We start from the raw sequence: 288,358 nt of genomic DNA on the forward strand, positions 1-288,358 counted from the left end.
TTCTTCTTGTTGGAAGATTGCTTGCGTTCAGCTTATTCCCAAAGAGGGCATCCTGACATCAAAAGTCAGGAAGTACATTTGATTCCATCGAGAGCAGTACATATCAGAAATACGCGACGGACTGTGGCTGCTCATCATTTTGAGGTTCGACTCAGTACACCTCAATATTCACTGTTCAAACACTCTTTCATTTGGAAAACTGCGTTTATGTGGAATAAACTTCCTGGAAAAGTTTTTCCAAATGAATCTAATCTCCAGCGATTCAAATCCAACTTGAATCGCTACTTTCGCACAGGAACCGCTCTCAGTACTTGTGTTTGTTCTTGCTCATGTTGATTCACCTGTTGGTTTGGCCGATGTGAGTCTCGTCACAGTCATGACATGGTACTTCGTAAACTCATTAGAACTCCAGTGGTATCTGATCCTTTGGATTACGGAGCATGGACCTTAATGTATGGCTTATGAAAGCGGCTTCGAAAATCACACAGAAACTGCAGAAAATTCAAGACACAGCGGTCATAACAACCATACTACCTACCATGTATTGAAAGAACACATACAAAATCTGCATAGTTCTCCAGAACGTACAATAAAGTCCATGTTTGTCCGAGTCGCACCAGCTTTTTATTCTTTCCATGTCTTCAGTGGCATCTTGGGCAAGTTCTATAGGATCTTTTTCCTGCCACAGCGAAGCGGAGTCATCTACAAGTAATGTGATGTGAGCAGTTATGTCCAGCAGTGTGATATCATTAATATACAATGATAACAAGATGGGCCCAGAGTGGAACCGTGAGGAACACCTGCTTGTATTTCTTCTAGACTGGAGTCTGTTGAAAGTCTACAAACTGCGTTCAATTGCTGGAATTGAAAATCGATACCTTCCAAACGAGTGAACGGATTTTCTAAAAGAATAGAGAATTCAATGAGAAGAAATTGGGGGATGAAAATCCCGTTGGAAGGATGGAAAGTTTGCAAGAGTTTTTGAAACCATGAGATGCATATGAAACAAAACATTTTGAGTTTCATAGATATTTATACCATAGATATTCTGTGCCAGTACTGGAAAACATTTTTCATTTCTACAATATTTTTTTGTAGATTTACCGTGCAGAGTTTTAAAAAATTGTTTCTGAGCTTTTTTGTCGATAACAATTTGTTTCGTTTAAATTTGATATCTCCTATTTTGTAAGGCTTGAAAGCAATAAAAACAGAAATTTTCTCAGGTGAACTTTGGCAATTCATTTTGAAAGACCAAGCCGACCTATATCGTAAAATTAACGGCTTGATCATCGCCATCATTTCTAAACGTTTACACCTCCGTAATTGATAGTATCGGCATTTACGATCATTATCTATATTCATTATATAGTCTGAGATGCCGCTTTTAATATCGCGTACTAATTGAACTTATACAATGATGAATTATCTCCAGAAATATATATGACAAATTTTCGTTAGCAAATTATTTCGCTCATAAATAACAAAGAGTATGCAATCATTGGGTCTAGCTTAGATAATAACTGTAATAACTAGAACAATTAGTGTTGTTTTGTGAAAACACCAAGGAAATTGTTGACATGTGGAATTAGGTTCGTGTGGCGATTGAGGTATCTCTCAGTAAAACGCATCAGAAAAGTCCAATTTTCCATAACTCTGGCGCATAAATCAGGCTGAATTTGAACGATGGCTTGGGTTATGTTGCATTTGAGGACCGCTGTTGTTTGTGGCTTATTCACATACATTTGCGACTAAGGAAACCCTCACAAAAAAAGTCTAGCGGGGTCAAAAAGCTTCCTCAAGCAACTGAAAGAGTTGTATTGCCAATTACATATGCAGGAAATTTTCTGTGAACATTCCTGCACTGACGCCTGTCGGATATAATCCAACGCCCTTCGTGGTATTAGCCAGGGGAGTAGTTGTTTTCTGATAGGAGTCAGTCCATTAAACCTACTGTGTAAGTAGATAGAGACTGACTTGAACGTTTGAAATTCCATTTGCTTTAGATTTCCACTACAAATATTTCAGATTTTCTGCACAGCATGAAGGTGTAGATACTGCTTTCAAAACCAACAACAACTTAGGCATGCACATTGAGAATAACAAAGATAAAAGTTCAGTTTCAGAAAAATCAGGAGTGTATAAATTATCGCGTGGGTCATGTCCGATGTTTTATATAGGTCAAACTGGAAGAGCGTTCAAAGCCCGCATAAAGGAACACAAATATAGTCTCGAGAGTGGATAAATAAATTCCACATATGCCACTCATTTAATCTCAGAGGGACACGAGTTCAAACATGAATACAAGCCCCTCCATTTCCAGAAGAAAGGTTTGAAACTTAACCTGTTGGAGAGTATGGAAATAAACAAATTCAAAAACTCTCAACATCTCATGAACGATCAAACTGAATTAAATAATTCGCCATTATTGAATATGTTCATTTGCGGGTAAAAATAGTTAGGTATATTTTCTGGTATACTTTCGGAAAATTTAGTGATATAGTTAATGAATTTATTGTTGAATATGCTCATTTGCGGGTAAAAATAGTTAGGTATATTTACATTTAACTAGATTAATTATTTAGGCACACGAGTAAGTAATAGGAGGTTAGAGTAATTTAGAAGTAACTCTCAGTTTATGCTTGAGGAAGCTATTCTATAGCGAAACACGTGTCGCGGTTTTGTAAAACCCTTTCTAGTGAAAATCATACGACAACTAATTTGACAGATGGCCGTTATCAATTGTCAAAGTTTGGAAATTCCTGTCGGAAGACCCTATATAAAAGCTATTTATAGGTTATTTATACAAAGCGGGACCGTGGAAATCATGTAGACAACTTCACAATCATTTGATAGTTTTTGAGTTTATCGCGACAGGCAGACATAACATGTGACGTTATTAGTACATAGCAATAAACAAACTAGGAGTCAAACAGAAGGGTTTCACTATTCAAAATACCCACTACATCAAAATATCGAACTGGAACATCTGGCGTAGGTGAAGAAAATTGTTTTCTTCATCTCCTGTAGACGCAAACCTGGTTGGTGAGGAGTATTTCAGTTCTGGTGTTTGGGAAAAGTACTCGAGATCGAATTTCTGTTAATGTTTCAATATTCTTGCTATGACTGCATTTCTAATTCTGAAAACTGACAGAATATTTGACATCACTGCGGAATAGTTATTCGACTTCAAACAATAACAAACCGTAAAATATTCATGCGAAATGAGGCGAAGCGAAGAAATATCAATGGTTGGTAACGGTCATTACGTGTACCGGTCGGTGTACATACTTTGTAATCAAAGAGAACCGCACTCTTCAGTTTGTTGTTTACTGCCTTCTAATGATGATACATATACAGACTATCGATGGATATGAGTGAAAGTATTTCGTTTGCAATGAAAATTGAAGACTTTGCAAATTTGAAAACATAAAACATATTCTGATAATATGAACCAAGAGATATGCAAGAAGAATTGAGGTTATTTTGAAGAAATTATTATAACTACCATCTGATGAACGATGTGATCACAACTCTGTCACCAAGTTAGAACTCATATAAAAGCCGCAGAGATAACCTCACTTCTGCGGAAACACAAGGATAAGCCAATGCATGGGGTCTTCTTCAATAACATTGACGACCTTGGCTTATCAAAGCGCCTGACTTTTGCTTTCCCCAGGTCGAGTGGGCTGAAGTTGGAAACTGAGGGGTTCATCATGACTTGCTAGGATAGGTGTCTTCAACACCTTAATCTACCGCAGTCGCGTGATGGGTATCGAGGTTCCTGACACAAGGTGCAGAGCCTAATGCACTTGCTATCAGCATGTCCAGCATATGCAGTCTCGGCTTATATCCATCGACATAACGCGGCCCTTAGATATTGACGAGACACCAGTGTTGCCCTACGCTCCGGGGGATATTGAATCCGTTGTGGGGAACGAGAAGTTCCCCACAACACATGGAGTTTTTTCTCAACACCAAACCGTTATTTTAACACCTCGACACGTGTTTCGATCACCAAGTGGTCGTCTTCAAGAGGAAGATTAATCTTCCTCTTCATCTTCAAGAGAAAAATTAATCTTTCTCTTGAAGATCGTGTTGGTGTTGAGAAAAAACTCCAGTATTATTCGTATTTTTGAATGTCTAATAGAAATACGTGGGATAATAAGTTCTAGAAACCCCGCTATACGACAACAGGAGACGTTCAGAACAGTGGTTGGATACCAACGAGCCACCCAAGCACTTCCCAAAGGTGAAAACCCACCAAAAAAAGACCATGGTTACTGTATGGTGGTCAGCGCCTGGTGTGATTCACTATAACTTTCTGCAACGGGACCAAACTATCACAGCAGAGTGCTACTGTGAGAAAATCGAATTTAATGGTATTTAACAGCTCCTGAGCGATGTTCTTGCGATGTTTTTTGGGTCAAAATTCAGCAATTTTGGAACGAACTTCGCTGACACACGCTTCATGTGCAAAATTTCCAAAAAGATTGCATGGCATGATCCAACCAATATTCCGACATCCTCAGCAACTTCTCCAATAGTGATTCAACGATTTTCTATAACAATTTTCCCCACTTTCTCAGCATTTTCGTCGGTTGTTGATGTTCTGTGGCGTCCAGTGCGAGCGTCCTCATTTACATCTTTTCGACCTTCTGTGAGAGACTTGTACCACTTGTAAACATTTTTTTGACCCAGTGTACAATCACAGTATAACACTGTCAACATTCAATATGTTTTTGAGCACTCAATTCCATGTTGTCACAAAATTTTATGAAAATTTTTCATCCATTTTTCTCGATAGCAGAAAATCGCTGAACACGTAGAACACTAGTATGCCTCACCAACAAATAAACATGCTTGCCAGCTGAAAACAGTGTTGCCAACTAGTAGAGCTATAAAGTCGCTACACATGAATCAAAATTCCGCCACACTGCTTCATATTCCGCTACGCTTGTATATCTGACGCAATCAGTTGGCTCATCCGCCCTATTCAAAATTGAATACCACAGAACTTACAGTTTGTAGTTTGTATACCGTTCAGATACCACCAAACTGAACTGTCACTAATGTAAGCAATCAGGATCATTTTCAACCGCGCAACTCAGTAGATTTTTGAAAGCTGTCGTCTCGACCAAATATTTCTTAGCTTGAAAAAATGATTTTGAAAAGTAAAAATAAAAATCAACTTGTTCACGTACGTATAGTCACACTGAGCTCTTGGACGATCATTCGCGACAGGACTAATCCATCCCTTCAAGTTGGAATCAGACAAAAAATGTTGACAAAAAATTTGTTTCCAAGACTTTTTGTATTTTTTGAACATATCCCATTCCCGTCAATTCCGACTGCGATAGCTCTTTCGTTCAAGTCATAATCAGATGAACTATCTTCTATTTCTACTGTAATTTGTTTCATATGAGTTATAATACTCAAGACAGTCGAGACTTTTAGTTTCAAGGAATTGGAGGTTATAAGGTTCATGATATAAATGAAAATATTCGAAAATGTTCTTCTCATTCATCATGTAATGACCTCACTACTAAGACTATAACGTATTATCTGTCAGCTTCGAGTGCTGTCTGCGAATAGCCTTAGTTACTGAGGCCATTGAATGGAAAAGAAGAAGGAGAGTGCTGTCCACTGCCTCTTCTTCTTCCATATTTTTTACAATATTGATTATAAAAAATTCCGCTACTTTATGTTCAAATCGTCTACGCCCCTACCGTCGAGCAAATTTCGTTACAGTAGCGGAATTCCGCTACTCTGATTGAAACTGTTAACAAATGTTCGAGACAAGTGTACCAACATTAAGAAATGAAAAATTCCTAATGGAATGTACGAAGACCGCGAAATTTGAAAATCCACCTAATTTTTTAAGCATTCCACGTATATTTGCGACGTTTCTTGGATATTGTGGGGTATTCATCTTGAAATGCATGTTAAATAGCATGTTGATGAAGTAACCTTATTTTTACAGACGAACTTATTCAATTTCTTCACACCTCCATCAAAGTTACCCGTTCATTAAGGCCCGTGTAATTATTCTGCGATTAGATGTTCTTGCACATCAACTATTGAAATCCGTTTAGGCGAAAACGTTTCGAATAATTGAAAGTACATACCATAACTGAAATGTACTTATCATCTATCATTAATTAGTCAAGTATTGTGTTGAATGGTGTTGAACGTCATCGATGAATGTTAAATTTTTCTGAGAAGCCATGTGAACAAAGAAAATTGTCTCCATTGGAGTGGCAAAAACCCTGATATTTCTTAAGAAGGACGGCTGTTAATTTAACTTTTTTCCCGACTTGATAACTCGTCCAGTTTTTCCAAGTTCCCGAAAAATTATGCAGCTTCATGGGCTCATTGATGTTAATCTTGTTCCTAAAAACTAGTTTGTACAAGTTTCCGTAGGAAGCAAACCATCTTATACAGACATTGTCATACTTATGATGCACTATTTTGAACCTTTGGCCTTTGGAGTTCTGTATCTGTATCTGTAGAGCAGGGAGGGTGAGTGTAGGCCCATAGCACTTAGGCCACATGTTACCCATTGTACATCCTCCCGAGGAGTTGTCCTCCTGAGTCATCGTCCATCCTGTCCTTTCCAGGAAGGTGGACAGGTCGCTGGGAGACATCTTCTTTATATCGGCAGATGTAGGCCAAGACTCGCCGAACACACACTCTCTTATTGACGATAACTCCGGGCACTCACACAGGACATGCCTGACACTCTCATCATCCTGTTCACACATCCTGCATAGAGGTGTGTCCACTAGCCCCATATTATGGGGGTGTTTCCCTAGTTGACAGTGGCCAGTCAGAAATCCTAGTGTTTTTCCTGGTCATTGCCAAATATTTCTTCGGCGCTAGCTTCCCAGGGTCGCCCAAGGTGATCCTGGCATGATAACATCCTTTGATTCCATCCCATCTCTTTAAGGATTAAGCATGGGTGTAACATTTGACTAGTTCCGCAATTGTCGAAGTCATTGGGTGCCACTGGGTCCTAAAATTCTTAGTCCAACCGCTTCCTTGGCTGAAGAGTCGGCAATGCGATTACCTTTACTCCTGTCGTGCCCTTCAACCCACCTCAGGATAATGTCATTATCTACCGAGGCTTTGGCTAAATCTTGGTGGCACTCTAGTACTAGCCCTGAGGTAACACGCTGTCTGTTCAAGGCTAATAGTGCTTGTCTGCAGTTTGTCTGCAGTCTGCAACTGGAGTTTTTTCCCAACACCAAATCGTTATTTTTAACACCCGTATTTCGATCACCAAGTGATCATCTTCAGAAGACGAAGAATAATCTTTCTCTTGAAGATGTACCTAATAGACAGTAATAGACATTGTCATACATAGTTCCTCTACACACCCTTACCAGCTTAAAGTACCTGCATTCAATAGTATGCTTCACAGATACATAGACATTCAAAATGACCAACAAACTTATTCTGATAGAAATCTAATTACTCAAGGAGTTCCACAGGGGTCTATCTTAGGACCAATATTGTTCTTGATATACGTGAATGACCTTCCACAATCACTTGGTATAGGTCTAGTATGTCAATTCGCAGATGATACGTCGGTAACAGTGTCTGGGTCTGATTCCAAGAGCTCTCTCCAGAGGGTTATCTGAGGTAGCGTAAAAAAGGTTCAGGTGGTGTTCGGAGAACGGATTCAAATTGGATACAAACAAAACAGGACTAATCCACTTCAGAACTTTCCAAAATAGACAGGAGTCGATCTATGTCAAATTGGAGCATAAATCTATTCCAGAAATGAACGATTTCAAGTTTTTGGGGGTCACAGTTGATAGCAGTATCAGATGGGATACACACGTTAAAAAACTGAACTCAAGGCTCTGTTCTGTAGTAGGAGTAATTCGAGCAACAAGGGACCAAGTCTCGTTGAACAGCATGAAGGTATATTACTATGCACATGTTCAATCTATTTTTCAATATGGCATTATATTTTGGGGCACATCTACTATGGCAAACAAAATATTCAGAACTCAAAAGTATATAATTCGCTCTATGTTAAAGTTACCTTATGGGTCAACATGTAGACCGTACCCCAAAGAACTTGCTATATTAAACATTCCTTCCTTGTACTTTCTTCAATTAGTAACTTTTGCAAAAAAAACAATACCACATCTGCACAAAGAACTGTGATCATTATTCCGATCAAATGGCAATAAATACTAGAGAAAGAACCGACCTCAGTATACCAAAACACACCTCATTTTATGAGAAGGGACCCAACTATAAAGCCATTAAGGCATATCTGTCACTTCCAACTGAAATAAAAAATACTCAGTACCTGAGAAAATTCAGACTGCTAACGATAGAGAATCTGAAAGAAAAAAATTATCACAGTTTCAACTGCTGGTGATGGATCTTGATGTAGTGGTCTCATAAACTTTCAAACTACAATAATTTTTAGTAGATGTATGTATGCGTACTTGTATTTACTTTATTTTGTATGCAATGAATTGTATTGCAATCTTTGTCACTGTACATACATTTTAATGCATTGTTTTATAACCCCTGTCGTGCTATGTTTTTATAACCCCTGTCGTGGTATGTCCTCAGTTGATTTTATGGCAATAAAGAATATTATTATTATTACCATTAGGCGAGTTAGCTGTCCTTGTTCATTTTTCACTGCCTGAACCACTGTGAATGCTGTTTTTGGCGAGTGCATTGGCTTGGGATGTGGGGGTTGAGCAAGTGGTTCTGTTATTACCTAACTAAATGGCATCCCAACGATGGCCTAGTCCTAAGGTGTATGTATCCGTGCCGAGAGGATGAATGACACTGAGTCTATCAGCTGTCTCTACAGAACCTTCGAGATGCCGAGCGCCCTCTCAACGTAGCATCGCCTTGTCACGGTAATGCAGGGCTCTGCCGTGATTGACCTTCTTTCCTTAGCTACTCGTGGGACTTTTGTGGACAGAGTAAGCTTGAAAGTTATTTCTGAAACTGAGTCTACAGAGCTTACGACTCCAACTGACCTCCCTGTGAATTTAGATCAGGAGCGAGAGCTCCTCAACTCTCCAAATCCTGATCCAATAACTGAACATAAAAAAAAGGTTTGGTGGTGCTGCCAGGAAACGACTGAGACGTTTCCTCAAGAGCGGGGTACCTTATGAAACCGCCTTGCACCAAATTCTTGAGCGGTGTACGCAGAATCTGTCCCAGGTGGAGGAACAAACCCTCCCTGAGCAGGTTAACAAACGTTTGCGCTCAAGTGATGAGTTATCAAAACCAGAGGCGAAAAAGACCTGCACGGTTGAATCTAAGGCATCGTCAGGTGTAGTTGACGTGCAAAAACCTTCGTATGGGAAGGTTGTCGCGGGTATCAAGGTGGGAATCTTGCACCTTGACTATCCGACTACCGAATCAGGTTTTTAGAGTTCGGCAAAGCTGTACTCTTACCATCTGACCTGAAAGACCACTCACCATACAAACTAATCGGCTTCGTAAGGAAGCTGGGTTTATTAGGTCAAGTGTGAGTAAACCCTTGCGAGTTGCGGTAGAGGGTCGAATAGAAACCCACTCACTTTTGACCTAAGCTAACCTAACCTAAGAAAAAACACGCCTGAAGAAACCATTATACCGGGTGTCAACGAATCTATTAGACAAGTCATAATTTCTAGACTATTAGGAGAATTGAAATGAGATGTGGTATAGTTGAATGGTATGTGGAGAGGAATGTTTTCACATATTTTTCACTTTCCGGTCACTTCCGGTTTCAGCGGAAATGGCTCCGGTTCTGAATTTTTAAATGGAACACCCTGTATATTGTAACATTTTTGGATTTCTGAGACAATTCTGGATCAGAAACTGACATTTCCGGAAGTTTTTCAGCCTACTTGATTTTTTCAGAGTCACTTTTAAAATTGCATCTAGGTGGCCATGATCGGACGTAAACTAATCTATGGACCTCAGGTGATATCAGAAAATTGCAATAGCGGAGTTTTAGTGACTAGTGTGTTGAATATGAATGAGACAAGTTTACAAAATAACATTTTCGTGTCTAACTATTATTTTTCAAATGGCGACCATTTTTTGACAAGCAATTTCCGAAAAAAGGATTTTTTGACGAATCTAACGTTACTAATTTATTTGCGATTGGATCAACAAATTCAACAAATTTAACTAATAATTTCAGCGATGCACTTGGATTTTTTGCAATATCCTAAGTTCTTGAGTATTCCACTATAGTAAATTTTCAAAGTGCATCTCTCCTTGTTCAAGACACATTTCAGCTCGTTCAATTGTTTCTATCAACACGTTTTGTAACATTTGAGGCGATATACTTCTAAATGCCTGTTGAATCCTTTCTTCTAAGATTTCGAGAGTGGCTGGGGCTGTTGCATAGTAGACCCTTTCTTTTACATATCCCCAAATGAAGAAATCTAACACAGTCAGATCCGGTGAGCGGGCAGGCCACCGTACTGGACCGTTGGTTGCAATAACTCTATTATTAAAATGCTCTATTAAAAAATCAAGTACGTCTCTGCTATTATGGGGTGGTGCTCCATCTTGCTGGAAGTAAATTTGCCGTAAAACTTCTAAAGGCATATCATTAAGATGATCCTCGATTTCATTTTGAAGAAAACCCAAGTATCTAACCCCTGTTAACTGACCTTGAAACAATATTGGATCAATTATTCTGTTTCCAACGATACCAGCCCAGACATTGACGCCAAACCTTTCTTGAAAATTGCCCTCTCTCATTGCATGTTGATTTTGTTGGGCCCAGTACCGACAATTCTGCTTATTAAACATGCCATTATTTGTAAACCGTGATTCGTCGGAAAATAGAATGAAGTTGATAAAATTTGGGTTAACTCTATGATTTTGAAGCAACCAATCACAAAATACTACTCTTCTATTGCCGTCGTCAGCATACAAATGTTGATGTAACTGATATTTAAATGCTCGATATCCGTGCTTTTTCAGTATTTTTCTTGCTGATTCGTGACTTATCTGCATTTCTCTACTAATTTCTCTTAAAGAAACCGTTTTGTCAACTTCTACCATAGCAAGAACGTTAATCTCAGTCTCCTCATTTATGACAAACCTCTGTTATGCGTCTCGATTTCCCTCTTGCCTAAAACGACTCTCAACATAGGGAAAATACTGATGAGATGGGTGTTGCCGATTGGGATATCTCTGAGCATACAACTCAGCAGCTTTCCTTGAATTTCTGTGGCATTCTCCAAACAATAACAACATATCCACTTTTTCACTTTGAGTATACATTATTTCGACGAAAAATTAAACTAAAATTAACGAAAATCAAGAGAAACTTCTACTTTCTGCTCATAAAGCTTATGTCACTGTCATAACCTAGGTGAGCGTTTTGTTCTCCAAAGTGGACTTGATGGAAATAACCGCAAAATATTATGCATCATTCCTATCCATGGCACCCTTGACAAAAGTAAATGAATTTGTATCGAGTATTTTCCCCAGTAATATTTAATTTATGTTCTTATTTGTAATCCAATCGCAAATAAATTAGTATCGTTAGATTTGTCAAAAAATCCTTTTTTCGGAAAGTGCTTGTCAAAAAATGGTCGCCATTTGAAAAATAATAGTTAGACACGAAAATGTTATTTTGTAAACTTGTCTCATTCATATTCAACACACTAGTCACTAAAACTCCGCTATTGCAATTTTCTGATATCACCTGAGGTCCATAGATTAGTTTACGTCCGATCATGGCCACCTAGATGCAATTTTGAAAGTGACTCTGAAAAAATCAAGTAGGCTGAAAAACTCACGGAAATGTCAGTTTCTGATCCAGAATTGTCTCAGGAATCCAAAAATGTTACAATATACAGGGTGTTCCATTTAAAAATTCAGAACCGGAGCCATTTCCGCTGAAACCGGAAGTGACCGGAAAGTGAAAAATATGTGAAAACTCTCCTCTCCACATACCATTTATCTGTACCAAATCTCGTTTTGATACACCTAATAGTCTAGAAGTTATGACTTGTCTAATAGATTCGTTGACACCCGGTATAGCGAAATACGTGTTGTGTTTTTGTTAAAACTGTTAAAATTGTTTAGTGAAAATGTTACAATAACGTGTTTCTTGAATAAGATCGGCCGATTCCATCGAATAAATATTAAAGAGAACACGTCGAATGATTCACTCATACATCTCGGCAGAGATGCTGGAAGATTGAATAGAACGTTTTCTGTGTGATCCGCCCGCACGAAGACGACGTAATCGAGTCGCATCTTCAGTGAAAGCAATTGCGAGATCTTGTACAACGTGCGCCATTTTCCAATTTTTTTCAGCGGGGAACATCTAGACGTATTTCGCACGAATCAGTGGCTACATACCTATTATCTTGGCCACTCTGAAGATGTAATGAGACGATTTCGTATTAACGAATTCTGAATACTGTAGCGACGTTAATCCAGGCAAAATGGGTATTTCATTGTCTTACCCACTTTCATAAGGTTCGTTCCAACCAGCGTCAGAAACAGTTTCTGACAGTCAGGATTCTGCGCAGTAATGTGATTGCGTTCCAACGTGAGTTTCCAACCATTAGTAAACTATCAGTTTTCTGTTCCATCCAAGATTCAAACCTGTTCGAAATCTATCAGAATGGTTTGAGGATTTTCTTCTAACCATTAATCTGACGCATGCGTATTCCGTATTACTGTTTCTGTTCATGCAACTTGTAAACAACATAACCTGCAAACATTGTTATAAAATAAATTATGTATTTGCTGGCGCAGGAAAAATTAGTAATTCTTTAAGTGAACCTGAAATATGAACATCTTCAATTACACAAATTAATTATTGCGGTGACCTTCCAGTTCCATGTTGATTAGTAAATAGAATAGAGATATAAAATACTGCAACCTTCTTTTACTCTCCAGAAATACACTTGTTTAGATTTATTTTGAAAGGTTATGTTGAAATTCCATGCTAACCTTCAGTTGAACTATCAGCTGTTCTAATCAGAAATTTCAAATCAATCAGAAACCAATATTTACCAGACATGCGCGTTGACAACGATTTACAAACAGTTGGAAATCTGTTTGTGACTCAAGGTTGGAACGAACCTATATAATTGACAACAGACTGAACTTCCAAGATGTCTTCCAATACATAAACAGTAAAATAGCGAAGAAACTATTTTTCTTTGCCCGTGTCAGTAGCCACCTTAGCCTCCAAAGATGTGTAACGGTCTATGATACGATAATAACACCTCACTTGTATACTGTGCCAGCTTATTATCATTATTCGATAGTAATAGTATACAGCGTGACTCACGGTCGATGGTTGGTTAGACGTTTCTGGAAAACGCAAAGCATGATTTTTCTGAAAATTTCACCTCTCACATTTCCTTACCTGTTCTATCGATTCAAAATATTTTCAGCATTGCGGCATTGTCACTTCTATAAAAAAGTCCTAGCAATTATATTTTTTTAAATGGAAGACCCCATATATTAATACATTTTTGGAATCGTTCTAGTATTTTAATACTTTTTTGTTAATAATGTCCTATACCTATCTTTATCTGTTTTCGAGATAAAAAATAAATTGTGCTAAATATGGTCCAAAACATAGCCTTAATTGAAATTAAGTACTCTCAATTCATGAAAAGTTGATATTTTGATGATAGTTTGGACAAACTCGAAATATTGAAATAACATCAAGAAATCGACTCCATATCATACAGGGCGTGCTAAAATTACTATTATTTCCATTGTGCATAAAAGTAGTCAAAAGTTCATTTTTTCAAATGAAACCCCCTGTATATTACTCGGTAAATTGAAAGATGGTGAAAAATGCTTCAAGATGATAAATCATGTCCCTATACCTAAATCGTCAAGTTTTCTCAATAAAGTCTCTTCTTCTAGAAACATTTTTTTTTAGAATTTGGATTTAGGTAGCAGTGGAATTATCGAGCTTATAGCAGTTCGGTTACTTTTATAAGTAATTTACAAAGAGTTATCGACGGTGTTTCGAATCATCTTCCAAAATGAATGCAAATATCGAAGTTCTTATGAAATTATTTATTATACACATGAGCAAAGTGATCAAATCATTGTCAGAACGTGTAAAAAATTCAACCAAATGTATCCTGAATTAACACCAATGAACGAGAGGAAGTATGTAAGGTTACAAAATAATTTCCTTAACTATGAACGTGTGATTCATAACACGGGTTGGCCGATAGCAAGTGAAAATCGATCGTTCAGCCTGGGGCTTGAACCAGCGACTCACACATCGGCCGATTGACTGAGTGATCAAAACACCCACGTCGGTAGCCGGGTGGTAGCTGAGCGAAAAAACAGTTCAATATTTCTCTTGAAGATGATCACTTGGAGATCGAAACACGTGTCGAGGGGTTAAAAATAACGGTTTGGTGTTGGGTTCAAACTCCAGTAATAGTCATTACTACACCAAAGGTCCCAAAGAGTGCATCACAAATAGGTATAGTAAATTTACTTATGGTTCTTATCCAATATCTTATATTGGTCAAACGGAAAGAACTTTTTCCAGAGGATTCAAAGAACATAGAAGTGTTTTCATTTGAGACCAGTTCAATGCGAACCATATTTCAGGGAGTAAAGTCATTACATTTGAAGCATAATACAGGAAGAAAGGAAAAATAGATAAATGAGTCACAACTATGTTATAATGTTAAAGTAAACCTCGATCGATTTTTTCCAAGTGTATTCCATATGAATTGTTCAGTCTCAAAAGAATTATGGAGCGGTTTCGATCAATTTATAACATCTATCAATGCATAGACCTATCTGGCTTTATGATGACTTAAATATAAATGTCTAAAGTGAATACTACGTAAATGAATGATGAATACATAAATGGAGCACAAGGAGACATTACGCAAAGCGCCTAATTTACTTGGAGTGCTAGGACATCTGGAAGAGATGTAGCGAGACGATTCAACATTAACAAATTCTGAATTCCGTAACGTTGAGATAATGTCTACGTAACTGTCGTTTATATCTATAGGTAATGCGCAAATTGGTATTGTGCTTGTTGCTCATTGAATGATATGACTTCCTTTGGCCTACTTCGACGGGCCATTGTTACGCTGCGGTGAGGTCATCCCATACGAAATTGATCTACTAATTTTCCGCATGTTCATGTAGAGCCAAAAAAGCTAGAAGCAACAGATCTAGGTGAATAGAAATGAATTTATCAGATGAATAAACTAATAGCGCAATGGTGATAAAGAAAGTGGATGTGAAAACGTTTACTCATTGGGAAAATTTGGAAAATTAGAACAACCGCATATATATGAAGACTTCATGTATAATGAATAGTACCTCGTTTTACATTTTTACATTTTTCTGTTGGTAGCTTTTTCAATATCGAATAAAAACGATGGCCGTCACGTCATTAACATCTGATATGAACTTATACATATTTCTTCTTCCTTCATTTTTGTTGTTCTAACCTAACTTTGCGTGTGACATTAGCAACTTGCTTTTGAGATCGATTCGTTGGTTATTTCCGAAATTAGGAACGGAAAAACAGATTTTAAACAGACAAATATAAACATATTCCATATTACAAAACAAAGACTTTATATTTGTGATGTCTTAGATTGGGTAAATGCACCGTAGGGAAACAGCAGCCAAGAAAACCTAGAGAGAGAGAGAGAGATTTCTTGGGGGAGAAGAGTTCTGTATCTGTATCTGTAGAGTAGGGAGGGTGAGTGTAAGCCCACGCACTTAGGCCACATGTGACCCATTGTACATCTTCCCGAGGAGTTGTCCTCCTAGGTCATCGTCTTGGTGGCACTCTAGGGCTAGTACCCCTGAGGTAACACGCTGTCTGTTCAAGGCTAATAGTGGTTGTCTGCTATCAGTGCAGATTGTTATGTTTTTGCCAGAAATTCCTTTCTTGGTTATTTCTTTTGTGGCGATTGAGATCTCAGCCACTTCTGTTTGGACCACGGTAGTATTTCTTCCTATTCCCCACTTAATCCTTAGGGTTAGTGACCTGGAGTACACTCCACATCCTGAGCCTTCTTTGGTTTTTGAGCCGTCTGTATAAATCCGTATTGCATTTGTAGCATCTGACTCTGTATTCTGCTTGATTTGTATTTTGTAGGGTTTATTAAATGCAAACCTGGGTTCAATTGCATCACTTGTTGCCTGCAGCAGAGGTTGCGCAGTTAGCGCTTCTCGCCATAAGCCCAACCTCATTTAACTCATTCCTACTTCGAGGTTTACACCAGCCGTGCGCAATCGTACCATGGACATCAACGCAACCTCCTTAACGTACAGATCCAGAGGGGTCAGACCCGTGATCAATTCCATTGCCGCGGTTGGTGTTGTTCTCATGGCTCCTGTGATATTTAAACGAACCAGTCGCTGTATTTGATATAATTTTTGGATGGCCGTTGCTTGTAGAACTTTCGGTTCCCATGCAATGGCTCCATACGTTAACATAGGTCTTATTATTGGAGTGTAGATTCAGGTGACCACACGGGGTGAAAGACCCCATGCGCGTCCCACTGTCCTCCAACATTGCTCATAAGCCACGTATGTTCTTTTTGCTCTACTCTGTAGATGAGAGTTCCATGTTAGCTTCTTGTCGAGGATAGTACCAAGGTATTTCACCTCTTCAGAGAAGTTTAGTTTGCTTTTGAAGATTTCGGGAGATTTTAAGCCCGATGAACTTCTTTTCTTGGTGAAAAGAACCATCTCAGTCTTCTTGGGATTGATCGACAGTGAGTGTTCCTTACACCATGTTTCTATTAATTTGAGCCCATCCTGCGCTCTATCGCACAGTGTGTTTACAAATTTGCCGGTCTGCAAGATAACTATATTATCTGCGTATGCAATTGTGTAGAATCCATTTTTGTTAAGGTGATTAATTAGGGTATCCAGAACTATGTTCCAGAGAAGGCGTGATAAGACCCCTCCCTGTGGACATCCCCTCATGACCAGTCCTTTCACTGTGATGTCTTCTACATTAATACTGCTAGAGATCATCTGGAGTATCAATTCTCCTACTACCAGGGGTACATTCCTGGAGTGTAGTTGCTGGGTAATTGTTGGAAAGGTTGTTTTATCAAACGCTCCCTCGATATCTATGAATATACCCAGGGTGAATTCTTTGTTGTCCAATGATCTTTCTATTCTGCCAACCACATGGTGAAGGGCCGAATCAGTAGACCTTCCCAGGGTACATGCGTGCTGATTTGGATGAAGTGGGTTGTTAACAAGTACTCCATCTCTTATATACCGCTCACATAGTCGGAATGCTTTTGGTAGGGTATAGTCCATCCTACTTGGTTTGGGTATAAATACTCTCCATTTACTGGGAATATACCTCAGAGCTAGAGAGGCTCTGAATATTCCAAACAGGTGCAGCATAAGAGTGTCCAGTCCCCACTGAAATAGGACTGATCTTATAAGGTCAGGTCCTGATGACTTAAAGGGGAAAAAGCCCGATATAGCCCATCTTATTTTGTCCTCATCAATTACTGCACTAGCATATTGCCAGTCGTATTGTGAGGGTGTTCTTGGTACATTCATCCAGTTTGTCGGAAAGACAGAACCTGGGAAGTGAGTTTCCATAAGAATCTCAGCACTCTCCTGGAGGTTGGCGGCTTTGCCGCCATTTTCCCTCGTCAGGATGCCGATACTCTTATGGTGGTCATTTGAGAGTCTTCTGTAGCCTAGAAGCTAGTGGGAAGTCTTCGACTACCTCACAATAGGCTCTCCAGGCTTCACTTTGCTTTCGTCTGCAGACTTTTGCGAACTCTCTGAGGTTGGCTTGATATATACCCCAGTCCTCTTCGAGTCTTGTACGTTTTGCCTTGTTAAAGGTGGTTCTCGCTGTCTTTCTGAGGTGTTCCAATTCAGGGCATCACCAGGTGTTGGTTGTGCCATCCTCATCGGACAGGATTCCCTATAGGCAATGTCTATTTTGTTGTGGATAGATACCGTATACCTTTCCAGTTCTTCATTGTTGCCAGGAGTCAGGACTCCTGTTTCCCGCAGAGCTCCTCTTAAGAGTCGATTGTAGGGAGCTACATCCGTCCTCTTCGGGTCACAGGATTTTACAGTGGTCCTGAGATCCTGGTTTACCGTATAAGTCAGCCAGCGGTGGTCTGACATAAAAATATGGTCCGAGACTTGCCAGTGTTGGATTTTGTTTGATATTTTGGCTGTCGTAAGCGTGATATCTATTAATGTTTGGCTACGGGCGTTAATAAATGTTGGCTCCGTGCCTCTGTTCAAGATTGTTAGATCTTTCTGTGTTATATATTCATATAGTGACTAACCTAGGGCGTTGATATCCTTGCTGCCCCAGAGAAGAGTTATCTCCACCTATATGGAGAGGAATAACAATAGACGTTTTGAGAAAATTTGGAAAAACTCCTTCATTATATGGGATATTTATTATGTCAACTAGTTCTGATAAAGCAATGTCTGGTAGATTTTCGAAAATATTCAAGGAGATGTCGTCAATTCCTGAAGTGTGTTTATTTTTCATCTCCCTAAAGACTCCTTTCAATTCTGGGAGGTTTGTGTCATATAGAATAAAATTATCTGCTATATCAATATCAATTAAATTTTCAAGTGGATCATACACCAGAAGTATCAATTTTATTCTTTTATAACGATCAAAGACTACATAATCGTTTGAGTTGTGATACATCAACACTTTGAACTGTAACTACTACTCGACTAACAGTTGTTCAGGAAACTCAGTTGATGAAAGGTATCCGTCTCCTGGAAACCAACAGTTCAATCACGAACACCAAAACCGAAAAACAGTGAGCTGCTATCAGACATTTGAACACTGGTGCCAAGTGTTTTAAAGTCAACATCCTACCTTCATTGCTTCCCAACTTCACATTATAAACCTCTATTCGTTTTCTGAAATGTCTGATATCGGCCTCCCACTTGGAGATTAGGCCCGCTTCCTTGATCTTTCCAACGAGTTTGTTAATATCTGTAAACAAACGAAACCCTCTCTCCACCAACAAAGTTTTCCATAGAGAGACCACTTTTCCGAAGCAGTGCAGAAGAGGTTCGTTGGTCGGTGACACAAAATTTTTGGAAATGACATTGGCTGTTTCTAAAGGAACGCAGTAGGCGGAGTCTTTTCTTGTAGCTACGTATCGTAAACACTCTTTTCGGTCGTGACATTCTATCCACGTCTCACGGATTTCCTTGAGCTCTGTATCCTGGAAATACCTCTCAATATTCGGTATGTAATATTTGGTCAGGTTATGTTCCTGGATATCCTGGTAACTCCCGAATTTTTCTCTGTAGGACGTGTTACTCAAAGCACTTATCAAGTGGGACTGCAGGATAACGTCTATGTAGAACCCTAAGAAGACTGCGGATATGAAAATCAGGCGAATTGATGAAGTCTTGGTTTTATGTTTCACTGCTGTGGCTGCAAGAACAGCTACTGTGCAAAGAAACACCTCCCCAGGAGACATCGCATTTCTCGTCTTAGTTTTCAACCACTTACCGAAGTGCCAAAGCGATACGCTAAGAAGAACCAACATCACACCAGTTACTATAACTACTTTGTAGTTCAAAAAATACCTAGCTATATCAGCCACCATATAATGCGGAACGCACCAAACCAAGATGTCCAATTTATGAGGGGTTATTGTACGAAAGAAGTATGATCTTTCCAAAGTTACTGCGTAGGAGCCCATGGCGATGTCTACTTTAGATTCTCTAAGCAAACGCAAACCTTTGGTTGGTACCCCATCCGAGTTTATAACGCCTAGTGCTTCAGACTCGATATATGTTACATTCAGGTTCAAGCGTTTGGCCACCAAGTTTACCAGATTTACCTCAATCCCATGTTTGGTGTCAATGTAGTCTCCGCTTCCAATAGTGTTGTTCTTCAAATCAATGACGTAAGGAGGTATATTAACATAACCAGCAACTAGGTGGCATCTGCTAGGACCTTTGAGCGGATACTCTTTGAGAGGAAGTTTGGCTTTTTTATCAAATTTCCCATAGAAACAGCGATCAACCAGTTTGACAACGCCTGCTGCTTTTCCACAGTTTTTCCTTTGACGGGGATACCACTTGTAGACGTGGAATTCTTCACTATTTTTCTCGCTCAGAACCAGAAGAATTGCACTATGTACTTTGCCTCTCCAAAGCGTTTGGATGATACCATCAACTAGTGACGAATTGTCGCATACAACTATGATTTTGGCAATTGGTGGGTGAAGCCAGAAGAAGGTTCTCAGGACCTCGCTTCCGAAGTCGATTTGCCAAATCATTATGACGTTTCCAAGATGTACTTGTAATTTCGGATCGTACCGCGTTATTCTGCTTTCCTTTTCCGTTATCACTGCCAAAGGCCATTTCATCAGTTCACTCAATCATTGGAGTAAATTCTCAAAGTAATGAGAATTGCGCAGAAAAATGGCGATGATATTATGACTTGTGAAATAATTTTCACCAGTAGCGAAAATGCAATCGTGGAGGGATAAGATCATTGGTGGATTTCCATTGACGGGAGATATACTGCCATTTGCTACTGAGACAAAAAACAACATTATCAATACTTTCATCATTTTCTGTTCCGTTTTGATAATTTTCTACTTCGGAAGAGGGTGACAAGGAGATTTTTATATGCTTTGGCGACAATCAGAATCGCTTAATTGATGATTTTCAAATAAAGTTTTCCATTGAGAAACACAAAAGTTTCTTATCTTCTTCGGAGAAGCTTGACTTAATTGATCTTGATAACGAGATTTTCCCTAATTGAAAATCAACATCATTCATAACGATCAAAGGAGAATAATTGAGGGGAAATACTAAAAATTCATTGATGGTTCGATGATAAGATGATACAGTAGAACCTTTTTTATTTTTGTTCAATTATTCAACGTTGTTGAATCATTTTCTAAAATATTTATGGACTTTTATTAGTTCGGACTTAAATTGTCTAAAATCATATTAAATGATTTGAAGTCCCTGAAAAAAACAATAAAAAAGAAAAATTAGAAAAGAGTAGCTGAAAATAACAATTATATTAAGCAAAAAGTGAAAATTCAAAAAAGAAAGTGTGATCAATCTTTTATAAATTCTATTTATGTCGTCAATTACTAAATATCACTAAACTCAAGATCATAATATACACACATCGGAAAAGTCTAGGGATATTTTTATAACATACTAAATATCATAAAAATAAATGCATGAGGTCGTTTAATTTCGATTAAATTGGTACACTCGACCACCCTGTAGATTTCTATGGGTTGAACAAAGCCTGCAAAAATGGTAACTAATCTTTTATCAAGTTTTTTACAAACTGTAGGTTTTCGGCTAAAATGAATAATCTGAAAGTGTCGAGTTTGTACATTCTATGCAGTTCCTGCTCAGCATTTGAACTGGAAATATTGTGCTTTAACATGGAACGCCATCACTTACCATTGGCTGAGATGAATAGAGCTGTAGGGCTTCTTCAAGGTGGCATGCGACAAAAAGATGTAGCTCTTCGTTTGGGGGTCTCCCAAAGTGTTATCAGTCAATTGTGGCGGCGTTTCCGTGAAACTGGCAGTCCAGCCGAACAACATCCAGGGCGAGGACGCGCTACAACTGCAGTTCAAGACCGATTTTTGGTCTTAACCGCAGGAAGACAACCGACAATCACAGCACCTGAGTTGGATAACGTGTTGCAGTAGACGCACCAGGTAACCATTGGTCGTGATACTGTCAGAAATCGACTGCCACTTAGATGTCCACCTTTGTCGAGAGGCAATCGCGGTAGAAGATTAGAGTGGTGTCAAGAACATCAAAACTGGGAGTACCTCGACACCATTCTTCTACCTATCGTCCGTCCGTTTGCTGATGCTGTTGATGAAAACTTCCACCTAATGCACGATAATGCTCGTCCACATGTCGCGCGTCTAGTGACTGACTGGCTCACCAACGAAGGAGTTGATGTATTGACATGGCCAGCACAATCACCGGACCTGAATCCCATCGAGCATGTGTGGGACATGCTTCAACGAAGAATTACTCCGCATATGGGGAACATTCACACAACGTTTCAATTGAGACAGCTTTTAATTGCTGAATGGGCAAATGTACCTCAACAAGACATTGACAATCTCATTTTGTCGATGCACGATAGATGTAGGGCCGTAATAAACCAGCGTGGAGGCCATACTTTGCACTGATTCCAATTTTTTTTGTATTATGATTTTTTTCGGGGTGCCAAAGAAGAGCCATATTTTTTTTAGTTTTGCTTATATGCGCACTCAGTATTTTTGACTATTTAATAAATTTTGTTGTGAGTTACATTCGTTTAATAATCACCCGACAACTTTTTTTCCCTAAAGCGACCTAAAAAATATTATTGCCATTTTTAAAAATATCCCTAGACTTTTCCGATGTGTGTATTTTGCTTTGGTCGAATCTCTGCTAGGTTATGGAATTATTGGGTGGCGTTAAAAGGATTCACCTCGAACAGTTGGAAGTAGTCCAAAAAACAGTTCTTAAAATAATGTCATCCAAAAAAAGAACTTTTTCAAGCGATCAGTTATTCAAAGATCTGGCTATTATGGATATCCGACAATTATATGTCAAACATTGTGTGAATTTCGTTTTGAATAACCCAATATACACACATCGGAAAAGTCTAGGGATATTTTTATAACATACTAAATATCATAAAAATAAATGCATGGGGTCATTTAATTTCGATTAAATTGGTACACTCGACCACCCTGTAGATTTCTATGGGTTGAACAAAGCCTGCAAAAACGGTAACTAATTTTTTATCAAGTTTTTTACAAACTGTAGGTTTTCGGCTAAAATGAATAATCTGAAAGTGTCGAGTTTGTACATTCTATGCAGTTCTTGCTCAGCAATTAAACTGGAAATATTGTGCTTTAACATGGAACGCCATCACTTACCAGGGCTTCTTCAAGGTGGCATGCGACAAAATGATGTAGCTCTTCGTTTGGGGGTCTCCCAAAGTGTTATCAGTCGATTGTGGCGGCGTTTCCGTGAAACTGGCAGTCCAGCAGAACAACATCCAGGGCGAGGACGCACTACAACTGCAGTTCAAGACCGATTTTTGGTCTTAACCGCAAGAAGACAACCGACAATCACAGCACCTGAGTTGGTTAACGTGTTGCAGCAGACGCACCAGGTAACCATTGGTCGTGATACTGTCAGAAATCGACTGCATGAAGCAGATCTCCACAACAGAAGGCCACTTAGGTGTCCACCTTTGTCGAGAGGCAATCGCGGTAGAAGATTAGGGTGGTGTCAAGAACATCAAAACTGGGATGCAAATGATTGGGCCACAGTTTTGTTTACAGACGAATCCAGATTTGGATTTCATCCAGATTCTCGTCGAGTAAGACTGTGGAGATGACCTGGAAATAATGAACGTTTGAGTCACGTCCAGGAAGTCCACACATACCGAGGTGGTACAGTAATGCTATGGGGCGGAATCATGATCGGCGGCAGAACCGATCTCGTTTTTCCAAATCGCTCCCTCACAGCTCGACAGTACCTCGACACCATTCTTCTACCTATCGTCCGTCCGTTTGCTGGTGCTGTTGGTGAAAACTTCCACCTAATGCACGATAATGCTCGTCCACATATTGCACGTCTAGTGGCTGACTGGCTCACCAACGAAGGAGTTGATGTATTGCCATGGCCAGCACAATCACCGGACCTGAATCCCATCAAGCATGTGTGGGACATGCTTCAACGAAGAATTACTCCGCATATGGGGAACATTCACACAACGTTTCAATTGAGAGAGCAGCTTTTAATCGCTGAATGGGTAAATGTACCTCAACAAGACATTGACAATCTCATTTTGTCGATGCACGATAGATGTAGGGCCGTAATAAACCAGCGTGGAGGCCATACTTTGTACTGGTTCCAATTTTTTTGTATTATGATTTTTTTGGGGATGCCAAAGAAGAGCCATATTTTTTTTAGTTTTGCTTATATGCGCACTCAGTATTTTTGACCATTTAATAAATTTTGTTGTAAGTTACATTCGTTTAATAATCACCCGTCAACTTTTTTTTCCCAAAAATATCCCTAGACTTTTCCGATGTGTATATTTTGAAAGGATATGTCATACTTATAGAACGAGGGCAATAGTTGCTGATAATTTTAATATTCCAAAAGCCCACAAATCGGTAGGGTAGAGAACCTTTTCGTATATAGCACCCAGGATATACAATGCATTGCCAGAAAACATTTGAATTGATAATGATAAAATCAGAATCAGAAGTGGATACGGATAGAAACTTTTTTCATATGATGATAGATTAAAATTAGAGAAAATGAAAAAACTTGAAAAATTGAATATAAAAATCATATACCTTGCACATCGTTTGCCTTACATGAGCTGAACAAAATGTCAGGTTACTGTTTCTTTTTTTTTGGTAAGATCCATAACTTCTGTAATTTTCAATTTGTTTTCATTCGTTTTATCTTTTATATATATTTTTTTTGATTAGTTGGATACCTCAGTGACATTCGTACATTTATTGTTTCCTGCTCGTAATTAGCTGTCATGGACAGGTTCACTAGAACCTAAATGACTGCTCTGTTTTGTTTGCAATACTATAAATTATGAAAAGTTGGTTGTATTTTGGAACTGCAAAAAAATCCCTGAACAGAAATTACAGTAAAATCAAATACAGGTAACAATAGAACAATTAAACGAAAAATAAAAAAAAAGAAAAATAAAGAGATTCTAAGCCAGGTTACTTCACAACGTATCGATTGTTAGTATCCACAATTGTCTTCGGGTGATGACTGTCAGTCATCAGATTGTGGAAACTAAAAATGGAAACGTCGTGAAGTAACTTGGCTTAGAATCCCTTAATTTTTTTTAATTGTTCTATTTTTACTTGTAATTTCATTTTAGGGTTATTTTTTGCTTAATATAATTGTTATTTTCAGCAAATCGTTTTTAATTTTTCTTTTTTATTAGTTTTTGTCCGTTTTATAGTCATATCTCAATGAATATTCATTTTATTGTATCGTTTTGTACACCTTTTCAATCTGGATCATACGTATTCTACCAGAGGAAAAAACAGATTTGTCCAACCACTAATGAGCAAGTCAGTAGGCCAGAACAGAAAATTCATCAATTTTTGGGTCCAAGGGCTTTCAACACTCAATAAAAATTCAACAACCGATATCAAAATCCAGAAGAGAAGTGGAAACATATGTATTCACCAAATAATTGAAAAATAACATCTTACAACAAATGAAATACACAAATATACATGATATCTTCTATCTAGGTACCTACTTTTCATTTGTTTTGCTCGACTGTTTATTCATTTGTGAAAATTTTAGTTTGGATCTAATCACATCTTCTTTATCAAATTTAATTATTAAAAACCGATTGATCGAAATTTCAATACTATTTAATTATGATTGGGATATTTCAACATGTCATTGTAAAAATGTGATATTTCATTAATTATTATTTATATGTTTATTGTTATTATCTGTCATATTTATGTTGTTACGCAGAAGTCACTTCTGTAACTTCAGTGATATTATCTGTTTGTGCAACTCTATTCTGTATTAAATATTAACTACCTAAGTATATACTAATCAAGAGAGTATCTGTATCTGTAGACTAGGGAGTGTAGGCCCACAGCACTTATGCCACATGTGACCCAATTAAATGATATAGATATAGAAATAAAATACTTCGTCTAATTTCCACTTACTTAATGTATTGATTTTAATACGACCAAGGTTTCGGTTTTTGCACCATTCTCAAGTATTCTAACACTACTGACCTAAGAGAAATATCGGGGTGTATATATCCGAGAGTGTTCTCTTAGATCAGTAGTGTTGGAATACTTGAGAATGGTGTCAAAACCGAAACCTTGGTCGTATTAATATCAATACATTAAGTGAGGTGTCAGACCGTAGGTGTCACTGGATCCTAAAATTTTTAATCCAGCCGCTTCCTTGGCTAAAGAGTCGGCAACGCAATTACCTTTACTCCTGTCGTGCCCTTTAACCCACCTCAGGATAATGTTATTATCTACCGAGGCTTTGGCTAAATCTTGGTGGCACTCTAGTACTAGCCCTGAGGTAACAGGTTGTCTGTTCAAGGGTTTGTCTACTATCGGTGCAGATTGTTATGTTTTCTGGTTATTTCTTCTGTGACGATTGAGATACTAACCACTAGCCAGTTTTGTTTGAACCACTCTGGTATTTTTTCCATTCCCTACTTAATCCTTAGGCTTAGTGATGTGGAGTTATCTCTCACGCAGTAATCGCCTCTCGCGCTTACTACGCGAGGTGTATTTTGTAGTCTATACATTTATGTTGTTTATTTTCTTTCGAATTTCAATGTTTTGACTCTTCAGCTTATGACTATATAATGAAGTTAGGCGATTTTCGGCCAATTCTTCTCTAAGAACTCAAATTTAACCAAAGCGTTGCCGAAACAACCCGAAAAATCAACCAAGCATTTGGCAGCCTGAAAAATTAGCCAGGCATTTGGCATGAATAGTGGTAATGAACGCGCTGTTCGTCGTTGGTTTGCGGAATTTTGTTCCTCGAAGATGAGCCCCGAAGTGATCGACCTACAGTAGTTCAGGACGAGGGTTTGTGGACCCTGGTTGAGACTGACCCATCAAAAACAATGTGTGGGATGGCGGAAAAACTGGGCTTTAGCTCCCATGCGGTTTTGATGGTTTGGAACGTATTGGAAAGGTCATGAAGCTCGAGAAGTAGGTGCTCCACGATTTGGACGATCCTTTTTTGGATCGACTTGTCACGTGTAATGAAACGACAACAGGAGACGTTCAAGACAGTGGTTGGTACCGAGGAGCCACCCAGGCACTTCCCAAAGGCTTAAACCCACCAAAAAAGTGCCATGGTTACTCTATGGTGCTCAGCGGCTGGTGTTAGTCGCTATAACTTTCTACAACTGTTCCAAACCAACACAGAACAGTCACTGGTCAACAGAAGAGGTTCGAACCTGCTTCACGACGATCAAGTTTGATGTTCCCCTTGAAGATGATCACTTGGTGATCGAAACACGTGTCGAGGTGTTGAAAGTAACGGTTTGGTGTTCGGTTCAGACTCCAGTAGTATTCAAAGTTGATAATTCTTGGAAAGTTTCAATTGAAGAAAGGTGAATAATTTCTAGGTAGCATTATCTCCAACAATAGCACCAAGAAAGAAATGCAGTGGAGTAAAATCAGAAGTAGGAACACTGGAATTAACTGTTTGGAACTCAGCATATTACTGTTCTCAAGACCCAGATCGATATCGTAACTTTCAATTCGTTTCCTCAAGTTTTTTACATCCCTTTCCCACTTAGCAATCAATCCAGCTGACAGAGTTCTCTCTATACGGCTATTAACATATTGAAGCCAATAAGAACCTTTCTCCATCAGCATACTCTTCGACATGGTTATTATGTTCCCGAAACAGTGTACCAAAGGTTCGTTTTGCAAAGAAACGAGGTTTTTGCTTATACTTTCCGCTATGATTTTCGGAACACAAAACGCTGAATCTCTACGTAATGCAACATGCCGCATGCATGTCGTCAAATCTTGGCATTTCAGCCACTTGCTTCGCAGTTTTTCAAACCGCGGACCTTCAAAATACCTTTCTATATTTGGTACGAAATAAGTGGTCAAGTTGTGGGTCTCGATGTCTGCTAAACTGTCAAATTTCAAGCTGTAGGACTTACTGCTCAACATGCTTGTCAAGTGCGTTTGGAAGACAGTGTCCAAATAGAAGCCAAGAACTACTGTGGTTATGAAAACCAGGCGAACTGTTGAAGATTTTGGCTGACGATGGATCGGCATAGCTGTGATGATTGATGTGGTCCAGAAAAAGATTTTCCCTGGATTTTGACCACCATCATTCGCCAGTTTACTGAAGAAGAACATCAACACACCCAAAGTTACTAGCAATACACCGATCACCGAAAGTGAAATTTCTCCAACGTGCATGTCAGCAATGCTATTTTGATTTATTGCGAAGCGGGGAACACACCAAACCAAATCGTCCATCTCGTAGGGAAACGTAGCATCGAAGAAGTAAGATCTACTCCTGGTATTCGAATATGTACCAAGGGCAATGTGCACCTTTGACTCAGCGAGCAGTTGAAGATTTTCCGTTGCAGTACCGTTCGAATAGATGTCTCCCTGCCCTGTGGTCTCCACGTAAAGAACGTGAAGGTTCAAGCTCTTGGCCACTAGATTGAGGAGGTTCACTTCTATGCCATGCTTTGTGTCAATGTAGTCCCCTTCATGTATACTGTTGTTCTTCACGTTGATGATGTAAGGTGGGACGTTGAAATATCCAGCAACTAGAGTACAGCCTGCGAAATATTTGGGTACTACACCGCTCTTGAATAAATGGGTGTTTTTGGCGAACTTTCCATAGGAGCACTGGTCGATGATCTTGACCTTTCCTTCGTTCTCACCACAATTAGTATCACTGTAAGGATACCACTTGAAGATATCGAAAACCTTTGTGTCGTTGAGTCTTGGAGCTAAAACGATCCCATTCAGTATGGTCTTCTTCCACAGTGGTTCAATTACTTTTTCCACTATTTGTGAAGCGTTGTTGAAGATCGTTAACGTCGTCACCAAGAATTTTGCCTTCAACGGACTCCAAGAATGCACGTTCAAGGTCATGTCTTTTTCAACGTTGCTTCTCAAAAATATAATGAAATTGTTGGAAGTGCTACGCAATGTTGAGTAAGAAGCTACCGTATGGTACTGTTTTTTCATAGTTCTCACCACTGACGATCACTTCATTTGGTTTGACAGATCTGAAAGGAGTTGTCTTGTGGAATCTGAAACGGATGGAGAGTCGTATTTTGCACTAGGAAGAGACACAGTAATTCCATTGTCCTCATCGAAATATTTCGAGCTGATCTTGAGGATACAACTGTTCAAGGACGCTTTAGAAGCATCATTCTGTATGGGTTTGAGATATGAAACGGTTTTTGTTGGTGAAATAATGAGGAGAATAACGAGGAGAGTCGACGTCATTTTAGGTAGTGTATCGATGACTGTTGTAGCCACGCTTTTATGAGATTTTTTATTGTCAATTATAGGTGCATATTTGATGAGTTCTGACTGAAAAGACAGTTTAGGATATTTTTATTGTCGAAATTATTTTTGGTCTATATGTTTGTAGGAAGACTTCGAAATAATGTGAGAAAAGTTAATGAAAGCAGTCGATATTTTTTCCGTACGGTGTTTTTATTCAAAATAGTATTGAATGAATGATAAAACAATATCTATAGAGGAAACTACTTGTCTAGAAATGAAAAAGATTCGTGAATTTCATTTAATTATTATCATGGATCTTATAGATATGTTGTATAAAAGGACGTGATTCAGTTTGAATTGTAGGCAATTGAAAATCCTGCACCCTAAATGAAAATCACTATATTGGTATAAACTGTGTGCATTTTGCAATAACAAGAAAACGCAAATCTTCTTCTTTCTCTGCAGCTTTCACTGCAAGAGAGCAAATAGATGAAATTAGAGTCCAAAAAAAAAGAAATGAACTTTGAAAAAGTGAGAATGAACAAGGTTGTTTAAAAGTTTTCTTCGTTTTTATGACTCTGCTTTCAACTGTAATATCTCAGTATATACTCATTAAATTCAATCCAAATAAGCCCTATTTGGATCATGGCACTTTTGTCAGTTTAACACAAGTCGATTAATTTCGTCAGCATGAAAATTTGGTGCTCGGGATTTGACGATGTCGACGAAGGACGTTCTTGCCCAACCAGCAATTTTATATTTTATAATGGTGGTAGAAACGTTTCGGAGAGACAAAGTATGAAACTGTATTTCTCCCAGAAATGTTTTCAATGTGTCTATAAAACAGCTATAGATAGAAAATTGGCATCGTTTTGTAAAACATTATAGTCTCTATTAATATTTTGTAAGGCCTTTTACAAACACTACAAAAGTTTTATAAACAATGCCGCAGTTACTATAACATTTTTCTAACATTATTCGTAAAGAACCTCATAGAATAATTGAAATACAATTTTATAACAGTTTTTTAATAATTCCAAGTAAGCTTTATAAAATATAATGCAGCCTAAAACGATAAAATAGAAAAGTGTTCAAAAGTTTTCTTGAAGGCGCAAGAAGTTATTTTGTATTGGAGACTAGGAAAATATAAGAGATATGTCACCAACTAAAAACTCACAAATAAGAAGGTAGGAGCTATTTTAATAATTCCACTTTTGTACTTATAAAACTGTTACAGACTTACCAGATCAAACAACATAGTCTCAGAATGAATCAAACGGACATTTAATGGGTTGACTCAACGAAAAATCTCTGATTGATTATCGATCAAAACTTGAACTTCAATGACCATGTCCAAAATATATTTAAAATAGCGTTCTTCAAACTGAAATCACTTCAAAAATTTAAATATCAACTATCAACCGAAATGAAACTTAAACTAGTCAAATCCCTCATCTATCCACATATAGAATACTGCGCTCCAGTGCATTATAATTTTCTACCGGAATATAATCTACAAAAGTTGCAACGCATTCAAAATTCTTGTATGCGTTTTGTTTGCTGTGTACCTTATAGAGAGCACATTACTTCTTTTCTGATAGGATTGAGATGATTAAACATAAAGTGTAGAATGGAATATCTGATCACAATATTTCGTTTTAAACTCATCAAAAACAAAATACCCCTGTATTTATTAGAGCTTATAGTACGTCGTTCTAATATCCGTAGCATCAATACCAGGTTCAATAATTTCAACATTCCAAACCATGTTACATCTAAATACGAAGGATGCATTTCCTATCTGGCACCGTTATTTTTGAACAGGATAATTCCTCTCCTGAATTCATCTTTATATGAAGTGAAACTTTCATTTGAAATCAACTCTGTTGACCAGCATGGAGTAATGTATTGTAGTGTCGTGTTTTCCTTTACTTTTCTGCAAACTGAGATGTATTTATCATATTCTTTCTATTAATTTTGCCGCTGAAGAAAATTGAATTATATTAGGTAATTAATGCACAATAAAGCTATTATTCTCATTATAAAGACATTGTTTATGCTTTAAAGATTGATATTTTAACCAAATAAACCCAGCTTCTTAACGAAGCCGATTAGTTTGTATGATGAGTGGTCTTTCAAGTCAGATGGTAAGATTACGGCTCTGCCAAACTGTATAAACCTGATTCGGTCCCCAAGGTTCCTCGCAAGGTTCCTCGCATAGGTTCCTAGGCAGGTTGATATCTCTGTCCTGGGTCTGCGACCGAAAACACCTGCACCAGAACCGGAAGGTGTTTTTGATCCATCTGTGGACCAACAAATATCTGCTCTATTTCCTTCTCCAGGAGGATCCAGTCCTCTCTACTCAGGAACGGTACTTTATAAGGCAGTCCGTAGTAGTTGGAGGCATAAAGTCAGAGGTCATTTCCAAACAGTCTGTTGCACTCTGCATTAAATTGATTTGTGCAATTGGCTATGTCCACAAGTCTATATGCAGTCCATCTAGCCTCTCTCTCCAGAAAAATGTGGAGAAGAGGTAGATCTAGAAGGATCTCTATGGCCGCTGACGGTGTGGTACTAATGGCACCGCTGATAGCTAGACAAGCCTGTCCCTGTAAACCAGAGTGCTTCGCCTAGGCCGTTTTCTGTGAAGCCTTCATCCACCAAGCAACTGCACCATAAGTGATCATTGGTCTGACAATCATCACATAAATCCAATGGATTAGTTTGGGACCTAAACCCCAATACCACTGAAATATACCAAATGGTTTCGAAAATATTAAGTAATTTCCATTTTGAAACTTCGTATTCCATAACGAAACATTTTTGAACCTTAGTTTATATTGCGTTTCAATTTTTTCATTTTTCCATATAGATTTACATCACTAATTAATACAGTTTATAGTGAAAATCATACAATAAATTGTATTAATTAGTTTTTTAACCTTCGTCTTCTCACGTCGGTGAAATTACGTCCCATGTGGGGTCCATTTGTACCCCAGAGAAACGAATTGGTGTTTTTACTATAAGAAAATTAATCAACATCTTTAATTTACACAATTTCATTACATTAAAAAGTATATCGAACATAAATATAATGTTTGTCATTAAATTAAACAAAATAAAAATGAAAAATACATTCTTGGGCCGAAAACTAGTCTGAAATTTTTTGACATTGGATGCAAATTACTTTCTTGACATAATGTTCAGCACATACAAAACTTTTGCATTGCTTGCAAAATTGCCTTGATTTACGATCTTTATTTCGACTACATAAATAGCAACGTCCACTTGAAGGTCTTTCATAGGCTGCTTCTATTTGCATCTTCACCGGCGCCAACTCTGGCACGACATCTTGCATGTACTGCTTCAATCTCTTACTTAATCGTACTCTCTCATTATATCACCTGATAATATTTTCTTTTACTAAAGCTTCTCCTAGATCTAGAAAAAAGTAACGTCTATCGTCTTTTCCTCTAGTTGTTTCCACGAACTTGATACCTCATAAGATGTAAGTGTTGAGGCCAGAAATATCCAATATTTGGCTAAACACTGCCATTGGCCAACGGTTGCATATTTTTCGAGCAGAGTATCGTTTTACCATCTTATCTGTAGTATCTACTGCACCTTTTGTATTATCATAATGCAGTATAATATCTGGCTTGTTTTTCAATGTTTTGTCAGCAACAGCATCATCATGATGTTCAGTTGATAGTAGAATAACCGATTTTCCTTTATTGGGAACATAAGAAACCATAGTATGGTCTTTTGTACAACAGCAAACATGCTGGAATATCCTGACTTGAATGATTTCGGTAGCAACTCGTTAGGAATACCACAAAGGCTTAGTCCTTTTTGTGGTAGTTTTTCGGCCAGTGGTAAGCTTGTAAAAAAAGTATCTGTAGTTATGCCATACCCAGAGTCAAGTGGTTCTATAAAGTCGAGGACAACAATAAAACAGATGGCACCCACGCGGGGTACGAATGTACCCCAATCTGAATATAATTTATTTATTGTTAATTTGACAAATCGTTGCCGATTTCATGAACCGTATACTATTTGCAATACCCCAAACGACACAAAATAAAATAAGCCAAACAGGACGGGCGCTAATTTTGAAATTATAACAAAAATATGTATCTGGGGTACAGCTATACCCCACCCGGGGAAACAAAGGTTAATATGGATTTTTATCAAGTATCGGCCAGTTCTATTCAATTAGATTTAGATCCTTGAATATTCGCATCTCATTAAGGAACACCCTTTATATTAACATGCTGATAAAAAGAAACAAACTTTGTGAATAATAGTGTTGTTATTTTCAATGTAAACCGCTGTCTATATTTTTTAGTTCAAAGCGTGACTTGTTTTCACTGCATGTAATGAAGTGTTAGCGTGAAATCCATACATCGTGTCAAAAAACTTGATGGAAAAATAATTGGTTTTCATAATTGATAAAACTCTCCATCTAATTACATAATTTTTCACAAAATCATTTACAGTTGATACTGTCTAATTTGTCAATATTCTAGTCTGACATCATTACGCTGTAGTAGAAACTCGCTTAAGAAAATGAAGATGAACATGGAAATGAGCGAAAACTTCACAGAAAAAGACTCCGGAAGGTTTTCACAGTTCCGGAGATTCTATACCGCCTCTAGCTTAAGAAACGATCACGTATTAGCCATAATCTTCATGTAAATCACGGATCTGAATCGAGAACTAGCCGATTTGTCTCGATGTGCCCCTCTCTAGATGAATTATCTAACATGCCAATTTTCGGAGGTAGGTGAGTTCTTCGAAGATGCCAGCTCTCGGGGATGATTTCTATAAAAGCGTAGCAAGATCAACTTAGATTCAGTCTAATTGTTATAGTTTAGTGGAATAGAATAGAAGAAGGTGGGTTTTTGATCGATAAGTGCGGGGTTTTTGGTAAATGTGATTCAGCTCTGGAGATTATGGGTGATTTTTGTGTAGAAAAACATGGTGCGAGACTGAAAATCAGTTCTGTATTTAATAATCATCAGTTTGATTTTTCCTTCAGCATGAATTTGTCAATCAAATCAGGTCAAATATTTTGCGAACAGTTCAAGTAATGTCATGAAGGAATTTTACAAAGAAAAAAACTGTTATATTCGAGAGAATTCCCTCAAAAATGAAATTTTTAAAATTATGAGACTGCGCGTATTCTGATCCATTGAGCTTGGGGTACAAAGAATATATGTTGAGATGTTACTTCCTGAAAAAGGAAATAATACAAACTCAAAAAACCCAATTTTCAGAATCCAAAGTCTAGGATTTATGTTAAATATCTCAAAATTATCAATTCCTAAAATTATTATTTCTGTAAATTTCTGTATATCTTCTCGAATTATTGTTGGCATTGATTTTAGTTGATAGATAATTGTTCAGCTTAGGTCAAAAGTAAAATCCACAACTTTACGAGAGGTTATGCCAAAAGAAGTTGCTTCTATTAGAGAACATTTAATTCGTTCATGTTGAGAAATTGGTTTTCCTGAGAATAATTGATTCTGTTACCTAACAAAGCTCAGTGAAAAAAAATTCAACCCTAAATCCCTAACGTCAAAGGTAAAGAATATGTTTTGTAGACTAAACTCCAGCAACTACTATTGTAGAGATGTATTCAAGAAAATTCTCATTTCAACTTTACCTTTACTTTCAACTGGTAGTTTTCTTTCCAATATTTCGTTTCTTCAATGCATGATTTCATCACATTTATCGTTAGTGAAGTTTGCCATATTGCTGAAAGAAAATTTTAGGAGAGAAAAGTGTTTGAGAATTATGAGTTTCGTACTTTCTATTTCCCCATAAACATATGCAAATCGAGAACCTTTCCAAGAAAATAATTTCTGTAGATAATGAAGAGAATACAAATATTTTTTTTATTCAGTTAGTACCCCAAATGTATGAAAACGTTTCACAAGATAATATATATAAAAGCGTAATGATATAAAATTTCACATACAGGAAAAGCTCTCATTCTCTAGGTTGGACCTTTAAAAGTTTTGAATTTGGTGTACACATTGAATGAGAAAACTAATTTTCATGTAATTCAATGTTCAAAACCGAGAGTAGTTGTTTCCGATAGTAGTTGTTTCCGATAGTTTTTTACAGTATGTGCCCGAGAGATACTTCTATTCATGATCTACATGTCTCTGGGACAAGTTTTCACTAATGCATTTGATTTCTGATTCTTTTCTATGAAAAAAGTCTTCTTCCTATATGTTTATTGAGAAGTATGAATTCAAAAAGATATTTGTCCCAAAAATGATTACCATATTTTCCACGTCGTCAGTCAGAAAGAACATGAACTGGAAAAATACCTCTCACTTCACTACTATCAGGATTTTTTTTTTCATTTATTTCTTGTTATAATGATATGATTCTGGGCTGACGCATGATTATTATGGCAAATGGGATAAAATATTATTATAATTTAGTTTTGTTTTCATTATCAACGACATTGACTACATTGTCTTATAGTGGCATGTGTAGGTTATGCTAATAATTCCCCAAGCCACCTAGAAAATATAACGGCTACTCGCAGTCCCATTAGAAAAGTTTCACAAGAAAAAAAAACAGGTCGAAGGTGAATTTGAAATCAGTGCTCAAGGTCAAGAAGCCAGTCACTTAACCACTGCACCAATATTATTATTACTATTAATAATTTTAAATATAGTTTCAGGGCCCCAAAATGAACAGAATAGGAAAAGCTATAGGTAAGAAATATTTTATTATTTTTAAAGAAACGTTTGATTATTTCTGCGTATTTATTTAGATTTTAGAGCTGTAAAAAAATAATGATTTAAAACTGTCTCAACATAGAGAGAGAATATATACGAGGTATGTTGAAAAATAAGGTGAATGTTCAAATTTCGCGAGCAACGTAAATTCGATAAGCGTTTATTATTTTTTCATGTTGGTACATGGAAATATCATTCTCATGAATCTACCAATATTGCCGTATTGGTTGAAGAACATAGGTTAATGAAAATTATTCTCTAATTAATTATCTCAGGATCCCTAACTTTGTGAAAAAGTTAGGGGAATTGAAAAAATTACATAAAAGTTGTTAAACTTTTTGTTCCTTACAAAATTTTCAAGCCAACGAAGAAGTACCAGAACATATTTATTAAAAAAGGATTCCCTAATATACAAACGTATCTACATGTACGTGGACTGTTGAAAAAATAAGGCTCTGTACATTCAAATAGCGTTTTTTTAATTTTTTTATGTTGCTACACCGGTCTCGAACTAATATTCACAGTTGCTCCCTTAAGGAGCCCCTAGACGGTCAACCATTTTGATTAAAAGTTTGAGTCAATCGATTGACTCAAGCGTGATTGACCGTGTAGTAACCTGTTTGAGGCTTGAAGCGAGGCTTGATGGTGATTGATAGAAAGTTTGAATGACTCAAGCGGTTGAAGGAGGGGGGTTGCCGTCTAGGGCAATTTTTGTCAAACATTGCGTCAGTCACTAGGTGGAAACCATGGGGTCCGCTACGGAAAGTGAGCTTTCCGAAAACTCTGGGCGGGAATTCATTCACCTGTTGATTAAATTATATCGCGATTGTTCGGAATTATGGAAAGTGAAAAGCAAGGACTATTACAACAGAAACAAGAATGAACCACCAGCGAACGAACAACAATTGTGCACTGGTCCCATTTCTGGTGAGAAGAAGATTTTGATCGAAAGATTGAAGGGCTGATTGCAATTGATTGAAGCACGTATCAATCGATTGACTCAATCGTTTGATCAAGCAGATTGATCGTTTAGGGCCACCTTTACAACCTTACGGTTGTGGTTACATCACGATAATGCACCTGCTCACTCGTCAACACCGTAATCATTTCTCAGCCACCGTATTCACCAGACTTGGCACTCTGCGACTTTTTCCTGTTCCGAAGATCAAAGAGACCCATGAAAGGACGGCGTTTTGCGACAATTGAAGAGATAAAAAGCGAATCGCTGAGACATCTCAAGAACATAATATATCTGAGGGGCACTATTTTGGAAGGGACAAATTAGAAATTAATAAATAAATAAATAGTTTTTGATAAAAATGAAAATTCGCTTCATTTTTCAATAGACCTCGTACATTCATTGTCATACGAGGTACATCTTGAAAGGTAGAACTGAAATCTCTGACATAGAATGAATCAAAAACGAGCACTGATCCCAAAGATCTGAACTGCAACACTTCTCGGCACGTTTCACCTACCAAGTTGGCCTCTTCAGAAGATAAGTGGAATAGTAAATCTATTTCATCTCCTGAAGACGTAAACTTGGTTGTAGAAACGCGCGTCGAGAAGAGTGTTGCAGTTCTGATGCTTAAGAAAAGTGAATCTTGTCGTATGTCTGTCGTATATCTGTTGAACAATAAAAAGCTTCCACATTCTTTCCTCATTTCGTCACTTATTATAATAATGTTTATTTTCCCCAATAATTGCACAAATTATGTGGCACTTTAACAATCCGTTGATATGTGCCAGTTCCCACGAAGAGATGTCAGTCAATGTAATAAAATATTAGAGACTGCTGCAGAGTTGGACTCATTTTTGTTACGATTTACTTTGGCATTACATCATGAATTATCAGTAAACCAATCTCGCGATATTATAATGTATATTACTGGATTAAGTAGAGTGAAAATGAAGCTCTTTATTCATAACAAATGTATGTAAGTGGAAGAAGTTAGGAGATATAGCCATTTTTCTGTTCAAATTAATTACTAATTCATTAATAAAAATTTATTCCTTCTACATAAGTCATGAAACTGTCATGAAAATGCGTTAAATTTCTTCATATTTTAATAGTCCTCCCAAACAGGCAAAAGTGTATTTATCAGATAAATGAAGTGTGATGTTTGCAAAATTTGGAAAATTCAACGCATTTTTAATCCTTCTGATCCACCTACGAAGAGTAATATTTAATGTTTTATTTCAGTTTTTCTCTCCGTACTGGGAAATTTATCGGTGAGTAGTTACTTCTTCAGAAATCGACTATTATAAGATAAAGCAACATCAACAGCAATTAACTAGTGGTCGATTCTTGATGCAAATTACAGCTGGCAAGAAAAATCTTGCTGATGCTCCACAATATTCTCCGTTTTAATGTATTACCATCCTTCACCCCCAAAAACAAACAAAAAAATAATTCATTGTCTTGAATGAAGCTATAAACAGTAATATTCAAAAAATCTCAAGATACATCTACTTTATTCCACGAGAATATTTCATTTTTATATTATAAAACCTTGGTTTTATAATATAAGGTAGAGTTATCCGATAGAGTTATCCGACTTGAAACCTTTTTTTAACTAATAATTGACAAACAATAACAAAAATGAACAAAATGGTCAATACATTTTTAAAAAAAACTTTTTGCGAAAGAAAATATTTCTTTAAAATATCTGTAAATGAGCAAGATACGTTACTTGAAATGTATTCAGAAGTCTGACAGAAGTCAGACTTCTGAAAACAGAAGAAGATTGTGAATTCAGTACATGTGTGAATAAAAAACACGTCCCTCTCAGGCACAGAATGGTTACAACTACCCATATCCTGGAAGACCATTTTCTGAAGTTCCTGGAACCCCTGGAACCCCTTCCACAACTGGGGGATACCCCTCAGGTACACCTGGAGCCCAAGAAAACCCCAGCACACAAGGACCCAACAGATATCCAAGCTCCGGAAGACCCACAGGAACTCAATTTCCTCAAGGAGCACAAGGTAAAAAATCCACTTGAACTATTCCTAGGGAGACTTCATTTAATCGGGATTGAATTTTTCATTATAGGAACCACGAATGGATACTCCAGGCCAGGAACCCAAGGTATCACTTCTTCTTCTGTAACTCCTCCAGGCTCCCAACAGGGAGGATATCCAGGTGCACCTTCAGGACCTCTTCCAGGTAAGTCACTGCTTGATTTGGCCCATAATTCCGTATAATTCTGAAAACATCTATTTTGTTCAGGTACTCAGCAACAAAATGGATATCCCGCCTCTGGAAAACCATTCCAGCCCTCTGGACAGTATCCTTCATCTAATGGTCAAGGCGGTTATCCAGGAGGAGCTCAAAATGGCTATCCAAAACCATCAGGGACGTTCGCAGGACCCAGTGTCCAACCGGGGTCTTTCCCAGGAGCTCAACAAGCAGGTGGTTTTCCTAGTCAAGGTTCTCAACCAGGGCAAGGAGGTTTTTCAGGGCAAGGAGGACAACCAAGTAGTTTTCCAGAGGGAGGGGCTTTTCCAGGTCAAGGCCCATCCGATGGTCAATATGAGGGTGGTGATTACTCTGCCATTCCCGGAGAACCAGATAAAGATTACCCCATCCTGTCTTACATTCCCGAGACATCTTTCAAGTGCGACCAACAGCAATACCCAGGTTACTATGCCGATGTAGAAACAAGATGTCAAGTATTCCACGTATGCTCCAATAACAGAACTTACGATTTCCTCTGCCCTAATGGAACGATCTTCCATCAAGAGTATCTGGTATGCGTCTGGTGGAACCAATTCGACTGCAACCTAGCACCGTCTTTATTTGGAATAAACGCTAACATATACGACTATTCCATTATCGGAGCTCAACAGGCACAAGGTGGCTATCAACCAGGACAGGGTTTCGGAGGGTATCCCCAAGGAGGGTTCCCTACAGGACCCATTGCAGGACCTGGGACGGAACAAGGACCTGGAGCACCTGGTGGAGGCTATCCCGGGGAAAGACCACAAAGGCCTGGAGTTTCTAGTGGAGTACCACAAGCTTCAGGTGGATACCCCAGCAGTAATACACCAAATGGCCCAGGGGGAGATACAGGATATCCAGGGGGCAGACCACAGGGTCCACAAATCCCAAATCAAGGTTACGAGCCTGGATACCCAGGAGGGAGGCCGCAAAGTCCCGGAACTAATGGAGCACAACAATCTACTGCTGGTGGCTATCCCTCTGGTGGAGCACAGGGTGGCTATCCCAGTGGAAGACCAACCCAAGGACCAGGAGGATACCCAGGTCAGACAGGATTTCCAACTCAGCAACAGAGACCTGGAACGGAGGGACAACAAGCTGGTTACCCTGGCGGACGTCCAGAGGGTCCTAGTTTTCCCCCTTCGGGTCAGGGTAGTGAACCGCAGAGACCCACAGGTTCTCAGGGGCAAGGAGGTTATCCAAGTGGAGCAAACGGTGCTCAGAGACCTGGATATCCCAGTCAGAGTACAACGAATGGATATCCTAGCGGAAGACCCCAGGGACCTGCTTTTCCAACGGCACCTCAGAATGGAGGGTATCAGAGACCTGGTGGTCAGGAGACGCAACAAGGGGGCTATCCCCAAGGGGCTGGATTTCCATCGACGGTTGAACCTGGTGCAGGCGGAGATACCACCCAAGGGCCCGCTGGAGGCAGTTATCCAGGTGGGAGACCTGGTACTCCATTTCCTGGAACACAGCAGCCAAACAGAGAGTACTTACCGCCGTTTTAGATTTCTTTCAATGATACCTCGTATCGATCCTTAACGGTTTTTGTCAAGGATTTCATACAGGATGGTTCAATAATACTAAAGAGGAGTATCGAATTTTGAAGAAGTTTTAAAAAGAAAGTAACCATTATAATAAATTGACATGGAGGTCATGCTTCCTTGATTTAATGAATTATCCTGTATGGTGGCATATATTTATAAGAAACAAGTGTACATAATTTAGATATGAAGAGTATTTTATTTTTGTACTATTTTTATTATAAAACTAACTCCGGACAAAATAAAACATTTCTCAAATGATTGACAAGTCGTTTAATTTCAAAAGAACTTCTTGTGATTGTACAGTGATCTGAAAATATTCTGTATGGCTACCAAATACGCAGCTGTCCTGATGTCAGTTCCCAAACCGTGTATGTCAACTAGTTCCAGAATTTCCTGTGGAAGAAGAAAACATTTGACAATATGTTTATGAGGGTTTCTTGTAATATACTTTTCCAATATCATCTAGAACTCGTTTGATAGTTTTCGGAACAACTTCCAGTGCTGTTTCAGATACTGGACCTGCAGAAATAGGTGAATTTTGTTCGGAACATGTTATTTGTTTTAAAGCATGTCGGTAGACATCGCTGGAAGCACTGAAAATAGATAATGGATTATATGAATTTGAAAATGTATCGAATAAAATATCTGTAGCTAGATATAATATACTTATGGTGCACTGTTTGGAACCTTTGGTGTAGTAATGAATATTGCTGGAGTTCTTTCCCAACACCAAATCGTTATTTTTAACACCTCGACACGTGTTTGTTTCGATCACCAAGTGACCATCTTCAAGAGGAAGTTTAAACTGGAAACTTTCCTAAGCTAACGCTATTTATGCTATACAGGTATACTATAAAGGTATACAACCATATAGGTATACCACCCATACAGGTATACCTCCCTAAAAAATTAATTTTACAATTTGCCTTATCTATTATTTTACAATTTGTCCTTATGTAGTGTTCAACTGTTATAGTTATATATAAGACAATGTTCAGCTATATAAAAATCAATTTCACAATATTCCTATCTTAATTTATTTCTACACTGTGTCCTTATGTAGTAATCAGTAAATCCAATAATATTATTTTAACAAGCTATATAGTATGCTATTTGGTATTGTTCCGTCATCGTTATTCATGATATTATTAAGTTTACTTATTTCTACACTCCCATAGGCATCTAGTTGCCTATTGTTGTTAAGTTGTCTAACTAATCTTAATGAACTGAAGTCTATGGAATGGTTTCGTTGCAAAATATGATGGGCGACTGCTGAAAAATCAGCAGTCAACAGTTTGTCAACAATAGATTAAAAAGCGGACAAATTAATTTGCAGGTAGTGGTTCCACTAGTTAATTACCGAAAAATCAATTAGGATAATCATCATTTAACAAACAAAGTCCATTTCGGACCAACAAACTTTAGGTATATAAACAGCTAACCCTTGTCTTTAGATTCAGTATCAATTTGCTTCTCCTGAAGATTCTAACCTTGTTAGCGAAACGCGCGTCGAGTGCAAAAATATCAGTTTGGTGTTAGGGTAATTGATCTCTAGAAAAAGTTTTCAACTTTCACACCAAAGGTTCCAATCTCATCGTTTGAACCGATTTTTGTGAAAATCTTAGTGTTTTTGGGTACTTTCATCAGTATGACTTTCTGGAGACCTTTTGAAACAAATGATAAAATTACATGTGAGGAATCTGTCAATCGACAGGGATTCGGATTCGTTCGACAGTTCTTCGAGTCATTAAAATAGGGGATGTCATTGACCATGCAATGAAACGAAAACAAAGGACTAAAAAATTCGCAAACGTTGATGGTGCTACAAAAGATGTGATTCGGCGAACAATTTATGGTATATACCAAAAAAATGAAGTACCAACCTTGGAAATGATTTGGTATAAATTACTCGATTATCCCGATTACAATTACAAATCTTAAGAAACCCTACGAGGTGTCTTATTGTCTTGTGGTTTCAAATATAAAAAAATGAACAATCGGATGGTCATAATGGAATCGACACGCATTGTTCGACTCCGACAAAAATATTTGAGGTGAATGAAAAGCTATCGAGAATCCAGCAGACATATAATTTACCTCGACGAAACTTGATTTGACACCCATGATGTTGTCAAATATGCTGGGTAGACGAAACCAAGTATTGTGCTTTGAACACACCTTCTTCAAAGAGAAAACGTGTTATAATTTTGCATGACGGGAATGAAAGTGGTTTCGTACCTAACACTTTGCTCCTGTCGGCCAAAAATATAAAAGATTCGTCTGCTGATTACCACGAAGATATGACTGCGGCTTTATTCGAAACCTGGTTCAGTGAGCAGCTTCACCCAAATATTCCTCCAAACTCGGTTATTGTTATGGATAACGCTTCGTATCATTCTCGGTTATTGACTACAATACCAACCAATAACACAAAAAAAGCAGATATTGTTGACACAAGGATACGGAGACACAAGGATAAGCCACTGCATGGGGTCTTCTTCAATAACATTGGAGACCTTGGCTTATCAAAGCGCCTGATGTTTGCTTTTCTCAGGTCGAGTGGGCTGAAGTCGGAAACTGAGGGGTTCATCATGGCTTGCCAGGATGGTGTCTTCAACACCTCTACCGAAGTCGCCTGATGGGTATAGAGGTTCCTGACACAAGGTGCAGGGCCTGCCGCGAGGCGCCCGAGACCCTAATGCATCTGCTATCAGCATGTCCAGCATATGCGGCCTCGGCCGCGGCCCTAAGAGTGCTATATTACCATATACGGCACTCTTACGGTATTGACGAGACACCGGTGTTGCCCTACGCTCCGGGGGATATTGAATTCGTAGTGGGGAACGAGAAGTGCCGAATTTATTGGAACTCTCAGGCTCATACAAGCTAATAAGCCTGATGTAGTCCTTCTCGACCACCAGACCAAAACGATATTTGTCGTGGAGTTTTCAGCTCCTGGCGAGACGAATATCGTCAGAAAAGAGGAGGAAAAACGGATAAAATATCGAGATTTTCTCTTCGAACTCCGCAGACTCTATCCAGATCACTCTGTCAAGATGGTCGTTCTGATTATTGGAGTCTTTGGTGGAATGATGTCCTCTCTACTCTCGAATCTGAAAATCATACCGGCTTGCCGCACTAAGGCAGAAATCTTAGCCGCACAGATGCAGAAGGCTGTCATTCTTGGCTCACTGCGTTTACTCAGGGCACATGATTCTCGGACCCAATGATCACTTACCCCACGGTGTGAGGAGTGGTCATTGGTTGATAATGCTGGCGCGCCCTCCCGAATGTATCGTGGCTTCGGGGGACAGGGCCTGACCAGCGCACACTACGGTGAAAAAAAAAATAATAATAATAATGGATTTTATTGATGGTTCCATACAATTACAACCAATCAAATGGCAGAATTCAATATCTGCGCATGATAAATCATCGCAGAGATTGCTCTTCCAGTTGAGTGGAAGATGTTCGTACCTCAAAATTTCCTCGCCGAAACCACCAGCGCGCTGCAAATTCCACAAGTACTCCAAATAGGAAGCGACGGTACCTCCAGAGCAAGAGTAAATATCCGGAACGACAATTTTCGATCGCCCCGTCAGAATCCTGTGAGCCGTCGGCGTTACAGGACCGTCTGCTGCTTCGAGGATCAACTTGGCTTTGACGCCGTCGGCGACGTAACAGTTCAGGCTCTTCTGATAGGCGGAGAAAACCAGGATGTCGCACTGCTCCGTGAAGATGGTGTCGACAGTGCCTTCTTTACACAGGCCGAAGTTTTTTATTGACCCGGTTTGCTTCTTGTGTTCGAATAATTTCTAAAAATAATTGGGAAATATTAAATTTTTCATATTTACGTTATGACAGGGTGTTAGAAGGATTTGTTGGCTCGTTCAGAGTGAACACGGGATCTAAAGTCTGGAATTGCCAGTTTATTTGGAATACTATAATTAGGATTGAAACATATTTCCATTTTTGACCTTATTTTGGAACACCCTAGAATGAGAAAGTCAAAAAACAAGAAAACGTTAATGTGTTTTTACATTATTGGCTTCGAATTGGTGCAAAAATTCTAATCTGACAAAGAAAAAACAAAAATTATTTAAATTTAGTTGGTATATTGAAACCACATTTTTTTTCTTAGAAATTACTACTTAAAACTCGAAATTTCGACTTTGATCGCGAAATTTTCACTTTAAACTCAAAATTTTAACTTCAAACTCAAAATTTTGACTTCAAACTCGAAATTCCAAAATCAAGAAGGAAATTTGAATTGGAATTTCAAAAACACGAAATGAATCCTAAAATTTCGACTTTTATCTCAAAATTTCAACTTTAAACTTAAAATTCCAAAATAAAAGGGAAATTTGCAATTGAATCAAAATATTATGAATTTGATTACGAAATTTCGACTTCACTTTCAAAATGTTTACGTTGAACTCGATGTTTCGAAATTGAAAAGGAAATTTCGTCTTTAGGAATTCAATCCCGAAATTTCAACTTCAACCTCGAAATGCTTACTTTCAACTCGAAATTGAAAAGAAAATATCAACTGAAATCCTCTCAAAATTACGAAATCATTTCCGAATTTTCGACTCAAATCTCAAAATTTTGACTTTAAACTTAAAATTCCAAAATAAAAGGGAAATTTCCAATTAAATCTAAAAATTACGAATTTGATCCCGAAATTTCGACTTCAATCTCAAAATTATAACGTTGAACTCGAAGTTTCGAAATTGAAAAGGAAATTTCGACTTGGATCTCAACATTAAGAATTCAATCCCGAAATTTCAACTTCAACCTCGAAATTTTTACTTTCAACTCGAAATTAAAAAGATAATTTCAACTTCAAGTTCCAAATTGGAAGGGAATATTCCAATTGAATCAAAAAATTATGATCTTGATCGTAAAATTACGACTTTGAGCTCAAAATTCAGAAATTAAAAATGAAATTTCGACTTAAATCCCAAAATTAGGAATTTAATTCCGAAATTTCGACTTCAATCTCGAAATTTTGACTTGAAACTCCGAATTTCGACTTCAGTCTCAAAATTTTAACTTCAAACTCGAAATTTCGTAACTAAAAAAGGAATTTTGGCTTAAATCTTAAACTTTCGACTTCAACCTCGAAATTTTGACTTTGTACTCAAAATTTTTACATTCTTGAAAAGGAAATTTCGACTCAAATCTCAAATTTACAAAATTATTGAAATTTCAAAAATAAAAGAAGAATTTCCAGTTGAAGCTCAAAATCAGGAAATTTTTAAATCAAGAAGGAAATTTCGGCTTATATATTAAAATAAGGAATTTAATCTCGAAATTTCAACTTCAGTCTCAAAATTTCGACTTCAAATCCGAAATGTCGAAATCGAAAAGAAAATTTCAACGAACATCTCAAAATTAAAAATTTAATATCGAAATTTTGACTTTGAACTGCAAATTCTAAAATTAAAAGAAAATTTCGAATTCAATCTCAAAATGACGACCTTAGTCTCGAAATTTCGACTTCATACTCGACATTCGAAAACAACACATCTGAAATTACCTTGACATTTATTTTATATAATTAGTATCTACCATTCAAGAAAGAGGAAAATAGTAATAACTATAACAAAGATTGTTATGGAATGAAGAAAGCAGAATAAAAAACAAATGTACGGAAGTTTGTGGAAAGAACTGATGAATGTGAAAGGAAAACAAAGAATGTGCTTATCAAAACAATCAAAAGCAATAAGGAAATTAACGAAAAAATTACCATAAATATTGCCCTTTTCGCCAATGAAGTTTTTGATAAAGTAATTAGAAAATCCAAAACAAAAAACAAAGTATTACAGTTATCCAACAACTAAAACTGATGAAAAGCAAAGAGTAGTAACTGAACTTTTGAATTGATGATTGCTGCTTAGTTTTAAATAACACCCCATTTGTTAGCAATTTTCGGTTACTGTCATCTCGTCTTTCTGTTACCCTACAGCTTGTAACGTTCCAAAAATTGTATAAACTGTCTTCACTTGAGTATGGAAAAATCTGGTTACATTCTATTTGTACCTCCAGGTCTAATCCTTTAGCGTCGTAAATATAAGCATCATGATCCTTGACTCCAACACATATCGCTCCGTTTTTCACCAGCAATCTAGCCAAAGGTGTACCCAGTTTTCCAAGACCCTAAAATAGAAAGATATTCAAACATATTTTTCACAATTGGAATTTTTATGTGTTGTGTTCTCAAACACAACACTACTACTACACTATTTCTACTACTATGCAAAGTTTACATGAAAAAATATATCAAATATCTTATTTAAAACCCCACGATATTTAAAACATTTGTAAGGTGATTTTAAACCAATATAACAATTAATGGTTCTATCAATGGTAGAATATCAACAGTTGTATTACATTCTCCAGAAAAACTCTAGCTGGTAAGAAGAAAATGTATTCTTGTTAGTACATTTCTTGTGGCGGATAGCTTATTGCTGCAGGAAAAATCTTCGATGTCTATCACTTAGGGAAAATTTTTAAAGAAAGTTTTTGGCTTTCTACTTCTCCATCTTGATACAAAAAAAGGATGAGGGAATCTTCCAAAGAAAGAATTTTTTTCTTTCGTGTAATTCAATGTTTATATGAAAGTAGCTGTTTCAGGAGGACTTTCTTTCAGTGTGTGTCTGTAAGTTACTTCTTTGCATGATCTACACATCCATGTATAAAGTTACTTATTTTGAAATTGATTACTTCCTTCCTTTCCTTGGAAGATTCCCTCATCCTTTTTTCGTATCAAGATGGAGTAGTAGAAAGCCAAAAACTTTCTTTCCCAAAAATTAATCACTCCTAAAAATATAACCCCTTCAATTCAAATAAGATTCCTCTTGGCTGGGATTAAATCAAATAGGCGAATGAATGTCATTACGATGTCATCGATGACATAGCAGATCAAGCTTATTCCGTGACATTCAAAATCGTAATTCATGAATGAATTGTGTGCATTTTCTATAATGTTATCCAATTTGGTACTGAAGAGCCTTAGGGCAAGTATCTCAAGGCGAAACATCGGTGTATACCAGTGAGGATGGCAGTGTTCCATGTAAGTGCAATTTGTTACCATTCATTTAAAGTAGAACTCATGGTAATGATATCAGATTTTTATTCTACAACGAATGTTTGAAATACAACTCGAGTAGAGAAAAGTATCTTCTGTATAATTCAGTATTCATATAGAAGTATTTGTTTCGAAAGAATTTTTTTCTTTCGTGTAATTCAATGTTTATATGAAAGTAGCTGTTTCAGGAGGACTTTCTTTCAGTTTCTGTCTGTAAGTTACTTCTTTGCATGATCTACACATCCATGAATAAAGTTACCTATTTTCAAATCGATTACTTCCTTCCTTTCTTTAGAAGATTCCCTCATCCTTTTTTTGTATCAAGATGGAGTAGTAGAAAGCCAAAAACTTTCTTTCCCAAAAATTAATCACTACTAAAAATATAACCCCTTCAATTCAACCCATTTTTTATCCTTTCATTTTTACGAAGCGATTTTAGGCAATACAGCATTAATCCTTATCTAATTAAGTATCTTAAATACACTGTGCATTCAATATAGATCCATTTGGCCCTCTATAGCCTGTAATGTGAATGAATATTTTTTTTAAATATCACAAATTCAAAATGCAGGACTTAGTAGTTGCGGTGGTACCGGCCGGGGGGCCAGCTGGTCGTGCCTATAAATAGCGCATCGAAGGCCCCGCTTCGCCCTATAGCACTTTATGATTAGCAGAGATCGCACGCGTTTATATGTCCATATTTAGTATCAGCATTGGTGTCGAGTCGGGGTGGTTCGCTAGTTATGAAAAAACTTATCTTATCTTACCTGTATGATGAATGTTTTCTCTTTCAGTCCTAGAGTGAGACCGCATTTCTTCATGAGCTGCTCATTTGTCAAAATGAAGTCCAAGGCAACCGATGCACCCAGAGATGGCATTTCGTTGTAGTTTCCTAAACCCCCGCATTCGGGGGATTTCCCCACCGCAGCTACGTACACTGAACCTAAATGTTTGGTGATCAGCAAGAGAAAGGCACTTTCTTTACTCACCTGTGTGTTTGGCGAACGATCTTGATATCCAGGACATTTCTCTTGCAGAACTATTGACATCCGGTTGAATCACGTCTCTCTCACTACCTAAACAATATTCACAGCATACTTGATGTTTCAAAGCACGAGAAATGAAAGGTATGCATTTTAACTTATTCATAATTGTTTCTTCCATGAAAATTGAGCCTCAACTACGCATTCGTGATCCAGCAGAGTACTATTTACGAGATCTATATCAAAGCGAAATAGTGTTTCGTATTGGATGACGAATTTGATGCTATAAATGGTAGTACAAAAGACGTATTTTTTTATTTTACAAAATATATTAGGTAATGTTAGGTAGTTTAATGTGTTACATGTACCACATGGGCTGAAAAGTATCGGGCCTAACACATAGATAGTCTTAATGAATCTACCGCTTCTTCAGTCAGTACTGACCTCCAAAAGAAAGCTGTTGAAATTTTATGATATTCTACTCATGAGTTTGTGAGTTATTGTGCTGAAAGTGACATTACTTTTTTTTAACAATGGATCAAAAACAACTAGGTGTTTTAATTTTACAGTGCTTCTCGATGGGAAAAAATACCGTTCAAGGAAAGCAATGGCTTGAAACGTGTTACGCTAGTTGCGCACACACCGATTTTGGACGGCCAGTATAAAATCGGCCGATATTTTATTGGTAGCGGGTGCTTGCACACTCACCGGATTTTTATCGGTCAAACAATCAGTTGCTTTGTTGTCGTAATTAGCACGCACTACCAGAACGAAGTTAATGCGTAGTAACTACAATTTCACCGAGCATTCAACACTGGAATGGTCGGTAAAAAACCGGTGAGTATGCAAGAGTGTATTTAGTCATGTACGCCACTACTTTCCGGTACTCCGGCGATACAATGGCAATGGACAGCTGCTCATCGGTATTTTACCGGCGACGATCACCGGCAGGCATGTGTGCAAGGTCCCGTTCCCACATGTGGTTCACTATTGGAATTTGGACGACCGGTACAAAGTCGGCCGTCCAAAATCGGTGTGTGTGTGCAACTAGCGTTAAGTTTGTCGCCCACTTGTCAGGCACAGCACAGCACGGCCCGTCCTGTCAAAATACGGATAGGATTGGAACAATGAAAATGACTGGTCAACCGCCCACTAGCCCGGCACGGCACAGCCAAGATCGTCCGCCGCCGGAAAGGATTCCATCTCTCCGATCCTGTCCGGCAAATAACGGTACATGCTGTGACGGACTGGCCAAGTGAGCGCGTCGCCGGCTAGCGCTTGCCAGCATCAACCTATCCAAACGTGCCAAAGTTCTGTCCGGAACTTCTGAAAATTTGCCTGGAGTCATTCAGAAATACTGGAAAAATTTCTTCTTTCAGGTCATCGAAAAGGTAATGAAAGTCTCTCAGATTTGCCCTCTTTCGATTGACCCACAACAAGATTTTTTGTGACTGTTTTCTTCTATATTCAATAATGCGGCCACTATAATGACGACTTCTTCGTCAGAACTGCTATACTATAACAATTTTCAATTGAAGGTGATTCATTAGCAACGTTGTATTGGAAGTGACCAACGTATAACCCTCTTACCAACTTTGCAGAGGCGTACCAAAATAATATTTTTATTTATTCAAACACAAAGGTAATTACGTAAAAATTGTTATAGTAGGTGGAGCTACCTGGTGTCAATGGTAAAACACTCTCGCTACCTATATGGACGACAATTAGTCGTTGTCCTTTATCCGTTGGTCCGCGTAACCCTGTTGATAAACCGTCCACAAATGCTTGACGATAACTAGTTACAATAGTGTCTTGCCAGATCTTAGATACTGTGTAACCACTTACTTATTATTGGAGCGTTTGAAGGCCGAAATTGCAGAGGAACGATCGCATCTGGCAAAGAAAAAAATGTTCTTTCATCAAGACAACGAACCGTGTCACAAGTCAATCAAAACAATGGCAAAACTACATGAATTGAGCTTCCAATTGCTCCCAGGTCCACCGTATTCGCCAGGTTTGGCTCCCAGCGACTACAGGCTGTTCGCAAATCTCAAAAAAAATTTTCACCGGTGAGAAATTTGGCTCGAACGGAGAGGTTATTGCTGAAAGTGAGGCCTATTTTGAGGCAAAAGATAAACCGTTCTACAAAAAGGGTATTGAAAAGTTAGAGCGACGCTGGAATGATTGTGTAGCTCTTGATGGAGCTTACGTTGATGAATGATGCCAATTTTGAACAAAAAAAACACATTTTCTTTCTTAGGCCTGGGACTTTTTAGCCCATGTGTTATCTTTATCATCCTGTACGAATAGTAAGCTATGGCGGTTGCCATAACGAAGTTAACAAGAAAGAAGGTGCAACTTGAAAGTACAAAACTGATATCAAACTAATAGATAATGAAGTTTGTTCCCGTTTATTACTGTTTTCAAAGGCTTGTAACAGTAGAATAACATAGAATAGATGATACAGTAACAAAATGTGCCCTTGAATACAAAATTGAGTAGTTTTTAGTGTCTCTTCAAAAAATGAACAGCCCGATTGTTCCTTTCCTTTGTAATGTCCTGTTAATAATCACATTTTTTTCAAAGGATGGCAAATGAATACAGAAAAGAATTATGTGTGATTGTTCTTTCTCCCTACTTCTATGTTTCTAATCATACTCAACAAAAACAAAGTAAAACTGATTTTTTGATCCACATGAATGATGAAGACTGGTGTACAATTTTACTAAAAACTAAGAACGCCCTCCTAAATGGATGAAAATTGTACAGTGGCGCTTCAAAAAATTATAAAAAAGCTTCACGAACTTCTGATAAAACCCCAAACTTTTTCATTAATATTATTTCAAACAAAAAAATAATGTCATGCACGGTCACTTAGATATTTGATTTGTTAACGAAATCAGTAATGGTAAAAATCATACATACGTACAATATCCTTTTTCAATAAGCGCAGAGGCGTACTGTTCCACTATATTCTGGAGTTCACCTTCGGAATAATCTGTAGGGCATATTTTCAAGCCGCCATGAGCACCAGCCATGTTTATTCCCATGCAGGCATTTCGATATGTCGTTAGTACGGACAAAGCTTTCATGTGGTCTCGCGTGATATTTTCGTTTATCCTAAAACCTGCAAAAAACTCTCATTGAAAGCATATTGCAGTTGATCTGTTGATGTGGACTCAACCTGAAGCTTCGAAACTTACTTGAAACACCAATATTCAAAAATGGAAGAGTTGATGGAGACTTTTTTCAAAGACGCCATCTATGACGACAGAAAACTTGTATCGCAAGAGCTAAAATGGAACATTTACTGCTCTCGATGAACCAAATTCACTTCCAGGGACAAATTTAACGACCCATTTTGTGACAAATAAAGGTGAAAACATCTCCCATTATGAATACGTCATCTATGGGATCGATAGAAGCCTCAATTCACGTCAAAGTATAAACGACGCTCCCAAAGGCTGTCAATTGCATAATCAAACCTCGACCTTGACCGCCGATCAAGATTCGTCATCTGTCATTCACTGCAGCTCTCACTGCAAGGCATCCAGTTGGAACTATAGCCCAAAACCAGAGGTATCGTAATCGAACACTAGACAGCGCTGTTTCAGTTACGTCAGATAACTGACTACGCAAGATTTTACAAATATGTTTCTTCGTCAGAAATTAAAAAGTTCAGTGTCACTATTTTTCGAGTTTGAAGGGCGTCGATTCTTGGAATTTCTTCCTGACGTTTCGGTGGTGCGAGTGGCTAGCGTCTTCAGAGACTTATAAATACTGAGTTATCCGGATTACTACATATTACATCTGCGTAAAGCGTATTTATGTTGCCACCGGTAGTTTGGTGTGCTAATACCTGTACCTAAAGCAAATTCAAATCCAAGATAGAGTGGATGTAAACATTGACATGCCCTACGCACGTGATATTGAAAATCCCAAGCATTGGCAAGGGTCGTATTCAGAACCAACATCTTGTTGATCGCAAATGCTATATCATACTTAGGAAAACTTTTTTATAATAACGAGTGAAATGCACAAGATTTGCAGTTTAACGGGAAAAATGCAGATAATATGTGTAATATAAAAAGATTTTCATTGGATTTTTCACAGCGCACTCAAGCATTATATGAAAAGAGACGTAATTATTTTTTTATTGATAATTTTTATTTTATGTAAAATCAAAAGGAACATTAATCAAAATTATTCAACTGGATGAATTTGTCTCTTCATCAGTAGTGTCATCCTCACCAATCTGAATTATCAGTGGCTCGATTTGTGCCTCTATTATTTTATCAAGCTTCCACATCTTTGTCTCGACTTCCGATATCACATGCCGAACACACTTCTCCCATTTCTCCGCTGTGACTCTTTTCAAAGCCTCATCAAAAAGTACTTTTAGATCTGAAAATTTGAACGTGGTGTCATGCTGAGCTACAAAATTTTTCACATCCGCCCATATTAACTCGATGGGATTGAGCTCGCAGTGGTATGGAGGCAGGCGAAGGACAATTTTGTTTTGGCCTGCTGCCATCTCATCGACTATATATTTTTGGTATTCAAGCTTGCGCTCCTTGACAATTTTTAGTAGCTGTACTCTTAGCATTGAGTCTTCAAAGCTAATATTCTTTGATCGCAGCCAATTTTGGATTTCAACCTTCTTTGAAGACGTCGGAATCTTCTCTAACCGTCGCGAATGATAAGGTGCATTGTCCATTACAATCACAGCATTATCCTCCAGATGGGGTAGAACTTTGGAAAACTACTGTTCGAAAGATTCACCGTTCATTTCTCCGTGATAATCTCCAGTTTTCTTCGACTCGATTATGAAGAGGTATGTAAGTAAATAAAACAAATACGAGGGTTACTTTTTATATATTGAGATTGAGGCAGGTCTTGATATAAATATAAGTTTACCTGATGGATTTGTTAATCCGGTGGATAGTCCATCTAGAAAGGCCCTCCTAGATGAGGTCACAGTTTCATCGACCCATACTTTAGGGGTAGTATGACCAGCATTAACCCAGGTTTCATCCATATAATAAATTGTTCTCTGTTATTCCCTATAATATTTAATTTTGGTCAAATACTCTCTCCTCCATAACACAATTTCCTCTCTATCCAATAATAAACTATTGCGCCCTCGTTTTTTCCATTCAAAATTCAAATGTTTCAATACTGTATGGAATGTTGACCGCTTAAAACTTGGCAATAAAACATCTTCATTTATTTCTGTGAGTACTTTGTCTATCGTGGGTATTTCATTTTTCTGAAAAAGTACTCATGCACTTTCCTCCTGATTGCATGTTTATCAGCATCATTTATTGATTTTATGATGGTTTGACGATTCTGATTTGTATTCGATTTGGAAAATATATGATTTTGTTTATATTCCTGTAAAACATTGAAAATCGTGGCGCAACACACTCCAGTTTTATCGAAAACTTTCGATACGACTTCGTCGACAGTCGACGTCTCAATTTCTTCCATCTCTTTCTTGAACACATTTAAAATCACTTCTTTCATCTCAACACTCAAATGTCTTTTTTTGGATCGTTTCCTGGCTGGACTCAGAGGATAGCTCACAGTGTCATCAGCAGTGTCTGTACTGGACATCTTGGAAAACAATTTTGAACAATATATACTACAACGCACACCACACAAACGACTGATTACAACCCTGTGCTGGCACCGAACTCGTACCAAGAAGGCGAATTCACCAATGAACGCTGCCCTTTCCATCCGAAACTGGGCGATCACGTGAACATCACGCTTGGGTTTTGTTTTGTTTTACTCTATCTTGGATTTGGATAGACTTTAGATTAGGTAAATTGCATGAAGCGTGTTTATGTTGACTCAGGTAGTTTGATATGCAAATACCTGTACCTGGATTAGGGAAATTGTTACCTAATCGACGTACAGGTATCAGCACACCAAACTACTTGAGTCAAAATAAATACGCTTTACGCAGCAGTTAATAACTCAGGATGTATGAACCTCTGAAGAAGCTAGCAACTTTTGCCAGCGAAAGGTCAGAAAGAAATTCCAAAAACCGACGGCCTTCAAACCCGAAAAATAGTGAAAGCTTCAACCATTTTATTAAAAAACTCACCACCCATAGAAGCACCGTATCCGCTAGCAAAACCATGCTGGGCCCTGAAACCTCTCACCACCTCATACTTGCCGCTTTCCCTTCTGACGGGAAACCTCACATCGACCACGGAGTTGCACTGATCGAGAACCCCCACCATCCCTTCGACTTTCTCAGCTACTTCATCATTACTCAGTTCTGGTTGGATCTTCTTCAAATCGGCTTTGAGTGTGGGAAAGGCTACTTCGAAGGCTCTATGAAGAAACCAGTTGGTGCTGTCGAAGAACGCCGCGTTCGCCAAGTAGAAGGAGTTGCGGTATCTCTCAGGGATCTCGTACGGGGCCTTTTTCGACGGCGGGGTCAAGACCGTTTTCAGCTTTGGGGCTACTACTTCGGAATTTGTGATATAAGCCATTTCGAGAGGTATCGATCACTGACAGGTGACAGAAGTGATTATGTTGTCTTTGATGTCATGTCGAAAAACTGGTCATATTGTTTTCTGCGATGTTGCCGTGTGTATTCGTGTACCGTGTGTTCCAAATTTATATTAGCAGATATATTTTGTTTACTAAAATATACTCTCGTACATTAGGTTATTCCAGAAGTTTTGTTTCAATGTCATGTGTTTGTGTAGCTCCGTATCTCAATAAATATTCATTCTACTACTTCGTGATATATACTGAGCGATACAGAATTTTGTACTCCATACAGTGTGACCCATTTAAAATGGAACCACCCCTGTAGAATGTGCATTTTTCAATCAATCTCAATTTTTTTTTATTGAAATATTAAGCATGAAAAATTGTATCTTGACACTAACTTTCACAATTTTAGTTTCATTTCCAAGGCACTCTATGGTTTTTTTTGTTTGTCAAAAACGGCAAAAGTTTATTAGGCAATTTTTGTTTTCAAATTTGACTACACCACTGGATTCGTAGTCGTTATAAATCAAAACTGTCAAATTTTCATTAAAAAATATTTGTTAATAACGAAGTTACAACAACTTCAATTTTGGAAACAAAGTATTTGTTTGTAATTTTTATTCAGATTATAGACATATTTGAGATCTGACAACACTGTCATCACCAAGTAGAACACCAGTGAATTTGTACAGTGAAAATCCGAAGTCAACAGCTCAATGCGTTCTACAATTATAACTCCTGAAAATATGGTAATGTGAGAGATTAGTGGTGCAAGCGTTTTGTAATAAAAATCTGACTACGCCACTGGATTTGTGGATAATATTCCCTTAAAATCATTCATTTGAGTGTAGGTTACGAGAAGTGAAAATAAAAATAAAAATTGAATAATTGAATAACAGAAAATTAAAAGTTCATTTTCAAGTTACGCAGTAGTAGACCAAGTTCAGAAACTCATGTCATGGGATCTCCCAATTGCGCTTTTACCAAATCTTGATAGAATCTTGAAGTATTAATGGTCATACTTGTAAGCTTTTTGGAAGTTTCCCAATAATAAATAATAGTACTTTTGTAACAGCGCACCTGGAAAATCACATTTTATGAGATTCTGAACTTACTCTACCTTCTTCTATAGCTGATGAAAACAAAATGTATACAAACAAGTTTCAAAGTATTTATTCAACAATTAATTGCCATTAAGAAAAAACTGATACTAAAATAAACATTGATTTAAAACTAAACATTCAAATTTTTGTGGCTTCTACCAAACCTCCATTAAGTTCAATACATTTATCGTATCTCTTCCGAATATTGTTTACACTATTTCTTATTTGTTGAACTGTAATTTCGGCACAAGCTTGTCGTATCCTTTGCATGAGTTCAGCTCGATTCGTTGGTCTTGTTCTGTATACTTTTTGTGTCAGAATACCCCACAGAAAAAAGTCTAATATTGTTAGATCAGGCGATCTAGGTGGCCATTCAATTAAGTCACTACATCGTCCTATCCAATGATTTGGAAACTGGTTATTTAGCCACTCTTTAACAATCCTCGAATTGTGCACGGAACAGCCGTCGAGCTGAAAATATAAATTTACTTGTTCCGCAAGAGGCATTTCAACTATTTCGTCCGATAATTGGTTATTTAGAAATTCCAAAAAATTTTGCCCGTTTATGTTTCCATCAAAAAATATGGACCTATTATTCTATTTTGTACTATACCACACCAAACGTTAACTTTTTCGGAATATTGACTTTTACAATTTATGATCCAGTGCGGATTTTCCGTAGCCCAATACCGAGCATTTTGCGATGAAACTACCCCATTGGTGCTGAAAGAAGCTTCATCACTAAACATTATGCAGTTTAAAAAATTTCTTGTATTCAGGTACTCGCCTTGTGCCCACAAACAAAATTCCATACGTTTCACTTCATCACCTGCCTTTAAAGAGTGAAGAAATTTAGGTTTAAATGCTCTCATTTTGTTTTGTTTAAGACATCGTCGAATAGTCTCTCTCGGTAAGTTTAAATCCAAACTGGCGACTCGTAAACTTCTGTTTGGGTGGTTTCTAAAATAATCTAAAACAGCACCTTCGTTTAAATTTCTTCTTCGGTGATTATTTTTTAAAATATGTTTGCTGACTGCACCGGTTTCTTTAAATGTTTTGTTAATTTTACTGACGGTGCTTCTGTCAATGGGAAGTCGATTTGGATGTCTGTGATTAAATATCCTAGCTGCTTCTCTTTCACTATGATAATTGTCCCCTGAAATTGTCACAATTTCAATTCTTTCTTCTAATGATAATTGCAAAGCCATTATTAAATGCACGTAACTAACAACTATTATTTTATTTATGATTAACTGTCAAAATCACAGCCTACTGTTGATTTATTATAAAACCTTTGCATAATGAGTTCAGCTTCCTCAAATTATTGATATCTCCTGTAAAAGATTGTTTTAGCTGAGTTATGAAGAATTTACAGGGAACAATTTTTGTCCTGCTCTCTGTTTTATTATTGAATAAATGATTTCCATGCTTTAAATCAATTTTATTTTAGCGGCTATGCGGAAGAATGTACTAAGTACTGCATAACTTGAAAATGAATTTTTAATTTTCTGTTATTCTAGAATACACTTCTCGTAACCTACACTCAAATGAATGATTTTAAGGGAATATTATCCACAAATCCAGTGGCGTAGTCAGATTTTTATTACAAAACGCTTGCACCACAAATCTCTCACATTACCATATTTTCAGGAGTTATAACTGTAGAACGCATTGAGCTGTTGACTTCGGATTTTCACTGTACAAATTCACTGGTGTTCTACTTGGTGATGACAGTGTTGTCAGATCTCAAATATGTCTATAATCTGAATAAAAATTACAAACAAATACTTTTCTTCCAAAATTGAAGTTGTTGTAACTTCGTTGTTAACAAATATTTTTCAATGAAAATTTGACAGTTTTGATTTATAACGACTACGAATCCAGTGGTGTAGTCAAATTTGAAAACAAAAATTGCCTAATAAACTTTTGCCGTTTTTGACAAACAAAAAAAACCATAGAGTGCCTTGGAAATGAATGCTTAATATTTCAATAAAAAAAATTGAGATTGATTGAAAAATGCACATTCTACAGGGGTGGTTCCATTTTAAATGGGTCACACTGTATATGGATGCTGCTAATTTTTTTCCAAATTTAATTTTTTTGCCTCCTTTCAGCCTTTTTGCCTCCTTACGATGTCGTTAAGCGATTTTCCGCTATTTTTTCTCTATGAACTCATATTGAACTAAAGGGCTGCCGAAAAAGACCGAAAAATTAGGCATGCATTTGGCAATGATAGTGTTTTTGGTTTTCAAAGTTCTAAAAATACCACAGATGCCATATTATCCTTTCTAGACAATGCCTACTTTAGCATAAATGATAGCAAGGCTGTTGCAGCAGTGTTTTGTGATTTCTCGAAAGCTTTCGATTGCGTTGATCATAAGACACTACTGCGGAAGCTCAGCTATTATGGGATAAGAGGAACAAATTTGAACTGGTTTGGTTCATATTTGACAGGGCGTCGACAGGTGGTGAAAACATCAAGTGGACGGTCTGATCTCAGTGACTTAAAACATGGAGTACTTCAGGGGTTTGTTTTAGGACCAATGTTGTTTTTAATATACTTAAATGACCTAATAACCATTAAAATCACAGGACAATTTACTGTATTTGCCGACGATACCACTATTATATGGAGTAATAACGAAACTAATCAGCTATCAAATATGATAAAAATAGATATTCAACAAATTCAAGCCTGGTGTAACGCGAACTTCTTGTGCTTCACCCTAAACAAAACAAAACTAGTTACTTTCAAATGTATACTAGACGATTTAGATTTGGATAACCACTGCATAGAAAACAAACAGCACACTAAATTCCTAGGCATTCACATAGATGGACAATAAATTAGATTTTAAAGAATATGTATTCCACCTGAGTAAAAAAGTATCTAGTGGATGTTATGTTATTAGAGTGATATCAAATGAACTAGGGTTCACTAAAGCTAGAATGGCTTACTTTGCACTGATTTATGAAAGTATCAAAGTATATAATCACCTTCCTACAATTCTTAAAAAGAGCACAGATATCAAAGAGTTCCGAAGTACAGTTAAAGATCTTTTAATCAAAAAAGCTTGTTATTCGATCCATGAATTCTACCATGATAACCTGTAAATTCTACTTGATTTTTCAATGTTCACCTTAACTCATTACAAGACTTTATCAATAAGTTACTAATCTTCCGACAATAAAGCATATATTGATTGATTGATTGTTAATGAACGCTCTGTTCGATATTGGTTTGCAAAATTTCGTTCCGGAGATTTTAGCCTCGAAGTGGTCGACTTACAATAATTCACGACGAGGGTTTGAGGATCCTGGTGGAGACAGACCCATCACAAACGATGCCTGGGATGGCGAAAGAACTGGGCGTTAGCTCCCATGAGATTTTTGATGGTTTGATGATCCAAAAGCTTGGAAAGAGGGTGTCCTCAATTTGATCAATCGTTCCGTTCTTCTTTGCTTTTGCGCAACCAAACCATCCATTTTTGGATCGGATCATCACGTGTGATGTAAAAAAGTTCTACTTTTTTAGAGAATCTACTAAGTACATTCTAATTTATTTTTACCGCATATAATGAACTGCAATCACTACAAAACTGCTTGACAGTAAGATAAGAGACGTATCTTGTTCGGTGCTCGATGCCAAAGCTCAACCTCGCAAAGAACTGCCTTTGTAAACCTCATTTATCATTGATACTCGTGGTTTGTCAATCCTATAGCATAGAGTTCAATGGCATCTGGCATCCACAACCATGAAGAAAGTAAAGAATATTACTGGAGTTTTATTCAAACACCAAACTGTTATTTTCAACACCTCGACACATGTGTCAATCACCAGGAAGATTAAAGTGCTTTTAAAGGTTCCAAACAGTGCATCACAAGAACATGAAGTAAGTGTTCATTACTGTCTTAGAGCGTACACCTTGTATGACCTTGAGGTTCAGGGGTTGAGACGCCATGGACTCCAATAATCAGAATAACTATTTTAGGATTATTTTTTTCAAGTGGTTGGTCGTCAGGCCTGTTGTGTTTATGGATTTTATGCCATAATCAGGTTATTTTTGAATAAAAATGCAATATATTGAAAATAATGTAATGAAACATATTACATGTTTCCATCGAGACAACTCAAGTAATAGTGACTTAAAATAACAAAAATAATCATCTGTCTTCAGGTACTGAACACTCTTTTTCTTCCTACAACTTGATTATTTGGCAAGGGCGGTGACGATAGGGTTCTTAGAATTTATTAGTCGGTTGCGACTAGACAACATGATAGTCACATGAATATAGGCAACAAGGCCCTTTATCCAAAGCTGCGACATTCAAAGGGCGTATTAGCACTCCCCGTAAGTGATCATTGGGTCGTAGAATAATGTGCTTTAAGAAGATGTAGTGAATTGCCTTCTACATTTGTTTGGCTAGCTAAGATTTCTACCGTTTTAGATAAGCCAATATGATCGTATTTTATTCGCTGGACTACCAGAAAAATGTTCCAAAAGAACAGAAAAGCAAATTGTCTCTACCAGCAATTGTGATGCACTGTTTGGAATCTTTGGTGTAGTAATGAATATTACTGGAGTTTAATCTCAACACCAAACCGTTATTTTAGAGAGTGTACATTGGCTGTTTTCACTAAGTTGGATCATTTGATTTTCTGTGCTTAAATGCCCAACTGCTCTGTATGTTTTGGTATCAAAATCTGGAATGTTGAATAATTTATTGAAAAATTGACCTTGGAAACTCCTAACATTCGGGCTGATTTTTAATTTCATTGAGGAGTGAACCGATTGATCCGCTGAATCAATTTATTGGTCCATTTGAAACGTTGAAGAAAACCATCAAACATTTTTCGATACATACAAAAAGTTTCTCTGCCACATATTCTATTCGCGATGAGATGAATTAATGCAGGAATTTTTGTTGAAATGAAAAACACAAGCAAATTAATAATTTTATTCGAAGTGTTCACATATTAGTTTCAATCTTACACGAAGCATTTTCAACTAATCAAAATCATAACCCATCATAAAATAAAGCAAATATTTATAATGATAAATATTTATACAGAAGAAACCTGCCACATAATCGACTTGAAGAATGACGTAACTAACGCAGTCTAACGAAGACTGATGTTCTAACGCATTATAACTTTGGCTCCCTCTGTATAAATGGAATTACAATAATATGTCCTAATGATTAGTATTAGGAGCAAAATACATTCAGAAAAAATCATCAACTTCATACTTGAAAATTTAGAAAGTGAGACCAGCTTCAGAGTAAGTGTTGAAAATTTTTGTGACCGAATTTATGTAGGCTGCACTTCTTAAATCTAGGCCCAGGTTATACTTTTCTGATGTCGCCATGATTGCCTGTAAAATAATCATTTGTCTTCAACATTAGAAAGTACATATTGTAGAGAAATTGATTGAATTTCAGTGATCCAAATACGAGTAGGTAGTTGCTTTCGATTCCAAAAACTTACCCTAACATTTGCCTTCTTTTATTGTACCAATGGAAACATGAAATAAAAACAGTTTGAAGGGGGGTTTTGTAAGTTATATATCATCTTTTTGATATATTTGAACCTTTGATCAGAATTTTTTTTGGTGAAGAAAAGTCAATTTTATATTAATCAGATTGACAGCAACAAACATAACTCTCGTTTATTGTGGAAAACTCTAAAAAAAATAATCAATCCAAAACAGTTCACTGATTATTTTCCTATATTTGTTTATATGTATATTATTGTTAACATTATTATCATTGTCGTATATTAGGATGTATCCTATTTGAATAAAGCATTTCATTTCAACAGCTTATTCTACGTTCCACATCATTTATCAAAATTAATAGATCTTCGTTCCAGAAAACTTCAACAAGAATATTTTCAGCCTATTACTGAAAAATGTAAAAGTGAAATTATGTACAATAATTAAAGTAATGAATTCTACTGGACTTTTATCACAACACCAAACTGTTATTTTTGACACCTTGACACGCATCATCAGCACTGAGACAGTGAAAATACATCTTTATTTAAAGGATCATATTGGAAAATCTTGATTTTTCCATCTCCTTGTTTTTGATCTAGGATTATTTCAAAATTTCATCCTAAAATATCCAAATTCAACTGCTTATCGAAATATAAATGATGAAAATGTACATAATTGGTGTCTGCTTTTTATTTATGGAAGAACAAATGTATGACAATTTCCATTGGGTATTACTGGTTTATCCACCATACATCCCAGACTTAGCACCATCAGAATTTCATCTTTATCAAAACTTATTGTGAAAGTGTAATGAAAGATGGGAATGTTCGTAAATGATGCATGCTTCTCAATTGACAAATGTTCGTGACTACTGTACAAGTTTTGTTGGTTATTACTGGATCATCCACCATATAGTCCAGATTTAGTGTCATCCGACTTTATTATTTGACAAAACTTGAGGAATTCATGGTGGAGGTGTAATGAAAGATATAAATGTGTATACATGATGTAGGCTTTTTAATTGAGGAAAGTACAAATTTTCATGACAACTGTATAACTTTCGTAGAGTATTACTTAGCACCATTAAACTTTAATATTTTACCAAACCTTGAAGAATTCATTTATGGTGGAGGTGCAATGACAACTCATCAATTTAAATTTACAGAGTTGATTTTGATGAAAATAACAAATGAAAATGCAAAATATCTCACACAATTTATTAAATGCTTTCATAAAACAAGGAATCGATAAATAAATAACAGAGTTGATAATGGAATGCTAAAAACTTAAACAGGTCACTGAGTTGAAGAGGAATGTGAGATTAATTGAAGCTGGATTAAAAAAATTAAAGAACAAAATTAATCGAACCTGAGTCAGACACAAGTGAAGTTTTTTTTTTGATGAATTTATGTATAAGGATAAATACACAAATTGCCTCTTAAGTTAATCTTCGGGTGATTTTAATGAAATCTTACAAGCTCTTTTCAAGCTTTGAGTGTTTGATTATGTAAGATCAAGGATACATTTCCAATCTTTGATTTGACAAATATATCCCATCAATATTGGAAGTGATTTACCGGAAATCGTACTAGTACATTAATCAAATAAATATTAGGTGCATTTTTTTAATCAAAGAAAACCAAAACAATCCGTTCTTGAAGATTACTCCGGATCCAAAAGTCCAAGTGAACTCAAGTCAATCCTCTACTCGCTAGCCTAAAAATTATATAAATCGTGCAATCCTAAACAAATCATTGTGGTTCCCATTATTATTATCGTTCTTCACTCATGTCTGACAACCGTTGGTAAGATAAAAAAGTCCCTTATCCAATAATACATCTCAATAGGCAAACCCGGCATCGCTGATGGTAAGGAATATCTTTTGAACAGAGTTGACATAGGCAGCTGACCTCAGATCCAGACCCAAATTATATTTTTCAGCCGTTTCCTTGATCGCCTGAAAAGAAAACACTTTCTTTCCTATTTCTCTTTCACTTGATTGCTACAGATCATTTTCGAGAAGAAAATGAGGAATTTACTGAGAAATTAGACTTGTAGCAAATTACTACTTTAGTATCTTAGGTTTCCGTGCTCGGAATCGCACGTTAAAATGTAAGACCTCGGTTATACTTAGCTTGCACACGTGAAAAAGAAAGTGGTGGATCAGAAAACATCAAAGTCAATGTCTTGTGAAGCAGAAATATCAGATTTATTGATATAAGAAAGCAATGTCAAAATTTTGTTTATATTTTTGTTACAGTTTCGCCTCTATTGTTTCAATTGTCGGAACAAACTAGAAAATAGAAAACTGTTACTCTACAACATGATTCGAGATTAACGATAGCTAAGTGGAACAAGATAAAAATCAGAGCGCGAACTTTCATGACAGAAGATAACTCTGTTGAATCCATTTTATGGTCGACTGTGGTGACATTATCAGAGGCGATGAAAAAAAGGACGAGATGATCTGGTAGTCCAATAACATAAAAACAATTCCAGCTGAAAGGAATAGAGAATTGACATAAATAAAATTTGGCTACCTGCACTTAATTGCTCTTATTTCAGAGGTAATTTATTTCACCCAATAGCCATAAAGCCCCTACGACCATCTGTGAAATAGTTGAGTAGACCCAAATCAATTCTGTAGCATCTGTTGCAATTCATCCATTGAATTGTCAACTTTAATAATGTCTACCCCAGTCGTAAATGAAACGTCAGGCATAAAGTCCATGGACAACAAACTCGGCAGACAGATTGACTATTCATATCCCTTTTTTGAAATCATCAAGAATTACTGATATGACTGAGTTTTTTCAATAAGAAAAACAACTGGGGAAGTGCGGAAACAATGTAGAAAAAACGAGTTCACAATTATCGACAAAAACTGGAATAAAAGAATTCATGAAGTAATCCAGAATCTGAAAAAAAAAGCTTTTCGATTTTCTGATTCTCTATCTTTATATAAAATAGAAGAACTTACAAAGGAAAAAAATCCCGCATTTATTTTATGAAGAGTAGGGAGCCAAAAAATACCCCTTTTCCAATTGACTACATAGTTTCTGAAGGAAAAATTTATTCTGAGAATGAAACAAAGTATAAAGATTTTCTGAGATTTCCAAATTGGCTGAGCCAACAAACATACAAGACGGATCATCTTGTAGGTAATCCAATATGAGGGCTTTTTTGCCAGAATATCAATGAAAAGATGTACAGTAATCCAGTAAAACAAAATGTAACTTCATTAATACTACTGATATTGTGAGTTTTATTGATCTATGCTGGAATTCCATAATATTAGGCATTAAATTCTCAGAAATGACTGTGACATTTATGCCATAATCTGTCTCTTGCAGTGGCATACGGATGAGGAAAAATGATGATGAAATATATAGAATCACAAATGCAACAATATTTCTGAGAATTTAGTGCCCACTATTATGAAATTCGAGGCTCCTGCTTCGCATCTTAAGGTGACACATACAACAGAAAACACTAAGAAAAACTGTGTTCACATAGTGTTGTAGACAAAATTTCAAATATTTTACAACAAAAAATGCCTATATACGTAGACAGTTCAAAAAAATAAGGTGACTGTTTAAATTTCGCGGCAACGTACGTTCTATTGGCGATTTTTTCATTTTTTATGTTGGTACCCTCTCTCGAAATGAAGAAGAGACTTGAGAATCCTATCTCTTTTTCTCAAACACAGTGTCCTAAGCCGAGACTTTGAGGTCGCTTCCTAGATTCGACAAGCTGGTTTAGCATGTTCAGCTTGTTGGTGAGAGGCATGAAAGTTAGAAATGTTTTGCATCTTTGGAAAAGCCAAGTCCAAAAAAGAACGCCAAGTTCGATCAAAAGTCAAGGTTTTGTTGACTGTTTTCTCTGATTACTGTGGCATAGTCCAATAAGGAGTACGGTCAATAGTGCTCATTCGTTATTGTTTGTCCATAATTTTTTAGCCAAAAACAACACTGTAATCATTCCTCAGCCACCGTATTCACCAGATTTGCCCCCCTGCGACTTTTTCCTGTTCCCAAATTTGAGGAGACCCATAAAAGGATGGCGTTTTGCGACGATTGAAGGACATACTAAATAGTGCATAACAGAACTGCTTCGAGGGTTGGAAAAAACGCTTGCACAAATGTATCATATCTGAGGAATCTACTTTGAACAGGACAAAAAAGAAATTGATGAATAGATAAATATTTTTTGAGAAAAATGGGAATCACCTTATTTTCTGAACAGACAGCGTACATTTTATGTTATTCTTATAATTAAAAATGACATATAATTCAGATTGGATCATGTTCCTCTTCAACTACTGATGTTTGATAAGAGATTTCATTTTTATCTTCTTTCAAAGACTCATCTGTATTTGACTGTAACTATTTTTCCTATCCTTTTCTTCAAGTTACAGGGTGTAACTAAATAAGTGTAAAACATTTAAGGAGGTGATTCCTCATCGAAAAAAAGATAGGATCTTTCATATAAATAAATTTTATTGGAGCATCCCTTGTTAAGATACAGCCTCTTAAAAGGGATACATAAAATTGGTATAACAATTTTTTTCACAAGCACTAAAAAAGTTACAATATTGAAATTAACCTGACGTTTTGTACTACCAAAAAGACACTTAGCCAGAAATTTATTTGGTTTACCCCATGGTTGTAAGGGATGGAAAACGCAACCCCTAAAATTTATTTCCAATGTATCTTTTTGTCTTATCATTTGTTTACCTTTTAAAAATTTATTTCTGATAGCCTGTTTCATTCTAAAAAAAAATGTCTCTTGGGTTTTTTGCCCAAAATAAACCAGTTTGCAGCAAATACGATTTCAATACTTCAATACTTTTTCAGTGCTTGTTAAAAAAGTTGTTATACAAATTTTATGTATCCCCTTTAAGGGGCTGTATGCTCCAATGAGGTTTCTTTATAAGAAAGATCCTATCTTTTTTTTCTATGAGGAATCACCTCTTTAAATGTTTTACACTTATTTAGTTACACCCTGTATAATTCTTTATTCTGTTAAATGAGTAAATATGAGTCCAGTTCATATTTGACGATGCAAAATGGAAAGTGCATCTAACAAAATTAGAGTAAAAATAATTAATCTCTCCATGAAACCAACTTGATTGGTGAAAGATGTGTCGGGAATTATACATTCCAAATGTGGTGTGTAGAAAAATTGATAAATATTTGGTTCGAGCCAATAAATTGTTAGTTGAAAGCAGAATCTAAAAACAAAACTTCCGTTGTCCAACACCAGACATCTTTGTATCGACCTCATCCAGTGGTTCCCGGCTGTACCACCAAAAAATTGTTGTAGTCAACCGTTTTTAAAGGACAAGCCTGAGAAAGTAGACGTGAAGACACCTTCCCTTAGAAAGACGCCATCTTTGAAACAGACAGAAGATTCAAACCGAGAATATCAATGATAAACGATGTTCTCAGAGCCAGTCCACTGCACCTCTGATGATTTTCAGGAAGGTCGAAACAGCGCTGTCTGGTGTCGGATTAGGAATACTTAATTTTTGGGCTCTGTCTTGCAGTAAAAGCTGCAGAGAAATACAGAAGACAAATCTCTTCCGTTCTATTACCCAGATGTATACAGTTTTTTTTTATTAGTTGATATTACTGACTTTCCTATAATCAAGATATGCATTATCTTTATTTCATGTTACCTTAACATCAATATCTTTTCTTTCTTAAGAGCTACAGACATGCCAGAAGGCATTCGTAAGCCAAACCGCGTCTTTGGATCACCAAAATATCATCAAAAGCATATTCAATAGTCATATAACTCAAATGTTGAGGAATTAGTTCAAAACTAACAAACGAAAAGCTATCGTTAACATGCAAAACATGTACAAGTATCAACTCACAATATTAGTAAAGTTACAATTCATTTTAGTTAACAAAAACAAATCTATGACGAAAGAGATGGTAGCCAAAGTTTGAATTTGCCAGACAGTCCAGAAATATTTTGATTTTTGGCAACAAAAGCCAATCACTGACGAAAGAAAAAAGATATATTTTCAGATGGTAGCCAAAGTTTAAATACTGAATACTTCCAGAAACAGTTTAATTTTCGGCAACAGAAGCAAATTACTGACGAAAAACAAAAGATATATTTTCAAATGGCAGCCAAATTTTAAATTTGCCAGACAATACTGAATACGTCCAAAAATATTATGATTTTCGGCAACAAAAGCCAATTACTGGCGAAAAAAATAATATATTTTCAGATGGTAGTCAAAGTTTAAAATTGTCAGACAATACTTAATACGCCCAGAAATATTTTGATTTTCGACAACAAAAGCACATTAGTGACGAAAGAAAAAATAATATATTATCCGATGGTAGCCAAAGTTTAAATTTGCCAGACAATACTGAATACGTCCAGAAATAGTTTAATTTTCGGCAACAGAAGCAAATTACTGACGAAAGAAAAAAATATATTTTCAGATGGTAGCCAAAGTTAAAATTTGCCAAACAATACTGAATACGTTCAGAAATATTTGGAATTTCGGCAACAAAAGCAAATTAGTGACGAAAAAAAAATAATATATTATCAGATGGTAGCCAAAGTTTAAATTTGCCAGACAATACTGAATACGCCCAGAAATTGGTAGCCAAAGTTTAAATACTGAATACTTCCAGAAACAGTTTAATTTTCGGCAACAGAAGCAAATTACTGACGAAAAACAAAAGATATATTTTCAAATGGCAGCCAAATTTTAAATTTGCCAGACAATACTGAATACGTCCCAAAATATGATTTTCGGCAACAAAAGCCAATTACTGGCGAAAAAAAATAAATATATTTTCAAATGGTAGTTAAAGTTTAAAATTGCCAAACAATATTGAATACGCCCAGAAATATTTTGATTTTCGACAACAAAAGCAAATTAGCGACGAAAGAAAAAATAATATATTATCAGATGGTAGCCAAAGTTTAAATTTGCCAGACAATACTGAATACGTCCAGAAATAGTTCAATTTTCGGCAACAGAAGCAAATTACTGACGGAAGAAAAAAATATATTTTCAGATGGTAGCCAAAGTTCAAATTTGCCAGACAATACTGAATACGTTCAAAAATATTATAATTTTCGGCAACAAAAGCCAATTACTGGCGAAAAAAATAATATATTTTCAGATGGTAGTCAAAGTTTAAAATTGTCAGACAATACTTAATACGCCCAGAAATATGTTGATTTTCGACAACAAAAGCAAATTAGTGACGTAAGAAAAAATAATATATTATCAGATGGTAGCCAAAGTTTAAATTTGCCAGACAATACTGAATACGTCCAGAAACAGTTTAATTTTCGGCAACAGAAGCAAATTACTGACGAAAGAAAAAAGATATATTTTCAGATGGTAGCCAAAGTTTAAATTTGCCAGACAATACTGAATGCGTTCAGAAATATTTTGATTTTCGGCAACAAAAGCCAACTACTGGCGAAAGAAAAATAATATATTTTCAGATGGTAGTCAAAGTTTAAATTTGCCAAACAATACTGAATACGTTCAGAAATATTTAGATTTTCGGCAACAAAAGCAATTACTGACGTAAAGAAAAAAGATATATTTTCAGATGGTAGCCAAAGTTTAAATTTGCCAGACAATACTGAAATTCCTTTTGGCTGTTTTCATTTAGCTGGCCACTATTTCAAAATAAAAAGTCTAATTCTCAAACACATTGAAAAAATTGAACACAATAGCAAGCTTACCTTTGCAGACCTCTCCATGGTGAAGCTGAGCCCGGAGTGTACGATATCTTTTTCAGAAGCACCAGCAATTCTCTTTTGGAAAGATACAGAGGCGACAATTGGAATTTTACCTACGTCGCTGAATTTCCTTTCTAAAGATTCTTGTACAGATTCTGAAAAGAAAAAAAAAAATTTTCAACTGTCTTGGCATAACTGAAGTAGCTTCACTTTCATCGCAGATAATATCACAAATCGAGAACAAAAATTACACAGTCTTCGTACACTCCACCGAGAAAAATAAACAACTGAACAATAATATAGAACACTAAGAGTACAAAAAATCAATTAATTATTCGTAATAATAATCAGCACTTTCATCATAGTAGGTCAATACAATTAATCTGATTTCTTAAAAATATAAGGATGAATGGAATAAATCAATATAAGTGCTATTCTTATTTGCTAGCCTAAACATTGTAGTAATGGATTCATTTATGCCATAGCTAGTAAAATGGTAAGGAACTTTGAACAACTCTGACACTCTGGTTCTTCTTGAATTTAAATTGAAGTCAATCATCACAAAAGTTATCTACTACCCTATAAAGTTTGAAATCATCTGCAAACATAGAGTAATAACTGTGGTGTATGACATCCGTCACATCGTTCACTAAATAATGAAGAGTATTGGGCCTATATGCGATCCTTGAGGAACACCAGGCGTTACAGAAATTTGTAATATCGAACCAGCATATTTAACATACTGAATCCTATTCCCCAAAAAGCTTTTTATTCATTGTGACATGTTACCATTGATCCCTAATGCTAGGAGCTTAGCCATGAGAAGATCATGATTTACCCCGTCGAAGGCTTTAGAGAAATCAGTATAAATAGAGTCAACCTGGTTTAAAGTGGTCTCATAAAAACGGGCACAATATTTGAAACAAACCACTAGCGACGGGAATTAAAAGGATGACATAGTGCAGTATATTTCCTAGGATCAAGTTATGATGGTTTCTAATGCCTTACTAATTATTTAAAATGTAATCGACTTCACTTCGATCAAAAAGTAATATAAATAAATACTTGAGGTACTTTTGATGTATTCCTAAATTGAAAAGGGGGCAATTCGGTTTCCCAAAATGTTAAAGCACATGATATACACAAATTTTGATCGCTCTACCTTGGTTCAGAAAAGTTGTAGGGGCCGAAAATTAAAATATGTGATGGAATTGACAGAGATAGTTTACAAAACCGCAACATATGTTTCGCTATACTATAGCTTCCTCAGTTCATACTCAACAAAATTAAGTATCATCATCATTACTTACGCAACAAGTGCTGATTCGAATCTCTTTCGTATTTGAATGTCAATCTACCGTAAGACACGTGGTTGATGTTCTTCAACCATTCGAAGAAGGATACAGTCACACCACCGGCGTTGACGTAGAGGTCAGGAATGACGAGGACGTTCTTCTTGAGTAGGATTTGATCCGCAGCAGGGGTGAGTGGTCCATTGGCGGCTTCTGCAATAATCTGGAAGCGAATTAACGCGATTACATTTATGAAGCATCGACGGCGTAGAACGGAATTACCTTCGCTTTCACTTTATCGGCGTTATCCTTGGTAATGACTTTTTCTGTAGCAGCCGGGACGAGTATGTCACATTCGTGGTACAACAAATTACCATCGTAGGCTTTGGCTCCGGGGAAGCCCACGATAGAGCCGTTGGTCACTCTGTAGTCTTCAAGATCCTAAAAATTTAAGAGAAATCTCATCGTTCGTTCTTGAAAATGAAAAATTTTTGTTAAATAGATGAAATAAAATTATGTCAGTGTTTTCGTCTGCCCATCTTTATGCCTGACTTTTGGATTCTCTTATTATAATAATTTTCATCACCATTTTGGGTAACATCTCTCTATTAACAAGATTTTGATTTAATTTCGAAAAATTTCACCGTTGCTCTCATTTTCATTTAGAAAACCATTGTAACTATAGTAGCATCTCTCTATTAACAAGATTTTGATTCAGAAAATCACTGTTACTGTAACGAGATTTCAATTTACACCACTGCTATTATTTGCAATTATAGTAGCATCTCGCTATTAAAAATATTTTAATTTATAAAATCACTGTAACTTTAGTAGCATCTCTCTATTAACGAGATTTTGATCTGATTTCGAAAAATTTTACCACTGCTGTCATTTACATTTACAAAATTATTATAACTATAGTAGCATCTCTCTATTAAAAATATTTTGATTTAGAAAATCACTGTAACTGTGGTGGTATCTCTCTATTAACGATATTCTGATTCGATTTCGAAAAATGTCACCATTGCTATCATTTACATTTAGAAAATCATTATAACTATAGTAGCATCTCTCTATTAACAAGATTTTGATTCAGAAAATCACTGTTAATGTAGTAGCATCCTTCTATTAACGAGATTTTAATTTACACCACTGCTCTTATTTACATTTAGAAAACCATTGCAACTATAGTAGCATCTCTCTATTAATAATATTTTAATTTATAACATCACTGTAATTTCTTAGTAGCATCTCTCTATTAAGAAGATTTTGATTTGTTTTCGAAAAATTTCACCACTGCTATCATTTATATTTAGAATATTATTATAACTATAGTAGCATCTCTCTATTAACAAGATTTTGATTTAGAAAATCAGTGTAACTGTGGTAGCATCTCTCTATTAACGAGACTTTGATTTGATTTCGAAAAATTTCACCACTATCATCATATCTCTATTAACAAGATTTTAATTTGATTTAGAAATATTTCACCGCTGCTATCATTTAGAAAATCGTTTGAACTGTAGTAGCAGCATCTCTCTATTAACGAAATTTTGATTTCGTTTCGAAATTTTTTCCGCTTCTTCTTAGTTTCACCTCAACTGGTATTTTGTTACAATATGTGATGACATTATAATTGGGAAACTTTAATAAAGTGACATTCCGTGTTTTGGGATTCTCATGATGTTACTGAAGGGTGTGTAGTGATTATGTTCTCATACGTTGGAGCAAATAATGTGATAAATTCTGCCTGGCAAACAAAACACATACAAGCATATGAACTGAGGGTGCAGTTGGACAGTTTCTTAAAATTTGACATCAAAAATTAGTCGTATATTCGCTTCTAAGCTATAAACACTTGTGAAGTATCTTGCTCTACCTCAGATCAAAATATTCAAACTGATTTGAGAATATAATAATAATATTTATTGTTTACTTTAGGACAGCCTAATATACATACATCATTTTGAAAATATATAAATGAATAACATATAACTAACGAAAATGATGAATGATAGAAGAAAAAAAAAAGCATTTTTCAATCCAGAATTGTTTCAACATGAGGATATACATAACAAATATATTACAAAACAGAAAAAAAAATCAGGGATGATATTTTATATAGTTCATGATTTTTTTTTAATTAGAAAACATTTATTGAATCTTTCAACGAAAGTGGGAGTTTTTTATACTCTTTCAAACCTTTATAAAATAAAGACTTCATCATACTAGTCAAATTAGTTCGAGGAAGGTGGAATTTTTGGGAGCTACTCGCTCTTGTTAAGTGGTTATGGATTTGAGATTTATATATACAGAATTCTTCAAAATAAGTTGGAAGCAAGTTATGTGTGAGTTTGAAAATGAATATCATTGCTAACTCGTACAGTCTCTGGGAAACAGACAGCCACTGCAATGTACTTAACATGTTTGATATACTAGAATACCTATTCACTTGTAAAATAATCCTCATTCCACGATTCTGTAACTTTTGTAAAGCCGATACCTTATTTGGTCAAAGTCAAAGTAAATTGAAAGCTGAGATGAAATTCTTGAGAAAGCATATATTTGTTTAGTAATTTTTCTATATATGTAATCAAAATGAGCATGAAGATATAAACGATTATCCACCATGAAACCTAAGTATTCGAATTCACTTACGAACTCTATTACATCACCTGCAATTTGTAATCTTATGTTGAGATTGTTGATGAGTGATAGCTTATAACCAGTTGATAAGATCCTATATTTTGTTTTGGAGGTGTTGAGTTTTAATTTATTGATATTCATGTACTTGAAAACATTTCTTACTTCATTATTCATTTGATCAGCTAGTGTTTCTATATTATCTCCTGAAATTGATAACAAAGTGCCGTCTGCAAAAAGGTTCATGAAATCACAACCATGGACGGTATCTATATCATTCAGGTAGATTAAAAATAATATAGGTCCCAAAACACTCCCCTGAGGTACCCCGAAAATGACATCGCGAGATGATGACACTGAATCCTTTATTTTGGTTACCTGTTTGCGTTGTGATAAATAATCAGTCAGCCATAACAAAACAGTTTCCCTGATACCAATACTTTGCAGTTTATTTAGTGAAATGTGGCGATCAATTATCTCAAAAGCTCTTTTAAGATTTAAAAATACGGCTATGATATAATGTCCCTTATCTATTGATTCTTTCCATTTTGATATTGTGACTTGTAATGCAGACTCACATGAATGATGTTTTCTGAAACCTGACTGATATTTTAGTAAAATATCATTATTTTCTAGATATTCAATGAGTTGATTATAAACTGCGAGTTCTAATATTTTTTCAATACAAGGCAAAGTGTTGATTGGTCTAAATTCCCAGGATTTATTTGAATCTGAATTGGCACAAGAACACTGGTCTTGAGCTCCTACTCCGTTGATCAATTTAGACAGATCTGCTAACTCCAACACTTTGATTTTCTCGAAGGAGTTGTTAATCCATATAACATTGTTCTCATGAAGTGAATCAGATTGATCAATAGTGTTCACAATTTCTTGTACGCTAGCAATAAAATAATTGTTAAATGATTCTGCAATATCTAGTTTATTTTTATGAATGACTGACTAACCATTTACCGAATACATCATAATATAATATATGGAAACTAGACCAGAATTATGTTAATTGGGTTTCACTTGTTTGATTGCATAATATGCTTTGTTGAGATTTGAACAGACTACTGGACACTTTAGATTAGATTAGATGTTGCAACAACCTCTACTCATTTCTTTGACCTCAGGCAGAAAATCTATCAGTAACCGTTTTCATTTTAGAGATAAGTTGCTCCACATCGTTTCAATATTTTGTCAGAGTTGTATCGTCAGCAACCACGGTTTTATGAACATCTTTCATGTGCTTTGGAAGGTCATCGACATACAACAAAAACAACAGAAGTATAGGAACTGAACCTTGTAGTACACCAAATTTCACGTTGTGACTATCAAAATTTGTACCATTACATTTCACCATTACCAGGTTCACCAGGATTTGAACAAATTTATTGAATATCTGGAAATCCTAGTTATACCAAATGCCTTTGATGTGTCAAAATGTGAAGAGAGATCATATGTCTTGTTGTTAAGATGTCACCAACAGCGACTCACCTTGGGATCGATACCGTTTTCATTGAAAATGGACCCGTCAAACTCCATGATTCCGATGATTTTAGCTCCTGCTCGGTGGAGGTACCTCATGGTGTGCAGACCCACGTTTCCAAAACCTTGGATGATGACGGTCTTGTTTTTCCAACCGGTCGTCAAACCGCACATCTGCATATAATTTTCTTCGTTGATGAAATTCTCGATACCTGAATAGAAAAAGCGTCACCAAAATGGAAATCACAGTCATTCAGTGCTAAGGGCCTTGTATACTAACCGTGGAATACACCTCTACCGGTAGCAGATACTCTGCCGTGAATACCGCCTTGGTTGATGGGTTTACCGGTGACGCAAGCGTGGCTGTTGATGTCTTGGTAACCAATTGTTTTGGCGTAGGTGTCCGCCAACCAAGACATTTCCCTCTCTCCCGTTCCCATGTCGGGGGCAGGGACGTCGATGCTGGGTCCTGAAATTGGAAAAAATCCATTGATGCCAGTATTGTTCAAAGGAATGGTCTCCGAGGCATTGGCTAGGAAAGTAGTTGACCATGATAAGATTCAAATATATCAGAGATAATCATATAAATGAGCAATTCGTTCAGGCCAGAGAAGTTGACGTACTGAAACCTCCTGCTCCCGACATGTAAAATCACTTCGAATTCTGATATCTGTATTTTAGTGAGGTCAGGAGAATGGAAGGCTTTACACGTAGTGAGAATTCAACGTAGTGAGAATTTGATGTAGTGAGATTTCGACGTATTAAGACCCCTTGCTCCTAGACAAATTATTCTTCTTACGTCGAATTCTCACTACGTCGAATTCTTATTACGTCGAATTCTTACTACGTCGAATTCTCACTACGTCGAATTATCTTTACGTCAAATTCCCGACATGTAAAATTACTTCGAATTTTGATAACCGTATTTTAGTGAGGTCAGGACAATGGAAGGCTTTACAAGTAGTGAGAATTCAACGAAGGGAGAATTCGACGTAGTTAGATTTCGACGTACTAATACCCCTTGCTCTTAGACAAATTATTCTTCTTACTTCGAAATTCTCACTACGTCAAATTCTCAGTATGTCGAATTCTCATCACGTCGAATTGTCAGCATGTAAAATTAATTAGAATTTCAACATCCCTATTTTAGTAACGTTGGAGGAATGGATGGCTTTCGCCGTAGTGATACTTCGACGTGGTAAGAATTCGACGTAATGATACGCATCCGTTAGAGGTTACCTCTGCAAAATTAGAAATTCTGCGAAGTTCGAACCGTACATCTCTCATTCACAATATTACTACGTACTTACTAAGTGGCACGCTTGTAAATTAACAAGTTTGTTGGTTAGTGCCCAAAAATGTCAATTTAAAAAAAAGTTCATCTCCTCAACTTTGTTCTCATTTCTACACATTTATAGTTAGATGCTTAGGTAACCTCACGGCTATCTACAGCATCTTTGTGACATTAAAACTCTCGATCAAGGCCATATTGTTGGTCCACAAATTCTTTAGTGTCCGTCTCGTAAACCTGCAAGATCTCTTTCGTTTGTTGACACCGGATTTTTTAAGTTGGTCCTAGTATACTTGCTTCGAAGATAACACAAAAATTGTAAACATGACATCAAAATAGAAAAGAAAAACGTAAGTAATCTTAAGTAGTCGCTCTTCAAATAACACCCTTGTTTTTCAGCTATGGGAAAAAACTTGGAAAAAACCTACAGCCAATCTTGAGAATGAGATATCCTCTAATCAATTATTATTTTCCATAATACATTTTCAGAGCTTCCACAATCACTTCAATTTCCTTTTTCGATTTTTTCTGAATTTCTCTGCAGCATGCCAAAACATATCCCTGAGGCTCTAAAACTCATACAGTAGCTCTTTCTTCCTATAGACATGATTGAGAACTTCGAAATAGTGGCATTTGCTATCAACATTTCGTTTGTGTAATGTGTATTTTTTTGGAGACTAAACTTCTCCGCATTTTGGATACATTTATAAATAGTAGGTTAGTAGTCTACCAGTTTCAATGGAAGTCAAACCTAATTTTTTTTAATCCGAAAACAATAATAAAAGAGTTAAATGATTTTTCAGTTAAAGTGCAATACAGGCTGATTCACGGTGGATGGCACATTAGACGTTTCTGGTGAACCAGACAACGGATCACTTTGAAAATTTAATGGAGGGCATATTCGGACATTCTCTAGCCAACTAAAATATTTTCGACAATGCGGTGTTGCCGCTTCTATTAGAAAGCAGTAGCAACTTTGATTTTTCAAATGGAACACTCTGTATATAATATTATTTTTGGAATCTCCAACAATTGCCCGACAACTTTTCTTGATATTTCCCTATACCTATCTGTTACCGTTTTCGAAATAAAAATTAATTTCAATTTTTTTCTTCGAAAATCACGACTTCTAAAAATGCTGATATCTTTTAGTTAAGAAGTACTATGATATCGAAATTTGGTTTGGAGTTAGGTGATACTTGGACACTTCCCACACGTCAGCCTAATCTCCGTTACTTCAATACAGGGTGGTAAAAAAATACAGTTTTTTTGTTTGCTTGAAAAAGTTGCTGAAATTTGATTATTTTAAATGGAACACCCTGTATATTATTGAAAATTCGGATATAGTTAGGTATAGGTATGATATACATAGAAAGAAAGCAAATTTCAGCAGCTTTCCGAATTTTCAATAATATAAAGGGTGTTCCATTTAAAATAATCAAATTTCAGCAACTTTTTCAAGCAAACTAAAAAACTGTATTTTTTTACCACCCTGTATTGAAGTAACGGAGATTAGGCTGACGTGTGGGAAGTGTCCAAGTATCACCTAACTCCAAACCAAATTTCGATATCATAGTACTTCTTAACTAAAAGATATCGGCATTTTTAGAAGTCATGATTTTCGAAGAAAAAAATTGAAATTAATTTTTATTTCGAAAACGGTAACAGATAGGTATAGGGAAATATCAAGAAAAGTTGTCGGGCAATTGTTGGAGATTCCAAAAATAATATTATATACAGAGGGTTCCATTTGAAAAATCAAAGTTGCTACTGCTTTCTAATAGAAGCGGCAACACCGCATTGTCGAAAATATTTTAGTTGGCTAGAGAATGTCCGAATATGCCCTCCATTAAATTTTCAAAGTGATCCGTTGTCTGGTTCACCAGAAACGTCTAATGTGCCATCCACCGTGAATCAGCCTGTATAAATCTCATAGGAATTCATGTTACTTCTGTTAATCAACGCAAAAAGTGTCGTAAAAAATAGTGAACCTAATGGGCGTTTTACACTGCGATTTTTACGAAATCATAAGCGCGCCCGTGAAGTTTCCAGGCAAGTCTAGTTCCTATTTTATCGATTATCACAATTCCAACACCCTCGTGAAAACATTAACCTCCTTAATATTTACCAGATTTCCAAAAGAATGAACTCTGCAAGAAATTTCTTGCATGTCACCAAAGTTGCATTTCATGAAAATATCATGCTGTAAAACTACCATAACTTGCTGGAAAGACCGTCGTGTGATTTATTCACCAGAAGCCAAAGTTTGGCTTCTTCAGTCCAAAAGAGGCTGTTACCGACGAAAACATCAAAAAAGTCCACAAAATAATTTGGAATGACTGCGAAGTGAAGTTGATCGAGATAGCTGAGGCTCTAAAAATATCACTCCAATACCGACTCCAAAGCATCCAGCGTATTCTCCAGATCTGTGCCCCAGCGACTTTTTTCTGTTCTCAGACCTCGAAAGAATGCTCGCTGGAAAGAAATTTAGCGCCGACGATGAGGTAGTCGTCGAAACTGAGGCCTATTTTGAGGATAAAGACAAATCTTACTAAAAAAATGGTATCAAAAAATTGTATGACCGACATGATCGTTGTATCACCCTCGAAGTCAACTGAGTTGAATAATAAATGAAAATATATGTTAGCCTACGAACTGTTCAGACCAATATTAGTGGTGTATCATCATGAATCTAGAAGAGAATTCAAAGAAGGTACGAATCGAATTTATCGTTACTGATATCGTTACCACAATTTCCCGTCAATATTATCAAGCCTATTGCGGATGAAAATCTTACAAAACATTCGAAACTGTCACTATGTTTGAACAGATAATCTATCACTTTATAAACGTTTCGCTTGAATTGTTTGTTGAAGTAGCGATTTTCCTTGATAATCAAACAGAAATGGAAAACACCAAGTGTCACATCTGAAGTGTTATGTCCACTATTCAAACTCGATCGAGTGGTATAGATTATAGATAACACTTCCATGAAACGCTACAATAACAGCTCAAAGATAAGGATTTCAACACTTGACAGGTAGAATTGGAACAGCTGACGTGAAATGAATGTTACTATCTTCCGTTGATAGTTGAAATGATGATCAACGCTCCATTTATTGCACTTCCTGACATTGTTATTGGTACACAAGCACTCTTGAACATAGTGGTTGTTGCAATGAGACATTTCAACGTGGCTAGGCACCTGCTTTTTGTCAGTATCTATACAAGGTCTTTCCTAGTAGGTGTATCGGTTGAAGACTGGTGAAATGGCCTACAAGGTCACCCGACTTGGGTACGTTAGATTTTTTGTTGGATCATTTGAAAACTACAACTTTCAGTACAACTTGAAAATAGTATTGAGTCGGGGTAAAGACCAACGCAACAATTAGTGTGAAGGATTCACCAACATAGCAGAACATGTCAGTTTGTGAATGTCCACGTAGACCTTCGAACTTACAGAAACGATAGCAATCCTGACAGGTGGACGAAAAAGCAATTTTGGTAAAATAAGACCAAATTAAGAATTCATAAAAGAAAAATCAAAATGTAATACAAATCAACAGAAAACATCCAATAAAAATGAGACTATTTTCAAAAGTATCACCTAATTCAATGTAGACATCTGAGAAAGAGTAAACGTCCCTATATAGATCCCTGCGGTACTCCACAAACGATGGTTTTTAATGAACTTTTTTATTTTCCAAAGACCTTCGAAAGACATATTGATTCGTATGCAAGAAATAAATGGACTCAAAATATCTATCATAAATGCTCTCTGCTCTCTCCAGAATTTTTATAGAATTGTCATCATTTTTTTCCTTTTTTGTAAATTGTAAAAACCTTCAACTTTCCAAAGCCGTTTGAAATATAGAAGTTGGGTGTAGTTGGCCTATATAAATAAAATAGGGAACTCTGCAGGTTCACTACTATTATCGAGACTATAATTATTCTGTTCGCGAGATTAGCTGCCTGATCTTAATTACTAATTTTCAAAAAATGATAAAATAAGATATCAACAATACTTCCAAGTTCCATTTCGAACACTCCTAAATACCAAGGCCGACAGTCATCAAAATAAAATTTACTGAATTATCTTCCAACTGGAAAAGGGGGATTTCCATCACTATCAATTTGCAATTGAGATTGTAGTTTTCAAGGTTATTTCTAGTTTGAGTGTGAAATGAAGTTGACGGAAATACTATTACCGCATTTGTTGAATAAAATCAACATTCACCTAACCGTTTAGCTGATAGGCCAGAAAGAAATGTGTGACTGGAATTGAATATGTATAAACAATCGTTCACAATAAAATTCAATTTATCAATCTTGTATGGATAATTTGTTTCTATTTCAGCTCAAAATAGTTTGCAGATTATTTTTGGAGTTTCAAACTATACAGTTTTGTTTCTTATACGAGTATATTCATTTATTATTTCATACTACATTTAGATTTTGCATTTTTTGCTGTATTTATTCAACTGCTTGTAGGTTTAAAACCTATTATACTCTCAAATAAGGGTCCGCAATTCAGCAATCTAAAAGGAAATGTAATTCGTACATCGTACCGCTACCAGCAAAGTTACAAGTTATGACTATGTAGGTTGTTTAATAATAAAAGTCGTGCGCTCATCAAAATTAACAACTTCATTTTATAAGCAAAATACAACTCAACATTATACTTGGAAATATCTTTAAAATTATTTCACTATTTCAATTGACCTCAGAAAACCGATTACACCGATTTCACCGATTACACCGATTTCACTATTTCAATTGACCTCAGAAAACCGAGTTAAACCAGGGATCCTCATCAAATTCCTACTTTGACTTCAGAGTTTTGTAAAATCCACACTTTAAACCACTCAAAACGTTATTAAATTCAACTTTGATTTCAGAATTTTGTAAAACCACCACTCCAATGAATTTTATCAAATTTTGACTTTGACCCACGAAATTTCTTAAATTCAGAGTACAAACTCGGAACTATGTTAAACCCAGATTTTTGTGAAATTCCAACTTAAAACTAATAATTTCATAACTTCGAACTCCTAAATTTTCAATATTTCAACTGCATACAAGAAATTTTGTCAAAATTCCAACTTCAAACAAGAAATTTTGTAAAATGACAACTTCAAACATGAAAGTTTGTAAATTTCCAACTTCAAACTGAGAATTTTATCAAGAATTTCATTGAGTTTCAACTTCCAACTTCAAACTGAAAATTTTATCAAGTTCCAACTTCAAACTGAGAATTTTATTGAGTTCCAGCTTCGAACCCAGAATTTTGTTAAATTCCAACTCCAAACACGAAATTTTGTAAACTCCAAACTAAGAATTTTACTGAGTTCCAATTTAGAACTTGTTGTATTCTGACTGCAAACAAAAATTTTTGTAAAATTACAAATTCAAACACGAATATTTGTGAAATTCCAATTTCAAACTAAGAAATTTGTAAAATTCCAACTTCAGACACGAAATTTTGTAAAATTCCAACTTCAAAATAAATTCGAACTTATAAGTTTGTTAAATTCCAACCTCCAACAAAAAAAATGTAAAATTCCAACCTCAAACAAAAATTTCTGTAGAGTTACAACTCCAAACTAAGAATTTCATTAAGTTCTAACTCCAAACTAAGAATTTTATTAAGTGTCAACTTTGTAGTCAGAATTTTTTGAAATTCCAACTTCAAACGCGAAATTTTGAAAAATCCAACTCCAAACAGGAAATTTGGTAAAATTCCAACTTCAAACAAGAAATTCCGTGAAATTCCAACTTAAAACTAAGCATTTCATTAACTTCTAACTTCAAACACAAAATTTTGAGAAAATACAACTCCAAATACGAAATTTTGTAAAATACCAACTTCAACCAAGAAATTCCGTGAAATTCCAATTTAAAACTAAGCATGTCATTAAGTTCTAATTTCGAATACAGAATTTCATAGAAACTCCAAACACGAAATTTCGTAAAATTCCAACTTCAAACACAAAATTTCAAAAAATCCGACTTGAATGAACTCAGAATTTTTTTGAATTCCGACTGCAAAGTTGGAATAGTAGCTTAAGATGAAATAATTCCAAATATTCAAAGATATGTTGATTCACAACTTTCTCCCAGATCATTCATACCTCTGATAGTGAAACAACAGATCTATGCTTATTAGGAAAATTTATTTTCTCCTTCTTAGATACATGCTGAACTTGTATCAAGTTGAACGATCTATGAAAAAGTGGAATATTTGAAAGTATCGCGTAAGTCATCAAAAGCAATATTGGTGGCTTTTACACGTGCTCCCTATCACATTCATACTTATTATTAAACTCGTGTCGGCTCAGCCCTCGTTCTATTTCAAGATTTTTCAGAGGACAAATAAAATCGTCATAGGATTATCATCACACATACGTTTCGGACGCCATGCCAAAAATTCGAATTAAGATAAGCGTGAGACCAAGGTCAGCATAAGTGAATCTGAATTTCAGTTACGAAATCAGGTATTAAATATATTAATATCAGCTGTATTTTTTCCAATGAGAATGAAAATCGTAGAAGGGCAAAAAATAAATTTTAATGAATTCCGAAATACGGTTAAAACACGATATTTTTCATGTCAGACTTTTGTCAGAGACTTTGGTAACATGCCTTTCAGCAACAGATCTAAAGGGTGTGTATGCACCTTCATTGATTATCTGAATCTGGCTGAAAACATTTCTTGTTTGACAAGGTTTAAAAAATAAAAATCAATAAGTTTCTCGAAAGATTCAACTATTTAATGGGTATCACTACGTCGAATTCTCACTACGTCGAATTACCGCCATGTAAAACTAATTCAAGTTTCGGCAACGTTCGTATTTTGGTGACGTCAGTGAAAGGCATAGAATTCGACGTAGTGAGAATTCGACGTAGTAAGAATTCAATATAATGAGACGTTCTCATTTTAATAATTTTATATCTATATGTGCCATAGCTCAAGCGTACAATTTTACGCTCTCTCTCTCTCTCTCTCTCTCTCTCTCTCTCTCTCTCTCTCTCTCTTTCTGATTCAACGCAAACTTCAACTGCATCGTAAATATACTTTCCTGTTTAGGTTTGGTTTCCGGATTTTGCAGTGGTTTCATTTGGTTACATTCTCCAAACGTTTCAACTCAACTGAGGCAGTCATCTTCAGTTTCAGTTGATTTGTGAAGAAGAGTACTTCAACCATGTCACTGAAGATGACTGCCGCAGTTGCAGTAGACACGTTTGGAGATTATAACCAAAGAGGACCAAAGGAAAACCCCGAAATCAACCAAAACAAAAACATTGACGCCAGACATTAAAGCCTACATTCCTATACAGGGTGTAACTGAACAGGTGTTAAACATTTAAGGAGGTGATTCCTCATCGAAAAAAAAATATAGGATCTTTTATATAAAGAAACTTCATTGGAGCATCCCTTGTTAAGATACAGCCCCTTAAAGATGGTACATAAAATTTGTATAACAATTTTTTTCACAAGCACTGAAAAAGTTACAATATTGAAATTAACCTGACGATTTGTACTACCAAAAAGACACTTAGCCAGTAATTCATTTGGTTGTGAAGGGTGGAAAATGCAACCCCTAAAATTTATTTCCAATGTAACTTTTTGTCTTATTATTTGTTTACCATCTAAAAATTTCTTTCCGATAGCCTGTTCCATTCTAAACAAAAAATGTCTCTTGGGTTTTTTGCCCAAAATAAACCAGTTCGCAGCAAACAATTATTTTACGAACAACTACAGAGATACATCGTCATAAATGCGAACTGGATTCATTGTTATTTTGTAGTTAGTACCAGCATTAAACGATTAAAGGGTAATCAACAAAACTAATTTATTAATAACAAAACATTACGCATGCGTCTAGACGTCGGCGCATTGAGCCACGTATTCGCTCGAATATTCCTGGAGTGTCTCTGATTATTCTGCACGCATCAATGATGCGGTTTAGTCCTCTACATCGCGAACAGGAGTACGATAAACCAAATGCTGTAAATGAGCCCAAATAGAGAAATCGAGAGGATTGAGATCCGGGGATCGAGCGGGTCAGTTCTGTGATCCTCCTCGACCTATCCACTGATTTGCATATGTTTCAGTTGAATGCTGACGTGCTACTTGACTAAAATGGGCGAGAGCCCCATCATGCACAAAAACATATCCCTTCTGATGCCTAAAGGAACTTCCTCCAGCAGTACTAGATGCATTTCTCTTAAAAATTGAACGTATGCCTCACCATTTAATCGAGGAGGTAGAAAATGAGGCCCAATTAAATCATCCCCAATAACTCCGAGCCACACGTTAAGAGAAAACTTCTTGATGGTTAGTTTCGACAATAGCGTGAGGGTTTTCATCAGCCCATATGTGGTAATTATGAAAATTAATAATCTTGTCACGAAAAAAACTACATTCGTCTGTAGATTCTATCGTCTTCAAAAAGTCACAATTTCAAAGCAATCTTTCTAGTACTGGTAGTAGATTGTTCTTCAATCAAATTAGGTACTGCTTCCTCAAGCTGTGGTGTTCGTACTTCTCGATGGCGACCACAATCCTGCGTTCTTTTGCGAATGAACCATATTCTCGTAATCGTTGATGAGGTCGAGCAAATATTCTATGTGAAGGATGCTGCCGTTGAGGATACATTTCAGCATATCTTCTAGAAGCTTCTAACCCATTCCCTGCGACAGACCGTAAACGTAATGCATATCAGCCATTTCCTCATTTGTGTATGCCATTTTAATAACAAGTGAATTATTGAGGTAACAAACTAAGAACAGAAGAACAACACACAATTAGTGTTAATTCAATTCCGAAAATTCACAAACTGACAGCGTCATACCAATTTAATTGTCACTATCGCTAATAGCGTCCTACTAGATAGATTAGTTTTGTATTTTCGCATTTATAACGATGTATCTCTCTAGTTGTTCCTAAAATAATTTTTTGCTGCGAACTGGTTTATTTTGGGCAAAAAACCCAAGAGACATTTTTTGTTTAGAATGAAACAGGCAATCGGAAATAATAAATTTTAGGGGTTGTGTTTTCCACCCCTTACAACCATGGGGTAAACCAAATAAATTTCTGACTAAGTGTCTTTTTGGTAGTACAAAACGTCAGTTTGATTTCAATATTGTATATTTTTTAGTGCTTGTGAAAAAAATTGTTGTACAAATTTTATGTACCCCCTTTAAGGGGCTGTATCTTAACAAGAGATGCTCCAATGAAGTTTCTTTATATGAAAGATCCTATTTTTTTTTTCGATGAGGAATCACCTCCTTAAATGTTTTACACTTATTTAGTTACATCCTGTATACCCTGATACTTTCCTGGTACCAACTGTATGCCATTCATGATTATTTCACCTCCCTCAAGTTTTTTAGCTCAGATTTTTGCGATAATTCCATCAAGAAAATGAAATTCCGGTGACGCATGCATAGTTTAACTATCAATTTGAAATACACTGAATACATTCAAGGTTAGATTTGATTGGATTGTTTGAACAGATATTTGAAGCTTCATCATAAAATTCATTGTAAATATTTAATTAGGTGCCGTAACAGCACAATTATTCGTAGATTCAACAGTGGGAAGTTATTAATAAAATTATCTCTCTATAAATAGATATGCCAAATGGTGAACCACTCACCGATGAACCCTTTCTTCACCAGTTCCAAGGTGAACCTCCTGGTGATCTTCTCGAGTTCATGTTCAGAATACTTCTTGTGGTCGATCTTGACTCCGGCCTTGGCACCACCGAATGGAACATCCACGCATGCGCATTTGAAAGTCATCAAGGCAGCCAAGGCCTTAACTTCGTCTCTGGATACGTCCATGGAGAAACGCATCCCTGAAAGTAAAGAAAAATATGTTCAGTTTGGGTTAAAAGAGTTGATTAACTACTGAAAACTTTTTTCCCAGATTTCCCCTGTAGCGAATAAATATTTCGAGATATGTTTTTATTCCCGAATGATCCTTGATATGTCGTCGAACGTTCTTGTATATTCATGATGGCATTGGAGTATTGTCGCTTTACACCAGTCTTTCTCAATGTGGGCGATAACGCCCCGTTGTGGGCGCTGGAGGCCTATAGGGGGGCAGTAAAGGGCACAGAGAGAGGGCGGTGGCTAATTTGAAAATGTTTTTTGCTTTCAACACAAACTTTACCGCTCCTTTACGCTTAACGAGCGTTTCCTCGTGTAACGCCATCTAGGGGACTAGACAGTAACTACTTCCTGTTCAATAATTGTCAAACTGTACATTAGATGGCGGTAAGCTTCAATGCGAAGCGAGAAGTTTCTAGTCTCCATTCTCGCAAGTACTAGGCCTGCCCGCTACCTCATATAAAAGCGCGCGCGCCATCCAGCCAGTAATGTCATTCGACGATATTACGAAAACAAGTGAATTCAGTTAGCGACTAGCTAGGTGTTGCTGTACGTGTTGTGGTGGATAATGTGAGTGGTGTCATTAGCAAGTTTTTAATACTCGATTCTTTACTTCGGCATTTTTGAAGACAAAATTAAGTCGGAAGCAAAAAAGAAGAAACGGAAGTTTAGCGCGGAATATATGAAATATGGGTTCATTGAAAATTCCACAAATCCATTTTCGAATGAAGCCCTTAGGCTACAAGATCATTCAAATAAAATGCATTCAGATAAAAAAGACAAAAGTGTGTCTTATTTTCAAGAACTGGAAAAGAAAAACTCAGCTCAGCCAACTGTGTCAAAACTTTTTTTCGGCGGCTTCTAAGCAAGACGACGACGAGCTTCCTACAATATCTCTTTGCTAATTGCTCAAACAGGTAAACCTCACACTATTGGAGAGGATTTAATTTTACCGGCAATAAAAGAAGTAACTAATAACCACTGTGCTCCATAAACCAGCGGCAGTTATTATCTGAAAAATTCCTTTAAGCAATAGTTCCGTGCAAAGATGAATTGATGAGATGGCTGAAAACATTGAAGAGTCATTGTGCAATCATCTGAAGACTTCTAAATTCTCAATTCAGTTAGATGAGCCCTCTTTACCAACCAATGAGGCATTGTTGTTGTCATACGTGAGGTTTATTAAAAATGAGAAAATATATCAAGAACTACTATTTGTCAGACATTTAGAGACAGATACAAAAGAAGAAACCATATATAATACACTGGAAAAATTTTGTGATGTAGTCCAGTCATTATAGTAACTTCACCTCGGAATTCGAGATACCCAGCTGTAAGTCTGTAAATACTTGTATATGGACACCCTAAAAGTTGTCTCAAAACCTACATATGGTAGGGTGTAAGCAACTATTAAATTTCAAGGTCAAAGGTCACAAAAATCGGTTTTTTGCGCTTTTTTTGGAAATATCTCATTTCCTATGGGTTTTTTGCTATTTGTATTTATTATCAATATTGTAGAATACAAAATTCTCTACAAATTTTGTTTAAAAAAATTTTTTATACGGTGAACCGTTTTCGAGATAGAGGGCGGAGAGCACGCGGTCACAGCATCACTTCAGGTCAACCGGTGCCTCCGGTTGAAAACGCGCCATATATAGTTGATGAACTATCGATAAATCAATGATTATAAATATTTGTCAATTTTTATTAACTATTACATTATATTTTATCATTTTTTTCCTAACTTATCCACTTTTTATTCAGCATTAATTTATTTAACAACACTTACCTGCCCATGTAATTGCAGAATTGTTAATGAAAATATAGGAATTATATTTGAATTTTATCCTAATTAATATATATAACTTCTTACATGATGAAAAAAAAAACAAATACATTATGAATTAATCTTTTTATTGAAAAATATCATTGAATACATTTATTTTTATTGAAAGTAAAGAAATGGAATAAAGGGTACAAAAACTACAATTTATAATTTTAATCATCTTCTTCCTCTTCATCGTCGTCTTCTGGCTGCTGGTAAATTTCAAACTGATCTTCATTATCGTCTTCAACGACATTTGTCTCAAGTTCTTCCATGATTTCGGGGTCAAAGGTTCCATCTTCGTTAATGTCGCTCTGATATGGTAGAGCATTGAGACAAGCTTGCCCTTTACATTGGCCACAAGCTAAAGAGCATTGCAAGCCCGCTTTCCTGCATCCACATCGCGAACCACAACCACTCTTGCAGTTGCAGAAAATTGTATTTAGCAAATATTCTGGAGCAGGTGGTAAAATTGTCGTTTCGCATTGCCCAACCCCATACCTGGGGTTCCAAATTTGAACTTGATAATATACACGGTTGAAATGTTGATGAGCAGCTGCACTTGTTGGTGGAATATTTGAAAGCTGCACAGGTTTATTAAGTTTTGTAGACTTGACGTAATGCATATAACGAAGATGATCGAGACTTTTCACAGATTTCTGAGCATTATAGACTGCCAATAAGGTTTGAGTTCCACTCTCTAATAATCTCTGGGCCGAACAATTTTCTTCCTCAAATGCTGCAGCTAGTTCATCCAAATTTGTCAGTTTCCCAAAAACTTTTAAAAATGATTTTTTTCCCTTTTTAAAAAGCGCAGAAGTTGTGTCACAGCCACTTAATGCGTGCAGAAATAAAATATGTTTTTTAGAATGAGGATAATTATCAAAACTTTTAGTCGAGTATATCTCCGTTTTTACATTACCTTTCCCAACTTTTTTAAAGAAAATTTCTTGTTCGTAACACAGTGTACGTCCAATTAAAATGACAAGTAAATCAATATCTTGTCCAATTATAACTGCAGTTTTTTTAGACTTTGATTCTTCAATTGCAGTTTCAACAATAAGAACATCCGCATCATCTCTGGCTTGTTTAGTAGTAATATTTGCAGCTTGTAATTTTTCAATTAACATATTAATGAACTTATCTTTGTTATTTCGATTTGATAAGAATTTTTCTTGAGTAACTGGTACAACCATTGTTTCATCGAAACAAACTTCATACGTTTTTGAAAGTGCAGCAGGTCTTCTCTGCTGCTCCATAGCTTTTACGTTCTTACTGTAGTCTGAATATCCGTCAAATACAACAATTATTTTGGAACTGTAATGCCTTTGTAAATAATTTATGTATTTATCAAAAATAATAGAAAAAGTATCTTCTCTGCTCCATACAATATGAATAGATATAGATTTAATGCATGAAGAAAATGATAAAATATAATATAATAGTTAATAAAAATTGACAAATATTTATAATCATTGATTTATCGATAGTTCATCAACTATATATGGCGCGTTTTCGACCGGAGGCACCGGTTGACCTGAAGTGATGCTGTGACCGCGCGCTCTCCGCCCTCTATCTCGAAAACGGTTCACCGTATAAAATTTTTTTTTAAACAAAATTTGTAGAGAATTTTGTATTCTACAATATTGATAATAAATACAAATAGCAAAAAACCCATAGGAAATGAGATATTTCCAAAAAAAGCGCAAAAAACCGATTTTTGTGACCTTTGACCTTGAAATTTTATAGTTGCTTACACCCTACCATATGTAGGTTTTGAGACAACTTTTAGGGTGTCAATATACAAGTATTTACAGACTTACAGCTGGGTATCTCGAATTCCGAGATTCTTACCTAATTTAAGCTTAAATGACTGGATTAATGAGAAAGAAATTCCACTGGAGAATATTATATCAGCTGCTACGGATGGCGCTCCGGCTATGACAGGATGTCACAAAGGCTTCATAGCGTACTAGAAAAATAAAATTCCAGATGTGCTCGCTGTAGATTGCGTCATTCATAGGCAACATTTGGTTGCGAAAAAGTATAGTAAGCGCGTCTCTCAATCATAAAATCCGAAACAGTTCTTTAAATGACAGATTATTTAATCAGCTTTGTGTTGCTAATGATGAAGATTTCAACCGATTGCTATTTCACACAGAAGTGCGTTGATTATCAAGAGGTAACTGTCTGACTAGATTTTAAAATCTATTTGACTCTGGAAAACAAAGACAAAGAACTGCACGACAACCTCATCACTTCAAAGAATGATATTGCGTACTTGACAGACCTGTATAAATTAGTTAATGATGTCAATCTCCAACTTCAAGGTGACGACTTGAATTTGATCGAAACAAAAAATGGCATTGCTGCTTTTGTAGCCAAATTGCTCTTATACAAGAATAATATCGGCAGACGCGAGTTTCGCAATTTCCCTAATTTGTCAGCAGTATCTTTCAACAACGACAACTTGCTTGTTTACTGCCAATATTTGGAGAACCTCTACAGTGACTTGGCAGAACGATTCCAGGGCATTTTAAAATTGGAAATACCAGAGTGGTTGTTGGATCCTTTTTCAAATGTCAACACAGCAGAATCACCCCAACTGGAAGAAAAACTCATGGAACTGATAATGAACGAGGAAATAGAAATGAAATTCAAAAATGGATACCAAGAATTTTGGCTACAAAAGCCAATTCCGCAATTGTACCCTGGATTGTGGTCTTACGTTCAACGATTTTTTGATAGCATTCCCATCATCGTATTCGTGTGAACGTGGATTTAGTGCTGTGACAACGTTGCTAACTAAAAAGAGAAATCGGTTGCAGATTACCGAACGCGGTGACTTACGGCTGTTTTTGTGTAAATTCGAGCCCGATATTAACAAACTTGTTAAAAATCATCAAATTCATCCTTTACGTTAGATTAGTTCTGAAATTCAAATTGAAATGTTCGTTTTAATAACATGAATAAAACGTTTCCTGATGTTACAAAATGGTGTTTCATATTGCCCTCATCAGAAAGTATTATTTTCACATGACACACATAATTTAATTATTAAAATAATGACTGCCATTGTGATTCTTAAGATGTAGTAAAGTAAAAATATTTGGTGAGCGCTAAAAAATAATGTATTCTCGAAGTGGGCGGTAGACAAAATAAGTTTGAGAACCTCCGCTTCACACGGACGATTCGAAGTTCAGGTGCTTGACGTCACACATGATACACTGCCAGTGGCGTTTCGTTCTGACGCTCGCTCGCCATGGGCGTAATGATATTAAAGCTGTAAAAAAACTATGAGATATTGATAGAACATGAATTTCAAGGAGCACTGTAAATCACTTGTGAAAAATTCTTGAATCATGTTGTAAGATTGCTCGCGTTCAGTCTACTCCCAGAAAGGGCAAGAAAAATCTTCCAAATAACTATAGAACAACCGCTTTGCTATCAGTGCTATAAAAAATCACGGAGAAAGTCGTAAACCACCATATCCTGAATTATTTGAAAAGATTTAACATCTTGAGCGGTCATCAATATGATTTTCGGAAACTAAAAACAAGCGACCTTCTATCGTATGTCACCCATATTTGGAATAACGCAATTGAGGAACATGGAGAATCAAGAGCTGTTGCGCTTGATATTTCTAAGGCCTTTAACAGTGTGTGGCATGAGGGTTTGCTGGCCAAACTTCGATGCTATGGTTTGACGAAGCATTTCTGTGTATGGCTCGTCATTTTCCTGAAAAAACGTTTCCTACAAGTAGCTGTCGATGGATATTTCTGGAATACTTTGACAATCAACGTTGGTATTCCCCAGGGATCCAAACCTCTTTTTATTGTATATCAAAGACATATTGGAAAAAACCAAGGATCCAATATAGAACGATTTTCCAAATGGATTTAATCTCCAGCGATTAAAATCCAATGTGAATCGCTACTTTCGCACAGGCACCGCTTTAAGAGCGCCTTAAGGGTTTTCCTACAATGCTTGTGTTTTGTCCTTAAATGAAAAAAATGTTTTTTTTACAAAAAATTGTAGTATTTTTTAAAATAAACAATATTATTATTATTACAGTCTGAAAGAAAAGTTCCCATGCAAGGTTCTGATGTATTCCAAGTCATTCATTTATAAAAGTGAAGAAAATTCATACCAAACTGAAACAATGTTTCATCAAGAACAGCTCGTAAACAATATTTTCAATAACGTCGACCTTAAAAAGACAATGGCGCAATACATGTGTTAAAATGATTGACATAGGGGTCAACTATCAATTTGTTCGACTGAGATGAAGATTCGAATCGTTCAACTCCTTGTTTATTCCTTCCAACTTCAATATTTATTCTGCCTTTTTATCTGTTATTCAACGTTGATAAGTTCATTTACCCTTTTTTTTAATCTGACTTCGAAGCTGTTAAGAATGATCAAGAACATCATTGAAATATAATACAATATGAAGGAACTTTTCAATGTCAAACAACGTGCCACCAACTCTCGAATTTGACCTTGGAACCGTGTAATAATTGAATTCGACGACTGTATCGGATTAGCCATAAAACTCATAATAGTGTTAGCAAATAGATGGTTAGATAAGCGAATTGCGTGACACTCCTTTTTTATCGACCAATAAAAACCCGATACGACATTTGCCAGACCGACGGTGTTTGTTGCCAGGTGAGGCAATTATGACGTTAATTAAAACATAATTTCTTCCTGAGTAGATACCTTGTACTTTGTTTATTCTTTAACCGAACTGTTCATAATTGTAATGGTTATCGTAGAGGTTCTCAACCTTTTTCGGTTTTTTTCAATCCGCCCTGGCGTCAATCTTTTTTGGCTTGCGTCTCCTTAAATAAACCTTTTTTGGGACGCCCTTTATGCATCAGATTTTTTTCTAAGCTTTTGACTTTATTGAGAAATTGGAAAAATTTCTGATACGGATTGGAATTTTGTCAGCATACACGATTTTTGGACCAAAAATTCGAGAATTGGAAATTCCATGAAAATTATGGAATTGTTTAACTGGAGCCGCACCGCACGCTTTGGGAATCACTGGGTCAACATGGTAGATGGTTGAGATCAAATCAAATCAAATTTATAAATGTATAAAAGACACATCATGTAAACTTATTGAACTAATCATAACAGTACCTACAAGCTACAACAGTACAAATACAAAATAATGCAGAGGAAGCTATCCGTAGACGGGGACCTGAAAGATAGAACGAATTCACCTATAGAATTATGGAACTACTAGAATACTGTGTACGTAACTGTTTTTTCCAACTGAAGGACGAATTATTCACACAAGCTGAGGGAGTGCCAATGAGATCGCCACTTTCACCAGTCATAGCCAACATATATATACAGTGGACTGAAATTCTGGCCATTGAAGAAACCCACAAGAAACCTCTTCGTGAAACACATCAACAGCGTGAGACCTTCCATCAATTTCACAATGAAGAAGGAAATCCACAACGAATTGCCATTCTCAGAGGTTTTGGTGAAGAGGACCGACACTAAATGGGAAACATCTGTATACCGAAAACCCACTCATACGGGACAGTATCTGAACCACGAATCCAACCACCATCAATCGACTAAAAGAGGAATCATCAAGACTCTATTAGACCGTGCTTTTGGGCTCTGTAATACGAAGGAAGGTCTCGAGAAGGAACTAGACATCATCAAAAATGATCTTCAACGGAATGGCTACTCCAAAGCGATGGTAGGAGCCTCGCAAGGAAGAGAAGCCGCCACAACCAGTGCTTGCCCTTCCCTACATCACAGGATTGTCGGAAAGGATAAGAAGAATTGGGTTCAAGTACATCAAAACCTGCTTCAGATCCGGAAACACCATCCGAAGCAGCCTCACGAATACCAGGCCACCAAACGCGGACTGCAATTCCAATTATTGCTTTTACCGGATACCCTGTGAGTGCAGCAAATCCTATATCGGTGAAACTAAGAGGCCATTGAAAGTCAACATTGCCGAGCACAAGAGAAACACACAGCGAGGAGAAACCGCCAAATCGGGAATATCAGAGCATGCTTGGACTAGTCAACATAACAACAAGTAGTCACAAACTGAGATCGTCCACAGGGAGGAACACTGGTTCAAGTGGAAATCCAAAGAAGCTGCGTTCAGCTAAGCTAGCGTAGAAATACACAACATATGGAAACCTGTGATCAAGCGAAAATCGGTCAACTCCCGCTAAACCAGTGAAACGGAGGAAGGGAAGAGGAGATAGGTGACCTAGAAATAGTCATCTCTCGGAGGAATAATCCAGTCATCACCCGAAGACGATTGTAGATACTAACAATCGAAAAGTCGTGAAGTAACTTGGTTTTGAATATTTTTCAACTTTCAATTCTTTGCTTATTTTTTATTTTGTAATTTCATTTCAGTTTTATTGCTATTTTCAGCTATTCTTTTCAATTGTATGTTATTTCAAAGATTTCAAATCATATTATACAAGTTCGAACTAATAAAATTCAACGTGGAGCATTATCAATCACATTCAAACTTCATATGTTTTATTCGAAAACTCCATACATCTATACATCTGTCTATCATTTAAAGTATAAATTGTTGATATTTGCTTCGAATCTGTCAACTTGCATTAAAAACTTGACCCTCAACTTCACTGGATGTTTGTAAATAATATTCTTGAACAGTGGATGCTACAAAGCATATCGTAACTCTTAATTTTCATAAACTCTCTTATGATCGAGTCTTGTGATTAACTGAGAGTGTTTTATTAGGTGGTGAAACGATTCGTAATAGAACGATGTAGGTCAAGTGCTATAAGAACAGGCGGAGATAAGTTTCGAAAATATAATTAGAACGAATATTTGAAAGATAAAAGTAATCTCGGTCTTTATCTTAAAGGGGACTGAGGTATAAGATAGTTGGTTCCGTTTTCAACAATTTGAGACTATTTGTACTAATTTTTACCAAAAAAACATTTCAAAAATTCATGAGTGCTGATAATTCAAACAATCAGATGTTTCTTTCGTTCTATTTCTTTTTTTTTCAGAGTACCAAGATCAGAATGGACAAATATTCAACATAAAAAGTATGGAGCGTCCATACTCCGAGACTAGAAAAGCAGTAAAAAATGTCAGGAATATTTTCAATTCCTGAATTTCTTTGAATAAGTCCAGTTCATCATGTGGTTATTCAGGTAATTTGCTTCGATAATCCAATCATTGAAATTAAAATAAAGCGACACTGTATGATTTTGACATAAACTACCAATCTGTAGAAAAACTTGGGTTCAAGTTCTACTCATGGAAGTGAATACTTTTCAAAAGTATGATAGAGATGAACGATACTTGATGAAAATCCATTGTTACTTATTTAAAAACACAATTGCAAGCTCACAAAACTATGCCACGTATTTTGCTATACAATAGTATATTCAGGCGTCAAAATACTGCGTCTTCGGGCATCACAATACTGCATATTCGGGCGTCACAATACTGTATCTTCGGGCATCGCAATACTGTACTTCGAGCATCGCAATACTCCATCACAATACTGCATATTACGGTGTCGCAATACTGCTAATTCGGGCGTCACAATACTGCATATTCGGGCGACACAATACTGCATCTTCCTTCGACCCAATACTGCATATTATACTGCATCACAATACAGCATATTCGATCCTCACAATACTGCATATTACGGCGTCGCAATACTGCATATTCGGGCGTCACGATACTGAGTCTTCGGGCATCACAATACTTCATCTTCGGTCGTCACAATACTACATATTCGGTCGTCATAATACTGCATATTCGGGCGTATCAATACTGCATCTTCAGGCGTCACAATACTACATATTTGGTCGTCATAATACTGCATATTCGGGCGTATCAATACTATATCTTCGGGCATCGCATTACTGTATCTTCGAGCATCGCAATACTGCATCTTCATGCGTCACAATACTGCATCTTCGGTCGTCACAATACTGCATGTTCCGGCGTCGCAATACTGCATATTTGGGCGTCACAATACTGCATATTCGGGCGACATAATACTGCCTCTTCGGTCATCCCAATAATGCATATTATACTGCATCACAATACAGCATATTCGATCTTCAAAATACTGCATATTACGGCGTCGCAATACTGCATATTCGGGCGTCACGATACTGCTTCTTCGGGCATCATAATACTGCATCTTCGGTCATCACAATACTGCATATTAGGGCGTCAGAATACTGCATATTAGGGGGCCACAATACTGCATATTCGGGCGTATCAATACTGCATATTCGGGCGTCACAAAACTGCGCTATTATATAGCGAAACACGTGTAGCGGTTTGGCAGACTTTCGAAGGAAAAATTCCACATTAAATTGTGTTTTTTAAATACATTTCGACCAATTCACAAGTGAAAGTGTTAATTTAGTCTTTTAGGCTAATTAAAGTATACTATTTTATTTAATTTTATTTATAAGGCTAATTATAAATTAAATTACTGGTCAACCTAGTTGATGAAACGTTTGCCTAAATCAGTTGTGTCTGAAAGTAATATCGCTGAATATGAATACTGACCAAGACAGCTGCCACACAGACTACAAATTCTGGTCAATTTTTTCTCAACAATGGTTAGCCAGGACTGACTTCTATAATTTTGCTGTATTCGAATTCCTCGCCTGGTATGTAATTTCAATGATTGCGGTTTTGCGGTAGGTAGCGACGGTCCGTTCTTTCGAAGGCAATTATTACATTCTTGAACCGAGGATTGGTAATTCTTTGTTCCGCGATATTTCACGATGGAGCGTTTGATGGTGATACTTCTGGCGTTTATAAAACTTTCTGTTTCAATGTTGCAAATGAGTCGCCCATGAATACCTTCGCACGAAAAATACTTTTGTTTTAAATGTGTATTTGGAATGCAAATTTGCCCAAAACAAGCAAGCCAAGATGTAAATTGAATCTTCATCAAGTAACTGCCGCATCAATAAAATAAACTTGTGTTACGTTGGCAAAAATGCACTGATTCAATTTGAAACAGTAATAATAATAAAATAGGAATAGTAAATCTTCCTCTTGATTTTTTGTATTTGTCTTTTCCTGTTTGTCAAACAAATTTATTTTTTAGGGAAATATGATAATGACAATAATAATAATAATAATCTCTTTATTTACTCAGATTGATTTGCCTAACCACAGGAGCAGAAGTAGAAATGAAAAAGAGGAAAACGTCAATGTACAATATTGAAAAGAAATAAAACTATACGAAATAGATAATGTCACAAAGTTATAAAATGAAAAATGTATTTAAAAAAAATAAAAAAATATGTAAACATAAGTATACACATGATTCTTTCCTATACACACATATAGTATTGGATTACACATAAAAGTCATCAATACTGTAGCAGTTCTTTGACAGAAGAAGTGGCTTCAGTCTTGATTTAAAAATGTGTACATTTTCAGAATTTCTGATATTGTCGGGTAGTTTATTAAAAAGTTTGCAGCCCTAAAACTCAAAACTTCTTTGGAAAAGAGCAGTGCGATATTGACTAGGTAATAATAAGTGGGCATTCCGAGTAGAGTGATTATGATAGGCTCTGTTAGCAGCTAATGTGTTTCTATTTCGATAGATATATGTGCAAGCTTCCATATATGTATATACTCCAGCTAGCGGTAATATTTTCAAATTCTGACAAGTTTCTCTACAACAATCTCTATAGCCCAACTTAGCAATGATCCTAATAGCCTACTTTTGTAGGCTATTAGGCTTTTGTATACAAAACACACGAGACACGGTAGAAGATGTGCCCCAGTTAAGGATGCCCTATATAAGATGCGAATTGAAGTTTGCGCAATAGGCACTTAGAGAAGAGAATAGCAGGCTTTTCTAAGTTTATTACATAAGTGGTCAATATGTGTCCTCCATTGAAGTTTGTAATCAAAAACAACACCCAACATTTTTGTTGACCTGGTTAGGTTCAATTCTAAAGCAGTATCAACAAACAGATTCAACCCATATTGTTGCCCAGTATTCATCTTGAAATTTAACAAGTTAGTTTTGGCTTCATTCAACATTAAACTGTTTTTCTTTGACCACATAACTTTTTTGTAGGTTTCAAGAGCTGTGTTTTTCGCGGAGTCGATATCGTTTTCAATAATTAATATATTAGTATCATCAGCGTAACACCTACAGTGAATGGCCGAGTTCTTATTTAGGTACACTGATAAGTCATTGGCAAAAGCTAAATACAAAAAGGGTTCTAAAATGGATCCCTGTGGTACCCCATCCTCAATATTTCTTTCAGTACTTAGACTTTTTCCAACTTTGACTACTTGCCTTCTTTTATAGAAGTATGAGTAAGTAATAAGTATTGATTATTTTGACCTAAAATCAAGTTGACCACAAAAAAATCATCTTTGAATTTATATTACTTCAATGACTCATTTTTGTTAATTTCCTCACTTTTCCCCGTGTCGGCCTGCACTGAAATGTATCTTTTATCTGCGGAACTTGACTATGGGGAACAGCTAACTCCACTTCAATCGTCAATCTATTTGGCATTTTTGTTGAAACCGTTTGCATTATATATCTAAATACGTAAATAACTCATTAAAAACCCAATTAACATATAACAACGTCCTCATTATGTCGAGTTCGAAGACCTTTTTTATCATGACAATTGTTCCAGTTGATATTTTCAACAAAAAACCGCCTGCACGGTCGATATAATACCAACATGTGCAATAATTGACACTCTTGAATTCACGCCCTTTTAACATTGAAAATAATCAAGATTAGCTACTGGAGTAACCATTAACCAACGCAATTCACTCGACACAAAAAATAGACAAAAAGTATTTTTATGGGAATTATTGCAGTTTTCGTTTTACATTGACTAAACATTTCATTTCTTAAAATATTCAGATTGCGGCGTTACTTCCCAGTGCAAATAATTCCGAAAAGACAGAACTAACTTATCAAAAATAAGATTGAAGTGTGATACTTAATTGTTTTTTATTCATAACCGACTGTGGAAAGGGAGACAACTGGTTACAACGTTGGCTATTGGTAAATAAAAATTACAGAACATTCACAAGATCACACGATAAAAGGTTAGTATTCCGGTGTTGCCACATGGTGCAAAATATCACAAGATTTGACTTGCAAAATGCAATAATTTTCAGACAAATACGTTTTTAAGGCTTTTTTTATTGAATAAGTTACGGCGATTATTCGACGAATATTGGCAAAGAAGTTTCAATAGTTTCACTAGGTTGGCTGTGCTAACTTGATATCAAGTTAGCAGATTTACTTACCACAATTATGTTCCGCTTACAACAAATTCTTAACAATTATTCGATGAACATTACTGGAGTTTTTTCCCAACACCAATCCGTTATTTTAACACCTCGACACGTGTTTCGATCACCAAGTGATCATCTTCAAGAGGAATATTAAACTGAAGATGATCACTTGGCGATAGAAACACGTGCCGAGATGTTAAAATAACTGTTTGGGGTTGGGAAAAAACTCCAGTAATATTCATTACTACACCAAAGGTTCCAAACAGTGCATCACAAGTAATTATTCGATAATAAAAAAATCTGTTTTATTGATTTTACTGCAAGTGGCCTTGTAAACAGAACTTTATTGAAGTACTCACTTCCTGTTTACAAATGCATTTCGGAGTTCATTTCAGACGTTTTGGAAAGCTTCTGTATTCAGTTATTCGTGAGTACATTGTGGTATTCATCGTTCATTTTGAGATTCTTAGAAACTGCTGATTACTTAGGAACGGTTGGTCCGATTTCTAAAAATAAACCAGCACTGTTTGAGAGAGGATTGAACTGTTCATTCCATTTGAAAAAAGCTGTTAACGTGATTACCACACTATTGTTTTTCTTACTGAAGTGATACCGCACTACCTACTGTTCTTCTTATTGAAAAGTATTAAAAATCATACCCTTTTACTCGTACGTACAATTTGCCGACATTGATAACTCATCCCGTTCAAAAATTAAAGGTATAAACTAAAGTTTAAGAATTAGATCATCTCCTGATGATGCCAATTTGGCTGACGAGTCGAAAAGAGCATTGAAGTTCTGTGTAGAAAAAGTGTTTTTGTCGAATTAATAAGTAGTGATGAACCGTAAAATCTACTAAGGGTCAACTTACCTCCTTTGCAAGGTGTCCTGTGAGTACTATGTTGCGCCCGGTACCCTTTTATGATTTCGTATTGCCCATTGTCCCTCTTAATAGGGAACGCGACTTCAATTACATGATCACACTGCTCCATGTGAGTCAAAATACCCTTTACTTTGGCTTTTCGCTGATCCATCGTCAGCCTGGAGCCCTTCACCTTCCCCAAATCCTCGACGAGCTTATCTTCTACGAGTATGCAAGCCTTGTGGAAAAAGTACTCGACCATGTCGAAAAATCTCGGATTGGGGTTGTTGGGCATATCTTTAAGTCTGTCGGGAATAACGTGCTCCGCGTAAGTCCGGCCCTGTATCTGGCTGCATGCTGCGGCCTTTAAAAGAGTGCCGATTTCCGTACTCCGCGACTTCATTGGGCTTAGTTTGGACAGAATCTTTGAATTCAGCATTTTGGTCGGTCGATTCGGGTATTAAAAAAGGAAAATTCACTGCGACAGCAGCTTGGGAATGGTATCTTACGTAATTTGTCGTCGTATCACCGGCTAAACACCGCACACTACCGAACACTATTCCGACTAAAATTAAAAGTGCATCCCAAGAATTTTTCTACTAATAACTTCACGAGCTGTCAGCTGACAGCAGAGGAGTGCGAAATTATCAAGCAGGAACCGAACGATACCGATTCACGATTGGATCGCCATGTGTGACCTTGAGCGCATGTGCAGATGACATTGGCGGCGACAGTCAGAATTTAAAATTACAACAAGGGGGTTTCATTTTTGACGTATCCGGGAGGATAACGGAGTGAATGACATATATATTTTATGATTGGATAATAGCAAATGACATAACTTCATTGCAGTTATACATAATGAATGGAAAAGCTAGAAAAAAACTGAAGACTGATATATGTCCAGTATAAATAAGTGTAGTTGTGTTGTGTAGTTAAAAAAACCTAAATACAAGTTTTTGCAGTGATTACTTTTAAAAAAACGTTTCATTGACAAAATCATCAATATGATGAGGCTCTAGAAAAGAAAAGAAATTGAATAAGGGTTGTTTGATTGAGATACATTTTATATCAGTTTTCATTGCAATCGTCATTTAATTGTGAAAGAGAGGGGTATATCGAAGTTAGTGAATTGTTTAGTGCCATAACAATGATGAGGGAAGTAAAGTTCAAAATGATGTTTATGTATGCATAGATATGAATCTTTTGAAAAGTGAGAAGCTTCATCTAATCAAAAAAATACTCAAAGCACCTTTTTGAATATCTAAAACTCTGTTCAACTCGCTACTTCCACCCCAAACAACATATCGAGCATGTGAGTAATTTCAAAAAATAAAAATGTTTTTCCACTATCTCATGTACAGTTTAATTGTAGAAAATAATTGGATTTTTTTCAAGAAGCATTTTTTTATTAACGATGGTTCGATAATATTTCCATATAATATTTTTCAGACCTTTGAGGCGCTAATTCATTGTTTGTTTCATTGTTTTCAATTCCATATCTAATTTCAGTTGTTTTATCTGGGAGATACTGTCAAAAAAGTCAACATGATTATTTATAATGTCAAATGTATCCTTCAGTTTCTCACCAACCTATTGTATATATTATGGACGCTATTGTGATTGTTCAACAGATGGTGATACCAAACGATAAACAGCTGACCGTTACGACTGAATGTGACACATACTTTATGTTTGTGTTGCAGTTTGCTGTATTTTAAGTTGTTTCATTTATGAAATTATGGAAGTAATATTTTTCAATACGATAAATATAAACATGAAAAACTATGAATGAATTGTTAATGGAAGATTAATACATAAAATACACTTGGGGAGCTATTTTCGAATCACTCATTGTTTGAAACATCATAGTGCATGATGCCGGAGAAATCAGCAATTTTTGATACATATTTATTACCTGCGAGTAATCGTAGAACTAACTCAAAATATAAAATTAAAGAATTCGTAGAATTGCGAGTGACAAGATTATTGTATGAAAATTGCATGTTGCGAATATTTCAAGAATATCAATTTATCAGGAATCATTCACAGTAACGTCACTGCCCATACATTACAAACGACGAGTTATTCGAAAATTGCCCTTCAGCGAGATACCAAGGCCAAAAAAATATATCAGAAGAAGAAGATTTTGAATTTGAGGTTATTGTTATTGATGATTTGGCTTTCTGTCATCTAAATAGACATGGTTATCCAGAAATATTCAAAAATCTAAAAAAATTAATTATTCAGTACTTTGTCACATATTATCTTGAAATAATATAAAATGTACTTATTCGAACCATTCTATCCAGTTCTTTGTGGTAATCATTAATCCCATCATAGCATCAAAATGGACATAACAACATTGTTCAAAGCCTGTGTGAAGACAGTTCGAACCAGAAACAAATCTGTGGGTTTAAAAGACCAGAAAACCAACATTCTCAAAACTCATAAAGATGTAAACTTAACCAAAGCGAGAGAAATCATCAAACAGATCACAAACCTTCAACACTTCTTTCTAGAAAATAAGGCAGCCTACCTCAATGTCATCAACTACTTGTCAACCAACAAAACCATGACAGAAATTGATCGTCAACAGATCGACACCATGGCTGAAGAGATTATCAGTAAGTGCACTAAGCTGATAAGTGAGTACAGAAAGGAAATCGCTTCCATTCCAAAAACGAAGCAAGCAGAAGAGCACTACCAGAATGTGATTGAAACGTTGGATAAGTATTTGAAAAATGTTTCTAAAATCTACACTGAAACCAAGGCTGTGAGAGTAAAGAGGGTCATTGAAACGCATAAGCTATCTAAACTAGAAACAAAACCTTCAGTTTCGAGAGTCGAGACGGACGGCAGGCAAGTCAAAGCGAACTCACGGTTCTCATCTAGTGAGCCGTCTTCTGAACAAGAATCGCAAACCTCTTCAATCAACTATGATGATCAACTCTCTGCTGAAGAAATGAAAATGTTCGAATCAGAGAACGAGCTCCTTTATAATGAGCTGAACAGTATTTCAGATGAGGTGAAACAGATGGAAACGAAAGTTGTCCACATTGCTGAATTGCAAGAGCTATTCACGGAAAAAGTCCTACAGCAAGAAAAGGACATCGAGAGGATAGCAACAACCGTTGTGGGGTCAACGGAAAATATGCAGGATGCCAACGAGCAAATACGACAATCCATTAAGAGAAACGCTGGTTTGAGGGTATATGTTTTATTCTTTTTGTTGGTTATGTCATTTTCTCTACTGTTTTTAGACTGGTACAATGATTAGGTTTGTAGGACTGGTTTATTTTTATATAATAAAGAAATATATTCTGTGATTTACTGTATTTTTAAGTAAATGATTATATTCATCTCAAAGGTTCACTCACAAAAAAAATCAGAAGCCAGTAACAAAGCATTTTTCATACAACACCAGACAGCTTCTCGACCCGTTATCATCAGTGGTGCCAGGCTAAACCACGAAGGCATTGCTGGATTTAGCTGTTGGGACAGGGCAAACCTGAGTGAGTACAAAAACGACATCTATGGGATCAACGCTGAACTTGATTCACGAATATCAAAGCTATGGAAAAGAGATTTTTTTATGGAGAAATGCAATATTAGGGACGAAGCATTCCTGTAAAAGTTGAGTTGAAATTGATACTGATGCACAACTTCCTAATAAAAAATATTGTTATTTGGTCATTTTATGAGACCATATTAATGACCCCATTGAAATTAAATAACCCTTATAGTAGTGCAAACAGATTCAAATACTTAGGGGTCTGTCTACATTACGTCTAAAAAAGAGAAAAATATTACAAGAACATGTTTTGCCTTATACCCTAAACGACCTAAACTTTCATGGATTAGGCACAAAAAACGTATTTCTTAGAATATAGGATTGGATGTTTAATTTTTTGGTATTATTAAGAAGTATGTATATTGGTTTCAGTTGTTTTTGTTATATTAAAGTGATATATAGTTTTCAATAGTAGTGGTAATATCTTTGTATATAGATCAATCTATATACCTAAAGGTAATATTTATATTTCAGAAAAGTTGACGCTTCTCCTTTCGAGTTCTTCGGTAGTGACATCTAGTTTTCAATAGTAGTATTTATTTTCATATATCAGAAAAGATGATGCATCATAATTTTTCAACGTTCAAAATTACTTATGAAGCAGTGGAGAGCAAAAGGGTATTTTTATATAAAAAGGAAATTTTTCCGCATTTATAGGCAACATCTTGTCAAATAATTTTTTGGGTTCCTTTTATATTTTCACTGTCATCCAATTGAGCTAAAAACATTTTACAGATTACTTTTTTATAATTATAAACAGTTGAGTCACTCAAGTTTTAGCTTCTCAGCGAGAGATGGCGCCCTAACCTCTCCATTTGTTATTAATGTATTACAAGATATATGGACGAACAGTTATTCAACTGGAAACAATGAAAGTTGCTTCTAAAGCCCGCATGTCCAGAAAATCATATTTCTTTTGGCATATACATCCTCTACATTTCACTGATCAATATTAAGTTTGAAAAGAGAACTTTTTTATCACTTATGGACCAGTATAGACACATTTTACAGATTACTTTTCTGTATAACAGTCGTGTCAGAAGTTTTATCCTCTCAGAGAGAGATGGCACCCCAACCGTTCCTTATTTTAAGTTCAAGAAAATAATGTTTCTCTCAGCAAATCCATCCTCTTCACTTTCACTAATGGAAGCTTGTCTTTGTATATAGACTAACCGTCTTGTCAATTAATTTATATCTTTATAAATATTAGTCTACATACAAAGTTTATATTTTCTAATTAGGCTACAAACAATTTACAGATTACTTTTTTATGAATAATAATAGTTGTCACTTGAGTTTCAGCCTCTCATCGAGAGATGGCGCCACAACATTATAATTCATCATTTCATGGTATATCTAAATCTTTAGACAATGGTATACCTTTACTTTATGCACATAAACCTCAATTATTCCTCAATCGATATTCCACTGTACACGCAACACGTGTTTGCGATACAATAGTTATATTTACTGTTTTCATACTATCGCGTATGATATATTTAATCAAACTTATCACCAAATATAGCATACCATACATATGAGTTTCGTGCTTTAGGCCCATCATCAGTGTAGCACACTAATGATGGGCACACTGGTTTCAGTTGATGGATCTTGTGTTTACAACAAAATAAGGAGTTGATTTTCATGTCCTCACCTCCAAAAAATGTTACTCTCGCCAACTATATCATCCCCATTTTCACTGGTGAAAGAAAAATACAACGAATACAGAAAAAATAAATTTATTTCATAAAAAACGAAAGCATATAATTTTAAATAACTTGGTAATAAAGAAATACTTTTTCATAACATTAAACATACTTTGTTTGACTAGTAGAAGCTTAACATTTAAATTCTAGTAACATAAAACGATTCATACTGTACACTCATCTATTTCCAAGTGAAAAATCACATAGCGAATACTTGCAAGTGGCAAATGAAAATACATATCTGGTTTTCCTATATCAACATTTTTACATAGTCATTGTTTACAAACGAAACGAGATAGAGGTGCGCGTATTCATAAAATAACAAACTATTACCCCAGCACGCTTGAATATGGTACGTCTAACACGAACGGATTTTCTGGCGAGTTATACAACTTGTATATATCTAATGAACAACAAGCAGTCCTTTCGAAAAAAGCCACACGAGATTTTTTTTCTATTATTGTAAACTGTGATAAAGGGCTACTATTTAGAAGTCATTCAGATGTCAAGAATTAAACTAAGTCACAAGAAATGATTGAAAAGGCTAAACTCTGTAAATAGGTATAATATTCTAACACATGGGCTGAAAAGTGTTGGGCCTAACACATAGATGGCGCTATCTTACTGCATTCACTGCCTTCAAACCGCCACCGCCGCCAACCTTCAAAAAAAAGCTCATGAAATTTCATGATTGTCTACTAGTGACATTACTTTTAAAACAATGGATCAAAAACAATTTCGTGTTATAATTATACACTGCTTGTTGATAGGATAAAATACCGTTCTAGCGAAGCGATGGCTTGAAAACTGTTATAAGGAGTCCGCTCTAACAGAAACGACAATTAGAGGTTGGTTTGCTGACTTGAAACGTGGTCGTAGAGACAACGATGATGCAGAACCCAGGGGACGTCCAAATGAGGCAGCAACACCAGAAAACATTAAAAAAAAACACAAAATCGTTTTGAATGAACGAAAAAGTGAAGTTGCCTGAGTAATCTGACATTGTAAAGATATCAAAAGAACGTGTTGACTTTATATTGCATGCTCATTTGACTATGAGAAAGCTCTGTTCAAAGTGGGTGCCGCCCGAACTCACTGTTTACCAAACACAAGAACGTCTTGATGATTCTGTGCAGTGTTTGGCCGTGTTCAAACATGACAAACCGGATTTTTGCTTCGATATGTGAGAATGGATGAAACATGGATCCATCACTTCACTCCGGATTCAAAACAATCGCCATCTGAGAGGAGAGCAACTGGTCAACCTCTTCCAAAGCGCCTGAAAGCACAACAATCGGTTGGAAAGATTATGGCCTCGGTATTTCGGGATGTGCTTGGTGTAATATTCATCGACCGACTTGAAAAGGGAAATACCACAACAGTGAATATTAAATAGCGTTATCTGGGCGTTTGAAGGCCGAAATTGCGAAGAAATTACCGCATATGGCAAAGAAAAAAATGTTGTTTCATCAATACAACGCAACGTGTCGTAAGTCGATCAAAACAGTGACAAAACTACATGAATTGAACTTCGAATTGCTCCCAAATCCACCGTATTCGCCAGATTTAGCTCCCAGCGACTGCTGGCTGTTCGCAGACCTCAAAAAAATGCTCGCCGTTAAGAAATTTTGCTTGTTGAAGAGGTTATTGCTGAAACTGAGACCTATTTTGAGGCAAAAGATAAATCGTTCTACAAAAGTTGTATTGAAATGTTAGAGAGACGCTGAAATGATTGTGTGGCTCTCGATGGAGATTACGTTGATGAATGAAGCCAAATTGGAATAAAATAAACGCGTTTTCATTCTTGGACCCGGGACTTTTCGGCCCATGTGTTAATTTAGACTCAAAAGAGTCCCTTAAAAACCAGATTCATTGTAAACTTCAAATATTGTCAAAAACAGATGAATAATCATCTTGGTAATAATTAAAAAAAATCTCTCAAAACTGAGTTGAAGTGTACTCCTTATTCAATTCCTTGTATAAATAATTCCATGTATGAACCACTATAGTTTCTTGAGAATTATTGAATGTTTATTATTATTATCATCACAGTGAACAAATGTTAAATGATACACAGCACAGCATACTATATTATGATTTAGGTTTATTATGATTGATGTTTTTCAATTCCTTTATTTGAATATGGTTGAGGATGTTTCTTAATGAAAATATCGTTTTAAATTTCCATTGTCTAAGAAAGCATTAACAAATTAAAATGTATGAGAAGAAAAGGTAATGAAATATCATAAAATATTACATTTCCAGAGGAATAAAGGAGGAGTATGAAATATAAAAGTATTAGAAAACCAATTTGTGAATAAATGAATCATTGTGATCCGAGATGAAAATGAATTAAGATAAATGAATTATCACCCAAAAATGATTGTGTATATCAACAACTAAGAATACCTTTGAAATATTTTTCTAAAATTTTCATCATCAATTTCTTCAATTTTTAATTTCAATCGTTTGAAAATATTGACATTTTACTATTTTTTAAATCATTCATTAATTCATTTCAATTTCAGGTCAGATGTTTTGAAAATTAGCATTTTTGATCAATTGATTTTGTACTTTTTTAAATATCAACAATAACTTTGAAAATCTCAAGAAACAAATATTTATAGAGGGAATAAAAGACGATAACGAGTAATATGTAGCAATAACAATTGAAAAAAATTAATAGACAGCGAAACCAGATGAAATATCATTTTCTATTAATTAATTTTTTCCAGTTGTTATTACTTTGATGCGTTTTGGCTTTCTACTTCTCCAACTTCATACAAAAAAATAAAATAAATGTTGGAATCCTCCAAAGAAAGAAACAAAGCAATTAATTTCAGAATAAACCCTGTATAAAAATGTGAAGTTCATGCACAGGTGTAACTGTCAGGAACAAACTAGAAGAAAAACCTCTCTGGAAACAACTACTTTCACATAAAACATTAAATTACACGAAAGAAAAAATACTTTCGAAGCAACTACTTGTATATGAACATTGAATTATAACAAAAACACCTTTCTCTATCAAGTTTCTTTTCCAAACATTTATTATGAAATTGAAACAGATATCATTCACGGGATTTCTACACAATATAGTAAATTGAAGAGATAAAATTTCGCTTAGATGGAATACTGTCATCCTCGATGGCGGTGTTCAATGTAAGTGAAATTTTACATCTTTCATACACTAAATTGTGTAGTTATCCAGTGGATATCTGATTCAATTTCATAACGAATGTTTGGAGTAAAAACTCGATAGGAAAAAAATGTTTTTTTGTATAATTCAATGTTTATATGAAAGCGGTTATTTTGTATATTTCTTTTGTGTAATTCAATCTTTATATGAAAGTAATGGTTTCGGTAGGGCTTTTTTCCAGAGTATGTCTGCAAGTTACTTATTTGCATGATGTACACATCTTCGTAAAGAGTTTTTTTTGCAACTGATTGCTTTCTCTTTCTGAAAGATTCCCACATTTTTGTGTATGAAGATGGAGAAGTAGAAAGCCAAAACATTTTCTTCCTAAAAAAACTAATCTTCCCTAAAAATATATTCCTTTCAATTAATGCTTTGAAAAATAATGAATTTTCACCAACAATACTTTTTATTTCAAATTTTTTTACTGGTTTAATTGAGCTATGTTCGAATGTTTATATTTACGTTTTGTGAAATGAATTGAAATATTAATTTTTGTTTTGTGTTAGACAGTAAATCAATATTGAGTTAATTTCTGAGTTTGTGTATCCCCAAACAGAAATAGAATTTTTAGAGAAGAAAGAAAGGAAGAAATGATTTGTAGATATTTTAATTTATATAAAATTCTATTAGACTGGTTATATTTTCTTTCTAATAATTCATTTGATCAATGTATAAACCCAAAAATCCCAATTTTTTTTGTATATCAGTTATACATATTACTTAGAATTTTTAGGTTTATACATTCAACATTTGAAGTTCATATCAAATTCTATATTCTTCAATTGCTCTCATTTTTCGATATTTTTTTCTTTTTCAACCCATTCATCCGCATATATCAGTCCCGCTATTTTTTTCTCCTCGTAGATTTTCAAATTTGCTGATTTTTTTTAAACAATGAAAGTCTATACCTCTAATTTCATTCAATTCCTTGTTACAACTAAATTGTAATTGGCGAAGATTATTTGTTTCGACACTAAATGCACCATTAATTCTGATGGTATATAATTTGAAACCATGGAAAATATACTTCAGAAAAATCAATAAATTTTCCCACCCCATGATACGTTTGCGCATAAATATTTTTATTGTTCTGTTCGTTCTAGTAGGTACGTTATGGTGCTTCTACGACAACTACATTGAAATAAATCCCCGCGCCATATTTTACGCCTATATTGCATAAAATTTCTACAGACTCGAAAAAACGACGTCAGGTTCAAAATAAAAAATCGGTACTTTCAACACAAACCGATTCTCGTGGGCCTTTCTGAAAGATACTGCTTCGAATACTGATCCGAGTTAGACCATTAGATATTTATTCTGAAATCTTTCTAAACACAAACTTTGTTAGAAAAATAGAAATGAAGGTTAGAAAAATTGTTTCCAATCATTCATCTAGAAGAGTATACCATTAGAGTTGATAATAAGAGGAGACAGAAGAGCCGCCATTTTTACATACAAACGTCAAATTTTTCATGACACGTCAAACTATTCCACGCCACTTTTCTGTGTCCTATGGAGGTACCATTGAAAACACAGAACTTAAACAATAGGTCTCAGTTCTCTGGTGGTTTCATTAGTACGTTCGATAATTTAAAAACTGTTTTTCTTCTATTCGAGCGATTTTTTAGTATCCCCTCCTATGAAATAGCATTGCAACATTTCTACAATTTACTTGACAAATGACATTCATATTCACAATGACGACCCCTTAACTTTGCGCTGTTGGTTGTCTCGCTGCAAAATTGTTTTTTTTTTCAGGTATATGTTTCCTAAAAATCATTACACATGCATCATCAATAACTGACGCGATTGAAGATATACATTTATACGGCATCCTCTTCTTTTGCAACATATTTTTTTTCGAAACTACATGCACCATAAAGGCAAACAAATATAAAATGATACATCACAACATTCATGAATTAACAAATGAATGTTTACCAGATCGTGAAACGTTGTGAGAGCAGCAATCCTTCATGTAGCCACGTCATTTCATTTCAATTAGTTTGTCAACTTACTTCGGATTCAAATCGATGACACATGTGTATAGATCGTCGCGTACTTGGACCGGCATCCGGCAACATGTAACCAAAAACCCAACTCGAGTCATACATGTTCTACAGTTTTGGCGTCTTTCTCGAAAAAACTAGTCCCTAAAAGTGCCGGAAAGGAGAGGAACACCTCCCGGCATACCCAAAAAGTTCGTTAACCTGCTCTACGATCGTCAGAGATTAATCGTATCGAGATCTTGAATGGGGGCTCTCGAAGAACCGCTGCTGCTACTTTCCTGCGTAGGGGGCGGCGTCGAGGCGGTGTTCTTGTGAGGGTGGCCGGCGTTGCTGCCGCCCGAGTTCATATTCAGTTTGTTGATAATGTTCGGTATGTTAAATTCCGGATTGGGGAGCTTCCGCATTATTTTGCCTGAGGTTATCAGCCTGCCGAAGCCTTCTTGGTGGGCGAAGGCGTATCCGGATCGTATCGACCTACAGAGAAAAATACGTCAGTTATCGTAACATCGATAAATATAAATTATTTTCAAAAGTAAAAATGTATTCAACAACAAAAAAGATATATTTGTTATACATCTGTGGAATGTGTTATCAGTAGATCACCAAAGCCGATTCTGTGACACCAGCCAATGAGAGCGCAGCAATTTGTCACATGACCAGTTTGTTCGGTTGGTTACGCTATCGGTGATAATGCAAAGTCGAACTCGCTTGGAATGAGAACCGCTACATACTTCGAGCCGCACTTCGAATTAATGAAATACATACATACAATCAAAATATTTTTCAACAAAACACAAACATTTCAAAATGACACTGACCTTCTGGCTCTCCTCGCTGACGGCGTCCTGAGCACGTCCTGGCTCTGCCTGGACCTGACCTGCGCCATCCGCTGTTTCAGCCTGACCCTGTCCGAGAGCGTCGGAAAGACGTCGACGAAGTAAAAGCGCCACGCGAGCACCGGCATGATCGAGATGATGACGACGAGCACGGTGGTGAACCAGAAGTTCGCCCCAGACATCGCCTTTGTCAGCGAGCCGACGTAAGGGCCATTGAACACGTAGTTGTAGAAGTTGTCAGCCAGGAAGTAGAACGCCAGTGAGCCCCATATCATCACGTGGTTGATTACAGTCCAGTACATCGTGTCCAAGGCGATCTATGGAACAAACAGATTTAAGAGATACATTACTGGAGTTTTTTCCAACACCAAACCGTTATTTCAACACCTCGACACGTGTTTCGATCACAAAATGTTCATCTTCAAGAGGAAGATCAGTTTGATCGTCCTCTTGAAGATGATCAATTGGTAGATTTATATTTTTACCAGTATCACTCTGTTTCCTGACGATATGACAATCCACTGAAATGCAAAAACTCATTGGAGTTATATAAAACGATATCATCAAAATAAAAGTGAAAATTGCTGACATACGTTAGAAATGTCTACTCCAATCTCACGCTTGGAATAGGGCTGGACATAGCAGATCACCTCCAACAGATCACCTGCCCCTGCAGGGGCAGCACTTCCTGGCCCTGCAGGAAAGCTCCCTCACTTGTGCACCTCCACAGAGGGAACCCAAAGAAGGTTGAAGAAGCCGCTCAACGACAGAAATGTCGCTGCACCTTCCAAAACCTTTGCGGTGGTCACCGTGAGACACCTCAAGGTTGCCAAAGAGAGTGTGTGTTTGGCGAGTCTTGGCCTACACCTGTCAATATTAAGATGTCTCCTAGTGATCTGTTCACCTTCCTGGAGAAGATAGAATGGACAATGACCTAGGAGGACAACTCCTCGGGAGGATGTACAATGGGTCACATGTGGCCTAAGTGCTGTGCGTCTAAACAAACCCTCCCTACTCTACAGATACCAGATGCTGACATGCTAATGTATTATTGTTGATTATTTACTCACCTGAGCCGAGTTCACAATCACCAGAATAGCAGCAGTCACACTGCAAAACAACATATAATCAGAGAGACCCTGGCCGTTGGGACTAACGGCATCATAGTAAGTACCTGAAAACATAATTGATCTTTTCAAATTCATCATCAATGATAAATATTTCAAGATGATGAAAGAATGCACTCAACATTTATTGACAGAAATATCATAGAATTGACTTATTTAAAAAACACACTTTAATGTGAGAATTCCATTTGAGAGTTTCCAAAACCTCAACACGTGTTTCGCTATAGAATAGCATCTTCAGGAATCACAATACTCTTTGAACAAATTTGGTATCACGCTTTTATAGTAATTTGAATCATTATTACTATTACTACTCAACAAATTTCTACATGGTACTGATATGTAGTAAATTTGAGAAAATTCTTCAAAATATACAAGTATACAAGTTGATTTGTGATTCTTGTCCGATATGAAATTTCGGACAAGAACGGAAAGAAATGTTATCAAAAGAATAAATAATCGTAGAAGTAGTTTCTTCAAACGATTTCATTTAGCTTGCCCTGTTTGTTTGGGCCAAATTTAGCAATGAACCTTTTTCCTGAAGTACGAAAAATCACTCACCAGCAGCGCTAGTAGTTCGGTAGGGACAAACAGTGCCTAATCCTCATATAAACAGATGGTAAAGTACAATTAAAAAAGAATGTTTTTAACAGAAGAAGATGTTCCTGGAGCAAAACTGAAATTTGCAACTGTGAAGGATAACAATGTTGTAACATTAAAACGTTGGCTGGCATGCCGTAATTGTAAAGTAACTGGAAAAAAAATTTAATTAATAGACAGGTTAGTATACAGACTCTAGTAAATGAGTAGCAGTAGATTCAAACTGTAATAAAAGAAATTTAAAATAATTATGAATTTCAGATTTATTTCCGAGTGAAATATGAATAAAATATAGATGGTAATGAAATAAATTTAATTAAATATAATAAATGAATATAATTTAATAAACGATTGAGGTTATATCTCATTCTAATCAATGGTAATTAACTATGAAAAATTTACTATTCATTTCATGTTTGGAGCATGAATATTTATTTATTTTTTGCCCTGTTAATTCCACTCTCTTTGAAGCACGTATCCATTTCTTAATTCTAACCTCATTAATATGAGGTTTTATAAATGGTATGAAAAACACGTTTTCTTCGGATATCGATTATCCGACGTACAATTCGCAAAACAGCAATGCCTTGTTGGCATTATACTAGCACAAAATAAATTTTTATATCAGATTTATATTTTTAAATAATGAATTAATATTACTTGTTTTACTGTGAATAGTTTATGTTTGTTCCTACCAGTGCTGCCTCTCGTGACATGTTCGCTGTACTATTCTCAGAAAAAAGGCTCATTGAAGTTTGACCCCTTCCTGTTGACAGATTGGTCTGATATTTGGTACACACATTTAGTTTTGATGACAATACAATTTAATAAATAGTGTATCATTGTAAATCCAAGATGGACGTAGCTACAAAATGGCAATATGGGTATCAAATGACAGAGCTTGATTAGTACTATAGTAGTACACTATGAAAGAAAAAGATCCCAATCCAATATGATCTATACAAAGAATTTTGTCAACAAGCATGGATCTGCCACCCAAGTCAAGATTTTGTATTGTGTCGAGGACTATGTGGCGTTAAGGTGGCTAACTGTGATACGTCGTTACCAATATACCACCCAAGTTGAGATAAAAGGTTAAAACGTGCTACGGTATTGATGAGATAAAAAAATAATAAAATCGTTGGGCACAGTGTACAGGGGTGTGCAAAAGTCCGGAATAAAATTCATATCTTTTTAACCAGTATTTTAGGAAAAAAAACGCTGAAACGTGTCAGTTGATTTCACGTTGTACGGATTTTTTGGCAATAAAATGAAATTTTCTTTTTCAACCCCTTAGCTGCAACCCTCTCCAACTTTTTTTTTTCAAATGCAAACCTATGTCGTGTATGGCTCATTGAAAAGCTCGTAAAAAATGGATTCTGACCATACCCTTTATTTATTTTTTTGTGGTTACAACGAAATGAGAAAAAACTCTTTTGAAAAGTTACAAATACCTAACTTGGTGCTATCTACGGGTGAATTAACGTGACAGATGCTGAAATTGGCCTCCACCCTCTACTTGGCAGGCTCCTAGGCGATGGTAAAACCTGTTTACGGAATTCCGAATGGCCTCAGCCGGTATGTTATGTGATTCCACTCTAATTCTGCTTTTTAGATCTTCAATATTGGCCCGCCTATTTTTGATAAACCTTGTCTTTCATATATCCCCAATAAAAATAATCTAATGGCGTTAAGTCTGGGGATCTGGCGGCCATTCAATTGTACCACGTCGTCCAATCCAGCGTCCTGCAAATATGTCATCGAGATATTCTCTGACATTAATAACAAAATGTGAGGGAGCGCCGTCCTGTTGGAACCAAAGTATTTCAGTGGGGATATCTGGATCTGCTTCATTGGGAAACATAACAGCTGAAGCAGGGACTAATTCAAAGCATAAAAAGTCTAAGTAGCGTGCAGCTGTAAGGTTTCCTTCAAAAAAGTATGGCCCTAATATTCTGTTGTTGATGATGCCTGCCCATACATTTACTTTCTGAGGACGCTGCGTACGAGCTTCGCATATCCAGTGTGGGTTTTCCTGACTCCAGAATCGATAGTTGTGCCTGTTAACTACTCCATGTGAATAAAAAGTAGCTTCGTCCGAAAAGAGTATGTTGAGTGGAAACCCATTATTCTCGTCACATCACCTCATTATTTCCTCACAAAATTGCAAACGCCTATCATGGTCATCTTCCAAGAGCTCTTGGACAAGACATACCTTATATGGGTGGTATTTTTCTGTTTTCAAAAACATCCCAATCGTACGTTTAGACGCAGGATTGTTTTGGGCTAATGAAACCGTTGAAAAATGTGGATCTTCCTGCAGAGATACGGCAATGTCCAATTTTTGATCTTCGTCTAAAACATGTGGCCAGCCACTTCTGGGCAAGTCCTTCACTGTACCATGTTCTTCAAATTTGTGTAAGATCTTACTCACAGTGGCCTGGGAAATGTGATTTTCCGGATATTTTGCATTAAATAAAGTACACACCTCACTTTGACTCCGCATTCTATCCCCACATCCCAACAACATCAAGACTTCGATACGCTGCCTCTCTGACAATACCATTTTTGTTTAGCAAATTAAAAAAGAACACTTTGAAGGTAAAATCAATAAAATTTGTTGTGGTGCCTGGCCCGGATGGTCTGCTCTTAAAATTTGTAAACTTTTAGAAAGTAGGTACTGGTGATCCTTAGCAATTGTTGAGCAATTTACATCATCACCACTTACTTGTTTTTTGCAACGTTAATTCACCCGTAATAGCACTAAGTAGGTATTTATAAGTTTTTTGGTTTTAAAAGAGTTTTTTCTCATTTCGTGGTAACCGCATGGGTAAAAAAAAAATAAAAGGTATGGTCAGATTCCATTTTTTACGAGCTTTTCAATGAGCCCATACACGACATAGGTTTGCATTTGAAAAAAAAAAAGTTGTGGAGGGTTGCAGCTAAGGGCTGGAAAAAAAATTCATTTATTGCCAAAAAATGCGTACAACGTGAAATCAACTGACGTGTTTCAGCATTTTTTTCCTAAAATACTGGTTAAAAAGATATTAATTTTATTCCGGACTTTTGCGCACCCCTGTATACATATTTACTCAGGTTACGCTAATTTCATTATTTTTTTTTATCGGCTCAATACCGTAGATTTGAACTGTTCCTCTTTAGTAAATTTAGTGTGCAATGAAGAAATTGGTAATCAGGATAGCCCTTAAAAGTAGGTAAAATGATTGCACAGTTAAAATTGTATTCAGTATTCTCCAGTTTTGAGTTGTAGTAGTAATATTCATAATAATTCAAATTTCTATACATTCAAACAGTATTGTGACGTCTGAAGATGCTATTGTATAGCGAAACACGTGTCGCGGTTTGGTAAACTTCCAAGTGGAAATCTCACATCAAAGTGTGTTTTTTGAATACATTTATTGACAGCGCTTGATAAAATAATGACTTTTCACTAACCGAATGGCACAAAAAAGAGCACCGTCGATACGAAACAACCCTGTACAGCGCTTCGAAAAAACTCCTTCTTGTTGAAGAACTTGTTGTAATGCCCGGGACGGTACAGTTGTGGATACATAACGCTGTTCTTATCGTTGACATCCTGGTCAAAGATCCCAACTCCCAGAACAGGTAGCGAGGTGTAGAATAAGTTGTAGATAGATATATACATAGGATCAAATACAGTCTGAAATAAAATAACAATCTTTATGGCTTTTCCTTTCAATTCGTGGGGCGTTAACTTTGTACTGACCTGGGCGCTGAATCCGCAAAAAAATGCATACCAAAAATGGCACAACGTAAATGCAAAGTTCTTGTTGAAAAAGTATCGCAGGAAACTGCACATCCGGTAGTAGGACCATCTGCCGTGAACCAAAAGGAGCCTTTCTAGGAATCTAAACTGCGCTATCGAATAATCTGACGCTAACACCGCCTGCATTCCCTCTTGCCCTGATATTCCCACTCCAATGTGGGCAGCTGAAATAGATTGTTCTGTTTTTATATTTTTCATTTGAAACAAATCTAAAACTTCATCAACATGATACTAGAACCAAGAACCATTTTTATTTGCCCTTAGCTAGATTCACAGTAACGTCATGTGGACAGGAATACAATGGTCCAAATGTATACAGGATGTATACTAAATAAGTGTAAAACATTTAAGGAGGTGATTCCTCATCGAAAAAAAGATAGGATCTTTCATATAAAGAAATTTCATTGGAGCATCCCTTGTTAAGATACATCCCCTTAAAGGGGGTACATAAAATTTGTATAACAATTTTTTCACAAGCACTAAAAAAGTTACAATATTGAAACTAACCTGACTGGTTTATTTTGGGCAAAAAACCCAAGAGACATTTTTTGTTTAGAATGAAACAGGCTATCGGAAATAAATGTTTAAATGGTAAACAAATAATAGACAAAAAGTTACATTGGAAATAAATGTTAGGGGTTGCTTTTTCCACCCTTTACAACCATGGGGTAAACCAAATAAATTACTGGCTAAGTGTCTTCTTGGTAGTACAAAACGTCAGGTTGATTTCAATATTGTTACTTTTTAGTGCTTGTGAAAAAAATTGTTATACAAATTTTATGTACCCCCTTTAAGGGGCTGTATCTTAACAAGGGATGCTCCAATGAAGTTTCTTTATATGAAAGATCCTATCTTTTTTTCGATGAGGAATCACCTTCTTAAATGTTTTACACTTATTCAGTTACACCCTGTATAACCACCTTCCAGATCATTTGAAGGCCTTGAATAGTTTATCTGTGCTCAAAAAATCATTAAAAAATATTTATTAGAGAAATGTTTTTATGCTGTGCAGGAATTTTTTAAATAACTCATATTCATCTTAGTTTCAGAGTATGAGCCTGTCTTCTCTTTTTCTTTTCCTTTTTAATTTGTACTTTGTATTGAACTTCTCTCTTGAGGATTATGCCTTAAGTATATATACAGTAGAATCTCACTACTAACGGTACTAACGATGCCTATTGGGCATCGTTAGTACCGGACAGGCGGTCCTCGATTGAAGACAAAATGAGAAAAACCAAGTATTTAATAGAAATAACTGTGTAAACGCAAGCGAGACATAAGTGGAACCACCTATTGGTGTGACACCCAAGTCAACTTGCCAAGTTTTTATGTCAGTGTTGGTGGTTTGATCAATCAACCGACAACTGCGGTGGCAGAAATTTGGAAAGCTAACCTTGAATGTATCAGACATAGAGTTTGTTTTCAAATATTCAGAATTTCTTATGTTTGCTGCCTTTTCCATGTGGTTTAGAAATAATTTGTTGAGGTAAACATTGATAAGTGTCAAATAATTATATTCGCTAAAATTAGAAGTCCAACATTCTTTGAATATACATTGAGTAATGTAGCTCTTAAAAGAGAAACATTTATTCGTGATCAGGGAGTTAAATTTGAGAGCAAAATTAATTTTAATCTTCAAATATAAAAAATTGTGGCAAAAAGTCTCAAAATGCTGGGTTTTGTGTTGAGAATTTCTACTGATTTTTCAATTGAAATAAAAAAGGTTTTATATTGTGCTTTCGTAAGATCCATTCTTGAATATTGTTCGGTTATAGTAGTAGTAGTATATATTTGGTGATAATACAAAGTTTACAAAGGTCATAACAGATATTGCTTATCTATAAATACAAAATATAAAATATTCAGATAACTTGAATGGTTAAATGGACAATTACTATAGATATACATACATTTGTGGAAATAAAACAAACTAACTATGAAATAGAAATATAAAAGTGGTATTACATGTCTCGAAAACCATCACTAAAATATTCATCTAAGGAATAAAAAGCTTTTTTAATTAAAAAATTTTTGATTCTGTATTTGAACTCCTCCAAAGGTAGATTTTTGATATTTTGGGGAAGCGAATTATACACTTTTGGAGCATAATAATTTACGCCAGTTCTGGTTCTGTTGACTCTATGGGTTCTGGAGATACAGATTTGAATTATTTCGAGTGTTTCACAACGTTTCGGCAAAGTCTCATTTGCTTTTACTTTGCTTTTGCTTTTACTCACGAACAATCAGAGAGGCAATCGAAATTGAAAAACGACCTAATAATATGAACAAGAGGGATGATGCGCAAAGATTACCATCAACATGGAGATCCGTTTTATCACTTCGCACAAGCAATCAGACTGCTCAACTCCAGAGGCAAAACTCGGTACAGGACAATACAGGTACAATAACAGAGACAGGAGAGGCAGCTCAGGTAACAAGACCAAAACAGGTAGTCGAGCAAACACAGGTAGTGGCAGCAACGCAGGTAAAGGGAAACATCCATCCCTATAAATTGAGACACAGAGTTCGAATTAATCAGTCTAGTTGAAAAAACCAGACATCACCAGAAGATGGCAAATGAGACTTTGCCGAAACGTTGTGAAAATAATCCTTATGGGGAGAAAATACACAGAACACGGAGCGAAACCCGAGAAAACAGCTCATCATACTTTATCCGTGAGAATCTTCGAGTTAACATATATATATATATATATATATATATATATATATATATATATATATGGAAGTGTAAGTATTTTATCTGCTCAAATTTCAATATTTAGGTAATACAAATAAGAATATTACTTTTAAAATGTGTTAAAACAACGATAAAAATAAAATAAATACAACAATAAAAATTAATTGGCGCTCTGGGGCGACTTCATTGATTCCAGTGGCGCATTTGCTTTTTCAGCTGCAGGAAAACCCGGAAAAACCTGCAGTATTTTATTATTTATGAAGCTACTTCTACAGTCTTGCCTGTAAGAAAGGTTATCAAGAATCCTAATTGCTCTTCTCTGGATGCCAAATAAATCTGATATGGGACCCACACTATAATATAAATATCGATTTGATTGACAATGTTCAATAGAAATTCTTAAAGAATTGTGTTTCTCACTTTGGTATTCAACGAAATGTTAAATATAAAATCATTGGAAAATAGGAGAATTTCTATGAACTTGAGTTTCCTCTTCAAGTTAATAAATGGTGAGATAAACTGCCCTAATAACTTTTCATATTAAACAAAAAGATACGAGACATCCTGACATTTTTCATATAGATTTTTTCCATACCAATTATGCTTTGAACAGTCCGATGCCTCGTATTTTGAAGCTGGGAAATCAATATCATTATATCTTAGATCTGTTTAATGTATCACTTCAGGTCTTTGAAAATCAATTGAAAAAGCTCTAGCGTTTTTGAAGCTTTTCTTTACCTTACCATCTTCTTTGTAAGCACCAGATTTGTTACATCTTTTTTCTTGTAAGTACCAGAATTGTTTCATCTTTTTGTAATATAGTCACTGAACATAAGGATTTATTAATATTTTGTATATCACACTTTGCTCAATGTTTTGTAAAATTGTAAATTGTAATGTCGACATCAGACATGAGCATTTAAATATACTTTGTAGTTCCTCACACTTGGTTAAATATGTTTTTGTAAATTGGCTTTGCCGTTGAATAAATAAATGAATGAATAAATAAATCCTCAGTTTATTCTTTTTATAATTATACTTTCAATTGACCTAGACTCTTTACTTTTATTTTAAGTAGATGATTTCATCTTTGTAACTCTGAACACAGATTTCTGTATTCCTGACTTGCTATAAATATACTATAGTATGTAAAATAGTGAAATTAAGTAATCTACTCAACTCCATCTACCGCAGTAGTAGACGAAACGTCAGGCATAAAACCCTGCATATATATTTTCACATTCCCTCCAAAAAAGTCAAGTTAACTAACCTTTTATCATCGATACATCATTAGCGCCATCGCCTATTGCCAAAGTAACGGCGTGCCTACTCTTCTTCACCAACTCCACGACCAGAGCTTTCTGCAGAGGCGTCACGCGGCAACAAATCACCGACTTGCACTGCATCACGATCTCCAGAAAGAGCCTCTCCATCTGCGGATGCAGGCAGTGCACCAGCGAATGCCCGTTGATGACGATGGCGAATCCCGCCGAGGATTCTTCGTGGTGCTCTTCTGTTCCGCCGTAGTATTCCAGTTCGGTGCTGCAAAGTCAGTGTTCAATTATTCGATTCAGTGGTCGATGCAAATTCTCCCAGTGTTCCGTTGAATTGATTGTTTTCAATGTGAAACACGCAATTCAGGCAACAGACATAAGGTCGTCTAACGATTTCTCTAGAATGACTGTGGAAACTTTTCTTGTCGGGGGCGATAGCGCCCCCTTGTGGACAGTAAAGGGCACAGAGAATATTGAGGGGCGTTGAAGCAGTTTAGGCGGACGATGGCTAATTTAAAAAGTTTACCGCTCCTTTACGCTTAATGCGCGTTTCCTCGTGTAACGCCATCTAGGGCGTTAGGGCGATCAGAAATAAATTCCACTGAAGAATATTATATCAGCTGCTACGGATGTCGCTCCGGCTATGACAGGACGTCACAAAGGCTTCATAGCGTACTTAAAAAATAACATTCCAGATGTGCTCGTTGTACATTGCGTCATTCATAGGCAACACTTGGTTGCGAAAAATTTGAGTGAGCGCCTCTCTCAATCACTACGATATATCATCAAAGCAGTCAATAAAATCCGAAACAGCTCTTTAAATGACAGATTATTTGATCAGCTTTGTGTTGCTAGAGATGAAGATTTCAACTGATTGCTATTTCACACAGAAGTGCGTTGGTTATCAAGATGTAACTGTCTGACTCGATTTTACAATCTATTTGACTCTGTAATAGAGTCCTTGGAAAACAAAGACAAATATTTGCATGACAACCTCATCACTTCAAAGAATGATAAAAGTTTTCCTAATGTTACAATATGGTGTTTTACATTACCCTCATCAGAAAGTCTCATTTTCATATGACACACATAATTTAATCATCAAGATAATGACTGCGATTGTGATTCTTAAGATGTAGTAAAGTAAAAAAAATTGGGGGCGCTAGAAAATAATTTAATTCTCGAAGTGGGCAGTAGACAAAATGAGTTTTGAGAACCTCTGCTCCACAGGAATATTTTGACGAATCTTTTTAGTGTTTTTCATAAGCTTTTATAAAAATCTTGAGGTTGTTTCAAGAGTTCTATCGGTTTTAATGCCATGTATTATGTAATAATCAATCAATCAATGCAATGCTACTCATTTTTTCCCTAATTTAATTTTTTCCCTTCTTTACAGTTCATCAGGTACGGATTCAGATTTATCACCTATGATTGGTTTGACTCGCACTTGAAAGACAAATCTCAAACTAATAAAAAGTCCGAATTACGGAGTTCTGTTTTCTCATCTATGGATAGTAATGCACTAGGAGTTCCACAAGGATCTATATTGGGGCCTACATTGTTTATCTTACATGTTAATGATCTGCCCATGACCTTACAGATACTTGTACCACATTATACGCAGATGACTCCACTCTACTATTGAAAGCTGAAGAAAGATGAAAGATTTCAGTCAACCAGTTATGTTTGGTCCTTTGACAGATCCTTGTAACCAAACTCCAGTAAAACTAATTATACAGTATTTCATAAATAAATATAGTTTAAAAAACTAAAAAACACGCTTTTAAAGAATGTCGAACTGAAAAGTTGAAAATATTTTTTTTAAATAAGCTTATAACAATAACGAACGAAAAATACTAGTATTATTGTGAAAAAAGCGACGGGCTACAAAAAATATGCCACAAAGCACCCACGCTTTTAGTTCGATGTCCTTTAAAAGCGTGTTTTTTAGTCTTTTAAACTATATTTATTTTCATTTTTTAGTTTTGTATGCTATAAAAGCGTGTTTTTAGTCTTTTTAAACTATATTTATTTTATATAAACTTCGGGATCAATCAGTCGCATATTGTTTAGAAAAATGACCATCGATATTTTCCGATTCCGGATACTTTTTTCAAATGAAGAAATATATGTAAAGTGAGTTCGAATTATATCAAGGAGGTTACGCACAGCGCCATCTACCCGCGAAAATATCCAGCAATAATGTCGATATATGAAGGAGGTTACATAGAGCGCCATCTGCCCGCGAATAGATCAGCCAGTAATGTCGATATACCAAGGAGGTTACGCACAGCGCCATCACAATCACCTGATCACTCCTGTCGAATGTTTTTCAAAGAATACAAAATATCAACAGTCACTGGCATATACATTCTTGAGCTATGGACATACATACATGGCAATCGAAACACCTTTTCAAGAAATAGCGATACTCATAATACAAGGAAAAAAGTTAACTTTTACGTGCCTTTCAAAAACCTGGAGTTATCAAAAAAAGCACCAAATACTTTTGGTTTGTACTTATACAACTTTCTCCAATACAATCTAAGAAGTCTGCCAACTTATACATTTAAAAGACAACTGAAAAAAGTTTTGATAGATCTGTGTTTTTACTCAATTCAAGAATTCCCAGAATTGATTTAGTTTCAATTTCATACCATTTACCTTACAGTTTTGGGTATACGCTTATATACTCTCCATGTTTAGTGTTTTAATTGTAGGATTTTTTTTCGAATTGACTTGTCCTGTAACTTTGTAACTTCCACAGGATTAAATAAATGATTGATTGTCTCAAAATGAACATCGAGATCAAAGGAACACTGGGAAATCGATTCATTTTCAATAAATGTTCTAAGAAAGAGACTAAGAAATGGAATTCAGATGTTAATAAGTTGACAACAGTTCAATCAATTAATACTCGCTGGAGAGACGCAAAAAAGTGAAAAGAGTAACGGATAAATATCCAAACTGGAGGCTACTGATGAACCCAACCATGAAACAGAATTAAACTTTATTAAAAATAAGCGCTTAGCGTATTAGAGAGCAGGTAGATTATTGTGTTCACAAAACACATAAGTAATTCTAATCTAGTGCGATGAATTGTCTACTCTAGTTGAAAAATTGAGCAGGCAGGATTCTCACAATCAGTTTGTATATTTTCAAAATAGTTGGGAGCTGGTTGATTTTTATAAACGAGGAAAATTGTCTACACCTACATGTACACCTAGCGGTGTATTGGTATGTATCGAGGGTATTGAGTGACTCGAAGTTTGTTGAAATATAAGAACTGATATGAAATAAACTGTCCAAATATATAATTTACAAAAGTTAACAGACAACCCTATTAGAAAATTGCATATCAGAACTACTTCAAGTGTATTATATCTGCGGGGAACTACTTTGAAGGGGACAAAAGAGAAATTAATGAATAAATGAATATTTTTTGAGAAAAATGCAAATTCTATATACTTTTCGAACAAACCTTGTGAATTAATGGTTTTCTCTTTCAACTATACTTCAAAAGTTACATTTTTCATCAAAATTTTTCCTAATATAATCCTGCATTTCCAGACGATATAAAAGTGTACAACAATGTATCAGTGTTTTGAGATATTTTTAAACTTGTTTAGTCAGGAATCTTCTGATGATGCAAACTTGTGTAAGACAAGGTCTCCAAATCTGACCAACGTACAATTCAAGAAAGCAGTTAGAAATTTGCTAGCTGATAGACTCTATTATAGCCTACAAGGATATTTTAATGAATCATTTAAAAAAAACATGTATTCCATTTTATTTTTATTGTATTTGTACTTGCTTTTGTAAATTACCAGTTTTTGTGATGAACTGTTTGGGACCTTTTTGATGAACACCAAACCATTATTTTAACACCTCGACACATGTTTCGATCACTAAGTGATCATCTTCATTTTAAAACAAGCACATCATTCAAGAGAAAAAAAAATTGGGATATATATTAAAAATAATTAAGTAACTGTTATATAGGGAACGTTCCTCCTGACAAAAATCAAGTAGTTTTCATAAAAGAGCTCGAAAACAACACATTTTAAACTTATCATTTCAACCTTCTTCTTTAAAAAATTATTTGAATACTTAAAAAAGAGGTATGAAATAATGCATTCAACATTTAAAGGGATTCGTTTCTATTTCACCATTTGGCAACATCGGTTATAGCTAATAAAGGACAATGAATCTGTTACCTGTATGAGACAAACAAAAATGACATATTTCAGAGGCATGCTCTGTTCTGTTTACTTATGTTCCAAGTTCCGAGACATTCTGTGACATATTATATTTTGTGCACCTAACCTATCTCCATCTATATAAGTAAATAACAAAACAACTGTTGTTTATGTGGCTTGTGGAGGTGGTATTGAACTATAATTTATATTTTGTCTTAATTGTTGATTTATAAAGATATAATTTTCCTTTTTCAAAGTAGAATATCTAGGCACATATAAAGTATTTCAACTTGATATAGGCGCTGTTGTCAATATGTGAATTAGAAACAAATCCCTTTGAAAATCAAAGCCCAACATTTGAAACATCAATTTTAATACTTTTCGAAGTGAATTTGAAAAACTCATGAATTAAACTCCACTTTATTTTGTTCAAACTTGCATTTGCTATAATAACCCAAATAGAGGAACATTCCCCATTATCATTGAAAAAGTCCCAATGCTTGGATTTTTGGAGTTTTATACTTTTATATTTTTGTTTGTTCCACGTTGTCCAGTATCGTAATGTGTCATTGTTCATTCTACTTGTATATTTACGTTCAGTAAGACTATATATGGAGGAGTGTCAGCAGAGATAACATAATTAATCGCCATTAGGTTAAATATTTAGTATTTTTGTTAATTTATTCAAATATTTTGTATACCCTAATATTCGTTTTTGTTTCAGTTATTTGTTTGTATATTAGGGCTTCCTATTTCTGAATAAAGTTCTTTCTTCTTCTTCCTCTTGAAGATGATCACTTGGTGATCGAAACACGTGTCGAGGTGTTAAAATAATGGTTTGGTGTTGGGAAAAAACTTCATTGATACCGATTTTTATCTGTACACCATTAGTTACTATTATATTTTTACTTACAAATCTATGTCAATGGGATGCAAAATCTTCTGACAATAAAGTATATTTTGATTTGATTTATAGTAAACTTGTTAGTTAACTGCCACGAACCAATTTCTACTGAAAAAAACAACCTCTCCCAGTCACCAACTTCAAAAAACTCCCATCCTGCCTGCCATCTAATCTGTCAAAACTCATAATAGCGAGAGAACAGCCGTGTTAGTACCCGGTGAACGATGAAATTTAGACTACATTTTCCGAGAAGGTGCGAAAAGAGAAAACGGAAAGAAAAAAAAAAGTGGGCCAACAGCGCTGCGAAAAATAAAGAGCCTGCCCGTTACGTCTACCTTGCTCTCGCATTGTCACCGTTTTGAATGTCATCGTCAAACCTGAAAGTGACGACGCTGATCGCCGGCGGGTTCGTCTGGCGGGGGGCGGAGGCGTCGGGGGCCCTTTCGGCGGTGTGGACTCGCCCGTTCGGGGCCTGATTGGCGGCGGGGACGGTAGCAGCTTGGGGGCTTCGCGGCTGGAACTTGTGAACTATCTTGATGTTCTCGCGGAACTTCAGCAGTTGCTGGTGGACCTCGTCGTAGGAGGAGGCGTCCACTATGAATATGTCGACCAGGTCGTCGGTCAGGAGTTGGCACGAGTATCCAATGTTGATGGCAGTTTCTGGAATGAAACAGTAAATTTCATGCTGAAAAAACTTCACTACACGTCACAAAATGTAATAATAATAATAACGGAATTGTCAGTTTTTTCAGTTCCGTCTTGAATTTCGTGAAACTCCATTTTTTGATATTGTTAGAAATGTGCTTGTTTCATGATTTTTGCTTTACAGTTCATTTGATAGTTATTTCAAATTGAGAAACAGTGCACTTTGTTTCAGCTTAAATACCGTTGTTCTCCAGTAATTAATCATTAAAAATCGGACTTTCTAGGCCCGTGACGTCACAGGCCTAGTCCCGCTTCTTGTTCGATTGACCAATAGGACCAATACAAATAATCAACATTTCCAAATCATAAAACTCGCGGAGTGAAAAAGCTAATGTCTTAGCAAAACATGTTGTGAATTATTTTTCAAATAAAGTTTGTGGAGATCAAATCGGGAGGCGTAGTTTTAGAAATTCACGGAATGTGTAAACAGTTTAGGATTCATTCGTGATTCAAAATAAAATTACAGTCACTTTCGACAACTAAATCTAAGAAACAAGTGCAAGAAATGCATTGGAAGAGAAAATTAATTATACATGGGATCCAAATAACACAAAACGCAATAAAAACGTTATTTTAAAAATATTTCCGGCAGTTGACATTTTCATGTTGATATCACAAAAATTTAAGTAAGTGTATACCTGTTTCTGTTTAAAATCTGTTTTTTCGTTAACCAGCTGTCTCACCCCTACGAACAACAACCCTCATAAGTCGAAACTTGTGCGAGCTGAGGATTAACGAGGTCTTACCTTTTAACGTTAACCCGTTAACTTTTAAATTAATTAAAAAATTCTCCACGTTAAATGAAATATTCACGAAAACTATGGTTGGAAATGACCTAACCTACCTTTTATAAAAGGAAACGTTCTTTAATTAGAAAGAAAATTGTAACAAACAAATCGGATTATAACAGTTGAATTCACACCGAGCTGACAACAATAACAACAAAAATGACGTCTGTCAAATTGGATCACTATATTTTAGTTCTGTGAATGGATATCAAAAACCAAAACACTCGGCAACACCGCTGTAGACATGATGAATTTTATTGGTTAACTGACACACCGCAAATTTAAACTGTTGCTTCTCAAATTGTTCTTTTTTCTGCAAATATAAAAAGACCTTGGGACCGATTAGGCTTGGTGAGTATAATATACCCCTAAACCGATCGGTCTATAAGCAAACCAGTATCGTTTTCAATAGCATGAAACAAGCCCATAGTTGACCAGAGAATTTGAACAGCGAAACTATTAGTTAACGACTTGAAATGGAACTTTAATAAACTTAATAACTTTACAAAATCAAAACGTGACAGTATCGCAAAGACAACTACACACATCGGAAAAGTCTAGGGATATTTTTATAACATACTAAATATCATAAAAATAAATGCATGAGGTCGTTTAATTTCGATTAAATTGGTACACTCGACCACCCTGTAGATTTCTATGGGTTGAACAAAGCCTGCAAAAACAGTAACTAATCTTTTATCAAGTTTTTTACAAACTGTAGGTTTTCGGCTAAAATGAATAATCTGAAAGTGTCGAGTTTGTACATTCTATGCAGTTCTTGCTCAGCAATTAAAATGGAAATATTGTCCTTTAACATGGAACGCCATCACTTACCATTGGCTAAGATGAATAGAGCTGTAGGGCTTCTTCAAGGTGGCATGCGACAAAATGATGTAGCTCTTCGTTTGGGGGTCTCCCAAAGTGTTATCAGTCGATTGTGGCGGCGTTTCCGTGAAACTGGCAGTCCAGACGAACAACATCCAGGGCGAGGACGCGCTACAACTGCAGTTCAAGACCGATTTTTGGTCTTGACCGCAAGAAGACAACCGACAATCACAGCACCTGAGTTGGTTAACGTGTTGCAGCAGACGCACCAGGTAACCATTGGTCGTGATACTGTCAGAAATCGACTGCATGAAGCAGATCTCCACAATAGAAGGCCCCTTAGATGTCCACCTTTGTCGAGAGGCAATCGCGGTAGAAGATTAGAGTGGTGTCGAGAACATCAAAACTGGGATACAAATGATTGGGCCACAGTTTTGTTTACAGACGAATCCAGATTTGGATTTCATCCAGATTCTCGTCGAGTAAGACTGTGGAGACGACCTGGAAATAATGAACGTTTGAGACACGTCCAGGAAGTCCACACATACAGAGGTGGTACAGTAATGCTATGGGGCGGAATCATGATCGGCGGCAGAACCGATCTCGTTTTTCCAAATCGCTCCCTCACAGCTCGACAGTACCTCGACACCATTCTTCTACCTATCGTCCGTCCGTTTGCTGGTGCTGTTGGTGAAAACTTCCACCTAATGCACGATAATGCTCGTCCACATGTCGCACGTCTAGTGACTGACTGGCTCACCAACAAAGGAGTTGATGTATTGCCATGGCCAGCACAATCACCGGACCTGAATCCCATCGAGCATGTGTGGGACATGCTTCAACGAAGAATTACTCCGCATATGGGGAATATTCACACAACGTTTCAATTGAGAGAGCTTTTAATCGCTGAATGGGCAAATGTACCTCAACAAGACATTGACAATCTCATTTTGTCAATGCACGATAGATGTAGGGCCGTAATAAACCAGCGTGGAGACCATACTTTGTACTGATTCCAATTTTTTCTGTATTATGATTTTTTTTCGGGGTGCCAAAGAAGAGCCATATTTTTTTTTAGTTTTGTTTATATGCGCACTCAGTATTTTTGACCATTTAATAAATTTTGTTGTAAGTTACATTCGTTTAATAATCACCCGTCAACTTTTTTTTCCCTTAAGCGATCTAAAAAAAAATTATTACCATTTTTAAAAATATCCCTAGACTTTTCCGATGTGTGTATTTGTGACTACTGCTTATGTCAAACTTAACAACTATCCGACTACCTCATTAACGATGAAACAGCAGAGCATATACTTTGTGCCTGCCCCGCTGGGGACCGAATCAGGTTTATAGAGTTCGGCAGAGCCGTACTCTACCATCCGACCTGAAAGACCACTCACCATACAAACTAATCGGCTTCGTCAAGAAGCTGGGTTAATTTGAACGAGTTTGAATAGGTGTGAGCCACAATAAACCCTTGCGGGTTGCGGTGAAGGGTCGAATAGTCCCACTCACTTTGAACCTAACCTAACAACAAGCGCTTTCGACAGCTGGTCGTGTTGTCATCGTCAAAGCTCTACTCAAACTGCAGTTTGAGTAGAGCAGGGGTTCCCAAACTTTTTTGTACCACGCCCCCTCTGGTTATTTGGAGACCCCCCCACGCCCCCCTACACATGTCAATAATTGTACGTATGGTGAAAATTTAAACAAGTATTACATGAAAAACGAATATAATAACTGATACAAAATTTAACATTGTAACACAGATACATTTTCAATTTAAGGAAAGTGAAACAATAGGCCTACCTACTTACAAAAACAAAACATAAAATGTAATTTAGTGAGATGGGTGCGCTTGCATGTTCTGGATAAGCTGACAGATCCTGGGTTGAGTTTCAGACAAAGCACAGCGTAGGTCACTTTAGACATCAGGTTTGTTGCGGTACTTGGTTTTGATCGCCACATGAGTTGAAAACGCTTTTTCGCACATGTATGTTGTTGAAAAAGGCAAGTACATCTGAACAGCTTTCCCTGAAACACTGGGGTAAACTTTTAAGTACTTTAACCAAAATGAGGGCTTGTCCATTTCGTCAAAATCGTATCTTGCAGCAGAGTCATTTTTTATTTCTATTCCCTCCTCTTGCAACTCTTCTGGCAGCAACTGTATGTCCATGTTGAACGGGTCAGTTGACAGGTAACGGGTGGTGGGGGTCATGGATGGCGGGAGGGGAGTATTATTATGAGGAAATTATTTTTGTAATTTTTTTTTTATTTATTTCATTTGGGTGTCACGCCCCCCCTGGACTTTCTCCACGCCCCCACAGGGGGGCGCGCCCCCCAGTTTGGGAACCGCTGGAGTAGAGCAATATTACCATTTATTCACAAACAGGATTTGAAGCTTCAATAACTTCTAATTGTTATATGCGAGCGCTTTCGCTAGCAGACTGTGCGATCATCTTCATGGCTCTACTCAAACTGAACTTTTTATCTTCTTGTTTGTTCTTTTATACGATTAGAACGCCTAGTGCAGGTATTTGTCCTCTTCTTTCATCCGGAGGTCTCTCTAAGTTTGCCCGTATACCTGTACAGATATACAGGCTCTTCACTGGTAGAACCTTCACAACAAGGACCAGGCAAAAATGGCCTCCGTCGACTTCATCGAGTCACCCAACTTTTATGCTGACGGAATTAACCGACTTGTGTTACGTTGGCAAAAGTACACTGATTCAAATGAGACTCATTTCGATCAGGCAGACTCATAAAAACAAACAGAACATTTGAAACAATAATATTTGTACATAATAAACTTCTTGATGTAGCCAAGAGTTTGTAAATGGTCGAGTTCAAACAAGAATTATCAGTGCCAACTGTTGAATTTATAATAGTCCAAAGTTCCCATTCAATATGATTTTATATTCTATGAGATTCATTGAAAGTAACTTTGATACCGTCTATTGAGAGAAAATGCAATGATTTTGTCATATGGTACAATCGGAGGCTTAAGCAACAAATCTTGACAAAACCCATAATCTAAACTCACCCTGTTTATCCCCTGTGAGCACCCAGATCTTAATCCCCGCCAAGATGAGGTTGGCTATCGTCTGAGGCACGCCGTCTTGCAGTTTATCCTCTATCGCTGTCACGCCTATTAAATCCATGTCCCTTTCGATCTCTTCGTAGATGGCATCGAGCTTTTCGTCTCTTCCTTCCATCGAAATGGCCGCCTCTTGATGCCTCTGCTTCCAGTTATTGAAGAATTCCTCGTTCAAATCGCAGGACGCCAAACAAAGAGTCCTCAAACCTTCGCCGGCGAATTTCTAGAAAATGCAAGGTACAATCATAACATATGAGAAATACTCTTTGAGAGACATTATTTTTTGTGTGAATTGAATGAATCTAGATCGATAGAGAATCTGCTCTCAAGTCTTAGTCATAAGTCAGATCCCACATCAAATACTGTTCTCTTGTTTGAAACCCTCATTACATCCACTTCCAAAACACAACGGCCATACCACGTTGAAAAATGCCAGTTCTCGTCCGATCACTGAAGCCAAGCAACGTCGGGCGCGGTTAGTACTTGGATGGGTGACCGCTTGGGAACACCGCGTGTCGTTGTTTTTAGTCACATTGAAAAACTCAGAAGAAAATTGGCATCAGGATGTTTCGCTGTAAGAACCATTTCATGGGAACTTGGTGTAGATATGGCAAAAAGTGTGTATTATGCTTTAATCGATTCACATTTGAGATATGGAATCTGTTTTTGGGGATCATGTAGTCGATATGTCTTCAATATGATTTTTGTTTTGCAAAAACGAGCAGTAAGGTATATGTGCAAAGCTAAATTCCGGGATTCTTGCAAGCCACTCTTTATAAAACATAAAATCTTAACATTACCTTGTATTTTTATCTTAGAATCAGTATGTCTCATGCATAGCAAATTTAAAAACAAACCTCATGAATTGTCTCAATACAACACAAGACAAGCACTAAATATAACCTTACCAATTCCAACATCGACACAAATAAAAAATTCCGTATTTTATAATGGTAAAAAATTATTCAATCACCTACCAAATGAGATAAAAATTTTAGATAGCAAAAAACAATTCAAAAGTACCGTAAAAAAACTTCTATTGACGAATGCTTTCTACTCATTAGATGAATTCTACTGTATGAACTTTTAATGCGTGAAATTCGACTTCGTTATACATTATTATTTAATGTGTTTCAGTGATACTTATATTTTATTTATATTTATAGGAACTTCATTTTATATTTACACCTCTTTGTTGTTAATATTCGTACAAAGCAAATTTTTGTTGTGACAATTTTAATATTTTATGTACATGCATTGTATAATTGCACATGTTGTTGTTAAGTGTTTTAGAGTTATATATGTATATGTGTGTGTATGTGTATGTATGTATATGTGTATATGTATGTATGTGTATATATGTGTATATATGTATATAAAATTGTGATCATTTTTATTATTTTCATGTACTTATATTTCATATTTTGTTGACCAGTACGAGGATAATGTATCAAATTTCCTTTGACTCAGATGTGCGTCTATCGTAGTCCAATTATAATTATTATCACTTTTTCTACCTCACTATTTATCATATCGATATATATCTAAAGGTGATTGTTGTGTTATTTTGTTCTTTTATTTTGTAAACGACTTTGTCAATGAGAATTATGTTCTTCAGGCAATAAAGTATATTTTGATTTGATTTGATTTGACAATCACTGAAAAACACATCAGTGAAAATCAATTCGGCTTCCAGAATAATAAAAATATGCACGATGCTATTTTTTCATTTCTGAATAAAGTTTATTCTGAGATAAATGTCGGTGAAAAGACTGCCACAGTATTTTGTGACCTGTCAAAGGCATTTGACTGCGTTGATCACAAAATACTGCTGAGAAAGCTCCAACGTTATGGATGCAGAGGAGTAACTCACAAATGGTTGGATTCTTACTCAATGGGACGGACACAAATGGTCAAAACAACTCAACTTTCAAAAAAAAGAAGGGAAATTAACTCTGGAGTCCCACAAGGTTCTGTGTTAGGTCCCATTCTTTTCTTATTATATATTAATGACCTCATCAAGCTTAATATTTCTAGGAAATTCATCTTATTTGCGCAGATGACACTACCATACTTTGGAGTAATAAAAACGCTTGTAAGTTGCACAAAATATTATCTGCCAACTTGAAAAAAGTCAAAGATTGGTGTGATTCAAACATTTAATCTTTTAACTTGACAAACAAATTTAACATCATTTAGATGCTCAATCAACGAACTTTATTTTGAAGACAGATCACTAATTTTCTTACGAGTGTTCATTGACCAGAATTTAAAATTTGTGGATCGTGTTAAAAAACTATTCTCTGGCTGTTTCGCTGGGGGTTTAGCGCTGCAAAGATGGCGTACTATGCACTCATAGATTCTCACTTACGCTATGGAATACTGTTTTGGGGAGCATGCAGTCCAACTTTATTCAAAAGTCTACTAACTTTACAGAAAGGGACAATAAGGTATATAAGAAACCTTGAACAAAGAGACTCCTGTAGAACCTTCTTCAAAAAACATAATACTCTAACGGTACCTGCATTATTTATACTGGAATCTGTGTTTGAAACTCACTGTGTCAACTGAGAACATCACCAGAGACTCCATATTTTACAACGGTGGAAAAATGTACAATAATTTGCCTATGGACATGAGATCTGCCAATATAAATGACTTCCAATTCAGGAAGTAAGTCAAACAATTTCTATCTGATAGACCCTATTATACTTTGGATAAATATTTTAACGATAGCTTTTAACTGACTTACTCATATTTTTTATTTATATTTATTAAGGAGCTCCTGAGTTGTTACTTTTTATGTCTACTCTTTTATAAACTTGACTTTTACCCTTTTATACAGGGCTTTTCATGATGAGCGTTAATTAGCCGTTTCTGGCAAACTATTCAACAGATCAACCTGAAAATTCCACAGTATGCATAAGTCAATATGACCTACACGCCTAAAATATTTTAGACGAAGCGGCGTTGTCGCTTCTACTATAAAGTAGCGGCTTCTTTGATTTTTCAAATGGAACACCCCGTATATAATATCATATTATGATTCATCATCACTTTGTCAACAAATTCATATACTATTTCCCTATACCTATCTATTACCGTTTAGAAGATATAAATTAATTTCGATATTTTTTTTACCAAACATGAACTTTTATAAATGCTGATAATCTTGAACTCTCTTGCTTTAAAACGATCAAATTTGAAATGGAGTGGAGTGATACTATGAGGATCTTCACTCCGAGTCATATTTTCATTTGCCTCATACAGGGTCTTCAAAAAATGCAGATACTTTGATCTCATGAAAAAATGAGTGGAACTCAATTTTTTCAAATGGAACACCCTGTATATTTCAACATTTTTGAGCTCTACATCCAATTTTAGATTAACTTTGTTCAGATAATACTATTTCTATTTTGAACCGTTTTTGAGATAAACTGTTTCAAACGGAAATTGACATGGTTTCCTTGTTCATCACTCATTTTTGTAAAACAGATTTCGTTTGATGTTTCTCAATTAGTCACAGATAATACAATGAAAAGATAATTATTGGAATACTCCTCAACCATCGAATGAAACTTCTCTTCAAACAATAGTTTTATTAATGCTGAAACACGAACTGAAAATAATAAACCCATAAATTAATGAGTTAATTTAATCGTCAGTGTATTTCAGAATATGTTCAAACACATCTCTACCTCTACTTAAACAAACATGTAATCTCTTCAAAAGATTGTCATGTGTAGCGCTTCTGATCAAGTCTGGAGTCAAACTATTGAAAGCAGTTGTAACTCTCGATTTCATATCTTCCATTGTTGTTATTGGAGTAGAGTAAACCATATTTTTAATGAAACCCCACACGAAATAATGTAATGGATTGCCATCTGGTGTTCTAGGAGGCCAACGAAAAGGTCCATTATTACCAATCCATCTGTCTTCGAAGATTTCGGTTAAAGCTTCGCTGACTGAATGAGAATTATGGGGTGGAGCACCATCCATACACGTTCTCTTCCTGGTCTATTATTTAAAATCATTTGAATTCCTTTCCTCAGTAAAACTTCATATTTTGATGCATTCAAATTATTATCATAAAACTCCTTTGGCGGACAACATGGGGATTTTCTGGCGACCAATACTCCATTTTTTGTGAACTTGGCCTCATCTGTCTGTATGATATTGTCAAGGAAATGTTCATCATCTTGAGTCTTGACAAGTAACCATCCAAAGAATTCCACTCTACGAGGTAAATCAGTCTCTTTCAAATGTTGGACATAGTAGAACTTATAGGGTTGCCATTTATGCTTATTAAGAATTCGACAAATTGTCACGTAGGGTATACCTATCTCCCTTTCAGCCTCGTGCAGAGAAGCATTTGGAAATGCATGAAAGTATCCCAAAACTGTTATACCATTGTCATCATCAACCACTTTGGTCTTCTTACGAATGATTTTTGGACGGAAGGTTCCATTCAACCTACAGTTTTTAGTAGTCGATTTATCACATTATTATTCGGCTTCGGAAGTTGTGGATATCTTTCATGAAGTACTCGTCATGTTCTACTTGCAATTCTATTGCACTCACCATAAATTATTAATAAATTCAAGAAATCTTCATTACAGTAACCTAATCTTGACATTATTCTATTATAATTGGTAGTTATCACAATCAGCCAAAACCACCAACGAAAGTCTGATGTTAAATAATTGGTTTATTTATTTTTCCAAAGCACACTATTAAAAAATATTAATGTGTACTGTTATACGTTAGAGACCAATGACTGATCTGAGACAGTTAAAAAACTGGATCAAAAAGAAATATTACAAAGTATAAAAAAAAATTTTGAATATCCAAAATAAGTGATGAATTCAAAAAAACGAGCAAGAAAACCACGTCAGTTTCCGTTTGAAACAGTTTATCTCGAAAACGGTTCAAAATAGAAATAGTATTATCTGAACAAAGTTAATCTAAAATTGGATGTAGAGCTCAAAAATGTTGAAATATACAGGGTGTTCCATTTGAAAAAATTGAGTTCCACTCATTTTTTCATGAGATCAAAGTATCTGCATTTTTTGAAGACCCTGTATGAGGCAAATGAAAATATGACTCGGAGTGAAGATCCTCATAGTATCACTCCACTCCATTTCAAATTTGATCGTTTTAGTGCAAGAGAGTTCAAGATTATCAGCATTTATAAAAGTTCATGTTTGGTAAAAAAAATATCGAAATTAATTCATATCTTCTAAACGGTAATAGATAGGTATAGGGAAATAGTATATGCATTTGTTGACGAAGTGATAATGAATCATAATATAATATTATATACGGGGTGTTCCATTTGAAAAATCAAAGAAGCTGCTACTTTATAGTAGAAGCGACAATGCCGCTTCGTCTGAAATATTTTAGGCGTGTAGGTCATATTGATTTAAGCATATTGTGAAATTTTCAGGTTGATCCGTTAAATAGTTTGTCAGAAACGGCTAATTAGCACTCATCATGAAAAGTCCTGTATATAAATACCTTTTATATCCCCCATTTCAACATAGTTTGTACCCATGCACCATTTTTATTTCAATTTAATACGGTATGTATTGTATTTTTCAAGTATTTACTACCCAAGCTTTGTCTACAAGATTATGTCTTATGATAATAAAGAATATTATTATTATTACTATTACAGTATTATAATTTTTACCATACTGTAAGTTGGTATTATCTTGATTGTTTTGGCCTTTTTAAGAATGTTAAACTCTCTGAAAAAAAAAGTACTTACATTGAGGTGTTCCTGGGTCTTGTTCTTAAAGTCCTCCGAACCGCTCTTCAGCCTCTCGTATATAACATTATCCGCCCCCTTGCAGTACAGCTTGAGCTGCCCGTCCTTCCTCAAGATCACCGACATCCTCTTCCTGATGTTGTTGAAATCCAGTATGCACAGTAGTTCATACACCTCCTTAACGCCCATAACCTCAATCGTGATGCTGTTGGGGGATCGCTCTTTGAAAACAAATCCAAAATTCCTCGCCGCAGAAACCAGAGCGGCTTCGTCAGGAGACTGCGCCTGATACTCCAATCGTCCGTCTCTCTCCTCCGACATGACGGTGTGGCACAGAGCCAGCAGCCTGAAGAAGCTGAACGCTTCAGCGTCTCTTCTTCGTACGGCTTCCAGCAGATGCTTGTCGTAGAACCGGAACTCGCACTCGTAGTTCGGGTTGAAGGAGAAATCAAGCGGTTCCGTGTCTTCGGTTATTTCGATGACGTCACCGGTTCTCTGGTCGATGACGTCACCGTAAGAACGGCCTCCGATTGAACACTTGTTGAATGTCATTATGTTTTGGGTAAGCGTACCGGTTTTGTCAGAGAATATGTACTCTATCTGACCTGGAAAAGAATCATAATCAATTCGTAGAAAAGTAGTTAACTTGATACAGTCACAAGCAATTCAAATACACTATTTCATTTGACGAAAATCTCTGTCCTCCGAGCGCAATTTTTAGATAAAGGAACAAAAAAGTCGCTTGGGGTTAGATCTGGTGAGTAAGGCGGATGGTCAAGTAGTTTAAACCGTAATTCAGGGATTTTCGCCATGGCAACCGCTGAGGTTGCCATGGCAGATTTTAAACAGAACAGATTTAGTATACCACTGTAATGGTTTTTCCTTTTTGAAAATAATCAATTAAAATAACTCCATGACTATCCCAAAGAACAGTCGCCATCACTTTCCCAGACGAAAAAACAGTTTTTGCTTTTTTTGGAGCCGGTTCCCCCTTTCCAGTCTACTGTTTGGACTATATTTTTGTTTCGGGCGTATAATGGTGTATCCAACTATCATCTACAGTGGTCTTTCTCAAAGTGGGCGATAACGCCCCCTTGTGGGCGATGTATGGCTATAGGGGGGCAGTTAAGGGCACAGAGAAGATTGGGGGCGTTGAAGCGGTTTAGGGGGCGATGGCTAATTTAAAAATGTTTTTTTTTGATTTTAATACAAACTTTACCGCTCCTTTACGCATAACACGCGTTTCCTCGTGTAACGCCATCTAGGTGACTAGACAGTAACTATTTCCTGTCCGATAGTTGTCAAACTGTACAACAGATGGCGGTAATTTTCAATGCGAAGCGAGATGTTTCTCGTCTCGTCTCAGTTAGACGAGTCCACTTTACCAACCAACAAAGCATTGTTGTTGTCATACGTGAGATTTACTAAAAATGAGAAAATATATTAAGAACTACTATTTGCCAGAAATTTAGAGACGGATACAAAAGAAGAAACCATATATAATACACTGGAAAAATATTGTGTTGAGAAAGAAATTCCACTGAAGAATATTATATCAGCTGCTATAGATGGCGCTCCGGCTATGACAGGACGTCACAAACGCTTCATATCGTACTCAAAATTCCAGATGTGCTCGCTGTACATTGCGTTATTCATAGGCAACATTTGTTTGCGAAAAATTTGAGTGAGCGCCTCTCTCAATCACTACGATATATCATCAAAACAGTCAATAAAATCCGAAACAGCTCTTTAAATGACATACTATTTAATCAGCTTTGTGTTGCTAGTGATGAAGATTTCAACCGATTGCTATTTCACACAGAAGTGCGTTGGTTATTAAGAGATAACTGTCTGACTCAATTTTACAATCTATTTGACTCTGTAATAGAGTTCTTGGAAAACAAAGACAAAGAATTGCACGACAACCTCATCACTTCAAAGAATGATATTGCATTGACAGATCTGTACCTCTGATCTACAGAATTTAATCGGTGCTAAAACTCTGATTTATTGCGCCTAAGCTGCGCCAACAGAACGTGAGCAACCGCGGCACCTAATGCGCGGCAGCTCTCTCATGCCTTAATGTTGTGCTAATATGTGACAAACACATTCTTTTGAAATGTTCATAACCTCTGCTATCTCTCTCACTTTAATTCGGCGGTCGTCTATCACCACTTGGTGAACTCGAGCCATGTTTTCGTCGATAGTTATAATTTTTGGACGTCTCAAACGTTCATCGTCTGCCCAAAATGTCACTGTGGGAAATGATGATGCAGATTCCCCATACAGATAATCCAAATCATCTTTGATTTGCGTACACGTTTTGCCTTTCAAAAACAGATATTCAATAACAGCTTAATACTCGATTTTGTTAATTTTCGTAAAAACCTCACGTCAACTCACTCAAGCGACTGTTACATAACAACTGCGGGTCCAAAATGGCTGAAACTTTGGTGAGTAACTGTCAACAGATGAACAACGAAATTCACTAGCTTTTATTTATGAGTGCTGTTAGCTTTTTAAACCACCCTCGTATATCAAGATATTCTCCAATGTTCTACAGTGTGAAAAAAACATTTCGCAACAAAATATATATGTATCGCCGAGCTCGTATTTTCCGAGGTTAGTGATATCCAACCAAGATATTCAAATACCAGAGATAACAAGTTATTTGAATGAAAAACGGAGTGATTATGAGAATTCCAAATGAAAAAAGAAATATTTCATATTTTTGCCTTGTTATCCTCGAGATTTGCAATAGTCTCCTTTCATATATTGAGTGGTCCAACAAAAAGTATGCACCTTGCTTTTCTCCTTTCTTTGTAACTTAACGCAAAAATGCTCGGACAGGTCAATTTTGCTTTTGAGGGGGACACATTTTAGATGTATTTTTCTACCTGTCCCTTCAACCCCCTAGCGAGGGTGAGTAACAACCCTAAAATTTTAAATGGAAAGTGGGGTCGAGTCATATATCATTTGAAAGGGCACAAAATTCTCTTTCCAATGATACCTAATTTGTTGTATTTACTTGAATAGTTATAAAAAAAGTAAGAACATTTACTCGATATTTTTGGTGTTAATGAAAATGCGGAAAAAACGGCATTTTTATCACTACTACATTCTTCAATTTCTCTCGTGCGTTTTTATGGTTCAAATAACAACAGCAGATAAGTGTACAAAAAGAATGTAGGCAAACGTTCATTGATTCAGTTCGGTTGCTTTTAAAATTATTTCAACTTTACTGTAAAAATGGTTTATTCCATTCCTGAACGAGTTGAAATTGTTAAACTTTATTATCAACATAATAGTTGTGCTAGACTTACTGCTCGCCTCTTTAATAACAGTCATCCCAGGAAAAATATGAATGATTCTTACGTTACCAAGTTAGTCCAAAAGTTTGTCGATACCGGATCTGTCTGTAATGTGAAACACCAGCCACGGAAACCGATCAGAAATGAAGCAGTGGAAGTCGCTGTTTTGGGACATGTTGAGTTGGATCATACTCAAAGTACCCGTCAGCTTGCTGCAGCCTGAGGTGTCTCGCGTTCGTCCATAATACGGATATTAAAAGCCTATAAATTTCATCCGTACAAAATTAAATTAGTACAGGAACTCGATGAAGATGATTCTGATAGAAGGCTGCAATTTTGTGAACAACTGAGCCAGCTACTAATTGAAGATCCGCACCTATCGTGCTTTTCCGATGAGAGTACATTTTTTTGAATGGAGCTGTGAATAGGCACAATTGCCGTTACTGGGATGACAGTAACCCACACTTATTCCAAGAGGTCCATACCCAGTACCCTCAAAAAATCAATGTCTGGTGTGGCATATTAGGTAGTCATATCGTAGGGCCACAATAACCAAATGTGGCTCGGTTCATAATTATATTTAATTTTGATGTACCTACGGTTTCAATCATATAATTGACTGTTTCAATCAACGGGGTTTTCTGTCTATGTATTTAGATTTTATTTTATTTTATTTTATCTATCATATTTATTTTTTATTTTTATTATTGACTTGTTCTATGTCATCATGTTATGATCGTTATGAACGAATAAATATTTTTTTTCACCGTAGTGTGCGCTGGTCAGGCCCTATACCCCGAAGCTCCGATACATTCGGGAGGGCGTGCCAGCATAATCAACCAATGACCACTCCCCACACCGTGGGGTAAGTGATCATTGGATCCAAGAATCATGTGCCCTGAGCAAACGCAGTGAGCCAAGAATGACAGCCTTCTGCATCTGTGCGGCTAAGATTTCTGCCTTAGTGCGGCAAGCCGGTATGATTTTGAGATTCGAGAGTAGAGAAGACATCATTCCACCAAGGACTCCAATAATCAGAACGACCATCTTGACAGAGTGATCTGGATAGAGTATGCGGAGTTCGAAGAGAAAATCTCGATATTTCATCCGTTTTTCCTCCTCTTTTCTGACGATATTCGTCTCGCCAGGAGCTAAAAACTCTACGACAAATATCGTTTTGGTCTGATGTTCGAGAAGGACTACATCAGGCTTATTAGCTTGTATGAGCCTGAGGGTGGGGAACGAATAGTTCCAATAAATTCGGCACTTCTCGTTCCCCACAACGGATTCAATATCCCCCGGAGCGTAGGGCAACACCGGTGTCTCGTCAATACCGTAAGAGTGCCGTAGATGGTAATATAGCACTCTTAGGGCCGCGTTATGTCGATGTATATAGGCCGAGACCGCATATGCTGGACATGCTGATAGCAAGTGCATTAGGGTCTCGGGCGCCTCGCGGCAGGCCCTGCACCTTGTGTCAGGAACCTCTATACCCATCACGCGACTGCGGTAGACTAAGGTGTTGAAGACACCATCCTGGCAAGCCATGATGAACCCCTCAGTTTCCGACTTCAGCCCACTCGACCTGAGAAAAGCGTTATTATTATTATTATTATTATTATTATTCCTGGGAATTTAACTGGTAAGGTCTACCTGAACATGCTTGAAGATACAATTGATCCTTTCATAACAGAAATAATTGAAAATGACCAAAATAATAATGATGATCGGCTTCATTTCCAGCAAGATGGAGCACCTCCTCACATGTTGCTCCAGTAAGAGAGTTTTTAGATGATCGGTTTCCTGGACGGTGGATTTGAAGGAGAGGCCCCATCGAATGGCCTGCCAGGTCACCTGATTTATCGCCTTTAGACTTTTTCCTTTGGGGACACTTGAAAAATAAATGTTTTGCTACGCAGTCCGAGTCCATAGAAGATATTCGCCAACGAATTACAGCAGAGTGCAGAAGTATGACACCTGATATGCTACAGAATGTTAGGAATAGATTTGAACAAAATCTGTATTATTGTATGGAAGCAAATGGGTCACATTTTCAGCACTTGCTGAAGTAGGATTCTACTAAGTCAATTACACATTTCAAAGTACTGGGTTGTAGTTGTTTTTCTTCATAATACCTACATGTTTGAGTGAAATACAACAAATTAGGTACCATTGGAAAGATAATTTTGTGCCCTTTCAAATGATACATCACTCGACCCCACTTTCCATTTAAAATTTTAGGATTGTTACTCACCCTCGCTAGGGGGTTGAAGGCACAGGTAGAAAAATACATCTAAAATGTGTCCCCCTCAAAAGCAAAATTGACCTGTCCGAGCATTTTTGCGTTAAGTTACAAATTCAATTTTTTTTTTTTTTCATTTGGTTCATAACAAAGCTACAGCTTTAGAACATGTCACAAAATACCATCAAATTAACATATGCCAAAAGTAAAATATAAAATCTTCAGAAGATACAGTGCAATAAAAATAATAATACAGTACATACATACAATCGTGAAAGGCATCTTTGCTCTATGGTCCCGGGAGTGAATGGAAAAAGTCATTAATACCATATAGGGGATTTTCCGTAAGTAATGTCTTTAAATGTTTTTTAAATTTACTATAGTTCAGAGAACGTACTGTGAGAGGAAGGGGATTGTACATTTTAATATCAATAGTATCGTCCATTCTTTGTAACCGGGTTTGAGGTAAAATCAAATTATCTTTATTTCTAGTGTTGTGACCGTGTATATCGGACACAACAGAGTAACTATTAATGTTTTGTTTGACATATAGTAACTTTACAAAAATTATTAGAGAGTAAAGTGTCATTATTTTCAACGTTTCAAAGATTGGTTTGCAGGAGTCTTCAAAATTAGCTCCTATGATACATCTTACAGCCCTCTTCTGAATGACGAATATAGCATTTAAATGAAACTGAGCTGCCGAGCTCCAGACAGACAAGCCATATCCAATAATGGATTCGAACAGTGCATAATAAGTAGTTATTGCAGCGGATTGGTTAATAAGTTGTTTAACTTTTCTTATAGCAAATACTGCACTATTTAGTCTATTGCAAATTGTATATATATATATATATATATATATATATATATATATATATATATATATATATATATATATATATATATATATATATGTATGTTCCATAATAGCCTGACATCTATATCTACACCCAGAAATTTAGTGTGTAGATGTCTAGGTCGTTTTCTACATTGTAGAATAGCCTGGATTCGAAAATGAGACTTTTGGTTTTTTTTTCATTGAGTATGAGCTTGTTTGTCAAGAACCAGGTTTTTGCTTGTTCCATAACTTCCCCAAGTATTGTAGCCGGACACTCCCCTTTATTGATACTGATGCCAAATGTGGTGTCATCAGCATACATAATTGTCTCGATATTTGAGGAGAACATATTTGGCAAATCGTTTATATAAATAATAAAGAGAAGGGGGCCCAATATTGATCCCTCAGGAACTCCCCTACTTATTATCTGAGGAGTGCTTCTCTGATTTTCAATACAAACTACTTGAAATCGATTGGACAAAAAAAGGAGAAAAGCAAGGTGCATACTTTTCGTTGGACCACTCTGTATATTTGTAACTTGACTTTTTCACTTTTGAAAATCACCGACATGACATTATCAACCAATGAATGTCGAGAATTTAACTGAGGTCTGTTAATGAAATAGCATCAGTACACGCATACTTTTGTGTCCCACGTTGGGCGCCATTTCGACCGGAGAAAAACTTCAATTGGACTCACCTAGTTCTTCATTAAGTGTGGTGGTCCTCGCTTTGGCGTGGGTGCCCGTCTTCTCGTAGTACATCTGATCGTCCCAATTGATTAAAAAACTCTGTACAAACCGTATCACTTCGACAGACACGTACAACGAGATCGGCACCACAGTGTTGAGGACGATGGCGTATGAGAAAAACACCAACAGGGCTATGATGGTGGCGCCGCCCATAGGCTCGGAAGGTACCAGAGTGTCCCAGGGCAGGAAGGTCTGAAAATACTGCCCGACCAGGGTCTCCCATATACCACACGCCACCATACAAAAAAGGCACATGGACAATAAAAAAAATACTATCTGAAAATAGAAAAAAAAAACGATTGTCAAGAATAAATTTATGAAAGAACAATTGAAACGGGAATAATTAAGTCCAAGTCAAAAGGTATCGTCTTCTTTTTGAGAAATCTATGAAGTCTGTTGCAACATATTTTCAAGACATGACAGTTCAGCATTTTTCAACAGCTCTCAGCATGGATATCAGCAAGGAAAATCTACAATGACAGCAATGATAGAGATTATTCAAAAAATCATAGATGCCATTGATAATCAAGAGGACTCCCAGATATTAAGCTGTGACTTGAGTAAAGCTTTCGATACTGTTGACCATGAAATACTGTTAGAGAAATTATCATATTATGGAGTAAGAGGAATTTCGTATAAACTGCTCAAGTCATACCTGTCAAATCGTTTACATGGTGGAAAAATTCACTATCTCAGACAATTCCGGTAACTCAAGGAGTGCCTCAAGGTTCTATTTTAGGGCCAATTCTGTTTATCATCTACACAAACGATCTTCTCGAAAATATCAAGGTTTATGCATCAAGTGCATATGCAGATGATACAACTTTTCTAGTTAAAGGCAAAGATGAAGGTGACATAAGACAACAGACAGAGCAAGTTCTAGCCGAAGCAGATATTTGGTTTACGGCAAATATACTCCTGCTAAACAAAGAAAAAATTCAAAGGCTAATGATTTCAAGCAAAAACAATACAGAGGAAAAATCACTAAAATTCCTTGGAATACATCTGGACTCAAAACTAAATTGGAAGGTACAAATGAGTAAGAAGCTTGATTCAGCAATATATTGTATAAGGAGAATGAAAACAATTTCAACATATCAAGCGGCTAAAATAACATGTTTTTCAAACTTTCACAGCATAGCAACTTACGGAATCCTTTTGTGGGGCACAAGTTCTGATTCAAACAAAATATTTGTTCAGCAAAAAAAAGCCATCAGAATTCTATGCGGACTTGCATATAGAGATAGCTGCAAAGAGGCTTTTCGTCAACAAAGAATTCTCACCATTCCCAGTGCATATATATATAGTTGTCTAAAATATGTTCACGCAAATCCAGAGATGTTCTCAAAAAATGTACTCAATCATTCTTATGATACCAGAAATAAAGATTTACTGCAAGTTCCTCTTCATCGATTGAAGAAAACACAGCAAGGATGCGATTATTGGGGCGCAAAATTATATAATAAAATTCCAGACTTTGCAAAAAAGAAACACTCGAATGAATTCTCCATCTGGCTGAAAAATGTCCTAATAGAAAAATGTTTCTATTCAATAGAAGATTTTATAAATGAATAATACATGTACTACATCTCTTGTAGGTTTACATGTGCATGATAATTTTGTATATATTTATTTATTTTATTTTGATCTGTGCATCTCTGTGTATATGTATTTTAATTTTAATACTAAGGAAATAACGACGTTGTAATGTTTCATTTACAATGAATAAATTGATTGATTGATTGATTGATTGAGATACTTGAATCCTAAGAGATAAGTTGAAACAAACGTCAATACAGCTGTTTTTTTTTCAGTCGGAGTAATAATTACTGGTAAAATTTCATATTATCCCTCATCATAGTTAAAAAAAATACTTACTCCTATAATTAAAAAGTTGAGGAGCCTATCGATGCTAGTGCGCTTGAATTTACTCTTGCCGCTGTTCTGCATCAGCTTCGTGTCTTTGCCAGCAAAGATCACGACGCCGTAGCACCACTGAGTGTTCCTCAGCACGCACCCCCTCAGCATTATCTTCTCGTTGTCCAATGGGAAAGACCTGCCCTTCCACAGCAGGACCCCTTCGAACTTGTTTAGCAGGTTATTGGGCAGTTCGCACATTATTTCGCCGTCGAATTCGCCGAGCAGAGTGTCATCCTGACCCATCTCGGTCGTTTCAACCAGACACTGTCGGCATTTCAAGTTAGTTTCTCTGGAAAGCAGAAAAAGTTATTTTGGGATGAAAATTTAAGCAAAATTGTCACAGTGCAGTCCTTGTCACATGTGTCAGTAGTTAGTTTAAGCCGATTTTGGACCCTCTTCCCACCACTTTTAACCTCGAATCGACCTTCACTGACATCACACGATGTAATCAAGGTGACTTTGAGAGTGTTTTGTTTGACACTGAACGACCTTGACGTACGGCGCAGATAATATGCGTTTAAGGTAGCGTTTTGAGTTTGACCTTGAACGACCTTGATCAAAGCCTCATATTTTCGACAAGGTGATTTTGACCTTGAAAGAACTCAAGCCAGTTAAGTGGCTATCTTGAACTTCTGAAACTACGCCACACGGCGTAGCCAAGGTGACTACGAGGAAGTGTTTTGTGTTTGACCTTGAACGAGCTTAACCTACATCACAGACAAGGCGACTTTGGATTAGTTTTTTGAAATTGAAGAAATTGGCCATCATTCACAATTGTTTTTGCTCATTGTTTTGAATGCAAATTGCATCGATCTGATATCCTTTTCCAAATGCTCACACATTCTTACAAATTCTAAAAATTTCAATCCAAACGTAAAGAGATCTTCTTTGATACCCGTACTGTATCAAATTCATAGGTGCTGTGAATTTATCACTATTCGAATATGCTCCAGCTGTGACATCATAATTCATACGAATAATTCTCACCTTATTGATATTCACAGGCAATGTTGATTCGTGAGTTTCATCTTTGCTCAACACATCGGCAACTTATGGAAAAGGAAATACATCAACAAAAACTCCTGAAGCTCGTACTGATGAGGAGTTGAAAAAAGTTTTTTTCACTTCAAACTTCGAAGTACACCCAAATATTCAGAACTGTCTTGTGAATGAAATTTTATATTAATAATTTTTCATATATTATGTCAAGTAGCGTTCTCGTTTACGATATCTGGTTCAATTTCCGTTACGAATGTTTGGGAGTGCAAACTAAATGAGAAAAAGTGATTTCGGTTTAATTTAATATTCATATATTTGAAAGTAGTTATTTCATACGGTTTTTTCCAGGGTGTATCTGAAAGAAGCTTCCGTGCATGCAGGGGTGGCTTTACAGTGGGAGGTGATGTGCACCCGGGCGCCAGAAGGGAAATTATTACATGTTTACTCAAAAGTTAATTGAAAGATAAAGCTGACACTTCTGACGAAGGATAAATCTAAAATAATCACTGCTCTCCGACATATCAGAACCTTGTTTCCCGAACCAAGTTAGTTATCAGGGGGATGAACTATACTGTACTTGACGCCAACTTGGTTGGTGAAATTCGCGTCCAGAAAAGGGTTGCAGGTCTAGTTAGTGTGCGGGAAAATTGGTTGTTTTGGAAGAACCGAAAGACAAAATTGGGTTTCGTAAAGGTTCAAAACGAATAATACTTACCCATCCAACTCTGACGTTTCTATGTAGCACAAGCCGTTCGGCTCGCTAGAAGTTAAAATCAACAAATCAGCCGCAATGAAAGAATTGTTGTCCATTCTGACAATATCTCCGACTTGAACCGCCGACCATTTTTCGTTGACAAGTTTCCCTTTGCGGACTACCCTGGACTTTCTATTGTTGACGTGGGAATCAGAAATATGACGTTGCTAGAAAAGCGAGAAATAAAATACGCCTGTTGCATGAAATATCTCATCAATTCACATGAAAGACATTTGAAAAAAATGCATTATTTATTTGAATTGCTCCAAATATAACGAACTCTCGTGCTAAAAAATGGTTAACATTGAACTGGCCTCATATAATGAATTAATCTCTGTTCTTTCAGTCGTTCGGAAAAACTTCTTCCCGTTTGACCAACATGAAATCTTGGATAAGAACCACAAATTTACTTATATATTCATTCCTGTTGTGAGTTGTTACGTAAAACTCTCTAATAAATGTGTAATTGTAGTATAATAGTTCTGGAGCCACTTTACCAATGAGTCCTCTTCCGATAAGTGATGAACAGAAAAAAATCGTTTTCACTCATGAAATGTGTGTTGAAGCTGAAAAATATTACTTACGATGTCATCGTAAGCATCTTTGATGGCAGTGAGTCCCAGTACGCCGATGAGAGGGAGAGCTGTGGTGACAGGCGTGAGACTGCTGATAGCCGGTATCAGCTGCAGCACAAGAAGGCACAAAAAGTAGAAGTTAGCCAAGCGTTGGAACTGTTCGAACAAATTCAGAGGCAGGAACGTCAACAACGAATACTTTGAGGTCTTTATGTAGTTACTCTGAAAAAAAAAACAACGCCAGTTGATTGAATCTGAAGCCACTGCTTTGGCAGGTGATTCCATCAATAATCTTGTTTTTGTATACCAAACAGGCATATGTTAAAGGAAGTTTATAAGTTTCAAAATTGTTTATGTTTATTTTGTTATCTGTTTTTTAAAACATCGAATTAAAAAACGTTATTGTTTTGGTTAAACGATATAGTGTACAAATTGAACTGTGGAAGCTGTCGCAAATGCGATGTTGGTCAAACCGGACGGTATCTTATAACACGGGTTTTAGAACACATGAGAGACTCTGATAAACTAAATATAAAAAACCCCCACAGCCCTCGTTGAACATGAAAAGTCTCTTGAGAGAAATGATTTATATCCCCAAATGTGACAGTGTTAACACTAGAAGAGATGCCGATGGACTTAATACTGCTTATTTCAATTTGATAATTAAAATACCTGAATTAATGTACCTAATATGTCTAATGGTTTTTAAAATAGTAATATTAACACAAGAAACTACTTTTCGATGAATAATTCAATGAAGAACTCGTATTTCTCGTATTTTTCGTAAAATTGAACCGATAATAATCGTATAAGTTTTCTGGGAGGTCTGTTTATGAAAATTCATTGTTGCAGAGCCCTGAAGAATTCAATTAAATAGTGAAAGTCGGCAAGAAAACATGTAATTGTTTTTTTTTAATTGATCCTATTATCCAACTAACCTGTCTTCATAAAAATTATTAGATCATTAAACTAGTTAACTCTATAACTTTTATTTGAAACATTTTATATCTCAGTGGAAGCAGCTGTCTTCCACACATCGTTGATACACCCTGTATAGAGGTTCAACACTAATTGTTTTTTGTTCGAAGGTATAAATGAAAAATGCCTGGAAAAATTTTGAATACCGACAAAATATACAGATGCCATCTTTATAACTCTTCATGAAAACAGTGTGTGAAAACAACTTTGGATTCTCGATTGAGATTTTTCAGTGGAAATATTTGCAAACTGAAGTAATTTTAGAAATGACCGTCATAGCATTATTTTGAAGGTTTTATGTAATTTAAAACTTTATACACAATACTGTTGTGTAATTATTTTCACACGTTTGTAATGACGATTATTTGAACCTCCAAAATATTATTGAAAAACAACTTTCACCAGAATAGGACTTGTTTTATTTGTATGATTTTGATGTATACTTTTTACTTGAAAAAAACAGGAAAATATATCCAAAATCACTGATCGATAATAGTAAACAAAGCGTTTTGATAATTATTTAGAAAAACATGCAGCTTAGTTTAATAAAATATTTTCAACTAGAAAAATTGGCACATAAAACGTCAAACACTAACAGGTAAAATTTTGCTAGAAGGTAATTACAAAAACAATCAACTTACAGAGTAATGAAATTGTGAGTTGTATACTCTGTCATTTGCGTGAATTCTTCTCTGGTTATCTGAAACAAAAAAAAAGAGCGTTAATCAATGATCGCTTTGAATTACTTAGGCATTTGAATGCACTTCACTATTTCATTATACTTCTCACACCATATTTATATAATCGAAAGCATTATGTCGGTCTATGAAACAACAGAACGTCCAAATTAGAGCATATTGAGAGAGGTGTCCCACAAGGTTCTGCACTGAGGCCACTCCTTTTCATTGGAGTGGCCCGCAAATATCAGAACATGCTGAATGCCCGAAGCTGATATTTTTTCCCAGCCACCTGGTTTTACCATGAAGTGGTCATATCATACTGAATAACTAAATATGAAAAACATCTAAATTATCTTTATAAATCAACAATTAAGGCAAAATATAAATTATAGTTCAATACCACCTCCACAAGCCACATAAACAACAGATGTTTTGTTATTTATTTATATAGAGGAAGATAGGTTAGGTGCACAAAATATCATATGTCACAGAATGTCTCGGAACTCAGAACATGAGTAAACAGAACAGCACGCCTCTGAAATGTGTCATTTTTGTTTGTCTCATACAGGTAACAGATTCATTGTCCTTTATTAACCATAACCGATGTTACCAAATGATGAAATAGAAACGAATCCTTTTAAATGTCGAATGCATTATTTCATTCCTCTTTTATAAGTATTTAAATAATTTTTTAAAGAAAAAGGTTGAAATGATAAGTTTAAAATGCGTTGTTTTAGAGCTCTTTTATGAAAACTACTTGATTTTCGTCAGGAGGAACATTCACCATTTTCATCGGCAGTGATAATCCTCCTTTTTTCCACTCCAGACAAAAACTGAACAATGTCATCATCAACAAACCCTGAAGAGAGAGGGTCAATTTTTTTTAATGAACAACTAATTCATTTTCAACTTCACGATAAAAACTGTGATAAACAAAGTTGTATAAATTTTGTTTTCTACAATTTTAGTCCTTATCAATTTTTTCGTATGATTGATATTTTTCGATTTATACCCAAGAAAAGAAGGGGGTAAAATCTCATCATTGTATTATCGCGTTTATTTTCTATTTAACGGGAAAAATTGTGTGTATTAAAATGAATTTTCTACAATTTTGGTTCCAATATTTGTTTCCCTAGGATCGATGATTTTTGATCGGGTATAAATCGAAAACTGAATAAATTTGATTTTAAACAACTTTGTTCATCATAATTTTTCCCGTAAAATTGAAAATGAATGTTCAATTGAAAACGTTCAATAAAAAAATTCACCCCCTTTTTTCGGGTATAAATCGAAAAATATCGATCATAGGAAAATTGTAGGAAATTTTTATTTAAACAACTTTTGTAGTAACTATTTTTCGTGTAAAATTGAAAATAAACGAGTTATTCAATAAACAAAAATCGACCCATAAATTTAGACTGCCAGTGCCGAAAGAAAATTGCTAATATTTTTTTTTGTGTTGTTGGCCCCTTTTTTGAGCTAATTTGACTGACCTGATGATTATTTCATAGTCAATTTAAACTGATACATATGGTAACCTTATTACTAGAGCTGGTTCAAGGATTCAACAATTACATGGCACTTACATAAACAGTGTAATCAATTTTTATGGCACAGCAATTGCCTCTCGAGACTCCTAATAATTACCGCTTGATATTCTCGAGATTTATTTTCCACCGTAAAGTATTTGACTAGTTTGAGACATTTTTTCAACATACAGTAAATTTCAAAATGTTTTTTCATTGATTTGTAGTTGAATGGGGAAAATATGCCCAATTGGCATGAATACGATTTCAGAGACGTGTTCCAACAATCTTAACGCGGTAGCAACCGCACTTTAAATGATAAGACCTTGTTAATCTTTAGCTCGCTTAAGTTTTGACTTCGGAGAATTGTCGTTCGAAATAAAATAACAGCTGATTTACGGAAAAGCCCATCACAACACATTTTAACCCATAATAAATTTCAATCAGATCAGAATTCAAAATATTTTGTGGGATTTTCAAGTCTTTTTTGAAAATTCATACAACAACGAATGATTTCAAACTCCTGTTGAGCTAGCAGAACCACTTTGAATTCTTATATTCATTTTTAGGCCGTAATTTTATGCTAATTGTCTACTATATTCCCGAATTTTTGGCTTTTTAACAAACGAAGACATCATAGTTTCTGACAGCTTAACTGTAAAGCTAGCTGAACCCACTGATAAAAAACAACATATAGAAAATCAGCGATGGGAAGCAATGGGAGCTCATAATTATGACATAGCCTGAGTCAACGAAAGCTTTTTCTGTGGTTGGGTTCCATACTAGTTTAACGTTAAGCTAGCAGAACCGAATCAGTGGGTTCTGCTAGCTTAACGAAAATGTTCTGAATGTTTTCTATATGTTATATTTTTTAAATCATTGCTAGTGGGTTCTGCTAGCTTAACAAAATTTGAGTTTTTTTTGTTATTTTTATATTCAAGCCGATTTCCAATCATTGCTTCCGTGTTAGGAATCACACGTTAAAATGTAAGACCTCTTTAATCCTTAGCTCGCACAAGTTTCGACTTCTGAGGGTTGTCGTTCGTAGGGGTGCGACAGCTGGTTAACGGAAAAACAGATTTTAAACAGATTTTTTTAAACAGATAATGAATATTAGTTTTCCCATCCTTATTCCTATATTAAAACGAATTCATTTTCATAGCTACTTATAATAAAAATAATAAATGCTTTTATTGAAAGGTTCCTCAGTAAAACAGATACTATTTTAACCTAACAACAGGCAGAATTCAACATTTGCACATGATAAATCAAGGCAGATATTACTCTTCCATCCAACCATTAATAATTGAAAATGGTACTTCAATAAGAAAATTATACAAAAATCAAAACCCGAATTTTGCGTTGAAATTCGGTATGTTATTAGTATTTGCCAAGTAAATGTCGCAACTCAGTCGATGTCAAGAAACTAGACAAAACGTAGTTTTGTAGAAATTATCGCATTTTTAGCGTAACATTTTTCAAAAAGCAAATCGAAGGTCTGATGTACAAAACTCTGTTTCAATAATATATGCTGATGATTGATCCTATTCAGTAACACAACAGTAAAACAAGTGGATTTTTATTTAAAGAAACATGATTCACTACCAATAAAAAATCGTTGTTCTTATATAAACCAGATGTTCGATCTGCATCTATAAATATCCAACATTACTTATGTTCAATAAGAATAAATTTCGTGTGAAATTTAGCAAATTGGTTACACAATACATCAGAGATTGAGCATGGGAATTTGTCAATATTTACTTTGATATTTCTAAACAGTGGCTATCGAGTTCCAATCTGTTCAATGTTACTTCAAATAAATACTGGTTCAGAAGTTTAAATGAGAAATCAATTCCTACAATTTGAAACTGAATAAACTGTTTTTACTCAGTTTCAATGAGCATAAGGTATACATTCGATTCCATAGATCAGCGAAATTCAATGTTGTCCAAAATACCTAGGAGAATGAAGAAAAAGAATAAATACTACTCTGTTCAAGAAATAGGGTGATTTTTTATTTTTCTCAAAGAACGTTAGTTTATTCATCTATTTCTATTTTGTCTCTTTCAAAGTAGTCAGCGATTCGGTTTCTATCTCCTTGCAAAACGCCGTCTTTTCATGGGTACTGTCAATCTTGGGAACAGGAAAAGTCGCATGAGGCAAAATCAGGTGAATACGGTGGCTGAGGAATGATTATGGTGTTGTTTATTTATTGAACATACCTCGTATGTTCCAAAGTATTATGTTTTTAATATTTGAATTATGTGTGCTTAAATAAATATCTGACCAAACTATTTCAATTATTTTGTCACTTCCATTGTTTCCTAAACAGAGTTCATTGCCTCTTTTTTCAGAAATTATACGAAAGTCATCCTTACAAAAGAATAGTTTTTTTTTATCCAATTGAAAATCGCATGTCGGGACAAAAAACTTCAAAAACTCAAATTTGCCCTACATTCCTGTACAGACGCCACTGAATGAAACCTTAAAGAATCTTCAAAAAATAGCTGTTGATGCTTAGAGGACATGTTATGAAATTCATAAAGATTTATTGAAGTTATGATGAAAAACAAATATTTCTTAAGAATTCAACACTCTTGCTGAAAAATTAAAGATGTTTGCAATTTAGGTTTATTTGAAATTTTCTTCTGCACACCTTTAAGTATCAGCATCCTGTTCTGGAACACCCTTATTTCTAGATTTACATACTTGATGATGATAATAACCTGGAAATGTCAAAGTACGAACGACAAAAGTATTATTCCAAATATTCCACACTGTTTCTTTTTATAAATTGGAAATTGTGGAGAAATGAAACAAAAAATTAACAGATGTCATCTTGTTATGAACATGACCCAGACGCAATTTCCAGTATGGGTCAGATGATATGCAGTAAATACCCAGCAAAATTGTGAAATTTTGCAGCCGATGTTGATTTCTTAACTTTGACTGTCATATTGCCAACAAATACAATCAATAACTCTAGTGAAGCAACGATTTCATTTCGGTAGAAACAGAAGTTTTATATTCTTAGGAAAGAATATTTGAAATGAATTGAATGAAGGTCTTCCGAATGTGATTGTGAAATTTCTACAGTTATTATATTTCAGACAAAAGTTTCTGAAATAGATGATTTTGTAACGTTTTCGACTTTTGAGCGACCATATCTCCAAAAATTAGCACAAACAAATAATGAGATATCCACTTTCTTGAATATCCTCTGAAGAACGATTATAATTATTTCAAGGACTGAATGTGTGGATCACCAATAATGCCTCAGATTACCAAACAATAGAAACAACAACTGCAAGAATACCCAGTCAATTCACCCACATCCGAACCACAAAATCCAAGGAAACGAAATAGTTTATCGAAGAACTCGCAAACATCACAGACGAACTTACCACATAACATGTAGCCTTTTCGGAAGTCTTTGGAAGAATGGGCTATATCATTCCTGTCAGGGACAGTGCTCTGGTACCTCTTGGGGTTCCTCCAGAAGAGTTTGCTAAACACACCGAGTATAGACTCGCACAAGCTCAAATGTTTCCTATCACTGCCGACCACACTAGTTTTAGATCTGCTTATGTCGTTGTCGGTACTCTCTATACTCAACACCGTCGATTTTTGTTTCTGCTTGCACTTTTTTCGAGTGTGTTTGGAGTGCCTTTTCGATGACTGCTGCTCACTGTCGTCGTATACTTCGAAAACTTCCAGTTCGTAATCCATTTTCCCTCTGGCAATGTCATCTAGCTCATTGGAAAGAGCCTGCAACCCTCAGCTGATTTTCACGAATTCATTTTTCGGCGAACTTCAAAGCCAGACGGCAATATCGACACTGTTTATTACGGCCTGATAGACGAACCACTTTCAAGAGACATGATTAATTATAAAGTATAAACACACCATAACACTTATTCGATCTCCTATGAATGTGTCAATTTCTGCCGAGGTCAAATTGTGGCAATTTTTTTCCAGGAAACTTATTTGTCGGTAATAAAGGGAATTCCCTTTAGACAGGTACGAACACCTGCCGTTCTGCTTTATTTCATCAATAGATGTCAGTATATGTACAAGAAAACCAGTTCATACACAGTAGATTTCAATAACCCAAGATAAAAAGAATTGATAACGACACAAATACGATATTCTTGTTAGTTTTTGGGAAAAGTGGCTTGGTTGAAATGAGAAACTTTGAGGTAAATCAGGCATAAAAAAATCCAGATGTTTAGTTTAACTAGTTTTCAATAGATGGAGCAATAGTACATTTTATTCGATGAAACCGGACGCAAGCGCCATATGACATTCAAACATCGATATGTGACAGATGACAGATTTCCGAATATAGAAAAAAGAAACTTGAGTCCCTATCTAAACCTATTAAGCAGAAACCGCTGTGCCAGTTTACTCATTTCTGAGTTATATCAGATGGAAAATAAAATATGAAATCATTAAAATACGAAACACACATAGGTATATATCAGTTTTAAAATATTTTTCTTGGAACTACAAATAAAACTTTCATTTCTTCATAAATCTGACAATATCTTGTAATTAAATTGATAGTCAGAGGTCGTTACTTTCCTTAGTTCAAAATGGTTCAAATTTGTCACAAATAGGACCTGTCAGGTGTCATAACTCTATTCAGGTTTTTCTCAATGTTTCATAAGACAACCACAAGGGGCGCAGGTAAGATTTCTGAGACCCCTATCAATTATTTAAAGAAAAAAAAATCGTCTTTTCCATAATGAAAAAAAATTGTTGAAATGTGATTTCCGTTAACCAGCTGTAGACTTCTTACGAACCATAACCCTCAGAAGTTGTACTTTTTGCAAGGTAAGGATTAACGGTCTCACCTTTCAATGTGCGATTCCCATTATACTGAAAGAATTGAGACAGCTATCGTTTTTGTCAAATTTATGTTTGAAATGAATCATACAAATTCTTAAAATAAATATCTACAACCATATCACATTTTTCAACCCTACTAAAAATTCATTGGAACAGTAAATTGTAAATATCGAATTTACGACCTTTTTTTCAAAGTCAACCTTTGATATAAAAATCCCTAAAATTAATTAAAATTTTTGTGACGGCGCGGCAGTCGCATATAGTGGGAAACTGGCATAATGGGTAAAATTCCCTTTGTTGTTAAATATGTGATGTGTTTATGGGTTTTTGTGTATTAAATCATAGATGATTCAGTTCTAGGGACACCTTTTAGAACCGTTTCTGTTGTGTCTGTGTCTAGTGCTGACCTCTCTGGTCCAAAAAACTAGCTTTTCCTCAAAAGTTTCTTTTTTTTTGATTTCGAGGAAGTGTATTTCTATATTCGTACAAGAGAGGTCAGCACCAAACACAACGGAAATATGAAATATTCATTCGTCAAACAGCAAGTACCTAACTACACAGTCAGCGATAAACTTTTTCATTGGTTCATTTGAAATAACACTAGATATGTATAGTGAATTCTGCGTAACGTATTTTAGTGTGATAATTATAGAACTGAATAACTGAAGAATAGATAAAATAGATTGATACGGCTAACTTAAAACACAAGAAACCACGATAATTCGTACAGACAGCTGATAGGACTTAATTTTTGTTTTACCTTCTGGCTTAGTTCTGATATTTCCGACAGACGTCGTCCCTACAACATGAAACAATGCGACGTTGCCAAGTTGTGTTAATATTTTGGCACCTAAAAAACTACCGAGTCAAGTGAAACTCACCTATGGTATGTGTTCTACTGCTCCTTATAGACGACCTGCCCACCATTTTCAGGAATTAATCTTAGGATGGAAACAGGTACAGGTACGAATACGACTTAAATGCAAACATAAGGTCACTTAATCTTCCAGTTCAGGTAATAAAATAAGGCCACTTTATACTTAAAGCTACGATATATAAAGACTACTATATAAAGACGGTAAAAAACTATAAAATACGTTCATATAAATATTGCAGAGGTAGAAAAAAATTCGTGGGCTAACTATTAAGGTTCTTGGTATGTATTAAGTAAACTTTTGCTGATGCAGAGGATGGGTCCTGTGGGATATTCGGTAGAGGTGTTTGTTTTGGCAAGAGCCGAGTCGTGGGGGGTAAAGAAGGCGTGGGGGGCGGCGTTGACGGTGGCGGGCGAACGGAAAGTACAGGAGGCGCGCATGGGTGCCTGCCGAACCAGATATCCGGGCCATGAACCGTTCTGAAAAATAAAAGAAAGATTTTAAAAACATGCATTTACACAACAGGCATATGAGATACATTCTAATAAACAATCGAATTTAAAGTTGGCTGTTTCCCAAGGATCCATTTTTGGTCCTCTAGTATTCACGATGTATACCTTTCACTGAGTAAAATGCCTTCAACATTGCAGCGTTCATTAATTTATTTCATACACTATTCTACAGGATTAATCAAATTACAGAATTGGGAAAAATAGTGGCATTTACTAATAGTAGGGTACTTACATAGTATAATCTGTGAAGATATATAAAAAAAATAAATGAAAAACAAAATTGTCAGTTAGCTAAGAAATGTCTTTTGATTTGTATAATCTGGAGTATCAATTCTTCTACTACCAGGTACATTCCTGGAGTGTAGTTGCTAGGTAATTGTTGGAAAGGTTGTTTTATCAAACGCTCCCTTGATATCTATGAATATACCCAGGGTGGATTCTTTGTTGTCTAATGATCTCTATTCTGCCAACCACGTGGTGAAGGGCCGAATCAGTAGACCTTCCCGGGGTATATGCATGCTGATTTGAATGAAGTGGGTTGTTAACAAGTACTTCATCTCTTATATACCGCTAACATAGCCTCTCCATGGTTTTTAAGAAAAACGATGTGAGATTAATTGGTCGGAATGCTTTTGGTAGGGTGTAGTCCATACTACCTGGTTTGGGTATAAATACTCTTACTTCTCTCCACTTACTGGGAATATACCTCAGAGCTGGAGAGGCTCTGAATATTCCAACCAGGTGCAGCATAACAGTGTCCAGTCCCCACTGAAGTAGGACTGATCTTATACCGTCAGGTCCTGGTGACTTAAAGGGGGAAAAGCCCGATATAGCCCGTCTTATTTTGTCCTCATCAATTACTGCACTAGCATATTGCCAGTCGTATTGTGAGGGTGTTGTTGGTACATCCATCCAGTTCGTCGTTCCAGGAAAGACAGAACCTGGGAAGTGAGTTTCCATAAGAATCTCAGCACTCTCCGGGAGGATGGCGGCTTTTTTTAAGTCTTTATCTTATGATAATGAATTTTACATTATTAAATCTACAATCGTCAGACAATCGACAAAATCGAGGATTCAATATTAGTTGGTACGATAAATGCGATTGGTTAACCGGCTCCATTAAACGAGAAAAACTTTTTTGTTGGCCCTGTGTTTTATTTTCCGTACAAACCGAATACCAAACGTGGTCTAAAATAGGATACTCCGATTTAAAAAAATTACCTCGTTCTACAGAAAGACATTTTAAATCTAAGGAACATATATTTTCGTCTTGTAATCAAAAAGAGGCCATCATTTCTTTCAATAATCAGGTTAGGGTTGTTTTCTAATTGTCAGTTTTATACGTATAATTTTTAGCAATGCACAATTTTTGTTTGCATTTATGCAAATATTACGTATTTTGCTTTGAATAAGTGCGGTACCCCAAAAAATGTTCGCGCCTCAGACGGGCTTTTCTGTGTGTACCTATATAGTCTTTATGACTTTAGCCTCCCCTGTTCTTTAATGCACGAGCCGTCACTAGCTTGACAGGTTCTACCTAAAGTTGACTTGATATTCTTCAAAAACTACTCCTCTAAATATAAGGAATTAAAAAAAATATCAAACGACTGTGAAAATATATCAGAAACAGATCAGTGACGCTAGAATAAAAAAGTACAATAATTTTGCACGTGACAGTTGGAAAATAATCAATAAAAATAGTAACAGAGATAATAAGAAACCATTTTCTGACATCCATAACCAGAATGGAGAACCTATTAGAGATGAACTGGACAAATGTAATTATATTAACAATCATTTTACTAACCTCCCAAAAATTAGCTTAAGCTCCAATAAAAACAAAAAAATGAACATTACCCCTTTTAACTTTTTTCTGACGCCTGTAACGCCAGATGAATTGAGAACAATTTTAATGAAAACTACCTCAAAGAGAGCTTCAGAAATTGATGACATTTAATGGAAGAGTTTTGAGATCAGTTGTGGATTTAATCTGTGAACCACTGGCATATCTCACAAACGAGTCATTTTCAAGTGGTATCTTTCCGGACCTAAAACAATCAAAATGTATACCAATATTTTAAAACAAAGGTTCCAAACATGATGCTGCAAACTATCGCGCTATTTGTGTTCAGAGTCAAATTTCCAAAGCGTTCGAAACTGCCTACTCTGTCCGGCTGATCTCCTACCTTGAACATTACAAAATCATCTCCAATAACCAAAACGGATTCAGGAAAGCTAAATCAACTTCAACGGCTATTGAACAAGCTCTGAATTTTATCTATGAACAGCTTAACAACAAGAAGAATGTACTAGGTATATTCTATGACTTAACTCGTGCATTTGATATGGTTAACCACAACTTACTCTTTCGTAAATTATACAGCATTGGAATTCGTGGTATACCACATGATTGGATTTGTCATATTTGACAAATCGTTCTCAAGTGACAGTAATAAATAATAGCAAATCTGACTGTAAGAGTGCTGAGTTAGGAGTGCCCCAGGGGTCTATATTGGGACCAACTCTTTTTATAATATTTTCAAATGACATCTACGATACCTGTACCACACCAAATAGAATGATACTTTATGATGATGACACAAATATAGTCTTAGCCCATAAAAACTTGGGAAGTCTGGTAAACTTGGGTAATTATGCATGTGATTAATTCAGTGAATACTGTAACGACAATGACCTTGTCTGCAATATAAAGAAAACTATGTTTATCAATTTTTTACCCAAGAACGGTACCTCGAATCCAGATCTAATGAACAACATCAATATGTGTGGTGAAACTCTGGAATACTGTCAGGTAGCTAGATTTTTAGGACGTAATTCGGAATCTGCGAGACACTGCCTCTACAGAAGTTATAAAACTCATGTATCATGGACTGGTACAATCAAGGATACAGTATGGATTGATCTTCTGGGGTAACTCTGCATACACTGACCGCATTTTTGAGGTTCAGAAAAGAGTCATTCGCTGTATGGGCAAGTCTCGTCCACTGGACTCTTGTAAACCACTGTTTAAAAAATTCAACATCCTACCATTGCCGTGCCTATTCATATTACAGCTAGTGTTATTCATCTATGATACCAAATCTATACAAACACCTATATCCAAAAAACTCTGAAATACATAATTACGCTACTGGGGGTGAACATACTTTGTACCACCCCTACTCTCGCTTGAGTGTGAGTCAAAATTACCCAAAATACTTGGGTATTAAATGTTTCAATAAAATAACAACTTTTATAGGGATACATAAAAGTAAAACTGTAATGAGGAATGAACTATATGATTTCTTGTTGGATAACTGCTTCTACAGTATGGATTAATTTCTTGCTTTTAGTGCTTAGATAAATGACTTAGTTTATTTTATACATGTAGTCTTCTATTTTAAGTTTGTTCAAGATCAAACATTTGTGTTTTGCTTTTAGCGTTTTACTTTTGACCAGTCCAATAAGTTTTCTGATGTATTTAGTCTTGTAATTATGTATGTGTGAAAATTTCAGTGATGAATAAACTATTTCTATTTCTTACGATTTGATCTCCACAAACATGTTTAGCTAACACAGGTGTAGTTTATGAAATTACTATGGATCTTCAACAAGTAATCAGAAAAAAAAGTATTTATTTCTAATTCATAATAAGGTTACATTTCGACTGTTTCTATTTGTGGTCTGCACATCCTGGAATTAAATAAATCGTTATTAATTGTTATCTCAGTTGGAGACTTGAAACACCGCAAACTCAAAATGTTGCACTGTATTTCACCTCATAATCGTAAAAGCTTTTGTCAGTGACCTAATTGGGTCAATCCCGAAATAGCCTTGCAAAGTGATAAAGGTTGTTTTACCGAGATTGGCCGGAATATCTGTGTAATCTGCCAGCGACAAAATTCTAGACTAATGACGACGAGTTGGAACAATAGAAAAAACCTTTTAGTGAATAGACTGAATGACATAATTAAGTCGATTGTTTTCAAGAACAGGTGAACGTGACCATTATCTGCTGATTAGGTACTATTTAATTTGGGAAAAAATAGCTTTATTGTTTTGGAAAATGTGCCCCACGATAATCAACATGCTCTTGCATGTTTGTTTGAACGTGGTTGAAAGTGGTGAATTTTACTAGTTCGGACGTCCATTGTCTAATATGGATAAATGAAAATTAGAATGGATAGCTTAGATATCAATTGTGTATAAGCAATAAAAGGTGAAATGAAAATATAATGAAATTGAGGCTGGGATAGTGATGGGCTCATATCCAGTGACGGCTCGTGCATTGGAGAATAGGGGTGGCCAAAGTCATAAAGACTATATACACACAGAAAAGCCCGCCGGAGGGGCGAACATTTTTATGTTGTTGTACGCTACAGTACACAACACACCCTGACAGTTGTTGTTGAGCATTCACAGAAGTAAGATGCAAAAATGGATGAAATTATTGACACGTTTGTCGTCAATGCTAGTAGCGAGAAGAGAGACACGGTTCTGGTCATGATATTTAAATTATTAGACTTACACGAAGTCTCCCCATAAGAATTCATATCCACGCACATAATAATCCGCAGAAAAAGGCAGGAACTTGAACAAAAAAGAGCCTGCGGTTACGAATCACCAGATGATATGCTGGGCTATTCTTCTGAAAAAAGCCTGGAAGAAGAGGCGACCCTTAATAAAAAGCGTCCTGCGGAGACAGAGTCTCCAACAAAACAACTACCAACGAACAAGATCAAAACGCCGGCACAAAATGCGGCGTCAAAAACAGGAAAGATGGAAATCCCCCAAAGAAAGTCTAAGAAACTCAGGGCCAACCACCCTGAGAACAAAGAAAATCAGATATCCAGTGAGGCTCCAAAACCTCAGGAACCCGTAGAAAATCCTCCATCTGAAGAGATGGAAACCGAAATACAAGACGAGGCGGCTGCGAGGCCAATTACAGCACAGCACATATCTACATCCTGAGCAGTTTTCAGCTACGTGACACATATATCTGACTGTACATCTTCTCAAAACACGCCAATGAATAGTGTTTACATAAACACTCTCGGTCTGACCATAATTTTACATTGTATGAGAAACAGATCAGGTGTTTAAAACAATATGATTGAAATAAATCTCTCTTGCCGAAGTTAGAATGTATATTACCATACATAGCTAGGTATTGCAACCCATCCCCTGTAGTTATGACTATGGAACACCCCTCCGCATATGGTAGCAACACACTTGAATGTAGCAACGTACAATTTGCACAAACCATCGATCTACGGGACATGTTCGCATGTAGGGGTCAAGAGCTTTACCAGTCAATAAATAATTCATAAGAGCAAATATTTTTTAAGCAACGTGCGTGCAGTCGAGTTGCATACATTACCCCCGCATTCGGTAATTAGAGATTATTTGTTTGCTCCCGCCGAATCGAGCCGAGACCGTTTTATCAGGTTTTATTTTTGGAGGTGATTACATGAGCATCCCATAAAACGGCAGATTGTTGACAGAAATTCGTTTTTATTATCAACAGTGATACCGATCAAGGTGATGTTGAATGTCAACTGTGAAATTTTAAAAAATCTCCTGAAATTGAAGAAGCATTATTCAGTATACTAAAAAAACACGTTGAGAATAATTTTTAAAAAAAATAAGCTTAAAACAATAACGAACGAAAAATATTAGTATTATTGTGAAAAAAGCGACGCACAGAGCTGTAAAAGCACCTGAAACGTGGCCAAAAATGAATTTGATATTCTCAATAAAAAAAAGACAAATCAATAATGAAGATGAAATTAAATATTTTTTGTATTGAAAATAATAATAATAACATTTTTACAAATAAATAAAATTACAAAAAAATATGGATCTTATTAGCATAGTCAACAAATTTCACTTCAACATGAGTTTTAATGAATATTATTCTTGAGGAAGGCTGTCATCCAATTTAAAAAAATGAGACTCACTTCTCATGGAAACACCCCCGTATCTTCCGTAATATTCGAGGTAGAACGATGAAACTCTCAGGACTGATGGAAATGCTCAAAATGCACCTACCACCTGAATGGGGTTGGCCAAAGTGATATACACCGTCCGGCACTCGCGATGGAACACCTTATGTTCACGGTAAAACATATGAGGGGGCAAAATAGGCTCAGAATTCCTTCAGATTCGTGATCAGGACTACCAACTTACTACGAATACACTATTTTCCTGAAAAAATTTCAGTCTTGAAAAATCCCAATTTGTCTCACTTCTTATGGACACACCCCCGTATCTTCCGTAATATTCGAGGTGGAACGATGAAACTCTCAGGACTGATGGAAATGCTCAAAATGCACCTACCACCTGAATGGGGTTGGCCAAAGTGATATACACTGTCCGCCACTTGCGATGGAACACCCCATTTTTGGGTAAAACATATTACGGCGCAAAATAGTTCGCTTCCAATTCCTGAACCCCTTCATTCTATCTGGAGAGTACTCTCAGGTATGAAAGATACAGATGCTGTGAGATGCTCTCATCCGTTTTGAGCCTATCTGAGGAAAATGTCACAGCATCACATTCACAGATTATCGAGATAGTGTGAAGCAGTGTATGAGAAATTATCGATGTCGGCATCTATTATAACTGAAGAAGATTATTCGTAAAACTAATTCTGTTTGGTGAACATCCAATTTCTATCTCAACCATTGTAGTAAAATCTCACCATTAATCCATTCGTGGTCTTTTTCTAAGAAACGACTTTCTGTACTATTACGTTTATATACCACTTCAAAAGTCTTAACGACTTTTTGAAGTTCATCACTTTTTTCCGGGGGACACTTGGTTATTTCAACCAATTTCAAATCTGTCAACTTTCTTTGCTTCATTGATTAATTTATTGTTGTTTTCGATACTTATCAGAATCTAAATATTTAACAAATGCAATCTTATTTAACAAACTCACGTCAAAAAACAAATTTCCTGTTTTCATACTCACTAAAACATCATTCTGGAAAAAAAATCGCTACGTGTAGCGATCAACTTTTATCTACATTATCAGTTACACCTAACATTTGTTACTTACAATTCTGCATTGTATAAAAATAATTTATACTCCAAACTGATAACCTTTTATAGATGAATATTGAGAAATGCAATGTAATTTTTGAATAATCATAAAGCTTAACCGAACCTCTCGAGAATAATATAAAATTAAACATAATATTCAATGACGCTAGATGAATCAGTTAATGTGAATGTATCGTTATCTTGACTTAATCACGAAAGTAAATATGAGTTACCTAGTTGTTTAATTCAATTAACAATAATTGTGAAACATTGTCAATGTGGAGGGATTACTTCAAATTGCTCTACATTCTTTGCAAACGACGTACATAATGAATAAATTAATATGTAAAACTTTGAAAAATACTCTTACTCAGATTTCTCAAATTAACTCAGTCATATAGTAATTAAAAGATGTAAAAGTAAAAGATAATCAAACTCAGTCATATAGTAATTAAAAGATGTAGATATAGTAATTAGGTATAGTAATTAAAAAGATGAAGTATCTGCGATATAAGCATATGTCATAATGGAGAAAAATGCGCAACAATTTTCAATGCCTCACCAAGGTCAAAATAGATGGGATTAGTTTTTGAAGATGCCTGAACATATTCATTTTACGACTTATCTTCTTTTAAAAAATGAATATTTCGAAATAAAATTAATTCATCTCACCGACGTTTCTACAAAATACAATTCTTCTAAAGCCTACCGAAGAACAACTACTTCTCCGGCTGTAAAATGGGCAAAGCGCGCGGTACGTTGCCCAGAAACAAGGATCCATCTAAGTGGAGAGCAACTGGCGGATCATGTCCAAAGCGCCTAAAAGCTGGAAAAGTTATGTCCTCGATACTTTGGGATGTGCGTGGTATATTATTCATCGAGTATCTTGAGAAGGGAAATACCATCAATAGTGAATATTATATAGCGTAATTAGAGCGTTTGAAGGCCGAAATTGCAAAGAAACGACCGCATGTGCCAAAGAAAAAAATTTGTTTCATCAAGACAACGCACAAGTCAATCAAAACAATAGCAAAACTACATGAATTGAACTTACAATTGCTCCCAGATCCACCGTATTCGCCAGATTTGGTTCCCAGCGACTGCTGGCTGTTCGCAGACCTCTAAAAATGCTCACCGGTACGAAATTTCGCACGAAAGAAGAGATTATTGCTGAAACTGAGGGAAACACACCCGGAAGATACGGGGGTGTTTCCATAAGAAGTGAGACAAATTCGGATTTTTCAGGACTTGAATTTTTTCAGGAGAAAAGTGTATTCGTAGTAAGTTGGTAATCCTGATCACGAATCTAAAGGAATTTTGAGCCTATTTTGCCCCTAATATGTTTTACCGTAAAAAAAGGGTGTTCCATCGCGAGTGGCGGACAGTGTATATCACTTTGGCCAACCCCATTCAAGTGGTAGGTGCATTTTGAGCATTTCCATCAGTCCTGAGAGTTTCATCGTTCTACCTCGAATATTAAACACGGGGGTGTTTCCATGAGAAGTGAGACACACTGTATATACCTTTGATATATCGATCCTGCGATAAAAGTTCATAAGAATTTATAAATTTTTCATTTATGATTTTTTATAACTATTTCAAAATGAAATATCTGAAAATTGTTGATAATTTTTTTTTCAATTGATATTTCTGTCTGTTTTCACATTAAACAATGGTAGTTATTGATATAGGATATGAATTTTTTACGTAATTTGTTTATTAAATTGTTTTTTTGCTATTTTGTTGTCCAGAGATAATTATGATTAAGAATTTTTTTTCTTTATTTTAATTTTTAATTGTTTAAAATCGATTTTTTTATATTTCGATTGTTTAAATAATTAGTTAAGGAATAATTTTGCTTTAAAAAATCATAATTTACACTTTTAAATAGTTTGGCGAAAAAAATAATTTTTTTATTTATTATTTAATTGTTTATTAGTTTAACAATTTTTATAAACAAATATTGACCAAGATACTTTTATAATAAATTAAAAAAAATTATGGCACTTTTTTATATATAGCTATTTTTATAATTTTTTTCCGCTCCAGAAAAAAATATAACGTTGGTCAATATTCATTTATAACAAATTCTTAAACTAATAAACAATTAAATAATAAATAAAATTTGTTTTGCCAAACTATTCAAAAGTGTAAATTATGATTTTTAAAAGCAATATTATTTCTTAACCAATTATTTAAACAATCGAAATATAAAAAAAATAATTATTATCTCTAGACAACAAAATAGCAAAAAAAATTTTTCAAAAATATTGAATTTCTCTATTTGTTTAAAACAATTTAATAAACAAATTACGTAAAAAATTCATATCCTATGTTAATAACTGCCATTGTTTAATGTGAAAACAGACATAGCTAAATATCAGTTGAAAAAAAAATGTATCAACAATTTTTAGATATTTCATTTTGCAATAGTTATAAAAAATCATAATTAAAAAATTAATAATTTTTTATGAACTTTTGTCGCAGGATCGTATGAAGTATATATATCAACATGGTTCCACGAAGTTTAAAATTTATAGTCCGATTATTTATACCTTTTATCCCATTATTTATGCCAACGGAGATTGGGAAAAAATTTGTTAGGTAACATTTGAATAACTTTTTGAAAAATGGTAATTACACTTTTTTTTTTCTACGGGACCTGATTCATTCAAGTGTTAAGAAGATACTACAATTTTTTCAAATTTTTAAAATGACATTTTATGTTATAAAAAAATTATTTCTTTTGATAAACTCTCTTTAGCGGCAGCACGCGCATGCCGTAACAGCCGCGCGTAACCCTATTTTCAACATCAAATTAAAATTATAAATAATGGAAATAGAGTTTCGGGAGTCGGGACTTTTTTATCGGAAATTTCCTCCTCTTTAACGAGCTTTTTTCAAAATTGCTTAAATATTAATATTTTTTCGGTTATTAACGAAAAACTGAATACCATTTTTTAAATCTTATTTTATTAATAACAATTGCAATTTTATACCTGCACCAAAATCCTTCAAAAGCATTTTTCTATAGGTGATTCCGAATCGAATGAGCTATCGCTCATATTTTTAGGACCTTTATCTCTATTTTTCATGTTTTTGAACTTGTTGATTGGACTATTAGAGCGACAAAGGAATGATTGTGTTGCTCTTGATGGAGATCACGTTGATGAATAAAGCCAATTCAGAACAGAAAAAAAAGCGTTTTCTTCCTCAGGTGTAGGTAGTTCATTTTATGAACGAAATTGGACGTATTCAAGTATTTTCCGCACCTATCAACTATAATAAAAACATAATCATCACCTACCCTATCACACCAAAAAGCCCATAACCTCACTGTTGAATTCACAAGCCTCTCAACACTATCCACCAGCACGAAGTCGAAAGAAAACACAAAACAGTACTATCCCGAAAACTCCCCAAACTAACGCGCGCTGCTTCGTCAGCCGGCGACTTGCGAAACCCTTATCACAGATACGGACTGATAAGACTACGTGGAGGATTTGGTGGAACGCGAACTTGGTGACGCCGGCCAATAGATTGAAATTGTTTCAACGAAACAGCGCAGAAATCAATCAGCCGACATTGAATCTTCGATTGTCTTGTGGGTATGGTGAACCGCCGTGTGTACTTGCACTCTCCCGCAAAAGATAAAAAGACTGACACGGATCAGTCACTGATAGTTCGTTATCAGTGTGCTCGTTGGGTAAATAACGGCGAACGTTACACGAAGTGAGTATTTTGCTAGCAAAGTACACAAGTTCAGGAAATTACACGCGATTAGTTCATTGAAGGACGCAAGTTTCGATGCAGGATGAACACTTCGACCCCCCTACTTGACCTCCATTGGTTTTTTTCGAAGATTTTACATCGTGTATCGCGCTGTAGCATCTCTTCCAATAATATACAGTGGAGAGTCTAGACATAATGAGTGATTTTTTTTGCTGGTACCCTTTTGGCAACACTGTTTTCCACAGATCACGCGTGAATCGTGACTTGTGTCATTGTCAAACTTGTTCAGTTTGATCTATAATTTAACCATGAATCGACTTACGAATGAACAACATTATTGAATTTTATTATCAAAATTCATGCTCGGTGAAGAAAGTGCATCGTGTACTTCTTCCAATTTATGGGCAGTTTCGTCGGCCTACTGAGGGAGCTATTCGAAAGCTTGTGACTAAATTTGGAACCCAGTTCACATTATTGGACATTAAAGCACCAACACACATACATAGAGTGAGGACCGAAGAAAATATTGCGGCTGTATCCGCCAGTGTTTGTGATGACCGTAAAATGTCGATTCGCCGTCGTTCCCAGCAATTGGGTCTCTGTTACTCCACCACGTGAAAAATTTTGCGTAAATGTAAAACCTTATAAGATACAGCTGGTGCAAGAATTGAAGCCACACGACCTCTCACAACGTTCAACATTTGGTGAATTGGCGTTGGCCAAGTTGGAGACCCGTCAATTGGCCGCCTAGATCGTGTGATTTAACGCCTTTGGATTATTTCTTGTTGGGACATGTTAAGGCTCATGTCTACAGGGATAAACCAGCAACGACTGACGCTCTAGAAGCCAATATTGAAGTATTTATACGTGAAATACCGGTCGATATGTTGGAGAGAGTGTGGCAAAATTGGACCTTGCGCATGGGCCATCTAAAGCGGAGCCGCGGACAAGATTTGCATGAAATCATCTTCAAATATTATATTATATTGATCGTTATATCAATTTCAATAGAGATTTCATCAATTTCTTCGATTTTTTTATGTTGTTTCGAAAATCAAATCCTATACCTCTCAAAAAATCACCCATTACTAACTTTGGAATAACCTAATATCTACCTCTTCCAATTTGATCCTATGTTCAAAGATGAAAGAAATGACCGCTTTTCAGGGTGCAAAGACTTGCCTGTTTGCGGGTATCGGGACCTTTTCTGTATTTAGCATCTGCAAACGATCTATAAGTGTATCTAAATGGAAATTCTGCCACTCACTGTTTATGTTACGCTGATGACACGAATATACTGGTTATTGAAGATGGCCTAAACACAGTTATGAGTATAACTGGAGGCACTTTCAGTAGAGTCATCACTTGGTGTGAAAAAAAACAACTTGATAATGAATAAAACAAAAACTAGTATGCTTCTTCTTCTTCTTCTCTTCTTGTATTGGCCTCAGCTACCAAGACTATCCGGCCAGTGGCTAACAAATTTGATACTTTAGAGCCGAACGTGGCCACAATAAAGTGAGCCTGGGACGGTCCCATCCACATTCGGTTGGGGAATATGGCTAAAAGCAATTCACGGTACGACGTCAACACCATGAGGTGAATCTATACCAGAATACCGAATTACAATTGGATCCCACAACAACAACTAAATTGTTAGGAGTTACATTTGATAACAACTTGCAGTGGAAGCTACAAGTAGATAATTTGTGTAAAAAGCTCAGAAATTCTTGTTATTCTCTCAGGTATCTCTCCACTCACTGCAGTGAAGAGATTTTACTTACGCTTTATTATGCGAATTTTAATTCTCCCCTCAGGTATGGAATACTGAACTGGGACACAAGCTCCTCTGTGGATCGAGTGTTCATGACACAGAAGTATGCAGTAAGGATCATTGCTAAGTTAGGATTTAGGGAGTCCTGTAGGGGAGCATTTCAGAATTTAAAAATATTAACAGTTGCAGGAATATACATACTTGAGGCATGTACATATGTATACCGCAATAAAAACAAATTTTAATATCAATTTCAAACGATTCTTATTATCTTCAAACTATTAATGATCATTAGCTACCTACCTATTACAAATCTATAAATAGTCATAATATTTTGAGATATTTAAAAATTCTTTTTGTTTATTCCTTTGCGTACTAGGCGACATTTTTGAGGTTAAGTGGAAGAGCAATTGAATGATGACTTGTCATCATGTAAATTGAACTTCGCCTTTTGTCTTCTTATAATAAATGAATTGTACATGTTTAATTCGATTTGAATGTATTAGAAGATAATAAAGACGGTATTATTATTATTATTATTAAATTGACTGCCAGCCAGCCAACATTGAACTGTTCTCTACCAAAAAAGTTTTGACTATCAGGGATGCAAACTGTATAACAAACTTCCCGACGACATTAAAGTTTCAGGAAATATCCATATTTTCAAGAGAAAAGTTAGGCAACTCTTATTGTCAAAAAACTGCTACACTGTTGAGGAGTTTCAACCGTAACAGGGGGTAGCCTCCCCCCTGTTTTTTCGACTTGGGAAAAAGTTGGGAAATTTTGGGCCTTGAAGATAGAAAAAATAATAGTAAAGAAATGAAAGAAAAAATAAAAAAATTTAAATGAGGGATAAGAAAGGGAGAGGTAATAAGGAAAGGGAAAGAACCGGGAGAAGGTGGAGATTTCCCAACATGTATAACTTGGAGATCTCATACTTTGAAATTCTGAGTTGTTTGAAAACTTCAAAAAAGTTTAATTTCTCCCAAGTAAGAAAACATTCCTGAACAGTACACAAATTTTGAAGTGACAATTTTACAAAATTCACAACTTTTCGCTGTTTTTTCGACTTGGAAAAGTGGGGAAATTTCGGGCCGTAAAAATAGGAAACATAATAGTAGAAAACAATAAGCACAATATTATTCAAGTGTTGTTTCCTTTCATTTGTATTGAATATTCCTATACATTGTGGATATGGTGGACCAAGGACCTTGGTCCAAAGTAGAATAATTCCCATTATTATTTTTATAATTACCAAAATTTATTTTTGTTTGTGCATATCCTAACGGGCATAAACATTCAGCCAATCTTTGGATAGATAAGTAAGAAAATTAATTTATTATAGTAGTAACTATTCCTCGGCTTTCATTTTTTCGAAAGTTGGGAAAGTTTGCTGGTGGCTTTGGGAAAATTTGGATTCCCTCCCTCCCGACGTACCCTGCGGTTCGTCGACGAAACGCAAGATGTGCCAAAAACATCGCCTATGTCTGTGAGAGTGTGCAGGAGAATTCGGGTCGATTTGGCGTCGATCACAAGGATTCGCTCGCAGACCGCAACTTGGCGAATTTTACGTCATGACTTGTGTTCGCTAAATGCGGACATTTCACGCATGACGTGTAGAAAAAACGATTGTTAATTAACAAACGCATTTTTTAGCAACAAAGGAATGTTTTTAAGAAACCATTTTTTTTCTAAAAATCATGTTTTTTTTCCAATTAACATAATGCAAAAAAATTTTTCGAATTGCTTATAAAAAATGTTTATATTTGTTTATAATAAATTCATTAACAATAGCTGACCTGAAAGACCACTCACCATACAAACTAATCGGCTTCGTTGAGAAGCTGAATTTATTTGGTCGACTGTGAATAGGTGTGAGCCACAATAAGCCCTTGCGGGTTGTGGTGGAGGGTCGAATAGACCCTCTCACTTTGGACCTAACCTAATTATAGGAAGCGCTCAGAGAAAGACTCCTTATATGATTATAATTCATCCAAATAAATTAGCAGGTGTTGCATTTACAAACAGAATACATCAAAAAGTGCATGTTCTGAACAAAAGTATCAGCCTTTCAGTTTGGGATAGATAACAATGTGTAACTAATGCTGAAGTTAATTGAAATTTAATGATCCCGAATTTAACTTATCGCTTGAAGGTATTATTGTTAGTCGAACACACATAATAACGAGGTGATTAACTATATATCTAGGTTCTGGCTATACCTATATGTTCGGTATATCCGATAATAGTTTCGATTTTTTTAATTTTTATTTCCAACTATGGTTTCGAGGTACTGGGGTCTACTCAACGCTATCTGTTCAAAAAATGAGGTGAATTTTCATTCTGACTAATTGAACTCTTCAGTGGTTTGATTACGCAGTAACTTTTCGAGATAACTTTTCAGTGTGTCCTCTATGGAAGATTAAAAACCTAACCTAACCTAGCCTAACCATGAGAAACACTGACATTGATCTTTTCTTTTCAAATTATTCATACAAAAACTACCCTTTCCTTAAAAATCTGGCAGCGTTCCATTCCTGAGATCTACATATCCTTTCACTGAAATTCTGCCGAAATTGCTTCCGGCAATTAAAATTCAAAGGTTAAAAAAACGTACAGATTTGATCATTTCACTTCCTTGTGATCATTGAAGCAGTCAGTAAATCACTCTATTGTGACTTATTTATTTTATGCTCTTATTTGTTAGATAATTTCGAAGAATGTGAAATGAGATGTAGATGTTCAAGGTGAGAGGTCTTAGAAGTGTTTTTACGCAGAAAAGCAAGAAACCCATAAATTTTATTTAATCTACCATACATTTTCATTTCTACGGAAGCGTAGAAGGGCCAAAGATTATTTGTTTATTTGATTCACCATAATTTCGACTTAAAAGTCGAAAGTTCGATTTTTTTCGACTTTTATCTCATAATTTCGACTTTTAATATATATGATGGAATCGGCCGATACTTGATGAAAATCCATAACTAACGTATTCTAAAAACACTTTATTGTGTGATTTTCACTAGACAGTTTTATAAAAACGCAACACGTGTTTCGCCATACAATGGCTTCCTCGGGCGTGTCTTAATTACTAATTCTACAATTTGAGGTACCTGAATTTCAAGTACCTGTTTTTTAAAAGATCAATTTATTGAATAAGAAAGAGATCTGAAGACGCAAAAAATTTACTGGAGCAGAATGGTTCCTGAAGGTTCAATCAAAAAATGAGTAGGTTTCGAATATTCAATAAAATCGGTTTCTGTCATATTTCTTCGTAAAAAACATACCACTATGAGAAGATTGAAGTACTGTCGAAATGATTTGAAAAGAATGTCCAAATTTCTAGAGAAAAGTCGAAATTACAAGATAAAAGTCGAAATTATGAGATAAAAGTCGAAATTATGAGATAAAAGTCGAAATTACGAGATAAAAGTCGAAATTACGAGATAAAAGTCGAAATTATGAGATAAAAGTCGAAATTACGAGATAAAAGTCGAAATTACGAGATAAAAGTCGAAATTACGAGATAAAAGTCAAAATTACGAGATAAAAGTCGAAATTTCGACTTTTAAGTCAAAACTATTGTAGATCAAATAAATAAATAATCGGTGGCCCTTCTACGCTTTCATACATTTCCTTCTACCCGAGTGGAAATTACGAGATAAAAGTCGAAATTACGAGATAAAAGCCGAAATTACGAGATGAAAGTCGAAATCACGAAATAAAAGTCGAAATTACGAAGTGAAAGTCGAAATTATGAGATAAAAGTCGAAATTATGAGATAAAAGTCGAAATTATGAGATAAAAGTCGAACTTATGAGATAAAAGTCGAAATTACGAGATGAAAGTCGAAATTACGAGATAAAAGTCGAAATTACGAGATGAAAGTCGAAATTACGAGATAAAAGTCGAAATTACGAGATAAAAGTCGAAATTACGAGATAAAAGTCGAAATTACGGAAAAAAAGTCGAGATTACGAGGTAAAAGTCGAAATTATGAGATAAAAGTCGAAATTACGAGATAAAAGTCGAACTTATGAGATGAAAGTCGAAATTACGAGAAATTAAAGAATTTTTGTACAGCACTTTGGCTTCATTAAAGACGACATATGATAAATAGATGAGTAGTACTATTCTGATCATTTCCATATTGAGTTCAATTTAAAAGCCACCAGTAGACAGCTGTTTCAGCTTATTGGCCATCGTCAGTACCGGGCAGGCGGTCCTCAATTAAAGACAAAATGTGAATAACCAAGAAAAGTACTTAATAAAAATAACTGAGTAAACGCAAGCGAAACATAAGTGGAAGCAACTATTGGTGTGACACTCAAGTCAACTTGCCAAGTTTACCGGGGCCTCAATCTGTTCTCTCTAAGGTCTCAATCTGCCTACTCCTTAGATGGAACTCAGTTCCATGATATTTTTTTTTATTATATTAAAACAAACAGGTAAAGCTCATTCACTGTTTTATTGAATTGTTTTATTGGAGTGCCTCCTGTGTAAGTTAATCTACAAATGGCGTCCAAATGAGACCAGTTGATTTGGATACCACTTTTCAATACAACGCACCTAGGACATGCTACTATTTTTTATTAAAATAAGAAAATAGCAAAAATACATAATGAGAAATTGGCGCCCAACACGGGGCACCTTCTTCATACAAACTACTAGCTATCTCAAGCGTGTTGAGAATGTGGGGTCAGTTTGAACACACCTTACATATCCTTACAAAAACGCTTCGAATGTGGTCAACAATGTTCCAGAATATTTCACAGCATTCGAGACTATTCTGGAAAAAAACGGGAACTTCTTGAATGGGGGGTGGAAGGTAATTACTCAATATAACACCCTTCAGCGTTCCGGGATGTTTTGGAATATTTTAAGATGTTGTGGAACGACATCGAACACTCTCGAGTGTTTTGGAATGTTCTAGTGATTTCTAAAGGACGTAAACTCTAGTCTTTTTTCTTCACAAGCACGTTGAATATCCCACCACATTCTAGAATACTCCGGAATGATCTGGAAAATCGCGGGATGACCTGGAATATCGTGGAATGCTCCTGAAAACTTCAGAATTCTAATCCGAATTTTCGAGTTCAAATTCGAAATTTCTAGTTCCTCGCGCCAAGTTACGAGTTAAATAAACGTATAGACCCCGTATACTTCTCACAGAAAAAACCCTTTTGTCATTAACTTGTGGTACTCAAATTTTTTTATCAAAAACGAGCCATATATTTCATCAATACCACCCCGTAGACCAAAATTGTGAAAGACTGAATCGACTTGGCAGTTCTCATCAACGATAGTGCGACTTTTGTGTCGTTTCCTCCGGAGCCGTTAAAGAGAAATAAACCGGAGTTTGTCCAACACACCCAAAGGTCGATATCTTCAGCAGATGATAGTCACCGTCTGACATGAGGCGCACCCTTTTGTCTACAAGGGATATCGATAAATAAGTAACTGCGAATTGGCCAAATCATTGACGAGCAGTTAAAAGACCCGCTGAGGTAGAAATATTCTCAGCGATCTAGTAATTTTGTATACTGTTTGTTCAACCTGACATCAATTTACTCAACGAACATAAGAAAAAACCCATGGATTTAAAGAACTACTTAAAAATAGACGACGTCTCATTAAAAAATACATTAGGGGTAATATAGGTAGATATTATCGACCTCATTCTTTCCAAAAAACTACAATAGCCAGCCATGGACCAGGTCTACCCAATTTCAGAATAGGTATGCGTAGACGTAGCTTATATAACGAATAATAGTCTGAGTAAATTTGATAAAAACAATGAAGACGAAACTTCGGTGTCGGATTGATCAGGAGTATGTATGCTGACTTGTGGCTCTTGCCCAAAACTTTATATTGGCCAAACAGGGAGAACTTTTCCCAAAGAATCAAAGAGCATAGAAGTAGTTTCTTAAATAGAAATACCAATTCCGCACAATTTCATTAACAGTAACTAGAGGTACAATTAGTGCGGAAGAATGACTAGACTTGTTTAAACGTAAGAGTTTTTAATTTTTTGGGCCTATAACTTTCATTTTTCCGCTTTAAGAATGCTATTAGCTTGAAATATTTGCTTGTATAACCCAGGAATAACTTTAAATGTGACTTTAAATAAAACGCGTGAGCTGTATACAATACTGTTCAAGCATTGGACAATCTATTCTTTAGCTCTGTATTAACTAATCATCAAGATAAGCGTTGAAAAAGACTGGACCTAGAATGAATCTTTGTTTAACCCCAAACTCAATATTTTGAAGGCTTTATTCTGCTGAGAAATAATGTTTGATCAATTCGTATGAAATTCATCTGAATGAACTTTCATTCAACTAAAAAATCTGTTGAAAATCTGTTAAGATCTTCTTTTTTGTTAACCAGCTGTCACCCCCTACGAACGACAACTCTCAGAAGTCAAACTTGTGCGAGCTAGGGATTAACGAGGTCTTACCTTTTGCCGTACGATTCCTAGAATGAATGAAAACATAACTGATACGAAATAAAATTAATCATTATGTTACAACTGTATTCCATCATTAGTAATTCCATTTGGCTGTAGCATTAATGATGATATTTAATTCCGTGCTGAGGAATTCAACATTAAGAACAATACAGAATAATGGTAATATGTTCAAGTAAAATCACTTTCTCATAAAAGGAAGATCACCTTTGCAATTTTGAAATTCACGTGTTTATAAAATACCAACAATTCCCTCTGCGATGACAATATACTTGAAAGTTGAGATAAACGTTCCCCAAGGTCATCCATCAATTATTTAAACAGATGAGCGGACATCGGCAACTCAATCGATAGTAAGTATAATAGCAATTGATTTTAATATTGAGACTTCAAATTGCTCTTTGTTTTATACGTCCAATTACAATTTCATCGATTTAAGATTGTGTTACGATGTTGTGTATTACGAAAAAAAAAAAAAACCTTTGGCCTTCTAGACTTCCGTGAATATGAAAATAATAATAATGAATGGGTTTTACTGAGAGAATAATGAAAATAAAATAACAGAAAACTCGGGAAGGTATTTGATTCAAGTGGTTTGCAAAAAAAAACCTCTTCATTATAATCAAATCGCACGAAAACAAGTAGCTGCGCCATGTTTGTCAATTCGTCTTTTTACTGATTTATATTTATGACATAAATATAAATCTAAAGTCTATCCAAATCCAAGATAGAGTGAAACAAAACAAAACCGAAGCGTGATGTTCACGTGATCGTCCAGTGAGAGATGGAAAGGGCAGCGTTCATTGGTGAATTCGGTACCAGCACAGGGTTGTAATCAGTCGTTTGCGTGTTTGTGTGGCGTGCGTTATAGTATATTGTTTAAAATTGTTTTCAAAGATGTCCAGTACAGACACTGCTGATGACACTGTGAGCTATCCTCTGAGTCCAGCCAGGAAACGATCCAAAAAAAGACATTTGAGGGTTGAGATGAAAGAAGTGATTTTAAATGTGTTCAAGAAAGAGATGGAAGAAATTGAGACATCGACTGTCGACGAAGTCGTATCGAAAGTTTCCGATAAAATTGGAGTGTGTTGCGCTTCGATTTACAATGTTTTACGGGAATATAAACAAAATCATACATTTTCCATACCGAATACAAATCAGAATAGTCAAACCATTATAAAATCAATAGATGATGCTGATAAACATGCAATCAGGAGGAAAGTGCATGAGTACTTTTTCAGAAATGAAATACCCACGATAGACAAAGTACTCACAGAAATAAATGAAGATGTTTTATTGCCAAGTTTTAAGCGGCCAACATTCCATAAAGTATTGAAACATTTGAATTTTGTATGGAAAAAACGAGGGCGCAATAGTTTATTATTGGATAGAGAGGAAATTGTGTTATGGAGGAGAGAGTATTTGACCAAAATTAAATATTGTAGGGAACAACAGAGAACAATTTATTATATGGGTGAAACCTGGGTTAATGCTGGTCATACTACCCCTAAAGTATGGGTCGATGAAACTGTGACCTCATCTAGGAGGGCCTTTCTAGATGGACTATCCACCGGATTAACAAATCCATCAGGTAAACTTATATTTATATTAAGACCTGCCTCAATCTCAATATATAAAAAGTAACCCTCGTATTTGTTTTATTTACTTACATACCTCTTCATAATTTCAGGTAAAGGAAAACGGCTTATTATTTGTCACATCGGCAATGAGAATGGGTTTGTTGCTGAAGGGCTGTGGTGTTTCGAGTCGAAGAAAACTGGAGATTATCACGAAGAAATGAACGGTGAATCTTTCGAACTTTCCAAAGTTCTACCCCATCTGGAGGATAATGCTGTGATTGTAATGGATAGTGCACCTTATCATTCGCGATGATTAGACAAGATTCCGACAACATCTTCAAAGAAGGTTGAAATCCAAAATTGGCTGCGATCAAAGAATTTTAGCTTTGAAGACTCAATGCTTAGAGTACAACTACTAAAAATTGTCAAGGAGAGCAAGCTTGAATACCAAAAATATATAGTCGATGAGGTGGCAGCAGGCCAAAACAAAATTGTCCTTCGCCTGCCTCCATACCACTGCGAGCTCAATCCCATCGAGTTAATATAGGCGAATGTGAAGAATTTTGTAGCTCAGCATAACACCACGTTCAAATTTGCAGATCTCAAAGTACTTTTTGATGACGCTTTGAAAAGAGTCACAGCGGAGAAATGGGAGAAGTGTGTTCGGCATGTGATATCGGAAGTCGACACAAAGATATGGAAGCTTGATAACATAATAGAGGCACAAATCGAGCCACTGATAATTCAGATTGATGAAGAGACAAATTCATCCAGTTGAATAATTTTGATTAATATTCCTTTTGCTTTTACATATAATAAAAATTATCAATAAAGAAATTATGATATAATTTGCGATCAACAAGATGTTGGTTCTGAATACGACCCTGGCCAATTCTTGGGATTTTCAATATCACGTGCGTAGGGCATGTCAATGTTTACATCCACTCTATCTTGGATTTGGATAGACTTTAGAGTCTCGAGCCTAGATTTATATTTATGAGGCTATTGTTTATATACTAGATTTGAATAATTGACAATTGCAATGTCATAAGGAATACTCCCAGATATTTTTGAACGTATCAAACAATCAATGACAAATCGATTGCAGTCGTGTATTTTATCATAAGGTGAGCAAAATGTCCATTTTGCTCATTTACTTTAAATTCGAAATTGTTAATTATTTACTTTTGGTTTTCATTTTATGTTGTCCATGGATAAGTTTTAGCAGTGATTTTTTTTCTCGAGACCGAAGCCAGAAATAAAGAAAACACAAGCGATGAAAAAGTTGTATTTACAGTTGATTGGTCTACAAAAATGAAAAACTTAAACAACAAGGATAGGATAGGACTAAATAAGGGCCTAATTAAAATTCAACGTCCAAATTTCAGTCCTGAAAAATCCGAATTTGTCTCACTTCTTATGGAAACACCCCCGTATCTTCCGTAATATTCGAGGTGGAACGATGAAACTCTCAGGACTGATGAAAATGGTCAAAATGCACCTACCACCTGAATGGGGTTAGCCAAAGTGATATACACTGTCCGCCACTTGCGATGGAACACCCCATTTTTAGGTAAAACATATTACGGCGCAAAATAGTTCGCTTCCAATACCTGAACCCTTTCATTCTATCTGGAGAGTACTCTCAGGTATGAAAGATACAGATGCTGTGAGATGCTATCATCCATTTTGAGCCTATCTGAGGAAAATGTCACAGCACCACATTCTCAGATTATCGAGATAGTGTGAAGCAGAGTATGAAAAATTATCGATGGCGGCATCTATTATAACTGAAGAAGATTATTCGTAAAACTAATTATGGTTGCTGAACATCCAAATTCTATCCCAACCAGAAGTGAAAGCTCTCGATTGATGAGCAAAAACTGCAAAAAATGGAAAAAATCTATATTCAAAGGTTCACATCTCGAAAACTGTACAATTCTGAGCTTTGGCTGTGGACACTTTCAATCAGCACATCAAGAACTACAACATATCAATGGAAATGGAAATCAGTCCTGAGAGTTTCATCGTTCTACCTCGAATATTACGGAAGATACGGGGGTGTTTCCATGAGAAGTTAGACACACTGTATGTTTATAGGAACTTACGACCTAAAGAATCACCATCTAAGTTTCGTACCATAGTCAGAAACACCCTGCATAGATAAAAACGTGATTTTGTTAACTACTAAGTGAACAATCTCATCACAAAGTGTTATTTGAATATGGTAATTTGTTCGTACTATTACTGATATTCAATTTCATTGCTGAAAACAATCTAACAAATTAACCACCTAGTTCTACCATACATATCTGGAACACCTATAGTGAAATATTAATTTATTTTAGCGTGTACCAACTTCAATGAATAAGTGAGCGGATTGTCGATATCAAACACAAACTCACAAATGAATATTTTAGCGAAGTTATAAATTTCTGATAGAAAGGCGAAAATTTGAATCGATAGCGCTAGTAATTGCGTTGGAGTTTATGAAGTATGGAGACTAAGAAGTTTATTATTTACTGGGATAAAAAATTTGTAATAATAAACCTCTCTCGAATCAGAGGGATCCTGCTGCTGGACGAACTTAAAGCATAATATATGGATAAATTTCCTCCGAGAATAAACTTACTCAATGTCTGTCAGATATAATCAAATGTTCATCGTGGTACTAGCCAGAGAAGTAGTTGTCTTCCGACAGGCATTTGCCAGGTCCTACTGTGTAAGAACATCTGAGGAGGTGGAAGGAGGTGAAATTCTCTTGAGGAATTTTCTCATAACAGTCAAAACAAAAACAGCGGTTTTGTAACCGTAAATCTTCATAATGAAAAGTTGTTCGAAACGATTATCATGGATTTTCATGAAGTATTCGTCATTTAAGTAATTAGCCTAATGAAATGCCGATAAAATACAAGAATATAAATAATAGTGGCGAAAGTACAGATGATTAACTCTATTAAACGCAGTGTATGAAGTAACATGTGTGCTACTGTATAGCGTTTTCATTATGAAAACGCTTGAGGAAGCTATTGTATAGCGTTCTCTTCAAAATCATCGAAAACGCGGGATGAAGCTATCATATATCGTTTTCATAATGAAAACCCTCGATGAAGCTATCATATAGCGTTTTCAATATGAAAACGCTTGAGGAAGCTTTTCTTCAGCGTTTTCATTAAAAACGATTGATGAAGCGTTCATAATGAAAACTCCTGCGTAAGCTATTGTAGAGCGTTTCTTTCTCATTATGAAAACGCCTGAGGAGCTTTCGTATTGCGTTTTCATTAAAAATGCTAGAGAAAACGTTCTGAATGTAAACGCCTTCGGAAGTTACTTATAGCGTTCTTTCTCATTATGAAAACGCTTGAGGAAGCTATTGTATAGTGTTTTCATTAAAAACGCTTTAGGAAGCGTTCTCAATTAAAAACGCCTACAGAAGTTTTTATATAGCGTTGTTTCTCATTATGGAAACTCTTAAAGAAGCTATTGTATATCGTTTTCGTGATGAAAACACTCGAGGGAACTACTATAAACGCCTGAGGAAGTGTTCATAATGAAAATGCTTAAAGAAGAAGAAGAAGAAGCATTAAAAACTCTCAAGGAAGTGTTCATAATTAAAAAGTCTACGCTTTTCTCATTATGAAAACGCTCGAGAAAGCGTTTTCATTATAAAAACGTTTGAGGAAGTTTTCATTAATAAAAAGTTTCATTATGGAAACGCTCGATAAAGCTTTCATATTGCGTTTTCATTAAAAACGCTTGAGAAAACGTTATGAATCAAAACGCCTTCGGAAGCTATTCATAGCGTTCTTTCTCGATATGAAAACGGTTGGGGAAGCTATTGTACAGTGTTTTCATTAAAAACGCTTAAGGACGTGTTCATAATGAAAACCTCTACGCCTTTCCATTACGAAAACGCTCGAGAAAGCTATCATATGGCGTTTTCATTATAAAAACATTTGAGGAAGTTTTCATTATGAAAAAGTTTGTATAGCGTTTTATTATGGAAACGCTCGATGAAGCTTTCATATTGCGTTTTTATTAAAAACGTTTGAGGAAACGTTATAAATCAAAACGCCTTCGGAAGCTATTTATAGCTTTCCTTCTCATTATGAAAACGCTTGGGGAAGTTATTGTACACTGTTTTCATTGAAAACGCTCAAGGACGTGTTCATAATGAAAATCTCTACGCCTTTCCATTACGAAAACGCTCGAGAAAGCTATCATATGGCGTTTTTATTATAAAAAACGTTTGAGGAAGTTTTCATTATGAAAAAGTTTATATAGCGTTTTCATTATGGAAACGCTCGATGAAGCTTTCATATTTCGTTTTCATTGAAAACGCTTGAGACAACGTTATGAATCAAAACGCCTTCGGAAGCTATTTATAGCGTTCTTTCTCATTATGAAAACGCTTGGGGAAGTTATTGTACAGTGTTTTCATTAAAAACGTTCAAGGACGTGTTCATAATGAAAACCTCTACGCCTTTCCAATACGAAAACGCTCGAGAAAGCTATCATATGGCGTTTTCATTTTAAAAACGTTTAAGGAAGTTTTCATTGTGAAAAAGCTTGGGGAAGGTATTGTATAGAGTTTTCATTATGGAAACGCTTGAGAAAGCGTTCAAAACAATAAGTTCAGAGAAATCAAATCGGGAGATCCAGGTGGCCATTCTGAAGAACCTCTCCTTCCAATACATGGTTCCGAAAATTTATTATCGAAGAACTACTCTCGCACCTTTATGCAATGGTGAGGAGTCCCATCTTTTTGAAAATCTACTCCATTTCGCAATAGAGGATCTAACCGGGTGGCGTTGTTAATGCTTGTCAGTACATTACCATTCAGCAGCAAATTCGAAAATCCATTACCATTTAGGTTTGTGCAAACTATTTGTGAGAAAAATATTATTGAAGTGAGAGTTGAAAAGTTGGAAGCAAAACGCAATAAGCCCTGCAAGACTTTTAGGAAATGAACGAAAACCAAGTATTGAAAAAAAAGTAAAACATCCACTTTCGACTCTGTGTAGAAAACAAACCGCCATTTTTTATCGACAGGTTTTTATTTCCCAGAGAAACATCCGAGAATTGGGGCCAAGTATTGGGCAGGACATTATATTGAGGTGATTGAAGGGAAGCAGACAAAGTCTCCAACTTTTCGTAAATATAACTAACAAAATTTCATGCATGAAGTGGAAAAGACAAAAAATCTAAATGTAAAAACAATTTCTGATCGACATGTCTGCAGTGTTAAATTCAGTTATAGGATTCAACAGCTGTTACAATTCTGTCCCAATTTCTGAACCTTCAACTTTAATGATATCCTTTATTTATTCATACCCTACCTACTTCATTTCATTACAACTCTCATAATGAGCGTTGCCCCCTTTTATCGCATTGGTAGAAAATTCAGTGAAAAAAATTGTGCCGAGTTACTAGATAATTATATGAAAGAAATAATAAGGGTGGTACAGGTGACGTGTATTTTGTACATTAAAATTTCATTGCAGTGATAGTAACAAACTATCGAACTGACTATATACAGTGTGACTATGGAGAGGGCAAAAAATGTAATTATTTTATTCGTTGCGCAAAAGAAATCTGAACGGCGCTGAAAGCATGTTAAATAACCATACCATATCAGGAGTTCATGAATTGTCGTGTGGATCATGTCCTTGAAACTGGAAGAAGTAGAAATTGTGAGTAGTTTCCGAAATAGAAAAATGAACTGAACGTAGGCTACTCACCTCATTGAGAAAGGACATTTTATTCATTAATTCATTTGCAATTTCGGATAGAAATAGGTAAAACCCAATAAAGCATCGGCTAATAAATTTTTAGTACAAAAAACAATTGGTGTCCTAACAATCAATATCGATGGAGAACAAATACACAAATAATTGGTAACCTACTACAAAAATCCAAACCGGAAGAACTTTCTCCAAAAGAATAAAAGTAGATAGAATGCTGCAGACAACCAGTGATGCAACTGGAAGTGATGTCCAGGACGATACGTCTGGACAGAATGATCAAGCTCATTCTCTGAATGTATGAGTTGTCTCGTTGGTAAATACCAACTCACCTTTGATGTCGTGTGGCCTATAGGTTTACTTTTGCCCCAAGAAGCCAAGATTCAAATCAGTAAGATTCGGTTATCCGTAAGAAATTGAATCCAACAAGTGAGTTGAATATTTTACCAGCATCCAAATGCCAAGAATAAAACGATTTCCTATTCTTATAGAAGATGATCTTACTTTGTTAATCCGAAAAATCGAGAAATTTGGACAAAAATTCCAAAATTAGCAAAATGACTACCAAAAGGACCACAAAAAATTTTAAATCCCGGCGGCAAGACATTCATGGAACCAAAGTCACAGAACACCCTCACTACAGAGCACAGAACCCTTAGAGGATTCAAATATATGTTCTATAACTAATGCGTTCGAATATATCCTTGTATAGTTGTTAATCAGTAAATGAGAACTAAACGAATGAAGTGGTATTAAAATATCCCAAAACCTTCATGGAAGTATTAATTTCAGGTTTAAATAGTCGTTGACCTCAGAACAGAACAAATGACAAAATAAAACCGTAACACACTGAGTTTGTTTGGTCACTATTGTGAAGCCTGAAGATGCAACTGTATAGAGAAACATGTAACGCCTTTTTGTAAACTGTCATATGGATACTTCAAATTAAAGTGTTCGGGCGTCAAAATACTATTGTGACGAAGATTATAGCATCGAAATTATAAAGTGTGAATAGCAATGGGCCCAGTATAGAACCCTGTGACACGCCTGGGGATAACTGAAGTGGAGATGATATTTCTTCTTCGACTATGATACGTTGACACCTGGTAGATTCCTAGTTGTTGTATGTTTGTGTGTATGGATGGGTGGATGTTTATTTTCAGCACGAAGTTGGGTGCCATGATGATATAGCCGGGGTTGTGTATTTCTTTCTGTTATTACTATTATTATTAGAAATATGCGACCATTTCCAAGCTTTGTTAATATCTGCAGGAGAATGATTTACAACCTTTGGCCGACGCTTTTAAAATGAAACAATGTTCTACGTGGAAATATTTCCAGCGATTTCCTGCGAGAACTCGTGACCCATAATAACTTTCAATTTGATTACAAACGCCAGAGCGGTCCGAAATGTCATGACATTTAAAATTACACCAGGAAATAGGGAAACGGGGCAGGGAATTGCGAGTTGCGAGGTCCGCCGTAAAAGTCATTGACGAACGACCTAAATCTGACTGAAAGGGATTTATTCGAATCAGGCCTGGGTGTGACTACAAATTGACAGTCTTCTTTTTTAATGAATCTAGGTGTGTTGGTCAGTGTTCAGGTATATCCTTAAAACAATTAGTAGGTAGAGCACAATTCTGGAGACCGTACTGGCTATTCAACGAATTTTTCTCGGACCCTCTACATGTATGTAGAACACTGGAAACATCTGTAAGGTTAGGTTCAGAGTGTATGCAACCCACAACAGGTGCAAAGTATGTGCTTTGCTGTTCCATCATCAACATAGGTTATCCTGCTGTACTTTGGTGACATTCTTCGAAGTATGTCTTGGAATGTGCCAATCCTGGTGAGTGCCAGGAGCCTGAAACTTTTCTCACAGTCCAGGCATTCATGATTTGTTTGGCAGAAGCTAAAGCGATGTCAATGTGTCAAGATCTTGCAAGCGAGTCAGCAGCTCCGTTACCTTCTAGACCAGGGTCCTCAGGAATCCAGAATACCAAATTGAACGTTGCTCGTTTGACTATCCAAGAATATATGCCCTCCACAGAAGAAAAATAGCTCTGCAAGCTTATGCAGATGACCTTGTCATCTTGGTAAGGTCCACTTCGGGAAGGGTTGCTTGTAATATCCTCCAAAGCACGTTGGACGTTGTTGGCGCCTGAGGAAACAGATGTCTGTCAACCCCAGTAACCTACATGGTGAGGTCATTCCATTTGGAACAGAGGCACCATCAATACCACACCTTCAGCGGTCATGGAGATCCTTCTAGATCTCCTCTCCACATTTTTCTGGAGAGAGGCTAGATGGACTGCATATAGACTTGTGCACATTGCCAATTTCACAAATCATTGTAATGCAGAGTGCCACAGACTGTGACTGGAATGTCCAAAATGCTGTGACTGGAAGTCACAGCATTCTGGACATTACCTCTGACTTTATGCCTCCAACGGTTAACTATGAACTGCCTTGTAAGTTCTCTTCCCGAGTAGAGAGGACTGGATCCTCCTGTAGAAAGAAATATTAAGACCAGATAGTTGTTGGTTCACAGATGAATCAAAAATACCTTTCGATTCTGGTGGAGGTGTTTTCAGTCGCAGACCCAGGACAGAAATATCAACCTACCTAGGAACCTATGCCGCTGTATTTTAAACGTAAATTTACGCTATTGAATTGTGTACGGAGAGATTGGAAGAATTCAACCTCATGCCAAAAAAGACTCTCCTCGATACGAAGACTTAACAGATTCTCTCTGGTCTGGATTCCCTTGCAAAGGAGGGTGCTGCAAGCAGCTTCATCGAACCAGAAGCTGTCATTGGCATCGTCTTAGACTTTGCCAAACAAAGAATGAATACCTGGATAGCAAGAAGATACCAGATACCAAACAGTTGTTGGACTACAGTAGGGATGAACTACGATGTCTAACAGGCTTTCTAACCGGTCACTATCATTTGTATCATCATATGCAGAGACTTGGACTGTCGTCTCTGTCGTCTCTGTTTGGAAAATGATGAAACAGCAGCGCACATACTTCGTGTCTGCCCCGCTGGGGATCAAATCAGGTTTTTAGAGTTCGCAGAGCCGTACTTTATCTTCAATATTCGAGGATTGAATCTTCTGTCGATTCCATTTATGATGTCTTTGTAGTGGTAGATGTCAACACCTACAATATCTCCACATATCAATCAATCAATAATAATAATATTAATAATATGTCTCTATTCATCACAATAAGAAGTACAAATTAAATAAAATTCAAAGAAATGATGAATAGGCGGAGTTCAGCTATGAGAGCTGCTTTTAAACTCAACCTCGATTGGTATGTATTTTTATTATTTTTTATAATATTCGGATATGTGAGAAATTGCCAAAATATTTTTGCATATGTCGTGCCCTATCACTGTCTTGTAAGAAACATGTCTTTCAACCTTTTCTTAAAGTTTCTCAATGAACTTTCTTTAAAGTCTGTAGGGATGGTGTTATACAACTTTGCCGCATTGTAGGAGAAACTTCGAGTAAATATTGCTGTGGAATGCCTGGGAATGAGCAAAGTATGCTTATTACGAGAAGTGCCACTGCGTGATAGCGCAATCAGTCTTTCACGCGTAAGGCGGATATCCCGAAACAAGAATTCTATGCGTGAAACTAAGCAAATGGATTGTTCTTAGATATCTGAGTGAAAGCCAGCCAGAATCTCGAAAGGACGGACTTATGTGATTATACTTTCGGATACCGTAGGAAAATCTGACACAACTATTTTGTATTCGCTGGAGTCGCATTACACCCAATTATTGTAAGGCGGGTCCGTAGATACAATCGCAGTAAGCTAATCTTGAAAAAATAAGTGTTTCACAGAGACTCAACTTCAGACTTTTTGATAAAAGGTGTCTACTTGGATAAAGTTGTCTTAATACATTGAATGACGTTTTACCCAGATGACTTACATGCTTCCTGAATCTCATGTCTGTATCTAACCACAAGCCCAGATTTTTACATTCATTCACAAAAGGTATTATGTTATTGTTGACACGGATCGACACTGACTCACACACAATATTTCTTTTACTTTTGGGACCAAATAACATGGCCTGGGATTTCTTTGGATTGATAGTAAGATCATGTGCACAGGATACATCATATAGAGTTTTGAGCTTTCTGTTAAAATTTTCATTAGCAGGTGTAATATATTTAAAGCTGAATGAACTATACAATTGAGTATCAAATTCATGGAAGTCACTAATATAAATTGCAAAAAGGAGCGGTCCTAGGACTGAACCTTGCAGTACACCAAATTTTTTTGATATTATTGTTGATTGGTTACCATCAAAGTAAGTTGATTGGGTCCTTCCGGAGAGATAGCTATTCATAAGTGACACTGCATTATGGGTGAAACCAAAGCACTTAAGCTTTATGGACAATAAAGAAGGATCCAAGGTATCGAATGCTTTACTGTAATCAAGTATTAAGAGACATGTGAAATTTCCTTCATCAAGTGATTTGAAAATGTCGTCAGTGACGAGACTCAGAGCCGTATTATGGAGGGCGAAATCCAGACTGAACGGAGGTAATAAGATTTTTTCTTTTAACGTAATCTGAGAGTTGTTCATTAATAATCATATGGCATAGATTTTCGCCTTGGAAAAACATCCTGATTCTAAGACTGTACCAGAATCTGAAGGAGTTTTTGATCTACCTGTGAAGCAACACCTATTTGCTTTCATCAGTTCCCGCTGTCAAAGGATCCAAAACTCTTTACTCGAGATAAGGACTGTATGAGGCACCTGAAATGTCCAATTTTCCACGACTCTGACGCATAAATCTGAAGATGATTTCTCGATGAAAATGGATTTGTTCGAGAATATTTGTATTGTTCATTCAATTTGTTTCAGAAGAAGGGGGTCAACCGTTTCTCAGTAACTTTTCAACCCTCTACACCCCTTTCCACATACACCCCCTCCCCTACCCAAATTCCTGTGTATTTTTTCAAAGTATATTTTTGGAAAATCATTTTTGAATACAGTTATAATCTCATTTTATTCTGGAAAATCAAGCATCGCTTTCGGCGCCATAATCACAGACTTAGGCCGTGTTTACACTGCAGCGATATATCGCAAAGTATAATTGTAGCTCTCGACTGTAACTGCAAAAATTTGGCCTTGTTTTTGAGAACAGAGTCCAACAACTCATCTCTGCCCAATTCCAGAGTTTATTGAAACTACTGCAACATGAATTCAATTATTCGATACTTATAACTCAATATCTGTCGAGGTAATACCCAAGACGAGCCTTTGATTCCGTTTCCTTTACTCTCCAACGGATTTTTATTATCACCCTTTCTTATAGAGGATATATTTGCCAGAGATAATGGAACAGTTGTGATATGTTGTTCGTATTGACAAAGAATGGTCTCTTTGTCCAATAACATCAATTTGGACAAGCAGAGCAAACATCGGAATCACGATAAGCACGCGACATTTGACAAATGAAAATATTAACCGAAAAATGTGTAAACGAAATCAAATGAGGTTACTCGACTATAATGACGTTAATAAAGGATATTTGAGAAAACTACCAATCGAGTAAAAAATTCATGATATATTGCTAGATCGATAACCTATATTTTCTAACATCGCCTAGAAGTTGCACTTGATATTGAATATTCTGTCACGGGTAATTCGTCCGTGATATACATTGTTTCACGTGAGGTATACAGGGTGTTTGATTGTAGAAACAACACTATGATTTGAAGTTTTCTAAGTGCATCAAATATATTACAATTATCATAAATAATCACGCATGGAATCGCAATTTCATATTTTCTTCATGAAATATAGTGTGTTCCATAATAACGTTGAAAATCGAAACTGATTTTCCGTGGGTTTTTTCCGAAATACTAATTGTTGAATAGGAAAAAATTATTTGTGGCTATAATTTTTCAAATCGGCCATCTGGCAAACTTGAAAATAACTATTTGATAACAATGTTGAGCATCCTATGCTCACAAAAAAGAAACGGCACATCTTTTGCCATTATTTGACGGGATCTATGAAATTTCAGAATCTTAAAGTCCAAGCCAAATTTGTTTCGACAATTTTATGCAACGACAAAATTCTACTGTTTTTATTATAATAACGTTTTTTGTAAAGCTGAAATTTAAAATACTGTTGTAAATTATTCCCTGAAAAAAGTCAAAATCAATTGATATATAATTTATATATAATCGGCCATTTGGCTGAAATAAGAAACTATGTTAAAATATCCGCAGTACACCCTGTTTATCCCATTATGTTTCGATTTTTAAGTGGACGAATCTCCCGTTTCCTTACCTTAGGTTTTCATTATAGGAATCATAGGCTTCGAAATATCCAGACAGAGAAAAACTAAACTTACCACACAAAACATTAAGAGTCTTTTAGAAAACAAACTAATCTTGAACGCAAACGTAACTTTCACAATACCAATTCGATTTCCGACTCTTTATGGAATTGATTCAATTTCGAAAATTCTTCGATGAAGTAATTACTGATATTAGAACAGCTCTCAACCTCCAAATATCATCTCCGACGTATCGGTATAGAACGAAAACGTATATAATAAAGCGAGTTTGTAGTTCAAGATTACGGTGGGAACGTGTCTCTGCCGAAATGTGCTGAGATGTTATAATTTTCAAGGTTTATGGCCGAATCTATTAACCACAGGCGGGGCTATCCATTACGATAAACGGAAAGTTATGAACAAATCCTCCGTGATCTAATTTTTTTCTTATTCACCATTTGTTGAAATAGTGTAGTCACTGAAATTGGCAGATTTGTTTCAAATTCTATTGCAAGCAATCTTAGTGTGCCCCAAGGATGTGCCCCGAGGCCCTTTCCATTCTTAATTTACATTAAAGATGTGTTTAAGTTGCAAGTGAGAATTTCCAAATCTGTTGATGTCTGTTTTTGACAACAGAAGGTCCAAAATATCGCAATAGAATTAAATGAAGTAATATTAATAATAATGACAAAAACAGAATTGAAACTTTCTATGGTAAAAACATAGGAAGTTTTAATTATTTTTTCTTCATTATGATCTCCTACCACGTAGTAACGGGTACATCCATCAATTTATATTAATAATATTTTATTATTCACAATTAACAAACCATATTATAGAGTACAACTTAAAATTTCAAATAGCATATCATGGCAATCAATTAAAGAACCTCCCATTGAAAACAACTTGATTTTTCCATTCATTGAGGCTAGTAATATTTGTCAGAATATAAAGATCAATCTTAAAAGTAGACTTGAAAGTAAAATACAGAAATTTATACAGCTATCGAGTATAATAAAAGCGTTAAAAACCTGTAGAATAATGAATATATTAGGAAACTACAATTAGTTCTAATATAAAGATTAAATAATGGCAGATGAGTTTAATAAATATTTTAGTAATTTGGGTGAAGATTATGCGAGTAAAATCGAGAACCCTACTGAGTTCCAAGACAAAATTTCTCCTTTGAGTCACACAATGTGTTTGTTTTCACAAACCCATAAAGAGATAATCGATATCTACCATTAATAGTCTCAAACCTAAAAAATCCCCTGGAATTGATGGATTGAGAGCTGAAACTCTCAAACAAATTGGGGATCTCATTTATGATGCACTGTTTGGAACCTTTGGTGTAATAATGAATATTACTGGAGTTTTTTTTTCCCAACACCAAATCGTTATTTTTAACACCTGTTTTTAATCTTCCTCTTTGAAGATGATCACTTGGTGATCGAAACACGGGTCGAGGTGTTAAAAATAACGATTTGGTGTTGGGAAAAAACTCCAGTAATATTCATTTGGGGATCTCATTGTTGCTACTTTTTATTACATAATAAATAAATGTTTTGATTCTGCCTATTTTCTAAAATCCCTAAAAATGGGTATCATTAAACCAATACATGAAGGAGGTAGTGAATCAGAAGTTAGTAACTACAGACCGATATCATTAATTTCAACTCTGTCTAAAATAATAGAAAAAATGCTAAAAAGTAGAATTTTATGCTTCATAAATGCGCACAAAATCATCTCAGGTCATCAATACAGATTCAGAGAAAGTAAATCCACTGAAGATGCTATATATGCCTTCACAAAACTATTATATGAAGCAATGGATAAGAAAAAACCAGCTTTAGGTATTTTTGTGGACCTCTCTAAAGCGTTCGACACCGTGAATAATGAAATTCTACTAAATAAATTATATTCGTAGGGCATTAGAGGAAAGGTGCATGATCTCTTGAAGAGTTATTTGACTGATCGACATCAACAGGTATGCGTAAATGAAGTCATCAGTGAGGTGAAAACTGTCACGTGTGGAGTTCCACAAGGAACTGTGTTAGGACCAATATTATTCACTTTGTATATTAACAGTTTATTGTCTAAGAATATAAGGGAAACAGTTCTCAGCTTTTCTGATGACACAACGATAGTATATGCAGCGCGTTGCTGGAAAGATGTGAAAGTCATGGCCGAAACCGATTTTCAGTTAATCAAAAAATGGTTTCAGTTCAATAAATTGACGCTCAATATAGATAAAATCCGTTATCTTCCATTAACATCCTACATTAACAATTTACCTCAACTGGGAAATCTGTATGTTGATAAAAGTACAACAATACCAGTAGCAGAGTCTGTCAAGTATCTCGGAATCATAATAGATAGACACTTACGCTGGGATAAACATACTAAGTATATAACAAAAAATATTAGAGGTCTTATTGGCAGATTCAGATGCTTAACAAAGTTTTTGGATGTACATCACTTGAAAACTGTATATTACTCATTAATCCAATCCCAATTGACATGTGGAAAAATGGGTTGGGGTGGAGTACTTGATTGTCATCTGGAAAAGGTGAATGTATTGCAAAAATGGTTTCTGAGAATTATTCACAAAAAAAATTACCTTTTCCAGTAACGAACTCTTTCTTTTGAGTGGAACACTAGATATAAGACAATTATACTGCCAAAACGTTATTATGAACATACACAAATCTAAAATTGAACTGAAAGCCATCGATTTTAGTTATCCTACTCGAAAAAGAAATACAACAGTGCAAATTCCCAAATGTGAAAAAAATATTGGACAACGATGTACAAGCTTCTTAGGTCATAAATTGTAGAATCATTTTCCTCCAGAACTTAAATTGATTAACAACATTAACTCATTTAAACATAAATTAAAAATTTGGATGCAAACCACCGGAAGACTGTTTTTTAGTGATATAGTCAACAACAAAATTTAATGAAAACATAACTTTTGTAAATCATAAATTATTCCATACTCTAATCTGAATATATGACGATGAAATTTATGATTACGACAAAATGCCTCGATTGTGATAACATTTTCTCGAATATGACAATCTCACTTTTAGTGTATTCAATACTCAAATTGAATAGTGAAGTTTCCGCTTTCGACAAAATACCCCGATTCTGACGCAAATTTCTCGAATGACTCCTCATTATTACCGTATATATTTTCGCTTTTACTGTATATATTTTAACTATAAGTGTTGTCAATATATTCATCTATTTTACCGTTTACGTATGTTTCTATATCATGCTTACTTAATACTTGTGATGTACTGTTTGGAACCTTTGGTGTAGTAATGAATATTACTGGAGTTTTTTCCCAACACCAAATCGTTATTTTTACACCTCGACACGTGTTTCGATCACCAAGTGATCATCTTCAAGAAGAAGATAAAACTAAAAACAACTCAAAACTAAAGCTTCTTATACTAATCAGGTACATCATACAGGTAGGTAATCAGTAATACCACCCATGCAAGTGTACCACCCTAAATTAATTTTACAATTGGCCTTTCTATTATTTTACAATATATCCTTATGTATGTTTAAATGTTACAGCTATATATAGAACAATTTTCAGCTATATAAAATTAGTTTCACAATATTGCCTATCTAAATATATTTACAATGTGTCTTTTTGTAGTAATCAGTAAACCCAACAATATTATTTCAACAAGCTATATAGTATGCTATTTGGTATTGGTCCGTTGTCGTTATTCATAACATAATTATGTTTACTTATTTCTACACTCTCATAGGCATCTAGTTGCCTGTTGTTGTTAACTTGTCTAACTAATCTTAATGAACTGAAGTCTATGGAATGGTTTTGTTGCAAAATATGATGGGCGACTGCTGATTTTTCAGGTCTTCCATATTTTAAGTGTGCTATGTGTTCCTTATATCTCACTTTAATAGATCTTTTTGTCTGTCCATAATATTTTGCATCGCAGTCCTTACATTCAATTTCGTAAATTCCAGACTTTTCCGAATTCTCGACTTTGTCTTTTGGACTTTCCAAAAGGCTCTGCAGTGTATGACTTGTTTTGAAAACCACCTTCATACCTAGTTCCGGTGATCGAAACACGTTGGGAAAAAACTCCAGTAATATGCTTACTAAATATCAACTTACTTTATCTCACTCACGCACAAGCAACCCCTTGCTTCTGTGAGCATATATGTTTATTATTCTATATTTATTGAATGTATTAATTTTTCTATTTGAAATAAACATTATTATTATTATTATTATTATTATTATTATTATATTATAAAACATTCAAAACAAAAAAATGGAAAAACGAATTCATATTTTTGAAACACAGATACGAGTTAAACATCCAACTATTATTCTGCAGTAAAAAGAAGGGATCTCTGGTATTAACGTATTAATATAGATTTTTTAATATTACATATCTACTCTTCAACTTCACGTTTGAAAAAATGGTAGTTATTTATGTTTCTCAACAAATCGGATAGAGCGTTAAATAACATGGGTCCTAGGTAGGTCTAACTTTTGTATCTAGTCTGATGATCATGTGCTGTGAGAACTATCTATTGGAACTGTTATGTAAATTCGTGGAAACTGGTAACGTTAATAACAGACATGACCGTTCAGGAATAGTCGATAAGGAAGGCATTAATATTGCATTTTCACGCCACGTTTCCTAGATGGAAAATACGTAGTCTCAGACTAAGTTATACCAAGCATCAGGAGTGAGCCGTACACAGGTTTTTAGAATTCCTCATAGACACAAATTCCATCCTTAGAAAATGAAAATTATTCGTGTATTGAACGAAGATGATTTCGACAAATGGGTTACATCTTGGCAGATGCGGAACCGTAATCCAGCTTTGTTGTACAATTGTTTCTCGGACAAGTGTCGCTTATTTCTGAATGTGCAAGTAAATTGAAAACTTCCGATATGGGAGTGATTCAAATCCCAATATGGCCATTTGTGAAGATAGCTTTTACAGAATGGCCTCCCCGATCCCCCGATTTCACTACAGTGGATTTTTTCTATGCGGATGGTTGGCTCATTTCAACTGGAATGCACTGTATGAAGTTGATGATGTATTTCGCTCATTTCTTTGAGGCCTCAAATTTATTTTCTTTGTGTGTTTCAAGATTCCATATACCTCAGTATGGAAGACTGATGTTCACTGACCGAGCGGGCAACTGAAATGGAAATTTTTAGCGATTCGTAATGTATCTGCTCAATTGTTGTAAAACGCCGTCCTTTCATGGGTCTCTTCAATCTTGGGAACAGAAAAAAGTCACAGGGCGTCAAATCTGGGGAATACGGTGGCTGAAGAATGATAACAGTGTTGTTTTTGTGAAAAAATTACGTGAACAGGTGCATTATCGTGATGCAAAAGCCATGAATTGTTTTTCCACAATACCGGACGTTTTCTTCGTATTGCTTCTCGCAAGCGGTGTATAACTTCAAGATAATACACCTTATTGACCGTACGACCATGTAGCAAGAACTCCTGATGCACTACACAGTGAGCGAAACCTTGACATTTGGCGTGCTTTTTTGGTTTGGCATGCTTCTTTGGTCTTGGCTCTCCTAGGCTCCTCCATTGGGATCATTGAACTGAGTTTTCGATGTCATAATCATATACCCATGATTCGTCACCAGTGATGACCCTTTTGAGCAAATTTAGATCGCGAAATTTGCACATTCATCTTATTTTTCAACAGACCAATTCTTCCATTTTGGGCAACAAAAAGTCGTCTTTGAAGAAGTACGACTCGATGATGCCACCGACCCATAATCCACACCAAACAGTGACTTTTTCGGGATGCATCGGTAGCTCTTGCAATGCTTGTGACTGGTATTCACTCCAGATGCGGAAATTTTGCTTGTTAATGTATCCATTCAACCAGAAATGAGCCTCGTCGCTCGATAAAAATGTGGATCTTCTTCCAACTTTGCCAGCACCCATTCACCAAATGTTAGACGTTGTGGGAGGTCGAGTGGCTTCAATTCTTGCACCAGCTGTATCTTATAAGGTTTTACACGCAAATCCTTTCGCAAAATTTTCCACGCAGGGGAGTAACAGAGGCCCAATTGCTGCGAACGGCGGCGAATCGACATTTCACGGTCATCACGAACACTGGCGGATACAGCCGCAATATTTTCTTCAGTCCTCACTCTACGTATACGTGTTGGTGGTTTAATGTCCAATAATGTAAACTGTGTTCGAAATTTAGTCACAAGCAATAATTTGCAAGCGTTGTTCATTCGTAAGTCGATTCATGGTTAAATTATAGACCAAACTGAACAAGTTTGACAATGACACAAGACACGATTCACGCGTGATCTGTCAGAAACAGTGTTGCCAAAAAGATACCAGCAAAAAAAAATCACTCATTATTTATAGTGAATATTTTAGTTATAAAACATGTCTAAACGGTTCAGAATTTGACGTGTATAGAAAAAACAATAGAATTTCAAATATATTCTTGACAAATCCCACGCTCATCCACAAGAAAAATAGTTCCTTGGGTTTTGTCGAATTTTTGAAAAACTGCATATTAAAATCAGTTTCAAAACTGCTGGTAACTTTCACAAACTTTTGGCAACCCCCAAAACAAGTTGATGGAAACTCAGTGGGCTGAGATTTACGAAATTGAATATGCAGCCTGCGACAAAAAGTACTTATGCTGGTCAGACTCAGCGAGATATTGATACTCGATTCAAAGAACACTTAGACCACAACAATCCGTTAGATATCGACCCTAGAATCAAAAACCGTAATATACACATGCGAAAGCAATCACGACCAAAACATGTTTACCTGAAAGACTATTCTTTGTTATATCGATTCTTCTAATATTTGGCAATTTTAAGTGTAGATTGTAATGCATATATTTATTATGTGACGCCTTGCATGAGACAGACGATTGTGAAAAAAATTGCTTCAGAATAGATTACACTAATAAGTACACGAATAATATTGTAACTGAGATTACAATGGGCAAATAGCATGAAATTCTGGTTTTTAAACAAGGATCCAGAAAGCAAATTAAGATTAAATAACCGGGTACGTATCTAAAACCTTTGACATAACGTAATAAGTATTATACTCAGAAAGTGAGGCAATAAACTCGATATCCATAAACGTCTGGTATTACTGGTATTTCGATCATTTCACTTTCATTGAGATATCGAGCACCTGTCCATATCAACATAACATTACAAACCTAACCTATAAGTATGCCAAGGCTGTTATCTCTAAAAAACCAAAACAAATTGATCACAGGCCTACCTTCGTATCTATTGAATATCTCTTCCCTTTCGGCAACACTGTTTTCCGCACCAAAACAAAGAACCCATATTGCTCCACTTTTTTCAGAAATTTCGCCTACTCTTCGCGTATTGTCGCTAGCACGAAACCAAATAAACAGACATCACACTTTGGACAAGGGATGGCGAATACAGAAACACGCCAGGTAATTTGGCGTGCGGAGTTGCCGTTGCTAACAAATTTCAGTCGATTGAGGAATTGAATTTATGAGATAATTCATCAACTTTCAGTTTGAATTTGAATTTAGATAACTAGGAATTGGGGGCTATTGCTGAATTTCTCATATCAACATTGGGACTGTTCTTCCACAAGTTGTGAATGAATTCTTTTGAAAATTCAAATTTCAAAATCAAAGTAATTATACTGGAGCTTAAAAGGGCCTATACATTTTTTTGAAAAATGGTAATGAGTCAGAATTCAACAAATGTCCGTGTTCGAAGTCTTGATGAACTCAGTAAGGATTTAATAATGATGATTTTGTTTAATTCCGTTTTTCACGAATGTTAGGGACTGAAGTATGGAAGCTATGGGAGAAATTCTGAATTGCGGCAACGTTGCCTCCACCTGTTTCACAGCTTGCGAGCTCAATTCTCCGACAGTGTTGTCAGAGTGGTGAAAATTACTTGATGTAAAGAAAATTTTACTTGAAAATGAGTTCACGTACTAGTACAGTGTGTCGATCCGATAACGTTCCAGCTTGGATATTACAATCACTATCAAATATCAGAAAACTTACAAAAATACGAAAACTATGGTTTTTTTGTACCTTGGGAGCTGTCTGACTTGTCCATTTAGTCCAAGTCTCCAGAAAACACTGCAGCATCTTGGGCTTATTGCGTTTATTCTCCCATCTTCTCATGACACCCATTCCATCAATCTCGTTCCCTGTACCAGTTTGTACAGGTTCCGTGTTGGATGTTCGTCATATTCTTCTGGACGTACCTAATTTCGTACGTCCATATATTGCCTGCCTCCTGTGATTTAGTGCCTCACATTCGCATAAGATGTGTAGAGATGTTTCTATTCCTTTGTTGCATAATCGCATCTGAGGTCTCCGTTGTAGAGCCCCATTTTATTCACGCTGGATATTGAATTATATCTCACAGACATTTATGCAAGATAACGTGTTAGGAATCACACTTTAAAAGGTTAAACCTCGTTAGTCGTTAGCTCGCACAAGTTTCGACTGGTTGTTCGTAGGGGAGCGACGGAAAAATAGATTGTTTTCAACATCACAGAGGTTAGTCTCGCAGTTGTTTCTCGTTCATCTAGCAGCAGAACCATGCCGAAATTGTGATCACCAACACTGATGAGAGAGAATACCACGAAGAATGTACAGTAATTCATAAACATTATAACGGTATGAATTTATGATCGGAATCGTTTTTAGTGAATATTGACCAAGAAACCACAATAATAATAATGATAATGTATTTATTTCCAATCAAAAATAAAATGATACATGGTATTCGCCTTATGCTACTCAGAAATCCCAAGGGGAGTTAACCCGAAGGTGCTCTACCACCTTGCTATTTTAAATGTTATTATATAACTCATAACTTGAAAAACTAACCTAACTAATCCTAAAACATAAATCCACATCACACAATTTTTGGTATTTGTTGGGTTACTTTAATAATTAATAACAATGAAAAGAGAAATAAGTTATATGGAAAGTAATTGTCAAACACAGGCTGGTGAAAAAAAGGGGGATATACGAAAAAGTAATCTCTTCTTTTGAATTCATCAATATTACTGTGTTGTTTTAGAGAATTGGAAATAGAATTATAAGGATAATACGAATACGAATAGCTTCTCTGGAAAACTGAGGTCTTTTGAAATCTTTTTGAATCTGAAAATATTTGAAAAACAATTTTGCCGAATTCCATGGCAACATTGGCAACAATGGATTGATTGGCTTTCGATGCGATAATGGAATCGTAATAGACAAGATGACAGATATTCCAGCACGTGGGCGAATCATCATCGGGAATCTCCAGATGTCAGGGGTTTTCCATTTTTCAGATACCTCTTCGTCCATAGGCGGCCCCTTGAATTTACTTCTCTACCTAGAGGAATGATTATTTAGATTTATTCTAACCCTAAAACTTGGAGAATGTGTTTCGGTTATTTCCTACAAAAAATGTTGACATGACAGTAAAGTGATTAGTTAACGAAAAACTATACAGAAGTTTGACATTTTATACAGGGTGTAACTAAATAAGTATAAAACATTTAAGGAGGTGAATGCTCATCGAAGAAAAGATAGGATCTTTCATATAAAAAAATTTCATTGGAGCATCCCTTGTTAAGATACAGCTCTAAAGGGGGTACAACAATTTTTTTCACAAGCACTAAAAAATTAACCTGACGTTTTGTACTACTAAAAAAGACACTTAGCCAAAAATTTATTTGGTTTACCACATGGTTGTAAGGGGTGGAAAACGCAACCCCTAAAATTTATTTCCAATGTATCTTTTTGTCTTATTATTTGTTTACCATTTAAAAATTTATTTCCGATAGCCTGTTTCATTCTAAACAAAAATTGTCTCCTGGGTTTTTTGCCCAAAATGAACCAGTTCGCAGCAAAAAATTATTTTTGGAACAACTACAGAGATACATCGTCATAAATGCGAAAATACGAAACTAATATATCTAGTAGGTCGCTATTGGCGATAGTGACAATTAAATTGGTATGACGCTGTCAGTCTGTGAATTTTCGAAATTGAATTGATACTAACTGTGTGTTGTTGTTCTGTTCTTAATTTGTTACTTTAATAATTCACTTGTTATTAAAGTGGCATACACAAATGAGGAAATGGCTGATATGCATTACGTTTACGGTCTGTCGCAGGGGAATGGGTTAAAAGCTTCTAGAAGATATGCTGAAATGTATCATCAACGGCAGCATCCTTCACATAGAATATTTGCTCGACTTAATCAACAATTACGAGAATATGGTTCCTTCGACAAAAGAACGCAGGATTGTGGTCGCCGTCGAGAAGTACGAACACCACAGCTTGAGGAAGCAGTACCTAATTTGATTGAAGAACAACTTACTACCGGTACTAGAAAGATTGCTTTCCAGCTAAATGTTGATCATATGACGGTATTTCGAATTCTAAAGGAACAACTCTTATACCTTTACCATCTGCAACGAGTACAGGCACTGTTACCGCGAGACTTTCCGAACCGTCTTGAATTTTACAATTGGATGCTGGAAATGATTAGAAGAAATTGTGACTTTCTGAACACGATAGAATTCACAGACGAATGTAGTTTTTCTCGGGACAAGATTATTAATTTTCATAATTACCACATATGGGCTGATGAAAACCCTCACGCTATTGTCGAAACTAACCATCAAGAACAGTTTTCTCTTAACGTGTGTCTCGGAGTTATTGGGGATGATTTAATTGGGCCTCATTTTCTACCTCCTCGATTAAATGGTGAAGCATACATTCAATTTTTAAAAGAAATGCATCCAGTACTGCTGGAGGAAGTTCCTTTGGGCGTCAGAAGGGATATATTTTTTATGCATGATGGGGCTTCCGCCCATTTTAGTCAAGTAGCACGTCAACATTTAACTTAAACATACGCAAATCAGTGGATAGGTCGAGGAGGACCACAGAACTGGCCCGCTCGATCCCCGGATCTCAATCCTCTCCATTTCTCTATTTGGGGCCACTTACAGCATTTGGTTTATCGTACTCCTGTTCGCGATGTAGAGGACTTAAGAAACCGCATCATCGATGCGTGCAGGGTAGTCAGAGAGACTCCAGGAATATTTGAGCGAATACGTGGCTCAATGCGCCGACGTCTAGACGCATGCGTAATTAATAAATTAGTTTTGTTTATTACCCTTTAATCGTTTAATGCAGGTACTAACTACAAAATAACAATAAATCCAGCTCGCATACATGACGATGTATCTCTGTAGTTGTTCCTAAATAATTTTTTGCTGCGAACTGGTTTAGTTCGGGCAAAAAACCCAAAGATATTTTTTGTTTAGAATGAAACAGGCTATCGGAAATAAATTTTTAAATGGTAAACAAATAATAAGACAAAAAGTTACATTGGGAATAAATTTTAGGGGTTGCGTTTTCCACCCCTCACAACCATGGATTAAACCAAATAAATTACTGGCTGTCTTTTTGGTAATACAAAACGTCAGGTTGATTTCAATATTGTAACTTTTTCAGTGCTTGTGAAAAAAATTGTTATATAAATTTTATGTACCCCCTCTAAGGGGCTGTATCTTAACAAGGAATGCTCCAATGAAGTTTCTTTATATGAAAGATCCTATCTTTTTTTCAATGAGGAATCACCTCCTTATATGTTTTACACTTATTCAGCTACACCCTGTATAGTTGAATATACCAAATTTATGGTTCTGGAAATATTCAAGTTGTTTCAAATGTCCTAAAAATGTATTTCAAATCTTTATATGTATTGAAATAAGATTTGGATTATCGCACACTTGTCAACAACAGGTTGAATATAATTTAAATTAGATATGTAACCTATCAGATGTCTATAATCGAAAAAACACCTAATTACAGAAATTTCATATTATTATGCGCCATCTACCTTAGTTCATAGCAATTAAGATACTTCAAACAAATTCATGGTTCAATATTCTCAACACAATTTCGAATAAACATGAATTAGAATTTGAGATGATACACGAGATGCTTCTCCCACGCTTGAAATAATTCATGTTCACTGTGTTGGAGGGCTTTTTCCCAGTTTGTGACTGAATGTTCCTTCTTTACAGTGGCCTAGCATGAGGTGGGAGGTGGGTACACGGAACCAGGCGGCATACGAAAGGAGGCGGCAAGAAGCGTCAATTTATCAATTTGAAAAATGTAAAAAAGATACTTACAGCAACTATAGCCACCTTAAGATTAACAAACTTAGCCATTTTGCCTTAGAAAATGATGTAAATATTGATATAGATGAACTTAATGGAAATTTCTGATGTATGACGTATGTATGTACATAATTTGTTCCTTCTGAAACAGTGCATTTTTGTATGGAGCTGAAGAAGTAGAGTATGAGTTTATTTATGTTGGATACCTATAAGATATTCGGTATTGTATGTCTGGGCTGTCGTACTTAAAAAATCTGATAAATTTGAAAAAATAGTTGGTATATTATGGATATCTTATGGAGGTCCATTGAGTCCAAGTCCACTGGATATCTTAGGGACATCTATTTCATGTTCTAGCATATTTCGACCATGAATTGGATATCTATGGGATATTCGGTACTTCAAATATCTGTTTCGATTTGAAAAAAGAGTTATTATATTATGGATATCTTATGGAGGTCCATTGAGTCCAAGTCCACTGGATATGTTAGGGACATCCATTTCATATTCTAGCATAATTCGACCATGAATTGAATATCTATGGGATATTCGGTATAGTTTGGGCTGTCTTACTCCAAAAATCTGTTTCGATTTAAAAAAGAGTTGGTATATTATGGATATCTTATGGAGGTCCATTGAGTCAGAGTCCACTGGATATGTTATTAGGGACATCCATTTCATGTTCTAGCATATTTCGACCATGAATTGGATATCTATGGGATATTCGATATAGTTTGGGCTGTCTTACTCCAAAAATCTGTTTCGATTTAAAAAAAGGGTTGGTATATTATGGATATCTTATGGAGGTCCATTGAGTCAGAGTCCACTGGATATGTTAGGGACATCCATTTCATATTCTAGCATATTTCGACCATGAATTGGATATCTATGGGATATTCGGTATAGTCTGGGCTATCTTACTCCAAAAATCTCTTTTGATTTAAAAAAAGAGTTGGTATATTATGGATATCTTATGGTGGTCCATTGAGTCAAAGTCCACTGGATATGTTAGGGACATCCATTTCATGTTCTAGCATATTTCGACCATGAATTGGATATCTATGGGATATTCGATATAGTTTGGGCTGTCTTACTCCAAAAATCTGTTTCGATTTAAAAAAAGGGTTGGTATATTATGGATATCTTATGGAGGTCCATTGAGTCAGAGTCCACTGGATATGTTAGGGACATCCATTTCATATTCTAGCATATTTCGACCATGAATTGGATATCTATGGGATATTCGGTATAGTCTGGGCTGTCTTACTTCAAAAATCTGTTTCGATTTGAAAAAAGGGTTGGTATATTATGGATATCTTATGGAGGTCCATTGAGTCAAAGTCCACTGGATATGTTAGGGACATCCATTTCATGTTCTAGCATATTTCGACCATGAATTGGATATCTATGGGATATTCGGTATAGTTTGGGCTGCAGACACATAGATATAACTTTTTTGTTGAGCGTGGCGTTTCGAAAATTTATATTTCGTATAACGCACACACAACGCGCACGTATTTATTATTATTTTAATATTATGGAGACTGAACTAGTTCTACGATAGAACGTCAGCTTCCTGGTTGATCCTGCCAGTACTCATATGCTTGTCTCAAAGATTAAGACTTGCATGTCTCAGTACAAGCCAAATTAAGGTGAAACCGCGAAAAGCTCATTAAATCAGTTATGGTTACTTAGATCGTACCCACATTTACTTACCCCAAAAATCTGTTTCGATTTAAAAAATGTTATTATATTATGGATATCTTCTGGAAGTCCATCGAGTGCAAGTCCACTGGATATCTGAGGGACATCCATTTCATGTTTTAGCATATTTCAACCATGAATTGGATGTATATGGGATATTCGGTATAGTTTGGGATGTCTTACTCAAAAAATCTTTTTCGATTTAAAAAAAGAGTTGGGGTATTATGGATATCTTATGGAGGTCCATTGAGTTCAAGTCCACTGGATATGTTAGGGAAATCCATTTCATGGTTTAGCATATTTCGACCATGAATTGGATATCTATGGGATATTCGGTATGGTTTGGGCTGTCATACTCCAAAAATCTGTTTCGATTAAAAAAAAAGGGTTGGTATATTATGGATATCTTATGGAAGTCCATTGAGTCAGAGTCCACTGGATATGTTAGGGACATCCATTTCATGTTCTAGCATATTTCATGAATTGGATATCTATGGGATATTCGGTATAGTTTGGGCTGTCTAACTCCAAAAATATGTTTCGATAAAAAAAAATGTTATTATATAATGGATATCTTAGTTCAAGTCCACTGGATATCTTAGGGACATCCATTTCATGTTTTGGCATATTTCGACCATGAATTGGATATCTATGGGATATTGTGTATAGTTTGGGCTGTCTTACTCCAAAAATCTGTTTTGATTAAAGAAAATGTTATTGTATAATCGATATCTTAGTTCAAGTCCACTGGATATCTTAGGGACATCCATTTCATGTTATAGCATATTTTGACCATGAATTGGATATCTATGGGATATTGTGTATAGTTTGGGCTGTCTTACTCCAAAAATCTGTTTTGATTAAAGAAAATGTTATTGTATAATCAATATCTTAGTTCAAGTCCACTGGATATCTTAGGGACATCCATTTCATGTTTTAGCATATTTCGACCATGAATTGGATATCTATGGGATATTTGGTCTAGTTTGGGCTGTCTTACTCCAAAAATCTGTTTTGATTTAAAAAAAGAATTGGTATATTATGGATATCTTATGGAGGTCCATTGATTCCAAGTCCACTGGATTTGTTAGGGACATCCATTTCATGTTCTACCATATTTCGACCATGAATTGGATATCTATGGGATATTCATTATAGTTTGGGCTGTCTTACTCCAAAAATCTGTTTCGATTTGAAAAAAATTGTTGTTATATTATGGATATCTTATGGAGGTCCATCGAGTTCAAGTCCAATGGATATCTTAGGGACATCCATTTCATGTTCCAGTATATTTCGACCATGAATTGGATAGCTATGGGTTATTCGGTAGTCTGGACTGTCTAACTCTAAAAATCTGTTTCAGTTTAAACAAAAAGTTGATATCTTATAGATGTCCACTGACTCCAAGTCCACTAGATATCTGATCAACATCTATTTCATGTTCAAGCATATTTCGACCATAAATGCACATGAATTGGAAATCTGGGCAGTCCAACTTTAAAAATGTATTTCAGTAAAAAAAAGTAGACTGGCCATATAAAAAAATGTTATATATACTAATGGTACTCGTTGTAAATTGTAGTTTCCAAGAAAGCATTCTTTCATTGTCAGTTATCTTTGAAAAATCATCAAATCAAACCTTTCTGGACTTTCAAAGGATAAGGTAAAAGAAAATTCTCTCTAAATAGTGAAACTTTACTCATCAAATGGAAAAGCAAAACAAATATATCACAGGTTTTTCTGTATTAAGAATACTGAAGAGGACTTCTCCAAAAAAAAATCCGACCAATCACCATCATTCACACACAATTTCGATTTCCGAAACACAATAGAAAAATACTTCCTATAATTTTCATCCCCACGTCTGCTTTTGGAGGAGCCCTCTCTAATAAACACAACAAAATAATAACAATACAGAAAATAAAATATCTATTGTAACCACAACAATAAACTTCTAAAACCCTCAATAAAAAACAAACTATATTAAAATGTGCTTATCACTAACTAAATACAAAAATATATAAAACCTCAAATAACAAACCCCAAATGTTATTTTGCAAACGTAATAGGCGAAATCCTAACCCTAAATCAGACCATCTTCCTTAGAAATATCACAAATGTGTCTTTTGCAAGCCAGTCCTCAAAATCTTTCTTCAAATCTCAACAGAGGTCACCAAAAAGTTCTGAACAAGTCTGAGGAAAACTATATAAACCCTTCAACCTACCCCATCTTGAAATGATACTGATAAATGTTAAAATTGTTTCAAATTAGGTCTGGAGACCTTCAAGATCACCAGATATGAACCCCATTGGCCAAACTCCCAAAAATTGTCCCAAACATCTGAAGACCGACCTGCAAGTGTTTCTTAGTTTTTCCAAGGAAAATTTCTGGATGATACAACTTTTGACAGTTAAGTACATAGCCACCATTAACGTTTTGATTTTTTCTCTTAATTTCTTAGACCACTGGAAAATTGAACTCTTGATATGTGGAGACCCGAATTTTCATTTGAATTTTTGCGTGACGTACCCAGCGAGTTAACTTCACCTTGACATACTAAAAATAGACTTTTCATGGAAAAAAATATTGCCCGACCAGTGGAAAGCTATCCCCTTTATTCGTAAAGCTAATTTGGTCTAAAACTATTTCTGCCCAAAAGTTCCTATCACATACGTTTATTCTCTAGGTTCGTAGAGGCGCTAAATTTGAAATAAATTATTTGTACATAATTTAAAATTCCTCAAGTACTGTAAGTAATTGGATCCTATGAATTTAGAACATGGTTTCGAATGGTGAAATATTCAATTTTGAATTGGGCTTTTTGGATTATACAATTGATTCAGTAATAAAAGTTAACATTTTTTTAAAATTTCAAACCTCATAAGTGTTCGAAACTCTGAAGTATATATAAATAAATAACAAAACAACTGTTGTTTATGTGGCTTGTGGAGGTGGTATTGAACTATAATTGATATTTTGCCTTAATTGTTGATTTATAAAGATGATTTTCCTTTTTTAAAGTAGAATATCTAGGTACGTATAAATTATTTCAACTTGATATAGACGTTGTTGCTAATATGTGAATTAGAAACAAATTCCTTTAAAAATTAAAACCCAACATTTGAAACATCAATTTGAATACTTTCCGAAGTGAATTTGAAAAACTCATGAATCAAACTCAACTTTATTTTGTTCAAACTCGCATTTGCTGTAATAACCCAAATTGAGGAACATTCCCCATTCTGCTGAAAGTAGTTTGGAAAACTTGAACTTTCCTATTTTCTAGGAATCTCTGATACTAAAATTATGTCGTCTGTCTATTACTCTCTCCAAGCAATCGGGCTTCAAAATTGAATAATCCATCAGTCGTAATTGGAATTATCTCCTAAATTGGTACTTGTTTTTGCGCAAGTCCCACCCTACGTACAACGTATAAAGTGCTGTCTAATCAACAAAATACATTTGGAAATTGGTTTCTACCTAACCTACACCTCAATTTAAAATGGCATGATCGACAAGTGGCACAGACACAGAGGATCATCCTGGATAGCCGTGTATACAGGGAAATTATATACTATTGAACCGCCGGCACACATTCCATAGACCGACCCACGTTTCCTGTTCAATCTGCGACCGTCCCGAAGAATCCTATCGGAATACTGATAAGGTTTACGTTGAGGTTATACAGGGCGTACTTGGGATTCAGGATTTTTTGGTGAATTGAATATTCTATTTGCTAACTATCATCTTTGGTCGGTTCGGGCGGTTTTGGATCGGAAGGGTTGGCATTCTGTACCAATAGAGAAGACAAAGCCTCCAGTGATTGCCGCACCTGCAACAAATTATTTGTGTTATTCGTCGATGTTGTTTCTAGATGAATAAATTTTCTCAATTTCATACCTTGAACAATGGGGAATGTTTCTGCTGACGAAAATCAAGTAGTTTTCATAAAAGAGCTCTAAAACAACGCATTTTAAACTTATCATTTCAACCTTTTTCTTTAAAAAATTATTTGAATACTTAAAAAAGAGGAATGAGATAATGCATTCAACATTTAAAGGGATTCGTTTCTATTTCAACATTTGGCAACATCGGTTATAGCTAATAAAGGACAATGACTCTGTTACCTGTATGGAACAAACAAAGATGACATATTTCAGAGGCGTGCTGTTCTGTTTACTTATGTTCTGTGTTCCGAGACATTCTGTGACATATGACATTTTGTGCACCTAACATGTCTTCCTCTATATAAATAAATAACAAAACAACTGTTGTTTATGTGGCTTGTGGAGGTGGTATTGAACTATAACTTACATTTTACCTTAATTGTTGATTTATAAAGATAATTTTCCTTTTTTAAAGTAGAATATCTAGGTACGTATAAATTATTTCAACTTGATACAGGCGCTGTTGCCAATATGCGAATTAGAAACAAATCTCTTTAAAAATTAATACCCAACATTTGAAACATCAATTTGAATACTTTTCGAAGTGAATTTGAAAAACTCATGAATTAAACTCAACTTTATTTTGTTCAAACTTGCATTTGCTGTAATAACCCAAATTGAGGAACATTCCCCATTCTAAATCAACTTGCAATCTTCATTTCACATTCTATCACGTGTTCTACTATAGAATAGCTTCTTTGGTCGAGTTTGAACACGCCTGAGGAAGCTTCTGTATAGTGAAACACGTCTTGCGGTTTGGTAAACCAGATGTTTCTCAAACATCTAAAGTGATACCTATATTTAATAAAGGTTCTAAATCTTCATCGGATAATTACCGCCTAAATAGCATAATATCTATAATTTGGAAAGTATTCTTATTTTGAAAATCGGTTCTGCTTCAACAGTTCACAATATGGCTTTTGAAGAAATAGATCTACCACTCAATCAGCTTACAATCTAATTTCCAACATAGTCGAAGGACTAGATCAGGGAAAGCACTCTTCTTTGACGTTATGCGACCTGACAAAGGCTTTTGACTGTGTATCACATACTATTTTAATTGCAAAAATGAGTTAGTATGGTATCCAGGGCGTAGCTCTCAAGCTCGTCCAGTCTTATCTCACAAACAGGTACCAATATGTTGAAGTGAACAACATAAAGTCAGACCTCAAAGAAATGAAGCATGGCGTACCTCAGGGCTCCATTTTAGGTGCACTATTGTTCTTGATCTATATCAATGATCTATCAGTTTCACAAAACCAGCCAGATGTACCTAATGACGCGAGATAGCGAAACAGCTTATAAATGGTTTGCTGCTAATAAGCTGACTCTGAATTAAATCATAACTGGAAATTTAATTGTATATTTCAATCCAAATATGCATCCATCAAAAAGTATAAATTTTTTAGGATTTGTTATTGATAATAAATTGAGCTTATCTGATCACATCAAAGCTGTGACTAGCAAACTTTCCATTGTCTTGTTTATACTGAGACGATTAAATAATGTGGTAAGCTTGATGATGCTCAAAAAAGCCTACTATGGATTATTTCACTCAGTTATGTCATATGGTATTCTGATTTGGGGTAGTTCAGGTAACTCTATTAGTGTTTTTAGGTGCCAGAAAAAGGCCATAAAAATAATAGCCAAAGCAGGTTACAAAGATCACTGTCGTTCTCTTTTTATTCAACTTGGAATTATGCCACTTCCAATATTATATATCAATAAAGTTTTACTAGAGATTCATGAAAATAAATTTGACAGACATTGTGATATTCATGTATGTGGAACGGGATCCGCAAGCTTATTGAAACTGCCCAGAAACAAATCAACAATAAGTAAGAGAAATTCTCTAAACTTACATTTGTATAGTAATAATAATAATATTTATTCAGTTGGATCATATATAGATGACTTTGAGTATGTCAAAACGTGTGCAAATACAAAATTAAAAATATAAACTCCATGCACTTAGAGGCAGAATATACAATTCACATAGATAATATAGTATAACATAAATATTCAAAACCTAAAATAATCTGCTATTTATGCAACAGCATCGTTATTAAAATCTTCCTAAAATGTTACACATGTTCAGAATCATAAGTTATCATCCATATATTCTTTGAGAGAATAGGATTTATCCAGGAGCAACTCTTTGATTTGATATAGTTTTAGAGCCAGATTTTTTATTGTACTTGAAAGTTTATTGTACAGTTTAATGGCCATAAGACTGGGACATGATTCAGATACAACTAATCGGCGTGTTGGCACTTCCCACTGTAGGGAAATTCTAGTATTAGGGGTTCCTCAGGGTTCTCTGAAGGCATTGAGCCTCGCGAAATTCAAATCTACTATTGAAAAGTTTCTTCTACAACACTGTTTTTATAACATTGAGGAATATATTGACAAGGTAGGGTCTTTAATTTATGAAAGACCTCATTAAATCCTTGGTTTATTGATTTTGTATTTATAGTTTTATTTGATCAACAAACTTTACTTTTATATATGATTTTATCCTTGTAACTCCAAACAAGGACTTCTGCATTCGTGACTTGCCATACATATAAAATCGCCAAATAAAGTACTCTACTCTACTGTAAACTGTTCAGTGAAAATTTCATAGTCCAGTGTTACTCGAATATATTATATATTCACATCAAGTATCCCCAATTTCATCACGTAACAAATTGAATATTTCTTTGTTCTAGGTACTTTGGTGAATTAGCTGTACATCTGAGGCGAGTGAAAACCCTGGTAGGTAGGTTGATTCAAAAGTTTTGTTCGTTTTAACGTCATGTGTTTTTGTAGCTCCATAACTCAATAAATATGTATCAATAGAGAATGTTGTACTCTATACATTTAAGAGCAGACAGTTGTTGGTTCACAGATGGATCAAAAAGTGTTATTACCTGTTAATGAGGTAACATTGCAGTGTTACAGGCAATAACACAGACCGAAGTGTTATTACCTGTTAATGACGTAACATTGTAATGTTATAGGTAATAACAGACCGGATTGGCATTACCTGTTAATGGCGTAACATTGCAATGTTGCAGGTAACAATATGCCGGAGTGTTATTACCTGTTAATGACATAACATTGCACTGTTTCAGGTAATAACAGACCGGAGTGTTATTACCTGTTAATGGCGTAACATTGCAATGTTGCAGGCCGACGTGTTATTGCGTGTTAATGGCATTTGCAATGTTACAGGTAATAACATGCCGGAGTGGCATTACCTGTTAATGACGTAACATCGCAAGGCTACATGTAATAACAGGCCGGCGTGTTATTACCTGTTAATGGCGTAACATTTGCAATGTTACAGGTAATAACACAGATCAATAGCAACGCTTCAACAAGAGAGGCGGACTTGAGTCAACATAAATACAAGCTACAAACTAGAAATCACCACTCATCGGTGAATCATCAAGGTGAATAAACCTCTGAAGAAGCCAGCCACTCGTACTGCCGAAACGTTAGGATGCAGTTCCAAACTACGACGGCCTTCAAGCCCGAATGGAGATAGTCAACACTGAATTGGGTTATCCCCCGGAATAATTAAATGAATAAATTCCTTTCACCTGAGCGATGAGATCCAAATTGGAATCCAGGAAGTCGTTGACGGCCCCTGCTGACTTCGAGTGCATTTGAGAGTGCCACTGGAGCAGATCGTTATAGATATCTACGGAGCCGCTTCCCAGTTTCCCTTGCAACGCCAACGAGTACTTATTTTGGATTTTTCCTATTCGATAGAGAAGGACGCCCGCTGAGAAGAACAGTAAGACTAAAAGTAGGGTTGTGGCGAACAGAATGAGGCTCTGCCGGGGCAATTTTCTAAATTCCGTGAAGGTGCCTTTTATCGTCTTCACCAGGCCTCTGGAATCTTTGTCTCGATGCAAAACTGAAAAAAAACAACACCCAGATAAAACGTGTAAATGGAAATAAACATGTGAACAAGCAAATCCAGAAGTATACACGATTGTAAGGTCTGTTCAAAGAATAGGGTGGATGTTCAAATTTCGCGGGCAACGTACATTCTATTAGCGGTTTTTTTATGTTGGTACACTCGTGTCAAACATATGTTCACAGTGTCAACTGTATAGCATGCTTGGTTTGTTGTTGAAAGGCATAAATGTTAGAAGTGATTTGCTTGTTCGGCGATTTTCATCTATCAGAAAAAATGGATAGAAAAATTTCCGCCAAATGTTGTGTGAAAAATTGAATTAGGTGCTCAAAAACACTTGGAATGTTGACAGTGGCATATAGTGACTGTACTCCGAGTAAAAAAAAATCGCGACTTTAATCATGAACTTTGGACCACGAATTTTGAAATACAAATTGTTGACTTCAAACTCTCGAATATAATTTCGAATTACTTTTTTAAACAAGTATATACATAACAATTTTCAATTGAAGGTAACTCATATACAAATTGAACTGAGAGCTAACGGCAACAATGTTAAATGTTAGAACTAAATTCTTACCGGGGTCATTTTTATTGTCTATGCATCGCCATTGTAAATAATTGAAAATTAGGATGATTTCATAAAGTTTGCCCCCCGTAACAAGATAGCTTCTGCATATCGATAGGGTGTACGAGCGAATAGGTGAACCAGTTCGTTAAATACTTTGAAAAATCGGTAAACTGGTCTCTTATATTTGCGTCCTTAAAATGCCATAACTAGTCATTCGGTTTCTTCATTATTGAGCGTCCTTATCTACATAGGCGTAATGTGTTTTGTTTCTTGTGAAGGTAACTTTGTTTTGTATTTATTAAATATATTTATTAAATATACTGTTATATTGATTAACTTTAAAATGTAAGATACAGTTGGCCAATACTTGTTTTTCAAAATACATTATCATAGATTTTCATCACATTCACACTTTATTGTGAGATAATTAGTTGACCTAGTTATTAAACTCAGGTATAAATGTTCGTTAGACTCATTTATAACAGTCATTAATTAGTTCCTAGAATATTATTAATTTCGAGGTAGATAGTAATATTTCAAAAAGTATATATAAATCATAATGTATGTAGAATTCAGTTTGTTAGTGAACACGCTTGAAAAAGCTATTGTGCAGCGAAACACGTGTTGCGGACTTGTTAATCTGTTCTAGTGAAAACCTCACAATAAAGAAACTTTGTGTTTAATTGTGACACAAATAGAAATACAAAACAATTCAAAGAACTAAGATTATAAAAAAAGGAAAGAAAAAAGAAAAAAAAAGATAAAAAAAAGAAAGAAAAAAACAGAAAAAAAACAATAAAGTGTTTTTCAAAATACATCAACTTTAAAATAGTTTTTGACATAAGTAAACAACTGACAAATAGCTGAATAATGTGATTGAATTTTATTATTTTTATAGTATTAAGATGGATGCCGTAGCAGTTCCAAGTAATGTACAAAGAAAGCGGAAGTTTATGTCGTTAGAAGAAAAAAGATTGTCTGTAGAGTGTACGGAAATTTAAAAAATACACTCCGTACAGTGGAAGCTGTAGCCCAGTATTCATTTTTAACGGGAATATCCGTGTCGACAATTGAACGCATTGTACGTGAAAAAAAGGTGACTGGGATTGTGCAAGCTCCAAAAGTACATTGTCGTAGTAGAAAAAAAAATGAATTGGACGAGTACCAGAAAAATGTTGTACGCTATACCGTTCAATCTTTCTTTTTTGAGAATAAAGCGCCAACCCTATAATTCATTAGGACAAAGCTAATGGATAATGATCTTATTCCAAAAATGAGCAAAGAGAAGTTAAGGAAAATAATAAAAAAAGATTTAAAATTTATATATGCCAAACGATCCCGTAAATCTGTCTTAATATGAAGAGAAGATAGTCCTCATGGCGACGGAGATATATCCGCTCTATTGGAGAAATGCGTTCTGCTCACAAAAAGATTCATTATCTGGACGAAACGTGGGTGAATGCTGGTCACACAGTATCTAAGATGTGGCAAGATACTACTGTAACTAGTTACCGTCAAGCATTAGTGGACGGTTTATCAACAGGGTTACGCGGACCAACGGATAAAGGACAACGACTAATTGTCGCCCATATAGGTAGCGAGAGTGGCTTTTTAGACGATAGTGTACCAATTTTTTTGTCCAAAAAAACGGGGGATTATCATAAAGACATGGACGCCCAACGCTTTGAAGAATGGTTTGAATCCTTTCTTTCACGAGTCAAGCCAAATTCGGTAACAGTAATGGATAAAGCTTCTTATCACAGCCGATTAGTAGAATAGCTGGCAACTATGACCACCAGAAAAGCAGACATGCAGAGTTGGAGGACATGGTTAAGGCCGAGCTTATGAGTATCATTAAACAGCATCGTGACAGATATCGCCAGCATGTTGTGGATACAATATCTCGTGCTGAAAGCATCACAATTTTGAGACTTCCTCCTTACCATTGCGAATTAAACCCGATAGAACTGATCTGGGCCCAAATTAAGGGTTACGTAGCTCGTGAAAACGTGACATATAAAATTTCTGATGTCCAACGTTTATTAGAACTCGCAATGGAACGGATACGGAAAGAAGATTGGGCTAGTGCTGTAGCCCATGTGATGAAGGAAGAAGAGAAAATGTGGAGATTGGACGGAAAGAAGATTAGGCTACCTCTTCGGACGAGTCAATGGATTCTGAAACTTCATAAGCATAACATAGGTAATTATTTCTTTTCTTTGTAGTTCTCTTTCTATATAAAAGGAACATAATTATTCTGTAAATTTTTCTGTTTTTTTGAAGTCCTGTATTAGGCATAGTAAGAAAATGTAATCAGTTTTACCATTGACACCAGGTAGCGCCACCTACTATAACAATTTTTACGTAATTACCTATGTGTTTAAATAAATAAAAATTATATTTTGGTACGCCTCTGCAGAGTTAGTAAGCGGATTATTCGTTGGTCACTTCAAGTGCGACGTTGCTAATGAATCTCCTTCAATTGAAAATTGTTATAGTATAGTAGGAATATTTCATGTAAATATCCTATTAATTTGGTTGTTAACCATAGAATTTTGTTATATCTTATTGGAAACTGTTTCGCGATAAAATAATTGATTTCTATCAAAATAGGTATGTATCCTCCTTTGAATAATTGAAAAGAAAATTCAGAGGCCTGCAAATTATTCCTGAGAAACATAGCAGGTGTTGCGGTATTCTAATGTCAATTTTTAATAACCTGCAACTCAAAATCGATGAACCGTTATCGACAATACAATTATTCCACCTTCATTCAACCAGAAAATCTTGACCTTAAGAAAGTGCCGCAAAACATGATAGATAGATACATCTTTATTGTCTGAAATTTGTAGACACAGGGTGTCATGTTCATAAATACATAAAATGTTAAACATATATAAAATGTTTTTTTTTCTAGACTATATAGTATTCACAAAAATACAGTGGAGATTAAAAATAACAGATCAAAAAAAAACAAGCAGAAAAACATCAAAGATAAGAAGAAAAATACAAATATGTTATGAATAAAACAAAACAATTTCAAAATTACTTGACATAAATTGTAATATACAAGACAAGACAAGAATTTGTATGCAAAATACTCTTCCAAACTGTAGAAGCACTTTCCCCACACAAGGTTCTATACTGATTTTCTAGATTTTTTAAGTTAATTAATTAAGGTAATATGGTAATGTGGGCAGTGGAAGGGCAAGTTTTTCATCGCTACGCGTAGACCTTTTTGTATGGCTTTCAAACTTTTCTTTATGCTTGTGAAGTAAGCAGAGTCTCTAAAATTATTACTTCAAGTATTGTTAGTATTTTATTTCTGCAGAAAAGTGGCCTACACTTCAATTTGAATATTATTCTCGAAGCTCTTTTCTGGATAACGAATACACTCTGCATCAGGATCTGGCTGCCTGAGCCCTAGAAAGGAATTCCATACCGGCGATGACTCTCCATGACTGAATATCCAGTTATTTCTGCTGAAAATCCGAGTTCACGAGATATGACATTCATGGCAAAGCAACCAGAAGATAATTTCTTTTTCAAAGCAGTAATTTGTGTATCAAATTTTGAATTATGTCACAGATATTCAATACTCGGTACTCACTTCTCTAGGCAAAATTCAATCAAATCGATGACTATTTTCACAGAGACAATAACACTGAATGTTTACCAAAAATCTGCTCTAAAAATTGGATCAAAAAATTTCCATCAAATTTTGAGTAAAAACTTGAATTGAGTACTCAAAAAAACACTTGAAATGTAGACAATGACAGTGACACTTGAGAAAGCTACTGTGCTAGCGAAACAAATATTTTATGAGAAATTTATAAATATTTTTTGAGGAAAATGAAACTTCACCTTACCTCTTGAGTAGACCTCGTACACGACAAATATTATTTTAATGGGAAAACAAAATAAACGGGAATGGTACTCACCCTCTTTAGTGTTTAACAGCGATGGATCTTTTGTCAACGATTTCATTAAGGAAAATTTTGGCGTGATTGTGATTGGCGGTGAATCCCTGCCGCTTTCAGCTTCTCCGGATTCACTGGAGTCTATGATGTCGGGCTCCTGCAACATACGTATTTAATGCAACGTTCTCGTTCCCAAATATAGAATGATACATGAAAGAATTGTTTGAAAGGTTTGAAAGATATACTGCATAACGAGAAGAAACAACCATGAGAAATAACAAAATCACAGAGAAAATAAATTGAAATAAAATAGAAGAATAAATATATAAATATAGTATATACTAGTATTTCTCGTTCGTTATTGTTTTAAGGTTATTTAAAAAAATATTTCTAACGTTTCAGTTCGATGTTCTTTAAAAGCGTGTTTTTTAGTTTTTTAAACTATATTTATTTTTCATTTTTTAGTTTCGTATGCTATAAAAGCGTGTTTTTGAATAATAATAATAAACTACCAAGCACCCACCGCCATCTGGCCAGAGTTTTCAACTCATGACTGGACGGAGAGCAGCCGATTCCGGATTGGTTTGTCGAGGGGCGGACCGTTTTTATCCCCAAAAGCGGAGATTTGTCGATTCCTAAGAATTACAGACCGATAACATGCTTGAATTCGTGTTATAAGTTGTTTACAAGCATCTTATACACACGAATACACACCGCAGTTGACCGAGTGTTCGAACAGATATATGAGCAGAGAGGGTCGAAGAGAGGAGTCGCTGCTCATCGATAGATGTGTAACGCAGGACTCGATACAATTTAAGCATAACCTCTCTATGGCCTGGATCGATTACCGTAAGGCATTTGATATAATTTCGCATGAGCTCATCTTGCATTTGCTCAGATGCCTTGCGGTACCGACAACATAGTGAGATGCATTGAACAACTGATACCACTTTGGCGAACTCGCTTCACCATAACATCTGGTCAAGCAAGAGTCCAAACAGGGTGGGTCACTTTCAGAAGGGGTATATTTCAGGGTGATTCCCTCAGTCCCCTTCTCTTCTGCATCTCACTATAGCCATTATTCGTTGCGCTCAGAAATACTCGAGGGTATAACTGTGGCACTCCCGGAAACCGGAGGCACAAGGTCACCCATTTGTTTTATACGGATGATCTTGAACTTTATGCTTCTGGAGAGAAGGATCTCCAACAGTCCTTGAGGGTAGTGGAAGAGTACACGCATGCTATCGGTATGAAATTCGGGATAGACAAATGTGCAATGGTCCAAATCAAAAGAGAACGATGCGGGGACTACGGAGAGGATGTGCAGCTCGTAGATGGAAGCATCTCACACCATCTGGATGCCAGAGAGACGTATACTTACCTCGGGGTGGAACAAAGCCACTCACAAGAGGTAACAGCAGTGAAAAACTCTCTCCGCGGCAAGTATCAGCACAAACTTCGACAGATCTGGTCATCGGAACTGTCGGGGAAGAACAAAGTTGCTGCAACAAATATGCTTGCCGTTCCAATCTTACTCTAACTCGTTTGGAGTAGTGAAGTGGACTCGGGAGGAGTTGTATCAACTCGACGTAAAGATCCGAAAAATGATGCATCTCTATAGGAGTTTGCATCCCAAATCGTCCGTTCCACGGTTGTACTTCCCCCGACAACAGGGAGGCCGTGGACTTTTGAGTTTGAAGTGTCTACATGACAGAATGGTACTGGATACAGCCTGTAAAGTCGTCAGAAGTTCGGAACCCTTCCTCTGCATGGCCCGTGACCACGAGAGAGCAGGAATTGGAGCATTTCTCCTTAGGGCAGCTGCTCGAGCAGCTGATGAACTCGGTATAGTTTTCGATACTGAACGAGGTGACCACAACTCTCACCGAGTTGAAACCCGTTCAGCAAAAAGCTCAGATAAAAGCCGCAGAGATCACCTTACTTCTGTGGAGACACAAGGATAAGCCAATGCATGGGGTCTTCTTCAATAAAATTGGCGACCTTGGCTTATCAAAGCGCCTGACGTTCGCTTTTCTCAGGTCGAGTGGGCTGAAGTCGGAAACTGAGGGGATCACCATGGCTTGCCAGGATGGTGTCTTCAACACCTTAGTCTACCGCAGTCGCGTGATGGGTATAGAGGTTCCCGACACAAGATGCAGGGCCTGCCGCGAGGCACCCGAGACTCTAATGCACTTGCTATCAGCATGTCCAGCATATGGGGTCTCGGCCTATATCCATCGACATAACGCGGCCCTAAGAGTGCTATATTACCATCTACGGCACTCTTACGGTATGTACGAGACACCCGTGTTGCCCTCAGGCTCATACGAGCTAATAAGCCTGATGCAGTCCTTCTCGACCACCAGAGCAAAACGATATTTGTCGTGGAGTTTTCAGCTCCTGGCGAGACGAATATCGTCAGAAAAGAAGAGGAAAAACGGATAAAATATCGAGATTTTCTCTTCGAACTCATACAAGCAACGAAGACATTTTGCCGCGTCCACGTGCCCAATCATGTCGTGACTCGAGACTTACTTTGTGATTTACTTTGTTTATTACATAAATATTAAGTACCTATTGTGATATTAGCTAAGAACTTAAATAAGTTTAAAATTTTTGAAAAACCATCGATAATATTCGAAAGAGGGATCAACACCTACTCAAATAAACATCTCACCTATTTTAAGTATTTTTAAGGTGCAATTAATATTTTTTCTTAAATAAGGGTTTGTTACGTTGATTATCGATAAGTAAAAATGTCGAAGACTGCATAACGTTGTGATTTAAAGATAAAAAAATGAAGCCTGACTGATTATAATAACGTTTGTTTTTATTTTTCCTCAAAACATAATACTTATAAGGAAGTTTCGGTTTCGGCCGAAACTGAGACCGTTGCTGAAATTCGGTTTCGGTCGTAAAAACCAGTTTCGGCTGGACACTACAAGGAGGTTACATACAGCGCCATCTACCCGCGAATAGATCAAGCAATAATATCGATAATTCTGTCAAATACAGATCCCGATATGAAATGAAAAGGAAAGTTACAAACAAACATACATACATAAAGGTGAAGCTAATATAAAGCGTGTAATAAGGAAGAACTTGATAATCTATCAATTTTATATTTTCATTCACCTCAATTTTCTATTATACTAACTTTTTCAACTCCTTCTTGTCCAAATCATAAGTAAACATTTTCAAAGTTCTTGTTGTGTTTACACACATAATAACTTAAACGGCATGAAATTTAATACAATAAAAAAATGAATCGACACGATGAGACAAGTAATTTTGAAGAATCTGTCTTCATTTTTTATTGACTACATTGACTCACCAGAGGTGAGAAGTCAAAAGTAGAAGAAAGATGAGTTATTTCATTCCAGAACGTTCCCAAATACTGAATATTAAATGCTTTTCACAATAGATTCCAACAATATATTGAAAAAACCAAATTAACTGATTTACAATACACAAACAACACCATTTATCCACATCATTTTCCACATCATTGATAATTATATTTTATCAGATTGTCATTGTATCACTCATTTCCCTGTGATTAATTACTGGAAAAAAATGTATGCAAATTGATGATTTGAAAATGGAACAGACAACATTTCTCATCTTATACGAATCCACTCTATTCTTGATTTATTATCGCTAATAATGAAATAACAATAAATCAATATTCACTTGCAACGTCAACATGAATACATGTTTTTGACCTAGACCTAGAGATGGCAGTAGTTGTTTGAAAAATATCACTGAGTATATTAGAAAGTACGCAATGTATAAAGCATATTTTTCAAGTTTGAAGACGCTGCGTTGTTTAGTATTTGTTTGGCAGTCATCAATAGCAAACGATTTCGGTGAATTTTTGAAAATGGAGGAAATTGGTCATCGTTATGTGGTACACTACTTTTATTTGAAAGGCCTCAGCCCAACTAATATAAAAACTGAACTGGATTTCGCTCTGGGTGAGTCTGCTCCTTCCTTTACAACAATAAAATATAGGGTAGCCGAGTTTAAACGAGACCGTACGAGCTGCCAAGACGAGCATTGCAGTGGTCGACCAAATGAGGTGACGTCTCCAGAAACGGTGAAGACTGATCGTCAACTGAAAGTGCGCGAGCTAGCATGACATCACCGCAAAAGGAATGCAGTCGGCAACCGCCGATTAAACTCTAGTTGAGTACCGAAACGACTATAGGATTCTAGAACGATCGTTACCGATATATAAAGCCGGTTTCTCGTCTAGAGAGGGCAGTTGAGTTCACAAGATGAATTGAGCGGTTTAACAAGGAATTCAAGTAGTGGAAATAAATAAAGCGTTAGTTGCTAAGTGTTGAAAATAAATTAGTTTGTGATAGTGAAATATTGTTGGAAATAAATTTGTTTAAGACGGTTAATTCTTTAAATTTGTTTAAGGCAGTTACTTTTTTGAATTGTTACAATATTGCTTACTATATTTGTATGTAACAGTCTAAGCAGAGCTAACGGAAATTAACAAACTATAATGTGCTTTGAATGTGATAATATTCACACAATATTGAGTTGTTTTAAACAAGTCTTTTCCGAATGCAGTACATCATGGATTCGATTGAACTCTGACAAAAAATGATTTGCAAATGTTGAGATGGTCTTGTTAATCAAAAACTACTCCTTACTTTCTTTTATTCTCTTGGAGAAAGTTCTCCCCGTTTGACCAATGAAAAATCGGGACAAGAATCTCAAGTCAACTTATGTATTCCTGATTTAGTTGACACTCAAAAATTTTGCATAAATTGTTGACAGTCAGTACCAGCAATTTATGTTCTTGAATTGTGTGTGTCCATTTTCGAAAATAAGGATGATTTTAGCAAAAGATCAACTATGCGCAATGAGAACACAAGATACAAAAATTATTTTCAAATTCCGCTAACGAAATACAAGATACCCTACAGATCACCAGATAGTTCTGGACTGATGACGTTTAATAAACTATTTCAATAGACTGAAATCAAGTTTGACAATGAAAGTGTTCAAGTTCTCATTGCACTTCTAGGTTGTTTGTTTCAAGAAACAATAGTAGGCGTCATCGGGCATTGACAAAATTTTATGTTGGCCAAACGGGGCTAAACTCTTTCAAAGAACAAAAGATCATAGTAGTAGTTTCTCGAATGTGAAGAAGACATTGCACATTTGCCAACCATTTTTTGACAGAGGGGCATAGTTCAACCATGAGTTGGGGTTCATTTTTGAAAAATTTGTACCATGGTTGTACGAAAGAGAAACCAAATCCAGAGTAGGTGAGTAGTATAGCTAACGTGGTTCTAGATACAATGGTAACCATGCCATCGAGCTGTCCATCGAGAGCGTAAGGGGTGCGGTTGTTTGGGGTGAAGAAGTGTGTCAAAAAGGCCTTGTTGGCGAAGAACAATGGTGGTGTTGACAAAGTTCTTGAGCAACCCTTGTTCTTGTAGATCGTCAATGACCAGAGGGTTGTGATGGTCAATGACCAGAGGGTTGTGATGGTCAATGACCAGAGGGTGTGCCCGAAAAGGGATGGCCGAAGAGGGTTGGCCGAAGACCATTCACTGAGCCAAAACGGCTCTAATACGACACGGCTAACCTACACCTGCCGAGGCCTTTTCTTACAACACCCTCTGGTCATTGACCATCACAACCCTCTGGTCATTGACGATCTACAAGAACAAGGGTTGCTCAAGAACTTTGTCAACACCACCATTGTTCTTCGCCAACAAGGCCTTTTTGACACACTTCTTCACCCCAAACAACCGCACCCCTCACGCTCTCGATGGACAGCTCGATGGCATGGTTACCATTGTATCTAGAACCACGTTAGCTATACTACTTAGGTGAAAGAGCTCACTTACCTCGATATCGGGTTCTATGATGACAGGAGAAGCGGTCCTAGCCTTTTCCCAAACAGTCCTCATGAAAACCAGGGTACTGTCCCTCGACATGAGACTGCCAAAGACGTGTTTGTCTTCACTGGTAGACACTCCAACAGCATTCGGAATTATCCTCGCCGTCTTTTCTTTTGTTATGTCTTCTACTGTTAGGATTGGTATCAACAGCTGCAAGCAGAAAATGTTTATTCATTCCATAACCATGGAAATACAGAAGGAAATCTTTTTTCAACAGGGAGTCACTTCTCCCATCTTGACGGTCCTTGACCCTTACCTTAGTAACATATCCAAAAACATTCGAATAGAACGCGAAGTAGTTCTTGGTGATATAAAGATGGCCTTGCAGCAGGATGTCGCCAATAAGAGCGCAGGAATAGTGATTAAGGACCTTCTCGTCCTCCTCGACGTTCGGAAAGTGCCGCAGGAACTTTTTCTGTCTGGCCTTGGAAGTGATGTGCACTTTGGGTTCCTTGACGGCTTTGGGACTGGGCGGTTCGGTGGGTTGTGCTTGAGCAGTCATGATGGGCGTCGAGGTGGACAGGTGTTTTAGAGATGCCCTGAAAAAAAGAAGGGTTCAGCATTAGACACCAAGGTGGTTGACGTCCAAAGTTTTGCTTTGCTGCGGATCTCACATTAATTTTCGATGACTAGATTTGAGTTTTCTATCGACTCACTTTGACTGTTTTGAAGCCGCCAGTTCTGATTCATGACTTATTTATAACTTAATCATCAATGAAAAAAAAAAAGAACAACTGAGGTTCTGAATTCGAGCCTCTCGGCACTCCAGAGCTGGGAGTAATTGATCAGGTAGACTAAGAACCCTGCTGTAGGGTCAATAATTTCATATACAGGGTGTAACTGGATACGTGTAAAACATTTAAGGATGTGATTCCTCATCGAAAAAAAGATAGGATCTTTCATATAAAGAAACTTCATTGGAGCATCCCTTGTGAAGATACAGCCCCTTAAAGGGGGTACATAAAATTTGTATAACAATTTTTTTCACAAGCACTGAAAAAGTTACAATATTGAAATTAACCTGACGTTTTGTACTACCAAAAAGACACTTAACCAGTAATTTATTTGGTTTACCCCATGGTTGTAAGGGGTGGAAAACGCAACCCCTAAAATTTATTTCCAATGTAACTTTTTGTCTTATTATTTACCATTTAAAACTGTATTTTCGATAGCCTGTTTCATTCTAAACAAAAAATGTCTCTTGGGTTTTTTGCCAAAAATAAACCAGTTCGCAGCAAAAAATGATTTTACGAACAACTACAGAGATACATCGTCATAAATGCGAACTGGATTTATTGTTATTTTGTAGTTAGTACCTGCATTAAACGATTAAAGGGTAATAAACAAAACTAATTTATTAATAACATAACACACAACATGTAGAAATCATAGTAAATGTTCAATATGTCTACCTTCAGACATTACGCAAGCGTCTAGACGTCGGCGCATTGAGCCGCGTATTCGCTCAAATATTCCTGGAGTCTCTCTGATTACCCTGCACGCATCGATGATGCGGTTTCTTAAGTCCTCTACATCGCGAACAGGAGTACGATAAACCAAATGCTGTAATAGGCCCCAAATAGAGAAATCGAGAGGATTGAGATCCGGGGATCGAGCGGGCCAGTTATGTGGTCCTCCTCGACCTATCCACTGATTTGCATATGTTTCAGTTAAATGCTGACGTGCTACTTGACTAAAATGGGCGGAAGCCCATGCATAAACAATATATCCCTTCTGACGCCCAAAGGAACTTCCTCCAGCAGTACTGGATGCACTTCTCTTAAAAATTGAACGTATGCCTCACCATTTAATCGAGGAAGTAAAAAATGAGGCCCAATTAAATCATCCCCAATAACTCCGAGCCACACGTGTAAAATAATTTTTTGCTGCGAACTGGTTTATTTTGGGCAAAAAACTCAAGAGACATTTTTTGTTTAGAATGAAACAGGCTATCGGAAATAAATTTTTAAATGGTAATCAAATAATGAGACAAAAAGTTACATTGGAAATAAGTTTTAGGGGTTACGTTTTCCACCCCTTACAACCATGGGGTAAACCAAATACATTTCTGGCTAAGTGTCTTTTTGGTAGTACAAAACGTCAGGTTAATTTCAATATTGTAACTTTTTTAGTGCTTGTGAAAAAAATTGTTATACACATTTTATGTACCCTCTTTAAAGGGGGCAGCCAAAATCGGCAGCTATTTTTCCGGAATTACCCGAATGGTCAATGGCGTACCGAAATAGTTTTTTTTATTCAAGCAAGAACCGCATCAACCACAGAGGGTTATTAGCGGGGTACATTGCAAGTTATAATGATATCATGTTTTTTGGGTTTCTTATATGCCCTCATGTGGAAAAGTATACGGCTGTAGTGTATATTCTGTATCAAGGAATATTTTTTCGTCCCCGTCCTAGAGGGTTAAACACCCCCCCGAAATGAATAAAATTCTTGAAATACGAAGGAAACGATAAGCCACTTTGAAATTGATACGAATGATTTCTATCATTACTTTTTGTATTCGGTATTAAGAAAAATCTCTTCGGCCCCGCCCAAGCGGGTTAAACACACCCTCGAAATGTAAAAAAAAAATCTTGTGATATGAAGGAAACGAAAAGCCAATTTGGATATTTCTGACTTTGGCTGCTAACTTCACATCGGTATTTTGAATTACTTTCATAAGTATTTCATATAAATGTCCTATTACTTCAGTTGTAACCATAAATTTTTGTTATATTTTATTGAAAAATTGCCTCGCGATAAAAACATTGATTTCTTTGAGAATAATGTTGTATCTTCCTTTGAATAATTGAAAGAGAGCCTGTTAATTATTCCTGAGAAATATAGCAGGTGTTGGTATTTCAATGTCAATTTTCAATAACATGAGACTCAGAATTGAATAACCGTTATCGACAATTCAATTATTCCACTTTCATTCAACGAGAAAATCTTGACCTCAAGTAAGCGCCGCAAAAACACATGAATATGTAATGAATGGGGAGTACTCACTTCTCTAGGCAAAATTTAATCAAATCGATGACCATATCCGCAGATACAATAACACTGAGAGTTTTACTAAAATTCGAAATTCCACGTGCGGGCCGATTGACAGTGACGTCAGAAAAGTGTTTTATTACAAGGTTCAATCGCGACCGTTAATGCAAAATATGTGTTTGTTAATTAAAGAACGGTGTTATCATAATATGGCGAAGTTACTTTCCTATATCGAGTTCTTCGATTGGAATCGGCGATTTGGCAATGAAAAAATGACTGCTCAGCAGCGATTATTTTGTTATAACGACATTCATCGCAGCAAGTTACTACAAGTGCAATTTTTGCAAAGATTCGTATACTTTTTTTTTGCGAAACCGTAAGATGTGATTTATTTTCAGGATTCAACAAATTGACATCGTGATAGAGACATAAACACAGCAATGTGCAAAAGTACCAACGGAAAGTACCTACACGTATATAATAAATATTTCGTTTATATGGATGAGTGGAAAAGTAGGGATTCGAATAACAGAGTGGTGATTGAAAATACTTCTGAATACTACTTACTCACATATATATATATACAATCGATCGCTTCAAAAACACTTCACTAACATTCTTCGAAAGCTTCTGATAATTCTTCTTCCATATTATCTGTTTCAATATCACTGTCGTCATTTAAATCAATAATGAATTTATTTCCACCATTAATATGGATGTGTCCAATCTCCATATACTCTTTTTCAAGTAAAATGATTCTTTTAATCCTTTTCTAACAGTCTTCTTCAGTAATATTAGATATTTCTTCTTTAATTAGCTCTATCATCTTCATAACAAATTTGGTTGGCAGGCATGTTAGGCGTACATATTCTCGAACCATCAGTCCACCCTTTCGTAACTGTGTCGTGAGTGTCATACCAAGTTTCGTCCAAATAGAAAATTTGTCGTTGTTCTTGTCTGTATTTAGTTATTTGTTCTAAGTATTTGTTACGCAATTCCACTATTCTTCTGCTTTTCATAACTGCTTGACGTTTGTTTATTATTTTATATCTAAATCCTAGTTTCTGTATCCAATTCTGAAGAGTTTTGTCACAGCAGCTCACGTTATGGCCGGAAGTATTCAATTTCTTCCTTACGATTTCAGTTGTAGGAATCTCATTGCTTTTGTAACAGTCGTATAATGTTTTTTTCAATGATTTTATTAGATGAACATCTAAAGGTTTTGGTAATCCCGTATTACATCGCGTCTTGCGTTCATAAGGTTTGTATTGACTATTTTACGTACAGTTGAGAAAGGAATTTCGGTCAAATCTGATGTTGCTTGTTATAGTTTCTTTCCCTCGAAACCAAACTTGAGATGTAGATTCTTATATACATCGAAAGATTATTCACTGGCATCTCTTTTTTGCATTGTTCACCATCGCTATTGGAATCACTATAGTGGAAAAAGTCTGCGTTATTATCAAACTCGTTATCACTATTAGTACTTGTCCAAAGACGCCACATTTTAAGTAGATAACAAAAATTTCAAGTGATTATAACTGCACCAATATAGAATTTCATCGATTAGTTCCTGAACTGAACACTGATGACACGACGGCGATAACCATCTCCGCATTCCCCGATTTCTATTCGTCACCGTAACATGACTACAAATTTAATTTTATGCCTCTTCAGCCAATCATAAAACTCGGTTAGTAAAAATTATCCAATACAAACCCCCAATTCTTCAGTCCACGTGGACTAGTTCGTAGCGGCATTATTTCTCTGAATCGTTTTTTATGGCCTTTGAGATGCCGATAGCTTCAACTATTCACAACAAAGATTACTTGGACTATAACTAACATATTTATTTTGTTACTTACGTCTAAGGGCGTTTCAAATTCTATGAACAAGACATAATATCTAGTTGTAGTGTTCTAAATTAATGTTCACTTATACATTTTTGTGCTTTTCACATTTTCTGATGTGGAATTACAGTTTTGTCAACACCCTGTCAATTTTCTTGACTAACAGGATTATCTCACGAAGATTGCACACGTCATAACGATCAGTTGATCCCAACATTCTATAGTTAATTGCCATGTTCCACTAAAGGATTTGAATCTGATGATGTGTTTTGTGTTCGAGCTAGTCTGTAGTTTTAATAAATCTGTACATCGGATGTTTATTTATTTATTTACGGATTCAACGCCCATTTCATTCAATATAATGAAGAAACAAAATAAATAAATTAAATGCATACAACAAAATAAAACAAGTTGTAGCGACTTGAATGGAATTCAGTGGACTGTATTTACTTTTGACGTTAACTGGTAATTTCTTTGATTTTAATATTTGGAATAAAACTCTACTCCTTGAAAGATGCATCTATTGATTGTCTGTTACAATCGAATTCATTTATTACATTTCTAGCCTGTCTCGATCCTTTTAGAAGACATTGCGACAAAAATGTGACTTTCGCAAAAGTCATTCTTTATGATCTTATTATTGAACTCAAATATCGCCAAAAAAAACTAGTTCATACCGGAAAATGGGTCCTAAAAAGGTAGCCAGACATAGCTAAACACTAGTGGCCCACTTGGGAGGGTACAGTTCCCCCGACACTGATAATAATAATAATAATAACCGATGTTATTAGTAGATTCAAACTAAAATAACAATAGCGCCAGATAAAAATGGCCTACCAAAAGGCAGAGTTAGCACCCGAAGAGAGGGGTTGGACATGTACTTTCATCCACTCAATCAACTGAACTAAATTATTACAGGGTGTGACAAGTTTCGATATAGCATAACAACAAATTAGGGATATCAAGTAACAAAAATTCAGAGTGATAGAATCTGATAGAAGATATCTTTTCAATTCTTCTTACCAGAGAGCAATACAGAAATTCAAACTTCTCAGGAAGCCAAGCATTTTGAGAGACATATTAACAGTGTTGTGCAGAAGTGAACTTGATATTTGTTATTGTTTATTCATATGTATTTGTCGACTTACTACGTATACTCATTGTAACAAAATAGTTAAATAAATTACTATCATTACTATACTCATTACTTTCCAATAATAATATTTTTAGACTTGAAATAGTAGAGATGATTTCATACCGGATTCATATCTTCTATCAAAACATTCAAAAAACTTCGCGCAAGTGTAAACAATCATCAAAATGTTGTTTGATAGCGGTTTATTTCTTGATTATTCCTGGCATTAAATATTTAGTCAAGAACCTGTTTGCAATTTTGATACGCAATTTCGGGTTTTTTATCTAACGGATAATGACTGCCAAACTGGACGTAGGAAAACTCTTGATGAATTGTGAACAATCTCTCAATACATTGTAAACACTTCATACACCGTTGTGAAAATAATGAAGCTATCGAAGTTTTTAATATCGTAGTGCCGTGGCTGTATTATCGATCGAAACTGTTTGAACAAAATCGCATTTTTTTGATGTTTTGGCAATAATAACTGTGGAAAAATGATCAGATAAGATATTCAGACTGTTCGTAGTAAAATTAAAGTATCCCATATCCAACTTCCACCTATAGTATGTCCAGAAATGAGAGAAACTACAGCAGTATATCTACACACATCGGAAAAGTCTAGGGATATTTTTATAACATACTAAATATCATAAAAATAAATGCATGAGGTCGTTTAATTTCGATTAAATTGGTACACTCGACCACCCTGTAGATTTCTATGGGTTGAACAAAGCCTGCAAAAACGATAACTAATCTGTTATCAAGATTTTTACAAACTGTAGGTTTTCGGCTAAAATGAATAATCTGAAAGTGTCGAGTTTGTACATTCTATGCAGTTCTTGCTAAGCAATTAAACTGAAAATATTGTGCTTTAACATGGAACGCCATCACTTACCATTGGCTGAGATGAATATAGCTGTAGGGCTTCTTCAAGGTGGCATGTGACAAAATAATGTAGCTCTTCGTTTGGGGGTCTCCCAAAGTGTTATCAGTCGATTGTGGCGGCGTTTCCGTGAAACTGGCAGTCCAGCCGAACAACATCCAGGGCGAGGACGCGCTACAACTGCAGTTCAAGACCGATTTTTGGTCTTAACCGCAAGAAGACAACCGACAATCACAGCACCTGAGTTGGTTAACGTGTTGCAGCAGACGCACCAGGTAACCATTGGTCGTGATACTGTCAGAAATCGACTGCATGAAGCAGATCTCCACAACAGAAGACCACTTTGATGTCCACCTTTGTCGAGAGGCAATCGCGGTGGACGATTAGAGTGGTGTCAAGAACATCAAAACTGGGATGCAAATGATTGGGCCACAGTTTTGTTTACAGGCGAATCCAGATTTGGATTTCATCCAGATTCTCGTCGAGTAAGACTGTGGAGACGACCTGGAAATAATGAACGTTTGAGACACGTCCAGGAAGTCCACACATACAGAGGTGGTACAGTAATGCTATGGGGCGGAATCATGATCGGCGGCAGAACCGATCTCGTTTTTCCAAATCGCTCCCTCACAGCTCGACAGTACCTCGACACCATTCTTCTTCCTATCGTCCGTCCGTTTGCTGGTGCTGTTGGTGAAAACTTCCACCTAATGCACAATAATGCCCGTCCACATGTCGCGCGTCTAGTGACTGACTGGCTCACCAACGAAGGAGTTGATGTATTGCCGTGGCCAGCACAATCACCGGACCTGAATCCCATCGAGCATGTGTGGAACATGCTTCAACGAAGAATTACTCCGCATATGGGGAACATTCACACAACGTTTCAATTGAGAGAGCTTTTAATCGTTGAATGGGCAACTGTACCTCAACAAGACATTGACAATCTCATTTTGTCGATGCACGATAGATGTAGGGCCGTAATAAACCAGCGTAGAGGCCATATATATGATGTGTTGTTTTTCCGGGTGTTCATCCGTTGTGTACTATTCGATATTCGACGTTTCGCCATCATCTCAGATGGCATTATCAAGACGAGTTACTGCTTCGCTTCGAGAGGTGTAACTGATGTCAGGTTCTTCTTGTGGTGTTTTTATATGGTTTCGCTTGCGTAAGTTGTATGGATTTGTTACCTGTTTTTCTACCTGAGGGTTGTTGATGGCTTTTGGTAGTTCTCCTACCAAAACTTCAGTTCGAATGTTAGAACTGATCATAGTTTTCCGCAACATATCACGGATCTAGCAGAGCACTGCCTTAAAAACACCTATTTCATATTTGACAACCAGATCTATAAACAGGTAGAGGGAGCTCCGATGGGTTCCTCCCTATCGCCCGTGATCGCAAACCTGTTCATGATGCACTTCGAGAAAGAAGCACTTAACAACGCCCGCCTCAAACCAACCCTGTGGAAAAGATATGTAGACGACATATTCATCATCTGGCCCCACGGAAAACAAGAACTAGACCGGTTTGTGACCTACCTGAACAACATCCATCCCCGCATCCAGTTCACTACCGAAAGAGAGGAGAACAGGCAGCTACCTTTCCTAGACCTACTCATAACACGAAAACCAACTGGCAACTTGGGTTATACAGTTTACCGAAAACCCACACACACCAACCGCTACCTACAAGCAACATCACACCACCACCCTACCCAGCTACAATCCGTAGCTGCTCTCGAAGCGAAGCAGTAACTCGTCTTGATAATGCCATCTGAGATGATGGCGAAACGTCGACTATCGAATAGTACACAACGGATGAACACCCGGAAGAACAACACATCATATTCTACCATCCGTGAAAACCTACATTGTAATATATATATATATATATATATATATATATATATATATATATATATATATATATATATATATCAGTGCCATAGGCGTACTGCATTCAAATCATTTACCCTCCACGAATTGAATAAATGAATATACAAAATTAATTTTTGAGAAATCTCATTTATAAAAAACAAAATAACGCATCAACTATGACAAATGTGAAAATACAGTGCATTTCTTTAACGTCCCCCCCTTTTATTTTTTGAACGGGTCAACTCAAAAAATAGAAATTTGGGCTAATGAAATTAATGTATGAATACACTTCTTTGATTGACGACTTGTTCATTTTGTGGAAATTTCCAGGTGTTTCTTGTACCTTCATTCTGTATCTGTTATAATTAAAAACAATGTAGCATGTTGCTAATTACTCTTGCGGTAAATGCAACTTCTTCTTCAATGAAAAAATAAATATTAAATATTGTGTAGGAATCCTGTGAATGATATCTCATTCAATTCCATAACGAACGTTTGGAATATAAACTGAGTAGAGACAAGGGTTTTTTGGATAGTTAAGTGTTCATATAACAGTATTTGTTTCGAAAGAATTTTTCTTTCGTGTAATTCAATGTTTATATGAAAGTAGCTGTTTTAGAAGGGTTTTTTTTTCCAGTTTGTGTCTGAAAGTTACTGAAACTCATTTCTTCTAAAAATATATAATTTGAAAAATTGGGTTTTTACATCTCAATAGTGATCAGTTTCAATGGAGGGAAAATAAGTTGTAATTTGCAGATGAATCTTATCGAAAAAAATATGCCAGAAGAACCTATCCCATACGTAGTGCTAAATGATGAAATTCCAAAAACTCACATATACAAAAAGCTTCTCACTCTAACCAGGCCATCGAAAAAGGAGACCTCTCAGGGCTAACAGCGCGACTGGAACTAACTCATTTGGTGTGCGGAAACGACGGTAATTTCTTCAATTAGCTGATACTCATATCGCCAATTATTATTTGAAAATTACTTTAGTGTTATGAACCGTCACCCAACAGGCATGCATACTGTTTATTTTTATCCTTCTGACTTCCATGAAATTACTAGGAGTTCGAAGTTTCAAATGCTACGAGTAAATACAAGTATTTTGGGTTTCGGGTAGAAGTCGTTGACGTATATCTGTTTCTGATTGTTTGAAATCTGTTTTTTCGTTAACCAGCTGTGGCACCCCTACGAACGACAACCCTCACAAGTCTAATTGTGCGAGCTGAGGATTAACGAGGTCTTACCTTTCAACATGTGATTCCTAACACGGGTTGAACGATAGCAAGTGAAAATCGATTGTTCTGATTAGGGCTTGAACCACCGACCAACACGGCAGTCAATTCGAGTGAGTGAACAAAGCACCCACGTCGAACCGCCTAGCTACCAAATTACCTACCTAGTTACCAAATTCGATCAAATGTTAAATTTTTGCTCAATGTTATTGTGATGTAGTGCATCGGGAATTTTTGCCACATAGTTGTACAGTCGATAAGTATTATCTTCGAGTTATGTGCCGCTTGCGGTCCATTATTGTGGAAAAACAATTAATAGCTTTTGCACCACAATAATGCACCGCCAAAAACAACCATAATCAATGCTCAGCCACCGTATTCACAAGATTTGCCACCCTGTGACTTTTTCCCGTTCCCAATATTGAAGAGAACCATGAAAGGACGGCGTTTGCATATCAGAACTGCTTCGGGAATTGGAAAACACGCTAGAACAGGTGCACGATATCTGAAAGGGGACTGTGACATCCTGTAGTAAGTAGTGTATATTTCTGATATACGCCACTGTCATCCCCACTCCTTTCTTATTCGGAATAAAGTTCAATTTGAGGATCTATGAGTAGGGTATATATACAGCAGACGTGCCCAAGCCGTAGAACTCCCGTTAGTTAGGGAAGCCACAGATTATGCTGTAGACGACCCCTCCCGATATAGAAGGCCCCGACACTCTGTCGAATGAGGCCCTCATGTCCCCCGTTAAAGGATGAATAACTTTTTCATCCATCCCACCCCAGCCAGGTAGGGGTATCCCGTGAAGGGCGGCACTGATGTCTAAGGACTTCATGCCGTCATCTATCAGTTATGTACCCATTAGTCCCTCTCAAGGCCAATGATCAGCCAAAAGGGTAGGGGAGCTGGTCTCCAAACCTGGATGAAATCAGGATGACTCGTCAAGCCGTAGAACTTACGCCGATGACACGGCTCTCCTCTCGTCTTCCATGGGTCGGGAGCTCGGGATCGTCTATATGCAACGTGCATTGGGCGACCTTGAGCGCTGGTACCTCGAGTGGAAGATCCGAGTGAACCCGGAAAAAACTCAAGCAATAACCATGGGAAGAACGATATCTTCTCCGGCTATGAAAGTGAGAATCTCTGGAAGGGAGATTGACTGGCAGACGCAGGTCAAGTACCTCGGTCTTCTTATAGACCGTAGGCTCACCTGGAACCCGCACTTGTTAAGCGTGAAGGCAAAGATCCAGGGTCGGGTGACAAGCCTGTACCCTTTGATTAATCGAAAGTCCAAGCTAAGCCTAAAGAATAAAATAACGGTCTATAACACGATGTTCAAGTCTGTCATCATGTACGCTTCAGGAGTTTGGGGACAAACGGCTCCGACTAACATCTCCATCTTGGAGACCTTACAAAATAAAATTCTACGGATGATTGTGAATGCTCCGTGGTTCGTGCGGAATGAAGCCATCCGCAGAGATTTGAAGCTGCCTTCCATTCAGCAGTCCATCCAGTCGAGGAATCGGCGAGTTTTAGATTACGCTGAAACGACCCCTCTCGATATAGAAGGCCCCGACACTCTGTCGAATAAGGCCCCTATGTCCTCCGTTAACAGTTGAATAATATCTTCATCCATCTCACCCCAGCCAGGTAGGGGTACACTTTCATGCCACCATCACAAATCAGTCATGACCCATTTGTCCCTCTGACGAAAATCAGCCCAAAGGGTAAGGGAGCAAGGCTCCAGCCTGACTTAAACGACGGGATGTACCATCCCGGAGGATGGTACACCCGGAAGTCATCTTCAACGGACAAGAGACTCCGTGGGCCAACGAAGCTAGATACTTGGGGGGTCAACCTAGATAAAAGATTAACGTTCAGGTCTCACGTACGGCAGAGAATAGGAATGGCGAGACCTGCCTGACTAAACCTATTACCAATAATAGGTCGAAGAAGCGACATGGGACTGAAAGTGAAGCTGCTGATGATATAAAGACCGTAATACTACCGATAATCCTGTATGCCAACACTGCCTGGGGCCAGTGCGCAGCGAGATGAAGAAAACAGATCCAGTCGTTCATGAACGCGTGCGTAAGGGTCGCCGTAAACGCTCCAAGATATGTACCGAATAGTTACATATTCCGGGATCTAGACCTGAACATACACTACATGGACGCATACATGGGAAAACACGCAGAGGACACGTTTGACAGAATTCGAGAGCACGACAACCCAGCTCTAAGCGATATGCATAACGCACTAAACAGGGTGACCCCAGATTCCGAGAGAGGGACAAACACAGAAGGCCAACGAAGCAGAACCAAAGACCACCCCTGAGAGTCGCTATAAGGCAGCTCCGGTAAGTATAAAAGTTTTTCGACCAGACCTCAAATTGATCTCATTTTCAGATTCACTGAGAAAGAACACTTGCTCGCGACTAAAAAGACACTTGGCTCCGGTTAGTTTTTGGGGTCCCAATGCAATAATTCAGTTAGGAAAGTCATGATGAAACAATTCAACAGATCAGAAAGTAAAAGCAGCTAGAAGCTGACTTTCGACCAAAGGAAGTCAGATATTAATCTTGCTGAAGTGTCCATCAGTAAGTTGAGGTCCGCTCCGGAGGAGCAAGGATGGATGGACGACATGGGATGTTCTGCACACAGTATCCGTGTGAAGATTTCAACTCAGGGCACTCAATGTGAAGATTTCAACTCAGGGCACTCAACCCGGGGAGGAGTAGGGTATTGTGTTGAATTTGTCTGCTTTTGGAAATATAGCAATCACTTGAATGGCATTTTATTGTTAAAAATCTGTCTGTTAGGTTAGGTTAGGTTAGGTCTGTTAGGTTAAAACCTCAAACATTACAGGGGCAAATTAGAAATCAATTTTTTGGACAGCGAACACATTCATACGGCTAGTTAGTTACTTCCAAGTATAGGAATTTCATTTGTTTTGGCTTTTGGCTTTCTCCTTGTCCGTCAATAATAGTTGATATGTTTAAAATTGATTTATCAAGTGTATTGGTCCCACTGTCAATCGATGATAAAACAAAAGAAAAAAGAAGGAAATCAAAAATGAACCAAAAAATATATTACCTCTCGAAACAGACTTTAGTCGTAAAAATTCCAAATCGACAGCAAATTATTATACAGTGTGACCCATTTTTAATAAACACCCCCCTAAAATTTGAAGTTGAAAATCGATTTTAATAATTTTTTTTTAATGTCAAGTACTAAAAGGTCTACCTAGGGACAAAATTTGAAACGTTTATTAAAGTTTCAGGGCATACTACGATATTTTTTGTTAGTCGAAAAATCGGGATTTTTTATTAGCGATTTTTTTATTGAAAAAAACACTACGCCACTGGATTCAGAGTGTCTCTAAATAGGTGTGACCAAAATTTCATGAAAAAATATTCATTATTAACAATGTTATGACAACTAAAAAATTCGAAAACTCACACAGCTAACAGTCACAATATATCATTTTTTTATTATTTCAACAATAAAGTGCCGCCAAATGAAAAAAAATAGCGTAAATATTTTCAATGAAAATTACGGAATAACATTCACACAATTCAACTAACAATGAAGCAAAAAAATTTAATAAACGTAACTAATAACTAATTATTGATATGTTTCGATTCAGTGCAACAATTAATTCTAACTCATATTCTAGTAGCCTCTACTAATCCACCACGTATTTCGATACATGTGTCGTAGCGCTTACGAATGTTTCTGATTACGTTCCTTAGTTCTTGAGGGCTAATATCTGCACATACCTGTCGAATTCTTGCACAAAGTTCATTTCTATCTCTTGAGCGGTTTTTGTAAACCTTTTGTGTGAGAAGTCCCCAGAGAGAAAAGTCCAAAACTGTGAGGTCTGGAGATCTGGGTGGCCACTCTATAAACGGACTACCACGGCCTATCCATCGGTTTGGAAAATGTTCGTTAAGCCATTGCCTCACAGCTCTGGCATAATGAACTGAACACCCATCTAACTGGAAATTAAATTTGATCGTTCATTGATTGGCAGCTCGTGAATAACATCCCAAAACCCTGTGTTTAAAAATTCTAGAAACCTCTGCGCATTAATGTTTTCCTCAAAAAAGAAAGGACCAATAATTCGTTCGTTCAATATCCCACACCAGACGTTGATTTTTTGGGAATACTGGCTTTTACACTTTATTACCCAGTTAGGATTATCCGCTGCCCAATAGCGACAATTTTGTGATGACACTACTCCATTTGTAGTGAAAGTGGCTTCGTCGGTATATAAAATATTTTTTAGGAAATTTCTATTGTTTAAAAATCCCCCTTTGGGCCCATAAACAATATTCCAGGCGTCTTGCTTCGTCGCCTTCTTGAAGTGTGTGTAAAAATTTTGGCTTGAAAGGTTTAATATTCTTCGCCTTGAGACATCTCCCAATAGTTTCTCGTGGAATATTCAAATCTAAAATGGCATTCCTTATACTGGCATTAGGATTATTTCCGAAATAATCTAAAATGATTTGATCATTCCTGTCATTCCTGTTTCGTCTTTGTACAGGATTACTTTTTAACATAATTTTTGATACTGCACCAGTTTCATTGAATATTTTATTTATTTTATTTACCGTACCGCAGCTAATACGAGGACGATCTGGATGTCTCTCAATAAATACTCTACAAACTTCTCTAGCACTTTTAACGTCATCTCCCGAAAGGCGTACAATTTCAATTTTCTCTCTTACGCTCAATCTTGCAGCCATGACACAAAATAATTCGAAAAACTGTAAGGTGAATATTGTTGACAATAGTACACTTAAATCTTTCACAAGTGTCAAACCGTAATATCATTTCCATGGCAACTGAGATTTAAATTGAAATATTAGGTCTTAGTTTTAGTTGAACTTGAATGCAATTCCGTTATTTTTATTAAAAATATTTACGCTATTTGTTTTTTTTTTTCATCTGACGGCACTTTATTGTTGAAATCATGAAAAAAATATTCTCATGGCTATATCTGTTGATATAGGGTGTTTTTTATGACTGTTAGCTGTGTGAGTTTTCGAATTTTTGAGTTGTCATAACTTTGTTAATAATGAATATTTTTTCATGAAATTTTGGTCACACCTGTTTAGAGGCACTCTGAATCCAGTGGCGTAGTGATTGTTTCAATAAAAAATCGTTAATAAAAAATCCCGATTTTTGACTAAGAAAAAATTTCGTAGTATGCCCTGAAACTTTAATGATTATTTCAAATTTTGTCCCAAGGTAGACCTTTCAGTACTTGACATTTAAAAAAAAATTATTAAAATTGGTTTACAACTTCAAATTTTAGGGGGGTGTTTCCATTAAAAATGGGTCACACTGTATGATGGTTTGAATGAAATTACAGGTAAGGGGAAAAGACGTATGAATTTATGAATGTTGTTACGCCAATGGCGAGGCCAGTAAGACCGAACGAACCGCCACTGGCACAAGCCCGACAACGTAGCTTCACGTCACAACCCCATGCGGTCTCATCGAACTGCTTTTGATGAGCGAATGCGAAAATACTAGAATACACAAGAATGTTCAAATGTGCTATATACAATGCAGGCGTAAAGGCGCGTCCACACTATGTCGAATGAGCCGATCGACAGCGGTTGATCGACACAGTCTACGTAGTGTGGACAAATGTCGAGTCGAATGTAACTCGAATGAAATAGATTTTTCCGACAGTCGAATGAAAATAATTGTCCATCCAACAATAAATCCCTTATAAATTCAGTTTTACTGTACTTTTTTCCTCCATTAACAAGACTAGGTCGAATCCAAAACCGCCTGGAACGATGTACATGTTGGTTTACAAGCGCGGACATGTATATGGTAGTAGCAGTAGCAACAAGAGCATCTCCATCACTCATTTTGTTTTTGTTTTGCTTGTTTCACTAAATATAATTTATTTAGAATATTTCTCACTCGCTCTCTTCTCGCTCAACTACTCACAGTCGACTTATGAAAAACGTCCACAAAGCAGTATTATGTGTGGACGAGGCAACTGTCGCCTATGTCGTTCGACATTATCATAGTGTGGACGCCCCTTAAGAAGTTCCCTTTCTTAACTCAACCAGAACAAGATATTAAGGTCTGACGAAGTTTACGTAAAAAGACATCCTTTTCAGTACTTTTTACGAAGAAAGACATTAATGTTGATCACTCACAAGCGAGACATGTGATTCATAGGGCTGAAGTCTTCAAAAATGGTAAAAAGTGAAAAAAATAATATTAGGATGAAACCCATTAGAAAAAAAGGATTTCCGGCAAAACTACAAGTCCTATGGAAAAAAGGTAAATGGCAAAGTTGTTGGTAATAAAAAGATCTACAACTTTTGTATTCACAATTTTTTCATATAACCTCAAAATTTACGTAAAAAATTCAAATAACCAAGTTTTTGATTTTTGATTTTTATCTTTTTCAAAAGAAAAAATTTCTACGAAATTTGGTGAAAACTTACCTTTTTATGTCCCAAATACACTGTAATTTATTTGATTTAAAATATTTATTTTTTCACCTTATTTTGACTTAATATCAAAAGAGCCCCCTTATTTTCAATCGAAAATTCACTCGTCAAAATATCAGATTTTTTCAAAAAGTCGGTGTGCTTTTTGTTAGTTGAAATCTCCACTTTCTGATGGTGTAAAAAAATATATATTACTATAGTAAATGTTCTCAGAAAATGCAAAAAAAATCGAAAACAGTTCATCAATAGATCTTCCGATTTTATATGCATGATAAGTACTTATCTTCACACTGTTTTATTCATAATAATCACGTAGCCTGTTAGTTTTACTTATTTTTCTTCTACTCTGAATAAAATTATTATTATTATTATATCTACAACTCGTTTATTACATAAGTATTGACAGAGATATTGCCGTTTAAAGTAAACTCATAAAAACGGACAAAGCTTTTGAAACAACTAAATGATTCAACAAAAAAATAAAAATCCTGAAAACTGTGTTTTCTAGTTAAATCAAATCTTGCGTTAATTCTGGGACATCCTTTACAAAACAGTGGAACTGCCAAAAACACTTACTCGCTTTCAATGCTTCCAATAGAAATGCTATCCGCATCTGAAGAAGATACACTTTTGGACTTGCTGAAAGGTTTCGTCAGTTTTCCAAAACTCGGCCATGCGGACTTGATCATTTCGATGGAAACGGGATCTCAAAATATTTATAAAAACACTCGAACGAGCCAAGTCGGTATTGACTGACAATCGATTGAATGGTTTCGCGATAGTGACTAAATGGGAGTCGTTATCTCGGTTCATGATAAGTTACGATAGATAAATTGTTGTTGAATTTACGGCTTATCGTGAATGAGCAATGCAAAAATGGAAAATCGGAAAATGAGATCCAAATTTTCTGTAAAATTAGTTGATGCAGTATTTGGCTCGCCGATCCTATTCTGGAAATAGCTGTTAAACAATTACTTTCGTAATGAGACGGTCACATAATTGATTCATAAATAATGCTTACACGACCTTCATCTCGAAAACGTACATTATGGGATATCATAAATACATCTTTTTTATGATTAAAATATTTGGTAAAACATTGAACATCATAAGTATGTCTTTTATTCGATCATTTTCTTTGAGCTGATGAGAATACTTTTTTTTATTCAATTAAAATCTGTATTTATGTTCATTATGGGATATCATAAATACATCTTTTTCATAATTGAGATATTTGGTGTAAAAAAATCTGTTTAAAATCTGTTTTTCCGTTAATCAGCTGAAAAAACAGATTTCATACAGATTTCTTTTCAAACCAAATATTTCAATCATGAAAAAGATGTAAAAAAACATTGAACATCATAAATATATCTTTTATTAGATAATTGTCTTCAAACTGATGAAAATACATATTTTTTATTCAATTAAAATCTGTATTCATGCTCATTAGGGATATCATAAATACATCTTTTTCATGATTAAAATATTTGGTAAAACATTGAACACCATAAATATGTCTTTAATTAGATCATTTTCTTTGAGCTTATGAGAATACTCATTTTTTTATTCAATTAAAATTTGTATTTATGTTCATTATGAGATATCATAAATACATCTTCTACATGATTGAGATATTTGGTTTGAAAAAAAATTTGTTTAAAATCTGTTTTTCCGTTAATCAGCTGAAAAAACAGATTTTGAACAGATTTTTTTTCAAACCAAATATTTCAATCATGAAAAAGATGTAAAACATTGAACATCATAAATATGTCTTTTATTAGATAATTTTCTTCAAACTGATGAAAATACATATTTTTTTATTCAATTAAAATCTATATTCATGTTCATTATGGGATATCGTAAATACATCTTTTTCATGACTAAAATATTTGGTAAAACATTGAACATCATAAATATGTCCTTTATTAGATCATTTTCTTTGAGCTGAGGAGAATACTTTTTTTTATTCAATTAAAATCTGTATTTATGTTTATTATGGGATATCATAAATACATCTTTTTCATGATTAAAATATTTGGTATAACATAGAACATCATAAATATGTTCATTATGGGATATCATTCAATTCAATTCGGTTTATTGTCTCAAGAAACAATGAATGCTTATAATTAGGGACAATAACTAACTACAAAGTATAATAAAATAACAGAAATAACATACTTTACAATGAACACATAAATACATCTTTTTCATTATTCAAATATTTGGTAAAACATTGAACATCATAAATAAGTCTTTTATTAGATCTTTTTTATTTAAGTTGATGAGAATACATATTTTTTTATTCAATTAAAATCTGTATTTATGTTGATGAATCAAAAATGTTGCAAAAGAATGATTTATTTTCGTATCTTTACAGAAAGAAAATAAACAAACAACTCAAGATGAAGGCTAGTAAGCTGTTGCAGAAGTTTCCTCTGTTTTTATGAGTCTAATTTAAACTGTAATATCTCCGTGAATATTTATACAATTTATTCAAAATAAGCGCCTGTTGAATCAGTGCTTAGAGCGTCAACTTTTCATCACACGTGACAACACGATCAACGATCTCCACGTTGAGTAGGTATGCGAGGTTTGTACAGCTGGTAAAGTCGAAGTAACTGATATAGTAATTCTTAAAGCTATCGGTGAACTCGAAGGCAAAAAAAACCAATACAAAGAAATGATGCCGCTACGAATTAATCCACGTGGACTGAAGAACTGGCGGTTCGTATTGGATAATTTTTACTAACCGAGTTTTATGATTGACTGGTCAAACCACCAACATTGACATAAAAACTTGGCAAGTTGACTTGGGTGTCACACCAATAGGTGGTTCCACTTATGTTTCGTTTGCGTTCACGCAGCTATTTTTATCAAGTACTCTGGTTTTTCACATTTTGTCTTCAATCGAGGACCGCCTGCCCGGTACTGACGATGCTCAATAGGCTGAAACAGCTATCTACCGGTGGCTCTTAATTGAAATCAATATGGGAATGATCAGGAAGTACTTATCTATTTATACACACATCGGAAAAGTCTAGGGATATTTTTATAACATACTAAATATCATAAAAATAAATGCATGAGGTCGTTTAATTTCGATTAAATTGGTACACTCGACCACCCTGTAGATTTCTATGGGTTGAACAAAGCCTGCAAAAACGGTAACTAATCTTTTATCAAGTTTTTTACAAACTGTAGGTTATCGGCTAAAATGAATAATCTGAAAGTGTCGAATTTATACATTCTATGCAGTTCTTGCTCAGCAATTGAACTGGAAATATTGTGCTTTAACATGCAACGCCATCACTTACCATTGGCTGTGATGAATAGAGCTGTAGGGCTTCTTCAAGGTGGCATCCGACAAAATGATGTAGCTCTTCGTTTGGGGGTCTCCCAAAGTGTTATCAGTCGATTGTGGCGGCGTTTCCGGGAAACTGGCAGTCCAGCCGAACAACATCCAGGGCGAGGACGCGCTACAACTGCAGTTCAAGACCGGTTTTTGGTCTTAACCGCAAGAAGACAACCGGCAATCACAGCACCTGAGTTGGTTAACGTGTTGCAGCCAGCAGACGCACCAGGTAACCATTGGTCGTGATACTGTCAGAAATCGACTGCATGAAGCAGATCTCCACAACAGAAGGCCACTTAGATGTCCACCTTTGTCGGGAGGCAATCGCGGTAGAAGATTAGAGTGGTGTCAAGAACATCAAAACTGGGATGCAAATGATTGGGCCACAGTTTTGTATACAGACGTATCCAGATTTGGATTTCATCCAGATTCTCGTCGAGTAAGACTGTGGAGACGACCTGGAAATAATGAACGTTTGAGACACGTCCAGGAAGTCCACACATACAGAGGTGGTACAGTAATGCTATGGGGCGGAATCATGATCGGCGGCAGAACCGATCTCGTTTTTCCAAATCGCTCCCTCACAGCTCGACAGTACCTCGACACCATTCTTCTACCTATCGTCCGTCCGTTTGCTGGTGCTGTTGGTGAAAACTTCCATCTAATGCACGATAATGCTCGTCCACATGTCGCGCGTCTAGTGACTGACTGGCTCACCAACGAAGGAGTTGATGTATTGGCATGGCCAGCACAATCACCGGACCTGAATCCCATCGAGCATGTGCGGGACATGCTTCAACGAAGAATTACTCCGCATATGAGGAACATTCACACAACGTTTCAATCGAGAGAGCTCTTAATCGCCGAATGAGCAAATGTACCTCAACAAGACATTGAAAATCTCATTTTGTCGATGCACGATAGATGTAGGGCCGTAATAAACCAGCGTGGAGGCCATACTTTGTACTGATTCCAATTTTTTTTGTATCATGATTTTTTTTCGGGGTGCCAAAGAAGAGCCATATGTTTTTTTAGTTTTGCTTATATGCGCACTCAGTATTTTTGACCATTTGATAAATTTTGTTGTAAGTTACATTCGTTTAATAATCACCCGTCAACTTTTTTTTCCTAAAGCGATCTAAAAAAAATTATTGCCATTTTTAAAAATATCCCTAGACTTTTCTATATATATATATATATATATATATATATATATATATATATATATATATATATATATATATATATATATATATATATATATATATATATATTTCAATATTAAATTCTACAAAAAGGATTTGAAGCTTTATATCTTCTATTAATTATCTGCGAGCTCTTTCGACAGTTGGTAGTACTGTCATCTTCTGGCACTCCTCAAACTCATCCTTTTTGTAGAATTTAATATTGAAATACTCAAAATAAAGGAAAATTAGTTGCATCAATCAAAATATATATATATATATATATATATATATATATATATATATATATATATATATATATATATATATATATATATATTCCTGGGCTACATCTAACATGACCACGTAGGCAGCTATAGCTATAACCACAAATGTGCGGTTGGCTTTTGTTGTTGACTCCGTGCGTATGTGTTGTTTCCTACTTTCGGCAAACAAGTGTTGCCCATCTTTACATTTGGCTGCACCGCGCTGATGAGGCCAATAGCCAGAAACACGTGTCCGCGGTTTGCCCCTATTTTTTGAGTGTTGTGTCCACGAGTTATTTCATTCTTGATTTGTATCATACAAACTCGATAGTTATTGTGATTCGTATATAATCAGAAATGATTATTGAATAACAAAATTAGTTAGCTTCGTAACTATTTTATTAAATGGGAACTGCTGGAAAGTAGGGTGCACTATATAGTTTACTTGAACTATAAATCTAGCTATGCCTCTGAGAGGCATGAACGATGAAGAGGATGGTAACTGTCCACTTCCAAATTTACCAGGGAGTACAATCGGCTTGGTTTGGATAAATTCGCCAAGTGTTGAAAACTACATATAATATACCAGAAGGGAACGGGAACCTCAATGTTTTTTTTTCATGCAGCTGGAAAATGATTAAAAATAATGATTGTACTATCACGATGTTCACTACACGAGTTCCTCGATGTTATTTAGGCTGATCTACTGCGAATCTGATACGCAGAGGCAGAGCTAGATTTGCCAAGCGGTATCTACCTTTTTGGTAATTCCCAAATGATCTTTCCCAATGCTATGGATGTTGTTTTATCTATAATATAGTGTATTAAACCAGTCTTAATGTGTAAAGAACCTCACAAACGTTTCAAGACATTTTATACAACGAAAAAAAATAACCTTAGAAATTCGATCAAGAACTTACTTGTCACATTTGGTGAAAACCGAATGACTGGGGCTGGAATGGATAGGAGAAAGTGAGCAGCCAGGGTTTAGGGTTGTCTGGAGGCTCTCCGGGCTGAGGGAGGTTCCTGCCGTCGAGCATAGCACCTCCTGTGGGGTGCTTGGAGCCGAACGAGCCCCCGCGCTCCCAAAGTTTCCAGAAGACCTGAAAAAAAAATAGAAAGGATGATATATTTTATAGAACCGGTAGGAGAAGAAAATAGTGGATATAGGTTGATCAAGAATACTTGAAATTTTGTGAAGGAGCAAGCATAGATACAGAATCTACTGTTGCCTAGGATATTGATGAAGAAGGATATTATTCAATAATAGCAATAATCAAATCCAATGTGAATCGCTACTTTCGCACAGGCACTGCTCTGAGATCGCCTTAAAGATTTTCCTATAGTGCTTGTGTTTCGCCCAAAAAAAAAACATATACAGCTTGTGAAATCTAGGAAGCGACTTTAAAGTCTCGGCTTAGGGCCTCCCCTAAGATGTGCGTTCGTTAGGAGACTGTGTGAGAGAGACAGAGAGATGACAAGCTGTATACTTCAATTCAATCAAGTGATCTATCGTCGCGTCGTTCTACATTCATTTCAGTAATAGGATCATATACTGAATTCGTACAAGTGTATCTGTATTATAGTTAGCTTGGAAAATACATTCAACTCTCTCACATTCCCATTTAATCCACAATAGGTATAAGTTTCCCGGATATTTGATAAACAAAGGAATTACGAATTGGCGTGTCATCACTTTGCGGGCTTCGAGGAAATGAACACTTTCTATCATAAACACCTGGCTAAAACAATCGATAGTATCATCACGATGATGATTCGAAAATTAAATAGCGTTTCAGTGTATGGAGGCAGGTGGTTATCAGTTTGAGAGCTTTTGAACAACTAGATAAGTAAGTGAACACAATAAAAAAAAAATACATTTCTTCCTAAAAGCTCTATACACAGGGTATACCTTGAATGATGTCATTAACTTCCAGTGGTGATTACTTGTCATATTTTATGAAAAAATATATTCATGTGAACCTGTACCCTAACTTGCTTTGTTTCAGAGTAACGGGGTGTTAAAGTTTTACTTAAAACATTGTAGTTTATTGTATTTCAATGAATCAATCAATCAAACAATTTATTCAATTCACATACATATTCTAGTCTATAATAGATGTTAGCATATCTTTAATAATAATTACAGTAGATTAAAAAAAATTAAAAAACAAATAAATAAGTGGTGGTGTTCAGTTCTTGGGAAACGCCTAAGCAAAGCTTGTGTTGCATATTTTCCCAGATCTGAAGACAACCATGAATGTAAGTGAGAAAAAAAAACTATTCATTCCTTTCAGTAAGAAATAAAAATTTATAATAAAAAAATAATAGAAAGCAATGATCAACCTGAAGAAGTATTCAACCATGATTTAAAAAAAAAACGGTTCCCTAATTTTAATATTCAGTTGTAAAAAACGATTGTTAACTAACAAACGCATTTTTTAGCAACAAAGAAATTTTTTAAAAAACCATTTTTTTTCTAAAAATCATGATTTTTTTCAATTAACATAATGCAAAACAAAATTTTCGAATTGCTTATAAACAATGTATTTGTTTATAATAAATTTATTAACAATAGCTGTAAAAAATTAAAAAAAAAATATTATTAATTAGTTTTTAGCCATGAGACATTGAAACAATAAAAAATATATAAAAAAAATGTATTCTATTTTTTATAAAATTATAATTTTCAATTGTTATTAAAAAAATAGAAAATAACAATTTTTTTCATTTTGGCAACGGTAATCTATTTTTTTGCCTATTAAGGATAACTTCACCAAAGGAAAAAAATGCCAGGTTTTTAGTTTAATAATTATAGGGATTTTTATATTAACTTTCAATTCAGAAAAAGTTATTAGTTAACAAATTTATAGTTAACGTTAAAATTGGGATAAAAATTTTTTGACTGCGGATTATTGTTTATTAATGTATCCCAACATTACATGAATTATTTCATTCCCTAATATTTACATTTAATATATTAAAATATTTTTTTTGTTTTATGTCAGAGTGATGAAAGGCGCCCGGAAGCCAGACTACCCGCTTTTGGCTCTATTTTCAGGGCTCTGTAAAAATTATAAATAATCGAGATACAGTTTCGGGAGTCGAGGCTTTTTTTACGATCTTTTCAAATCTTTTTTTCAAATTTCCAAAATTTTGAAAATGTTCCGAGATATGAAGAGGAAACTAAAGCCCCATTTTTTTTTCACTTAATTGTTTATAACTTTTGTAATTTTTATCGGCGCGTTTTCGGACCTTTCCTTAAACTTTCTAGGCAAAAATACGAATCGAATGACACCTTGGTCGTAATTTTTGGACAGGGCTGAAAAATGTCACCAAAAAGAGCTAAATCGAGTACATGTGAAACAGACTATACGTGCCTTCTAGTTTAAAGGACATATATTTTGGGAAGCGCCTCTGTAGGGCTTCTAGTTGATTTATATGAAACTATCCGAAACTTTTGGTTACGTGTCACAATCAACAGTCACTTCATTCCAGAATAAATTGCAATAAACTTATTAAATCATCATACTTGCTCACCATTTTCAAATCAAAGGTATTATACCGCCTCGAAGCACACACAGTTTACCTCAACATGAAAATATAACGGCCAACTTGATCTGATGTAATTTTCAAGCGTAACGTAAAAACCCCAGTCCATGGCCAGTTGCTCATAAATCGGAACAAATAAGAAATATGCAATTATGTATTTTAATTAACAAGATCGGTAGAATGAAATTCAATCAATGGATTATCTCCTTCGATATACAGTGTGTTTATTAAACATACGTCAAAAAATTAAGGGATTATTCTAAGGATATTTTGTCCTTTGATGATTCTTGACAGGGCGGGGCGCTTTGTTATGAAGATACTGAGCGACAGTAACAGTAACAATTTTGGTAATTTAATTTAACGTAGCCGAAATAAAAGTATAACGTACTACACTGAACCTACCAAGTTATAAAAAATCTAACAATTCCATTGGTATAGTCGAAGTAACTGATATTGTGCATACTTAAAGTGTCAGCGTTCTCAATGGCCAAAAAAACCAATACAGAGAAATGAAGCCGCTGTCAACTAGTCCACGTGGACTGAAGAATTGGCGGTTCGTATTGGTTAATTTTCACTAACCGAGTTTTATGATTGGCTGAAGAGTCATAAAATTAAATTTGAAGTCATTTTACTGTGACCAACAGAATGTAGCGATGAGTACCGCCGTCAGTGTTCAGTTCAGGAACTGATCGCGATTTGAGAGTTGAAATACGATATTGGTGAAGTTATAATTACTTAAAATTTTTGTTATTTGTTTAAAATGTGGCGTCCTTGGACAAGTACTAATAGTAATAACGAGTGTGATTACAATGCGGACTTTTTCCTGTGTAGTGATTCCAATAGCGATGGTGAACAATGCGAAAAAGAGTTACCAGTGAATAAGATTCGGATGCATTTGAATATTGAAACACAGAGAGTATGTTTCGATGTATTAAACACATGCTAATATTTAAGGAGGTAATTCTTAGACCCATTTTAAGGAAAAAACGTCCTATGGACGTATGTCCTAAACGCCTTAACTTTTGAGATACAGGGTGGCAAAGTTTTTAATAATAACTGAGATAATTTTGTAGACATCTTTGGCATATTTGGTACATATGTTCCATGCCTCAAGGCGCACTTTCTGATGTACAATTTTCTTAATTTTCTCTGCCAGTGGCGTACGTACGAGTTTTGAAATTTATATTTTTGGAGAAAAAAATACTACGCCACTGCTTTATTTCGGATTAAAAATTATTTTTAAAATCTCCATACATTTTCGAGCACATTTGATTTGCTGGGTTTTCTTTGTCCGACGCATGGTTTTCGCTCAAAAAATTAAAAATCGCTTTCCTTAAGGATAAATTCCTTAAAAATCTGATGCGGTATCGTGCATCGACTGAAAGCAAACTAAGAGATCAGATTTGTTGCAAAATAATTGAGGATCTAAAAGGTATTTGTTTGTTGTCAGATACACTGTTCTCAATCAAAATTACGTCATAACGCAGCACCGCTTGATAATTTTTGAAAACATAAATTTAGTTATCCTGGAATAAATGACGTGTAGCAGAATTTATTTACTGCACCTCTTGGAAATATGGAGTTTGTCGATATGTGATTTCTTTCAAAGATTAAAAGCAGAAAAAACAGCGTACCCACCATAGCAATAAAAAACGAATTCTCTGTATGTACAAACGTCAGTAGCTAATATTGATGTTGGTTTAAAGTAAGGTGTTGGTGTTAAAAACTGTCACAGCGCGTTTTGATTGATTTTGAAGTGTTATTGAAGTTATTTTGGTAGTCCGCTGTCTTTGTGAATATCAGTAAATATGGTAAATTATACGAATGCGGAAATGGCGCAAATGCATTACGTATATGGCCTTGCCGATGGTAATGCAACAGAAGCCAGGCGCATTTATCAGGAAAGATATCCTAATCGTGCCTTTCCAGATAGCCGAACCTTTTCAAATATTCATCGTCGACTTGTGGAAACTGGTAGTTTCAAGAAAGGGACTCCGGAAGGTAGAACTCGTGTCGTAAGAACTCCTGAAATTGAGGAAGCGGTGCTGCAAGAAATTGAGGAACATCCTGAGACGAGTACGAGGAAGATCGCTAGAACTCTGGAAATTTGTCATCAAATTGTTTGGCGTATTTTGGTTGATTTTTTGTTATACCCATACCATATTTCAAGAGTGCAGGCATTACTCCCCAGAGATTTTCCACAGCGTGTGAACTTCAGTCAGTGGTATCTACAAAGTATTGCAGTAAATCCGCAGTTTGAGACACAAATTTTGTTCACAGACGAAGCAAATTTTTCTCGGAATGCCATTCAAAATTTACATAACAATCATGTGCGGGCTGAAGAAAATCCCCATGCAATAACCGAAACCCAGTGCAGGTGGGCACTTCCAACAATTTTTATAATCAGTTTTGGTATTATTACCGATTAACAAATTTGTGCTATTTGTTTAGACTTACTGTCACAAAATAAAATAAAACTCGTTTTTGTGAAAAATTTATTATTTTGCAGATTATGTTTTCAAATATTATTAGGGAATTGGTAATGCGTTATGAAGGAATTTTCAGATTCTCATTCATTTTAGAATTGATCTAATTTCTTAATTTGCTTTCTGTCGATTTTTATTTTTTTGAGTGAAAATCATGCGTCGGACAAAGAAATACCAGGAGATCAAATTTTCTCAAAAATAAATGAGGATTTTAAAAATGATTTTATTTTGAATAGAAAGCATTGGCGTAGTACTTTTTCCCCAAAAATATTCAATGCGAAACCCGTAGGGATGCCACTGTTTGAAAAAATACAAATTTGTGTACATCAGAAAATGCGCCTTGAGGCATGGAACATATGTACCAAATATGCCAAGGATGTCTACAAAATTATCTCAGTTATTATTAAAAAACTGATTATTTTTGAAAACTTTGTCACCCTGTATCTCAAAAGTTGAGGCGTTTAGGACATACGTCCATAGGAAGTTTTTTTCTTAAAATGGGTGCGGATGGAGCGTATCATGATGTCAATAAAAATTGACAATTATTTATAATCATTGATTTATCGATAGTTCATCAACTATATATGGCGCGTTTTCGACCGGAGGCACCGGTTGACCTGAAGTGATGCTGTGACCGCGTGCTCTCCGCCCTCTATCTCGAAAACGGTTCACCGTATAAAAAATTTTTTAAACAAAATTTGTAGACAATTTTGTATCCTACAATATTGATAATGAATACAAATAGCAAAAAACCCATAGGAAATGAGATATTTCCAAAAAAAGCGCAAAAAACCGATTTTTGTGACCTTTGACCTTGAAATTTAATAGTTGCTTACACCCTACCATAAGTAGGTTTTGAGACAACTTTAAGGGTGTCAATATACAAGTATTTACAGACTTACAGCTGGGTATCTCGAATTCCGAGGTGAACTTACTATAATGACTGGACTATTGGTAAATTTCGGGCCGTGAAGATAGAAAAAATAATAGTAGAAAACAATAAGCACAATATTGAAACGAATTAAAGAATTAACTCTTACATTATTTAAGTGTTGTTTCCTTTCATTTGGGACCTTGGTCCAAAGTAGAATAATTCCCATTATTAATTTTACAATTACCAAAATTTATTTTTGTTTGTGCATATCCTAACGGGCTTAAGCATTCAGCTCAGTAAGCTTAGTAAGAAAATTAATATATTATAGTAACTTATCCCTCGGCTTTCATTTTTTCGAAAGTTGGGAAATTTTGCTGGTGGGTTTGGGAAAATTTGGATTCCCTTCCCCCCCTGGTTTTTCTTTTCGCTACGGCCCTGTAGGACTGTCACAAAAGCAATGAGATTCCTACAACTGAAATCATAGGGAAGAAATTGAATACTTCCGGCCATAACGTGAGCTGCTGTGACAAAACTCTTCAGAATTGGATAAAGAAACTAGTATTTAGATTTAAAATAATAAACAAACGTCAAGCAGTTATGGAAAGCAGTGGAATTGCGTAACAAATACTTAGAACAAATAACTAAAGATAGACAAGAACAACGGCAAATTTTGTATTTGGACGAAACTTGGTATGACAGTTAGGGATCGACCGATACCGATATTTATATCGGCCATCGGTGATATCGGCCTCATTGGCCGATTATCGTATCGGCCGATATCAAAAGCCGAAAGACCGATAGACCGATATATTTTCTTATTGGAAAAAAAATCAATTTGAAAAATGAATGAAAAAAATACACTTCCATCAGAAATATATCTTTATTGCCAATAAAAAGTATGTAACGTAAAATCAACTAAATTCTTTGACTAGTATTTAAAAATTAATAAAATAAAACCCTATGCGGATTGCAACTATAAGGTAAAATTATTTCACCTTACTAAAATACAAAAATAACTGATTAATACTGATAATTTAGTTTTGGTAGGTTGTGATGCAAAAACAATAAGCTTTCTGCCCTATCAGGTGTTAGCCTGCTACGTTTTGCATCATAAATATTACCAGCTTCAGAGAAAACTTGTTCGCTGGGGACACTTCCAGCTGGTGCAGATAGGTATATGGCAGCCTGCGGAAAAAGATTGGGAAATCTTAATTTATTGTCGTTCCACCACTGAACGGGATTTTTATTTCTGGAAATTATTGGATGACTTTGATATAATTTAATTTCATCATCCAGTACCTCAACAAAAGCAGACCTTTGTTTTCGTTTTCGCTTCGAACTTCCTGATGTGCCTTCACCAGCAAAATGTTCGTAAGATTCCCAAAATAAATCATGCACAGACTTTGATGCACCTGAATCCCTTTCCATAGCTAGCAATTTTACTAGTGGCATATTGTCCTCCCCATCACTTTCACCATCCGTAATAGTTTCGATAATGCCGCTGCCTCCCTCTTGAACAGTAATTTTTCTTTTTAATATTTCATAGATTGGTCCGCCTTCATTGTCAAAAAAACTGTTCTTGAAACGTGGATCCAACAACGTGGCCAGCGTAAAACTTTCTTCAGTAAAAATATGGTTGAATTGTTTTTCCAAGTTTTTTTGTAGATCACTCCTCAATGTGTCTACACCAGAAAATATGGCACTTTTTGAACGGTTGCTCAAGTACGAATCTAATGTTTTAACTAGGGGTATCACCTCTGATATGCAACACTCCCTGTTACTTGAGAGTTTAGTTATTTCCTCAAAGGGTTGTAAAAGGTTGATAAGCTTTTGAACCAAATCCCATTGGTGGAATGTTAGGTCTGTCAAATCTGGATTATCCAAGATATAAATACTGATAACTTTTTTTTGTTCTAGTAATCGTTCCAGCATGTAATAGGTTTAGTTCCATCTGGGACATTCATTTGTTCTTGTAGCTTTTTGAGTGTATCACAAGCAGTTGCAGAGTGATTGAAATGAGTCACAATTCTCCTTGCTTTGGCAATAACATCTATTACTGCCCTTTGGCAATCAATGGAGTCTTTTATTGTTAATTGTAAAGTGTGAACAAAACAACCCTGATATTTCATTATAGCGCCGACGATCCCTTTTTTCATATTGGAGGCGTTATCTGCCAACAAGAGGTGAATTTGGCTTTTTTTCAATTTCCATTGGTCTAATAGACTTTGAAGCATCTCAGATATGGTGTCACCTGTATGGGTGCCTGGAAAACCTCTACAAGCTAGAACAAATGACTCTCGGTGACTAGATACATTTTTATTCCAAAAATGAGCCGTCAATGATATAAAAGAACAATTGTTGTGTTGACAAGTCCATATATCTGATGTTAGAGACATTTTTCCGATCATCTCATCATCTATTATTTTCTGTACACGAGATTTGCACTTTTGAAAAATGTCTGGCACTACAGTTTCACGCAAATATTTGTCTGATGGTATGGAATATAAAGGAAATCCTTTTTTTAATAAGCGTGTAAAACCAGTATCCGAACAAATGGAAAATGGTTGATTGTCGGTAGCTATCATTTCACCAATTAATTTATGAATTTCCTTAGCCTTTTCTGAATTTATATCCCATTGTCGAATATTTTCAAATGCAGTTTTAATACTTATTTGTGGTTTTTGTTGACGAAGTTGAATTCTGATATTAGACTGATTCGATGTAGATGGGGCACAATTTCCAGTTTCTGTTTCTAAGCTCGCAACTTTACCTAAAAAGGTAGTGAAAAGATTTACATACACATATTTTTTTTTACAAGTTTTTGCTACATACCTGAATCAGTTATCTGACTATATTCTACTGGGTGGTTTTTCAACAGATGGTATTTCATATTAGAAGTGTTGGCCGTTTTTCCTTTGCCACCCAATGAAACAGATTTTTGGCAGATTTTGCAAATTGCACTTTCGTTTTTCTCATCGTTTTTCAATATTTTTTCAAAATATTGCCATAAAGGGCTTGTTTTTGGCATTTTGATTTTGTCACAACATACAATAATAATAAATAATTCCACCGCTCAGTTTACTTCTTACTTCAAACAAACACTATAATAATAATATACTTTAAAAATAGTTAAACAGTAAACACTTTGGCCTCTACTTTATTCTATACTTCGAACACAACTAAAATAAGACACAACTTAAAATTATCATGAAACGACAGAAGACAAATACAAGTTAGGACCTGCAGAAACGTCCGACGACGGTAGCGCAACACGTGCATTCAGCAATACGGAGAAATTTCCAAACGAGACAGTACAGTTCTAGGAAGGAATATTTTTTGGAAAATTCTGATTTCAAAATGATAAAGGACGAAATGGAAGTATTGCTGGAGCTGAAATGAAGTAAAGTTCTACCCACATAGCTGTATTTGTGATATTCTCATTAAATGCGTGAACGCTCATATTGAGTGCCTTATCACTGGATATATTACGACGGATGCGAATTATGGACGTACATGTTTTTACGGTTTCAGCTATGTTAGTACAACTGTACGAACCACGATGGAAAAAAATTAACGGCCGATAGACCGATATATCGGTATTTGAAATATCGGTATCGGCCGATTATCGGTATCGGCTAAAATTTCTATATCGGTCGATCACTAATGACAGTCACGACATAGTTACGAAAGGTTGGACTGATGGTTCAAGAATGTGTACGCCTAACATACCTGTTAACAAAGGATCGCGACTAATCAATGTGCATTGCGGAGAAAGTAAAGGATGGGTTCTGAATTCTTTGAAATTATATGGAAAAAACTTGAGGACTGCAATAATGACTATCATAAGAACATGGAAGTTTTTTTGAGAAATGGTTTGAAAACACATTGATCCCAAATTTGGATGCGAAAAGTGTAATAGTTCCTGACAACGCTTCCTATCATTCGTGACAGCTCATCAAAGTACCGAATAAAAATTCGAGGAAAGATGAAATACAAAGTTTTTCAATGGATATCAATTTGTATTTTGAAGATTATTATACCAAAAACCAACTAATATAATCAGAAACGATCCTGGTTTTTTCTGAAAGAGTTCGGGACTCGATGAGGAGGAAATTCTTTTAAGCTCCGTATCTTCGAAACAAAGCGCTTATCAAAAATCATCAGACCTGGTATAATAAAACCCTAATTTAAGTTTGATGCCATGGGCACTTGTTTCCAAGTACCTTCGTCAGCAGTCTCTTCACCGACTTCATTTCCTAATCAATCAAAAACACTTCAAGTCTGTGCCCGGTGAAATAAATCACTGTATGCTTAGTGGATTATTCCTCACTATTGGCACAGCAGGCCGGTTTTCATGCAACTGGGTTTCGGCATTCTGCCAATATCGTTTCAGCGATTCTTACTTCAGAGTATACTTAAATATAAGAGGAAATATAATTACGCAGAAAAAATTATCACCGTCTGCACGTAATTATAGAAATCCTGGATGACGATTGGTCAATCATTGCCGGACCAGTGTAGAAATCATCAGCTGAAAGCGAATGGCTTACTCATACTTCAACACTCGCTTCAATAATTCCTAGGAGAATTGTCATAGAAATTTCACATCATGGAATTCCGATTTTCCTGAGAAATAAATTCGGGTCATGTTTTTTCGAGGACAGTAACAAGGATTCGATTTTGCAACGCTTCGTATGACTCGTTTATCAGTGATGAGTTTTTGTGGTTAAATAATTGATACTCGAGAGATCACAGAATGCAGGATCATCGGAATTGTCGTTTTTTAGTATCCTTCACCGAGCTCAAAATATTAGATCCAGCCAAGTTGAAATCAGAAAGGAAGTATACGATGGAATTGGCCGATACTTGATGAAAATCCATAACTAAGAGTAATATAGCTGCAAGAGTTCTGGCTTATTCCTTGTGGAAAAACACGTGCAAATTTGAGCAGGTCCAATCTGACCATTTTTGGACCTTAGGCCCAGTTCACACGGAAGGGACAGAAGTCTGCGCCTCGTCTCTGCCAGCCGTCCATTTGGGCATTAAACGTTTAGAGCCCACTCCTCCACTTTTGCCGTCATTCAGTCGACCAATCAGAAGCTACATTCACTCGTTGCGCCCTCTGGAGGATGTTTGTTGCGATACACCTCAGATGCTAATATTGATTGTTTTTCAATTCACTGAAAATGATATCCTGTTTATCCCGATTGCATGACCATTGCGCGATCGAGATAATATTGAATGGGTGTTAGTCATGCAATTGGGATAATTTTGAAAATATAGATACTGGGTGATGGTCAAAAATAATTGGAAATAGAAAAAACATCGTTTTGCTGCTTTGTAGATGTGTTTGATGCTCTGTAGATGATTTTTGACCAGCACCCATTATCCATATTTTCAATATTATCCCGATTGCATGACCAACACCCATTACATATTATCGCGATTGCGCATTGATCATGCAATCGATCATGTCTATCAATAAAATTCACGTATGAATTAGAAAATAAGGGACAACTACCATTTCTTGACGTTTTGGTAATGAGGAGCAAAGATGGAGGGTTAGAATACGATATATTTAGAAAAGAAACAAGCACGTACAGGTATATTCCTGACAGTTCACATCACTGTGGACAGCACAAACGTGCTGGGTTGAATTTTTTGGTACATCGTCTTTTGACTTTCCCTCTAACACATGATAGGTTCACAAAAGAAAAACGTACAATACAGGAAATAGCAGCCACTAACGGTTTCCCGAGGGGTATTGTAGATTACATAATTAGGAAAAAGAAGTTTAGGTTAAGAATGAACGAAATCTCGACTTTCAGAAAGGACAAAAACCAAGATAAATACATCTCAGTTCCATACCACCAATATACGAAGAACTTTGGAAAGATTTTCAGGGAACTAGGTATGAAGGTGGGTTTTAAAACAAGTCATACACTGCAGAGCCTTTTGGGAAGTCCAAAAGACAAAGTCGAGAATTCGGAAAAGTCTGGAATTTACGAAATTGAATGTAAGGACTGCGATGCAAAATATTATGGACAGACAAAAAGATCTATTAAAGTGAGATATAAGGAACACATAGCACACTTAAAATATGGAAGACCTGAAAAATCAGCAGTCGCCCATCATATTTTGCAACAAAACCATTCCATAGACTTCAGTTCTTTAAGATTAGTTAGACAAGTTAACAACAACAGGCAACTAGATGCCTATGAGAGTGTAGAAATAAGTAAACATAATAATATCATGAATAACGATAACGGACCAATACCAAATAGCATACTATATAGCTTGTTGAAATAATATTGTTGGGTTTACTGATTACTACAAAAAGACACTTTGTAAATATATTTAGATAGGCAATATTGTGACACTAACTTTATATAGCTGAAAATTGTTCTATATATAGCTGTAACATTTAAACATACATAAGGACATATTGTAAAATAATAGAAAGGCCAATTGTTAAATTAATTTAGGGTGGTAGACTTGTATGGGTGGTATTACTGATTACCTACCTGTATGATGTACCTGATTAGAATAAGTAGCTTTAGTTTTGAGTAGTTTTTAGTTTTATCTTCCTCTTGAAAATGATCACTTGGTGATCGAAACACGTGTAGAGGTGTAAAAATAACGATTCGGTGTTGGGAAAAAGAACTCCAGTAATATTCATTACTACACCAAAGGTTCCAAACAGTACATCACAAGTACAATCGGGATGATATTGAAAATATAGATAATGGGTGCTGGTCAAAAATCATCTACAGAGCATCAAACACGTCTACAAAGCGTCAAAACGTTGTTTTTTTCTATTTCCAAACCCTTCATATACAACAATTTTATAAATCGTGAAATAATTTCCGGTGAAATCAATATTATCATCTGAGGTGTATCGCAACAAACATCCTCCAGAGGGCGCAACGAGTGAATGTAGCTTCCGATTGGTCGACTGAAAGACGGCAAAAGTGGAGTGGGATCTGAAAGTCTAAAACAGTCCATATAACAAATTAAAATGGGTGATGGTTTCTCGGAGACGAAACGTCTATGAAAATCTGTGCACAGTTTGAAAATTGGCAAGGAGAAAGTGCTTTTTGTTTTCAAATATCTTTTTGAATCACATTAGAAAAAAATTTGAACAAAATTAGCAATTTTTGGTTCTTCTCGAATACCACCGAAAATAATAGGAATTTGCTAAATGACGGGCTAAGTTATAAAACATCTTTCAAAAATACTCTGAATTGAACAACTTTTTTCGATACTCTCATGGTTTCTAATAACCCCTCCTCAGTAGACAGGGTTTTATCATAGGTGAGCCAGAAAACCAATAAAACAATAAGAAAAATCATTCAGGTGCGAAAAATGACTTAACAATCCTTTTATCTCGATAACTAGACATATATTTCACATTAATTGTATGAGATAACGTTATGTTTGGAATATGATACCTACCTTATCTAATGAAAATATCAAAAAAGATAATGGCTATTTTTGGTAAAAGAATTATCGACCTATCATTCCTGCAGGTATTTCAATTGAGAGAGTGTAGAAAAATGGAATTTCAGTTTGAAAACTGCAAGTGGAAAGACTAAATAGAGTGTCTGGTTTGGAGATGATACGAATATCACCATACTGCAGTGGTTCCCAAACTGTGGGTCGCGGGAACAGATTAAAAACACTTAATAATTTTGAATTGTTTTCCCATTTTGTATAAAGGCCAGAGGAGAGTATCCAGTTCTTTCGAACAAAGCCTTAATAGAGCTGATAGGGTTTTCAACCACATATTTGTGTGAGAGGGCATTCTCCACTTTGGTATATTTAATGAATAAATATAGAAATACGCTTTGTGTGAAAAGTGACCGGCATTTAAAGTTTTTAACTTTCAATCCAGATATATAATCTCCTGTAAATCGAAAGCAGCAGCTCCACAAGTCGCATTAATTACACAAGTCTCTTTTTTTGTTTTTGTTTAGTTTTAAGATTCTGAAATATTAGTCTATTTTCGTACTGTATTTTATCTTCAATTATATCATCCTTACCATTTTCTTTAAGAGTTGTATTCCTCAATAGCGAATTTTCACGATGATAATAATAAAAATATTATTAGTAATAATAATTATACTTAATATTATTCAATGTATGGGTCGCGAAAAAAATTCCACAATGAAGGTGGGTCCCCGGGCAGAAAAGTTTGGGAAACGCTGGGTTAGAGTATAGAATGGTTGTAATTTAGAAGTAACTTTTAGTTTATTCTTGAGAAAGCTATTGAATAGGGAAACACGTGTCGCGGTTTTTGTAAAACCCTTTGAAGTGAAAATCATACAATAAACTGTTGGTTCCTTCAGTATTGTCTGAGAGTAAAAGAATTTCAAGAATGCAAACATGTCGCTACATCAAAGAAAGCAACATAGTCGTCTAAGCAAATAGCACTGCAATTCGCCCACAAAATCATTGAGATATGTCTACCCTCTATATCCCTTGAGGATGCCGCTAACGAGCCATTAAAATAGGGATATGCGACAAAGAACGAGAGAACACCGACAAAGAATGCTAAAATACCGCCAAAAGAACCGCTCGATGTTTTTTCTGATATTACGTTTAAGATAATATTAATGGGCGTCGGACTGGGGGTATTAATATAAATTTTCCATTGATATATTCTGTATGATGAGAAGATACAAATAAATATAAATGTAGGAAGGGCAAAAAGTTACTGCACTTGATAAATTAGCTTTTTGGGAAAAAAAATCAAGTTTGTCATTTACTTGAATTTAAAAAAAAATAATATTAAAAGAAATATGTATCATCTGGTGACGTTTCGAAGACTCTATCCATTTTCTTTATCCATCCTATTTAAATCAAAACATTATAATTTGTAGTTATGATTCGTCTTTTGATGTAAATTATTATTATCATTGACAATGATGATATCAAATTGATCATCGGTATGATAATGAAGATGGATAAAGTATTCGAAACATCACCAGATACGTATACAAATAGATTCCCGAACAACTAGTTTCCATGTTGTATAGCTGTTTATTCAACGCGCTCTCGAAGTAAACTGAAGAATATCACGAATAACCCCGCTAAAAAACCAAGTCGGTCTTATTGATGGGTGCGATGTGTCTGTTGACAGTATAATTCAAAGGAATATCTATTTATACCGACTTCAAAAAAAAATGTTTTTTCAATCCCCTTCAACTAAATACCTATTTTTTGGAAAATGTCTTGGTTACTACTGGACGTATTTCAACATTTGTCATAGTAGATTTCTTATTTTGTTTGTTATGAATGATATTTTTCAAGAATAAATATTGTATTTTCGTCGTATAAATTCATTTATTCAATTCGTTGAGAGTATATAATTTGAATGCAGTACGCCTATGGCACTAAAACATATACATAGAAATACTGCTGTAGTCTCTCTCATTTCTGAACCGGCAATATACCTCTGTCGATTCAAACGTAGAGTGAATTCTCAGAAAAAAATGTGTGTGCATATTTTGGTACGTGTGCTTATCGTAGTGTGCTTATCGTGAGGCGTGCTTATCGTAGTGTACTTATCGTACGACGGCCATATTTCAGCTTAATTTACATTGTTTTCTTTTGTTTAGACACAGATATTTAATCTGTGGTTTAGATATAAAATTTTGCACCTTACCCATATTATCATATAATGTATTTACCTGCTACTGCTAGAATAATAGGCTACAGGTTATTCAGCAGGCCATAGGCGTACGTTCAAGAATTACATTATTTGTTAGGGTTTCCTTCTTTAAAAGTTGTTTCTTATGACATTAATCATATAATAATAAAATATTCCTAGAGTTTGACGTTCGGTTTTTAAAATCTAGATGTCCCCACTCTATGGTTTTCCCAACATTGTAATTATATCAAGTCCGCCGTTACCGGTTTTCTAGACACTGCTTAGACTCGAATTTCAGGCAAACCAGACTTCGATATGCAAAAATATGCAAATGAACCAGCACGATCATTCATCGGTCAGTGTTTGTGTTGAAACGGGTGTCACCAATTTATTATAACGTCTTACCTAGATTTCCTTAATAACTTGTTCTTGACGGAGACAAGTTTGGGTTCTTTGGATACTCCGACCTTTTGAGAATCCTTGTTCTCGAATCCTTGCACGAAACAGAACATTACAGACTCTGCCATGCACGACGCACTATGATTATGATATTTTGTCGTTAACGGCGATTTGCTTTGGGCACATTTCAATGTGGGACCTATTTTGAAATTGTCTCGGTTAAACCACAATCCTCAAATGAATACTTTTTGGCTCGAATAAATGATTACAAAACTAATTTACGGTGTAAAATGTGTATAAAATGCAGCCTTTATCGTTACCAACTAGTGAAGGCACTTTTTTTCCCTTCTAAAATACCAAGTATCTATTAATACTCGTCCATTAAAGTAACTAGAACTTCCAGCCTCTGAATTTCTCGACTTGTTCTGTACAGAAAACCACAACAAAACAATAAATGACACACCAAAACAACAAAAACCCGTCACTCAATTTAAACGCGAAGGTCCGTTCGCTATACAGTTACTTCTCTTTCAGCAAAATCAGTTCATATGCCGATATAAATAGGACAAATACACATGTCACAACGTCCGACAATGCCAATCGAAAATGGTGAAATAGCAACATTCGACCGGGTCGTAGCCACAGCCGACTTTCAGAGTCTAAAAAAATGCACGGGACATCGTCGAGTGATGGGTTAACATCTTTACAGAAGTTATCAAGTAGTTTATGAATGTAACGCGATGTGCAGAGTTTATTGATCGCGGCGCGCGACTGCTTACAAACACCTAACAGTCGGCAACCATGATCCTTTCGCCGCTACAGAGTTGCCGGATGTTTCCTGAGTTCTCGAAGACAATTTTCTTTGAATCAATTACGAGATTAATTATTCAAGTAATTTTTTTTTCAGAACTGAACCAGATGGCTCCAATGCGTAGGGTTTTTTGAAGGATGGTTACGAACTGACATTTGAGAGCAGTAATCTCACTCAGGGTGGAAACAAAGCAGCCTAAATTATAGAATAGAATAGAAATTTATTTATACTGAACAACAAACAATGGTTTCCACTTACACGATGTACAGTTTTTTTAAAAGTTCCTTTCATGTAGTATTCATTGAGTACCATTGATACAGTTGAAATCGATATAAAATATAACAATATAAAACAATCAATAATAAAATGACCGTAAAAAGATTCAGAAACATATAAGCATTCGAAGGAAAAAGAGTGTTCTTAATAATAGTTTCTGGACTTTTTCTATAGTTCCAGAATATAAAAAGGTCTTTGGATTCAAAATGACACAACCATATTCCAGTTTAGAACAAACAATGAAGTTGAAGAGTAACAAACCAGTATCGTGATTGAATTCACGGCTAGATCTTAAGACAAAGCTCATTTTTCTATAACATTCAGATTTTTAAGTATTCAATGTGCCGAGAGGAACTGAACACACCAGTAAAAATGATCACAAGATCTTTCATCTCATTGATTCTCTATCAATTGGTATGACTAATGAAATAGTCCTTGATAGTAGGTGACTTCTTTCGTGTGAAACTCATTATTCTGCATTTAGCTTCGTTGAGACATAGGTCAGATACTGAAAAGTAAGTAAATAGATTATTGAGATCATCTTGAAACATATCAGAATCTTTTTAGCTTTCGATTTTTCTAAACAGCTTGAGATCATTGGCATATAGGAGAAATTGAGAATGCTCGATATATCGAGAAATGTCATTAACAAATAACACGAACAGGAGAGGTCCCAAAATCGAGCCCTGTGGAACTCCCGAAGTAGCGGTGAATTTGAAAGAAGATACGAACTGTACAAACTGTATTCTTTTGGATAGATAGCAGTGAAAGAAACCAAGTTTTTGTTTGTGAAACCGAATGCTTTTAATTTCAGAATCAAAACCTCGCGGTTAACTCTGTCGAATGCTTTGGGCAAGTCAGTATATATAACGTCTATTTTAGCCATTTTTTATTCCATCCGTAACAAAGTTAGTAAATGCGCATAAATTGGTAATGGTAGATTTATTACGAATAAAGCCACGCTGTTGGTCGATTATTACTGAGTCCACGTGATTGTATACTCGAGCTAGTAAGACTGTTATGGGTCTGTAGTTTCTTATATTGTTCTTATTGCCGCTTTTGTGTATGGGGGCAACTCCGCCAATTTTGAGAAAGCTTGGAAAACGATTTTCTTTCAGAGAAAGATTGATTATCAAGGTCAGTGGTTGCTTCAACAAGTCACAGTAAGCCTTGAAAAACTAGGCTGGAATGCCATATTAAGGCACTGAAACCCAAAGCAGCGGGTTTCAGTGCCTTAATATTATTTCAAACCTCTTGTTCCTTAATATCAGCAATTTCAGTTGATATTAAAATTACCACTAGAACCTCGAAATATTGGTTTTGCACTTTGTTTATTTTTGTTAGAGTAGTGTGTATGTGAGTTCTTTGTAGTTATGTCAAAAACATAACTGTTGAAATATGTTTTGTTCAACCAAAGTTGTCTACCAAAGTTATATTCTAAAAAAAATAATAATGAATTTGAAGAGGCAGTATTTTAATTCATATACATGTGACGTTCAACTAAAAATTACAATTACAGAGTACTTTTAAATGATAGCCGACTACTCATGCAAACAGAATGTTGAATTTTTCATTAAACGAGCCCAATTTGACTAGCTGCTAGCTGCTCAGTGAAGAACTATCGGAAGAAATTATCAGATGCGACTTCAATTTTCCTTTAGATTGTCCAAAATATGAACAGAAAGTCATAATTTCTCCAATGTATGATCAAATCCGGCAAATCTAATGAAATGTTTTCGCATCTGGCAACGCAGCGCCTCTGACCCTTTTCCCCTTCTTCGGCGGACCTGCCGGCGACACAGCTGAGTTCTGTGGCGTCACGCGAGGGAATTTCACATTCGTCATGAGGCAGAATGTCGCAACGTCGGTCGTCTGGAATGGTGGGCGATTGGCTAGGAAAACGGCCAAAGTGTGAAATATGGGCGGCACGCATATCATAGGTTTATTTCTGTTCGTTTTCGTCAGGTTGGCGACTACCAGAAATCACATGGAGGACATTTCATATATTTATTTAGATCATCCAGTTCAAAATTCAATTGAGTAATAATAATAATAGCAGTGACGGCTCCTGCATTGGAAAACAGGGGAGGCTTAAGTTATATAGACTATATACACACAGAAAAGCCCGCCGGAGGCGCGAAAATTTGTATGTTTGCATGCTTTGCTTAGTACTAAAGCTAGGGATGGGCATGACAATGCGTAAAAAGTGCATGTGGAGATATGGACTTTGGACTTTATTTTAGTTTGTAAACCATTTAAATGGCCGGCCATGACGGCAGCCCCATCATAGGTTTGCCTAAAGTTATAGATGTCACACGTACGAATTAAAAAATTGAACAAATCGTCAGCTGTGCGCCCAGATGAAACATCATGAGAACTCATAAAACGTTATATCACATTACCATCTTTGACATATCTAAAAACGATTGAAAGTTGTGATGTACACGTAATGTCGGTAGTTTCATCAATTTCCCATGCAAAAAAAGAAACACTTTCAATCTCCTTGCTTATATTTTCCTTAATAATGTATGCCACACTGTCTATAATAAGCTCATTTTGGATAGTTTTTGAGGTGCCCGAAAAAACGCTACCGTTTAAAAAAGTGCCAAATTGTGAATCATATTTGGCCCATAACACGAGGTAAATTTTTTAAATCGGAGTATCCTATTCTAGACAACGTTTGGTATTCGGTTTGTACGGAAAATAAAACACAGGGCCAACAAAAAAGTTTTTCTCATTCCGGTTAACCAATCGCATTTATCGTACCAACTAATATTAAATCCACGATTTTGTCGATTATCTGACGATTTAATTGAAATCAAATTTGGTTGAGGCCTTCCCAGAGTTTCAATAATGTAAAATTTATTATCATAAGATAAAGACTTAAAATTATTTGTCAGCAACCAATCGACTATATCGTCAGATTTTTTAATTTCGTCCAACTTATCCATAATAAATGAAATAAAAAACTTACCGAAAAGTGCAAACCTGAAAACATCTTGAAATTGAAAGAAAACATTTTAAAAACACATTGAAAATATTACCAAAAAGCACTGCTATAATATAATACTGCCTGTTTTATACACAAATAACAAATATTATCAAGAAACACTAAACACTAATCAAGAAACTGTGATTACCCTGATCTGCTATGCAGATTTGAATAATCTGAAAGTGTCGAGTTTGTACATTCTATGCAGTTCTTGCTCAGCAATTGAACTGGAAATATTGTGCTTTGACATGGAACGCCATCACTTACCATTGGCTGAGATGAATAGAGCTGTAGGGCTTGTTCAAGGTGGCATGCGACAAAATGGTGTAGCTCTTCGTTTGGGGGTCTCCCAAAGTGTTATCAGTCGATTGTGGCGGCGTTTCCGTGAAACTGGCAGTCCAGCCGAACAACATCCAGGGCGAGGACGCGCTACAACTGCAGTTCAAGACCGATTTTTGGTCTTAACCGCAAGAAGACAACCGACAATCACAGCACCTGAGTTGGTTAACGTGTTGCAGCAGACGCACCAGGTAACCATTGGTCGTGATACTGTCAGAAATCGACTGCATGAAGCAGATCTCCACAACAGAAGGCCACTTAGATGTCCACCTTTGTCGAGAGGCAATCGCGGTAGAAGATTAGAGTGGTGTCAAGAACATCAAAACTGGGATGCAAATGATTGGGCCACAGTTTTGTTTACAGACGAATCCAGATTTGGATTTCATCCAGATTCTCGTCGAGTAAGACTGTGGAGACGACCTGGATATAATGAACGTTTAAGACACGTCCAGGAAGTCCACACATACAGAGGTGGTACAGTAATGCTATAAGGCGGAATCATGATCGGCGGCAGAACCGATCTCGTTTTTCCAAATCGCTCCCTCACAGCTCGACAGTACCTCGACACCATTCTTCTACCTATCGTCCGTCCGTTTGCTGGTGCTGTTGGTGAAAACTCCCACCTAATGCACGATAATGCTCGTCCACATGTCGCGCGTCTAGTGACTGACTGGCTCACCAACGAAGGAGTTGATGTATTGCCATGGCCAGCACAATCACCGGACCTGAATCCCATCGAGCATGTGTGGGACATGCTTCAACAAAGAATTACTTCGCATATGGGGAACATTCACACAACGTTTCAATTGAGAGAGCTTTTAATCGCTGAATGGGCAAATGTACCTCAACAAGACATTGACAATCTCATTTTGTCGATGCACGATAGATGTAGGGCCGTAATAAACCAGCGTGGAGGCCATACTTTGTACTGATTCCAATTTTTTTTGTATTATGATTTTTTTCGGGGTGCCAAAGAAGAGCCATATTTTTTTTTAGTTTTGCCTATATGCGCACTCAGTATTTTTGACCATTTAATAAATTTTGTTGTAAGTTACATTCGTTTAATAATCACCCGTCAACTTTTTTTCCCTAAAGCGATCTAAAAAAAAATTATTGCCATTTTTAAAAATATCCCTAGACTTTTCCGATGTGTGTAGAAGTATATTGGAAATATGCTTCTGTGTCGGACAATTTGTAAATGAATGCAGTGGAATAACTACTTATCTGTCTTTCTCAACTAACCACTGTTACGCCACTGTCTTTGATAAACAAGTGTTTATATAAGTGTGTGTATAATGTTCCAGCCAAAACAAGAACAGAAAAGCCTATTCTATTGTTTTGAGTTCTGCCCTAAACCTGGATCAATTTTTTTCTACGCCATTGCTGACAATTCTTCAGTAGCTATCTGTAATTTTTGTTGATTTGCTCATTCCATCGACGGAAGATTATCGTAAGTTGACCGATTCATTTCCTTCAAGTAATGTCCTTTATGTGCAACGGCATTTGCATACATTTCAACTGTTAATCGTTGCTGTTTACTGCTCGATTGCCTTGACCATTCGGCTAGAGTGGAATTTTAATGGACGATTTGGAGAATGAAGACAAACTTATGAATGATGAGTGCTTTCACGTGGTCCTCATAAATATGTTATTTTCAGAGACATTTTCTTAAATCTGATAACCTTGCTCTGCAAATGCAATTTTGCTTAGTTTTATTAAGATCACCTAAAAAATAACAGATAAACCTATCTAACATTTGATAAATGACAAAAAAGAACGAAATCATCTTAATTGAATTGCAGAAATATCAAGGGCGGATACAAGGGGGAATGACGGCAATTGCAAACGAACTTTGTCGTAAATTCGATAATAAATAACAATATATCAAACCTTTCGGGTTGATATTTTACTGATTGGAGGGTGAAGAAGTTGAAAGCTAAGGTATGAAAACATTTTAATGGCGATCACAGATGTGCTGAATACCCATAAAATTACTAGATGCAATGGCGGAGACAATGATGTTATGAAAACAGCTTGACCCGGTCAAAGTAGACAAAAAAGTGATCAAATAACAAGAACTCCGAAAGAGCTGAATTTTGGTAGAGACTATGGGTACACCAAAAGAAATGGAGAACTATAAGTCGTCATAGATCCCATGGGTGGTAAAGAAATTCTTGTTTTTTTTTAGTTTTTTTGGATTTGTCTCGAAAACGCTGAGTTTTATAAAATAACAGTCTGAATAAAAATTGGACATCATGAATTTATATCCAGGAATTGTTCTCATTTTTTTCCTTTAGAATTACCGTTCCTAAGATATATGCATGCTAAAAGGTGAAGGATTTACAGTCTACATGATATGCACATAAATGCTACATATATAGATAGTCAGGCACCTAATATAAGTGAAAATGATATTCCCATATTGATTTCAATGTAAGAGCCACCGGTAGACAGCTGTTTCAGCCTATTGAGCATCGTCAGTATCGGGCAGGGGGCTCTCTATTGAAGACAAAATGTGAATAAGCTAGAAAAGTAGTAGATAAAAATAACTGCCTAAACGCAAGCGAGACATAAGTGGAACCACCTATTGGTGTGACACCCAAGTCAACTTGCCAAGTTTTTATGTCAGTGTTAGTGGTTTGACCAATCAACCGATAACTGCGGTAGCAGAAATTTGAGAAGCTATTCTGGAATGCCATCGGAAAATGAATCCACATGTTTCTAGAAATGATATGAACTCGAGAAAGGTTGATGCAGTCAAGCTGCTGGAAAATAATTCCATAAAAATCAAAGGACAAATAGATGAATAATATTCTGATCACTCCCATATTGATTTCAATCTAAGAGTCACCAGTAGACAGTTGTTTCAGCCTATCGGGCATCGTCAGTACCGGGAAGGCGGTCTTCGATTGAAGACAAGGTGGAACTCATCTAGAATTTAGACAGGTTGGAGCCTGGCTTCCTTACCCTTTGGACTGATGTTTGCCAGAAGGACAAACGGGTCATGACTGATGTGGGTGTTAATGGAATGGCGGCATGAGTGTCCTCAGACATCAGGTCCGCCCTTCACGGTGTACCCCTGCCTGGCTGGGGTGAATTGGATGAAAACGTTGTTCATCTTTCAACGGAAGATATAGGGGCCTCGTTCGACAGAGTGTCGGGGCCTTCTATATCGGGAGGGGTCGTCTACAGTATAATCCATAGCTTCCCTGACTAATGGGTTTTCATGGGTTTCTGCACCATCAAAAACTCTCTGATTTCTCGACTGAATGGACTGCCGAATGGAAGGCAGCTGCAAATCTCTGCAGATGACTTCATTCCGCACGAACCAAGAAGCATTCACAATCATTCTTATTAGCTTGCTTTGCAATACCTCCAGAATGGTGATATTAGATTTCGCCGCTTGTCCCCAGACGCCTGAAGCATACATGATGACAGGCTTGAACATCGTATTATAGATGGTAATTTTGTTTTTGAGACTCATTTTAGATTTTCTGTTGATCAGAGGGTACAGACGTGATATCCGACTCTCGATCTTTGGTTTGACGCTCGTTATGTGCGGGTTCCAAGTGAGCCTACGGTCTATTAGAAGGCCGAGGTACTTTACCCGCGCTTGCCAGTTAATATCCCTTCCAGAGATTCTCACTTGTCTAGCCGGAGAAGATTTCAGTCTTCCCATGGTTAATGCCTGAGTCTTATCCGGGTTCACTCGGATCTTCCAATCAAGGTACCAGCGCTCCAATGCACGTTGCATATAGACGACACCGAGCTCCCGACCCATGGAAGATGAGAGGAGAGCCGTGTCATCGGCGGACAGAGATATCTTCAAACGCTCGGGCCTCGGAAGGTCACTGGTGTAAAGTGAGTACAACGTCGGAGAGAGCACGGCCCCTTGTGGCACTCCAGCAAGGGTCTCTATGTTATCAGACAGAGATCCCTCTACTCTAACCTGAAATGTCCTGACAACTGGTGTTTGTCAGAAAGACAAACGGGCTACGACTGGTGTTTATTGGTGGCATGAAAGTCCTGAGACATCCATACCGCCCTTCGCTGTATACCCCTACCTGGCTGGGGTGAGATGGATGAAGATATTATTCATCCGTTAACTGAGGACATAGGGGCCTCATGCGACAGAGTGTCGGGGCCTTCTATATCGGGAGGGGTCGTCTACAGCGTAATCTATAGCTTCCCTGACTAAAAAGACAAAATGTGAATAACCAAGAGAAGACTTGATGAAAATAACTGCGTGAACGCAAGCGAGACATAAGTGGAACCACCTATTGGCGTGACACCCAAGTCAACTTGCCAAGTTTTTATGCCAGTGGTGGTGGTTTGACCAATCAACCGACAACTGCGGTAGCAGGAATTTGGGAAGTTAACCTGGAATGCCATCGGAAAACGAATCCACATGTTTCTAGAAATGATATGAAGTCGAGAAAGGTTAATGCAGTCAAGCTGTTGGAAAATAATTCCATGAAAATCAAAAGATACATAGATAAGTACTATTCTGATCACTCCCATATTGATTTCAATCTAAGAGCCACCGGTAGACAGCTGTTTCAGCCTGTTGGCTCTTAAATTAAAATCAATATGAAAATGATCAGAATAGTCCTTCCTATCAATTGACTGCGCTGAAGTATTTGAAAAAATTTACTCTTTTCCTCAAATGATAATCACAAAAGGAATTCGTTTTCTCCGTGCTGTTTATGGAGCTTCAAAAATAATTATTTGATTCCAACATTGGCTTTTGCTCATCAACACTTGTATAGAGTGAATTATCAAATTCAGACATGACTAGGCAATCTATTAAAAAAATCTGTTGAAATCTGTGCTAAATGTGTCTGTAGAAGAGTAAGATTGCTGTGTGCAACGGTGTGCTAATTGTTGGGGTTAGTTTCACTCGAATGTATGAACAGCCAGGAAGAAGAAGACGAAGAAAAAATCGAAGAAGACATGACTGTTGGAGTCGAATTTAATAAGTATGTATCAGACTAAAATATTAACAGAAATCAGAACTACAGTGTGACCCATTTTCAATGGAAACACCCCCCTTAAATTTGAAGTTGTAAATCGATTTTAATAATTTTTTTTAATGTCAAGTACTAAAAGGTCTACCTTGGGACAAAATTTTAAATGTTTATTAAAGTTTCAGGGCATACCACGATATTTTTTCTTAGTCGAAAATTGGGATTTTTTATTAGCGATTTTGAAAAAAATCACTACGCCACTGGATTCAGAGTGCCTCTAAATCGGTGTGACCAAAATTTCATGAAAAAATGTTCATTATTAACAAAGTTATGACAACTCAAAAATTCAAAAACTCACACAGCTAACAGTCACAATATATCATTTTTTTATGATTTCAACAATAAAGTGCCGCCAAATGAAAAAAAAAACAAATAGCGTAAATATTTTTAATGAAAATAACGGAATTACATTCACACAATTCAACTGTCGAATTCTTGCACAAAGTTCATTTCTATCTCTTGAGCGGTTTTTGTTAATCTTTTGTATGAGAAGTCCCCAGAGGAAAAAGTCAAAAACTGTGAGATCTGGAGATCTGGGTGGCCACTCTATAAACGGACTACCACGGCCTATCCATCGGTTTGGAAAATGTTAGTTAAGCCATTGCCTCACAGCTCTGGCATAATGAACTGAACACCCATCTAACTGGACAATTAAATTTGATCGTTCATTGATTGGCAGCTCGTGAATAGCATCCCAAAACTCTGTGTTTAAAAATTCTAGAAACCTCTGCGCATTAATGTTTTCCTCAAAAAAGAAAGGACCAATGATTCGTTCGTTCAATATTCCACACCAGACGTTGATTTTTTAGGAATACTGGCTTTTACAGTTTATTACCCATTTAGGATTATCCGCTGCCCAATAGCGACAATTCTGTGATGACATTACTCCATTTGTAGTGAAAGTGGCTTCGTCGGTATATAAAATATTTTTTAGGAAATTTCTATTGTTTAAATATTCCCCTTGGGCCCATAAACAATATTCCTGGCGTCTTGCTTCGTCGCCGTCTTGAAGTGTGTGTAAAAATTTTGGCTTGAAAGGTTTAATATTCTTCGCCTTGAGACATCTCCGAATAGTTTCTCGTAGAATATTCAAATCTTAAGTGGCATTCCTTATACTGGCATTAGGATTATTTCCGAAATAATCTAAAATGATTTGATCATTCCTGTTATTCCTGTTTCGTCTTTGTACAGGATTACTTTTTAACATCATTTTTGATACTGCACCAGTTTCATTGATTATTTTATTTATTTTATTTACCGTACCGCAGCTAATACGAGGACGATCTGGATGTCTCTCATTGAATACTCTACAAAGCTCTCTAGCACTTCTAACCGTCATCTCCCGAAAGGCGTACAATTTCAACTGTAATATCATTTCCATGGAAACTAAGATTTAAATTGAAATATTAGGTCTAAGTTTTAGTTAATTTGCGTGAAAACTTAAATGCAATTCCGTTATTTTCATTGAAAATATTTACGCTAGGTATTTGTTTTTTTTTATCTGGCGGCACTTTATTGTTGAAATCATAAAAAAAAATATTCTCATGGCTATATCTGTTGATATAGGGTGTTTTTGTAACTGTTAGCTATGTGAGTTTTCGAATTTTTGAGTTGTCATAACTTTGTTGATAATTTTTCATGAAATTTTGGTCACACCTGTTTAGAGGCACTCTGATTCCAGTGGCGTAGTGAGTTTTTCAATAAAAAATCGCTAATAAAAAATTCCGATTTTCGACTAAGAAAAAATATCGTAGTATGCCCTGAAACTTTATTAAACATTTCAAATTTTGTCCCAAGGTAGACCTTTTAGTACTTGACATTTCAAAAAAAATTATTAAATTCGGTTAACAACTTCAAATTTTAGGGGGGTGTTTCCATTAAAAATGGGGCACACTGTATAGTCAAAAATCAATCTTTCTTGATTTTGAAAGTTTAACAGATTATTTTCTTTGACCAAGGAGAAAAAGAGAGCCAAATAGCTTTTTTTCCAAAACCTCTCAAAAAAATATATCCCTTTCGGTTTATTTAGAAAATACTATCAATATACGAAAGAAAAAGCGCATGATGAAGCTCAATAAGGGAACTGTGTGTCAGGAACAATAAAAAGTAGATGACTGTTGCCGACCAAACTGTAAGACCTAGACGGTCTCTGGAAAAAATCCCGTTGAACTTTTTGTCCATTCAAAGCTTACCAATAATCGCTCTTCCTTCGGCTTCTGCTTCTTCTGAAAACCTTCTGCACAGGTACGCTGAGTCTTCTTATGTTTACGCGCAGAATAGGTTTGTAATATCGTTGTATTACTTCAGATTTACTATCGTTGATTACACCATCCATGGTTTTTTTCGATGTTTCTACTTGCGCGGACGAAAAACACTTGAAAACTCATTCAATGTTTTGCTTTATTCATTATCAAGTACATGCAGATTGTGCATGATAATTTTTTTAAATATAGTAAATATTGATAACCTACAAAATTCCTATTGTTTGGTATAATTCTGTTGTTTACTTTATGATTTTTCATTCTAAATGAATTTGTGGAGGTCAAGCAACGAGAAAAGTGAGCCTAGTTAATGTGGAGATGACATTTTTGATAAAAAACGAGTATTCATAATGACAATTACAGGTGGGGTGGAAAGTTCGTAGTAGTAGCGCCATCTGTGTGCTAGACTACGAACTTTTTGGCGCACCTACTATAATGAGGCATCAGTTGTACTAGAAGAAAAAACAACCAAACAATTCTATCCTACGGAAGCGCAGAATGGCCACATATTTTTATAATTTGTTTCTTGGAAATTACGACTTTCAATCTCGAAATTTTGACTTTCATCTCAAAATTTTAGAGAAGCGCAGAAGGGATTAAAGTCGAAATTTCGAGTTTGAAGTCGTAATTTTGAAATTCCGACATTTAAATCGAAATTTCGAGATTTTAAAGTCTAAATTTCGAGATAAAAGTCAAAATTTCGAGATTAAAGTCGAAATTTTGAGATAAAAGTCGAAATTCCGGCTTTAATCTCGGAATTTCGAAATTACGACTTCAAACTCGAAAATTTTACTTTAATCTCGAAATTTCGACTTTTATATCAAACTTTCGACTTTAATCTCGAAATTTCGACTTTTATCTCGAAATTTAGACTTTAAAATCTCGAAATTTCGATTTTAATCTCGGAATTTCAAAATTACGACATCAAACTCGAAATTTCGACTTTAATCTCGAAATTTTGACTGTATTCTCAAACTTTCGCCTTTAATCTCGAAATTTCTACTTTTATCTCGAAATTTGAACTTTAAAATCTCGAAATTTCGACTTTAATCTCGGAATTTCAGAATTACGACTTCAAACTCGAAATTTCGACTTTCATCTCGAAATTTAGACTTTAAAATCTCGAAATTTTGACTTTAATCTCGTAATTTCGAAATTACGACTTCAAACTCGAAATTTCGACTTCAATCTCGAAATTTCGATTTTATTCTCGAAATTTCGATTTTAAATTTGGAATTCAAAATCTCGAAATTTCGACTTTAATCTCAAAATTTCGACTTTTATCTCGAAATTTAGACTTTGAAATCTCGAAATTTCGACTTTAATCTCGGAATTTCAAAATTACGACTTCAAACTCGAAATTTCGACTTTAATCTCGAAATTTCGACTTTAATCCCGAAATTTCGACTTTAATCTCAAACTTTCGACTTTAATCGCGAAATTTCGACTTTTATCTCGAAATTTAAACTTTAAAATCTCGAAATTTAGACTTTAATTTCTGAATTTCAGAATTACGACTTCAAACTCGAAATTCCGACTTTCACCTCAAAATTTAGACTTCAAAATCTCGAAATTTAGACTTTAATCTCGTAATTTCGAAATTACGACTTCAAACTCGAAATTTCGACTTCAACCTCGAAATTTCGACTTTATTCTCGAAATTTCGACTTTAATCTCGAAATTTAGACTTTAAAATCTCGAAATTTCGACTTTAATCTCGTAATTTCCAAATTACAACTTCAAACTCGAAATTTCAACTTCAATCTCGAAATTTCGAGATTTAAGTCGAAATTTCGACTTGGGAGTCGTAATTTCTGAATTACGAGATTAAACTCGAAATTTCGAAATAAAAGTCGAAATTTCGAGATTCAAAGTCGTAATTTCCAAGAAACAAATAATAAAAATATGTGGCCCTTCTGCACTTCCGTACTATCCCATTATTTTTATCATAAAGTCTTTTCAATGTTGGCTAGTTTCAAAGCGACAATACTCCGAGAAGGTAAACTGTAAGTCCGTTTAGGGCTATTAAGATCAAAGTACGTATCAGTACAAAAAAACGAATGAGGTGAGATAATTATTAAAACCACTATATGAAAATATGTTACGGGCATAGAATGTACATTTGGAAATTTCGTCCACAACAGCAGTTGGAATCTTCAGTGGCGATATAGTAGTGTCGATGAACTACCTAAGCAATGGAATGGAGTTTGCGGATGGATTCATAAGTTTTTAATGAAGCACTATTTCTGGAACCGATGATAGGCCATAATTCCGCAGTTTTGATAGGGGAAATATTGGAATTTCAACAACAATGCTGCCGAGTAACAATTCTGAAATTAAGTTCACGTTGATGGACTATTTTATTAGTCACCTCACAACTGGTTTCACTTTGCTGGACTATTAGCCACTTCACAATTATATTCACGTCGCCGGATTATCAACCAGTTGCATTCCATTTTTTAGCCAATTATTAAATAATTTTAAGTCATCGGAACATTACGCACTCTCAAATCATTTTTTGAAAAATGCCTCCGAAGTAACAATAGTAATGACAGGAAAATGTGCTTTATTCTGAACAATTATGATTCATTCGGAATGGAATCAGAGTTTGTGGAGTGTCCTTACAAACAAATTTAAAATGATGCTCGAAAATGAAAGAAAGTAACCCATCACCATTTATTTCACAGGAATATACTGGAAGATGAATAGGAAACAGTTGTTGAAAGACAATCTCTGGAAAAATTTCGAAAATTTCAATTTTTTACTGCACTCTCAAGCGTATACATTTCTCAAAAATGCTAGGTATCGATTTTTGCAACACATATTGAACTTTGATGATTTAAAATTGCAAAATTAACAACAACGATCAGGAGCAATTACTTGAAATGAAAATGTGGGCGTAGAATGCAATTTGTTTATCAGATATTGCATAAGTCGGCAGCTGAAACGTATCAAATAGGTATCTCTCTACCAATAATGTTTACACAAAAGCCACCGATTAGTACAGTTTATTGAAAATGTACACTACACCACACAACACACCTATAAAATAACTACTATTCGATATTACTAAACGCGGCATATTATTTACCAGAAATCTCGATTCATATTTATCAAAAGTGGCCCGTGGTTTATGGTAACTGCTGGTTTCGTTACGCTATTATGTCATTCACGTCGAACTCATAAATATGATAACAATTCAAAACATCATGTGGACTTTATCTCGTGTCAAAATAAAAAGCAAATAAACGAAACGGAACATTTTAGCGTAATTAAAATGCGTTGATAATGGATAGTTTTTGCGGCAAGCATTTCTGTTTCTATGGGCATTAGTTTGAACGTGAAGTGGTGAGAACTGGAATTCTAACTGGAAAAAACATTTTCAGCTTAACAAAAGATATAATTTCATATTGACTTCATTCTTAGAACTAGGAACATAAGAAGCCTCAATCCAATTCAGAACGCTTAAGTACGATGTTCAAAATCTGTTTTTCCGTTAATCAGCTGTCGCCCCCATACGAACGACAACTCCCAGAAGTTGAGAAACTTGTGCGAGCTAAGGACTAAGGAGGTCTTACCTTTCAACGTGTGATTCCTAACACGGTTGCAGAATCATCCCCGCTTCAACCAGATAAATTCTCTCGAGAAAAATATCTGGTGGAGGCGGGAATCGAACCCACGATCTTCCGATCGTGAGTCGGGCGCACTACCACCGCGGCCAATTCCAAGGTATGGCATTAAGGCCCTTCTTTTTCAACACATGTGATGGGCTGTTAAAAAAATAAGATGAATGTTGAAATTTCCAGGACCCCTATTTTAATGTCACTTTCCTTCACTTGTCGTGTTCCACCTTCTTTCCTTTCACCTTGTTGGTCAAGTCATTATCCTGGGCTTCTTGGCCGATTTCTTCTCCAACGATGTCAATTACCGAAGGGAATTCTGTCTCTTGTCCTGTTGAACATCAATTCCCACGGTGGTTTTCCAGTTGTTCTATGGGAAACTACATTATGCATCATGATAAATTTTCTGATTTCACTTTTATAGTCTTGTATTTGTAACCTCTTGAGCGAGGATTCACTCATGTTTTCAACTTCTCCATTAACTTGTGGCCAATATGGTGGTGTGTGTTCCTACTGGAAATTGTTTCCTTCGCAAAACTCCTGGTATTCCTTACTAGAGAACTGTCTACCATTGTCTGCTCGAATGGACTTCGGGATTCCAAGTTGACAAAATGGTTCCTCTTGATGATTGATGGTGACAATACGTTGTTGTTTTCAGAAACTTGACGTTTTGGTATCGTGAGAAATAATCAGTAACAACCAGAACTTTCTTGGTTCGGTAGCGGTCCCATGAGATCAATGGCCTGGTATTCCCAGGGACCGTTAGGGAACATGTGCTGAGTCATTAATAATAATAATAATAATATTTATTCACACACAAGGATAATAGTTCAAGATAATAGTACAAAATTGTAATTTGAAAACAAATTTCTAAAACTAACGGTGAATAAATTTACAGCTTACGAAGTACAAGTACTTGTTTGTAAGTTTTAAAAGAAACACATAAGACATTACTAATTGAAACGAAATATACATACACAGAGTGTATAAGTTCATCTAATAAAATGATCTAAAATTAAAATCTAAAAGCAAAAACATACTAAAATATCTACATTGAAGAATTCAATGGTAAACATGTCATTACTTTTATTACACTTTTTTTTTTATTCTATTCATTTTAATCCATTGCCTATTTGATTTAACTCTCTATAATTTCATGGAAATAGTTTCTGCTTGTATTTTGTACATAATGTTTAAGAGCTTTTTTGAAACGGTGTGCGCAGACCTCATTTTTAATATCATTTGGCAATGTATTAAACAACTTAGGCCCAAGATATGGATAGCTTTTTTGCCCGATCGACTTATACATAAGGGGTGATTTGTAATTATATTTATGCCTAGTTGAGTAATTATGGTTTTGCATTATCAACTTAGATCTGTATATAAATTTTCTCAGATTTGCTTGTACGTAATATAATTGTCTAACATCATTAACACCAGCTTCACAAAAGAGCAAGTCACTAGAATATCTTCTATTCTTATTGAGAAGAATTTTGAGGAACCGTTTTTGCGAGATTTCCAGTATATTGTAATAACTTTTCGAAAGACCCCCCCAACCAATGATTCCATAATTCAAATGAGATTCTACTAAAATCTTATATATCATTATTTTCTGCTTGATATTGAGATATTGCGTCAGTTGTTTGAATTTGTACAGGATACAACGTAACTTTTGAGTCAGAAATCTCACATGTTGGTCCCATTTAAAGTGACAATCTAATACAATACCAAGGTATTTGATATTTTTGGCTTGATTTATTTTATATTTCTTTTGGATCATGATATCAAAGGTGGGGAGTGCATTTTCAAAGCTACTGAAGGGTAAGTAAACTGTTTTGTTGAAATTGATTGACAATAAGCGATGATCAAACCACAATTTTATTTCTGTCAGGTCATTTTCAATTTTTAATTTAAGTTCATACCAATTATTGTCATTATATATTATGACGGTATCATCCGCAAAGCTAACGATCTTTCCGTTTCTCTCCAATTGAAAAATATTGTTCAGATATATCAAGAACAATACAGGCCCTAATACCGTGCCTTGGGGTACACCACATGTGATTTCTTGTTCTTCACTTTCACTATCTTGTATTCGTACTTTCTGTTTTCTGTTCTTCAAATAACCTCTGAAAAAAGAATGTGCTGTACCCCTTATTCCCAAATCTTCAAGTGTGTCCAGAAGAATGGAATGATCCACGGTATCAAATGCCTTGGCTAGGTCTAGGAATACATCAATCGACGGAATTCTTTTATCTAGAAAGTCATAAATATTGTTTGACACAATGGCAATTGCGTCTTGCGTGGATTTTCCCTCACGAAAACCGTACTGAGAATTTGACAAAAGTTTATATTTTGAAAGAAATTTATTAAGCCTAACTTTCACAACTTTTTCTAATATCTTGGCTAAGCAAGGAATAAGGGATATTGGTCTGTAATTTGTCACTTCACTCCTCTCGCCATTTTTATAGATTGGTTTAACAATCGATAGTTTGAAAGTTTCAGGAAAGACACCTTTTTCTAATGATTTATTGATAATAAATGTTAGTGGTAGTACAATGGCGTCGCACATTAAAACCAATGTTTCTGCAGTTATACCATCATGTCCAGGTGATTTTTTGAATTTCAATTCATTTATTATGTTTTTCACTTCAATTGGTGGGGGTTTTTCAGGTCGGCTAACCAATAGACAATCCCTACATCGTTTCACAAATTGTTCGACCTGCTTGTCAATTAAAGGCCACCATACATTGACGTTTCATAACCGTTTAGCCTGGGTGACCTTCATGTGCCAGATTAAGTACCTGGGGCCTCTTTGACGCTGGTATAACAATTTTATTGTCCCATAGGAAAATTCGGGGCTCTGTTCGACAATTGAGAATACATGGTGGTCACTTTCTTCATAGGTCGTCCCCATATTATATACCAGACACAGTCTTGAAGCAGAGTTCGCGATGTTTACCTTTCCTGCTTGGTAGATTATTTTAAATCTAAATGACTGTAGTCGTAGTACGCAGCATTCAATGCGAGCTGGAGGCTTCGAAGTCGGTTTGAATATCGCTTCTAATGGTTTGTGGTCGGTCACTATTTCAAAATCTAGACCTGTTAAAAAATAACAGTGTTACATTCTTCTCCGTGGGTTGATCAATAATTGACTCCACTGAATAATCAAACTTAACTTTATTTCACTTTAAATACAACAAACACTTCAACTAAAACTTCAACTATCGTAATCGAATGCCGTAGTAATTTCGCCGAAGTTCCGTCGACATCGGTAGCATTATTCTCACTGCTTCTAGAGTGGTAGGGAACATCGTACATTCACGCGACACCATTGGTTTATGGCTACCAGTGGCGGCCGGCGTTTTTTTTTCGGGCATGATTTACAACAATAGAATCGTTCGACCGCCCAAACCAACGCGAGACTTTCTTTTTCCGTCTGAGAAGAGCGGTGTTCCGTATCCGATATACCCTTGCTTGCAAATGAAACAACTGTTGGTATGTCGCATTCGAATTGGAGAAGCACTACACCTGCTGCGAAAGGACAGGCATTCGCTATTAATCAGGTTCTCTTCAATAGGTCGAAATAACTCAGAGTGGGAGGCCTCGTCATATCTTTTTTGAGTTTTTCGAAATTACTATAATGCATGAGCCTGAGCATCGCACAGGAATTATTGAATGACGTCAACGACGATCCAAATTTGCTCAAATTGGTGACGAACCGTGGGTATATGGTTATGACATCGAAACCAAAGTCCAATCGTTCCAATAGAAGAGCCAAGTTCGATCAAACAAGGTTTTCATCAGTGTTTTCTTCGATTAGCGTGGCGTAGTGTATCAGGAGATCTTGCCACATGGCCGTACGGTAAACGATAATGTACCCTCCACTCGACATTGATTGTTCGTATTTTTTGGCCAAAAACAACCATAGTCATGCCTCATCCACCATATTCACCAGATTTGGCCCCCTGTGACTTTTTCCAAGAATCAAAATACCCATGAACTTTTTTTGAGAAAAATAAAAGTTCACCTCATGTTATCCATAACCAACGAAATAATGGTTTATCGTGATGGAATTTTATTTACTTTTTCAGCACAGTACTTGAATGTTTGACGAAATATGTAAATATTCCGGTAATGAAGGATAATTTGATTGATAGATCGGTTGACACTGGATACACATGACAGTGAATTACAATTCAGTTGTGTACACATGTACATGTCGTTTGCAAACAATCACACTAGAGAGAATATGGAATTTCCAGGGAACTTACCCATTGAGGAGCGCGGGGTCTAGATGAGGCCTTAGATTTTCCAGATTTGGTTCATTTTTCCTTTGAGACTTTTGTTCCGAGTTAGGTATAGGTGGAAGACGATTTTACTGAAAAAAAAACGAGTATTAATTTGATGATTCTCGAGGTGAAATTATGAAGTATGTGTAGGTGTTGACTTTAAGACCACTACACTATATCTTTAAGTAGTCAGAGGAGGGGCAGTAAATTATTCCATTTATAGGAAGAAGGAATTGGGTTTCTTTCAATTATCACTACCATTCCAAAGATTATGAATTATGTATTCACTAACTCGTTACTATTCCACAGTGTCTTTTATATATTTACAAAACTCAATTAGATAAATGAATAATTCTGGTAAAACAGTTACATTAAAAAAAACAACAATTACAATACAATATTACTCCTAAGAAAACAGGTAATTTAATATGGTAATTATTGGAATTTTTTGCCAAAACTCAGTTAGATGAATGATGAGTACTGGCAAAACGGGAAAAAAATTATTTTAGAAAAACAGGTGCTTTATAAATAAGTTTATTACCAAAATTTTATGATTCATATGTCAATAATTAATTTATTTATAAATTACATATTTACCTAGATTGTTAATATTATACTGTAATCGTTTTTCTAAATATATACCTGTTCTACCAGAATGATTCATTTACCTAATTAGGATTTGTAATTACCTACTGTTATATAAATCTATACCTGTTTTACCAGAATGATTCATTTACCTAATTAGGATTTGTAATTAGCTACTGTTATATAAATCTATACCTGTTTTACGAGAATGATTCATTTACCCAATTAGGCTGTGTATTTACCCGCTGTTATATAAATCTATACCTGTTTTATCAGAATGATCCATTTACCTAATTAGGTTTTATAATTACCTACTGTTATTTAAATCTATACCTGTTTTACCAGAATGATTCATATACCTAATTAGGTTTTGTAATTACCTACTTTAACATATATCTATACCTGTTTTACCAGAATGATTCATTTACCCCATTAGGTTGTGTATTTACCTGCTGTTATATAAATCTATACCTGTTTTACCAGAATGATTAATTTTCTCAATTAGGTTTTGTAATTACCTACTGTTATGTAAAAGACGTAGTAGAATAGTTTGATGTATCAGTGCAACTGATGAAGCAACGGTATAGTGAAACACGTTGTTAATAAACTGTATAGTGTGAAAAATGTATATTCATCATCATGGATGATATTGAAACGAGGTGACGAAGTATTATATTTTTTCCAACAGGCTCCGAAGCTCCGACACAGTCGGATTTGTACAGTCTAGTACACATACATTGTTGACGTGTTATTAGTGAAAGGGGGGGGGCAGAAAGTACACCCGACGTTCGTTTGCGAACTTTCGTTGCTTCGAAGTGATTGACCCACACTAATCCTGCTCCACAACAACGCCCGTCTGCACGTTTCACAAATCACCGTCCGAAAATTAAAAGAATTCAACGTCGAAGTTCTATCTCGCCAACCAACTACCATCATTTCAAACACTTCGATAACTTCTTCACCGGGAGAACCTTCTCCAATCAGGACCAGGCAAAAACGGCCTTCGTCTACTTCATCGAATCCCAAGTACCCCAGTTTTTTGCTGGCGCAATTTATAGATTTGTGCTACGTTGGCAAAAGGGCACTGATTCAAATGGCGCTTATTTGGATTGAATTGAATTAGTATTCACTAAAATATATAGGTTATATATTCAAAGAAGAACTCACCCTGGAGCCTTGAATATCCGATTCAGTTCGTCAGAATTCATACAGAAACTCCACTTCACAAATATCATGTTTATTCATCGAAGAAGAGTGGATATTTTATCCAATTTAAATATAGGAACTGGTCGGGATCAAGAAAACGTTGAAACTGCTTCATTTCGCAAAAATCAAACATTTTCGTATCCGGTACAGCGTAGTCCCGATATTCTCTTTGATCGACTTTTTCATCAAACAATTTCATGGGCCTGGATTATCCCGAAAATTCTATATTTATCTTTCCAAGGCCGAACATTATTAATATTGAGATCGATGATTTTGTGATTTTATTCAGAGTAACGAGAAGGTCTTGAGATATCAAACAATCGGGACAAGGCCTCTTTTACATTAAGATTGATGATTCTTCAAAAATATCGAAATACAAATTGAACTAATTTTTGAAATGGATGCATGTTAATCAGCTGCAGTTTTCCATGCGGACTAAGGAAAGTTTAATCTTCCTCTTGAAGATGATCACTTGGTGATCGAAACACGTGTCGATGTGTTAAAATAACGGTTTGGTAAAAAATAGAACTCCAGTGATTCTTTGTTAATAATTTTGTTGAAAAGTTGATAATGGTGATGTTGATTTATTCACTACGAAACTACTAATTGAAACTTGGATCGCATGAGATTTCGTGAAGAAGTATTTGATAATCTCTTTCTTTGAACCCTCTAACACGTTAGAAGATGTTTTGATTGTGTAGAACAAAAATGTCTTTGTCTTTGTATTTTAATATATTTTCTATTCCAGATCACTTGTATATGTCAATATTGGTAATATTTTGTGCATCATTGTCAGTAGAAATTGTTAAATTTGTGCTTTAAACATTAATGTGAATCCAGCAACTACAGGGTATGTTTGAGGTCAGAGCTCCAAAGAAGGTAAAGTTTTCTGTTTCTGTTTCAAGCTTTTGAGAAGCAGCCTTTGCAATTGCAGCGACATGATTGTGCCAAGACATATTGGTGTCGATTTTAAACCCCAACAGATCCATCGCATGTCCCCATCAACGCGTTGATGGGGACATGCTACGCCAATAAACATATTGCTGCTGAAATTTTTAAATCTGAAAAGATGCATAAAGGTAGGTTCAATCCGGAATTGAAACTAGTGAAATCCATAAAAGAGAAATCGGCAGAATATAATTGTTTTTACGCGAGCTGATAAAGGCAAAACTGTCATAGCCATGAACAAAGAAGGATACGTGGAGAAGACTTTGGACTTTCTAAATGCTGGCATTCACGATAGTCTCAGAAACGACCCCACCCATTTATTTGAATGATTGACAGAAATCGTCTCGTTTCTAGGTCTCCTGTTCTTTGCTCTTGCGCATCCAAATTCAACTTCGACTATGAACCGTTTATCATTTTAAATCCTATTGCCAATTAAATGTATTTATAATTGTAATATCCATGATATTATAAACAAATACTCCACAAGAAAACATAAGTAAATAACATATTTGAAATATCTTACCAATTTTCTTCACCATAAGGTTCACTCAATATGAAAGCACTGACTGTATAATTGGAAGAACAAGTAACAATATATTGTTCTCTTGACCGACCTATCACTGTGTTTATTTACATTTTCACCCTCGATAATCTTTATTGGCCTATGGTTCTATTGAACCTTATCGGCAGAAACGTTTCCATTTGCTATCTGTTCGATTTAAAATCAGAAGCAATAATAATTTGATAATTCTGTATAAAAACAGCGTCGAAAGAATATTGTATGAAGAACTTCTATTAAGCATATTATTGTTTCAGTCAATCTTTTGATATGTATCTGTTTTTTTTTTCAAATATGTTTTATTTTAATCAATATTTTCTGTTAGTTTTCCACAAAATATTTTATTTTTGTGTCGATAACTTCTTTTTAACCGATTCAATATGATAAAAAATTGAAGGGTAGGCCACCAAAACAGTTTTACAGCGGTTAAACGCTTCTTAAAACTCATTATTACAGTTTATTGTAAGATTTTCACTTCACTTAAGTATAAACTAAAAGTTACTTCTGAATTACAACTATTCTAATGAATGAATCTTCCTTTGATAATAAAAAAATGTATAAGACTGCTATCGTAATCACTGTTGATGGCTATTTGTTTTATTACGTTCAGTTCTTTATTGAAATTCGCCTCTGACAAGGGCTCTTCTCAACAGCGATAACAGTGACAGCGATAAAATTGACAGTCATAAAACTGACATCTTGATGTCACTATTCTTATTATTCTTGAATAATAAATGACTCTCGAATCCTAGCTATGCATCATCCTCGCAATTTCAATCTCTGTCGGTGTCCTAATCAATTTGAACCAATGGAATCATATATTCAAATATGATTGTGACTAAATATTAAAACAATGCATGAATGATTCTACTTACATGTTCTTACATAATATAATTTGTGAATCTATATACAGTGTGACCCATTTTTAATGGAAACACCCCCCTACAATTTGAAGTTGTAAATCAATTTTAATAATTTTTTTTATAAATGTCAAGTACTAAAAGGTCTACCTTGGGACAAAATTTGAAATGTTCATTAAAATTTCAGGGCATACTACGATATTTTTTCTTAGTCGAAAATCGGGATTTTTTATTAGTGATTTTTTATTAAAAAAATCACTCGCCACTGGATTCAGAGTGCCTGTAAATAGATGTGACCAAAATTTCATGAAAAAATATTCATTAATAACAAAGTTATGACAACTCAAAAATTCGAAAACTCACACAGCTAACAGTCACAATATATCATTATTTTATGATTTCAACAATAAAGTGCCGCCAGATGAAAAAAAAAACAAATAGCGTAAATATTTTTAATGAAAATAACGGAATTACATTCACACAATTCAACTGTCGAATTCTTGCACAAAGTTCATTTCTATCTCTTGAGCGGTTTTTGTAAACCTTTTGTGTGAGAAGTCCCCAGAGAAAAAAGTCCAAAACTGTGAGGTCTGGAGATCTGGGTGGCCACTCTATAAACGGACTACCACGGCCTATCCATCGGTTTGGAAAATGTTCGTTAAGCCATTGCCTCACAGCTCTGGCATAATGAACTGAACACCCATCTAATTGGACAATTAAATTTGATTGTTTATTGATTGGCAGCTCGTGAATAGCATCCCAAAACTCTGTGTTTAAAAATTCTAGAAACCTCTGCGCATTAATGTTTTCCTCGAAAAAGAAAGGACCAATAATTCGTTCGTTCAATATTCCACACCAGACGTTGATTTTTTGGGAATACTGGCTTTTACAGTTTATTACCCAGTTAGGATTATCCGCTGCCCAATAGCGACAATTCTGTGATGACACTACTCCATTTGTAGTGAAAGTGGCTTCGTAGGTATATAAAATATTTTTCAGGAAATTTCTATTGTTTAAATATTCCCCTTGGGCCCATAAACAATATTCCAGGCGTCTTGCTTCGTCGCCTTCTTGAAGTGTGTGTGAAAATTTTGGCTTGAAAGGTTTAATATTCTTCGCCTTGAGACATCTCCGAATAGTTTCTCGTGGAATATTCAAATCTAAAGTGGCATTCCTCATACTGGCATTACGATTATTTCCGAAATAATCTAAAATGATTTGATCATTCCTGTCATTCCTGTTTCGTCTTTGTACTGGATTACTTTTTAACATCATTTTTGGTACTGCACCAGTTTCATTGAATATTTTATTTATTTTATTTACCGTACCGCAGCTAATACGAGGACGATCTGGATGTCTCTCATTAAATACTCTACAAACCTCTCTCACACTACTAACGTCATCTCCCGAAAGGCGTACAATTTCACTTTTCTCTCTTACGCTCAATCTTGCAGCCATGACACAAAATAATTCGAAGAACTGTAAGGTGAATATTGTTGACAATAGTACACTTAAATCTTTCGCAAGTGTCAAACTGTAATATCATTTCCATGGCAACTAAGATTTAAATTGAAATATTAGGTCTTAGTTCATTTAGTTAATTCGCGTGAAAACTTGAATGTAATTCCGTTATTTTCATTAAAAATATTTACGCTATTTGTTTTTTTTTCATCTGGCGGCACTTTATTGTTGAAAACCAAAAAAAAAATTTCTCATGGCTATATCTGTTGATATAGGATGTTTTTTGTAACTGTTAGCTGTGTGAGTTTTCGATTTTTTGAGTTGTCATAACTTTGTTAATAATGAATATTTTTTCATGAAATTTTGGTCACACCTGTTTAGAGCCACTCTGAATCCAGTGGCGTAGTGATTTTTTCAATTAAAAAAATCGTTAATAAAAAATCCCGATTTTCGACTAAGAAAAAATATCGTAGTATGCCCTGAATCTTTAATAAACATTCAAATTTTGTCCCAAGGTAGACCTTTTAGTAAAATTATTAAAATCGGTTTACAACTTCAAATTTTAAAGGGGTGTTTCCATTAAAAATGGGTCACACTGTATAAAAAAATAAAAACAGAACTGTCAGTTAGCTAAGAAATGTCTTTTGATTTGTATAATCTGGTAGTTGAATATATCTGGGACATGACTAACAGAATTAGAGACATCGCACATTGTATAAATTGGGGATTTTTTCATTATATTTGTCCGCGGAGTGTTGAGATAAAATGTGACACTATTCCTAGATGACAGTCTAGGAATCCAAAAAATTCAACATATTTAACAGTCGAGAGCAGGTCATGATATTGTTTATGACCTTGAATAAAAAAGAAATGAATAATATTTACGCCTTACCTTGAGACTACAAAAATTGTGATTTACAAGCAATTCATATTAGGGTATTCCTAGAGTAGGATACATGCCTTCTAGTTTAAAAGACATATTTTAGGAAGCGCCTCTGTAGGGCTTCTATTGATTTATATGAACCTGATAGTAGAGACTCGACACGACAGATGCATATTCTAGCCTAGATCGAACAAAAGTGAAATAAAGTAATTTCAATGTTGAAGCTTTTTCGAAGTTGTATTTCTAACTAAGAATCTATACATGCGATAAGTTGCTGTTAGAGTAGTGTCAATATGTTTATTAAAAGAGAGGGATAAATTAAAAGTAACACCTAGATCAGTGAGTGTGACAGGACTGTCCAGAACTTGATTGTTTATAACGTTGTTGTGTAAATTCAAGTTCGTTTTTAGTGAGTAAGACATTACATTACATTTGGATATGTTGAGAGATAGATTATTCTTCCGACACCATGTAGCAACGCAATTTAAATTCAGGGCGAGACGTTCGCAATCGTTAGAACATGTTATATTGTGACAGAGTTTCAAGTCATCTGTGTATATAAGGAAATTGACATCAATCTCAGCCCCGATATCATTGATGAACTTATTGGACAGTAGGGAGCCTAGGTTTGACCCTTGTGGTACACCATATGTGGCTACATATTCGACAGACTTGAGGCCTTTGAGTTGGACATACTGCTTACGGTTGTAAAAATACGATTTGAAGAGAGTAATTAGGTCATTGGATAACCTTAAAGTCGAAAGCTTGTTGAGCAGGTTACAATGGTCAAGTCTGTCGAACGCTTTAGAAAAACCAGTGTAGATGACATCAGTCTGAAACTGACAATCAATACCCTCCGCAATACATTGACTGATTGTTACAAGGGTGATGGTTGAATATCCTGTCATGAAACCGTGTTGATTGGGGCTAGTAATGTAGCCTCAATAATGACAATAGATTGTCTTCTCAAGAAGCATCTCTTCTTCACAAAAGTTGCATATGATAGAAATTGGTCTGTAATTTTTTATCTCACTTATTTTGAAAATTGGGCAGACTTTAGACATTTTTCATATCGGTGGTACAGTTGAT

General features: G+C 35.9%; 7 protein-coding genes and 1 non-coding gene across 17 annotated transcripts; 3 read left to right on the top strand and 5 right to left on the bottom strand.

The window, feature by feature from the left end:
* Window positions 1–33,901: 33,901 nt before the first annotated feature.
* Window positions 33,902–40,823, top strand: LOC111506904 (uncharacterized). The gene is made up of 6 exons (XM_074177492.1): window positions 33,902–33,944; window positions 35,746–35,785; window positions 38,013–38,041; window positions 38,602–38,797; window positions 38,865–38,978; window positions 39,042–40,823. Exons 2-6 carry the CDS (start codon window positions 35,761–35,763, stop codon window positions 40,541–40,543), a joined length of 1,866 nt encoding a protein of 621 aa, XP_074033593.1. The 5' UTR covers window positions 33,902–33,944; window positions 35,746–35,760; the 3' UTR covers window positions 40,544–40,823.
* Window positions 40,824–40,835: 12 nt separating this feature from the next.
* On the bottom strand, window positions 40,836–55,232 carry LOC111506908 (glutamate dehydrogenase, mitochondrial). Of its 2 annotated transcripts, none has more exons than XM_074177495.1 (8): window positions 54,771–55,232; window positions 51,584–51,785; window positions 48,665–48,747; window positions 48,443–48,618; window positions 46,628–46,744; window positions 44,060–44,397; window positions 41,031–41,175; window positions 40,836–40,975 (listed from the first exon to the last, which is right to left on the bottom strand). In XM_074177495.1, exons 1-8 carry the CDS (start codon window positions 55,162–55,164, stop codon window positions 40,859–40,861), a joined length of 1,572 nt encoding a protein of 523 aa, XP_074033596.1. In that variant the 5' UTR covers window positions 55,165–55,232; the 3' UTR covers window positions 40,836–40,858. The 2 variants fall into 2 exon arrangements, with proteins under 2 accessions (XP_074033596.1, XP_074033595.1); XM_074177494.1 differs by having other exon boundaries at window positions 48,665–48,751; window positions 51,588–51,785; window positions 54,771–55,231.
* Window positions 55,233–61,219: 5,987 nt separating this feature from the next.
* On the bottom strand, window positions 61,220–100,752 carry Gdh (glutamate dehydrogenase, mitochondrial). Of its 2 annotated transcripts, none has more exons than XM_074177493.1 (8): window positions 100,115–100,752; window positions 85,883–86,083; window positions 75,210–75,398; window positions 74,939–75,141; window positions 71,078–71,236; window positions 70,814–71,018; window positions 69,507–69,658; window positions 61,220–61,649 (listed from the first exon to the last, which is right to left on the bottom strand). In XM_074177493.1, exons 1-8 carry the CDS (start codon window positions 100,542–100,544, stop codon window positions 61,533–61,535), a joined length of 1,656 nt encoding a protein of 551 aa, XP_074033594.1. In that variant the 5' UTR covers window positions 100,545–100,752; the 3' UTR covers window positions 61,220–61,532. The 2 variants fall into 2 exon arrangements, with proteins under 2 accessions (XP_074033594.1, XP_023017894.1); XM_023162126.2 differs by lacking the exon at window positions 61,220–61,649 and adding an exon at window positions 62,976–63,729.
* A 1,507-nt stretch (window positions 100,753–102,259) lies between these two features.
* Syx18 (Syntaxin 18) lies at window positions 102,260–103,434 on the top strand. The gene has a single exon (XM_023162125.2). The coding sequence runs from the start codon at window positions 102,456–102,458 to the stop codon at window positions 103,383–103,385; it is 930 nt and encodes a 309-aa protein (XP_023017893.2). The 5' UTR covers window positions 102,260–102,455; the 3' UTR covers window positions 103,386–103,434.
* Window positions 103,435–105,402: 1,968 nt separating this feature from the next.
* Window positions 105,403–198,170, bottom strand: ATP8B (ATPase phospholipid transporting 8B). 5 transcript variants are annotated; one of them, XM_074177499.1, is made up of 16 exons: window positions 198,012–198,170; window positions 157,534–158,006; window positions 150,234–150,292; window positions 148,624–148,836; window positions 148,001–148,206; window positions 146,245–146,575; window positions 144,315–144,642; window positions 137,222–137,826; window positions 131,398–131,674; window positions 126,375–126,699; window positions 120,933–121,204; window positions 116,905–117,128; window positions 116,613–116,838; window positions 112,500–112,603; window positions 111,412–111,746; window positions 105,403–111,067 (listed from the first exon to the last, which is right to left on the bottom strand). In XM_074177499.1, exons 2-16 carry the CDS (start codon window positions 157,577–157,579, stop codon window positions 110,809–110,811), a joined length of 3,810 nt encoding a protein of 1,269 aa, XP_074033600.1. In that variant the 5' UTR covers window positions 157,580–158,006; window positions 198,012–198,170; the 3' UTR covers window positions 105,403–110,808. The 5 variants fall into 5 exon arrangements, with proteins under 5 accessions (XP_074033600.1, XP_074033601.1, XP_074033599.1 ...); XM_074177500.1 differs by lacking the exon at window positions 198,012–198,170 and adding an exon at window positions 190,782–190,931; XM_074177498.1 differs by lacking the exon at window positions 198,012–198,170 and adding an exon at window positions 168,394–168,740.
* Window positions 131,856–131,975, top strand: LOC141483152 (5S ribosomal RNA). Its single transcript, XR_012465939.1, has one exon. It is a non-coding gene; the product is annotated as a 5S ribosomal RNA (ribosomal RNA).
* Window positions 198,171–206,301: 8,131 nt separating the features above from the next.
* On the bottom strand, window positions 206,302–275,972 carry LOC111514073 (uncharacterized). 4 transcript variants are annotated; one of them, XM_074177503.1, is made up of 8 exons: window positions 275,827–275,972; window positions 272,787–273,061; window positions 245,107–245,289; window positions 223,163–223,445; window positions 222,853–223,056; window positions 216,998–217,133; window positions 212,163–212,482; window positions 206,302–208,460 (listed from the first exon to the last, which is right to left on the bottom strand). In XM_074177503.1, exons 2-8 carry the CDS (start codon window positions 272,927–272,929, stop codon window positions 208,365–208,367), a joined length of 1,365 nt encoding a protein of 454 aa, XP_074033604.1. In that variant the 5' UTR covers window positions 272,930–273,061; window positions 275,827–275,972; the 3' UTR covers window positions 206,302–208,364. The 4 variants fall into 4 exon arrangements, with proteins under 4 accessions (XP_074033604.1, XP_074033603.1, XP_074033605.1 ...); XM_074177502.1 differs by lacking the exon at window positions 275,827–275,972 and having other exon boundaries at window positions 272,787–273,351; XM_074177504.1 differs by lacking the exons at window positions 272,787–273,061; window positions 275,827–275,972 and adding an exon at window positions 261,156–261,931.
* LOC141483126 (zinc finger BED domain-containing protein 4-like) lies at window positions 251,990–253,038 on the bottom strand. Its single transcript, XM_074177488.1, has one exon. It carries the CDS (start codon window positions 253,028–253,030, stop codon window positions 252,119–252,121), a length of 912 nt encoding a protein of 303 aa, XP_074033589.1. The 5' UTR covers window positions 253,031–253,038; the 3' UTR covers window positions 251,990–252,118.
* Window positions 275,973–288,358: the final 12,386 nt, after the last annotated feature.

The sequence above is a fragment of the Leptinotarsa decemlineata genome, unplaced genomic scaffold, assembly GCF_025532065.1.
Source record: "Leptinotarsa decemlineata unplaced genomic scaffold, Ldec_3_MD MMD2_tig00002974_RagTag_RagTag, whole genome shotgun sequence".
In the NCBI taxonomy this organism is placed as follows: Eukaryota; Metazoa; Arthropoda; class Insecta; order Coleoptera; family Chrysomelidae; genus Leptinotarsa; species Leptinotarsa decemlineata.

What these genes read in the sequence shown, in the direction of transcription:
- LOC111506904 (XM_074177492.1), top strand. Translation starts at nt 35,761, where the DNA reads ATGAACAGAATAGGAAAAGCTATAG. An exon ending in CAGAATAGGAAAAGCTATAG is followed by an intron (nt 35,786 to 38,012) that starts GTAAGAAATATT and finishes GTTTTATTTCAG; the next exon opens with TTTTTCTCTCCGTACTGGGA. An exon ending in CCGTACTGGGAAATTTATCG is followed by an intron (nt 38,042 to 38,601) that starts GTGAGTAGTTAC and finishes CGTCCCTCTCAG; the next exon opens with GCACAGAATGGTTACAACTA.
- ATP8B (XM_074177496.1), bottom strand. Translation starts at nt 155,530, where the DNA reads ATGGATTACGAACTGGAAGTTTTCGAAGTATACGACGACAGTGAGCAG. An exon ending in CACACTTAATGAAGAACTAG is followed by an intron (nt 137,827 to 144,314) that starts GTGAGTCCAATT and finishes ATTCTTTTCCAG; the next exon opens with GTCAGATAGAGTACATATTC. An exon ending in TGATGTATCGATGATAAAAG is followed by an intron (nt 117,129 to 120,932) that starts GTTAGTTAACTT and finishes AATCTATTTCAG; the next exon opens with CTGCCCACATTGGAGTGGGA.
- LOC111514073 (XM_074177503.1), bottom strand. Translation starts at nt 272,929, where the DNA reads ATGGATGGTGTAATCAACGATAGTAAATCTGAAGTAATACAACGATAT. An exon ending in TTTTTGGATATGTTACTAAG is followed by an intron (nt 223,057 to 223,162) that starts GTAAGGGTCAAG and finishes TTCTGCTTGCAG; the next exon opens with CTGTTGATACCAATCCTAAC. An exon ending in ATTTGGATCTCATCGCTCAG is followed by an intron (nt 208,461 to 212,162) that starts GTGAAAGGAATT and finishes AATTTGTTGCAG; the next exon opens with GTGCGGCAATCACTGGAGGC.
- LOC141483126 (XM_074177488.1), bottom strand. Translation starts at nt 253,030, where the DNA reads ATGCTGGAACGATTACTAGAACAAAAAAAAGTTATCAGTATTTATATC.
- LOC111506908 (XM_074177495.1), bottom strand. Translation starts at nt 55,164, where the DNA reads ATGGCTTATATCACAAATTCCGAAGTAGTAGCCCCAAAGCTGAAAACG. An exon ending in AGAAAACATTCATCATACAG is followed by an intron (nt 46,745 to 48,442) that starts GTAAGATAAGAT and finishes TTTCTATTTTAG; the next exon opens with GGTCTTGGAAAACTGGGTAC. An exon ending in CTAAAGGATTAGACCTGGAG is followed by an intron (nt 44,398 to 46,627) that starts GTACAAATAGAA and finishes AATTATTTTTAG; the next exon opens with AAATTATTCGAACACAAGAA.
- Gdh (XM_074177493.1), bottom strand. Translation starts at nt 100,544, where the DNA reads ATGCTGAATTCAAAGATTCTGTCCAAACTAAGCCCAATGAAGTCGCGG. An exon ending in GGTGAAGAAAGGGTTCATCG is followed by an intron (nt 75,399 to 85,882) that starts GTGAGTGGTTCA and finishes TTCCAATTTCAG; the next exon opens with GACCCAGCATCGACGTCCCT. An exon ending in AAAACGGTATCGATCCCAAG is followed by an intron (nt 71,237 to 74,938) that starts GTGAGTCGCTGT and finishes TTAAATTTTTAG; the next exon opens with GATCTTGAAGACTACAGAGT.
- Syx18 (XM_023162125.2), top strand. Translation starts at nt 102,456, where the DNA reads ATGGACATAACAACATTGTTCAAAGCCTGTGTGAAGACAGTTCGAACC.